Genomic DNA, 288,358 nt, shown 5'->3' on the forward strand with positions numbered 1-288,358 from the left:
CCGGGACTGGTTCGGGCTCATGTTCGGTTGGGTCGGCGGCTTCGGAGTCAAATGGCTGGCTGGGGTCTTCGGGTAAGAGGGTTGTGTCGAAGGCGCTTGGTGTTTCGATCCTCCGTTGGTAGTCGCTTATGTGGGCGACGATGGGTGTGGCGTTGGCCATGGGTATGATGTTTTGGTACGCCGGGTGTAGTACTCGTGTTATACTACAGCCAGACTGGTACATGAACAGGTGAGTCGCGATGACACCTCTGGTATCGCAGCAACGACTTGTGTGGGCGACGAAGATCTCGGACAAGGCTCTAGGCATGGCTCGCTGCATGGCGCTAAGAATCATGTCAGTACGCGGAAGGTACTCCATTGTGTTAGCGAGGATCGGTGTGGCGTCGGCCGTGGGGGGGACAGGGCGGCGGTCTGGGCATCGTGGGGGCATCGACCTGGTTTCCGGGCCCGCGTTGAGGGGCTCTGTGGATATCAGTTCGATTATGGGCCCCGACCAGGGTGGGGTTAGCGTGGCTGTTTCCCGTGTTGCTGGGCTGTCGGATGGTGGTTGCCGTTGTCCTTTTTCGATGCTGATGGTCGGTTTTGAGGGTGTCCGTGCGTTCAATTCTTCCTCTGTTGCTTGTTTTGGACCTGGGCTTCCTGTGTCGAGCGCCGGGTTCAAGTGTGTTTGTCTCGTGTGTGAGATCCTCGAGGTTTGTTTGGGATGCGTGTTCCCTGTTGTTGGCCTAGGACGCGGTTGCTCCGTAGTGACCGTGGGACTCATTTTCCCGATTGCTTGGTTGTGGTTTGCTGGTGTTGACCTTGGATTCGAGTTCGCCGTAGTGTGCCGTGGCTTCGTATTCGTTGCGATTGGCTTGGGTGTCAAGTGCAGTGTTTCGTTATTGGGTGCCGTGTGCGTTGTGGTAGGTCGTGGACGTAGGTTCTTTTCGATTTGTTGGGGTTTCTGGCATCGGGGTTCGGCGTCTTGTACATGGATGGTAGTAAGCACGGGTTCAGTGGGCATGGGGCGATGGTCTCGTAGCTGTAGCAGCGTGAAGCCGCATTGGATCGTCGTTTCGATGGCACCTAGGAAGTCCATGCCGACAATAACTTGTCCCAACATGTTTGGCAGGACCAGGAGCGGGATTTGAACCTCGCGTTGATCCAGCTTGATGTGCGCGGGTTTGAGGAGGCGTCGTTCCCGGCTGATCCCGTGTCAGTTGGGTACGCATGTCGTTTCCCGACGTGTTTTGGCGGCATCAATTTACGGTCCGTATGCCGCGTTTGCCACATTCCCAGCAGAATAGGATGGAGGGATTATGGCAGTCGTATGCCGCATGCCCCGCTTCACCACACCGGCGACAGGCTGCGCGTGGGTTGGTGATGGGGGTCGTGATCATGTGATGGGCTACGTCGGGATTCGCCGTACTGTTTGGATGAGCTGGTGGTCTCCCTGATGTGTCTGTCGATTCCCAATGGGGACTCAGAAATGGCGTCTGGCGCGAGTCGCAATTACTCTGCTCTGTGGCCGGCCTTGCGTCTCTTGGCGTGTTACGCGGGGGTGTGAAAGTGGTCGGGATGGTCCGCTCTTGGATGCTCTCGAACTCGGTGGCCAACATTGTGAGCTGTGCTAAGCTTTGTAGTTCGTGTCGCCGCACGTACATTTGGTATGCTGGCAGGGCGTTATCGTAGATCCTGTTCAGTTCCTTGGCTGCGTCGTACCTGGCGTGGTGCATGAGTAGACGTATCTCGATGAGGTAATCCTTGAACCATTCTCCTACCGCTTGCTTGCGGGCTCGGATTCGGTCTTCCAATTGTTCAAAATACCGTGGCGGCAAGAAGAAAGTCAAGAATTCTTGGCGCAAATATGCCCATGAGCTGCCTTGTAGTTGGCTGGTGCGGTACCAGCGACTGGCCCGATCGGTGAGAAGCTCTGTCATGGCCCGAGGTAGCTGATTTGTGTCCACCCCATATGAGAGCGCACGTTCTTCGAGTAGTTCCAGAAATGTAAGTGGGTCGTCCTGTCCGTCGAACCTGATTCCCCATTTCCGAATCTGTTCCGCGATGTGGGCGGTGTGGCTGTGTGGCGTCCATCTATGGAAGAGTCCATGGCTGGCACGATCCTCTGTGTGGGCGAGAGGCTGATCTCCGTAACTGGAGGTCTGGGCAAATCGGCTGGCGTTACGATGCGTGGTGGGCCAGGTGTGCTGTATTCGGACGCGGTGGGGACTTTTAACCCGACTTTTGGGTCGGTTTTCCGCTGGTCAGATGTCCTAGGAGTGTTGGGGATGGGTGACCTGGAGCGTCCTGCTGGTTTGGCGTATTGCCGTTCAAGGTCTCCTAGTCGAACCCAGGCGTCCTGCGAGAGTGTTCCGGCGACTAATGCGGCGATGCGTAGTGCAGTGTCTTGGGTGTGTGTATATATAATCAATAAATGTGACACAATTTTCAAACAAGCCTGGAATATTCTATGAGAAACTTGTTACCTCAAGATGGACCATGATTATATACTACGACTTGGTTCCATATTGGAAGGATATGCAAGTCAGCCGGAATGTTCCAACTAAGATGCATATGCCCTGAACTAACAAATGTTCCAGTGTGCAACTAAATAGTTCAACACTTTCAATATTTGTACAAAGAACTACAAAAAGGTAATATGCTAATGAAAGCCTCTGCACATCGCAGATCACCGCTGGATATAGTAGGATACGTGGCACACCAGCTATTCGGTGTACTTAACTCTTATATGCTGAGAAAATGGCCAAAGTAATCGAAAAGGTACAAACCAACGAAGACTTTCGGCTACATCTACTTCGAAATCAAACGTCAATTGTCGATTCCACAATGAACGTAATCTGGAGAATAAGTCAGCCATGGACAACCGGCTAAAGTATTGGAACAACAAGTGGCAACCATCAGCCGAGAAAGAGGAACATATCAGGGCGATCATCTAATTCTGTCAATCCTAGGCTCAAAGCACAACTAACTCTGCTGACAACTATTCTTCAACGTATGCAGTCCGACATATCTGATGTATTAGTCGGTATTCACCATCGGATAATAAGCCCAACGCTAGTATCTCCTGAGCAATTAAGAGTAACTAGACCGAATCCGGGATCACTTGCCAGCTGATCAAATGCTGCCTATCACAACACAAAATGTAATACAATTATACAGGCTCATGCGAGCCGAAAAAACGCTGACTACCACACACGTCATTTTCAAGGTGACACTACCGTTAGTTTCAACAGTTCAGCTCGAAGTTTTCAGTATCATGCCGATTCCGGTCTGGGACTCAACAAGTTGGAGCTTGTTCAATCTCAAAACGACCATAATCACTGTGAACACTCACCGAGATCAATTCATGGGATTTACTCCAGAAGAATTTCGACGCTGCTTTAAACTACTCAACGCAGAATACATCTGCTTCGATCATCAAACAGTCTTCAATGTCGACAATCGCTGTGAGTTTCAGTTGTTTAACAATAAAAAAGCACCTTTATGTGAAGTGACCCACACGAGGGCGGACATGGTGTGGTCCAAAACTCAGCAAGCAAATAAATGGATTTTTGCAACACACTCTACAATGAGACTTCAGGCAGTTTGCAACGGGTCTCCGTCAACCATACAACTGAAAGGAACTGGCTTGCTCTCATTGTCACCTAGATGCACTGCTCGCAATACAGAAATAAGCATCAGTACCTTCAGCACAACAATCAGTGAAGTCAAATCAACCTACACTCGATTTGGGGACATACGCTTACCAACGACACCCCCTTCGCCAGCAACTGTACAATTGGAGAACCAGACATCAGACTATCTTCAAGAATTGGAATATTTACGCCTGCAATTAGTGGCAATCAATCAACAAAGGCTGCCACACCATCTCAACACAGTGCAGCATCATCAAATCGCTACTTATGCTGCCCTAGCAATATCAATGCTTTTGATTATTGCGTTCATTCTCCGGAAGAAGTATCAATCATGGAACCCAAGGCCGTCAACAATCAACCAAGCCGAGCCACGCGGATCATCCCCCCTAACCCCATTCCACGCCGCTTTTCAGTCGACTTGGGCGATGGTTGAACACCAGTTCAACGGTCGGGAGAATGTTCAGTCGCAGATTTATGCAGTAATTAATATTACATAATATACACTTATCGAATAAGTCAGGTCGACCCATGTAACGGGAGACATAATAACAAACGACAAAGCATTGTAGCTGAGTCAACAATAACCGCTTCTGCAGCAATTTCTGCCAGCGATGCGATCGCTCTTCAGAGGGCAAAAACACTGGTGCAATTGCTGACTATCACAATTGCCCAATAACACAATATCATATTAAATCCAAATTAATTCAATATTAATTCCAATTCCCTTTACCATATTCTTACCAGACTCAGCACTTTCTGTACCTTTTGTTACCTATAAATAGAATTTAAGTTTGTTGAATAAAATCAGTATCAGAAACAGTACCATCACTGCCTGTTCACTCATTCTCTACAACTGCAATCAACAGAGGCTGTCGCCGTGTCTTCAGACCCTCATTTGCTCGACGTAGGAAACCCTCTCCGCAGTCCAACTGGTTTAAGTTCTAGTCGCGACGAAAAATTTGTAAACGGTTTATGTACCGTATGCATACCAAATCACACACACAAAAATACATTAACACTTACCTTTTTCCCTCTACTTTTATGCTCCTTTGTCCTCTCAGATGTGGGCCTTCCGTCGTCTGTACCCGCCGCCCCGTTCCCAAATGTTGCTTATAAGTTTATCCTTTTTTTTTTTTTAAATTGCCATTTTATACGGGTTGTTGTCGACTCCTGACGGTGTCCTGCGTGACCCAAGTCAGAGTCGTCGACCACCCGTTACCCTAGCCTTAAGTTGTCCTTGACTTATGTCCCTACTTGCCATCAACCAGTGTCCAAGCCAAAAAATTCAGCTATGCCGAAAAGAGGAGTGCTGGGCACATACTCCGTCGGCAGAACGCCAGCAAAGAAGTCAGTCCAACAGCAGACTGGCTGAAAAAGGTGGAATGGGCCTCGGCGGTGCTGCCCAACTTCAGTGTGGAGCCACAGAAGGTGGACAACCAGAGTGCTACCGAGCGTATCCTTTGCGCAGATTGCCAAGGACAGGACGCTGATAGGCGTTCTCGACAATGGCAGCGCGGAGGGGAAAATTCCTTAAAGCCAATGGAAGTGGGTGGAAGCGGCACTGGCCGACCGCTGCTTCGAGCTTCTCGAGAAGGATCCCGGGCCACCTTCAGTCTGCAAAGACATGGGATGGTTCCAGGGAAGCATCAAAGTGGTAGCCTGCGAAGATGAGCGCTCCGTGAAGCTATACAAAGCTGCTGTGGCGCAAATCGGAGAAGTCTACGCTGGGGCGAAGCTCGTCGCTGTGGACTGGAGCGAGGTGCCCAGTAGACCAAGGGCCCGTATATGGGTGCCGGCCACTTTTAAGGAGCCCGAGCGGATCCTCACGATGTTGCAGAGATGCAACCCTTCACTGCCAACCTCAGACTGGAAGGTGGTGAAAGTGGAGGCATCAAAGGGCCCCACAAATCAGGCAGTGGTAGTCTTAAATAAGGAATCGCTAGCCCCGATCGAGGCAGCCAAGGGAGAGCTCAACTTCGGGTTCAGCTCGGTGACCATGAAGGTCTACAAGTCGGATGCAGCGGCCGAGGCACGTCTTGTCAACAACCCAGTTGAGCAGGACGTTGCCTCGGAGATCGAGGCACCCGACGTAGACCTGGAGCCGGCCCTGGAAAGCTACTCCTCGGAGACGGGGCTGATGCTCGATTTTGAGGCGTTATGTCGTGAAGAAATTCTCGACGACTCTGACGCCGGAGAACAACTCTAATGAAGTCTCTGAGGCTTCTGCAGATAAATCTCCACCACTGTAAAGCAGCATCCGCTGCCCTAATACTCCGCTTAGTCCCGAGCGGAGGGGACATAGTCCTAATCCAAGAGCCTTGGGTGGTAAGAGGCAAGGTCTGTGGATTAGCGACGAAGGACTACAAGCTGATTGTAGCCCAAACTGAAGGTAAAATTAGAACCTGCATACTAGCAAGAAAGCACCTAAATATCTTTCTGCTCCACAATTTTAGCAATGGCGACAAAATGGTGGCTAGCCTAGAGCTACAGCGGACACGGCTGAACCTGGTGTCGTCCTACATGGCTCACGAGGAAAGCGATCCTCCCAGTGACCTCGTTCGCAAGATAGTCAGCGACAGCGAAAGGTCGGATACAAGCCTAATAATAGGTGCGATGCCAACGCTCACCACACCCAATGGGGGAGCTCGGATACAAATGTAAGGGGAAAGTCACTTTTCAGCTTCATCCTAAACTCCAACCTAGTTACTGGTAATCGGCGTAATGACCCCACATTCATTATAAAAAACCGTCAAGAGATTATTGACCTCACTTTATTGTCTTACAAACTGTCAGACATAATGAAGAGTTGGAGAGTCCTAGAGGACCACTCCTTCTCCGACCACAGGTACATAGAGACAGTCCTATCACTCGAAAGCACCAAACCTACTAACTATATTAACCCCAGGAAAGCCAACTGGGATATATATAGTACAAAAATGGAGGAATTACTCCCCCCCCTAGCACCAAAATGCCCGGACACACAAGACGATCTTAATCGTCTTGTGGACAGTTTCACGGAAGCTTGCAATAAGGCCTTCGTGGCAGCTTGCCCCTCAACCAAACCGTCCATCCTAAATGGAAACAACATCGTCCCCACAAAAACGGACTACTGCGCTCCGAGGGAGTATACAGATACCCCTTTCGAAACAATCATCCCTCACAGAACCAACTGGCTCGAGGGACCACTTGGCCCAAATGGAGCCATTCAAATCTTTACTGATGGCTCAAAGCTGGACAACAAGGTCGGAGGAGGAATCTACTCCGAACAGCTGAATATAAGACACTCTTTCAGGCTCCCAGATCACTGCAGTGTCTTCCAAGCGGAAGTCATAGCGATCAGGGAAGCTTTGAGCTGCCTTCAGGAACGTGCCCCTACGGCAACTCATATAAATATCTATAGTGATAGGCAAGCGAATGCGATAACAACAAGCTCGGCTACCGTGGCAAACTGTCGCAAATCTCTCCATGAGATGGCTTATCAGTTTGTCATCAGCCTAATATGGGTCCCGGGCCACCAGGACATTGAAGGCAACTGTATAGCAGACGAGCTGGCCAGAGCTGGTACAACAATCCCCCTTCTCCATGATAAGGAGGATACTCGTATGCCAATGGCCACCTGCAAGTTCAAAATAAAAGAAAATTTTAAGCGATTAATAAATGATAGATGGCAAACAGTGCCACTATGTCGCATAACTCGGCAAACCTGGCCTAACATTACTACGAAGCGCACCGATGAGCTTTGCAAACTCAGTAGGAGCAGGTGCAGCTCAGTCATACGCTACCTTACGGGACATTGGCTAATAGGCACCCATGCAAACAGGCTGGGTGCCCCCTATAACGACTTCTGTCGGCGCTGTAGAAATGAGGACGAGGAGGAGACTGTGGAACATCTGTTCTGCTCCTGTCCGGCTCTCAGTAGAAAGAGACTTCAATACTTGGGCGCACCTTTCCTAATTGACATTTCGGACATGTCTACAATCAGTCCCAGACGGATCGCAGGTTTCATAAGGGCATCCGGATGGGACAATGGATAACATAGTGTCTCACGAGGGAAGAGGGAAGAATCTATGCGGTATCACAATGGGCCGAAACCGGCCTAGGTGTGTCGGGTCTCTGACGATCCCGACAGCCGCCTCAACATAACCTAACCTATGTCCCTACTTCAACTCGTCGTTTGGCTGTGGCTTTAGATCCCCAATGTGTGCTGTCTGTGTGTGCTTATCACTTTCTTTCCGCAGCTTGCATATCACCGGCGACACGAAATCGGTGATTTGATAGGGACCGGCTTACCTTAGAGCCAACTTTGCAGCGAACCCCTCGGCTGCGTTAGATAGATGGTGCTGTTTGATCCACACTCTCTCTCCGACCTTCGGCTTCCAGGCTCTCCTTCGCAAGTTATAATATCTTGCCTGATCCTGGGCTGCCCTTTCCAAATTTCGACTTACTAGTTGAAACAGCTCCTTTAGCTTTAGCGCGTGTTCGTCGGGAGTGTGTGTCTCTTGTCCCGTGCCGAGTGTTTCCTCATCGTACAGAGCCTTCGGCAGCCTGGGCTCTCTCCCTTGCACTATGAATGCTGGTGCTAATCCCGTGGACTCTGTGACCCCCGAGTTCACGGCCAGAATTAGCTCGGGCCACTTCTCGACCCAGCATCTCTGGTCCTCTTAGGTGAACTGCGCGATCATTGTTTTCACGGTTCTGTTGGTGGGTTCCGTCGGGTTCTCTTTCGGTGTGTATGGGGCCGTAAACTGGCACTCCCATCTGCTCCAGAAAGTTTTTAACCGCCCGAATGGTGAACTGTGCCCCGTTGTCGGTGATCATCACCTTGGGCACGCCAAACCGGGCTAATATCCGCTCTCTGAAAGCCTCTATCAGTGCTTCTGCCGTGGCTTTCCTCATCGGCACTAACTCGGTCCACTTTGAAAATCGGTCCACCAGCACCAATAGCATGGCATTCCCATGTTTTGACCGGGGTAATGGACCGACAAAATCTGCACACACCGTAGCCCATGGTTCCTCTGGTATCTGCGTCAGCATCTTCCCGTTTGTATTTGACTTGGTTTGAAACGCATGCAAGTGTCACACTTCCTGACATACGTCCTCACGTCTCGATGCATCCCGGCCAATAGTACCTGGCAGCTATTCTTGCCATGGATTTCCTGCCGCCAGCGTGACCCGCCTCGGGGGTGTCATGGTTCTCCCTCCTGACAAGCTCCCGACGATCCTTCGGCACACACAGCTTCCAAGCTGCTACTTCTTCGTCGCCGGCCCGGTGCGTGATATGCCGGTACACCCCGCCTGCCTCCTCCACATAGTCCGGGAACTTGGCAGGAACTTCTTTGAGAAGTCCGGGCAGGTTAGTACCGGATCGGCTACCAGCCGACCCTTCACAGCCCCAAATGCCTATTGTTGCTCGGGTGCCCACTCCCACTTCACCGTTTCTTCAGCAATGCGCTGAGCGGCTGTACCATGGTGGCGAACCCAGGCACGAAGCGTCGATACCATGAGGCGACGCCCAAATACTGCCGAAGCTCCTTCACGTTCGACGGAGGCTTTAATTCTGCAATGGCGGCCACCCTTTCTGGATCAGTGCAGATGCCTTCTCCCGTCACCAAGTGACCCAGGTACCGAAGTTCCCATCGGCCGAACTGGTATTTCTCCACATTCAACCTCAAGTTGGCCTTCTTTAATCGTCGGAAGACCTCCTTAAGATTTCGTTGGTGTTCCTCTTTCGTTCGGCCTATCACAATGATATCATCTAGGTAAGCGAACGCATGCGGCATCATTTCTGGACCAATAACCAGGTCCAAAGCCCTCTGAAACGTGACTGACGCCGAAGCTCCTTATCAGCCACTCGTTCTGGAGTCTCCTCACTGGCCTCCAGCACTGCCACTGACAGCCTTTCTTCCACCCGCGCTTTCTGTCGGCCTCTCGCAGGGATCACGACACTGTGCCCCGCACAGGTCACCTCTGCTCCGACCGCGGTAATGAAATCCCAACCCAATACCAGCGCATCGATGACTCCTGGTAGCACCAGAAGCGGCATTGAGACAACTTTGACCCCGAACGCCAACTCAACTTCGACTTGTGTATCAATGGCTCGGCGTCGCCCATCGGCCATCGGTTCCGCCAGCTCACAGCTGACAAAACTGCTCGTGGCCCCTGTGTCGACCGTGGCCTTCCACTTTCTCCCCGCGATGTCCACCACGGCCGACAGCTGCACATCCTCCACGGTGAGTTCACCGATTAGGTTTCGGGGGCTGCATCCTGCCACCCTGGCACGGCCCTCCTCGGCTTGGGTCGCGGGGCGTTTCCCGACTTTTTGCAGCACTGCCATGTGGTGACGCCGACCTTTCCACACCTCCAGCAGAATGTCAACGGTCGCCCTTCACATGCCTGTGACCAATGCTTGTCACTCCCACATCGACGGCACGCTTGGGCGGGATTCTTAACGTATCCCCCCTCCACATTGGAATGTGTCTGGTCTTCCGTCGTTGGGGTTGCCACTCCCTCTTTCGCTTGTCCAGCTACGGAGGCCGCTTCGTCCTTGCACCTCCGGCAGACTTCGGTTACGGCCGACTTTGCGAAAGGAATCGCCGCCTTCGCTCTTCCCACTGGACTCTCCTTCTGGAACTCCACTCGATTCCTTTCCAGTGCCTCGAACTCATCCGCTAGCATCATCATGTGGTCCAGGTCCTTTCACCTATGTGGCCTGATGAACATTCGCAGATCTGGCATGCTATTCTCGAAGATGAGCTCCATCTGCTCCTCAGGACTGCATTTGAGGGGTCGCATGAGTGTCTGCATGTCCACCATGTAGTCCGACTCTCCCCGTTTTTGCCTTCTTTGCCGTACCTCCTGGAGCAACTTCTCAAAGTACCCCCTCGGCAAGAAGTAGGCCTGAAAGCTTGCCGCGGAGGATTCCCAGGTTTGCCATTGCCGGTTATTTGCGATGAACCACATCAACGCCCGGCCCTTCAGCAGCTCTGGCATTGCCCTGGGAATCAGGTTCAGGTCTAGGCCGTACATGTCAGCCGACCATTCCACCTGCTCCAGAAACTCCAGGGGCTTCGCCATCCCATCGAACCGGAACGACCATTCCCTCACCTGCTTGGCTACATTCGCGTAGAGTATGCGAGACTGCCTCCCGGCTTGCGCCTCGGGAACTTCACGTCCCTCCTCATTGTGTCTCCTCGATGGTTCTCGCGGCGTGGAGTTTCGGTTCACCACTGGATCCACACTCTTTGGACGTGGTCTGCTGACAGACGGCCTAGGGGAGCGGCTTCTGTCTGGTATCGCCATGCTTGCTATTAGTTCCTCTGCCGGCATTTTCCACCCCAACGCCGAACCCGCATCTGCCGGCGATGCTAGACGCTAGTACGAGTCTGGTCTGTCTTCAGCCTGTGGCAAGGGTGAAGTCCTACCTGCCCGAAGCTCCCAGGCCTCCAGCTGGTCAGCGCACTCTGGATCCGCCTCGTGCTTTTCCACCCAGTCCTTAAACTGCCTCCGCATTTCGGCCACGGTGCCTTCCAATTTCAGCCCAAACTCTAGGGCACATCGGACCAGCTCCTCTTTCCTCAGGGAATGGATCCACTGTCGGCTCCTCATGGTGTCTATATATATGTATCTCACTCAGTACCGCCCTTCCCGAATGCACTTCTTTCTTTGCTTGTCGTCAGGCCCCACGTTGGGCGCCAGTTGTAACGAACTGTTTCTGTTCGTCCGAATCAGCTTGGCTGGCTCAGCGGCCGACGGTTCGTTTGCAACAAATTTAAATGTTGCCTCACAGACAATTAAAGAATGCACGGGTGGGTTTATTTACTGGCTATGGGTACTTTATTGGTAGCTTATACTTAACGGCTCTTATGTTCTATGTACAATAGTGATCTGTCTCTGGTGCTATGGCTATGTGTCCGACCCGGTTCGCGCCTGATCCACGCACACAACTCCGCACACACCGATTCTCTTTCGACCGTCGTCATACTACAGCGTTACTCGTTGAGCTTCCCTTGGCACCTCGCAGACTTTGCTCCCTTCGCTGGGTCGTACTGCTGCCTGTTGATCGGGTCACTTTGATCCTTCCTGGGATTCTCTCGTTGACTCTCACTTTTCCCGTTGGTTCTGTCGCACTCGCTTTTCTTCGCGTCTGGCTTGGTGACTTACACTCCACTGACTGTCCCTTAGGGCTGACGCTGGCCTCTTCTTATACCCTCGCTTTGACGCTGACTTCTGTGCCTCTGCCTAGCAACAGCGGTAAATCCGTGCGTCGCCGGTAGCTTTCCATCGGCCTCTTGCTTCTTCTCACCACGTTCTTAACGGGACTGTGTCGGTGGCGTGATCTCATGGCCATATATGGTCATGCGCTGGACCACTGCCAGCCCGTGCCCGCCATTCCTGGCCTGACGTGAGCGCCGCTCCTTGCGCGCTCCACCATTCCCAACTCTCTTAACGGGACCGGTTGCTCGCGCACTAAACGAGGCAGAGTGTGCGAGCGAGAAAGAGAATGAGTAGCGTGTTTCATGCAGGGAGAGACGGGGGCAGCAACTGAAAATGAATTTCTTCATTCTGGCTATAATTATGATCCAATCTGATTCAGATTCGGCAATCTGGTAGATATGGGCATTCTCTACGATATAACGTTTTTAGTTTTATCGTATCTTTTAAAATGTGCCTGCAACAGATTTTCGTTCTTTGTGGCGGCGGAAGGGGCGGGGCGAAATATTGAAATACACTTGTAGCAGTGTGATATCGCATGAGTCTGGTAACCAAATTTTGTTGCCCTAGCTCTTATAGTCTCTGAGATCTAGGCGCTCATCGAAACAGACAGACACATCCACTTTTACCACAAAAAAATAAATAAACAAATAAAAAACTTTTGTAAACTTTACCAACGGATTAAATTATTTGTAAATGTGGAGTCAGAGTTGCCGAAAAAGCTCGGCTTCCAACAATATCTTTCAGGCGTTAAACTGCAGATACAAAGTGTCTGGGTCCGATTTATAGCTGCATTTGTCAGCTTTTCAGAACTGCAAAGTTCTATGCAACTAGGTATAAGATACTTAAGTTAAGTGAAAAATAAACGCACTAATTTCAGGTAAAATTAGTTTTGATTTGTTTTGGTCAAACGGCTGCAAGCTGACCGTTTAAACATAGATTTTAATGAGCAATACCTTAAACGACGCCTAATTAATGCGGGTATCTACAAATCAAAATTTTGGCCAAGAATTATTTTTCTTTTTACTTTTCCCGAGTTTATAAATTCAAAAAATACCGCAAAAAATTATGAAAGCTTAATATCTCTCAGGCGTTAAGCTGCAGATACAAAGGGTCTGATTTGGATTTATAGCTGCATTTGTGAGCTTTTCAGAATTGCAAAGTTCTATGCAACTAGATAAAAGATACTGAAGTTGTCGCGTCCAGACGCTTATGTTTATATTTTGATAAAATTTGAAGTCTAGTGTAAGATAGTTTAGGGCGAAGCGGGAGCGCAATAAAGCTTAGGCTTAAGAATATTTTATAACGAGAATGAAAAGAGTCGATAAATAGTATTGAATTCGAGCGCACGTCCCTTTTTTAGTCTCCCTCCGTGTTTCGTTAAATATATAAAATTTACAGCCACCAAACTCTTTTTTTTTGTTAAAGTTCAGTTAGAAAAACTATTCTAAAATTTCATGGCGCCCCCGGGTGGACTCGCAAATTAGTATAGTTAAAAGGCAGAAAGGGACAGTGACACGAGTGGTGAAAAACATATGTGAAACAAATATTGAATATTTAAGTGTATAAGTGTACAGTTTTCGTTCTCTTTCTTAGTGACCAGACGTGTTTTTGTTTTGCGCTCCGCATTTTCCTTTTGTTTAACTTAAACAGCCGGTGTTTTTTATCTATAATTTAACTCTCTTACTAACATACATTAAAATCATTCTTTTACCGCGGGTGCATGCCTGTTAATTGTGTAAAAACACAACTTATTTAATAAATTTTGTGCGTCGGTTAGTCGTGTGTTTGTGTTGTTGCTTTTCGTAAGTACGCCCTCTCATTACATTTAGCCGCTCTTTGTCGTAGTTATTGCCTAGAGAGAGTTATCACTCTCTCTATCACCTAACTCTCAATAACTGTTCTTTCGCTCTCGCTCTTGTAACCTTTTGTGCAGTAACGCTCTCACTTATAAGCTGTTGCTGCAACCACTCTCCTCTCTCTCTTTTTTTCCGATTTCGCTTTAAGCATTGCTCTAAGCATTTGCTCTGCACAGTGGTCTGATTGCTATTTGTTTTGAACTTTTTTTTCCCGAAGTAAAAAAAAAATAAAAGACATAAATATGGAATTTTCTGTCGTCTGTGCCAAAAAAACCAGCAAGAAGCAGATCCCCCATGACCAGCCCAATATCCCCTGCTGGCTTTGCGAAAGCCTAATGGAGACGCCATTTCCCAAAACAACGGCCTATATTATAGTTGTGAGGAATGCCGTGCTGTGGAAAACGACATGCGTTCGTTCATGAGGCAGACGCGGAGTGGCTTCAAAGAGCTGATCGTAGGCTTTAAACAGCAGTATGATCGGCTCTTGGCCATGAACACTCAATTCAGCAGTTTACAGCTGCTGGCTGAGTGTCCGAGGCGCAAGAAGTCTACTCCGCGGGACTTGCAAGTGCCGACTGCCTCATGTCCGCCGGCATCTGAAAAACTTACTCCGACCACTCCCTTAGTGCAACAGTTGATTACGTTTGCTACTCCAAGGGCAACGATCGCTGCTGGTGATGCAGATTCGGGAGCCGAATGCGTCACTTCGGAGAGTATGCAGTTAGAAATGTCTGTAGAGTCCGTGTCCATCGAGTCCGCACCCAACCCCTTAACTATCCCCTCAGTTTTGCTCCCACCAGCTAATAGATGTCCAGGACCACCGGATACTGCCATCACAGGTACTAGGCCTGTGGTGCCAAAACCACTGGTGGGAGTCCCACCAAAGCGACAAGTTTTTGTCTCGCGGCTAGCCCCTGACCTCACATCCAATGATGTGACCGCTTTTATACAAAGCAAAATAAAAGCCGTCGGCTTAAAGGTGGAAAAATTTAACTTTTCTTACGCCAGGGAGATATCTTCCTTCAAGATAAGCGTCTCCCCAACTCAATTTGAAACCATTTGTTCCGCCAAGTTTTGGCCAGAGCATTTGGTGGTTAAAGAGTTTAAGGCTAAGAAAAAGAATAGGCCCCCATTACTCTTCCTAGCATTCAGACCAGTGCTCCATCTCTATCCTCATCTTCCACCTCTACTTCCACCCATCCAAAAAACTAACTTCCTCTCTTGTAGTTACCTACCAGAATGCTAGAGGCTTGCGTAGTAAGCTCAGCACTCTTTTCCTTGAGAGTCTCGCATTCTCATTCCACGTTATTGTGTTCACCGAGACCTGGTTAAAGCCGGACATCCTTAGTTCCGAAGTTTTGGCAGGTCGGTACACAATTTTTAGAAATGACCGTTCGTCTCGACTTGGAGGTGGGGTCCTTATTGCAGTGGACTCAAATTTCACGTCGGAACATTTCATGGTCCAGGTTCAACAAGACCTGGAATTCCTGTGCGTAAAACTGATTCTCCCAGGCTTTTCCATTTTCATTACTTGCTCGTATATTCCACCTTCCTCGGATATCTTAATATACGAGCATCACCTGACCGCTTTAAAAACTGTTTCTTCCTCGCTATCAGATAAAGACCATATGATAGTTCTTGGTGATTTTAATTTGCCAGGTGCTGTTTGGTCTTCGGTAAACGAGTCTAATAACCTTGTGCCCATGTCACGACATGACTTTATCGACGGCTTGCTAGACCTATCCCTGTCTCAAGTCAACCATGTGAAAAATTCCTTGGGTCGATTGCTTGATCTGTGCTTTGTCTCGGATCCGACCATAGCGTTGTTAACCCGAGCCCTTCCGCTCAGTATACCTGAAGACTCCTACCATCCTACATTCGAAGTGTCAGTCGATATTGGCCCTACTGTATTGGATCGAATGAGTAGGCTATCTGAACGTGTCCGCTGCTTTCGTAAAGCCGAGTTTACGAAGCTTAATAACCTTATTAGGGATTTTGATTGGTCCTCTCTGTACTTGTGCACTGACGTTATGAAAGGCACACACATTTTTTACAATGTACTTGACACATTTTATGATTCTTGTGTCCCACTTTCTTGTCCGGTTATATCTGGAAAGCCTCCTTGGTTTACCAAGGAGTTATCCAGTCTAAAAAATTTAAAATCAAGACTTTATAAACAATTTCGAGAAGTTGGTCCTCCCTCTTCTCTTTCTCGCTATGTAATAGCTAGGTCAAATTTCTCCGTTATTAACGCTCAATGCTATAAAAATTACCTATCTCGATGCAGGATACGATTTTCACAGGACCCTAACCAGTTTTACAGCTTCGTAAATAGTAAGCATAGAACGTCAACACATCCATCCTCGCTATCATTTCTCAATATGTCAGCAAACAATAATCAGGCAATTGCCGATCTTTTTGCCAAATTTTTCCAAACAACCTATTCTCATGAAAGCTACTCTGGTCAGCCGTATCCATACAGTTTACCAAGGTCGAATGGCATCTTCAGCCCCTTGTTAAATGAAAGCTCACTGCTTCATGATCTTCGACTAGTTAAGCCGGTGTTTTCACCAGGTCCCGACGGAGTTCCCGGCTGTGTACTCAGGTACTGTTCCGACGCTCTGTGTGGACCCTTGCTTAAACTATTCACCCTATCCATTAACTCTTCATGCTTCCCCCCATCTGGAAGGAATCTTTTATTATTCCGCTCCATAAGAAAGGTAGCAAGTCTGATGCAAATAATTATAGGGGTATATCTAAGTTATCCGCTATTCCTAAAATGTTTGAAAAAATTTTAACTCCGCACTTGCAACATCTCTGCAAATCACTTATATCTCCGTCCCAGCACGGATTTATAAGGCGACGATCAACAACCACAAACTTATTAGAGTTTACCTCTTTTATCATTAAAGGCTTTCAAGGTAACTTGCAGACGGATGTCATTTACACTGATTTTAGTAAAGCATTTGATTCTGTAAACCATTCCCTTTTAGCACAAAAACTTGACCTTTTAGGGTTTCCGCCTAATCTTTTGAGATGGATTTCTAGCTACCTTTGTTCTAGGTCTCAAAGAGTCCTCTTCAAAAACTCCTTCTCTTCACCTGTTAAGGTTACTTCTGGAGTACCACAGGGCAGCCATCTAGGCCCCCTACTATTCACACTCTTTATTAATGATCTGCCTTCAGTATTAACAAACTCTCGAGTACTCATGTATGCGGATGATGTTAAACTTTGTGTCCAGTATAAGGACATTTCATTTCACTCTCGCTTGCAATCCGATCTCAATAACTTTCAATCATGGTGTTGTGCAAATATGTTACACCTAAATGGGTCGAAATGCAAAGTAATGACATTTCATCGCTCCAGCCCCCTATTGGCTCCTTATAGCCTCTGCGGTGGTTCTCTTGAGAGAATTACCTTGGTTGATGATCTTGGTGTTAAATTAGACCCAAAGTTGAAGTTTTCTGAACACATTTCTACCATGGTAAATAAGGCCATGGGTGTGCTTGGGTTTATAAAGAGGTGGTCAAAGGAATTTGACGACCCCTATATAACGAAGACTCTCTATATCTCGCTTGTTCGTCCGATTTTAGAATACGGCTCTTGTGTATGGTGCCCCCAGCACAAAGTACACCAGGACCGTATAGAATCAGTCCAGAAAAACTTTTTACTTTTTGCTCTGCGTGGCCTTAACTGGGATGCAGGTGTGAGACTGCCATCTTATCCTCGTAGATTGCTTTTAATAAACCTTCCAACCTTAGTTAGTCGTAGAAAAATGCTTGGTGTGATTTTTATGCACAACCTGATCAAGGGTGATGTAGATAGCCCTGACTTGTTGAGCCGCATAAACTTTACGATTCCTATTAGATCTACTAGAAACTTCATTCCTCTTTTCCTTCCGCTTTGTAGATCGAATTATTCCTTGCACGAACCATTTAGGGTACTTTGCTCGGACTTCAATTCCCTTTACCACATAATATCAACTACTAATTCCCTTCCTCTTCTTAAATCACTAATACTAACATACCTTTCCCGTAATTAGTTATATTTTTTAGCTATCTTTGCATGCTTAGCTCTTTGAGTTGTGTTTAGCTCTAATTTTCCTCGAATTTTAGTCTAACACCTATCTTTCCTGCATGCTCGCGATCGGTTCGGTAACACGCGTCGCGCGTCATGCGGCAGCGCCCCTCGGTCGGTTGGGCGGGAGGAGGGCTGCGTTTCTGCCTGGGTTCCGCGCGTAACAGGCTTCGGCTTGGTGTCGCATGGGCCACTTGATGGTGCAGTCATTGCATATCAACGTCCAGACAATAATATACACCTGCGCGCGTTGCGTGTGTGCAGCAGATCAACCCCCAAATAACACACCTAAAAACTACCGCGACGGTCGGCTAACAAACATACAACAAAAAAATACTCAACCACCGAGGGATATCCATTCAAAAAGACGTTTGCCACCTGCCAAGGAAAGTGGAATTCCCAGGATCTTATTACAAACATACTAGAGGTATTTGTGCAAAAAATTGAAAGCTCGAGTAAAGACAAAATCATTAAAATCTCGCAGATACTGTCTTGTGCTAAAATAAGTGCACCTCGCTTTCAATTCTTGGCACATCCGTATGACATAGTAGAGCTAGATTTGCATGTATTTAGTAGAGTTTGTACATATATTACATATATCACATATTCACATACATCAAACCATCAAACATATATACGTATAATTTATAAGTGCAATCACTGTCGCCCCTTTCCCCCTTTCTCGTTTCGTTGCGCAAATATATAGTTGGGTCATTGGCCAAGCGCACACATACCAACATAGCAGCTGCAGCGGTGAATTTTCGTTCTCGCTTTTGCTCGTCACCGTTGCTGACCGTCGTTGTTGTTGGTGTGTTCTTTCGTTTGGCACGTTTGAGTCAAACCGTTCGCCAAGCGACGCGCTACCCTGTAATCGTCGGGTATATAGGTTTGGTGTAAAGGATCCAACTGTCAATTTGTCAAAGCGTGCCTCGCAATTGAATTCGGTGTCTTTCGGTCGGTCAGCTAGGCCCAGCATACAAAAACGCCAACACAGCTTAGACACACACACATGTGCATATGTTCATAGCTTCAGCGGTGAATTTTTCGTTTTTGCTTGTCACCGTTGCTGTTTGTTGTTGTTCTTGTGTGTTTTGTGTTGGCACGCCTGCGGCAACAGATCGCCAAGTGCCTCGATACCCTTTAATCATCGGGTATATCGGTTTTTTTGCCGCATTTGGCATCGACACCCTAGGTCCGTATTAAACAGATCGCCAAGTGCCTCGATACCCTTTAGTCGTCGGGTATATCAATTTTTCGCCTCGTCAATGCCTCGACCCGACCCGCGTCGAGTCGAGCGACAGAACACACCAAGAAAATATGAAGTCTTACGACGGGAATAGGTCCAGGGCCGGATTAGCAGTTGCCTAGGGCCCTCCTAGAAATAAACGAAAAATTTTGTTGAAAAAACAAAACTCCAAATAATGAATAAAAAATATAATAGCCACTGAGAAAAATACAAAATAAAGGAGGGCCCCAGATTGATGGTTGCCCAGGGCCCGGTTGAGGGTTCATCCGGCCCTGAATAGGTCGCTACATCACATCAGCCCTCAAAACAAAACGAAAAACCAATTCAAGCGGCCAACAATTGTAGAACCCACACACAAGCACAGAATGTGTGAATACATGGCACACACACATTTACGTAACCTGGAAACGAAACTCAAAACAAACTCAAAACTGTTTCGGAAAATAAGAATTGATACAAAATTTTGTCGTGTCTGTTTACACACATACATTTGCAATTCTCAGCTTGCTTTCGCATCTCGTCATGAATCGAACATGTCGAAAAAATGCCGAACGTCTCAGGCCCACGACCCGAACGTCTCAGCACCACAGCCGAATGGTCCCAGCACCCTAGCCGAAGACCTGGGGGTGCTGGGACAGAAACCTCAGCTGCGCCCCTTTCGTTGTATGAACTGGCACATCTATATGTTGTATGGTTAGTGGCTCGAGTGTAGACTCGACGTACTGAAAGCAACTATAGCCAAGGCAAGCCAAGTTCAAGAATCAATCGAAGAAATAGATAGTGACGATGACTTTGGAGCCGAGTTGGAAGAACTCTCGATTGTAACCAAGGCAAAGATAATGTCGCTTATCGACGCCTTGAAGACATCCAGTGATACAATGCCTTCAGTATCAGCTTCTGTTGCCCCAACTCGTGCTCGACTTCCGAAGTTAGCTCTGCCAAAGTTCAGTGGAAAATATTCGGAATTCAAAAGCTTCATCAGTTTATTTGAGACTCTTGTTCACAATGACGAAAGCATTCCACTTATCGAAAACTTTAACCATTTGCTTTCATGCCTCTCGGGTGAAGCGTTAGGAACGGTAAGGGCGTTCCAAGTAACCGAGAGTAATTATGAGAAAGCCATGGCTAGCTTAAAACGGGTCTATGATAACGAATGTCTGATCTTTATGAGCCATATTGCTGCCCTATATAGTCTTCCCAATATGACCCAGCAATCTGCATCGTCCTTAAAGAACCTAATCGATACCACTTCATCGATATATGGTTCCTTGTTGTCGATAGGCGATGACCAAAAGATCTCGAATGCAATGCTCTCTCAATGCATCTCGTCTTGAACAGAGTCGATCCTGTGACCAAACAAAAATGGGAAGAACTGCTCGATTATGAGAAGCTGCCGCTTTGGGCTGACTGCGAAAAAATGCTTAATCGCGGATATCAGAATATTTCGGCCGAAGAATCGGCAAAACCAAAACAGGAGCAGAAAGCTGTGCCAAGCAAGCCTCACAATCGGAGCTCATTCGCGTGCTCTATTGCGAATGCAAAAAACCAAAAATGTAGTTACTGCAATGCAAAAGACCATTTTTTGACTACTTGCAGTCCATTTGCGCGGCTTGCAGTGATGCAAAGATTCGAATTTGTCAAATCGGCATCGCTCTGCATCAACTGTCTGCAACAAGGACACACTGTGGTACGATGCAAAGCTAGCAAGTGTCGAGTGTGTGGCCGCTCACATGATGCCTTATTGCATAGGTACACAGTTGTGGATAAAAGTTTAGCGTTACCATCCCCCCAGAGAATTCTTCTCCCCCTCCTAGTCAGAGTAACCCTTCCACTTCGCATGCACTCCATGCGACAGCTTTGGATAGAGTAATTCTGGCAACGTCGATCGTAAGCCTCCGAACTAAAAATGGAGAGTACGTTTTGGCCCGAACACTGCTTGACTCTGGGTCACAAACAAACTTTATAACTGAGAAACACAGCGCTTACAGATCCGTAAGGAGGTGATTTCTCGGTCAGATTCTGGATTTTGGATTCTGAAGTCAATCTCGGGATATCACCCCGATCACGCACTTAATGTGAGTGACTGGGAAATCCCGAAGAACCTACCTCTTGCAGACCCATATTTCTACAGGCCGCAAAGAAAAGATATGTTGATAGGTACAGAGTCATTTTTCGAACTCTTATCTGTTGGTCAAATTGGACAAGCTCCTTACTATCCAACTCTGCAGAAAACGCTTCTCGGTTGGATTGTGTCTGGAAGATACAGTCCAAAGGTGACTGTCACCCAGGAAGCGAGGAATTGTCTAAGTTGTCGAGAAGAGGCAGTGGTGTCTTCGACAGCACACTACAAAAGTTTTGGTCACTAGAAGAATTGCCATCTTCTAAAAAGTCTTTATCTCCTGAACACAAGTTATGTGAGGAGCATTATAGAAAGACTACTCAAGTCTTGCCTTCTGGTCGGTTTGAAGTACGGCTGCCGTTTAAATCCGATCCAAACTGCTTGGGCAATTCCTTCGAGATTGCTAAACGGCGGTTTTTCTCGCTCGAAAGAAGATTGTCCCGCGACCCTGAGTTGAAGAAAATGTACTTGGAATTCATGGAAGAGTACCTCTCCTTAGGTCATATGTCGCCGACTGACAATACTTTTCCTTCTGCTCCACACTACGTAATTCCACATCAGTGTGTCCTTCGGCCCCAAAGTACGTCCACGAAGCTTCGCGTCGTGTCCGATGCGTCGTCGAAGACGTCCTCTCAGGTGGCCTTGAATGACATTCTGATGGTCGGACCGACTATTCAAGAGGAGTTATACTCAACGCTGCTCCGCTTCCGTCTGCACAGGTTCGCCCTGACTGCCGATGTAAAAGGGATGTATCGCCAAGTGATGGTGAATGAAGCCGATAGGCAGTTTCAGTTGATAGTGTGGAGAAGAGACTCATCTGATTCCTTGAGAATATACCAGCTCAACACTGTAACATATGGGACTGGACCTGCCCCATTTTTGGCTATTCGGTGCTTGAAAAGGTTGAGTGAGTCTGCAAAGCTCTCATTCCCAAAGGCTGCTATAGTTATCGGGTCCGACTTTTATGTCGATGATATGTTGACTGGTGCTGGTTGCGTGGAGGAGTTAAAGACAATTAAGTCTGATGTGGCTCAGGTTCTTCAAACCGCAGGGTTTGAGCTGACCAAATGGTTCTCGAACTCATCTGAGGTCACAGCATCCGAGAGCACAGTTAAACCGATAACGATCTCGGACTCTGAGTCAACCAAGGCGTTGGGAATATCGTGGCTACCGCATGAAGACGTCTTTAGGCTTCAAATTGACACTTCAGTCATGGGTCTCCGAGCGACAAAACGGAACATGTTATCGGTGACATCAAAGCTGTTTGACCCCCTTGGTTTGTTAAGCCCCTTGGTAATCAAGGAAAAGAACCTACTACAGGAGCTGTGCCGTAACAAACTAGATTGGGATGAGTGAATTCCAATGAATTTAGAAACAGCTTGGAACGTTGTAAAAGAATCTTGGATCAGCTGGAAAAGATTGCCATACCTCGCTTTGTGCATACTGTCACCGATTCAAGTACATGCCTTTGCCGACGCCTCCATGAGAACTTATGGAGCATGCGTCTATATCCGTAGTAAGACTGCAGAAGGTTTCAAGGTCTCGTTGTTGACCGCAAAGTCGAAAGTAGCGCCGCTCAAGACGAAAACGCTTCCAAGGCTTGAGTTATGTGCCGATCACCTTCTCGCAGATCTCTGTCACCGACTTAAATCGCTACTCGAGGTGCCGATTCAACGAATGGTATGTTGGTCGGATTCGGAAGTGACCCTTCATTGGATCCGATTCCACCCTTCGTCGTTATCAACATTCGTTGATAACCGAGTAGCTGAGATTCAGGAGTGGTCAGATGATGCTACGTGGCGGCATGTTCCAACTAAACAGAACCCAGCAGACATAGTTTCGAGAGGTTGTGACATTGAGGAGATTTCGCAGTCGATCTGGTTTAGTGGACCAGCGTTTTTGAAGGAAGAAGAAGAGAGCTGGCCCAGAAATCCCCACTTCGAGCTTTCTGAGGAAGAGCTAAAGCTGGAAACCAGGAAGACAGCGGTCGGACTGACCGTGGCCGCAAAATCAAATGATTTAGTGGAAATTATCGAGGGATACTCGTCACACCTCAAGCTGCTAAGAGTGTTCGTTTACGTGTTCCGCTTCATCCGAAAATGCAAAGACAAAAGACTTAAACTTGAAGTCACTCCGTCACCAGTAGAGTACGATGAGGCTTTTCACAAAATTGTCGAGCTGATCCAAAAAAATGAGTATCAGGAAGAGATCGAAAGGGTTCGTAAAGGCACCAGGTTAGGCCCCAGTCTTCAGCGATTGAATCCCTTCATCAACGAAGAAATGGGGACTTGGTGCTCTTTTTTCGTTGTTGCGCGTTGGGGGCGACTAGTTAACGCTCCTATGTCATACCATGCCAAGTTTCCTCTGCTGTTGACAAAACGCTCGCAGTTTGTGCAGACCTATGTTCGCTATCTGAATCAAACGAATTTTCATGCCGGCCCACGAGCACTTGTGAGCATCCTTAGGCAGCGTGTTTGGATAGTAAACGCTCAGGAGGTCTGCAGGGCATTGGTCAGGTCGTGCATTCGCTGCTTTAAATGCAAGCCTCGACTCCAGACCCAAATGATGGGAAATCTACCCGCAGACCGGCTCCGTGCTCTCCGCCCATTCGCAGTATGTGGCGTTGATTTTTTTGGCCCAGTCTATACGACACTAAAAATTCGTGGAAGTCCTACATAGCGTTATTTGTCTGTTTTGCGTCCAAGGCGGTTCATCTAGAAATTGTCTCCAATCTAACGACTAACTCCTTCTTATTGGCTTTTCAGAGGTTCGTTGGTCGTCGAGGATGTTCGCTCTGCGTGAACTGCGACAACGCGACAAATTTCGTCGGAGCAAGTCGCCACTTCGACGAGCTGAGGAGGACGCTAGAGACGGAAGCGGACGCAATTCGAGAGTTCGCAGCGAGAAGCGGCTGCGAGTTCGCTTTCCTGCCACCTCGAGCTCCGCACATGGGCGGACTGTGGGAAGCAGGAGTGAAGTCGGTCAAAAACCTCCTGCTGGGGTCGGCCGGAAGCGCGCTCTTCACCGCCGAGGAGCTGGAGAGCGTGAAGGTGGGCATCGAGGCGGTGCTCAACTCGTGACCTCTGGGACCAATAAGCCCCGACCCAAGCGACGGAGACGCCCTGACTCCCGGGCACCTGCTGACTGGCGGGCCGCTCATCGCACCCCCAGCACCCCGGACCCCGGACCAGGAGGGTCTGCGTTGCTTAAGGCGATGGCGGCTTGTCTTGTCAGCCAGGCAAATGTTCTGGCAGCGATGGTCCCGGGAGTATGTGCTGGGCTTGCAAATAAGATGCAAGTGGCACCAGGAGCAGCCCAACGTCGAGGAAGGCGACCACGTCATCGTCGCAGAGGACAACCTTCCGCCCCAACAGTGGCTCCTCGGAAGGGTCGTCGCCACACACGCCGGGCAGGACGGAAAGCCAACATAAGTTGGCGCTTCTGCCGATGGGTTGAAGTCCCACAGGCCTTCAACGGGGCCGGTATATTTTGATAAAATTTGAAGTCTAGTGTAAGATAGTTTAGGGCGAAGCAGGAGCGCAATAAAGCTCTCTCTCGCTCTTGGCGAATTCGCCCCGCTTCGCCGCCCTAGATAAGTTAGGCTTAAGAATATTTTATAACGAGAATGAAAAGAGTCGATAAATAGTATTGAATTCGAGCGCACGTCCCTTTTTTAGTCTCCCTCCGTGTTTCGTTAAATATATAAAATTTACAGCCATCAAACTCTTTTTTTTTTTTAAAGTTCATTTAGAAAAACTATTATAAAATTTCAGAAGTTACGCATAGTACTCAGACGCGCTAAATTTTCCGTCGACCGAAATCAGGGATGATGTTCGTATGAAACCGATAAGAAATCATGCCTGTTTTTCGGTCGACCGAAAATTTCGCAGCAGGCATTTCGCAGACCGGTACTCAGTTCCGAAAAAAATTACATTCGATACATACTAGAAAAGCAACCGATGGTATTTTCCCATCTCGATCGGAACATTGAAATATTTCATTTTCCACCGTCTAATGACATGACACAAAAACACACACAACACACAGACTTTAAATATGGAGGGAAAGGTTTTAAAAAAAAAGCGGCTTGCCGAGTTCTCACAGGAGTGCCAAATACTTTTAATAAAGTTGGTAGAGAAAAGGCACATGCTTTCCGTCTAAGGCTCCAATGCAGTTATGAAAATTCCATTCCTCTTCAAAGCCCTTAGCCCACTGTAACATGTTGTGCTTGTTCCATTTCGGAAATTTTTTTGACAGGGAAATGCATATGCATGCATGATAATAACTCCAAAGTGTTCTTTACTTATACGATAAGTGCAACAAATGTGGCGCTGTAAGTCACCGGAAGCAAGAAACCTAAAAAACCAAATGGTATAATATGTAAAATATATTACATATAAAATATTCACTCTAAAACAAAGGCCAACTTGGCTTTAGGCGGGATCGCGCCTTTTATTTTTTCTAAAATCCAGAAATCCCGACTCTGCTAAAGGTAAAGATAATATATCTTATAAAGTGCTACTCTCTCTTGGACCAACAAGAAAATCTTCTCTCATTACACTACTCGACAAAATCGAACATTTTTTTTCCTCAAGGATCCAAACTGACTTTTTCTGATAGATATGGGGCTTTAAAATTTTTTAAAGAATTATGGTTTTTTTTCTAAAAAAAGTCGAAAAAAAATTATATCTTGTGTCCTCTATTTTTTTGTGTATAGGTGCATTAATTTGGCGTCGTTTAAGGTATCGCTCATTAAAATCTATGGAGAGACTTTGGAGCTAAAATTCGTTAACCAAACCTAAAATATGGAAAAAATGAACAAAAAATACCTTTTTGAAGGCGGCGGGCCCAACTGCCAATTGGGAACAAAGCAAACGAACAAGGGTTGTACATTTGGTACCTGATCGCGTTCCTAGCTGTTTCAATTATCTTTTCAAAATAGCAAAGTTCTTTACAACCAGACGTAAGATACTAGAGTTATGTGAAAAAAACAAGCGCTACCTCTGAAAAAAGCTTAAAAAAAATACCAGTTTTCAAAAATTCTTTAAAAAAAAGTTCTGCCATAGAAAAAAAAAAAATATCATCAAACCATTTCTAAGCCCCAAATCTTTAAGAAAAAGTTCGTTTTGTTCCTTGAGGAAAAATCGTGTTGACTAGTGTTATTAAACGAAATTTTCTTCAGTGAAATTATTCCGGATGGTTGGCGAATAATAAAGGTTAGTCTAAATGCACAAAAAACAATAAACGCTTGGCAGAATGTTTTGAGAGAGCATGAATATGTTCCAAGTGAACGATTCAATCTCTCAACATCCAACATGAGACGGCTCTTAACACAGCTGAAAAAAGCCTTAACAAGCTTTCTCTTGACATCTCCCATTTTCTTACAGATACAAACAACAATAATATAAATATAGATACTAGAAAATTCCTAGAGGAACCAAATACAACAATTTTGCAAACAATTTGTAAAATTGATTTAAGTAAAATTTATAACTAATATTTATTTATTTCAAAATTCTCAATTTGATTAATTTTGTTTTTTTTTCCGTTTATATATCTATTATTTTCTTTAGTTCTTTTTTTTAACTTACATTGATTCTAACTATCTCAAATGAAAATACTACAATACAACATTCAAAGTCTTACTACAAATAATAATAAGCATCTACTAGAAATTTTCTTGATTAACAATAACATTGATATTGCCATAATATCTGAAATTTGGATTAAAAATAATGCCATGTGTAGTTTATTAAATTTCAACTTTATCTGTAAAGAGCGGGAGGATGGTTACGGAGGTGCTGAAATTTATATAAAGAAAAATATACAATTTACAAATATGAAATGCAATACAAGTCTTGAAGTCATAGGTCCAAGTACAGAAAATCTCTCGCAAAATATAAATATTTTTATTGTGTACTGTGCCCAAAACATTGACCTACAAACTTTCGAATCAGATCGTAAGAATTTATTTACTAAAGCAGCTTCGTTAAATGGTCTGACTTTTATAGGAAGCGACCCTAATGCCAATCGTCCATATGGGGAAATATCATAAAGAGTGCTAGAGGTAATTATTTGGAGAGAGATTTATTGAATTCATGTTTTTCTTGCATAAATAATGGCTCTCCAACTTTTCACCCAATCCAAATTACACTACTCGACAAAATTTAACTTTTTATTTAGGCTGTGAACCAAAATGACTTTTTCTGATAGATATCGGGATTTAATAATTTTTGTAGTAGTTTATTTTTTTTATCGTGTCTTTTTTTTTAAAAGAATCCATAGATTTTAATGAACAATACCTTAAACGATGCCTAATTAATGCGGGTATGTAAAAATAAAAATGCAAGCCAAGATTTATTTTTCTTTCGACTTTTCCCGAGTTTTTAAAGTCGAAATTTCGGGAAAAATAACCGTCAAAAAGAGATGAAATTTGAATTTGAAAGCTTAATATCTTTCAGGCGTTAAGCTGCAGTGCTTGAGTCCGATCCATTTGTCAGCTTTTCAGAACTGCAAAGTTCTATGCAACCAGTAATAAGATACTTAAGTTATGTGAAAAATAGAAGCACTACCTCTGAAAAAAAAACATTAAAAAAACACCAGATTTTAAAAAATTCTTTAAAAAAAACTACACCATCAAAAAAAACCATAATTCGTTCAAAAATTTTAAACCTCGAAATCTCTAAGAAAAAGTCATTTTGGGCCACAGCCTTATTCTCGTGTTGACTAGTGTTATTCTTCAGCACTAGACATTACACTGGTAAATAGATCTAATAATAACATAAGCTGGTCTGTTCAAAACTCCAAAATTTCAAACAGCAACCATTTCCCTATAGTTATTGATATATCCAACTACTCTATCAAACCTACCAATAAAATTTTACACAAAAGAGTAATCGAGGATTTCTCTAAGATAAAAATTAGCACATTAGAAAACCTAAATAATTCAACCAAAAAAATAATCTCAAGTAATTCCATAAAAGTGTCTATAAATAACAATTATATTCCTAAAAAATTGTGGGACGAGGCGAGTGAAAGACTTTTTAGATTAAGAAATGCTAAGAGACAAAAATATTACAAAACTAAACTCTTTACGAACGCATTTGAATATATTAAAGCTAACAAAACTCTAACAAATTACATATATAAGATTTGAAAAGATAACATGAACACACTTAACGATGCAATCTATCATCTCCAAAAGAAATGTGGCAAAAAATTAAAAGTCTTAAGCTATATAAACAAATCAAGCCAACAAAAAGTACTTGGAATGATGTTGAACATTAAGATTTTCTTAAGCAAATTGCAGACATACCCAACACTAACTCTTGTGAGCATACTACGATTCCAGAGCGATGGGACCATTCACTAACTAGAACTAATTTAAAATTAGATGAACCTTTATATTTTCTAAAATCCAGAAATCCCGACTCTGCTAAAGGTATAGATAATATATCTTATAAAATGCTACTCTCTCTTGGACCAACAAGAAAATCTTCTCTCATTATTAAACGAAATTTTCTTCAGTGGAATTATTCCAGATAGTTGGGGAATAATAAAGGTTATTCCTGCACCAAAAAAAAAATGTAGACGCCTCCATAGTCTCAAACAACAGACCTATCTGCCTCCTAGGCGTTTTATTTAAAGTATGGAGGGTATGATAAAGATTCGTATGGAATCTTTTATAAATAAGCACAATCTATTGCCCAATAGATCTTATGCCTTTAGAAAAAAACACTCCACTGCACACTACATAAATGATGTAATAAATAATGTAGCCAATCTCAAAGCCAAAGGCTTTCAGGTTGTTGCAACGGTTTTAGATATAGGCAAGGCATTTGACGCAGTCAAGGAGTTTGGCATAGACTATATTGGGTTTATAGTTATTTTTTTGGAGAAAAGGGTTTTAAAATGCGGCAAACAGGAAAAAAAACTGTTCACAAGGTTGTGTGTCAAGGTAGCTGACTTTTTTATTTTATGTTTTCATAAAGTTTTTGATTCGGCTAAGAACATTTTAAAAGAAAAAATAAATGAATTCAATATGGTATGCAGCAGTAAAAACTTAAGATTCAATTCGACAAAAACTACCGTAATTCATTTTAATAATAGAAGACGTCCATTAAATATATTACATAACAATGAAACACTAAAAGAGGTAAAGTAAATTACCTTGGTAGAATAATTGCTGCCAATAACTCCTCAGTGCTTCAGATTGATGAAATAACTTCAAAATCAAATAAGAATAATATTTTTATACAAATTCTCAGTGGATGTCACCTCGGAGTGAGTCGGAGTGAGTCGGAGTGTACGCTCCAAATTAGAATTTTCATGTTCCTCATTTGCAAACATTTCTAAATCAAAGTTCATATAAATTTTCATCTTAGGCGAGCACTAGGCCTAATAAAGTCCACCCCGGTAAATATAATTTACAATGTAGCTGCCGAACTTCCACCTGAATACAGGCTAAAGTTTATTACAGCAAAGGAGCTGGCTAAGGATTTAGCCTATGGTCTTCCGGCGTCATCGCCTTTCGTCAGTTCTTTTGCGGCACGGAATACCAGCTTCGCCAAAGTCTACGACGAGTCTAAAGACATTTGGAATGCAATTGTACCGATCACAGCAAAATTTCAACCGACACAGATTTTTTCAAGGGCTCATGTCCAAACAAAAGATCTGCAAGTAATGTTCTTATAAATTCGTTAGCTCAAGAAAAATTAACTCATTTAAAATCTAAACATTTCAATTAAATTTTCACGAATGTCACGGATTTCAGTCACAGACATCTAAGTGGGTTGTGCCTTTATCCATAAAGAATCAGGATCCGTTAAAAGTTTCTCTAAGGCCTGTCTCCAGCACCGCGGAAAATTGCGGCAAGGAATTTGCTAGTTATTCCGTGAGGGTGTGGAACATAGCTAAAACAGGGTTGATGAACCAGCTGTGTTTTATAAACAGAGGCAACTGTTAAATTCTGCTAAAATGAAAAAGGAAAAAAATGCACTCTGATGATGAAGTGTTGGTGGCGGCATATATTGTTGCAAAACAAAAAATAATAATTTTCATCTCTCTTTTTGGTTTTGTGGACAGTTTTTGCCTACATCTAGCACCATTCACTTCAGGAAGAATTGTAAAGTATATATTCCTGAGCTGGGTATCAGCTGTTCTCTCAGTCCACATACGGTCCCGATAGGCAGCTATCGATATAAATCTGTGGATTCCGCTCGTGTTGCTGGATACACACTCCAGAAATACGTAAACGAAACATTCCTGTCACAGTTTTTTTTATATGGAGTTTGACAGGAATTTTTCGATTCCGCAGTGCTGGATACTATGCTTTACCAATAAAAAGTTATCGTCACTCACAGCTACTGAGCTTATAGCCATAAATAGAGCCATTGATTTGGCCAGTTTTCTTAAAACTGCAATCCTCACTGATAGTCTCAATGGGGTTTTAAATTTAAAAAAGATCAACCCAGATAATTACATTGCCAAAGAAATAACAATCAAAATTGAAAACGCTCCCTATTTGCTCGCAATGGAATTTCATTACATTCCAAGCCATGTACACATAAAAGAAAACGAATTAGCTGATATTGCTGCAAAGAATGCTAAAAATAATAGCACATTCTTTGTTTCTCGCTGGCCTCTTAAAGACGCCATCACACATATTTATAATAAAATTAAAGAAGATTGGGAAAGAGAATTACTTACGACACGGAAAGAAATAAAGGTTACACAAATTTATTTCCTTATATACGGGACAAACCATGGTTTAAAGACAAAAACTGTAATCTAAGCCGTCTGGAAATCAAACAAGTCAACAGACTACTAAGTGGTCACGGAATAGACAACGTTTTGATTGCTAGAATGAAAGTAATAAATAACAATTTAAGTGATACCTGTAACATTCCAGAAAACACTTCACATATAATTTGTATATGTCCCGCTTACTCTCAAGAACGAAATCATTTTCCTGTACTCAAATCCTATACTGTTATATATCGATTCATTGAAAAAGAACCTATCTCATCTTACAAATACATTGTTGAATTCACACGCATCGCAAATATCAAATTGTAAATCAAGCACGCTAGCCATTTACTAACAAAAACGTCATTGCATGAGCATCATACATACACTTCCAGTCATCATATTTAAAAGTTAAAATAATTAATCAGTCTTTCAAGAATACAATCAGGAGGTGGCGTTAATATGTGTCAGACGTGAAGGCCAAATAAATCTTTCAACTAATCACGGTTGAAAGTAACTTAATCAGGGGTGCCACAGAAATCACTTCCGCTGGAAAATCACCTCAATTCCATTCCGCCGTGCCATACACCGATTTTTCAGCGGAATCAAAATCGCTCACAATTTATCCAGCGATTTGATTAAATACACCCATAAAACACAATTGTTGTTCAATTGGTGATTAGCCCTCATCCAAATAACACTAGTCAAAACGATTTTTCCTCAAGGAACAAAACGAACTTTTTCTTAAAGAATTGGGGCTTAGAAATGGTTTGATGATATTTTATTTTTTTTCTATGGCAGAACTTTTTTTTAAAGAATTTTTTAAAACTGGTATTTTTTTTAAAGCTTTTTTCAGAGGTAGCGCTTGTGTTTTCACATAACTCTAGTATCTTACGTCTGGTTGTTAAGAACTTTGCTATTTTAAAAAGATAATTAAAACAGCTAGAAGTTAAGCCCAAAAACTTAGTGATTTCAGCTTACCGTCTGGGAAATATAAAGCATTGAAATGCAAAAATTATGATTTTTGTGCGGTATTTTTTACGAAATTTTGACTCTAAAAACTCAGGAAAAGTCGAAAAAATATTATAAATTATTTTCTATTTCATTTTCTATTTTTTTGTGTATAGGTGCATTAATTTGGCGTCGTTTAAGGTATCGCTCATTAAAATCTATGGAACGAATTTGGAGCTAAAATTCGTTAACCAAACCTAAAAAATGAAAAAATTTAACAAAAAATATCTTTTGGAAGGTTGCGGGCCCAACTGCCAATTATACATGCTAAGTTAATAAAATAAGCTTTTTAGTAAATCACTATTCACTGAATTTTCACTTACCGATTCCGCTCTCAATCCGCTGCAGACTGAGGTGGCCACCTAAAGCGATTCGGACTTTCGAAGTAAAGACAGTAATGCCACCTTTTTTTAAGTCGAATTCGGAGCAATATATTTAATATTAATTATATTGAAAGCATTCTGTTTTTCTTTAATTAAGCATTAAAAAAAATAGCTCATTGCAGTAAAACTTCCTTTACGTCAAACGTGTGCATACTTTTTGTGCAAATTGTGAAAACATTTGTAGTCATTTGAAGTTCTACCAGGTGGCATCGCTTTAAAATGTCATCAGCTGACTAGACAAAAAGAATAATACAAGCCAACAAAGAAGAAGAGAACGCGCTCAAAACGTAAGTAAATTTTAATTGGTTTTTGTTTAATTGTTATACATTATGAATTTTTGTTAAGGGGAAAGCATCGCACGCCAAGTCATTACGCAGTTTTTTTAAAATTTATGAAGGAGCGTCCGGACATTGCCCGCAATTTAACCAAAGGGGACAAGGTGGTTGTGAGCACAGCTTGGGAGGACTTGGCGCTTCAGCTGAATGCTTTGGGCCCTCCAATTAAAACAATTTAAAAAAGGAAATAGGACATTTTATTGACCATTGCCTTTTACAGGTATGGAAAGACTGGAGGCTGGTCATCAAAAGAAAAATTGCTCATAGCAGGCGGGAGACCAGAGCCACAGGAGGTGGGCCTTTTAAGCAGATGGCACTCACTCCCACTGAGGAGGAGATAGCCCTTCTCTGCAATATGTTCGAGGCGGTGGATGGCGTGGCTGGTGCCAGAACATATGGCATCATGCAGTGCGCTGATGAGAAGGAGAACGAAGAAGAACCATCCCCAAAAAGACCACGGATGGATGGTGCAAGCTGCAGCAAAGAAAAAGCGACAACTGACCACAGGCTGGCTGCAATGGTGGCAGATGAGACTCTGGTCTTAAAAGAGATAAAGGAGGAGCTGGTGGAGCTCAAGAAAAACGCGCAGGAGATGTTGCTGGAGCGCAAAACGACAAACTTAATATTAGATAAATTAGTTTTAGCCATAGAGACGAAATTTAAGTAATTAATTTAGAAATAATAAAAATACATACTTGACAAAACTAAATACATTTATTTATTAAAAAAAGCATCTACATAAAAAATCATTAAAGTCATCTTAAAGAAGCTGCTATGCTATCCCGAATTCGTGAAGTTGGTTCAGGCTGATCAAAATTTGGTAAAGCGCCAACTTCTCGCGTCTTTCATTAACTCCGACAACACGAAACTCCTGATCATTTTGCTCGCGGCATAAATTATGAAGAACGCAGCACACATTTATTATGCATGTGACCTTTAGGGGATTATACAAAAGGATCTCTTGGAGTAGTCTGAATCGGCTTTTAAAAACTCCAAAAGTCCTCTCAATCACATTTCTTGCAGAAGCATGACGAAGATTAAAAGTATTTTGGTTGGACATTGCCGTTGCATTTCTGTAAGGCGTAAGCAAAAAGGGTTCTAAGGGGTAACCTGAATCTCCACGAAGCCAATTAGCACGGGAACCACTATCATACTCTTCTTGCAAAAATGCCCTGGCCTCGCTCTGACCCCAAGCGCAAGAGTCTATTAAAATAAACTTGCTCGGCATTGCCGGGCCTCATGATCTTGATGTTGGTGCCATCAATGCACCCAATAACACCAGGAATCCCATACTTTTTATAGAAATGCTGTTTACGTTTACTCAGCTTTTGCTCTGATTTCTTCAGTTGAATGAAACGGGGACCAAGTTTCCTTTCCAACAACGGAAGCATTTTCCATAGAATTTTTCCAACGGATTGCCTGGACATAGACAGATCCGCGTCCTTTCCTATTGCTCTTTGGAACGACCCAACTCCTAAAAACCGCAGGGCAGTCGCCAAATGCAGAATGGGCGGAATCGAAGAATATGGGATATCCTCTTTGATTATATTAAGGATCCTTTCGAAGGTTGTCTTTTCAACAAGATAATTGTACCGAAAGCTGTTAATTGTAATAAAAAAAATGAGCAGTAGTTTGAGCAGAAAATCACAAAAACTACATACGTATCGTCTGATTGTGAAAACGGGTCCGATGCGCATCTGAGAAGCCTGAGGATTTATTCTCTAATCTGCTGCCTCCGTACCTCTTCGATGGCCAGAATTCTCGCTATAGGCACTTTTCTTAACTTTAACTAAAATCAATTCAGATGTTTGTTTATTTTTGAACAGCTGATATCCGCCAGGCACGGAGAGTTGCCAGACAACTGCTAGAGTTGTCGAGTAATTCATTTTGTTTGGCGCGCAAGAAATGGGATGTTTATTTTCTTTGTAATTATAAAAGTACAGCTTTGAAAAATCAATTATTTTATATCATAAAAGAAAAAAAGAAAAACCAATTGTTTTGATATGATAAAATCAATAAAACTGCAAAATGAAATCTATTCGAATTGAATCTTGAAAGGTGTCAACCCTAGACTTAGTTCGAATTTGGTTTGTGACCATGCTAAGAAAAATGAAATCGCTCGGAATTCTGTGGCACGGCGGAAATTTTTAAGCGGAAATCCTTCTCGCGGTTTTCAATTTCACTAGTGATTTCTGTGGCACTCCTAAATATAAAAAAAAGTATCTTGTATCTGGTTGCATAGAACTAGCTGCAGCTTAACGCCTGAAAGCTTTCAAATTTTAATTTCATAATTTGTTTGCGGTATTTTCCCCTTAAAATTTTTTTTTTTAAAACTCAGGAAAAGTCGAAAAAAATATTCCTTGGCATACATTTTTTTTTTAAGATTAGGCGTCGTTTAAGGTATTGTTCATTACAATCTATGGAGAGACGGTGGAGCTATAAATCGTTAACCAAACCTAAAAAAAATGAAAAAAATAGACAAAAATACTTTTTGGAAGGTTGCGGGCCCGACTGCCGATTGGGAACAAAGCAAACGAAAAGGGGTCTAATTTTTGGTACCTGAACGTGTTCCTTTGGCATTAAATGTTGTTGACAGTTACTTTTGTTAGTGTTATGTTGCTACAAGTTTTTAAACGTATGTGATAAATTTTATTTTCTACTGCTTGTTACTATTCTTAAAATAATTTAAGTTTTGTGGCTGTCTTCCTTTGTCATTCGAATCAGATTCCCTTATGAGAGTCCACACATATTCTCATTGCAAACACCTTGATACCGTCGCTCTATAGATTTTAATTGTTGTTGAAATCCCTCTCCGTGTTCAACGCTAACGTCCCCTAGGTTTTTCGGAAAAAAGTCTAAGTGGGAGTGCAGGAAATGGATTTTAGTGCCAAGTTGGCTCCATTTTTTTCATAATGTCTTGAACGATATTAACCTAATCATCACTCTTGCTGTTACCAAGAATATTTTTTGTAACCAATCGGAGTGAGTTCCAGGCTGCTTTTTCATTCGTAGATAAAATATTTTCAAATCCATCATCTTTTAGTAGTTTTCGAATTTGGAGGCCATCAAATACGCCTTCTTTAACTTTTGCCAGCGACAGACGTGGAAACCACCTTGCAATCCCATAAATATGGCTACGACTTTTAAGTCATAGTAGCGTTGTTTTGCGAGGCATTAAAAAGACGATGATTGTTCAGTTAATACTTCACGGTTAAGTTTATATATATATATGTTTTGCATCGATAAATAGCGAAAGGTGTGGATTTACTAGCGAAAGTTTATGATGGGTCGATTGAAGACGCGGGGCCGGTTCAAGACTGTTGAAAGCTATCGATATATTTTTGCTATGAGCGTATAGAACTTTTGGGAGGTAGTTCACTGTGCCAGACAGCAATACGTTTAATTACGGTGGTGATTGATAGTGAAATGTCTTCTGCTCTCTCTGACGAGCCTCCCCCACAGCGGCTGACGAACGCAGCCAGAGAGCAAAGCACCAGATAGAGCATAAGCAAAGGCAAACAACACGGTGATAAAAAGAGACGTTACATTAAGAGATGTTACATAGTATGATCAACTGCTCTTTGTGCTGCCATGGGCCGGCGCTTAGCCGAACATACTCCTCCCGTTGAAGAGCACGGGTCTTAAACATCCTTCTTTGGCAGCACTTTTGTTCTATTGTCTTCAGCACCGCTACTCCGGACTTGATGTCTGACCCTATGCTGGGACGTGGGGCCACTTTAGATGAGCTAACTGAAAATAGAGAAACAGAAAGCCTTGAGCTGCCTTGAGAGACGTAGAAACCTCTCCTGCAACTATTCATCCCAGTCTGGTCTCCTGATGACGTGGCAGTACAGTTCCCAACTTGATATTGCCAGCGCATAGAAGCTTGAAGAACAGTGCCGCTCCAATCAGAATATCAACTGGCTGGGGCTGGTAAAACTTCTGATCCGCCAGATGTATATTGGAGGGCATGTTCCAGCGATTAATGTCGAGGATACCGTTGGGTTGTTTACCCGTAATGGTTGAGGCAATAAGTGCCGCAATGGTCGTGGCATAGTTGGACTCGTGTGATTCCAGTTGGAATCGTATTGCTCGAATATTCCACCTTCCTCGGATATCTTAATATACGAGCATCACCTGTCCGCTTTAAAAACTGTTTCTTCCTCGCTTTCAGATAACGACCATATGATAGTTCTTGGTGATTTCAATTTGCCAGGTACTGTTTGGTCTTCGGTAAACGAGTCTAATAACCTTGTGCCCATGTCACGACATGACTTTATCGACGGCTTGCTAGACCTATCCCTGTCTCAAGTCAACCATGTGAAAAATCCCATGGGTCGATTGCTTGATCTGTGCTTTGTCTCGGATCCGACCATAGCGTTGCTAACCCGAGCCCTTTTTTACAATGCACTTGACTCATTTTTTGATTCTCACTTTCTTGTCCCGTTAGATCTGGGAGGATCCTTGGTTTACCAGTCTAAAAAACTTTAACTCAAGACTTTATAAAAAATTTCAAGAAGTTGGTTCTAACTCTTCTCCCTCTCTAGCTATGTAATAGCTAGGTCAAATTTCTCCGTTATTAACGCTCAATGCTATAAAAATTACCTATCTCGATGCAGGATACGATTTTTACAGGACCCTAAACAGTTTTACAGCTTCGTAAATAGTAAGCGTAGAAAGTCCGCACATCCACCCTTGTTATCTTTTCTCAATATGTCAGCAAACAATGATCAGGCAACTGCCGATCTTTTTGCCAAATTTTTCCAAACAACCTATTCTCATGAAAACTACTCTGGTCAGCCGTATCCATACAGTTTACCAAGGTCGAATGGCATCTTCAGCCCCTTGTTAAATGAAATCTCACTGCTTCATGATCTTCGACTAGTTAAGCCGGTGTTTTCACCAGGTCCCGACGGAGTTCCCGGCTGTGTACTTAGGTACTGTGCCGACGCTCTGTGTGGACCCTTGCTAAAACTATTCACCCTATCCATTAACTCTTCATGCTTCCCCCCCATCTGGAAGGTATCTTTTATTATTCCGCTCCATAAGAAAGGTAGCAAGTCTGATGCAAATAATTATAGAGGTATATCTACGTTATCCGCTATTCCTAAAATGTTTGAAAAAATTTTAACTCCGCATTTGCAACATCTCTGCAAATCACTTATATCTCCGTCCCAGCACGGATTTATAAGGCGACGATCAACAACCACAAATTTATTAGAGTTTACCTTTTATCATTAAAGGCTTTCGAGGTAACTTGCAGACGAATGTCATTTACACTAATTGTAGTAAAGCATTCGATTCTGTAAACCATTCCCTTTTAGCACAAAAACTTGACCTTTTAGGTCAAGGTCATGTTTTTGACCGCTCCAGCCCCCTTTTGGCTCCTTATATCCTCTGCGGTGGTTCTCTTAAGAGAATTACCTTGGTTGATGATCTTGGTGTTAAATTAGACCCAAAGTTAAAGTTTTCTGAACACATTTCTACCATGGTAAATAAGGCCATGGGTGTGCTTGGGTTTATAAAGAGGTGGTCAAAGGAATTTGACGATCCCTATACAACGAAGACTCTCTACATCTCGCTTGTTCGTCCGATTTTAGAGTACGGCTCTTGTGTATGGTGCCCCCAGTACAAAGTACACCAGGACCATATAGAACCAGTCCAGAAAAACTTTTTACTTTTTGCTCTGCGTGGCCTTAACTGGGATGCAGGTGTGAGACGGCCATCTTACCCTCGTAGATTGCTTTTAATAAACCTTCCAACCTTAGTTAGTCGTAGAAAAATGCTTGGGGTGATTTTTATGCACAACCTGATCAAGGGTGACGTAGATAGCCCTGACCTGTTGAGCCGCATAAACTTTACGATTCCTATTAGATCTACTAGAAACTTCATTCCTTTGTTCCTTCCGCTTTGCAGATCGAATTATTCCTTGCACGAACCATTTAGGGTTCTTTGCTCGGACTTCAATTCCCTCTACCATATAATATCCACCACTAACTCCCTTCCTCTTCTTAAATCACTAATACTAACATACCTTTCCCGAATTAGTTATATTTTTTAGCTATCTTTGCATGTTTAGCTCTTTGAGTTGTGTTTAGCTCTAATTTTCCTCGAATTTTAGTCTAACACCTATCTTTCCTGCATGCTTGCGATCGGTTCGGTAACACGCGTCGCGCGTCATGCGGCAGTGCCCCTCGGTCGGTTGGGCGGGAGGAGGGCTGCTTGATGGTGCAGTCATTGCATATCAACGTCCAGACAAAAAAAAATTTCAACGCAGCATCCTTCGGATATTGCACACGACTCGCCTAGACCAGAAACGGAAACTTCCGACTCTTTCTTTTTTCTTCTCTTTTTTCAGAATCGAGTAGGGCACGGCAAGGAATCAACATCCCAGAGCGACTCCTCACGCTGATTATGGCAGTGGGCCAAATCACGGCGTCCCGTCGATGACTCTGGGCCAAATACGACGTGGCTGACGATGTTACGGCATGTTCACAGACGGAGGGTATCGCGGGAATTCGTGGAGTCGATGTTGATTTGAAGAGTTGAGGCAGAATGGCTTGAGAAGTGTAGGACGGAGACTCGAAATGAAGTAGTGTGTGATGCTTAGCACCACATACTCGGCAGGATCGTGAACGACATTCACCTTGCTGATGGCCGGATCGGAGGCAGTTGGTGCATAGCGATAGCTTCTTAGCTTTCTGGAGCCGAAGTCGAGGAGAAAGGTTGCTGAACTGGGAACATCGATATATCGAATGCCCGGTATCGCCGCAGAGCGGGCAGGCAATCGGCTTTAAGGTAGTTGCCTTGTGTCCTTAGCGTGCTCCTGAGTCTCCAACCTCTGGCATCTCTTCTCCAGAAAAGCGGTAAATTGCTGGCTTGTGGGTATGCTATCCATTGACGAGCATTCCTCGCACTTGGCTTGTGTGGCGCTGTCCACTTTCTGTAGCAGGCTATGTATCAGAATGCAGTCAGCAATCTGGTCCTTTGTCCTCACACTCTGCAAGGCCCGCAGATTAGCATTTACAGTATGTGACAATGACCGGAGTTGGGACACAGACGAGGTCTCAATACGCTGCATACCGAAAATGTCGGTGACATGTGCATGAAATATTAAACGCTTGTTATTGAATCGTTTGTTAAGAAGGTCTATGGCGATGGGATAGCTGGCGTGGCTGAATTCTAGCGAAGAGAATGTGTCTAGAGCTGGTCCTTTCAGGCAGGATCGTAGGTGCTGCAGCTTCTCCACATTCGTTAGGTCGGAATCCTTGTCAATTATGGAGGCAAACATGCCCCAAAACGCGGCATATTGCGCATAGCCTCCACTGAATTCGGGAAGCTTTAATTCCGGCAAGCGAGGCCGACTCTGCACTGTGACTGTAGCTGGGGCCTCTCCAACATGGTCCGTCCGCATTGTTGAGCATTTGAGCATTGTGAGCTGCCGCTTGTTCAACTCCCGCTTCATGCTAATCTCTAGCATGACCACGCATTCATCAAACTCCTCCCTCAAGGGACTGCCGATCTCATCGAGATCAATCCTCTCCAGGGCATTATGGTGCTCGAAGCGACCAGATCTGCTAGCAACTTTAATCGCACATTCAACTCCTCCTCACTGAGTTCACCAATCCTCTCCTTGCCGACGGCAGTTTCTATTCTAAGTGCTGCCCCTACCATGGATTGCACCTTGCGCTTGTTAAATGCAACGTCCAATTCGGGTGACAACGCTGAGGGACGCAAAAGTAAAGTGCTATTAGAAGCCATTGCGTTTTAGAGTCACTGGGACACAGGGGTTAACAGCCGGTGAATAACCCCGAGCAGTTAAATCTGAGGTGCACAATCGATCGCAGCTTTCAAACACACGGCCTTACAGTCTTACAGATCAGCAGCGAGAGCTAACAGTTCGAAACGGACTGCACTTATGCATCTGACAACAAGAAAGGCATGCACACTGAGAGCACGAAACCGTAACGAAACGAAACAACAGAAAGCAAGCGACTGCAAAGCAGATGACGCGAGAACCGTTGCTGTTGCTTGTGCACAAACGACGAACCGAAAAAACCGTGGATCAAAAGCGAATTTATCCAACGTAAGTATTATGTTTTTTATGATAAAATTTAAAAAGTTTATGTTTATATCACGTCGGGGTCACCAAATGTTGAGCTACTGAGCTTTTTCAGTAGCGTTGTTTTGCGAAACGATGATTAAAAAGACGATAATTGTTCAGTTAATACTTCCCGGTTTACTGGACTTAAGTTTATATATATACGTTTTGCATCGATAAATAGCGAAAGGTGTTGATTTACTAGCGAGAGTTTATGATGGGTCGAACGGGTTGAATGCGATCGATATATTTTTGCTATGAGCGTATAGAACTTTTGGCAGGCAGGTTACTGTGCCAGACAGCAATACGTTTAATTACGGTGGTGATTGATTCGGTATTTCCTCTAAAGGAGAAGCAGGAAGCGTAAAGCCTTGACCAGGTTGTTTCGGGTAGCCCCATTTCATGGATCTCCCGATTCCAGTTATTTTTAATGAACAAAAGAAACATTCAGAGCGGTGAATCTCTGGTTTTCTTCACAGCAGTGGAGTAAAAGTAACTGTCCATACCTAGGACTCGGTAAAACCAAAATTACAGGTCTTTTTGTTTCGTTAAATCCCATTTAGGCAGTTGCACGTAGCGTGCGGTATTTTTCAAGTAAAATGAGTTTTGAGTCGTTTTTTGTTAAACGGCTGCAACATTTATTCATCCATTCTTTCAAACGATACCTTAAACGACGCCTAATTGATGCGTCTATCTAAAACCATAAGTTCATGCGAAGAAATATTTTTTTTTTACTTTTCTTGAGTTTTTAAAATCAAAATTTCTCAAAAAATACAGCAAAAAATTGATCAAATTTGAATTTGAAAGCTTAATATCTTCCAGACGTTAAGCTGCAGCTACAAAGTGTCTGGGTTGGATTTATAGCTGCATTTGTCGAGTTTTTAACCCTGCAAAGTTCTATGCAACGAGATATAATATACTTAAGTTATGTTTGAAAAATAGAAGCATTATAGAGGCCTCGGGATGGTTCGCGAAACCTCCCTAGGCACCTGACAACATCCCGTGATGAGTGTGGGCATCACAATGGGCAGACTTGCCTCCGAGTGCCCTCGACTTCGGTCGAGCAGCCTATAAGCCTGATCTAACCTAACCATCAGCAACGCCTACACAGCGAGTGACCACATGGCAATTATTTGCAACATTGGCGAGCAAGCAGCTAGCGTCGTAACAGATGCGCCTAGATGGAAATGCTACCGCGCGGATAGGTTCAACATGGCGCTGTTTTCGGATATGATGACCAACCTCGGCATGCACGGCCACCATGGCTCAGAGGAAGCATTATGGACGTCACCACCAACCAGTATTCTGGTGGAACGAGAACATTACCGAGTTACGCCGGGAATGCAATCGCGCACGGCACCACTACCAGCGCTCGTGGGGTAGCACGGCCTTTTCGCAACGGCAGGCTACCTTTAAAGACTGCCGAACGCCTCTCAAGACCGCCATAAAGGAAAGAAAACGCCAATGCTTTCTGACGCTATGCGATCCTGCGCAAGATCCATGGGGAAGGCCATAAAAGCTGGGGACGAAAAAGCTGTGCGCCAAGAAAAAAGAGCCCCCTTTGGACCCCGAAATGGCCAGATACATTGTGGATGCGCATAGCAGATCACATCGAGGAGGTCCTTTGCCTAATCCCACCACCAAACTAGGTCCACATCGGGGAGGTGACTCTTGAAGAAATCACAATCGGAGCCAGGAGCATTAGGCGGAACAAGGCACATGGGCCGGATTCTATCCCGCATCGAGCCCTCATTCTCGCCCTTTCCCTGCGCCCGGAAATCTTCTTGAAGCTGCTAAACCAGTGCCTTCGGAATGGAATTTTTCTTAAGGGGTGGAAGACGCAGAAGCTGGTGATCATTCCCAAGCTAGGCATGCCGCCAGGGATAGTGTCGTCGTATAGGCCAATATGCTTGATCGGAACAGCTGGCAAACTGCTGGAGAAAGTGGTATGCTCAAGACTGGAACGAGTCATCGCGGATGCTGGCGACCTATCACCGCACCAATACGGTTTTCGCAAGGCCAGATCTACGATTGACGCCGTTGGTAAACATTGCATCTAGGGAAATCGCCGGCACTCGGTGGAAAGGCGGCTGCAAGGAGTACTTCATCATGGTAACGTTGGACATCAGGAGCGCGTTCAACACGGCGAGATGGAGCTGTATCTGGAGGGCACTGGGGAGTTTCAATACACCCATGTACCTACAGCGTATCGTACAAAGCTTTGAGAGAAGGCTGCCACAAGTACTTATGTTCAATTTATAGCTGCGTTTATTAGCTTTACAGAACAGAAAAATTCATAACCAAATGTAAGATACTAGGTTAGGTTAGGTTAAGGCGGTAGTTTGAGAGAGGGGGAAATCCCCCTCACCCCAGCTCACTTGGTCCTGCTACAGGACCGTTGTGATGCCGCATGGGTGTGTACCCCTTCTCCCCTACACCGTGGTGAGCAATCTAATTGCAGATTTAAGGGCAGTCCCAACCGATGGCTTGGATGTATTTGGACAATATCCCTCGTCTGAATGTCAGTGAGAAAGGGAGCCCCAAGAAGCCGTAGCCTACGGTTTCCCAGGGCCGGACAGTGACAGAAGAAGTGGGGGACCGACTCCTCTTCCTCTTCGTCCCTGCAGCTTCTACAGAAGTCGTTATGAGGGATTGACAGTCTGGCAGCGTGCGTGCCAATCTGCCAGTGTCCCGTGATGGCTTGGATGACGGTAGAGCACTGTACTCTGCTGAAGAGTACTCTGCTGAAGAGCTCTTCCGAGTGTTTCTTCGATCGACTTGGCCAGATCGACCTGGAAGTTTTACAGGTGATGGGTTACTGCCATCTTCTGTCGGCCATTGGCTCGAAGGTTTCGTGTGTTTGTAGCCTACACGTAGCCAAAGGCATCGCTACCTGCTTCTTCTCCGGTAGGAGAGGTGTGGTAGTACCTTGCCTGGCTAGTTCGTCGGCAGCATCATTCCCGTGGATATCCCTGTTTCCAGGAACCCATATTAGGGAGAGATCTAAATGCTCTGCGGTCTCATTAAGAGACCTGCGGCACATGTTGACAGTCGTTGAGTTTGACGATATTGAGCCAAGTGCTCTGAGAGCTGCTTGGCTATCTGAGAAGACGCACACTGAGTGTCTGTCTAAAGAAAGTTTGGAGACGATAGAAATGACCTCGTTTATTGCTTCAACCTCCGCTTGGAACACACTACAGTGATCCGGGAGTCTGAAACAATGACTAATGTTGAGCTCGTTACAGTAGACGCCACCACCCACACGGCCGTTTAACTTTGAGCCATCAGTGTATATGTGGATCGCATTTGTGGGTCCAGGTTCGCCCCTCTCCCAGTCCTCCTTGAGTGGGATTGATACCTGGAAGGGCGCCGAGAGGTGATCACTCGGTATAGAGTAATCTGTCCCCTCCGATAGTTGCGGGAGTCTCGTCAAGATTCCCGAGTGTCCAAACGTGAATGCTTTCCAGAGTTTGGATTCTCTCATTCTGAGAGCGGAAAGAGTTGCCACCCCTTTCCCCATGAGTTCTACAGGGAGAAGGTACAGCATGGTATCGAGGGCTTCGCTTGGGGTTGTGCGTAGTCCGCCCGTTATGCATAGCTCTGCCATGCGTTTGACACGGCTGAGTTTGCTAAGGTGCCATTCCCCATTTGAGTCCGATGGTTTTTCTGCAGGTATAGAGAGCCACAGTGGCCTTCTTTACCCTATCCTCTATGCTCAGTTTCCAATCGAGCTTCCTATCGAGGATCAGACCGAGATACTTGGCATTATTGCTAAAAACTAGCGCTTCTCCACAGAGTTTTAGAGAAATCAGTGTCGGAAATTTGTACTTCCTGGTGAAGAGTACTAGTTCCGTTTTGGACGGACTAACACCTAGCCCGCCCATTGGGACACTTTCGTGAGAGTGCTTGTCATGCACTCGCATAGCGTCTGTGGAAATTTCCCAGAGAATGCTATGGCAACATCATCAGCGTACGCCACCACGTGACATCCACCCCCCTCTATCTCTCGCAGCAGTTCATTTACTGCTACGTTCCATAGGTGGGGCGAGAGGACTCCGCCCTGCGGCGTACCTCTGCTGACAAACCTGGTGGAAGTTGACGTCCCCAGTGAGGCCTCAACGGTCCTGCATCGAAGCATCTGATCGATGAGACTCACTGTCCGGGAACCAGTCCCCAGGTCCGTCAGTGCACCCGTGATGGCGGTCGGGATGATGTTATTAAAAACACCTTCTATGTCAAGAAAAGTTACCAGTGTGTACTCCTTACAGTTAAAGGACGTTTCAATGATCGATGTAATCGCGTGTAGGGCCGTCTCGGTGGATCTTCCCTTCCGATAGGCGTGCTGAGAATCAGAGTTTAGATTGGGCGGAATACTCGTCTTGACATGCAGCCCTAAAAGCCGTTCCATCGTCTTTAAAAGAAAGGACGAAAGACTTATTGGTCTGAATTCTTTGGGGGCAGTGTGCGAGGGTTTACCTGCCTTGGGTATAAAAACGACTTTGGTCTGAAGCCATGTGTCTGGGATTTATCCGTGAGAGAAGACTCCCTCGTAAATCTGTTTGAGCCAGTTTATGGCCCTTTGTCCGGCGTGAATCAGCTGGGCTGGGATGATGCCATCTGCTCCCGCAGACTTGTATGGTTTAAACCTTTTAATTGCCCAGGATATGTTCTCCTGACTCAGCAGGTTTAGAATGGATCTTGAGGCAACAGAAGGAGGTGCGCTGTGGTTGGTCTGTTTACAACGCAGCCTGGGAAGTGTGTGCTGAGAAAAAGGTTAAGCGATTAATTGCTGGACGTCGTCCATGACTGATCGGCTTTCTTCAGGTAACCCAAGGTTGGGGTCGACTTCGATAGTACTTTGCGCAAGCGTGAAGCTTCGGAGTTACTTTCGATTTCACTGCAGAACTTACGCCAGACTGACCTTTTACTCGGACCAGTTCGAGTACCAGTGATGTCAGTACTTCCCCACTAACTGTGGTGTGCGTTACCGTCGCATCCCACAATTAGGCCGATGTCCGTGGCCTCGCAGTCTGCAATGAGAGCCCTTAGGGGCGCGTGTGCAGGAGGGTAAGGTTGGTCGTGACCAACCTACACTACTCCGTCCGACTTCTTCAGGAGTACGAGAGACTCCTCATTGAGAACGAGACTTATCTGGCGTCTCTGTCCAGTAACCTCATCCGCCTTGGCCACCTTTCTGTAGGAAGGTAAGGTGCAGACCTGCAGAACCTTCAAGATCTTCTCCGGCTCTGCAGGCTTCACCGAGACCCACGCTCTGGCCCTCGGTCTGCTGGGGATGTCTTCTCACTTGACGGCCTCCAGTTTGGCCCCTGGGTAGACCTCCTTGAGCGCCGCCACTGCCTTCGTGTAGAAGGCCGCCGAGCGGGCATCTTGGCAGGCGATGGCTTTCATCGTGCCTTGATGCCACCCGGCGTCCTCACATTTAGGCGGCGGCCCGCCATTTTCCACGAGCTCCTCCAGAAATCTGTCCTGGAGCTCTGCATCGACCAGATGCCATTTGTCCCGAAGGACATTACCGTCCTTGGCGCCCCTATTCAGCACGCCAATTAGGGTCTTGCCCCTCTCCACCACCACAAACGATCTGTTCGCAGGGTGGTTTTTCACCCGCTTGGCTTGCTGGGCATGGCCTGGCTGTTGAGCGGGATCATCCGCTGAGCGCTGCCGCCTGGTCGGGGCCTTGGCTTCGCCCTTTCCAGCTTTGGCTGCCTGGAAATTCGGGATAATTCAGCTGGCCCAAAGCCTCTGCTCCTTCCCCTTCACCGACGACCTGAAGTCAGGATCGTCGTTTGACATGATGAAAGCAGCGCGCCTCCTGTCTTGGTAGGACGGCTTTTTTCCCTGTGGTGCATTACCTCCGCCTGTCGAGGTTGACGGGGGTTCCCCGGTCACAAGGCGCTTTCCAGCCGCGATTACGCTCTGCTTGGCAGCCACCCCGATAACCGGCTTTCCCCCGGTGCCACCCGACGTGGATGGGCCCGATTGGCTTATCGGAGCCCTCCTCTCATCGGTAGCTGCTAGAAGACGGCGGACCGACTGAGTCTCCTTCCCCGTCTTCTTAGGACCTGGTTTCCCAGGCGTTGATGTAGAGGGATTGGCTTGTCTCTCCGGTACTTTAGGAGGAGTACCGAGCTCCTTTGTTGTTTTTATATTTTTTTTAGGCATATAGTTCCCACGAGTAGGCAGGAAGGGGATAGTCACCCGAGGCATAGCCCGCTTGCCCCGGGAAGCCTGATTTAACTGGTGGTCAGCAGGTATCCAGAGTTCGCATAAACAGCACCGATCTCCCCCTCGGCCAGCATCCGTTAGCTTATCCTGTTTCACCGTGGATTGGGGTAATTTCACTACCAGAGTTTTCTTCTCTCTTAGCCAGCATCCGTGACAGAGACTTGACCGTACCAGGACCTGTTTCCAGTCGCCCCCACGAGGAGAGTATAGTCGCACTTCCTCTGGTGTGTACAGTTACGGCGGGTGACGGGTCGCTCGGTCAGGGCAAGCCCTGATCCGAAACGCTCCTACCCCTAATCCAAGGGTCCAGTTATGGCGAGACGGCCCTTCGTCTGTTAGTCCCCCTGTATCACCCGAATGGCTGACGGCTTGTAAGATACTAAATATATGTAAAAAAGAGAAGCCCTACCTCTGAAAAAAGCATAACAAATTACCATTTTCTAAAAATTCTTTAAAAAAAAGTTCTGCCGTAAAAAAAACTATCATCAAACAATTTTAAAGCAACAAATCTATCAGAAAAAGTGGGTTTGGTTTTTTGAGGAAAAATCGTGTCGGGTTGTGTTAGCTTCTTGACAAATGGCCTATTTTTATTGCTACAAATTTCATACTCTTATGTTTGCTTAAGCCTTGCACTTGCTTGCCCTGCTAAGCGTTCTCTCGAAGCTTTTATCTATGCCGACCCAATCAGCGTTCAACGATCGGATCGACAATGAGTCATATAAAGGGGCAAGCAAAGCTTAAACAACATATAGTAATTTTATTATTTCACTGTGTTTCTTTTTAGTTGAAATAATTATTCGGCAAATTGGGGGATTAAAACCATTATCTTCACAGCTTCGGCGAGTACTGTCAAATGCGCAAACCACACCTGGACTGCTCCACAGCAAGAGCGGTACTTTCGCGGAGAGCAGCGAAGAATATCTAGAGGTCCTGATGAACACCCACTTCCCTGGGTGCTGCAGATGTCACTGCCGGCGAACCCATCGCCAACTAGAATGAAGAATACAGTAATGCAAAGAGATTTAGACTTTATATTTTATTTAAATTTCTCCTATTATTTAAAGATTGATTTAGCACAAATTTATTGATATTGACATACATAAAAAAAAATTCATTTAAACTTTAGTCGTTCAGTGTAGTGTCCATTAGTTTGTACCAAGGTTTCCTCTCTTGTAAGTCTTGAAACTTTTTTGTAAAAAAGCGGAAAGTATTGTATGCCAAGGAATACAGTTAATAAATAAAATCCTATTAAAACAGTGAGGAAAATATCAAAAATCGCTGGTTTAACTCTGTAAACATTCAGTTTCACATCATTTTCGTTGTAGAACATAAAATCAGGATCTCGACTATCAGCTTTATCATATATGATTTTAACATTGTTAAGATACTTTTCAAAAGCATCTTTAATATCATTGTTATGTAACACTGATTTGATTCCAAAATACGGCAAGACATTTTCTTCTTTTATAACCTGAAAATTTAAACACAGGAGATGAATTATTTATTATATATTATGAAGATGAGCATAAACTTACAAATGGACCGTCAAAAATACTTGTTGTTGGTTCCATTTTGTACATGAAACTAGCCAGGGCCTCTGCAATTATTCTTGAAGCTTTAAGTGTTTGTGTCAAAATACGTGTTTCATCATCCTTGAATATGGTTGTTCGCGATGGGCTTCTATGGCTTTTCAGTGAAGATAAGGTAAAAGAAGGATAACGTTTTATGCTGAATCGTTCATGCTCCCACGCAAGTTTTGAATCAGCCAAATTTATCTTCTTGTGGACACCTTCTACTGTTATGTTGTATGCAAATTTTTCTGCCGTTGATTTAAGTAGCTTGAAAAAGTAGCTTATTGACGTTTTTTCCTTGGGTGGTTTAGAAACATGCATATACATAGCCATATCTGGATTGGAGGATAAACTTTCTATGATGGTATCCAAGCAAAGCACAAATTCAACATTCTGTATAGAAATAATCAATTTAAAAATTGTTAATAAAATTGGATTTACATACCAAGTAAACAAGCATTGCTTGGAAAATATAAAATGGAGTACAGTTGGCATTCTTTGGACAATTTTATTTATTAGTAGCTTATTTTGTTAGTAGCTATATGATATTAGACTTAGCCAATTTTGCTGCATGAAAGACAAAAGGCATCATTATTGTTCGTAGCCGGTTCTAGACATGTCTAATGGCTTTAAGTCTAACAACTGACGCACTATTTGATACAAAATGATGTTTTTAAGCAAAACGCAGACATTTCCCATAAGACCATCTCTATTTTTCAAGCTATTCAGTTAGCACATTCTAATGTCATATAGCTATAAGAATAGATGCCACTGAAAAGTTTATGTCTGAAAACAAAAACGTACTAAATAAACAAAATTTTTAAATTTTAAGTGAAAAAACATTCAAAATGGTAGAATAATTCAGAATTTCAGTCGCTATATCTTAAGGTATATCCATTCTATCAAAATTCCTGCGAAAGATGGTACAATTTTCTTGTTGTCGTTGTTGTATGCCATAATGCTTTACGCTCTCGTTAAAAAGTTATGCATAGGGCACGGGCAGTCGGTCCATTTTGCCCTGTCATCAGTCTGGTATTGATCTTCGTAACCTTCGGTCTCTATACTTGTTCCAATAAATATACATACACGTACTGCCGCTACTACATGCCAATAATATATTATTTGAATTGAATCTTCTCGGAACTTTTTATTAATATTAAACCTCAATAGATATTAAAAACGCTTAATAGCTCAACATTTGGTGTCACCGACGTGATTGTAGAATAATTAATCGATCAGTACAATCACAAACTACTTTTCAACATAATAATTTACACTTAATTGCTGTTCGTTCGTCTGGTTTCGCTCGCCGCTCTGATCCAGTGCCATCAACCACATAGCTGACATACAAGTATATACACCGGCCGCCCGTGTATACACAAATTGTGCTTGAGGTTCCTGTTTATAACGCACGTTGCGCTTTTTGTTCCTCTTCCCGCTACGAACGTTTTTAGAGCCGCTGCTGCTATGGATGTTGCCAACGACGCTCCAGTGACCAGGGAGAAAAAGAGGGTGTCTTTTCTGAGGATTGAGACAACGGGACTATGTGAGAAAGTGGAGAGATTGGCTACCGATTGGGAAGATAAGGCTGCGGTATGTGATTATTACATGCTACTGGTAAAGCTGGAGAAGATCGAGAAGCTGAATGGGCAATTTGAGACATTGCACAAAGAGCTTGAAGATTTAGACTGCACCGGATTGCTAGGATTAGCGGATACATGCCCCTGCATTCTACGTTTGCAGGTTTTGCCGGTTCTCAGCCGCCACCTCGTCGTAGGCCAGGATCTTCCCTTCCTCCTATACAATTTACAAGGTTAAGTGGAGGATATGCGGATTGGACAGAATTTTACTCGATGTTCACCACCATCATCGACAATCATCCAGACCTATCCAACATTGAGAAGTTTCAGCATCTGCGATCTTGCCTACGTGATTCGGCGTTGGAGACAGTTCGTTTGCTGGAAATCTCGGACATCAACTATAATATAGCATTGGATTTATTGAAAAAGAGGTTTAATAATCGTCGTTTAGTTTTTCAGGCGCTGGGGCCTGGAGCTACAGGCTATGGAGGATGGCTTAGTCTCGATGCTGCGGGAGATTTTTCGGACAAGTTCAAAGCTAATATTCGGGCGCTGTAGGCTTTGGGCACTCCTGAGCAGATCGCAGGATGCATCATCATGCAGGTGCTGCTTCGTAAACTTGATCCAGCGACTCAAGCCAAGTGGGAGGAACGATTAGAGGACTCAGCCTTCATCAACCTGATTCCGCCATGGAAGACTATGGCCTCGTTTTTGAAGCAGCTATGCTATGCTATTGCTATGGCAACCTATGCGCCGAGCAGTCAGGTGGGAAGGAGTAGAAAACCTAACCATTCTAAATCCACACTTGTTGCCATTAACCAAAACATATTAAGCTGCGTGCTGTGCAATGACCGCACTCACGAAATCAATCATTGTTTATAGCACTGCCTCCCACAAATCGCCATAAAGAAGCCAAGAGGTTTTCCCTGTGTAAATTGCCTCAAAACAGGACATCGATTGAGCCAATGCAGCTCCAGCAAATGCCGTACCTGTGGCCACTGGATCTGTGCCACTTAACCGACCGGTTAACAAACCGGCAGCCAAGCTTCGGAATAAACACTTGCAACTGGAATATTCCAGCTAGTGGCATCTGATCCATAGTTTTATAGTCCGCAGCGTGTCGATCTTCTAATTGGAGCCAGCTTGTTTTACGAACTCCTCTGTGTTGGTCAGGTCAAGCTATTGCCAGGATTGCCAACAATTCAGAAGACTCGCTTGGGATGGGTCATATCTGGAGGTTGTTCCCGTGTAAAGCAGGGGTCTTCTTTAATGGTTTCGCGCGCTCCGGCAATAGCTGCTGAGGATAACCTAGACGAGAGACTTGAAGTACTGCTGCGACGGTTTTGGGAGGTAGAGAATTGTACTGAACCCATAGTAAATTCAACCAAAGAAGAGCTACATTGTGAGGCTCACTTTGCTCAGCATTTCCGCCGATTGCAAGCCGGCGATTATTGTGTTCGGCTGTGAGCAAAATACAATCTGGATCTCTTGGGAGAATTGTACCATTAAGCTCTTCGTAGATTCTTATCCCTTGAACGGAAGTTAGATCGCCGTCCTGATGGAAAATCTCTTTATGTTGCTTTCATAAACGAGTACCTTGATCTAGGTCATATGTCTTTGGTTCCTGCAGAGTCAATGAGCTGCTCCCGATATTTGTTGCCTCACCATTGCGTCACAAAGGAAGATAGCTCTACTACCAAGCTTCGGGTCGTTTTCGATGGATCCGCAGCAACTTTATCTGGTTATTCCCTGAACGACGTTTTAGTGGCCGGTCCTGTAATCCAAAACAAGCTTTTCCACATTCTTACTCGATTTCGGTCATATGCAGTTGCGATTACGGGAGATATTTGCAAGATGTAAGGTGTGTAAGGGTCTCACCCGAGGATAGTAACTTGCAGTGTATTCTGTGGAGGAATTCATGCAACTGTAGTTGCGTGTGTTCAAGCTGGACACCGTTACTTATGGGATGAAGCCTGCCTCGTATGTATCTGTGCGGGCGATGCATCAGCTGGCACTGGATGAACAGATAGCGTTTCCTATTGGGTATGAGATTCTTCGCAGTGACTTCTATGTTTAGAATGCTCTAAAACATGAAGGGTAATAATAACCAATTTAACGACCGCACTTGTACACCAATGTAAATTGATATTTAGACATAAGCTCATAAATTGTCCCAAAATACGAACCCTACAACCCTTATCTAGTTCTTAAGTGCACAGCCGAGAAATCTCTTAAAAAGGTCCCACGCTGACAGATGTCTGCGATACGTTGGTCGCCGATGTCACACCAAATGTACACACATGTGTTATCTTATTTTGTTACAAGAGCTATATTGCTCACGCACACACACATACCACTGCGTTGGCACTAGACCTAAGCCTAGTTTTGCTTCACAGTAGAGGTGGGCGCGGGCCTCTTTTTTGAGGCCCGGCCCGGCCCGAGCACGAAATGAAATTTTTAGGCCCGAATAGGCCCGGCCTGGTCATATTTAACAAGGGGCCCGGTCCGGCCCGGGCCCGGCCCGATACTTCCAACAATTATCAACTGCATAAAAATACACATATAGACATATTCGTTTTTATTTCTTAAATCTAAATAAGTTAAATGTTTTTATAAAGAAATATTAGTTTATCTAAATTAGCGCTTGTTAGCCTGGTCCTCCTATCATTTAAAATATTTCCTGATGTGGAAAAAACGCGCTCACTCGTTGCTGAGCTAGCAGGAATGGCTAATATTTTTTTAGCCAAAATTTGTAGTAAATTAAGGTTTTTGGCATTTTTCCAAAAATCTAAAATGTTTTTCCCTCGACATTGTTGAAGATATGTTTGCTGGACGAAACGAAGAAGACAAGTAGTGTGACCGCGGAATTATCGATCAAACATACAGTCCGAACCTCAGAAATATACAAAAATATACCGTCGAATCCTTACAAATATACCGTCAGACCCTCAGATATATTCGGAATATACCTTCTCTCCTTTTCAAAATATACCATAAATATACCTCTTCGGGCCTAGCGGGCTTTTAGCTAACGCACGAAGCCCGCACGACTTCGTGCCAAACTCTATTTGAGGCACGAAGCCCGCAGTTTTCATGACGAGGCCCGCGGGACACGAAGCCCGGCCCGGCCCGCGCCCACCTCTACAAGGGTCCACACAGAGCGTCGGCACAGTACCTAAGTACACAGCCGGGAACTCCGTCGGGACCTGGTGAAAACACCGGCTTAACTAGTCGAAGATCATGAAGCAGTGAGATTTCATTTAACAAGGGGCTGAAGATGCCATTCGACCTTGGTAAACTGTATGGATACGGCTGACCAGAGTAGTTTTCATGAGAATAGGTTGTTTGGAAAAATTTGGCAAAAAGATCGGCAGTTGCCTGATCATTGTTTGCTGACATATTGAGAAAAGATAACAAGGATGGATGTGCGGACTTTCTACGCTTACTATTTACGAAGCTGTAAAACTGTTTAGGGTCCTGTAAAAATCGTATCCTGCATCGAGATAGGTAATTTTTATAGCATTGAGCGTTAAGAACGGAAAAATTTTACCGACCTACTACATAGCTAGAGAGGGAGAAGAGTTAGAACCAACTTCTCGAAATTTTTTATAAAGTCTTGAGTTAAAGTTTTTTAGACAGGTAAACCAAGGATCCTCCCAGATCTAACGGGACAAGAAAGTGAGAATCAAAAAATGAGTCAAGTGCATTGTAAAAAAGGGCTCGGGTTAGCAACGCTATGGTCGGATCCGAGACAAAGCACAGATCAAGCAATCGACCCAAGAAATTTTTCACATGGTTGACTTGAGATAGGGATAGGTCTAGCAAGCTATCGATAAAGTCATGTCATGACATTGAAACTAGGGTATAGACTAGTTTACCGAAAATCAAACAGCACTTGAATTCCTGTGCGAGAAATGCCAGATCTTGTTGAACATGAATTATGAAATGTTCCGACGAGAAGTTTGTGATAAGATCAGCTTAGTGTCAATGTAAAAAAACCGGTACCGCGAATTCAACCGGGGTAGTCCTTCGTTGCAGGTCGAATTTCGTGAATCGTTTAAAATCAGTTGTTGTGCAACAAAAAATCTATGCTGTGCTCGAAATGGTTGACCAAGATCGTCATATCACATACCGTGAGATTGGGGATCTTGGGGTATTAGTATGTCGTTCATCAAACAAATTTTTCATGGAAAAAGGTGTGTTAAAGTTGGAACCCACGAATCGATCATACAAAAATACTATAGTGGTGTTTCCAAAGCTTTGATCGCTTTGATTCTACTCAGTAGAAATGTCATGGATAGTACAGCGCTTGGATCAGCACGAAAATTCTTGAGGGTTCCCGCTGATTTCGCAGTCGCGAGTGGAAAAAACCTGAGATACTATCCAGCCTCGCGCTGGAAGGGAAGTAATACATCGCCAATTCACAGCATAGGTAAGCTCGGGTAGGAAAGAAAAGGAGATTTCTCAGGTATTTCTACTTTAATTTTATTGAAATATGAATAGGTAGAAGCGACAAATGTCTAATTTGTGCCTAATTTAGCTAATTTTTTTTAGCTCCAAAGTTTCTTCATAGATTTTAATGAGCAATACCTTAAACGACGCCTAATTACACACGTCTTATCCACACACAAAATTAAAAAACACAGGATATACTTTTTTCGACTTTTCCTGAGTTTTTAAAGTCAAAATTTCGTAAAAAATACCGCACAAAAATCAAAATATTTGCATTTCAATGCTTTATATTTCCCAGACGGTTAGCCGAAATAACAAAGCGATTAGGCTTAACTTCTAGCTGTTTTAATTATCTTTTCAAAATAGCAAAGTTCTTTACAACTTGACGTAAGATACTTGAGTTATGTGAAGAAAAGGAGAGCTACCTCTGAAAAAAGCTTTAAAAAATTATAGACTTAAAAAATTCTTTAAAAAAAAGTTCTGACATAGAAAAAAACCATAATTATTTTAAAAATTTTAAAGTCCCATATCTATCAAAAAATGTCCGTTAGGATCCTTGCGGAAAAAAAGTTAGATTTTGTCGAGTAGGGTTATTGGTTACATATGTTGGTTTGTTTTTCTTATGCTAATGTTCGTGTTTCTCTAGTCGATTTGGAGTCGATATGTCTGTCTATCCGTATTGTTTGTTGCCTAGATCTCAGAGACTAAAAGAGCATGTGCAACCAAATTTTGTTTCCAGACTCATGTCATATCACACTGCTACAAGTGTATTTCAAAATTTCGCCCCGCCCCCTTCCGCCGACGAAAATCTGTGGCAGCCACATTTTTAAAGATACGATAAAACTGACCATATCTACCAGATTGCCCAATATGAATCAGAGCGGATCATAATTATAGCCAAAATGAAGATATTCATATTCAGTGGCTTCCCCCGCCTCCTCCAGTAATAGAATCACAACTCATTGTCTCTCTCGCACGCACACTCTGCCTCGTTAAGTACGCGAGCGCCCGCTGGCGGTGAAGATGTAGAATCCAAATGGTTCATGTATAATCTACATGTTAGATGGAGAATATACATTGTAGATGTAGCTAACAGATGTAGCAAAAAAATGTAAAATGTCAACTTTTTTAAAATTCTAAATAAATCATAAGCTCAAAAATGTATATACTGACTGAGTACGAGTATAAAAGTAGAAGCGCAGTAGAAGAAGAAGCGCTTCTCACACGTTCCTTCTCGTTTTTCTTATTTTTGTTATATTATTTATTTCATTCATATTTCATTTTAATTAGTAGTTTTAATTGATTGTATAGATTTTCTAAATGTTAATTTTCGAGTTTGTTTTCTTTTTGTTAAGAAATTTTATGTTGAGGTTAATAAATTTTATAATTCTTAATTCTCTTAAAGGTTTTGCTTTTATTTGCTCCTGGTATGCCAAGGGGTCATTTTATTTAGGTTGACGTGATGCCGGAATGACCAAGAAAGCCCCCTCGACAAAACCTGAGGCTAGAGGAAGCATTCCGAGAATGGCCGAGCGAGAGAGTACAATGAGTGTTTGTGTAAGGTTAGGTCCCTTTTATTTCTCCACGTAGCACGCAATATATTTTAACTTGAATAACAATGATGATAGGCACCAGATGGGGGAATACAAGATCCAAATTGCCGACGCGCATCCCAGCCGGGACTAGAATCGTGCGCCCTTCTCCCATCCTATCCATCGCGCCTGAATCGTTACAATATAGAAATATATCTATATATATAAAAATCTCGTGTCACGGTGTTTGTGGTTGAACTCATTCCAAACAGCTCGATCGATTTTGCATGAAATTTTTTGTCGTATGTTAAGTAGGGATGATCTTTTAATCGCAATTTTAGTGTTTTTTGTTTAAGTATTACTTTGATTTAGCTGTCAGTGTGTTTTGTGACATAACATATGTTTAATGATTTTTAAACAAGTAGTGCCTTGATTTAGTTGTCAGTGGGTTTTCGTATATTAAGTAGGTTTGCGCATAAGTCGTTAAGTATTTTTGATCTTCATATTACCACCAATTTAATTTTAATCGCGGTTTTTTTTTATCAAGTATTGCTTTGATTTAACTGTCATTGTGTTTTATGACATTACATATGTTTAATGATTTTTAAAGAAGTAGTGCCTTGATTTAGTTGTCAGTGTTTATTTGTGATTTAATCTCGATATAATGTCGTTCTGTGTGTTTGTTAAGTTTGTTTGTGAATTTGGTTATTTTGTAATTGTGCTAAAGTGAAAAATGCCAGCAAGACGCAAGAGGGCCCGTTGCACCGTCGAAAGAAAGAACAGGCGAACAAGTCGAAGAAGATAACGAAAATGTGCGTCTATTAGTTGGTGGGAGCGAATTAAGGAATTGGGTGCGGACTCGACAGACATTTGTATACTCTGCATACTCTCCGAATTGACGCATTCGGCTCCCGAATCTGCATCACCAGCACAATTGTCGTGCACTCAAATATAAACATGAGTCAAATGGTATGTGCTGCGCATCAGGAAAAGTGCAACCACCTGTAATTAAGACACCACTGGAACCATTGAACAGCTTGCTCATCGGCACAGATCTAGATTCAAACATCTTCCTGAAGTCCATTCGAAAATTCAATTCATGCTTCATCGTTCGAAGCAACAGAAATAGTCAATAATACTTCGGAAAATGGTAAATAATACAATTCCACATTTGCTGCAAATGCCAAACGAAGCACATCAGTTTTTACAAATATACTTCATGGGTGGTGAGGACCAAAATCACGCACTCGCCAATCACGTAGATGCCCGTTGCGGTTACCATTACCTCAATTCGGCAATATCCAGGCGCATAGTTTGAAGACGACGAATTACTTACATTAGCACAATGAATTATTGAAATTATTTAAACCACACATGCACAAATTAGAAAGTGACAATCACTCTATTGTCATAAATTCAACTAAAACACAAGATGGTGAGCACGTACGTAGATTCAATAACCCTGTTGTTTACGAAGTTGCTGGAATATAGTTTGCGATCGCACAGCGACTCGAGAAATTGTGATTCAAACAATAATCTTGAGTTCATCGCCGACAAACACGGATTATATGACGTTCTCCAATATCTAATAATCTAATAATAATCGTCATCGTATGATGATTCGATGCGGTCAGGATAATATTATTCTACGATGTAGTGAGATATGCCAACAATTTATGGTCGCATATACGCAAAGATATAGAGTGAACGACTGAAATTCATACGACATAATCAAAAGAAACTGAGTGCAGAAGAATATATTCAGTTGAGAAACGCTATCAACCATGGCGAACCCGGTTAAATTGGTAACTCTATAATTCTACCATCATCATATCCACGTCATATGCAAGAATACATACAGGAGAGAGGGCATTTTACATGTAATCCAAAGTGGCAGGAGATAACTTCTTTACTATTAACAGGCCTAAACTCAATGCATCGTATTGACATCAAAGCAAGTGTATTCAAGCGAAAATTGAAGTCTTCAATGAGATTCATTACAATTACATGTTTTCGGTCAAATGTTGGATGTATTCAGTTGAATGTAGAAAGCGAGGATTACCTCATGGACACATTTTAAATGTTTTTTTATGGATATAAATGTAATGATACAAATTTAAAACAAAAATAAATTTGTAATAAAGAAAAATATATAACTTTAGAAGACTTGGGGGTTGGCGAACGAGCGAAGCAAGTGAGCAAGGGGCTTGCCCCCAATCTATATATAGGATTTTCTCTGAAGTCAAACGGGACAGTCGTACGCATTGCAAGCGATAGAAAGGTCAAAATAAGACGAATTTTCAAAACTTGTTTACCTTTATTATACACCTCTTGACTGGCCCTATAAGTGGTGCTAAGGTAACTATTGGAATATGGAAGTGGTTTTCGCGACAATCAATTTAAACTCAGATTTCAGAGAAAGTTGAGGCACTATGATCATGCAAATTTCTGTACATGTTGTGCATTGATGTCTCTTAAAAATGGTTATAATTATACGCAAATATGATTCCGGTTTTTTTAAAATTGAATTAAGACCATGTTCGCACGGGACATGTCGCACAGGACAAAAATTTCTAGGTTAATAACATTTAAAACGAGAAGGAACGTGCGAGTCGCTTCTGGGGACGCGAATTTACTTATACCCGTACTCAGTCAGTATATACATTTTTTAGCATATGATTTTTTAGAATTTTAGAATAAAAAAAAAAAATTTACATTTTTTTGCTATATCTGATATCTACATCTACAATGTATATTCTACATCTCCTCCGCTAGGGGTTTCTCGCGCACTGAACGCGACAGAGTGTGCGAGAGAGAAAGAGATAGGTAGCGGGTCTCTGGCAGGGGGAGGCGGAAGAACCAACAGAATATTAATTTCTTTATTCTAGCTATAATTATGATCCGATCTGATTCAGATTCGGCAATCTGGTAGATATGGTCATTCTCTACGATACTGCGTTTTCAGTTTTATCGCATCTTTAATAATGTGCCTGCCACAGATGTTCGTCCTTTGTGGGGGCGGAAGGGGGCGGGGCGAAATTTTGAAATACACTTGTAGCAGTGTGATATCACATGAGTCTGGAAACCAAATTTGGTTGACCTAGCTCTTATAGTCTCTGAGATCTAGGCGCTCAACAAGACGGACAGACGGACATAGCTATATCGACTCGGCTATTGATGCTGATCAAGAATATATGTACTTTATGGGGTCGGAAACGTTTCCTTCTCTGCGTTGCCCACATCCACTTTTACCACAAATCTAATACCATTTTTTGAGAACGGGTATAAATATACCATTAGCCGGGATTAAAGCATTTTTCTCGTATTTTTTTAAGCTAGTCCAATACGTTAGAAAGATTATGGGGAAAAACTTTTCCCAAGAATGCACTTTTTTATATGAGATAATAGTAATAGAAAATATGGCTAAAGCAAATAAAAAAATACTAACAAATACCAAAGAAGTGAATTTTTGCTTATTTGAATAGAAATGCCCATATATAAAACAGAGTCGTGTCCGTTAAATCGCTTATAGCTCGAGAACGGCTGGACCGATATTCATGGTATTTGAGTAGTTGAATTTGTCTTCATTCAGGTTAAGGCCTGTCTCCAGCACCGCGGAAAATTGCGGCAAGGAATTTGCTAGTTATTCCGTGAGGGTGTGGAACATATCTAAAACAGGGTTGATGAATCAGCTGTTTTTTGTAAACAGTGCCAACTGTAAAATTCTGCTAATATTAAAAAAGGAAAAAAATGCGCTCTGATGATGAAGTGATTGTGTTGGTGGAGGCATATATTGTTGCAAAACAAAAAAGAATAATTTGCATCTCTCTTTTTGGTTTTGCGGACAGTTTTTGCCTACATCTTGCACCATTCACTTCAGGAATAATTGTTGAACATATATTCCTGAGCTGGGTGTCAGCTGTTCTCTCAGTCCACATACGGTCCCGATAGGCAACTATCGATATAAATCTGTGGATTCCGCTCGTGTTGCTGGATATACACTCCAGGAAAACGTAAAAGAAAAATTCCTGGCACAGTTTTTTTATATAAAGTTTGACAGGAATTTTTAGATTCCGCGGTGCTGGATACTATGCTTTAACAGAATAACTTTGTTGTATGAAGTTGGCCTTTCCTGGGTTGTCAAACGTTTGCTTGATTTTTTCTTTGGAAAATGTTACATAAATCAAAAAATTAATTCAGTCGGTTTAGAGCAGGGGTCGGCACACAGACTCACACAATTTGTTGGTGCGTTTGTGTGCGAAGACAACAGACAGGAAGTCAAATACGTTACTTATTTCTCTGACGCTGCGAAATCCGAGTAATTGTGCATAGGGCACACGAATGCTTCTCTGCCGCTGAGGCAAGCGAGTAGAATATGAAGCCGTTTATGCATAGCCCGAAGCCTGTTTCTCTGCCGCTACGTCAGTGAGGCAGAATTTTCTCTGCCGCTACGTCAGCAGCGCAGAATAACGAAACCACACGAAGTCTTTACGCTGTACGTGTGCCGACTGCGCTGCCCGAAATTTTGTCCTATGCACAGTGCATACGACGCTGCCGGCCTCTGGTTTAGAGCAGCGATGCCCAAAGTCAGCTTACGGCAGGGCACTCACCAATACTCCCAAACAAAAACACAAATACGAATAAGGGAACAGTGCAATCTCGAGGAAAAGACAACAAAATCATAACAAAAGTCGGGTAACACCAATCAGAGAAGAGACAAAACCGGTTTTTGCTGGACGGATCGCATACACAAAAAGTTATTTGCATGTGTTGGGCTTTCGGTATGCACAGCACAAACTGTGTATGCATACAAAAATTGGGCTCGGAGGGCAATGGGCCTGGGCATCGCTGGTTTAGAGTGTTTATACAGTACAGATAAAATACATCTTTTTAGACCGATTTGGTTAATTTTCGGTCTAAAAAACTAAATAAATAGTTAAAGTTTAATAGAGCCTGTTTGTTTAAAAAGTCGGAAAATTCTGTGTTGCAATCCAATTAGGCTACGGAACAGTGCGAATCAATCAACTGATGAAGAACGACAATTGCGCCGCAATGGTGCGGCACGACATAGGGCCATTGTTCGTACTTCTCAAACACAAGAGCAAAGAGAGGCAGTCCGGGAAATGGCTAGATTAGAAAGGAGAAATCGTAGAGCTAATCGCACAGATCAACAACGAGAAAGTATTCGAACTGCAAAAAAAAATACTTCAATTGTTAATTTAAATCGAGCAGCGTTTCTATCCGATTCCATAATTGACTAAAGCTCGCATCCTTTCGTTTGCATTTGTCCAATGGAAGTAGTTTGACTGCATTGTGGTGCATTGAAGTTTGCTGGAGAAACGCCTGGATTGAGCTGCCTTAATGGCAGAGTGAAATTGCGATTATTATGGGGCGAAAAACCAGAATCACGACATTTTCTAGGGAACACTCAAAATTACAATGGCTATTTTCAAATGACTTCATATGGAGCGGTATTCCCGATAGAGCACGGATTTAACCCAACATTTAAGGTAATTTATGTTGAAGAGTAAATGTTCAATTTCTACTAAGATATTGACTTGGCTCTCGACTCACAGATTCAAGGCCAGACGAAGTTCGCTAGATCCGCTAGTATATAAATATATAAAAATCAATAAGCGGATAGAATGTCTTAAAGCGAATGAGGCAAATTAATTCAGAGATACTTTCATCTGAATGCCAAAAGTGCTGCGAAAATAGGTTATGTACAATGTTTCGAAATAGGTGTTCATCTTAAAAGGCTGCCATCAATAGCAATAGTAAGTCACTTTAAAATTATCATCGGCAATTCCAATTATAACTATAAGAAAAACAAATAAAAACAACGATAAGGAACGTGTGAGTCGCTTCTGGGGACGCGACTCTACTTATACCCGTACTCAGTCAGTATATACATTTTTGAGCTTATGATTTTTTTGAATTTTAGAATTAAAAAAAAAATTTTTAATTTTACATTTTTTTTTGCTACATCTGTTATCTACATCTACATTGTATATTATACATCTAACATGTAGATTGTACATCTACCATTTAGATTCTACATCTCCTCCGCTAGAGGTTGCTCACGCACTACACGCGGCAGAGTGTGCGAGCGAGAAAGAGAATGAACAGCGTGTCTCTGGCTGGGGAGGCGGGGAAAGCAACTGAAAAAGAATTTCTTCATTCTGGCTATAATTATGATCCGATCTGATTCAGATTCGGCAATCTGGTAGATATGGTCATTCTCTACGATACTAATCCACAGATTTTCGTTCTTTGTGTGTGCGGAAGGGGACGGGGCGAAATTTTGAAATTCACTTGTAGCAGTGTGATATGACATGAGTCTGGAAACAAAATTTGGTTGACCTAGCTCTTATGGTCTGAGATCTAGGCGCTCAAAAAGACGGACAGACAGACATGGCTCTATCGACTCGGCTATTGATGCTGATCAAGAATATACCTCAGAGAAAGAAGTATATCTTTTCAAAATAGCAAAGTTCTTTACAACCAGACGTAAGATACTACAGTTATATGAAAAAAACAAGCGCTACCTCTGAAAAAAGCTTTAAAAAAAATACCATTTTTCTAAAATACTTCAAAAAAAAATATCAACAAACCATTTCTAAGCCCCAAATCTTTAAGAAAAAGTTCGTTTTGTTCCTTGAGGAAAAATCGTGTTGACTATTGTAATAATAGAAAATATGGCTAAAGCAAAAAAAAAAATACCAAAAAAGTGAATTTGTGCTTATTTGAATAGGTATTCACATCAAAGTTATTAAAATGATATGTCAATTGGGTAAATTAGTTGTCGTTCATTAAATTTAGACTATAATATCGCAACATAATTATATGGAAATGTGCTTTTATAGACATTACATTTTTTGGTCTCGGTGGACCTCGTCAGAGAAATGCCCATATATAGTAAAGGTATATAGGTATATATTAACAAAAAAATAACAATATTATTTTCATAAACTTTAAGAATAACTAAATATTAAATGAATAACTTTCCATTCATATGAAATAAGTGTTAAGCTACTGAGCTTCTTCAGTTGCATTGTATTGCGATATTATTAAAAAGGCGATGATTGTTCAATATATATATTCACAGTTTATTGTGGTGAAGTAAATAAGCGATACAGAGTCGAAAGGATAGTTAGCTGGATTCAAGACGGGGTCAGATTGAAGACGCGGGGGTCGGTTCAAGACGGTGTCGGATTGAATAGCTCGATTCCAAGACGATGCGCAGTGATTCAAGATCAAGACTAATTCAAAGGGCAGGCGGGCCGAATTGCCCGTGCCCTAATGCGAGCGAGAGAGCGACAGATCGAGAGAGTGATAGCGAAAGGCGATAGAAAGAAAGGTGTGAGTTAAAGACGCGAGAGAACGGCGGCATAGGCTGCTGCCGTGCGGGAGCATGAATATGTACATATGTATGTAGATGACAAAGTTAAGCAGTGGGCAGTAGATATGCTGAACAATAATAGATATTTACTCTACTGCCGCACCACTGACTATGATCTACTGATTATTTGGCTGCGTAACCAAACAATAAGTATATGTACATTCTAAATGAAAATTAAAAATACTAATGAAATTATTTTTTAAAATTTGTACTTTTGCTTATTAATAGTTTATATGCTTTCCTTTTTTAGTGAAAATTTGATTTATCCGGGTGGGCATTGAGGTTGCCAAGTTTTTAAGAATTGTAGGGTTAATTTGATCCCATTCCTGGAGCAATGCTTTTTTGCGGTCATTTACCGTATCAAACTGGCGTCCATTCTTATAAATTTTGTTGGATAATATTCCCCAAAGATCCTCCATTGGGTTAAGGTCCGGACTGATCGCTGGCCATTGCAATAAGGGAATCTTCCTAGCTTGCAAAAAGTTTTTTGTTTTCCGTGCCGTGTGGATGGGCGCGTTGTCCTGCTGGAAGATCCACTCATCCCGTTAAGGTTTCCAGTAAATTCAATGAGTTCCAACAACTCTACATACATTTCTGCATTTGTTCTGGTGGGTATAAAACAAAATGGGGACTTCCCAGCACCAAAATCCACCCCAAACCATTAATGATCCTCCACCGTGGTTTCGTTTATGGCAGTGCTGCCGTGGTTGCCTTTTGTCACGCCAATACTTTTGGCAGGAGTCAGGACCGTCCAAGTTAAATTTTTTTTCATCCGAAAATATAACTTAAGTGAACTCCTCTGACCAAAATTTGTACTTCTCAGCAAATTCTTGTCGAGCGGTTATGTGGCGCTTCAATAACCTCGGTACAGCGTCGTGGGAAGCATATGTAACCATTTCGATTTCGTTTAAAATTTGATTTATACGTCTTTTGGATATGTCAAGCTTCAGTTGACCTTTGATCTCCATGCAAGACTTGTTGTTTTGAACGGCTAGACGACGAATTTGCCTCTTGCACCGCGTATCGATTTCAGTGGGTCTGCCGCTTCGCTTTATTTTTAAATACATTTCACAATTTTTTAGAAAGTTTGCTATTGTGTTTCTATGCCGATTTAGTCTGGCGGCAATATAAGAAATGTTCTTGCGAGATTCGGCCAGCCCTTTGATCAGACCGCGATCTTCCTCCGACAAATGTGTTCCACGTGGCATTCTGCCGTAAAATTAAAATTATAACAAACATTTATGTCTCCAAACGTATAAAAACAAGTTTACTTACATTCTGCTGATTAAATAACTTTTTTGGATCACACTTCTTAGCTTACCTGCACGCGATAGCACAATAATCTAAGCTTGCACATATACTTATTGCCCTTGAAAACCACGAGTTGTTACACATATTATTTAAAACGGTACAAAGAATGAAGCGCAAAGAGGAACATTGGAGTGGGAGATCTTTATAATGGATAAGAGTACAAACTTGCATACCTACAAAAAATATACCGTTACGTTTATACAAAATATAAGCAAATTAATAAGTGCACATATACTTCTTTCACTGAGGTATATACTTTATGGGGTCGGAAACATTTCCTTCTCTGCGTTACACACATCCACTTTTACCACAAATCTAATATACCCATTAACTCTTTTTTGAGTACGGGTATAATAAAAAGTCATGCCTCTCCGGACCTTTTACAGAATTTACAGGCATGACAACATTATTAAATTTAAAAAATTAGTTCACACGTTCACTTACATATGTATATGTAATGAAAACCCGATTATCAAATTTAAGTGAAGTAAATACATAACAAAGATTATACTTCTCACAAAATTTAATTTTAAATTTACGCTTCGTTTTCAATTTAGATAGCTTAAGTTCCATACATCTGGTGTTAATGTTGTATGCCTTTCTGTTAAGCTAATAAAATCAGCCATACATTAGATTTAAACACTTTATTGTTTTCGCTTACAGTCTGGGAAAGCTTTAAAATGCAAAATTGATACATTCATTGAAGTATTTTTTTTTCTTTCAAAATGTATATTTTAATAAAAACTCCGCAAATGTTTTTGTGTGTTTTTGTATTTTTTGCGTATAGGTGCATCGTTTAAGATATCGCTCATAAAAATCTATGCATAAACGGTTGAGCTAAAACTGTATGACTTTAATCCAATCTTAAAAGTAACCATTTAAAATTATTCAATAATACACTCAACTATTAATACGGATTACCTTATAGTTTTGTATTATTATTACCTGTAGAGAAGAATTATCGTCCATTTCAAGCCATTTCTTAGAACCTTGAAAATTAAGAAGGAGTCCGGTATCCGAAATCAAAAAAAGCAGACGGTAGTTTGGAGCCATATTGGTCGTAGAATGCAGCTTACTAAACATTTCTATGAGTGCCAATAAGACTGTTATATCCGTATTCACCGGGTAGTCCTGAAAATAAAACAAGCTCTTTAAATGAACTAACAAAATATTATATTATTTATTAACAGGGAAGAGCGTTTTATTGCTATATATGATTTTTATTTATGATTTTTATATGATTTATTTATTCAAAATGAAACGTTATTTTATAGCCGGTACTAAAAAGGTGTATCATATTAAATTCGTCATGGGTATTACCAGAAGGAAGCGATTCCGACTCGATAGAGTAAATAAGTTATTGAACATATATTCTATAAGAACTACAGAAACAGGTAGACTCCTGAATGACAAACTAAATTAAGCTATATTTTTTCAATGGCTCCTTCATTTTGAAGTTACAAAAAACGGTAATTATAAATAAATTTCTTATGTACTTATGATTACAGAATCTGATTTCGATCGGACCATTACACTATACTCAACACCATTGGAACTTAAACGAGAAGAACGTGTGAGTCGCGACTCTACTTTTATACCCGTACGCAGACAGTATAAAAATATGTGAGCTTATGATTTATATAGAACTAGCAGACCCGCCAGTTCTTCAAGCCATCGCCTTATGGTCACGCCACTATACTCCGTGAGGAGGAAGGTGGAACGGCCGGGGGGAGTGACTACTGTGTTTCAGAGTTCTCATGGAAAAGAAACTTTAATGGACAAACCAGACAGGGAGAAATGGAAGATTAACAAGGCCCTGGGGCAGAACGAGCTCTCCATTTTCACAGACGGGTCATAAACGGCCGAAGGGACAGGAGCTGGAATCTTCTCTGATGAACTAGCAACCAACATATCCCTAAGACTACCAGACTGGTGCAGTGTATTCCAGGCGGAGATATATGCAGTATGGCAAGCGGCTAAGTTGGTATACACCTTGGAGATACCTCCGAGGAACATAGCAATCTGCGTCGACAGTCAGTCTGCCATCCAAGCCTTGGTATCCTGACGCACTTAACCAGATCAGCGCGCACTCAATCACACTCACGTGGGTTCCGGATCATACCGACATAGCGGGCAAAGAGAGTGCGGACGAGTGTGCCAGAACTGGATCGGCCAAGCCAAAGGCGGACGCAGTCAGCGACATACGGAGGCCACAATTAGACATCATCTCGCAGATGATGGGCAGAGCAAGAACGAGATCGGACAGGAGGTGGAACACCACACCCAACTGTGAGATCTCTCGCTCGCTTTGGCCCCGAATACTCGGCGGCGCCTTCTACGAAGACCTGGACAGCCTGGCAAACATGCCTCTAGAGAAACTGGTGGTGGGCAGACTTGCCTCCGAGTGACCTCGACTTCGGTCGACCAGCACTATAAACCGAACCTAACCTAGCAGACCAGCGCGCTTCGCTGCTTACTAAATGCATTTAATGTTTAGTAATGCATCGAAATTAACCAATGATAATCAAAAGCAACAAATATATTTACACAAATTGCAATTTTTTTTAAGAAAACTGTTTTTCATACAAAAAGGTATACAAAACGAGAAGGAACGTGTCAGTCGCTTCTGGGGACGCAACTCAACTTATACCCGTTCTCAATCAGTATATACATTTTTTAGAAATTTGAAATTTCGAAATACACTTGTAGCAGTGTGATATCACAGCAGTCTGGATAAAAAATTTGGTTGCTCTATTGCTTGGCTACTGATGCTGATCAAGAATATATATACTTAATTGGGTCGGAAACGTTTTCTTCTCTGCGTTACACACATCCACTTTTAACACAAATACAATATACCCCTTAACTCTTTTTGAGTACAGGTATAAACACAACGTTAACACGAAAATTGCACCATCTTTCACAGGATTTTTGATTTGTGGTGATAGAATCGATATGCATGAAGATATAGCGAATCAAAGTTTAAATTTTTTAACATTTTTACAGTTTCTGCAACTTTAGCCTTTTAAAAGAAAAATTTTTCGTAGAGTATGGTTTTATTTTCAGACATGAACTTTTTAGCGGCCTCTATTCTTAACAAAATAATCTACTAATAAATAAAATTGTTCAAAGAATGCCAGCAGTACGATGTTTTTAGTAAATAATGTAATGTTTGTTTACTTGGTATGTAATTCCAATTTTGCTGCATGTAAAGCTCAATAATGTCAAAACAAGCATTGCATGGTGGGCCAGAAACGGTGGAACGGTAAAATGTGATTTTCGGAGGTTTGGTCAAACTTTTCCTGAGTTTTTAAAGTCAAAATTTCGTAAAAAATACCGCACAAAAATCATAATTTTGCATTTCAATGCTTTATATTTTAACGAACCATGGATCCCATGGATACTCCAAGGAGAATATATCAACACCAACAAATCCGAAGACGCAGCACAGATCGAAAGACAGAAAGACATCGACCGAACAAAGAAAGAAAACCGAGAACTCAGCCCACGCGCGGCCAATCGACGGAAAGGCGCTGGCCAATATTATATAACCAACCTTCCATATAACCAATAGCAAAACCAAGTAACCAAAGCTCCCAAATGACGAGGTCAACACCCAACGAAATGAAAACTCAGCACACGCAGCAGACAGGAAACCCGAAGACTCAGCACACGTGCCATCAAATCATACATAGCAGCACTGGCAATATTAAGAATAGGAAAACACTATATATATCGAATTTCTCCCTGTACTAAGGCAGTTCGTTTGCAGTTCGCTAGTAGTTAGTTGGCAGTTAGCTAGCAGTTCACTTGGATTAACACGCTTCACACACATTAAATAAAGATACAAGTGAAAACTTCAACTTAAACCAAACGTGTTGTGATTCCAAATAACCAATTCTATTTCAGTTGCTGGCCGAGTTCCTGGTTTTCAAAATAAAGTCCAGCCTGAGATACGACCTTACAATATTTCCCAGACGGTAAGCTGCAATCACAAAGTGTTTGGGCTAGCTTCTAGCTGTTTTAATTATCTTTTTGCTTAACAAACAGACGTAAGATACTAGAGTTCTGTGAAAAAAAGAAGCGCTACCTGTGAAAAAAGCTTAAAAAAAAATACCAGTTTTCAAAAATTCTAAAAAAACAAAAGTCCTGCCATAGAAAAAAAAAATATCATTAAACAATTTCTAATCCCAAAACTTTAAGAAAAAGTTGGTTTTGTTTCTTGAGGAAAACTCGTGTCGACTTGCTTTACACTACTCGACAAAATTTATATTTTTCTTCCCGCTGTGGACCAAAATGATTTTTTTTATACCCGTACTCAAAAAAGAGTAAAGGGGTATATTAGATTTGTGGTAAAAGTGGATGTGTGTAACACAGAGAAGGAAACGTTTCCGACCCCATAAAGTATATATATTCTTGATCAACATCAATAGCCGAGTCGATAGAGCCATGTCTGTCTGTCCGTATGTCCGTCTTGTTTGACGCCTGGATCTCAGAGAATATAAGAGCTAGGGCAACCAAATTTGGTTTCCTGACTCATGTGATATCACACTGCTACAAGTGTATTTCAATATTCGCCCCGCCCCCTTCCGCCCACACAAAGGACGAAAATCTGTGGCAGGCAAAATTTTAAAGATAAGATAAAACTAAAAACAGTATCGTAGAGAATGATCATATCTACCAGATTGCCGAATCTGAATCAGATCGGATCATAATTATAGCCAGAATGAAGAAATTAATTTTCAGTTGCTTCCCCTGCCCACGCCAGACAACGACCAAGCAACTCATTTTCCTTCTCGCTCGCATACTCTGCCGCGTTCAGTGCGCGAGCAACCCCTAGCAGAGGAGATGTAGAATCTAAATGGAACATGTACATTGTACAATCTACATGTTAGATGTAGAATACACATTGTAGATGTAGATAGCAGATGTAACAAAAAAAATGTAAAATGTAAAATGTTTTTTTTTAATTCTAAAATTCTAAAAAATCATATGCTCAAAAATGTATATACTGACTGAGTACGGGTATAAGTAGAGTCGCGTCCCGAGAAGCGACTCGCACGTTCGCACGGTTGCGAGCTCAACTGCCCATTGGGAATTGGGATCGCGATCAGGTACCAAATGTACAACCCTTTTTCGTTTGCTTTGTTCCCAATTGGCTGTTGGGTCCGCAACCATCGAAAAGGTATTTTTTGTTCATTTTTTTCATTTTTTAGGTTTGGTTAACGAATTTTAGCTCCAAAGTCTCTCCATAGATTTTAATGAGCGATACCTTAAACGACTCCAAATTAGTGCACCTATACATAGAAAATAGAAGACACAGAATATAATTTTTTCGACTTTTCCTGAGTTTTTAAAGTCAAAATTTCGTAAAAAATACCGCACAAAAATTATAATTTATGCATTTCAATGCTTTATATTTTCCAGACGGTAAGCTGTAATCAAAAAGTGTTTGGGCTTAACTTCTAGCTGTTTTAATTATCTTTTTAAAATAGCAAATAGCAATAGCAAAATACAACCAGACGTAAGATACTAAAGCTATGTGTAAAAAACAAGCGCTACCTCTGAAAAAAGCTTTAAAAAAAAATACCAGTTTTCAAAAATTCTTAAAAAAAAAGTTCTGCCATAGAAAAAAGAAAAAATATCATCAAACCATTTCTTAGCCCCAAATCTTTAAGAAAAAGTTCGTTTTGTTCCTTGAGGAAAAATCGTGTTGACTAGTGTAATTGCCTTTTTGAACCCGGTCAAATTTTCAAATTGTCGCCCATTGCTATAAACTTTGCTCGAGAGTATTCCCCAAACATTCTCGATTGGGTTTAAATCAGGACTACATGCAGGCCACCCCAAAAGATCAGTTTTTCGGTACTCAAAGAACTTTTTTGTCGCTTTTGATACGTGGATTGCAGCGTTATTCTGCTGAAAAATCAATTTTCCTCCCAGTATGTTTCACTAAACGGTATTAATACGTCGATGATGATAAAAAATATACAGGGGCGTGTCCAAATGCAGCCCATACCATAAGCGAGCCACCCCCGAAATTGCGAGCATAGCAGGACTTGCGTTCACAGCGTATATCTCTCCAGTACATCATTTTTCGTCACTGAAGATAACGTTTTCCCATTTCCCACTTGTCCAATTTGAACTTTTCTGCAAATAACAGATGAGCTGTTTTATGCCTTGGTAAAAGCATAGGTTTGAGTACAATTTTTTTCATATTTAATGTTATTATGAGAACTTAATATTTGCTGAATACGACGGGGGCTGATCTTAAGAGACAGTCTTTATTTGTCGTTTTGTTCATTCAGACACTGTGCAAGGTCGGCCCCTTTTTATTGTTTTATTATATTCTTCCGGGTTTTTTTGAAATTTTTGAGCAGTATTTGTTTGGTTACGCAGCCAAATAGTGGCCAAATGCATAGATTATAGCCAGTGGTGCAGCAGTAGAGTAAATCCTTATTATTGTTCGTTGTTTGCACTGCCCACTGTACTAAATTGTCATTTACCTACAAACTCATGCATTCATGCTCCCTCACGGCAGCAGCCTATGCAGCCGTTCTCTTTCGCCTCTTCATCCCACACCTTTCTTTCTATCGCCTTTCGCTATCACTCTCTCGATCTGTCGCTCTCTCGCTCGCATTAGGGCACAGGCAATTCGGCCCGCCTGCCCTTTGAATCAGTCTGGATCTAGCAACCACAGCACATCGTCTTGGAATCGGGCTATTCAATCCGACACCGTCTTGTACCGACCCCCGCGTCTACAATCTGACCCCGTCTTGAATCCAGCTAACTCTCCAACCGACTCGTCATCAATCTAACTCGAACCTTTCGCTATCTCTTTGATTCTGTATCGCCTTTATACTGTTTACAACAATAAACCATATTTAATCTAAACAACCATCGTCTCGTTAATAAACATATCGCAAAACTACGCTAGTGAAAAAGCTCGCTAGCTCAACATTTGGTGACCCCGACGTGATCTAAACATTAACTCGTTAAATTTTATCACAAAAAACAATAACATTTGTCGTTCTTTTAATTCGCATTGAACCACGGTTTTTTCGGTATTCGGCTGTGCACAAGCAACAAAAACGGTGCTCGCGTCGTCTGCTTTGCGATCTGCTTGCGGTTCTTGCTGCATTTACTGCAAGCGTTCGTTCTTCTTTGCGGTCATCTTCCCGCTAGGAACGTTTTCTAGCGCCTGCGCCGAAATGGGTGCGAGGAACGACGGTGCAGTGACCGCTGCTGGAAACAGTCTGGCTTTCCTAAAGCGGAAAGCACCAGCGTTATTTGAACGGATGAAGCAGCTAAAAGTTGTCTTGGAGAACGCTTCCCTATTCGACCACTTCATGCTCGTTGGCAGGCTGAAGCAAATCGAGGAGCTGCACGGCACTTTTAAAACCGTGCACAGTGAACTCGAGGAGCTGGACTTCGACGAGATTGGGAGTGAACTCGCCGATGACTTTGAGGAGCTGTTTGTGACGCTCAATGGGATCATTCTCGGAGAGATCACTAAGCGGTCCACTTCCGTAACTCCGCATCCTGCGTATGGTCACGGAATCACACCGGCCCCATTTCAAGTGGATTCGTGCGCGATTTTGGAGCCAATCGGACTGACCGACAGAAACCAATACCAATCGAAGCATCCGTTTCTTGTGCCGGCTCTTCATGGTGGAGCAGGAGAGGAGGAATCCTATTCAAAGTTAGAAGGCGGCCTCGATTGCATCAACACAGGGGGACTTGCGTCGGATGTGGTTCCTGCTCAGCCTACGACCTCGTTTACGGACCTTCAGGCCTTGTGGGTTCTCTGCAAACGCTTCGTTCCGGCCGATGTTCATCCGAACGAACCCACGCTCTCTGCTGGCGGACGTAATTCTGGGCATCGCGCTGGACCTCAAGCTGTGCTGGGCCAAAGACCATCCCGACATTGGCCTATTGGGGGGAGGGCAGAAATTGCTAATCCCTCAGTCATTTCAGGAAATCATGCTGATCTGGACACTATTCTTTTTCGCCTCTTCTTATTCTGTCGCTGAGCATCACATGACATGGCTCAACTTCAACCGATTAGATGTCGGACAACGCGTTGCTTTCTTGCAGCGAATCTACAGGTATCGACGGAAGGAAGAACGGCCCCATCAACAACAAGCTTTGTCTGCTGAACCCTGTATGCTGTTGAAGGAAGTTTGTTAAAGACCCGTGATCTTCAACGGGGGGAGTATGTTTGGTTACGCAGCCAAATAGTGGCCAAATGCATAGATTATAGCCAGTGGTGCAGCAGTAGAGTAAATCCTTATTATTGTTCGTTGTTTGCACTGCCCACTGTACTAAATTGTCATTTACCTACAAACTCATGCATTCATGCTCCCTCACGGCAGCAGCCTATGCAGCCGTTCTCTTTCGCCTCTTCATCCCACACCTTTCTTTCTATCGCCTTTCGCTATCACTGTCTCGATCTGTCGCTCGCATTAGGGCACAGGCAATTCGGCCCGCCTGCCCTTTGAATCAGTCTGGATCTAGCAACCACAGCACATCGTCTTGGAATCGGGCTATTCAATCCGACACCGTCTTGTACCGACCCCCGCGTCTACAATCTGACCCCGTCTTGAATCCAGCTAACTCTCCAACCGACTCGTCATCAATCTAACTCGAACCTTTCGCTATCTCTTTGATTCTGTATCGCCTTTATACTGTTTACAACAATAAACCATATTTAATCTAAACAACCATCGTCTCGTTAATAAACATATCGCAAAACTACGCTAGTGAAAAAGCTCGCTAGCTCAACAGTATTCTTACTAATTTCTGCTATATTCGGTATTTCGCGAATGCTTTTGCCTTCCTTGGGTAGATTAAAGATACTATTTTGCATATTCTCTGACAACTTAGCTCCATTCGCCATTTTTACTGTCATTACGTGTCGCACTGTATTAAATTCACATTTATTTCGTCTTAGATAATTAAATTTACGTGTACACAGATGGTAAGAGTCAAATACTTACGTTAATTTACGAAAAACTGAAAAAATCAGTCAAATACCACAACTTTCTTTATGGTGTACCAGTAATAATTTCCTAATAGGAAAAAAACACATTTCACAACACTGGTTGGGAAAAAGTTCCCGAATACAAAATTCGAACTTTTAACCTGCCGTTAATTTCTTGATATACAAGCACATTCAAAAAATTATTTGGGTCGTTACAAATGCGTTTGTGTTTGTAAACGATTGTAAGCAAACGCGGCACGCATTTTTAGCACAGATTTTTTATACCCAAGCGATCATTCAAAACTTTAACCACTTAACCATGTTGTTACCTATGGCTTCCAGAATATCTTGAAACTTTTATCTTCTATCGGCCAACACCATATCGTGAAATTTTTCAATTTCCTCGGGTATAGGACCAAAACTGGGCGTCCAAGATGTGCGAAATCGTTTGTGCTTGTACGGTCACAACGAAATACAGTAGACAACTATTTTACCATTGAAATCGGTGGAGAAGAGATCCCAAAGTATTTATCAAGATTTTTCTTAGTTTCAGTGGTGTTTTTTTCCGCAAAAAATAATGCCTAATCAACACACAAAATTCAATTTGTTCCATATTTTTTTCAAAGCACGAGGAAGAAGCTTGCTATCAATGGCAGTAGACTTTAAACAAACTGGCACAGCTTCTTCAAATTTTGACAAGAATATTTTTTTTTTTATAGAAAAAGTAATGCCGTATCAATTAAGAAGCGGAAAATTTAAGAAGTCTCGGACTCTTCGAAGCTATATATTTGTGCAATAATCCCGAAAATCAGATTTTACCGTTTAGAACGTTGCTGTACCGAAAGTCGTTTTGGTTCGAAACGTCAAAAAAGTTGAATCTTGTTCATTAGTGTTATTAGCCATCATTAGTCAGAATGATAAAACAATTACCCTTGTCTGCGGTAAGAAGTGAGTTTTCATGACTGCCATGTACATACCTGTAAGCTCCACCGAGTGTGGCTACGAAAAACTGATGCACCTAACTTTTCATGATAAATAAAAAACTCTAGGAATATGTACGCAGAAAACTAATTTTATTTGTATTTTAATCAATATTCTTTGGTTGAAAATATAACTGCAAAGTTCTATGCAACCAGATATAAGATATTTATGTTATGTAACAAAAAAGAGGCACTACCACTGAAAAAAAACATTTAACAAATACCAGATTTTTAAAATCTTTTTTAAATAAAACTAAACCATAAAACCATCAAAAACCATAATTCGTTAAAAAAATTTAAATCCCGAAATCTATCAGAAAAATTAATTTTAGGCCACAGCGTAAATGTCGTGTTGACTAGTATTATCAACTGGTAAGAATAATAACTGTCGGGTCCTGCAGCATAAAGCATATGCCTACTCCCGGCAGCAGCTGTTCTGGCAGCTATGTATCCCGCTGATTTAGTGTTGCTGCTGCACCTGATGCGTTTAAGCAGCTCTCTCGTTCGTCATCTACCGCTCGTGATCGGCTCAGAAGCCGCGCCGACTTATGCCATAATGCTCTCACGCTCTCCTCAAGAAGTTATGCATAAGGAACGGGCATTCTGCCATTTTGCCGTGCCATTAGTCGGTATTGATCTTTGTAACCTTCGGCATTTCAAGATAATCATTTACACTTAATTGCAGTTCGTTCGTCTAATTTCCCTCGCCGTTCTGATCCAGTGCCATCGACCACATAGCTTCCATACAAGCATATATACACCGACCGCCCGTGCATACACGAATGCACCGAGCAGTCAGGTGAGAAGGAGTAGAAAACCTAACCATTCTAAATCCACACTTGTGCCATCAACCAAAACATGTTAAGCTGCGTGCTATGCAATGACCGCACTCACAAAATCAATTATTGTTTATAGCACTGTCTCCCGGAAATCGCCATAAAGAAGCCAAGAGGTTTTCCCTGTGTGTAAATTGCCTCAAAACAGGACATCGATTGAGCCAATGCAGCTCCAGCAAATGCGGTACCTGTGGGTGTAGGCACCACACTCTCCTGCATTTCGGAGGCCCTGAAGCTACTGCAGCTACTGGATCTGTGCCACTTGGCACTTCGTCGTCTCGTCCCATCACTGAGTCCTCCGCTTCAGCGTCTACGGCGGCTACTCATACCACTGAACTATCTATCCCAGCATTTACCTCTTCTGCTCTTATTGCCCAGGGTCTCAGTAATGATGTTGTTCTGCTAGCCACGGCAACAGTCTTGGTAAAAAATCGTTCCGGAGTTTTTGTTGCCTGTCGAGCGTTGCTTGACTCCGGCTGTCAGCTACACTTAATTACTTCTCGCTTCGCAAATCAGCTTCGAAAAATAAAATCATCGACTTCAGTATCAGGAATAGGCGATTCTACCTTTGCACGGATGGAGTTTCGGTCAATGTTAGCCTGCACACTCGTTCATCGGAATACTCAATTCAATATCGTAGCCTCTACCATAACCGACCGGCAGCCAAGCTTCGGAATAGACACTTGCAACTGGAATATTCCAGCAAACCTGCCAGTAGCTGATCCAGAGTTTTGCGACGGTTTTGGGAGGTAGAGAATTTCACTGAACCCATAGTAAATTCTACCAAAGAAGAGCTAGATTGTGAGGCTCACTTTGTTCAGCATTTGCGCCGATTGCAAACCGGCGATTATTGTGTTCGGCTGCGAGCAATATGCAATCTGGATCTCCTGGGAGAATTGTACCATCAAGCTCTTCGTAGATTCTTATCCCTTGAACGGAAGTTAGATCGCCGTCCTGATGTAAAATCTCTGTATGTTGCTTTCATAAACGAGTACCTTGATCTAGGTCATATGTCTTTGGTTCCTGCAGAGTCAATGAGCTGCTGCCGATATTTATTGCCTCACCATTACGTCACAAAGGAATATAGCTTTACTACCAAGATTCGGGTCGTTTTCGATGGATCCGCAGCAACTTCATCTGGTTATTCCCTGAACGATGTTTTAGTGGCCGGTTTTGTAATCCAAACCAAGCTTTTCCACATTCTTACTCGATTTCGGTCACATGCATTTGCGATTACGGGATATATTTGCAAGATGTACCGATGTGTAAGGGTCTCACCTGAGGACAGTAACTTGCAGTATATTCTATGGGGGAATTCCATGCAAGAGGAGTTGCGTGTGTTCAAGCTGGACACCGTTACTTATGGGACGAAGCCTGCCTCGTATTTATCTGTGCATTGCATCAGCTGGCAATGGATGAACAGATAGTGTTTCCTATTGGTGCTGAGATTCTTCGCCGTGACTTCTACATTGACGACCCGATATCTGGAGCCAGCTCTCAGGAGGATGCTATCCGCATTCGTGAGCAAACTACCGGAATTTTGTCTAGAGGCCAGTTCCGACTGAGGAAATGGTGTTCGAACGTCTCCATTGAAGACACTTACTGTACCAAAGCTGGAGCTTCGTGGAGCGTAGTAGCTAGCTAGGCTCATATCTGAGATAGCCGGAATGAAGGTATTCAAAGTCCAATGTTACTGTTTGAGATGCCAAGCTTTTTTGGCACCTATATTTATCCAAATCAGTTAAAGACTTTGATTTAAACGTTATAATGTTTATTTATACCGGCGGCTAGCTGAAGCCAATTGCTCGCTCTTTTGCCCAGCCAGATAAATGTTCACAAGCGGGGGTTCAGTATGCAACCTATGTGACGAGAGATTAGCATAGAACAACTTGGGCCACGACGGCCGATCAATGCAAGAGCCGACGCAGCAGGTGCAGAGCGCCCTTTAACAGGGAGAGCGCAGCAGCACTGCCGAACGCTGGGGACATACATAAGCTTAGGTTTCGATACTCTTATACAACTAGTTACAGCTACATTTAATATTATGATAGACGCTTAAGTAGCCGCTGGCCCGAACAGTTACTGTTGGTGAGATTCGGCTGTTGCGCTCTCTTGGATTGGGGAAAAGCCGTCCAGGTTCAACGTATTTGTCGCAAATAGAGTGGCAGCAATACAGAAACTGGCTGCCCAAATGGAATGGCACTACGTTCCCACAGCTTTGAACCCGGCCGACATTCTCTCGCTGTCGCTCTCTTTGGGCTCATGGACCTCCCTTTCTTTGTGGCTCCTCTTATGACCCTCCACCCACGGTGCTACATGTTAAGCCAACCCTGGAGCTTCGTCGGAAGGTTCTCTTGGTAAAATCGCCCTTTTTATCAACCGGTTTCGGCACCCCGCACTCACTGACTCTGACATTGATCATGGAACTCAGTTAGGTGCAGATAGTCCAGCGTACGGAACTATGGGAAGACATGAAGACACGGTGTGCTAAGGGGGTGGTCTTCCCATCTAGTTCCCTCGTATCGTTGAATCCTTTCATTGATCATTTCGAACTTCACAGAGTTGATGGCTGGCTGAAGAACTCGTCGTTGAATTTTGATGGCCGTCATCCTATCATCCTGCCCAGCAGTCAGCCGCTTACTTTTTTAATCATTTCTCACTTTCACGAACGGAATCTGGACGATCCCAATATTGGCCTATTGTGGGGAGGAAGATGGTAAACAAGTGCGCAAGATTCTTTCGAACGAAGCCTAGAAAATCGCTCCGAAGGAGCGGCTCGACGGTTCTAATTCCTTTGAGATCACAGGCGTCGCCTTTTGTGGCCCTTTTATCTACAAGACATAGGCACGCAACAAGGCTGCAATCAAATGCTACGTCTTCATTTGCTTCGCGACTAAGGCTGTTCATTTGGAGCTGATTTGTCTACAGTTTTTTTTTCTGCACGGTCTAAAGCGGTTCATATGCACCAGACGAAAGCCGCGACAAATTTGGTCAGATAACGCAACCAATTTTGTCGGCGCCAGGAATGAGCTTTTGGATCTAGAGCACCTATTTCTCAGCGACGACCATCCGAAGGCGGTTCTGGAATTTTGTTTAGTGAATGCTATTGACTGGCACTTCATACAGCCATGCTCCTCGGAATTTGGTGGCCTGTGGGAAGCTGCAGTGAAGACGGCCAAGTATCACTTCTATCGTGCTAGAGGCACCTCGGTGCTTGGATTTAAGGAACTGCGTACGCTGTTATGCCACATCACGGCAGTTATTAATTCAAGACCCTTAGTATCCATTTCAGAGGATCCTTCCGATCTGCACATTTTAACTCCAGCACATTTCTTGAATGGCGGACCTCCTGCTTTGGTCGCTGAGCCTGACGTAACTCAGCTAAACTTCGATCGACTGAACGGATGGCAGCACGTTTTATATTTGCAGATCTTCTGGTCCCGATGGAAGGAAGAATACATCACTTCACTGCAACAGCGCTCAAAGTGGCGCACGCCGAAGTCTAGTTTGTCAGTCGCAGATGTGATCCTTGTTAAGGATGAGAATCTGCCTCCCATGAAGAGCTAGGGTGGTCGAACTACTACCCGAAAGAGATGGCGTCGCCCGAGTCACTGTTCTGAAGACTGCATCTGGAATCACCAAGCGAGCTGTTAACAAGCTGTGTCTGCTTCCCAAGCGGGTCAAGCAGCATAACGCATAGGCCTACGCTTGGCAGCAGCTGTTCAGGCAGCTATGTCTCCCGCTGCTTTCTTGTTGCTGCTGCACCTGCTGCGTTTAAGCAGCTCTCTCGTTCGTCATCTACCGCTCGTGATCGGCTCAGAAGCCGCGCCGAGCTATGGCATAATGCGTGCCATAAACGAGAGCGTGAGATCGTTAAGAAGTTATGCATAGTGCATAGCGGCCCATTTTTCCCTGCCATCAGTCTGGTATTGATCTTCGTATAATTCGGTCTCTATACTTGTACGAATAAATATACATACGCGTACTGCCGCTACTACATTCCAATAAAATATTATTTGTATTACATCTGTCCGGCCCTTTTATAAAAATTAAAACTCAATAGCTATTAAATACGCTTAATACCTTAACAACAACTATGTTAAATCAATTCACAATATACTTCGGACCGTCGTACGCATTTGGTAGAAAGGTCAAAATAAGACGCATTTTCAAATTTGATTTACCTTTATGATACACCTTTTGACTAGCCCTGTAAGTGGTGCTAAGGTAAATTTTTGGAAACCACTAGTTTTCGAGATTTTATCAAAAAACCAAGCCATTCGCACGGGAAGAAGTTGTATGGAAGTTTTTTTCGCGGCGATTAATTCGAACTCAGATTGCAGCGAAAGCCGAAACAATAAACAATCTGCACATGTTGTGTATTGATGTCTCTTAGTTTCGTAGTTTTTTTTTAAGTTTAATTAAGACCAAATTCGCACGGGACAAAAATTCCTAGGTTACAGTTATTGAACCATTTTTCTCGTATTTTTTTTAGATAGTTGAATATGTTACAAAGATTTTGTCAATAACTTTTCTCTACTTCTGTGGACGCGACTATACTTTTATACCCGCACTCATTCAGTATGAAATTATGTGAGCTTACATTTTACATTTTTTTTGCTACATCTGTTATCTACATCTACAATGTCGATTCAACCTCTAAAATGTAGATTCTACAGTTTCTCCGCATAGGTCGCGCATTGCGTGCAATCTGGTAGATACGGTCATTCTTTACCATACTGCGTTTTTCTGTTATCTTAAAAATGGTGGCTGCCACAGATTTTCGTTCTTTGTGGTGGCGGAAGGGGGCGGTGTGAAATTTTGAAATACACTTGTAGCAGTGTGATATCACATGAGTCTGTAAACATTTGATTGCTCTAACTCTTATTGTCTCTGAGATCTAGGCGCTCAACAAGATGGACGGACAGACAGACATGGCTCTATCGACTCGGCTATTGATGCTGATCAAGAATATATATACTTTATGGGGTCGGAAACGTTTCCTTCTCTGTGTTACACACATCCACTTTTACCACAAATCTAATATACCCCTTAACTCTTTTTTGAGTACGGGTATAAAAACTGAACTTTGGATTATTTGAATTGGTTTTGACATCAACGTTAATGAAATTATATGTCAATTCGGTAAACTAGTTATCGTTCATCAAATTTAGACTGTAATATCGCAACAGAATTAAATGGAAATTTGTTTTTATAGACATTGTATTATTTGGCAACTTTTTGATATCGATATTTTATCTGTCAGCGGCAGTTTGAAATTTTTGTATGTTATGGTTTATTTGTGGGAGTTACAATTTGAGGAGTGAGTAGGAATAAATTTTTCTTATTTCCTAGTGCGACAAGAAAGATTCATATAAATCAGGGCTCGGCACCCATACAGTGAAGTGCGCTTGTGTGCGTAGCTAAAACACGAAGATGCCTACGCCGAAACCGGTTTCTTGCTTTACACTGCACGAATCTATTTGTGGTTGATGCTGCAATTATTTCGTGTTGAAACTTTCAAGGAAAACAAAAGTTTATATCCCATCGGTGAAGGGGCGGCATTGCTTAGCTAAAGCTAGTGCAATTGTAAAAGAGGCTTTTTTTAAAGCTAGGCTGTCATTATCTTCCGCTACAAATAATAGAAAATATTTGGCCTGCAATTCCAAAACTTTTTGGACATGATCAATCCCCCTTATTAAGTTATAATCAATATGGTTTAAATTGTAATGTCTTTCAATGACATATAAATTACAGCGGTACGCAACATAATCGCAAATTGTGCATTGCGCATCGCCATCCATATTTTGGACAAAGAAAAATTTGTTTTCCCAATTCCCATCGAACATTTTTTGTCTCAGTGTATATTTCAGTAGTTGCGTAGCGTGGTCTCACATTGATGACGGCTGATCAGCAACTGATGCCATTTTCGTTCTGTATCTGGTGTGAAAACGAGACAACAAGTGCCGAAGTCGCATTGCCGAAGCCATACGAAGCGCCGCTGCTTTTTTATACTGTCGGTGTACCGGCAGCGCAGCGTAATTTATACTGCCCACTGTCAATAACCACACATACACCAAATGTGTCGCAGCTGAGTTTACTGTCCCAGCACCCCAGGGCCTCTGGCTGGGGTGCTGGGACCATTCGGCCGTGGTCCTGAGACGTTCGGGTCGTGGACCTGAGACGTTCGGCATTTTTTCGACATTTTCGATTCATGACGAGATGCGAAGCAAGTCGAGAATTACAGATATATGTGAACACACCCACGACTTGACAGGTGCGTGTGTGTTTTGATCAAGTGCGGACGCGTTTCCTTGTTGCTCCCAGGTGGGTAGTTGATGGCTGCAACACCTTCGAGGAAACAAGACCGGATGTGAATCTACACCAACACTGGAGTCCAGCACATACCCAGGAGATGACAATCCATGGCCAACGCCGCTTTTCCAAGCTCCAGAGGCTGTGACCACAAAAAGAAGGCCAGGAGTGAGAAATTATCCTCTCTGAGTGCACCCTTTACACTCTCTCTCTATATGTGCCTTTCACGTCTTTTTTGTTGCACTCTAAATTGTTGCTTTAATGTTTGTTTTTGCCGGCTCTACTCTCAGTGCGAATTCACTAGTTATGCCAGCTGACCAGCTGCATAGCAGTGTTGAGCAACGAAGAAAACAGAAAAGGTCTACAGGAAAGCTCCGATAGCGGGCGGAGCCGCGATCGCATGCAGCAGCCCGCCAAAGAATATATTTTTTCTCTGATGTTTTTTTCTAAGGTAGAGCACATGGGGAACAACGGGTGCCAAAGGTCATGAAGCAGACTAACAGCGACTCCCACCGCCCAGGCGATGCACTCCGAACGGGGCTATGGCGACCGAGAAGGGGCGGTATAACCCACATCTGCAAGCCGGAAGAAAATCTTCAGCCGCCGATGGACGCCCCAAAAGTGTTGCCAACCAAACCAAATACAAGCAGCGTCTGACCCACAATGGGCGGCCGCTTGGTCTGCGTCTGTATCACATTGATCGGCAGTAATGAAACCTGGCAGGAGGTATAAAATGCAAACAACCTGGCAGTAGGTATAAAATGCGCATGGAATGATAACGTCTTCTCAAAACATAAATACTCCAGGTGGAAATCCACATGCGCGGAGCAATCCCGACGTCGAAGCCGTCGAAGACCCCCCAAACTTGCTACGCCGATGGCACACTTGGCCGACGAAGCAAGAAAAACTACAAGCAATGAAACAACGGCTTTTCAAAAAGTCGAAGATGGCCCGAACACCGCCACACCAACAAGCAGCCTCAGCGCCGCCATTGAAACGAAGCTCGATGCGCAGCTTTGCTAGCGGGCCCACACAGGACGACATAAAAGACGCCGACACCCCAAAGAGGCCGCGCGACCCTCCGACTCCAACGAGAAGTGTGAGGAAAACTCCCCCGAGGAGGAGCAGGATCAGCGCCCAAGACATCGACGACATGGGCACAATATTGGACGATCTCCTGCACCAGATGAATTAGAAGTGCCAGAGGTCGATTAATATGACCATCAAGAAGATGATCGGACGCATAAAGGAGCTGCAAGTGGAAGTCATGTCCCAGCTGAAGTCACCATCCGAGGATATGGCACCGGCAGGAAAATGCCAATGCCACTGCCATGCTGCAGGACTCCAGCCCAGGCTGGCCAACCCCGACGCTGACCCGACGAATCCAAATGCGGCAAAGGCGACTCAAACGACGCCAAGAGCCCGCAGGAACGAACAAACACAACGACTTGCCCCGAACATGCGGAAAGCCTATGGGGCTACACAAATAGCCACGTTGAATCTCCAGCCCGCCATCGCACAGAAGTCGAGGAGCTTGGCATGGTGCGAATCGGCTGGGTGGTGAGCCGCATTCGTCGACGTCTAGCGCCAACCTGGTGCTTCAAGTGCATGGCCTACGGACACACCGCAGCCAGGTGCAGATCCCAAGTGCCCAGTGACAAGAGACACCTGCTACAATTGTGGAACGGCTCGAGGGACAGCGCTCATGGACGAGTTCGCAAACGTAAACATTTGCCTCTTAAACACATTAAGCGCACCGACATATAGCAAGGCAGGCCGTGAGTCTATCATCGACCTAACGTTTGCAAGCCCGGAGATCACACGCCATTCCAAGTGGCAAGTGCTGAGCGTGTACATACATAACGACCACCTAGCGGTGCTGACGGACATATCTGCTACCAGGAACACAGCAAGGAGGCACCGTGCGCTCCAGACTGGCTACAAGGAGGAAAGCCTTAACCGAGCCGTGCTCCTCTCGGCAGCAGAAAACCTAAGCGCCGCCGGGGATGCGGAAGCATCCGCGCTTCCCATCACCAGGGCCGTGAAAGCGGCTTGTGATGCAGCTATGGAGAAGAAGATGATCGGAGGAAACAGGCATCGTCCAATACCATGGTGAAATGAGCACATTGCTAATGCTATGAGGGAATGCTGCGCAGCTCGGCGTGCTTACCAGCGAACAAGAGGAATCACCCAATTTGGTAGAAATGGCGTGGTATTCAAGGCCAAAAAAAAAGAGCTGAAATATGCCATCAGAAGCAGCAAAAGCAAATGCTTCAGAAAGCTCTGCGATGCGGCTGATGCTGAACCTTTCGGTAGGGCATATAAGCTAGTCCTGGGGAGACTAAACAGGCAGCCTATGCCCAAGTGCCTTAACAGTTGAGACGAATTGTAGGCGAGCTATTCCCTTAACAACCACCCCTACAAGAGGGATCTAGTGTGGAAGTAGTGAGCCATATGGATACCACCATCACTGCCAGAGAGGTACTGGAGGTAACGGGAAAGCTGAAGATCGGAAAAGCGGCAGGGCCAGATGGAGTCCCTAATGCAGCAGTAAAATGCATAAACAGAGCCCATCCTGACGCTTTCGCTGCTATGTACGACCAGTGCCTAGCCAGGCAAAAAGCTCAGTGACCCATCTGCATACCGGCCGTTATGCATGCTGGATACCATGGGCAAGATATTTGAAAGGACGATATGCAACCGGCTGGAAGCGAAATTAGCTGAGCGACACCTTCAATTTCAATTCAATTCCTTCAATTTGGGTTTCAAAAGCAGAGGAGCACCACTGACGCCATCAAGATGGTAGCAAACCTGGCCAGGGAAGCCATGGCAAGAACGCGATGGGCTGGAGGCGACAAAAAGTACTGTCTAGTATGTACGCTAGACGTACGAAACGCCTTCAACTCGGCCAGCTGGAGGAGCATCCTGGTGGCCCTGACCAGGAGGGGGTATATCGGAGCAGCTCATACTGACGCTGCGAAGCTATTTTACGGACCGCGTGAAGACGACACGGAAGAAGGAGCAGGACAATACCACATCACCGAAACACATACGAGATGCAGAGGAGAAATGCAGCGACGCAACCGGGAAGATAGTATCCTGGCTCGCAGCTAACGTGCTGTCTTTGGCGGAGAAGAAGACCGAGGCTGTGCAAATGGGCAGCAGAAAGAAGGTCGAGCAGGCATGCGTGAGAGTCGGCAGCACGATCATCGGGACCAAGCGGGCGCTAAAATATCTAGGGGTAATGCTGGATCAGTGGCTGACATTCAAGGCCCACCTGGAATACGCCAGCTCGAAAGCAGCCACAGCAACGGCGGCCATAAGTAGGATGATGGCCAATACAGGAGGGCCATGGCAGCGCAGCAAGCACCTCATCGCCGTGGTGGTCACCTCTATAATCCTATATGGATCAGCAGTCCCTCATTGCTGCTGACGGGGCATGGTTGCTTCAAGCAGTACCTGCACCGATATAGACATGCTGATGACCCATACTGCAGCTACTGCGGGCCTGGAGTCGACGAGGATGCAGAGGATGTGTTCTTTTCATGCTCCCGTACGGCAGCAGCCTATGCAGCCGTTCTCTTTCGCCTCTTCATCTCGCGCCTTTCTTTCTTTTGCTTTGTCATCAATCTCTCGATCTGTCGCTCCCTATTGTTAAGGCACGGGCAATTCGGCCCGCCTGCCCTTTGATTTAGTCTTGATCTTGCAATCACTTCTTTCATATCGTCTTGGAATCGAGCTATTCAATTCGACACCGCCTTGTACCGACACCCGCGTCTACAATCTGACCCCGTCTTGAATCCAGCTAACTATCCAACCGACTCGTCTTCCTCTCGTCATCAACCTATTTCGAACATTTCGCTATCCCTTCGACTCTGTATCGCCTTATATACTGTCTACAAGAATAAACCATATTTAATCTGAACAACCGTCGTCTCGTTAATAATCATATCGCAATGCAACGCTACTAAAAAAGCTTAAAAGCTCAACTATATTTTTTTAATATATTTTTTTTTTATTTTAATCTTTAATTTAATTGTATTTTTTGTATGCTTCGAGCATTTTTATATTGTTAATTACATGAATTAATTAATTTTTTTAAGAACCAGTTTAATTTTTCCCTAAATTGCGATGCACTACGAGTTATACCCGTACTCAAAAAAAATTGTATGCAACGCAGAGAAGGAAACGTTTCCGACCCCATAAAGTATATATTCTTAATCAGCATCAATAGCCGAGTCGATATAGCCATGTCTGTCTGTCCGCCCGTCCGTCTGTCTGTCTCAATGAGCGCCTAGATCTCAGTGACTATAAGAGATAGAGCAACCAAATTTTGTTTCCAGACTCATGTGATATCACATTGCTACAAGTGTATTTTAAAATTTCGCCCGCCCCCTTCCACCTTCACAAAGGACGAAAATCTGTGGCAGGCATAATTTTAAAGATACGATAAAACGCAGTATCGTAGAGAATTCCTATATCTACCAGATTGCCGAATCTGAATAAGATCGGATCATAATTATAGCTAGAATGAAAAAATTAATTTTCAGTTGCTTCTCTACCTCCACCAGCAAGAGATCCGCAACTCATTCTCTTTCAGGCTGGCACACTCTGCCTCGTTCAGTGCGCGAGTGCCCGCAAGCGGGGAAGATGTAGAATTTAAATAGTACATTTAGAATCTACATATTAGATGTAGAATATACATTTTAGATGTAGATAACAGACGTGGCAAAAAAATGTAATATGTAATTTTTTTTTTTTTAATTCAACATAAATCATAAGTTAAAAATTGATAAGCTGACTAAGTACGGGTATAAAAGTAGAGTCGTGTCCCAGAAGCGATTCCACAGACGAATAGCATGTATAAAGAATTGCCGTTCGGAACAGCCAAGTTTGTAAATTAATATAGATATTAAGATTTACAATAAAGAAATTTTCAAATATATATACACATAAACTTAAAACATCAGCAACTATGATTCTATTTTTTTCTGATGCATAGGCAACAATTTTGAACTTTGGAAATGTATTTTAAACCTTCTAGACATCGTAGCACACTACATTTTCGAAGATTTTCTATTCAAGTACAGTTTATTTTATGCAAAGAAATTTATTCGTTCAAAAGTTATTAAATTAGCAAGCCGAAATGGCCAGGACCTCCACTGTGCGTCGGCACAATCTTATGTGTCGAGGTAATATAACAAAAAACATAATACTTACATTAAATACACCAAATGTTTTTAGAGTTGCCGTTATTAATATAACTGGTAATTTGTGTCCATCGACAGCGTTATCATTGGTTTTTAAATGCAATTGATGCGGTACCAACTCGCCGTAGATAATTGGTACTTTGCTGTTTTTGTTTGCGACTTTAGTAGTACCAGTTACAGTTGCATGATATCCATTAGCTGAAACTGACATAATCAATTGTGCAACCGATGTTTGATTTTGGCTAAAAGCTTTTATATTTGTATAAGTGATCTCGTCAATTATTTTTTCCAAGTGTATATTATAGGGCGCAAAATAAGTTGGAACTGACACAGTATGTGTGAGCATTGCTTGCTCTAAAATAGCTATATGTTCTTTCGCTTCAACGTCTAATTCCAAAATAATCGACGGCAACATAACAATAAGGCCTCCTGCACTTTGGCGTATTTTGTCAAAATCATTAACCGACAAATTAATTAATCTATAATATAAAATGAAAAAAAAAGTATTATTATAAAACATTTATTATTATCAAAATCAAATTAAAAATATAATAAATAAATTATAGATATTATTATTTTAATTATTACAAATATTACACTACTCGACAAAATCCAACTTTTTATTTCCTTAAGGATCCAAACCGACTTTTTCTGATAGATATTGGACTTTAAATTTTTTTTTAAAGAATTATAGTTTTTTTTTCTATGGCAGAACTTTTTTATAAAGAATTTTTGAATGCTGTTATTTTTTTTAACCTTTTTTCAGAGGTAGCGTTTCTTTTTTTCACATAACTTTAGTATCTTACGTCTGGTTGTATAGCACTTTGCTATTTTGAAAAGGTAATTAAAACAGCACTTTGTGATTTCCGCTTACCGTCTAGGAAATATAAAGCATTGAAATGCAATCTGGACCGAGACTTCGTTTTTGAACACATATTTCCTTTAATAAAAAAACCTAATTTTTGTCTCATGCAAATTACAAAAGCACTGTCACACAGTGTAGTTAATATAATAAGTTTTTTTTTATGGGCAACTCACATTTATTTATATGCTATGTTTTAAAAGTTTTTTTGATAAGATTCTTATTTTTTATAAGAATTATTTTCTGCGCACAATATTTAGGTATCGTTTAAGGTATAACAAGGAGGAACGTTGAGTCGCTTCTGTTGCAACGACTCTACTTTTATACCCGTACTCAGTCAGTATATACACTACTGGTCAAAATAATAAGTACATGAGCTTTATTTCACGTCTCGTAAAACTTTTTTAAACAACATAAAGAAAAAATCGACTTAACTTATAGATTACTAACACTACTCGAAACGAGTTTTCCTCAAGAAACAAATCCACCTTTTTCTTATAGGCTGTTTACATTGGGACTGCGTCATGCTTCTTTGCGTCTTGCCGGAGACGCAGTTTTTTTTACATAGGTTAAGCATAGGGCCCTAGTGGTGGCAAAAAGTTGCGTCAGTTTCTGATTCATGTGCGTCTATTCGATATATTCGATTGCTTTTGCTCATTTTTGGGATTTTCTGCCTATCAGCGCAACTATCACCACTAATAACAACAACAAAATTGTAGATCAAAAATCAAATTTTGGCGCTAAAAATGTATGATTGTGCAAAAAGGTGAAAATATACATAAAGTCATTAAATAAAATACTTGAAACTGATTGTATTATTATCATATGACATTTTTCTGACCCCCTGATGCCATTAAGACACTGCTGGAGACGAACTTCGGTGGTTTTCATAATTTGAAGAAGAACTCCCACAAACTCTACAATGAAATGTCTGAAAATAATATTTAAATATGAGAATCAATTCTTTTTCGTCCATTTTCCTGACGTCTTGCTTAATTCTGTTGATTTTCAAAAATTTGTGTATCTTTCCTTGTCATCAAACACCCAAATCCAAATTCAAGACGCACGTCTTCCAATGTAAACGCCTTTTCTGCTTCATTGCGTCTATGCCGATATCGATAGCAGACGCGCCCAGTGTAAAAAGGCTATTAAAGAAATGGTTTGATAATAATTTTTTTTTTCGGTGGCAGAACTTTTTTTTAGTAGTTTTTTAAATCTGGTATTTTTTTTAAAGCTTTTTTTAGAGGTAGTGTTTCTTTTTTTCACGTAACTCTAGTATCTTACGTCTGGTTGTAAAGAATTTTTAAAAGATAATAAAAACACCTAGAAGTTAAGCCCAAACACTTTGTGATTTTAGCTTACCGTCTGGGAAATATAAAGCATTGAAATGCAAAAATTATGAATTTTTTGTGGTATTTTTTACGAAATTTCGACTTTAAAAACTCGGGAAAAGTCGAAAGAAAAATAATTCTTGGCATTCTTTTTTAGTTTTAGATAGACGCATTAATTAGGCGTCGTCTAAGGTATTGTTCATTAAAATCTATGGATATCGATATCTATCGTGGCTGATGGTCGTGTTCTCCTTCGCTCCTCCTAAAAAGTTTTATTTTCGCTTTAAGCTTTGATTGCTAACTGCGCTTCGAGCGGACACCGTCGAACGCTTCTTGTTGTTTTTGCAATCTTTGTTATTGTTTGTGCGTTTATCTGAGAGTTACAAGCGTGAGAGACAACTTTACCATAAACACCGACTTGATTGCTACCTTTTCCCCATCAATTTTTTTTTTCTTTTTCTTTCGGTCTACACTCTTATAATGAGTACTTGCTGTGCCTAAAAGTGCCGCTCGGTAGCCGTAAAGCACCTACTGCTGGCTGTGTGACAACATGACACATACGGTATGCGCTGACCTCGGCCAAATTGGTGGAAGCGTGGTTGACTTGATTAAGTCTCGCTGTGGCCTTAACTGAACATGCTGGGACTGTAGGCAGATTGAAAGCGACATGCTAGTTTTTATGAGACAAACTAATAATGAATTCGCGGCCGTCAACTCTGGATTCCAACTGTTACAGGAAAAGTTCCTTTCTATGGAGTCTCATTTCAAAAATCTTCAAATTTTGACTGAGTCGCCTAAAAGAAAGAAAGGTAACAACAGTATGCCCACTGGTAATAATGGTGTTTTCCCTGCAGTTCCTGGATCTCCTCTTCCCCCAATTCGTTCTCCGTCTATAATAGACTTTGGTGCTGTCGAAACTGGATGTAATGGGGCACCGACTGTGGCTTCCACTTCCGCCTCCTCAACAGCCGCCTCTCCAGTTCCTGTGTCTGACTGCGATGTCAGGCGGTAAGTAAATGATGACCCTGGCGCTGGAGCTTCGGTGCCTTCACTGGAACCCGCTGACGCTGCCGTCAGCATAGATGTGGAGGCTCCGTCTGCCTCGGCATCCATCGTCAACCCAGAATATTGCCCATCATCTGCCGATTCTGCCCTTCGGGTTGAATCTGGTCCGCCGGTTCTACATAATAGTTCTACCATCCCTCCTTCTATCCTAACTGCTGTCGCCCCACTAAAATCTATTTTCGTTTCTCGACTGATGGCATCGGCTACGGATGTCCTGGTCAGGGACTTTATCTTTTCTAAGCTTGACATTGATGATTCCTCAGGTCTTGTTGTCACTAAATTTAACTTTAAAGTTAAACGCAACATATCTTCCTTCAAAAGACTCGTTGCTGACAAACATGTCAGTAGTGTGCTCGACCCCTCTTTCTGGCCTGAACATACTATCTGTCATGTGTTTACCAATCGTCCCTCTAGCCCTGAACGACGAGTGGGTGTCCTTCCAACTCCATCTCTGACTGCTTTAACTTCTGTCCGTCCAACTCCATCTCCGGCAGCTTTACCCTCGGCCTCAAAAAACTAATTTCTCCTCTTTCCCTTAAGATAACCTATCAGAATGCTCGTGGTTTGGGCAGTAAGCTTAACAGGCTATGTACTGACAGTGCATCTTTCGAAACTGATGTTATCGCTTTTTCCGAAACATGGCTCAACTCCTCTATTTATGGCTCCGAGATTCTAACCTCTAACCCCGTCTAACCTCCTGAAATTCTCCACTTCCGTGCATGAGGGTTTCGCTAAGCAGTCTCAAACTGACGTAGTCTATACTGACTTTAGTAAAGCCTTTGATTCAGTAAATTATAATCTGCTTATTCATAAATTATCTCTCCTAGGGTTTCCGCCTTTGTAATCGATCTCAGCGTGTCTGTTTTAACAACTCTTTTTCTAAGCCTGTTTCTGTATCGTCAGGGGTACCTCAAGGTAGCCATCTTGGTCCTCTGTTGTTTAATTTGTTCATCAATGATCTTTCCCAAGTCTTAACTCATTCCCGAGTACTTATGTATGCGGACGATGTGAAATTATGTTTCTCCTATAGCGATCTGATCTTGACGCCCTCAACAACTGGTGCTTAATAAACATTCTTCCCTTTAACATTTCCAAATGTAACGTCATGACATTCCATCGCAGCAAGTCTTACCTCTTTGACTACAATATACATAACTGTTCCTTAAACCGCCTTTAAAAAATTAATGACTTGGGAATTATCTTTGTACCTAATCTGTGTTATTAAACACAGCTTTATTAAAAGATGGTCTAAGGAGTTCACCGACCCTTATACCACTAAACTTTTATATGTATCCCTTGTCCGGCCTATCCTTGAATACGGTTCCTGCGTTTGTTCTCCGAATTATCAAAAATATCAGGATAGGATTGAGTCCGTTCAAAAACAGTTTTTTCTTTTTGCACTTCGTGGCCTTAATTGGTACCCCTCTAGACATTTTCCTTCTTATGAGAGTAGGCTCCGGCTCCTCGATGTCCGCTCTCTTGAAAGCCGTAGGATTTGCCATGGAGTGCTTTTTCTTCACAAACTTCTCGCTGGTGAGGTGGATTACACTGCCTCAGTAGCCTTATTTTCATTTCTGTCCCTTCCCGTCCGACTAGGAATTACTTTCCGCTTCATCTTCAACTCTGTCTTTTTAATTACTCTGACCACGAATCTTTCCGTAGCCTTTGCCGTAACTACAATACCTTCTTCCATCTGTTTTCCTTCGACACTATTCCTATTAAGGAAAAATCTTTGTTAACAAATAACCTAAATTAATTAATCTTAACTTAATAGGCTATAGGCTATTTCCTGACCAAAACTTGCTCTGAGCTGGACCATAGCGGCTATTGAGTCAAAAAATTAGTCCTATTGGGTCAGGATAATATCCATAGTCTGATAACACTAGTCAACACGAGAATTAGGCTGTGGTCTAAAATTACTTTTTCTTACAGATTTCGGGGTCTAAAAATTTGGAACAAATTATGGTTTTTTTATGGTGTAGTTTTTTTTTAAGAATTTTTTATCTGGTTTTTTTGTAATGTTTTTTTTCAGAGGTAGTGCTGACAAGTGCAGCTATAAGTCCGTCATGTCTATATATGCAACCAGATATAAGATACTTAAGTTATGTAAAAATGTAAACTAACATATTATAACGTAATATGAATAGGAGAAGAACATGGATTACACTACTCGACAAAATTGAACTTTTTCCTTAGGCTGTGAACCAAAATGACTTTTTCTAATAGATTTCAGGATTTAAAAATTTTTGTAGCATTTCTTTTTTTAGTGTGTCATTTTTTAAAGAATTTTTAAAATCTGGTATTTTTTCATGGTTTTTTTTCGGAGGTAGCGCTTCTATTTTTCAAATAACTTAAGTACTTATATCTAGCTGCATAGAACTTTGCAGTTCTGAAAAGCTGACCAATTCAGCTTTAAATCGGACCCAGACACTCTTTTATGTATTTAGGGTTGAATTTTTCGTACCTGAAAGTGTTTCTTTGGCATTAGACCAGCAACGGTATTTTACAGGTAAAATTAGTTTTGAGTCGTATTGGTCAAAAGGCTGCAAGCTGACCGTTAATCCATAGATTTTAATGAACAATACCTTAAACGACGGTTAATAAAGGCATATATCTAAAACTTAAAATGTTGGCCAAGAACTATTTTTTTTCGACTTTTCCCGAGCTTTTAAAGTAAAAATTCCGAGAAAAAAAAATCCCGCAAAAATGATGAAATTTGAATTCGAAAGCTTAAGATCTTTCAGGCGTTTAGCTGCAGATACAAAGGGTCTGGTTTTGGGATTTTGGAAGGTTGCGGGCCCAACTGCCAATTGGAAACAAAGCAACACGAAAAGGGGTTGAATTTTTGGTACCTGAACGTGTTCCTTTGGCATTGGACCAGCAACGGTATTTTTCAGGTAAAATTAGGTTTGAGTCGTTTTGGTCAAACGGCTGCAAGCTGACCGTTTATCCATAGATTTTAATGAAAAATACCTTAAACGACGCTTAATAAATGCGTCTATCTAAAACTAAAAATGATGGCCAAGAATTATTTTTTTTTTTCGACTTTTCCCGAGTTTTTAAAGTAAAAATTTCAAAAAAAAAAAATACCGCAAAAAATGATCAAATTTGAATTTGAAAGCTTAAGATCTTTCAGGCGTTTAGCTGCAGATACAAAGGGCCTGGGTCGGATTTTAAGCTGCATTTGTCAGCTTTTCAGAACTGCAAAGTTCTATGCAACCAGATATAAGATACTTAAGTTATGTGAAAAATAGAAGCACCACCTACCACTAATAATACAAATTATTTAAAAATTATTGTGAATAAATTTAGTATAAAATAATTAATTAAATTTATTTATTTAATATTTTATTAATTTAGAAATTAATTTATTTTTGTTTGTTAATAAGTTTATTAATTTAGGGGAATTAATAAATTTATGATAGATATAAAAATTATTCAAATAATTATTATAATTATTTTTAATATATAAAAAAAAAACATGAAAAAATACCAGATTTTAAAAATACACCATAAAAAACGAGAAGGAACGTGCGAGTCGCTTCTGGGGACGCGACTCTACTTATACCCGTACTCAATCAGTAAATACATTTTCGAGCATATGATTTTTAGAAATTTTAGAATAAAAAAAAAATAATTTACATGTTACATTTTTTTGCTATATCTGCTATCTACATCTACAATGTATATTCTACATCTAACATGTAGATTGTACATGTTTCATTTAGATTCTACATCTCATCCGCTAGGGGTTGCTGGCGCACTGAACGCGGCAGAGTGTGCGAGCGAGAAAGAGAATGAATAGTCTTCCGCAGGATGGGGCGGGGGAAGCAACTGAAAATTAATTTCTTCATTCTGGCTATAATTATGATCCGACCTATTTTAGATTCGGCATTCTCTACGATACTGCGTTTTTAGTATTATCGTATCTTTAAAAATGTGCCTGCCACTGATTTTCGTCCTTTGTGAGGGCGGTGCGAAATTTGGAAATACACTTGTAGCAGTGTGATATCACATGAGCCTGGAAACCAAATTTGGTTGCCCTAGCTCTTATAGTCTCGGAGATCTAGGCGCTCAACAGGACAGACAGACAGACAGACTTGGCTATATGGACTCGGCTTTTGATGCTGATCAAGAATATATATACTTTATGGGGTCGGAAACTTCTTAAGTAAAGGTATAAAAAAAAAAAGTACTACAAAAATTTGTAAATCCCGAAATCTATCAGAAAAAGTCGTTTTGGTTCACAACCTAAATAAAAAGTTAAATTTTGTTGAGTGCTGTTATTAGTAATCCTACGATAGGCTATATCAGAGCCACCCTTATTTTCTTTAACTTTGGCGATTATTTTTGGCATACCAGCAATAATTTTGCGCCAAGTCTCTACTGGAATCTCATACCAAATTTTTGAGACAAATTCCCACAATTCTTCGGAGTTTCGAAATATATTTGTGCCAACGAGACGTTTCAAGTCTCCCCATAGGTTGTATATTGGGTTTACCTTGTGTTCAAAACGTTTACCTTGCCCACCGTAAACCAAGCCTTGACCAGCCTTGCGGTGTGTTTTGAGTCGTTGTCCTGTTGAAAGACCGACCTCAAGGACATGTTTTCCTTATCATATGGTTGCATAATGTCAGTCAATATGTTTTTATACCTGAATTTGGTCATTGGATCAGTTTTACGATGTATCGGCTCAACGCCATAAAAAAAAAAAACAGCCCGAGACACATAAGGCAACCGCCTCGGTGCTTAAACATTTTTTTTTGTACTGGATGTCGAATTATTTGCCTTTGGGTCGTCGTACATTTCTCCTGTAGTCATTACCAAAAATATTTAGTTTTGTTTTGTCGCTCTATAATATATTAATTAATTTTTTAGACCCATCAGGCTCAGAGCATACAAAATTTGTTTGGCCAAATTGTTGCCTCATCTTCAAATTTTTTTCTCGGAGTAAGGAAACTATTCGGTCTGTACGTTCTGATAAGTCGTATGGCGTTGACGTCTACGAGGAACGGTCTGAGATGATATTTCATTTCCAATTTGAGCGGAAATGGCTTTGTAGACATGAACGAAAATTTTTTGCAAGACTGGCGATGCGGGTATCCGTTGTTTGTTACCAGATTTCTTCTTCCTTCTTCGATTTTCAGTAAGAAAACTTAAATTTAAGGCATATCTGATGCAAATGATATCGAGCTGATCAAGAATAAGATACTTTATGGGTCGAAAATTTCCCCTGCGTAAAGACTTTTCCCATATTTTTTTTAAGATTCAAGACAATCTTAAACATTTCTTCAGCAGGAACAATGCTTTTTTGGCCCATATAAGGAATATTTTTTTTTAATTTCATGTTCTTCAATATGTAAGTAATTAGACCCATAAAAACCAAAATTCTTTGATCAAATCCCAATCAAATCCTTAAAAATTCATAAATACCTCCAGTGTAGTTATTATTTTGACCACACTAAAAATGCACAGCCAGCACAAATTTAAGCCTTGAATTAAATTAAGGATGCTTACAACTTTCATTTTTGATTTAACTGTTTGGCAAAACTGTAATCTTTAAAGATATAAACAATTGGCAGTCATAAATTCAATAACATTCGAGATATTTCATAAAAAATCAGCACGATGCCTCTGTACTTCTTATTTTGACAAGGAGTGTATGTGAGCTTATTATTTTTGTCGAATTTAAAATTATTTTTTCGGCTTTCTCTTCGAGTACGGGCATAAAAAGGCTGTCGCTTTTATAAAACCCCATATAAAACCTTATTTTTGTAGCAATATAAAAAGCATGTAGCTATATAATGTAGCAATATAATAAGCATGTAGCAATATAATAAGTATAATAAAAAGTACAAATTAGATAAATATATTTAATTAACAATTACACTACTCGACAAAATCGGACTTTTTCTGATAGATATGGGGCTTTAAAATTTTTTAAAGAATTATGGTTTTTTTTTCTATGGCAGAACTTTTTTTTGAAGAATTTTTTAAGTCTGGTATTTTTTTTTTAAGCTTTTTTCAGAGTTAACGCTTGTTTTTTTCACATAACTCTAGTATCTTACGTCTGGTTGTAAAGAACTTTGCTATTTTGAAAAGATAATTGAAACAGCTAGAAGTTGATGCCAAACACTTTGTGATTTCAGCTTACCGTCTGGGAAATATAAAGCATTGAAATGCAAAAATGATGATTTTTGTGGGGTATTTTTTACGAAATTTTGACTTTAAAAACTCAGAAAAATTATATCTTGTGTCCTCTATTTTTTTGTGTATAGGTGCGTTAATTTGGCGTCGTTTAAGGTATCGCTCATTAAAATCTATGGAGAGACTTTGGAGCTAAAATTCGTTAACCAAACCTAAAATATGGAAAAAATCGTATCCGGTGCCACAAAAAATACCTTTTTGAAGGCGGCGGGCCCAACTGCCAATTGGGAACAAAGCAAACGAACAAGGGTTGTACATTTGGTACCTGATCGCGCCTATACGCACCTATACACAAAAAAATAGAGGACACAAGATATAATTTTTTTCGACTTTTCCTGAGTTTTTAAAGTCAAAATTTCGTAAAAAAATACCCCACAAATATCATCATTTTTGCATTTCAATGCTTTATATTTCCCAGACGGTAAGCTGAAATCACAAAGTGTTTGGCATCAACTTCTAGCTGTTTCAATTATCTTTTCAAAATAGCAAAGTTCTTTACAACCAGACGTAAGATACTACAGTTATGTGAAAAAAACAAGCGTTACCTCTGAAAAAAGCTTAAAAAAAATACCAGTTTTCGAAAATTCTTTAAAAAAAAAGTTCTGCCATAGAAAAAAAAAATTATCATCAAACCATTTCTAAGCCCCAAATCTTAAAGAAAAAGTTCGTTTTGTTCCTTGAGGAAAAATCGTGTTGACTAGTGTTATAAGCGAGTTGGCATCTCTCAAACTATCGAGGCAATGCGTGAGAGATACCAATAGTAAGTATCGTACCAGGAGTATCGATAAAGAGGGAGATCGTGGCGACACTTCTAAGAAATAAGCGAGCGAGCGAGATTGAATAAAAAGAGCGGACCCATTTAACGCGATCCGGTGGGAATACGTCACCAGATAAGTCCCAGAGATGTTCTGTCGAGCGCCAGTCTCTTCCAGAATGGTCACTTGTGCGTCGTTAATGATGATGGTTCCATAGTCCACAAGGCTGATTGCCTCTAGGTGCCCTGGCAGCATTGCGCAGTGGGGGACGGACCCTGCCATCATCTGTTGGGCGCAGGTGTTCCCTTGATATTGTCGGCAAAATGTTGCGCCGACGGTAGCCTCGCAGTCGCAAACTTTGACGGCTTCTGTTCCACATTCTGCTACGATGCTTCCCTCGCCGAAGTCCAGTATTTTCCGTTGGTGTTGTACTGGGAATATGAGTATTTTTCGGCATGTTCGTTTGGGTTGGGGGAACTTTATCAGGAACGTGAGTAGGTCGCTGCTCTGGAAGACGCTCACTTTTGATACTCCCAAAAGTTCTACCAAGCTGAGGTTGGTCAGATGCTGTGCCTCGAACTTTTGGATGTCGGCGCCGTCTAGTAGGGCTGGACTGATTATATGGATCCGTGCCAGAGTTAGGCCGAGGATGAGGTTTTCCAGATCGGTGATAATAATTCTGTTCTTAGCCAGAATTATCTCCACCATTTGGTTTCTCTCGGCGTCGTCGGATTTGTTTATAGTGTTCATGTAATGAGTCAGCTCATTTAGGCAGTCCTGGATCTTGGTGTTGATGTCCATCTGGTTTGCCTCTGATTCCACCAGTTGGCCTTGATGGATGTTGGATGTTGATGTTGATGCTCCGCCTGTCTCGATGGTGGATTTTTAGCGTAGAGATTAGGTTGCGGATGTGGCCTAAGTCGGTGGTAATTACTTCGGTCATCCGATTGACGGCGAATAGTTCGGCGGCCTGTTCTGTTTGGACCACATATTCTTCGTAAGAGGTTACGTTTGTCGTGTGGCGTAGGTATACGAAGCTATCCCAGATGACGGCATCTCCATCCACTATGGGGATGTAGTCGGCGTTCGTATAGTCATGTAATTTGACTAGTGCCTGGGCCGTCGTGAGCATGATGAACAAAATTAATGTAGTGTCCATACTGTTTTGGCTGCGGTAGACGTTGGTGTTGGTTGGGTATTTCGATGGGCGTTGAATTAACGGTGGGTAACTTGTAGAAATGTCTTTTGCTCGAATTGAGAAGCGAACTGATTTAGTACCGGGAGAACTCGGCTATATATAGTGTTTTCCCTTTCTTGATAGGTCCGTTGCGGCTACGTACGGGACTTTTCTTCGAACCGGGCTCAGGTTTCGTCTTAGCGGGTTGAGCGACACTTTTCCAGGTTATTGGTGGTATTCCGCTGCGGGGGGTGATCGCCGTTCGATGTCACGTGTGCTGAGTCCTCGGGTTTTTCTGTCTGTCGGCTGCGCGTGTGCTGAGGTTGATATTTATTTTCCTTTGTCTTGTCTCTTACTGTGGATTTTGGGTGGCGCATGTGCTGAGTTTTCATTTCTTTGGGTGTTGAACTTGTTATTTGAGAGCGTTCGTTACTTCCGTGGTAGTGGGGGTTGGTTACGTCTTCTGGGTCCGCGGGTTTTTGGTCATTGGCTGCGCGTGTGCTGCGTTCTCGCCTTTAGATTCGTTGGCTTTGGCTGGTCAGCTGCCAATGTATGGAACCCAAAGTCGTGGCTAGGGGGATTGCGGTGCTATTGGAAGTATTGGCCTCGTCGGTTGCATCCCTGTCCTCGTGGAATTCCTTCAGGAAACCTTCGCTTTTCGGTTGCCCAGATGCTGTAGTTTTACAATGTTCGGTGATGCAAAACCTTTGACTCGGTAGGGTCCATCGTATTTCGGTGCCAGCTTAGCGGCGAATCCGTCGGCCGCGTTGGAAAGGTGGTGCTGTCGTAGGAGTACTTGGGATCCAATAGTGGGGCGCCATTGCCGGCGGCGGAGGTTGTAATGCCTTCCTTGTTCCTGGCTTGCCCTCTGGATGTTATTTCTGACTATTGTGAATACTTCGCTGAGTTTGGTTGCCTTGCCGAGAGCGGTCTCTGGGGGGCTTCCGGTGCCTGCCGTGACTTCGTCATAGAGGGCTCCATAGCTGGGCTGAATCCCGTTGTCTCCGAGACGCTGGAATTTATTGCGAGGGATATTTCCGGTATTAGCTCATCCCAGGTATTTTGACGATCCCCTACGAATTGGGCAATCATGGTCTTGACCGTCCGATTTGCCCTTTCCGTTGGATTTTCCTGGGGGCAGTACGGTGCGGTATGTTGCAGTTCTACTCCTGCTGTCTGTAGAAAGGACCGAAACGATCGGCTTGTGAATTGCGTGCCGTTGTCGCACACAAAGCGTTTGGGTATGCCGAAATGGCTCAGTATTCGTTCTCGAAAAGCCAGTTCCAGGGTAGCGGTGGTGGCCTTTTTGAGTGGTACCAATTCGACCCATTTCGTGAAAGTGTCAAAGAAGACGAGCAGCATCGTGTTTCCTTTCTTTGATCGAGGTAGTGGTCCAACGAAGTCAGCGCATAGTGTTGCGAATGGCTCTTCGGCTTTGCGAGTGAGCATCTGGCCCACCGGCTTGCGTTGTTGAGCTTTGAACTTCTGGCAGCTTACGCAGCCACGGACATATTTCCTTACGTCTCGGTAGAAACCTGGCCAATAGTACCGTTGGGATATTCGGGTGATGGTTTTCCTGACCCCTAGGTGGCCGGCTGTGGGTTGGTCGTGCATTTGTGGAGGACTCTGGCTCGGTGATCTTTTGGTACGCAGAGTTTCCATGATACGTAGGCGTCGTCATCGGCGCCATGGTGTAGTTGGGACATTTCTGAGGCTCGTCCTGGACTTGTTATATCCTGCGCTGGAGGCTGGGGCAGACTGTCTTCTCCTCTTCGATCCGTGGGAGTGTTCCTAATGGCTGCCTGGATGGTGCATCTGCAACTACGTTCTGTTTGCCCGCTCGATAATGCACGTCATATTGGTATTGCTGAAGTTCGAGGGCCCATCTCGCCACTCTACCGTATGGGCTGTCAAGCGTATTTAGCCATTTTAGCGCGAGATGATCGGTGATTACATCGAATCGGTACCCTTCCAGGTAGCAGCGTAGTTTTCGAATGGCCCAAATGACCGCCAGGCACTCCTTGTCGGTAGCGGAGTAGTTTTCTTCCGCCTGGTTCAGCCGTCGGCTTACATATGCTATGACTCGTTCTTTGCCTTCGATTTCTTGGGTGAGAACTGCGCCAACTCCTAGATTGCTCGCATCTGTTTGCAGCGAGAACTTGACGTTGAAATCGGGCCACGCAAGGACGGGGGCGGTCGTGAGAAGTGTCTTCAGTAGGTCAAAAGCAGCCTGTTGTGCTTCGGACCATACCCATGGTTGGTCCTTCTTGAGTAAGCTAGACATCGGTTGGACGACCGTCGCGAAGTTTGGTACAAATCTTCGGTACCAGGACGCCATCCCGATGCATTGACGAAGCTCTTTTAGGTTGGTGGGCGGCCGGAGTTCTTTGACGGCGGCAATTTTGTCGGGGTCGGTGTGGATTCCCTCATTGCTGATCATATGGCCGAGATACTTGATTTGGGTTTGAAAGAACGCGCATTTTTCCGCATTTATCCTTAAGTTCGCTTTCCGGAATCGGGAAAAAACCACTTTCAAGTTGCGTAGATGTTCGTTGAAATCTCGTCCCACGATGACAATGTCATCTAGGTACGCGAATGCATATGGCTCCATGTCTGTACCAATCACAGTGTCCAGAGCCCGCTGAAATGTCGCCGGTGCCGAGTGCAGTCCAAAGGGCATCACCTTCCATTGGTAGAGGCCGCGGCCCGGTACGGTGAAAGCTGTTGCTTCTCTACTTCCGTCGGCCATGGGGATCTGCCAGTATCCGTTTTTCAGGTCGAGGGTGGTGATGAACCGCGCGTTTTGTAACCGTTCTAAAATATAGTTGATCCTCGGCAGCGGGTATGCGTCGGGGATGGAATGCGTGTTGAGTTGCCGGTAGTCCACGCATATGCGCCATTTCCCATTCTTTTTACGGACGAGTACAATTGGGGCGCTGTGGGGGCTCCAGGAGGGCTCGATGAGGCCTTCCGAAATAAATTGGTCCACTTGTTCATCAATTATTCGCATCATTGCCGGATTCTTAGGATAGTACCGCTGTTTTATGGGCCGGTTATCCCTCATGACAATAGTGTGCTTGGCGATGTCCGACGTCCCGTGGAGGCCATCAAATTTTGGTAGCTCCTCATCTAGAAATGCTTGGATCTGCGGGGCTAAGTCTGGCGACCACGGCTCCGGGACTGGTTCAGGCTCATGTTCGGTTGGGTAGGCGGCTTCGGAGTTAAGTGGTTGGCGGGGGTCTTCGGGTAAGAGGGTTGTATCGAAGGCGCTGGGCGGTTCGATCCTCCGTTTGTAGTCGCTTATGTGGGCGACGATGGGTGTGGTGTCGACCATGCGTATGATGTTTTGGTACGCCGGGTGTAGTGCTCGTGTTATACTACAGCCAGACTGGTACGTGAACAGGTGAGTCGCGATGACGCCTCTGGTATCACAACAACGACTTGTGTGGGCGACGAAGATCTCGGACATGGCTCTAGGCATGGCTCGGTGCATGACGCTAAGAATCATGTCGGTACGCGAAAGGTACTCCATTGTGTGGGCGAGGATCGGTGTGGCGTCGGCCGTGGGTACGACAGGGCTGCGGTCGGTGTATCGTGGGGTCATCGTACTGATTTCCGGTCCCGCGTTGAGGGGCTCTGTGGATATCAGTTCAATTATGGGCCCCGACCAGGGTGGGGTCAGCGTGGCTGTTTCCCTTGTTGCTGGGCTGTTGATCTGTTGCTGCCGTTGTCGGTGTCGATGTTGTTGTCTTGGTTCAGGGCTGATTGTCGTCTCTGAGGGTGTTTCTATGTTCACTTTCTCCTGGGAGGAGATGGTACTTACATGCTCTGTTGCTGGACTTGGACCTGGGCTTCCTGTTTCGAGCGACGGGTTCCAGTGCGTTAGTGCTTGTCTCGTGGGTGAGATTCTCGTAGTTTCTTTGGGGTATGTGTCCCCTGTGGTTGGCCTAGGACGCGGTTGCTCCGTAGTGACCGTGGGACTCTTTTTCCCGGTTGCTTGATTGTTGTTTCGTGTTGTTGGCTTCGGCTTCATGTTCGTGGGCCGGCGCTTTGCCTCTGCTGGGGCTGGGCTGGGTGTCGTGTTCTTCGGGGCGATCTGGGTGGTTTTGTTCATTGGGGTAGGTCGTGGTCGTGTGTTCGCTGAGGTTTGTATGGGTGTCATGTTGGCGTTGCTGGGTGCCGAAATCGTTGGGATAGGTTGGCGTATGACGGCCGCCGTTGGCTTCGGTTTCTGGTGTCGGAGTTCGTTGCCTTGTACTCTGTTGGTCAGAACGGTGTGGATATGTGGTATGTGGCACTGATCTCGTAATTGTAGAAGTGTGGTACCGCACTGGATCGTTGTTTCAATGGCGCCTAGGAAGTCCATGCCGACAATGACTTGTCCCAACATGTTTGGCAGGACCAGGAGCGGGATTTGAACCTCTCGTTGATCCAGCTTGATGTGCGCCAGTAGAACTTGTGAGATCTCTCTGACCGAGCCATCGGCCAGGCGTATGCGGACGCATGCATCTTGCAGGTTGGTGTTGTTGTCTAGTTGTCGGGCGAGGTTTGCGCTGATAAAGCTTCTGGATGCCCCGGTGTCGATTGTGGCTTCCGTTGCGTATCCGGCCGTTGCTTACCTGTAGAGAGTTATTTAGTCGCGGGTTGGAGGAGGCGTTGTTCCCGGCTGATCTCGTGTCAGTTGGGGACGCATGTCGTTTCCCGACGTATTCTGGCGGCAGCAATCGACGGTCCGTGTGCCGCGTTTGCCACATTCCCAGCAGAATAGGATCGAGAGACTATGGCAGTCGTATGCCGCATGCCCGGCTTCACCACACCGGCGACAGGCGGTGCGTGGGTTGGCGATGGGGATCGTGATCATGCGATGTGCTATATCGGGATTCGTCGTACTGTTTGGTTGAGCCGGCGGTCTCCCTGGTGTGTCTGTCGATTCCCAATGTGGTCTCCGAAATGGCGTCCGCTGCGAGTCACTGTTCCTTTTCTCTGTAGCTGGCCTTGGGTATCTTGGCGTGTTCCGCGGGGGTGCGAAAGTGGTCGGAATGGTCCGCCCTTGGATGCTCTCGAACTCTGTGACCAACAGTGTGAGCTGTGCTAAGTTTTGTAGTTCGTGTCGGCGCACGTACATCTGATATGCTGGCAGCGCGTTGTCGTAGATCCTGTTCACTTCCTTGGCAGCGTTGTACCTGGCGTGGTGCATGAGTAGACGTATCTCGATGAGGAAATCTTTGAACAGTTCCCCCGCCACTTGCTTGCGGGCTCGGATGCAGGAGTGCGGTATTCGGTGGCTGCGGGGACTCGTAATCCGGTCTTAGGATCCATTTGGCGAGTGTCGGATGGTCCAGGAGTAGTGGGCAGTGGTGACTTGGAGCGAGAGCGTGAGGCTGGTACGGCATAGTGCGGCAAATTTCTTTCGGCGTTCATCGACCGTTCCTTCGCTGCCGAATCTGAATTCTTCGGCGAGGACTTCTAGTTCGTCCCGACGGAGTTTGTGGATCCAGCCGGTGCTGACCCCTGGATTGGAAAAGTGTCCCGCAGGGTATGCCTCCTCTGGTTGTTCATCGTCGTGATGTTCCATGTTGATTTCTGTTGATTTTTGGACACTGAGTCACTGTTGAACGGCACTTTTAGGATCGGCACTGCGTATACTTTCGCGTTTGTTTTCGCGTAATTATGTAAGTGCGCGTGTTATTGATTTCCTTTTCCTTTTTCCTTTTCCTTTCCTTTTTGATGGCAGTGGGTCTTTAATAGACGAAGTCCCTGATTTCGGTTTTCTTGAAGTTTCCACAAAAAAAATCCTTTAAGGTCCCTGCTCGGGCGCCACTTGTAATGTCCTATCTCAGGCTGAGGTATGCATCAGTCTGTTCAGGGTCCTGAATTACAAGTTATTTATAATTCACGAGGACTTTATCGGGAAAACCAGGAACTTTGCCAGCAATTGAAATAGAAATCACAACACTTTTTGGTTCTTTTAATTTTAATGGATTTCATTATTCTTCCGTATTATTATTCTACCCGGTTATGTTATGTTTAATTGTTCTACGACGCGTATGGGGGTTTGACTGTCCTCTTCGATGGCTGGTGGACTGCCTCCGACGATGGCTGGTGGACTGCCCTCGACGATGGCTGGTGGACTGCCTTTTTATTGATCGGCCGGCCTTCCATGAATGTCTTATAGATATCTTATTTCTACTCCAGAATGTGGGAAGGGTTCTTACATAAATATCTATGGCCGAATTATAGTCTGCGCGTGCAAACGGGCTGATCGGTAACAGAAGGTTACCTAATCATTAGCCCTGCAGTCAGTGTCCAATATTCCCGGTAAGGAAAGTCGGAGACTGCTGACTGGCTTGCGCATGTGGGGGGTTTTGCCCGGTAATCGAGGGTTACCTAAGCAATCGCCTCCCAACAAGTGTCCAATGTCCCCGGTAAGGTGATCGATGTGCACCGGTACCGTGGGAAAGGAATGTAACTTAGGGAAATTTGAGGTTTTACTTGGTGTTTATTTATACGGTTATACATGTAGAGATATTTTCAACTTAAAGACAGGTGTTCCTGTGTATATTTAATTAACAATTATAAGCGAGTTGGCATCTCTCAAACTATCGAGGCAATGCGTGAGAGATACCAATAGTAAGTATCGTACCAGGAGTATCGATAAAGAGGGAGATCGTGGCGACACTTCTAAGAAATAAGCGAGCGAGCGAGATTGAATAAAAAGTATTTAAAAGCATTCGAAAGTGTGTTATCAATTCGTAAATCAAGTAACGATTGGTTACAATTAAGTCATCCTACATTTTGACCATTCTTATTACGAGGAAAGTAACAAATAAATTCTATCGAACTACCGATCGGTATGAAACAGTAGTATTTACATCTGTGAGTTTGGTCAAACGGCTGTAGCTAGTCCATGGATTTTTAAACCAGTACTCGAGAAGTTTAGGGCATATTAGATTTTTGGTAAAAGTGGATGTGTGTAACGCTGAGAAGGAAACGTTTCCGACCCCATAAAGTATACATTCTTGATCAGCATCAATAGCCGAGTCGATATAGCCATGTCTGTCTGTCCGCCCGTCCGTCTCGATGAGCGCATATATCTCAGAGACTATAAGAGATAGAGCAACAAAATAGAACCGACTTTTTCGGATAGATTGGGAGATTTAAATTTTTTTTAAGAATTATGCTTTTTTTTCTATTGCAGAACTTTTTTATTATATAATTTTTGAAACCTGGTATTTTTTTTGTTAAACCTTTTTTCAGAGGCAGCGCTTCTTTTTATACCCGTACTCAAAAAGAGTTAAGGGGTATATTAGATTTGTGGTAAAAGTGGTGGACCCCATAAAGTCGATATAGCCATGTCTGTCTGTCTGTCTGTCCGTCTGTCTGTCTGTCTCGATGAGCGCCTAGATCTCAGAGACTATAAGAGCTAGGGCAACCAAATTTGGTTTCCAGACTCATGTGATATCCCACTGCTACAAGTGTATTTCAAAATTTCGCCCCGCCCCCTTCCGCCCACACAAATGACGAAAATCTGTGGCAGTCACAAACGCAGTATCGTAAAGAATGCCCATTTCTATCAGATTGCCGAATCTGAATCAGATCGGATCATAATTATAGCCAGAACTGTATTGTACTGTATTGGTACTGGTACTGTTTGGTCTTCGGTGAACGAGTCTAATAACCTTGTGCCCATGTCACGACATGACTTTATCGACGGCTTGCTAGATCTATCCCTGTCTCAAGTCAACCATGTGAAAAATTCCATGGGTCGATTGCTTGATCTGTGCTTTGTCTCGGATCCGACCATAGCGTTGTTAGCCCGAGCCCTTCCGCTCACTATACCTGAAGACTCCTACCATCCTACATTCGAAGTGTTGGTCGATATTGACCCTACTGTATTGGATCGAATGGGTAGGCTATCTGAACGTGTCCGCTGCTTTCGTAAGGCCGAGTTTACGAAGCTTAATAACCTCATTAGTTATTTTGATTGGTCCGCTCTGTATTTGTGCACTGACGTTATGAAAGGCACAAACATTTTTTACAATGTACTTGACACATTTTATGATTCTTGTGTCCCACTTTCTTGTCCGGTTAGATCTGGAAAGCCTCCTTGGTTTACCAAAGAGTTATCCAGTCTAAAAATCTTAAAATGAGTTTCTAAAAAATTTCGAGAAGTTGGTTCTCCCTCTTCTCTTTCTCACTATGTAATAGCTCGGTCAAATTTCTCCGTTCTTAACGGTCAATGCTATAAAAACTACCTGTCTCGATGCAGGATATGATTTTCACAGACCCTAAACAGTTTTACAGCTTCGTAAATAGTAAGCGTAGAACGCCCGCACATCCATCCTCGTTATCTTTTCTCAATATGTCAGCAAACAATGATCAGGCAATTGCCGATCTTTTTGCCAAATTTTTCCAAACAACCTATTCTCAAAAAATTTTGTCAATCTGAAAAGCTAATTTATGCAGGTTCAAATTGGACCCCAATACTTTGTGATATCAAATTTATTTCCTCTGTCCTTATATTTTTGTGTATAGGTGCATTTAAAGTAGTTTTCATTCAAATCTATGAAGAGACGGCGGATCTAAAACTGGCTGACCAAACCTCCAAAAATCACATTTTACCGCTTGAAACGTTGCTGCCCCAACGTTTTGGGCCCTTTCATAATTTTTAATCAAAATCTAAAGTTTAAATATAAACAAAAAACATAACGTTGACAAGAAAATTGTACCACCTTTCACAGAAAATTTGATTCGTGATGATAGAATAGATATTGATGCAGATATAGAGAATCAAAGTTTAAATTTTCTAACATTTTTACAACTTTCTGCAACTTTAGCCTTTTAAAAAAAATTTTTTCGTAGGGTGTGGTTTTATTTTCAGAGATTAACTTTTAAGCGGCATAAATTTCTTACAAAATAAGCTACTAATAAATAAAATTGTTCAAGGAATGCCAACAGTACGATGTTTTTAGTAAATATACCCCATATATCACAAAGAAATGTTTGTTTACTTGGTATACTCTGCCTCGTGCAATCTTCGGGTCTGGCGGAGGAGAACGAGATAGAAGGTAATGATGCAAATGACAGATGTAGCGAAGAAGTGGAAACAGATAAAATATTTAAATCTGACTGGCTATGTACCGTGTATAAAGGTAGAGGCGCGACTTTAAACACGGCACATACCGTTCCCTCTCGTTATATCTTAGATATCAGAAAAGTTAAAAATACATAATCTAAACACAAACTCATTTAATAAATCAAGATGACAGCCGCAACGAAAAGTTTTGCGAGATAAATGTATATGAACGTTTGTTTAATATTTTTTTCATTGGTGTGCACTAAGTTTTTAATTTTGAAAAAGCCGCAACGAAAAGTTTTGCGAGATAAATGTATATGAACGTTTGTTTAATATTTTTTTCATTGGTGTGCACTAAGTTTTTAATTTTGAAAAATACTTATTTAAAACTTCTAGCTGTACTAGTCTGGATTTCTCATTGCCTTTAAAGACTAAACGCCCAATCCCTTAGCATGTACCGTGCGCATGTGGTACTGCGTGGACTTACCGTGTAAGAACACAATGTCGTGAGGTATTCCATGAATACAGTGATCTCGCTTCTAGGGATATTGAAGATAGCCGGTTACCTACAAATAAGAATTAAATAATAATTTATTAATTACAAAAGGTTTTAAATAAAGTAAATGTTCGATATACGATATAAGATCCTAAAATCGGGATTTATCAAGAAACTATTATTATTTGCAGAAACTATTTGGGGGAAACTTGGAAACGACAGACGGTCTTAAACCGCAATAAGTAGGTCAGGCAGAGAATGTGCCCATGCGGCACCACAGCGGGCCTACAAATAGGCCAAAGTTTGCTGGGGACAGGCCCCTTATTCCCAGCTACCGCCTTTACCGAATCTACCCTATTAAGCGGTCGGACATGGAATGGAATTTCAAAGTTTCATTCCTTCCCATAGAAAATGTAAACATAATTAACCGCTTGTGATGGTGTGAGAACAGAAAGACAGATGTAGTGGAAAAGTGGACACATAAAATATTATAAAATTACAATCAAATATATCATCATCAGGTGGAAAGATCATAAGAAAAATGCAAAAAAAAGAATGAACGTGTAAGGCGCTACTTTGGACACGACTCTCTTTTACACCCCCGTACTCAATCAGTATATAACTTTGTGGGCTTATGATTAATGTTTATTTTTAAAAAATTTTACATATTACATTTTTATACCCGTACTCAAAAAAGAGTTAAGGGGTATATTAGATTTGTGGTAAAAGTGGATGTGTGCAACGCAGAGAAGGAAACTTTTCCGACCCCATAAATGATATATATTCTTGATCAGCATCAATAGCCGAGTCGATAGAGGTATGTCTGTCTGTCCGTCTTTCCGTCTTGTTTGACGCCTGGATCTCAGAGACTATAAAAGCTAGAGGAACCAATTTTGTTTCCAGACTCACGTGATATCACACTGCTACAAGTGTATCTAAAAATTTCGCCCCGCCCCCTTCCGATCCTACAAAGGACGAAAATCTGTGGCAGACACAATTTAAAAGATACGCTAAAATTAAAAACGCAGTATCGTAGAGAATGATCATATCTACCAGATTGCCGAATCTGAATAAGATCGGATCATAATTATAGCCAGAATGAAGAAATTTTCATTTTCAGTTGCTTCCCCTGCCCCCTCCAGCCGACAACAACGCAACTCATTTTCCTTCTCGCTCGCACACTCTGCCGCGCTCAGTGCGCGAGCAACCCCTAGCGGAGGAGATGTAGAATCTTAATGGTACATGTACAACCTACATGTTAGATGTATAATATACATTGTATATGTATATGTAGATAACATATGCAGCAAAAAAATGTTAAATGTAAAATTTTATTTTTTTATTTTTAAAATTCTAAAAAATCATAAGCCCAAAAATGTATATACTGACTGAGTACGGGTATAAGTGGAGTCGCGTCCCCAGAAGCGACTCACACGTTCCTTCTCGTTTTTTTGTGTATAGGTGCATTAAATCGGCGTCGTTGAAGGTATTATCAAAGACTATACCAAGATGTTTCAATGCCTCGGCCCGCTTCGAGTGGAGCGACAGAATACAGCAACTAAATATGAAGTGTGACGACGAGAATAGGCGGGCCTTAAATAATGAATAAAAAGTAAAATGGACACTGAGAAACATAAAAGATAACACCAGTCAACACGATATTTATACTCTTATAGATTTCGGGGTTTAAAAATGTTTAACGAATTATGGTTTTTTTTTATATTCTAGTTTTTTTTTAAATAATTTTTTTATTGTTTTTTTTTCAGAAATCCGACCCAGACACTTTGTATCTGCAGCTTAACGCCTGGAAGATATTAAGCTTTCAAATTCAAATCGAACAATGTTTTTGCGGTATTTTGTCCTAAAAAATATTTGTTCGGTCTCCCAGCCGAGCATTATTTAGTATGTTTAGTCAGTGGTGCAGCTTTAAAGTAATTCCTGTTATTTGTTCGTTATTTTCACTGCTCACTGTACCTAATTGTAATCGACATGTATCTACACCCGCCCCCTCACTGTAATAGCCGTTTCAACCGTTTTTTCGTCTCGCGCCTTTCTCCTTTCTATCATTCTCATTCTGTCGCTCTTTCGTTCTATCGATCATTTTAGCTCTCTCGTTCTCTCGAACACTCTCTCGCTCTCTATTTCGTAGCATCGCGTAGGGCACGGGCAAATCGGTTCGTCTGCCCTAACATGCCTTCGCAATGGTCATGATCTGGTCTAGCACTTGCATGCCTTTGCAATCTCTCGCACTTTTCTTTCGTCGCATATATAAACACGAATCGCGGTTTATATATGCATCTAGCTTTCGTCTTTCTTTCGTCTTCGCTTTCGCTCTCTTCATCTATCTTTCTCTCGCTTGCATTAGGGCACGGGCAATACGTTCCGCCTGCCCTTAGCGGAGTCTTGACGTAGCACTCGCACTTGACACATCGTCGCCTAATCGACCAGGCATATTATCAATAAACAAACATATATGTACATTAATCTGTTCGTGACGTTTTCTTGTAACTAAAGGTGATACATTTGGTATCCTCCTCTAAACAATATTTTTTGTATATTTTTTCATGTTTTAGGTTTGGTTAACGAATTTTAGCTCCACCGTCTCTCCATAGATTTAAATTAACAATACCTTAAACGACTCCTTATTAATGCGTCTATCTTAAACTAAAAATGCATGCCAAGAACTATTTTTTTTTCGACTTCTCCCGAGTTTTTAAAGTCAGCCGAAAAGAGGTGGCAAATGTCAAAAATATTTTATGAACGCTTTGAATAAAATAAATGTACACATCGAATAGAAAATTTGCAAGAGCTTTAGCGAATCTAAATTTCAAGATAATTTTAGTTTCGGAGATATGAGCACTCAAAGCAGAAAATTTTTTTAGTGTAAAAAGTGTATTGAACCCTTTTTTACGTTATAATTTATCAAGTTGGTACCACTGTGCGCATCTGCTCAGCTGTTTTGAGCTCGCTCGCATCGTTACGTACGAACAGAAGTCTGTCTGCATAGCCGACACCGCGTGCTCCACTGTCCGTGGGGCGTACTAGTAAACCACGCCATAGAACAGCTTTTTGGTCGCTCATGCAGCATCTTGGTATTATAGTCTTTGGTATTATTCAATAAAAACTATGGAGAGACGGTGGAGCTAAAATTGATTGACCAAACCTCCGAAAATCACATTTTATAGCTTGAAACGTTTTGGGTTATTTCATAATTTTTACTAAAAATCTGAAGTTTAAATATGAACAAAAACGAGAAGGAACGGTTGAGTCGCTTCTGGGGACTCGACTCTACCTATACCCGTATCTCAGGCTGAGGTATGCATCAGTCTGTCAAGGGTCCGCTACAAGAAAATTTGTAGATCACAGGTGACTTCAGGTGCCGGGCGGGCTTGAAATGCAGTAGGCAAGGGAGAAATGATGACGCGAGAGTTTGGTTTGGTTTTGGTTGTTCTTGGTTTATTCAGTACTTTTCATTCACTTAGTTATTTACGTTGTTGCCCTTGCTTTTGGCTGTGTGGTGCGCTGGTGGACTGCGTTGTGTGGTGTTTTGCGTTTGTGACTGCCTAGTGCAGTGTCTTGTGTTCTTGGCCTCTTGTGTTCGGTCTGATGTACTGCCTAGTGCAGAGTCTTGGGTGTGTGACTGAGGGACTGCCTAGTGCAGTGTCTTGTGTTCGGGCTGATGGACTGCCTGCTCTTTCGGCCGATCTTGGCCCTTTTATGTAGCAGGCGCTCGCACCTGGGACCCGGAAATATTTGCTTATTGCTAACTTTTGATTATTGGGTGACAATAATTGTGGGGCGTGGTAAGTAGGTCGAAGCTGGGTGCTTCGTTGACAATTGCTTAGTGGGTCGGTGTGTTTTGATGAGAGTGTTTAGCTGAGGCTGCATCGCAGCCTACCTCCGCATCACGAAGGTGATATCTGAATTTGGGTCGATGTTTCGAGGTCGAGTGGTTGCGAAATATCGCCAAGAAGTGGGTGACCGAGAATTTCGTGCTGTTTTTTTCGCTGATTGCGAAATAATGCAGAATGGGTAGAGTTGTTGATCGAGAGTTCTTAATTTTAGTAATTGCGTGCGTTGCTTAAGACTATTTTATTTTCTGGATGTGCTGACGCACCGCTATTTGTGGAGAACCGTGGTTCGTTGGCTCTGTGTATATCAGTTTGATTATTGTTGCCGACTAGCGTGCTTGCTGTAGGAAGCGGGGGAAGCAACTGAAGATTATTTTCTTCATTCTGGCTATAATTATGATCCGATCTTATTCAGATTCGGCAATCTGGTAGATATGATCATTCTCTACGATACTGTGTTTTCAGTTTTATCGTATCTGTAAAATTTTGCCTGCCACAGATTTTCGTCTTTTGTGGGGGCGGAAGGGGGCGGGGCGAAATATAATCTTGTAGCAGTATGATATCACAGCAGTCTGGATACAAAATTTGGTTGCTCTATCTCTTATAGTCACTGAGATCTAGGCGCTCATCAAGACGGACAGACAGACATGGCTATATCGACTCGGCTATTGATGCTGATCAAGAATAAATATAATTTATTGGGTCGGAAACGTTTCCTTCTCCTCGTTACACACATCCACTTTTACCACAAATACAATATATGGGTATAAACACAACATTAACACGAAAATTGTACCATCTTTCACAGGATTTTTGATTTGTGGTGATAGAATCGATATGCATGAAGATATAGCGAATCAAAGTTTAAATTTTTTAACATTTTTACAGTTTCTGCAACTTTAGCCATTTAAAAGAAAAAATTTTCGTAGAGTATGGTTTTATTTTCAGACATGAACTTTTTAGCGGCCTCTATTCTTAACAAAATAATCTACTAATAAATAAAATTGTTCAAAGAATGCCAACAGTACGAGGTTTTTAGTAAATGTGCCCTACATTATATATCACATAGTAATGTTTGTTTACTTGAAACTAGAAACTTTATTCCCTTGTTCGTTCCACTTTGTAAATCAAATTATTCCCTTGCACGAACCATTTAGGGTCCTATGCTCGGACCTATATTCCCTCTACCATATAATATCCACCACTAGTTCCCTTCCTCTTCTTAAAACACTAATACTAACATACCTTTCCCGTAATTAGTACTATTTCTCAGCTATCTTTGCATGTTTAGCTCTAATTTTCCTCGAATTTTATTCTAACACCTATATTTCCTGTACGCTCGCGATCGGTTCGCTTACACGCTTCGCGCGTCATGCTTCAGCGCCCATCGGTCGGGAGGAGGGGCTGCGTTTCTACCTGAGTTCCGCGCGTAACAGGCTTCGGCTTGGTGTCGCATGGGCCAATTGATGGTGCTGTCATTGCATATCAACGTCCAGACATCGCAAGAGATAATAATAATAAAAATAGTACTAGAACACATGGCTAATAAAAAAAATTAATAATAATAATAATTTTGCTTATTTGAATAGGTTTTCACATAAAAGTTAAAGTTAGGCACTAGGCTGGGCCAAACATTTTTTTTTTCGAAATTTAAACGGGACACCCCCTAGTTTTGTTACCTTGCATTTAATAGTTATTTACATGTTTTTATTTTAATTTTTTAGAGGTTGCTACCGAATTTTAATCAGTTATTGGCAGTAGAAAACCTGCTCAACTTTTTACAGTCGTTAGGTTCTTCAAGTAATATTTGAATATTACAGCTAAAAAAAGAGAATCGAATTTTATTTTTCCGCATGCATTCTATATGATGTCTCGGAAGTCCTCGGAAGATCTTTTCCCCAAAGGTATTAGTGCCCTATGGATTAATCAATATTAAATAACCTTAACTTTCCACCAGCGCAGCATATGCTGGGGGTTTCCGATTGAAACTTAATTGCATTGCAATGCTGGCATACGACAGACAATGAACCGATATCAACGCAGCGAAGATGTTGGCAGGCTATTGCGCAATTGTATTCGAAATTTGAGGTGGTAATTGTGCAGCGCGAACCTGTGCAAAATGGGAACGTCTCCATTCATTTACTTCGGAACGTTAGATTAATAGAGACATTCCGATTACGCGTACGTCGTCCAAGGTTTGATCTTCTAATAGCAGGCATATTATAACTCAATTGATGAATAATTTATCGAGTTTAGAACTCATCTTCAACTATGACAATTGCCTCTTCGCCTACTTTCTTAAAAGAAACAAATACAATATCACCTTTTTCGCGTTCGAAGGTTGGTTTTCCAAAATTTTCTTTCGTGAAAACAGTCTCTTCGCAAATACGAACTGAACAAAATTTGAGCCAATTCGGCTCGGCCGTTCTAAAAATCTTATTGATTTGTATACATAATAATAATATAATATAATAATAATATAATAATAATATAATAATAATATAATATAATATAATAATAATATAAACATATTTTGTACATGTATATGAAATTTTAGTGTTAATTTCCAAAGTTATTCAATGATATTATCTAGCAATCTATCACCTTTTTGGTTTTTTTTGCTATAAGTCCGCGGAGGCTTCTGACGAACGTTACTAGCGTGACGTTACCAAATTCCGCGATAATAAAAGCCTAAAAATATACTGTTGGCCCAGATTGGACAAATGTTCTGGTAACACTACTCGACACGTGTTTTCCTCAAGGAACAAAGGCTACGACTTTTAAATCACACGCACCTTTCCACTGGTGTTCTTACTACACTAAGGCACAGAGTTATATATCTATGGCTATAATTAGGTAGACGCGACAAGATCTAATTTGTGTGGAACTGAACTTGTGAGGATATAAAGGAAACATTTGACCTGAACAGGTATACACCTCAGATAACGAAAAAACTAACTGTCAACAACATTTCATACCAAAGGAATGCGATCAGGTACCGAATGTACAACCCTTTTTCGTTTGCTTTGTTCCCAATTGACAGTTGGGCAGCCTTTGAAAAGGTATTTTTTGTTCATTTTTTTCATTTTTTAGGTTTGGTTAACGAATTTTAGCTCCAAAGTTTCTCAATAAATTTTAAAGAACAATACCTGAATCGACTCCCGAGTTTTTAAAGTCAAAATTTCGTTAAAAATACCACACAAAAATCATAATTTTTGCATTTCAATGCTTTATATTTCCCAGACTGTTTTAATTATCTTTTCAAAATAGCAAAGTTATTGACAACCAGACGAAAGCTATTAGAGTTATGTGAAAAAAGAAGCGGTACCTCTGAAAAAAGCTTTACAAAAAAATACTAGAATTCAAAAATTTTTCAAAAAAAGTTCTGCCATGTAAAAACCCATAATTCTTTACAAAATTGTAAAATTTCTTGTGTTTAGTAGTATATAGTGTTTCCTTTATGTTGTTCAACCAGTTTCAACCGTCCGGGCATCGAGTTTACCAAGTTTTGGAGGACAGTTATATCAATGTTTCCCATTCCTAGACAATGGATTTAAATCCGGACTTAATGCAGGCCACTTCATTAAACGTACATTTTTTGACTCCAGAAACGTCATCGTATACCGTGCAAAATGTATAGTAGAGCCCTGCATGAACGAGCAACCGAATCGATTCGCAGGGATTCGGTATTCGCTTCGTCCGATTCCATTGAATCACCGATTCGGCTTTCTCATAACTTCGAAGCGTACGCCCAAAACGGACCGAACGAATCATGTCTCGTACAGTTCGGTTTTTTCTCTCTTTTACTCTCCACTCGATTTTCTGGTAGAGAGAACGAGAACGCAATTCACAAATTTGCTGATTTTTTGCTTTGCCCTCGGCCTTAAAATATTTATTTGTTTTACATAAATACTGTACATGTGCACGCATACAAAGGAAGTTTTCTTCGTAGTATGTTTTGAATCAGTTCAGAGCCATGCGAACGAAGCTTGCTGATATTGATTCGCAGTGCTCGGATTCGGTTTTTTAGTGATTCGGGTGATTCGAATCTGACTGAAGGCATGATTCGTAATGATCGAACGCATTGAAGGGGCATGAGTATACTGTGATTTTATGAATCATGTGGATTCGTGCAGGGCTCTAATGTATAGGAGCGTGTTCCTGTTGAAATATTAAATCCTCGCCATGGAACTCCTCTGCAAATGATATAAGTTTGCATTCCAGGAGATCCGTATATATCTGCGCATTTATCCGACCTGGTACAAAGCACATTCGAGACTTGCCAAGAGAGCTAAAGGCGGTCCAGACAATGAGTGAGCCACTATGTTTGCGCCTGTGGCAAGTCTGGCGGGAATGCCAGGGAATTAAACTTTTTCTCATTGCTGAAAATAACGTTTTTAAATTCGCAGTCCCAAAACCACCCGCTGTCGAGTTATTGGCAGCTTTAACTGGATTTAACCTACCTTAGGAACAGCCCCTTTACGGTTGTTTTGAGCATATTTTTGCGGACACTTTAAAAAGTTTGTTCGGCTAAGCGCCGGCCCATGGCAGCACAAAGAGTAGTTGATCGTCTCTTAATCTAATGTCTCTCTTTATAACCGTTTGTTTGCTTGTACTTATGCTCTTGCTGGTGCTTTGCTCTTTCTCGGCGTTAGTCAGCCGCTCATCAGAAAAAGCAGATCACACTTCAAATTCGATCATCACCGCAGTAAAACGTTTGGCTGTCTGGCACAGTGACCTGCCTGTCACAGAGTTCTAAAATAAACCTAACATAACCATATCAACTTCAACAGTCTTGAACCGGCCCCCACGTCTTCAATCGACCCATCGTTAACTCTCGTTATTAAATTCGCCCACCTTTCGCTAGTTTTGGATAATACATATATATTAACTGAAGTAAAATAAATTGTAAATATATTAACTGAACAATCATCGTCTCTTAAATAATCTTGCAAAAAAACGCTACTGAAGAAGCTCAGTAGCTCAACAAAGTTTGTTACTGTATTTCGATGACGCTTTATTGTTTTAGCAATAACACCGACTTTGACCCCACAATCAGCCATCGTCTTGATTTTAACCTTCTCTTCATTCGATAGTTCGTTTCCGCGGGGCATTTTAAATGAACAGTAATTTAAATTGAATTAAAATCTAAACTGAGCACAACGATTACACAGTAAATACGTTTTTACTAAATTAGACAAACGAGTTCATAAGTTTTTTTCGCGAGATCAGTTGCGTATCCCACTCAAAATGTAAATGAGTAACTTTGCAGAAATATCAACTTTCGTTGAAATTCTCATTTTGCATTCTTCTTAATGCTAACGGTACTAGAGATTAAAAGCTGATAAGAAATAAATGCATAAAAAAACATCACAAAGCATAATAGATAAAACATGCATACTCGAAAAGTAAATGCCGCTGTTAAAATAACGGTAGCATAGAAAAAACGAGAAGGAACGTGCGAGTCGCTTCAGGGACGCGACTCTACTTATACCCGTACTCAGTCAGTATATACATTTTTGATTTTGATTTGATTTTTTATACCCGTACTCAAAAAAGAGTTAAGGGGTATATTAGATTTGTGGTAAAAGTGGATGCGTGTAACGCAGAGAAGGAAAATTTTCCGACCCCATAAAGTATATATATTCTTGATCAGCATCAATAGCCGAGTCGATATAGCCATGTCTGTCTGTCCGTCTGTCCGTCCGTCCGTCCGTCCGTCTTGTTGAGCGCCTGGATCTCAGAGACTTTAAGAGTTAGGGTAACCAAATTTAGTTTCCAGACTCATGTGATATCACACTGCTACAAGTGTATTTCAAAATTTCGCCCCGCCTCCTTCCGCCCGCCACAAAGGACGAAAATCTGTGGCAGGCACAATTTTAAAGATACGATAAAACTAAAAACGCAGTATCGTAGAGAATGCCCATATCTACCAGATTGCCGAATCTGAATCAGATCGGATCATAATTATAGCCAGAATGAAGAAATTTTCTGTTGCTTCCCCTGCCCCCTCCAGCCGACAACAACGCAACTCATTTTCCTTCTCGCTCGCACACTCTGCCGCGCTCAGTGCGCGAGCAACCCCTAGCGGAGGAGATGTAGAATCTAATTGGAACATGTACAATCTACATGTTAGATGTAGAATATACATTGTATATGTAGATGTAGATATCATATGTAGCAAAAAAATTTAATATGTAAAATTTTTTTTTTTCTAAAATTCTTAAAAATCATAAGCTCAAAAATGTATATACTGACTGAGTACGGGTATAAGTAGAGTCGCGTCCTCAGAAGCGACTCACACGTTCCTTCTCGTTAGAATTTTAGAACTAAAAAAAATTTTTTTTTTCTACATCTGTTAACTAAATTTACATCTAAAATGTATATTATACATCTAACATGTAGATTACATATGTACCATTTAGATTATACAATTCCTCCGCTAGTGGGCGCTCGCGTACATAGCTAGGCAGAGATTGCGAGCGAGAAAGAGAATGAGTAGCGGGTATCTTCCTGGAGAAGGTGGGGGAAGCAACTGAAAATTAATTTCTTCATTCTGGCTATAATTATGATCCGATCTTATTCAAACTCGGCAATCTGGTAGATATGGTAATTCTTTACGATATTGCGTCCTTTGTGGGGGCGGAAGGGGTCGGTGTGAAATTTTTAAATACACTTTTAGCAGTGTGATATCACATGAGTCTGGAAACCAAAATTGGTTTCTGTAGCTTTTATAGTTCCTGAGATCTAGGCTCTCATCGAGACGGACGGACAGACGGACATGGACATATCGACTAGGCTATTGATGCTGATCAAGAATATATATACTTTATGGGGTCGGAACCGTTTCCTTCTCTGCGTTGCACACATCCACTTTTACCACAAATACAATATACCCCTTAACTCTTTTTTGAGTACGGGTATAAAAATCTTGCACAAATATCAATTTTACTGAGGTATATGTCAATAGGGTAAATTTACCTTTTAATAATTTAGAAATTAATATACCGAAAAAATTCTATGGAAATCGGTTTTTATTGGCTTTTCATGATTTTTGGCCTGGTGTACCTTTTGGCACACATTAAGCCATCAATGAGAAAAGTTGGATACCAACTATTATAATGCATAGCGGAGGGAGCATAGTGGTTTGTGGGTGTAGTTGGGCCTGTACGAATGATCTACATTCATGGAAAAATTGACAAGGGAATGTATAATGATAGTTAAAGTAACAAATTGCATCCATGTGACATTCATTTTGGGCATAATCCTAAGACAACCGTGTACCAGCTAAAATACCAAATACCGAAAAAAATTAATCTTTCTTTGATTACACTACTCGACAAAATCCAACTTTTTTTCCTCAAGGACTTTAAAATTTTTTATAGAATTATGGTTTTTTTTTCTATGACAACTTTTTTTTTAAGAATTTTTGAAATCTGGAATTTTTTTGTATAGCTTTTTTCAAAACTCTAGTATCTTACGTCTGGTTGTAAAGAACTTTGCTATTTTGAAAAGATAATTAAAACAGCTACACGGTAAGCCCTTCAAAAAAATTATCATCAAACCATTTCTAAGCCCTAAATCTTTAAGAAAAAGTTGGGTTTGTTCATTGAGGAGTACTCGTGTTGAGTAGTATTACAGCCTAGCACTCAGATCCAAAAACTGATTGCTAGCAAACAAATGTCATATATTCTTCTAGCGGCCAGTGGTGTGACCAGAGGTGTGCACTGCATTCCGTACGGTTACACTCAGACAGCTGCTTAGTTTTTTTTTAAGTTAATAAAATTCACTGCTTTGGCTGGGGTCGCTCTTCCGCAGGCATATCCTGGGCTCCCCAATATTTTATTGGCAAGGTAATGTGTCTGACTATCAGCAGCAGCAGATGGCGACGCCTGCCGTGCCAAACACCATAAAGTATATATATTCTTGATCAGCATCAATAGCCGAGTCGATAGTCTTTCCATATCTTTCCATAATCACTAGTGAAATGGAAAACCGCGCAGACCAAACTCGAACTAAGGCTGGGGTGGACACCTTTCAAGATTCAATTCGAATAGGGTTCATTTTGCAGTTTTATATATTTTATCATATCAAAACAATTTGTTTTTATTTTTTTCTTTTATGATATAAAATAATTGATTTTTCAAATATGTACTTTTATAATTTCAAAGCAAAAAAACATCCCATATCGTGCGAGTCAAACAAAACAAAGTATTCGTCAACTCTAGCAGTTGTCTGGCAACTTTAAAGTTTTACCAAAAATTCAACCCCTTTTGGTTTGCTTTGTTTCCAATTGGCAGTTGGGCCTGCAACATTCAAAAAAGTATTTTTTGTCTATTTTTTCACTTTTGAGGTTTGGTTAACGAATTTTAGCTCCACCGTTTATCCATAGATTTTAATTAATGCGTCTATCTAAAACTAAAAATGTTGGCCAAGAATTATTTTTTTTTTCGACTTTTCCCGAGTTATTAAAATCAAAATATCGAAAAAAAATACCGCAGAAAACAATAAAATTTGAATTTGAAAGCTTAATATCTTTCAGGCGTTAAGCTGCAGATACAAAAAGTCTGGGACGGATTTATAGCTGCATTTGTTAGCTTTTCAGAACTGCAAAGGTCTATGCAACCAGATATAAGATACTTAGTTATGTGAAAAATAGAAGCACTACCTCTGAAAAATAACAAAAAAAAAAATACCAGATTTTACAAAATTCTTTAAAGAATTCGTTAAAAAATTGTAAACCCCGAAATCTATAAGAATCTTTATTTTGGGCCACAGCACAATTCTAGTATTGACTAGTGTTATCAGTGGCTATTCTATTTTTTATCCATTATTTGAAGTTTGGTTTTTTCAACTAATTTTTCTTTTAGCCCTAGGGGGGGGCCCTAGGTCCCGTCGTCAGACGAAACTCAAAACGGTTTCGGAAAATAAGACTTTTGTCGTGCCTGTGTACACACATACATTTGCAATTCTCGGCTTGCTTTCGTATCTCGTCATGAATCGAACATGTCGAAAAAATGCCGAACGTCTCAGGTCCACGACCCGAACGTCTCAGGTCCAGCAGCCGAAGACCTGGAGACCTGGGACAGAAAACTCAGCTGCGACACGTTCGGTGTATGAACTGGCACATCTATATACTGTATGGTTAGTGGCATGGGCCTATCTATTGTGAGGAGCTGCTGTTGCGCTGCCGACACAATGTTCCGTTTTGCCTGCTGTATTCGCAGGCGCAAGCGCACTGCAAACCTGTGCATGTGTGTGTGTATAATAACATGTGTGAATAATATGTGTGCTTACTGTACGTATGTATATTAAAATCTTTTTATACATCAATTAAAGTAAACAATAAATACCAACAAACGGGGTATTGATAATTGTTCGAATTGTAATAAACGATCATAAATTAACCTAAATAAAAAAGAATAGTATGAATACTTCGAAAATTTACGTACCAAAATGTTGCCCATTAACATCGAATTTGGACATGGACATAACTTCGAATTCGCTTGCCATTGCAGGTGAGCAAGATATTAGCACCGGTAGAGCTATTAGAAGAAAATAAGGTATGCCACTTCTAAATATGTCAGAAAAACTATCTGCCTCGTTCAACATCTTATGCTTATTGATTGAACAAATTAATATAATAATAAAAGTAGCCGGGTGGATGAGCAGGTGACCAATGCAGTATGACCACGGATTTATTGATCAAATATACCTACGGCCGTCAGAAATATACTGAAATATACCGTGCCCAGGAATTATTCGAAAATCGTATGTTTTGTATAGCCTTTTCACACTGGCAACCCCCACCTGCATTTCTGGGATGGTTATTCCACCATCCATCTGGGATGCTCTTAATTATCACGTTACTATGCGATAATTTTTCGATAAATTTCAAATGCTACTCTAAATATTTGAGATTCACAACGAAAAAACGGAACTCACTACGAAAATGTAAAAAATTACAGACAGGAAAATGGGAAAAACAACAACACACAGTCCATCAGCTGTTTTCGTTTTTTCGTTTAAGCCTAGTAATCAGATCCGAGAAAACACCTCACGAACAGAATCAGGGTTGATATTCGTATGAAACTGATAAGAAATTTTTTCGGGCAAAAACTGTTTTCTAGGCTCTGTACGGAAGGCAGTACTCAGATCAAGAAAATACTAGAAGGAACGTCCCAGTTGATTCTGGGGACGCGACTCTACTTATACCCGAACTCAGTCAGTATATACATTTTTGATTTTGATTTAATTTTTTACAATTTTAGACTTTTACACTTTACATGTTTTTGCTACATCTGTTAACTAGATCTATTATATTATATATATAATATGTAGATTATATATGTACCATTTAGATTATACATCTCCTCCGCTAGAGCGCGCTCGCGTACATAACTAGGCAGAGTGTGCGAGCGAGAAAGAGAATGAGTAGCGGGTCTCTTCCTGGAGAAGGTGGGGGAAGCAACTGAAAATTAATATCTTCATTCTGGCTATAATTATGATCCGATCTGATTCAGACTCGGCAATCTGGTAGATATGGTCATTCTTTACGATATTGCGTCCATTGTGGGGGCGGAAGGGGGCGGGGTGAAATTTTGAAATACACTTGTAGCAGTCTGATACCACATGAGTCCGGAAACCAAATTTGGTTTCGCTAGCTCTTATACAGGGGTGCCACAGAAAACACTTCCGCTGGAAAATAACCTAAATTCCATTCTGGGGTGCCACAGACCGATATATCAGCGGAATCAAAATCGCTCACAATTTATCCAGCGTATTGATTAAATACACCCATAAAATTTACCTAAAAACGTTTCGAATTTTACCTTCCCAAAAAGGTTGTTCATATGGGGATTAACCCTCATCTAAATAATTTAACATTATACATGTTAAGTTAATAAAATAAGCATTTTAGTAAATCACTATCCAATCCGCTGACTGAATTTTCAATTAACGATTCCGCGTTCAATCCGCTGCAGTACGAGGTAGCCACCTAGGGCGATTCGGACTTTCGAAGGTAATACAGTAATGCCACCTTTTTTAAGTCGAATTCGGAGCAATATATTTAATATTAATTATATTGAAAGCATTCTGTTGTTCTTTAATTAAGCATTACAAAAAATAGCTCATTGCAGTAAAACTCCCTTCAAGTAAAACGTGTGCACACTTTTTGTGCGAATTGTGAAAACATTTGCAGTCAAAACAGAACTAATAAACCATTTCTACAAATTATTACCAATGCATTTATGTCAAAAACCCGTGTTCGGATAAGGGCAGACCCATGGCAGCACAAATAGAAGCATAGCGATCATTATACGAAAAACTGGTAATTGTAATGAGCTAAATTAGCAGTACTTTCAGAAAACAATGACAAAAACCACATACGTATCGTCTGAACGATGCGGATCTAAGAAGCCTGTGCTGCAAGGTTTATATTCTAATCTGTTGCCTCCGTAGTTATTCAATGGCCAACAGTCTCGGTAAAATTCAGATGTCTACTTTTTTTGAACATCTGATTGCAGCCATGCACGGAGAGTTGGCAGACAACTGCTAGAGTTGCCGAGTACTTTGTTTTGTTTGATTCGCACGATATGGGATGTTTTTTTGCTTTGAAATTATAAAAGAACAGATTTGAAAAATCAATTAGAGATTATATCATAAAAAAAAAAATTAAAAACAAATTATTTTGATATGATAAAATATATAAAACTGCAAAATGAACCCTATTCGAATTGAATCTTGAAAGGTGTCCACCCCAGCCTTAGTTCGAGTTTGGTCTGCGCGGTTTTCCATTTCACTAGTGATCATGGAAAGAGATGGAAAGACTATCGACTCGGCTATTGATGCTGATCAAGAATATATATACTTTATGGGGTCGGAAACGTTTCCTTCTCTGCGTTGCACACAACCACTTTTACCAGACATACAATATACCCCTTAAATCTTTTTTGAGTATGAAAAGTATCCGAAGTATTTGCTTGTATTGCTGGTATGTTTCGACCCACCTCGAAAGTTATATCAATTTGATATATTTTGCCAGCAAACACGAAGCAAAAATTGCAATATATAGAATCTAATTAATGCAGCATTATATGAAGGACAATTATATGGATATAATAATATCTTATATTTATTAATTTGCATAAATATAAAACAAATATTGTTTTCAAAACAATTTGTCTTCACGGTGCTTGACACAGGAGGCGTCGCCATCTGCTGCTGCTGATAGTCAGACACATTACCTTGCCAATAAAATATTGGGGAGCCCAGGATATGCCTGGGGAAGAGCGACCCCAGCCAAAGCAGTGCATTTTATTAATTTAAAAAAAAAACTAACTAAAAACTCAACTAAAACTATTTCAACCCTGTTCGCCTATCGTTTGAATTATCACCACTAGCAACAACAACAAAAACATGTTGCTTACCATGAAAAATGGGGGGAAAAGGTCAATTCATATATAATCCTTAAAATCAATAAATTTAGCCAATTTTATCATTAGATGCAAATTCTTGTGGCCCCTTTTGGCTTTACAGACACTTCTAGACTTATAGGAGGACGTGGTGTACGGAAGAATTTTCAAAATATATTATTGAAAATCTTTAGAAATAAATGAATTTGAATAATTGAATTTATTATTTATTGAGAACTATTCATGAAATGTAGCCTCAAAACTTTTCTTTCTATATTAATAATTTGGTTGATAAATACAATTTTGTTAAAAACACTCAGAACGTGCTGTTGTCAAAACTCATAGCTCAATAACTCCAGTTTGTGCCAGTGTAGACTCCAATTCTGAGTTATTGAGTTAACTCAACCATCGATAGGTAGCTCATGTAGGTGTTAATAGGCTTTTAGGGCTAAGGTCCGTGTTTCCTGTATATTTCCTGTGTTCGGTATGGGGATGGAATGTCGTGCTACGTCACCCGAACGAATTTCGATGGGACCAGGGTGAGGTGCTGATGTGGTAACTCGCGTCATGCGGCAGCGCCACTCGGTCGGTCGTCAAGACAATAAAAACAAAAGAACCTGTTGTAAAATGTCGTTCTTTATACAGTAAAACCCTATGCTAATTAATGTTTCTTAAATTATTTAATTTCATTCTAGTTTTCCACATTCAGGAATGGCTCCACGCTCTCGTCTCAATGGCACCTTGTTGAGACGTTTCCGAGGTACTAAGTCCTTAAACCCGCGTCCAGGCCGCTCGAGCTCTCCAGCTCCTTCGTCCCGAGACGAACACCGTCCTCGTCTTCCCATCCGTCGCCCCGTCGCAGAATCCCTGTTGCCATCCGTGGACTCCCTTCTGCATTACCAAAGCCTTTACATGCTCTCGGAGGCCCTGGCCGTGGTGGTACTGGATCCAAATTTTTGGAACGGCAAAACGTTACGGGTCGTGTCCAGTGTGAATAGTGTATTAGAGTCTCCCATTTGTTCAGCCGTAGTAAAGATAAAAATAATTTCAGCATTTAAATGATCAACCCAACAAATGGTAATTGAATACAATATATATTTTAAAACGAAAAAATTTTGTTTTTAAGATTTAATTTTTTTCAGCAAATTGGGACAGGTTCCCCTAGTTTATTATATACCCCTGATGTTGAATGCTTGATTGTAAAAACTCACTTTTTTATATTCGTAATTCTAAATTGTTTTCAGCTAACAAAAACTTCTTAAACGTTTCTATGTACTCCTGTGTATCTTTGTACTTGAAAACCACGATGTCGCCCATGTTTACAACAACTTTATTGTCTTTAATTAAATCATCTAATAACTTGTTAACGAACCTTTGAAAGACCCATTGGCATTCTGAGGAACTCGCATTGTCCTAAAGCTGTCACGAAAATTGATATGATGGAATACTTAAAATACTTAAATAAAATATAAAAAGAAATTAAAATATATATATACATAGGTGCCACAAACTGTCAAACTGTTCTCGTTTTTACATAGGTTCAGCATAGGATTGTAGTGGTGCCAAAAAATTGAGTTATTGTTGCGTTTCAGTTTCGTTCGATTTTCCGAATATTTCAACCCTGTTCGCCTATCGTTTGAATTATCACCACTAGCAACAACAACAAAAACATGTTGCTTACCATGAAAAATGGGGGGAAAAGGTCTAATCATATATAATCCTTAAAAACAATAAATTTGTCTGAGCAGTGTAACTGTACGGAATGCAGTGCACAGTTCTGGTCTTACCACTGGCCGCTAGAAGAATATATGACATTTATTGGTTGCAATCAGTTTTTGGATCTGGGTACTAGGCTTTAGAATAAATAAAACTTGAAGAAAAATAAACTTGTATATGTAATATATTAATGGATATATGCATTTGCTTCTTTTTCCTATGCATTATTATTTAACAGCCATTACAAAAACCACAAGCGGCACGTTGAAGTTGTTTTCTGAAATTTGGAATATTTAGATTTGAGTGTTTGGAAGAAATCCCATGTTTATATGGGCTGAAATCGAACTTTTCATGTACATATCTACGCCAGGCATCGTCGAATTAGTTTAAGACTCATTAATACATTTGTAACAACATTATTAACTTGCACAAAATAATTGCTTTTGCTTTTGAACGACAGCCAATACAATTGCCAAATTATTATCCATTCTTTCTTAATTAACAATAACATTTTCCGCACAAATCTTAGTTATTTTTTGCTCATACAGCTGTTTTTCATGGATGGTTGGTGGTGCCAGTGTGAATCGGTCTTTCTCATATTTCAATCCTACCGTTCCGCCGGGATGGGCTCAGTGTGCAGAGCCTATTAACGAAAGTGTCCGACTGCGCCAGCTATGATAGTAGTTATAGTCTGCTTACACTACGGTTGAGTTATTGCTTTTTGTGGAAAGCTCAGTTTTTATACCCGTACTCAAAAGAGTTATCTTTGTGGTAAAAGTGGATGAAACCGTTTCCGACCCCATAAGGTATACAAATTTTTGATCAGCATCAATAGCCGAGTCTGTTCGTCTGTCCGTCTATATGTGCGCCCAGATCTCGGAGTCTATAAGAGCTAGAGAAACCAAATTTTGTTTCAAGGCTCACAATGCTACAAGTGAATTTTAAATTTAAAAGAACGAAAATCTGGGACAGCCACAATTTTAAAGATACCAGACAAGTTAAAATGTAGTATCGAAGAGAATGGCCATATCTACCAGATTGCCGAACCTTAATCAGCTTGGATCATAATTATGGCCAGAGTAAAGAAATTAATTTGCAGTGGCTTCCCGCACCTCCTACGTCGGTTCTAACGCTTCCTTTTCTCTTGCTCGCTCGCAGACACTCTGCCATATGCAGTGCGTGAACTTCCGCAGAGAAGATCTATAATGTAGAGTATAATCTACATTTCAGATGTAGAATAAACATATTAGATTTAGGTGACAAATGTAGCAAAAAAATGTAAAATATTATAAAATTCTATATAAATCATAAGCTCACAAATTTATGTACTGACTGAATACGGGTATGAAAGTAGAGTCGCGTCCAAAGAAGCGACTCACACGTTCTTTCTCGTTTTTACATAGGTTCAGCATAGGATTGTAGTGGTGCCAAAAAATTGAGTTATTGTTGCGTTTCAGTTTCGTTCGATTTTCCGAATATTTCAACCCTGTTCGCCTATCGTTTGAATTATCACCACTAGCAACAACAACAAAAACATGTTGCTTACCATGAAAAATGGGGGGAAAACCCTTTTGGCTTTACAGACACTTCTAGACTTATAGAGGACGTGGTGTACGGAAGAATTTTCAAAATATATTATTGAAAATCTTTAGAAATAAATTAATTTGAATAATTGAATTTATTATTCATTGAGAATTATTCATGAAATGTAGCCTCAAAACTTTTCTTTCTATATTAATAATTTGGTTGATATATACAATTTTGTTAAAAACACTCAGAACGTGCTGTTGTCAAAACTCATAGCTCAATAACTCCAGTTTGTGCCAGTGTAGACTCCAATTCTGAGTTATTGAGTTAACTCAACCATCGATAGGTAGCTCATGTAGGTGTTAATAGGCTTTTAGGGCTAAGGTCCGTGTTTCCTGTATATTTCCTGTGTTCGGTATAGGGATGGAATGTCGTGCTACGTCAGCCGAACGAATTTCGATGGGACCAGGGTGAGGTGCTGATGTGGTAACTCGCGTCATGCGGCAGCGCCACTCGGTCGGTCGTCAAGACAATAAAAACAAAAGAACCTGTTGTAAAATGTCGTTCTTTATACAGTAAAACCCTATGCTAATTAATGTTTCTTAAATTATTTAATTTCATTCTAGTTTTCCACATTCAGGAATGGCTCCACGCTCTCGTCTCAATGGCACCTTGTTGAGACGTTTCCGAGGTACTAAGTCCTTAAACCCGCGTCCAGGCCGCTCGAGCTCTCCAGCTCCTTCGTCCCGAGACGAACACCGTCCTCGTCTTCCCATCCGTCGCCCCGTCGCAGAATCCCTGTTGCCATCCGTGGACTCCCTTCTGCATTACCAAAGCCTTTACATGCTCTCGGAGGCCCTGGCCGTGGTGGTACTGGATCCAAATTTTTGGAACGGCAAAACGTTACGGGTCGTGTCCAGTGTGAATAGTGTATTAGAGTCTCCCATTTGTTCAGCCGTAGTAAAGATAAAAATAATTTCAGCATTTAAATGATCAACCCAACAAATGGTAATTGAATACAATATATATTTTAAAACGAAAAAATTTTGTTTTTAAGATTTAATTTTTTTCAGCAAATTGGGACAGGTTCCCCTAGTTTATTATATACCCCTGATGTTGAATGCTTGATTGTAAAAACTCACTTTTTTATATTCGTAATTCTAAATTGTTTTCAGCTAACAAAAACTTCTTAAACGTTTCTATGTACTCCTGTGTATCTTTGTACTTGAAAACCACGATGTCGCCCATGTTTACAACAACTTTATTGTCTTTAATTAAATCATCTAATAACTTGTTAACGAACCTTTGAAAGACCCATTGGCATTCTGAGGAACTCGCATTGTCCTAAAGCTGTCACGAAAATTGATATGATGGAATACTTAAAATACTTAAATAAAATATAAAAAGAAATTAAAATATATATATACATAGGTGCCACAAACTGTCAAACTGTTCTCGTTTTTACATAGGTTCAGCATAGGATTGTAGTGGTGCCAAAAAATTTAGTTATTGTTGCGTTTCAGTTTCGTTCGATTTTCCGAATATTTCAACCCTGTTCGCCTATCGTTTGAATTATCACCACTAGCAACAACAACAAAAACATGTTGCTTACCATGAAAAATGGGGGGAAAAGGTCTAATCATATATAATCCTTAAAAACAATAAATTTGTCTGAGCAGTGTAACTGTACGGAATGCAGTGCACAGTTCTGGTCTTACCACTGGCCGCTAGAAGAATATATGACATTTATTGGTTGCAATCAGTTTTTGGATCGGGATAGGCTTTAGAATAAATAAAACTTGAAGAAAAATAAACTTGTATATGTAATATATTAATGGATATATGCATTTGCTTTTTTTTCCTATGCATTATTATTTAACAGCCATTACAAAAACCACAAGCGGCACGTTGAAGTTGTTTTCTGAAATTTGGAATATTTAGATTTGAGTGTTTGGAAGAAATCCCATGTTTATATGGGCTGAAATCGAACTTTTCATGTACATATCTACGCCAGGCATCGTCGAATTAGTTTAAGACTCATTAATACATTTGTAACAACATTATTAACTTGCACAAAATAATTGCTTTTGCTTTTGAACGACAGCCAATACAATTGCCAAATTATTATCCATTCTTTCTTAATTAACAATAACATTTTCCGCACAAATCTTAGTTATTTTTTGCTCATACAGCTGTTTTTCATGGATGGTTGGTGGTGCCAGTGTGAATCGGTCTTTCTCATATTTCAATCCTACCGTTCCGCCGGGATGGGCTCAGTGTGCAGAGCCTATTAACGAAAGTGTCCGACTGCGCCAGCTATGATAGTAGTTATAGTCTGCTTACACTACGGTTGAGTTATTGCTTTTTGTGGAAAGCTCAGTTTTTATACCCGTACTCAAAAGAGTTATCTTTGTGGTAAAAGTGGATGAAACCGTTTCCGACCCCATAAGGTATACAAATTTTTGATCAGCATCAATAGCCGAGTCTGTTCGTCTGTCCGTCTATATGTGCGCCCAGATCTCGGAGTCTATAAGAGCTAGAGAAACCAAATTTTGTTTCAAGGCTCACAATGCTACAAGTGAATTTTAAATTTAAAAGAACGAAAATCTGGGACAGCCACAATTTTAAAGATACCAGACAAGTTAAAAGTGTTGTGCCTACTCACCGAAGAGAATCAGCTTGGATCATAATTATGGCCAGAGTAAAGAAATTAATTTGCAGTGGCTCCCGCACCTCCTACGTCGGTTCTAACGCTTCCTTTTCTCTTGCTCGCTCGCAGACACTCTGCCATATGCAGTGCGTGAACTTCCGCAGAGAAGATCTATAATGTAGAGTATAATCTACATTTCAGATGTAGAATAAACATATTAGATTTAGGTGACAAATGTAGCAAAAAAATGTAAAATATTATAAAATTCTATATAAATCATAAGCTCACAAATTTATGTACTGACTGAATACGGGTATGAAAGTAGAGTCGCGTCCAAAGAAGCGACTCACACGTTCTTTCTCGTTTTTACATAGGTTCAGCATAGGATTGTAGTGGTGCCAAAAAATTGAGTTATTGTTGCGTTTCAGTTTCGTTCGATTTTCCGAATATTTCAACCCTGTTCGCCTATCGTTTGAATTATCACCACTAGCAACAACAACAAAAACATGTTGCTTACCATGAAAAATGGGGGGAAAACCCTTTTGGCTTTACAGACACTTCTAGACTTATAGAGGACGTGGTGTACGGAAGAATTTTCAAAATATATTATTGAAAATCTTTAGAAATAAATTAATTTGAATAATTGAATTTATTATTCATTGAGAATTATTCATGAAATGTAGCCTCAAAACTTTTCTTTCTATATTAATAATTTGGTTGATATATACAATTTTGTTAAAAACACTCAGAACGTGCTGTTGTCAAAACTCATAGCTCAATAACTCCAGTTTGTGCCAGTGTAGACTCCAATTCTGAGTTATTGAGTTAACTCAACCATCGATAGGTAGCTCATGTAGGTGTTAATAGGCTTTTAGGGCTAAGGTCCGTGTTTCCTGTATATTTCCTGTGTTCGGTATAGGGATGGAATGTCGTGCTACGTCAGCCGAACGAATTTCGATGGGACCAGGGTGAGGTGCTGATGTGGTAACTCGCGTCATGCGGCAGCGCCACTCGGTCGGTCGTCAAGACAATAAAAACAAAAGAACCTGTTGTAAAATGTCGTTCTTTATACAGTAAAACCCTATGCTAATTAATGTTTCTTAAATTATTTAATTTCATTCTAGTTTTCCACATTCAGGAATGGCTCCACGCTCTCGTCTCAATGGCACCTTGTTGAGACGTTTCCGAGGTACTAAGTCCTTAAACCCGCGTCCAGGCCGCTCGAGCTCTCCAGCTCCTTCGTCCCGAGACGAACACCGTCCTCGTCTTCCCATCCGTCGCCCCGTCGCAGAATCCCTGTTGCCATCCGTGGACTCCCTTCTGCATTACCAAAGCCTTTACATGCTCTCGGAGGCCCTGGCCGTGGTGGTACTGGATCCAAATTTTTGGAACGGCAAAACGTTACGGGTCGTGTCCAGTGTGAATAGTGTATTAGAGTCTCCCATTTGTTCAGCCGTAGTAAAGATAAAAATAATTTCAGCATTTAAATGATCAACCCAACAAATGGTAATTGAATACAATATATATTTTAAAACGAAAAAATTTTGTTTTTAAGATTTAATTTTTTTCAGCAAATTGGGACAGGTTCCCCTAGTTTATTATATACCCCTGATGTTGAATGCTTGATTGTAAAAACTCACTTTTTTATATTCGTAATTCTAAATTGTTTTCAGCTAACAAAAACTTCTTAAACGTTTCTATGTACTCCTGTGTATCTTTGTACTTGAAAACCACGATGTCGCCCATGTTTACAACAACTTTATTGTCTTTAATTAAATCATCTAATAACTTGTTAACGAACCTTTGAAAGACCCATTGGCATTCTGAGGAACTCGCATTGTCCTAAAGCTGTCACGAAAATTGATATGATGGAATACTTAAAATACTTAAATAAAATATAAAAAGAAATTAAAATATATATATACATAGGTGCCACAAACTGTCAAACTGTTCTCGTTTTTACATAGGTTCAGCATAGGATTGTAGTGGTGCCAAAAAATTTAGTTATTGTTGCGTTTCAGTTTCGTTCGATTTTCCGAATATTTCAACCCTGTTCGCCTATCGTTTGAATTATCACCACTAGCAACAACAACAAAAACATGTTGCTTACCATGAAAAATGGGGGAAAGGGTCTAATCATATATAATCCTTAAAAACAATAAATTTGTCTGAGCAGTGTAACTGTACGGAATGCAGTGCACAGTTCTGGTCTTACCGGCTGGCCGCTAGAAGAATATATGACATTTATTGGTTGCAATCAGTTTTTGGATCTGGGTACTAGGCTTTAGAATAAATAAAACTTGAAGAAAAATAAACTTGTATATGTAATATATTAATGGATATATGCATTTGCTTTTTTTCCTATGCATTATTATTTAACAGCCATTACAAAAACCACAAGCGGCACGTTGAAGTTGTTTTCTGAAATTTGGAATATTTAGATTTGAGTGTTTGGAAGAAATCCCATGTTTATATGGGCTGAAATCGAACTTTTCATGTACATATCTACGCCAGGCATCGTCGAATTAGTTTAAGACTCATTAATACATTTGTAACAACATTATTAACTTGCACAAAATAATTGCTTTTGCTTTTGAACGACAGCCAATACAATTGCCAAATTATTATCCATTCTTTCTTAATTAACAATAACATTTTCCGCACAAATCTTAGTTATTTTTTGCTCATACAGCTGTTTTTCATGGATGGTTGGTGGTGCCAGTGTGAATCGGTCTTTCTCATATTTCAATCCTACCGTTCCGCCGGGATGGGCTCAGTGTGCAGAGCCTATTAACGAAAGTGTCCGACTGCGCCAGCTATGATAGTAGTTATAGTCTGCTTACACTACGGTTGAGTTATTGCTTTTTGTGGAAAGCTCAGTTTTTATACCCGTACTCAAAAGAGTTATCTTTGTGGTAAAAGTGGATGAAACCGTTTCCGACCCCATAAGGTATACAAATTTTTGATCAGCATCAATAGCCGAGTCTGTTCGTCTGTCCGTCTATATGTGCGCCCAGATCTTGGAGTCTATAAGAGCTAGAGAAACCAAATTTTGTTTCAAGGCTCACAATGCTACAAGTGAATTTTAAATTTAAAAGAACGAAAATCTGGGACAGCCACAATTTTAAAGATACCAGACAAGTTAAAATGTAGTATCGAAGAGAATGGCCATATCTACCAGATTGCCGAACCTTAATCAGCTTGGATCATAATTATGGCCAGAGTAAAGAAATTAATTTGCAGTGGCTTTCCGCACCTCCTACGTCGGTTCTAACGCTTCCTTTTCTCTTGCTCGCTCGCAGACACTCTGCCATGCAGTGCGTGAACTTCCGCAGAGAAGATCTATAATGTAGAGTATAATCTACATTTCAGATGTAGAATAAACATATTAGATTTAGGTGACAAATGTAGCAAAAAAATGTAAAATATTATAAAATTCTATATAAATCATAAGCTCACAAATTTATGTACTGACTGAATACGGGTATGAAAGTAGAGTCGCGTCCAAAGAAGCGACTCACACGTTCTTTCTCGTTTTTACATAGGTTCAGCATAGGATTGTAGTGGTGCCAAAAAATTGAGTTATTGTTGCGTTTCAGTTTCGTTCGATTTTCCGAATATTTCAACCCTGTTCGCCTATCGTTTGAATTATCACCACTAGCAACAACAACAAAAACATGTTGCTTACCATGAAAAATGGGGGGAAAACCCTTTTGGCTTTACAGACACTTCTAGACTTATAGAGGACGTGGTGTACGGAAGAATTTTCAAAATATATTATTGAAAATCTTTAGAAATAAATTAATTTGAATAATTGAATTTATTATTCATTGAGAATTATTCATGAAATGTAGCCTCAAAACTTTTCTTTCTATATTAATAATTTGGTTGATATATACAATTTTGTTAAAAACACTCAGAACGTTCTGTTGTCAAAACTCATAGCTCAATAACTCCAGTTTGTGCCAGTGTAGACTCCAATTCTGAGTTATTGAGTTAACTCAACCATCGATAGGTAGCTCATGTAGGTGTTAATAGGCTTTTAGGGCTAAGGTCCGTGTTTCCTGTATATTTCCTGTGTTCGGTATAGGGATGGAATGTCGTGCTACGTCAGCCGAACGAATTTCGATGGGACCAGGGTGAGGTGCTGATGTGGTAACTCGCGTCATGCGGCAGCGCCACTCGGTCGGTCGTCAAGACAATAAAAACAAAAGAACCTGTTGTAAAATGTCGTTCTTTATACAGTAAAACCCTATGCTAATTAATGTTTCTTAAATTATTTAATTTCATTCTAGTTTTCCACATTCAGGAATGGCTCCACGCTCTCGTCTCAATGGCACCTTGTTGAGACGTTTCCGAGGTACTAAGTCCTTAAACCCGCGTCCAGGCCGCTCGAGCTCTCCAGCTCCTTCGTCCCGAGACGAACACCGTCCTCGTCTTCCCATCCGTCGCCCCGTCGCAGAATCCCTGTTGCCATCCGTGGACTCCCTTCTGCATTACCAAAGCCTTTACATGCTCTCGGAGGCCCTGGCCGTGGTGGTACTGGATCCAAATTTTTGGAACGGCAAAACGTTACGGGTCGTGTCCAGTGTGAATAGTGTATTAGAGTCTCCCATTTGTTCAGCCGTAGTAAAGATAAAAATAATTTCAGCATTTAAATGATCAACCCAACAAATGGTAATTGAATACAATATATATTTTAAAACGAAAAAATTTTGTTTTTAAGATTTAATTTTTTTCAGCAAATTGGGACAGGTTCCCCTAGTTTATTATATACCCCTGATGTTGAATGCTTGATTGTAAAAACTCACTTTTTTATATTCGTAATTCTAAATTGTTTTCAGCTAACAAAAACTTCTTAAACGTTTCTATGTACTCCTGTGTATCTTTGTACTTGAAAACCACGATGTCGCCCATGTTTACAACAACTTTATTGTCTTTAATTAAATCATCTAATAACTTGTTAACGAACCTTTGAAAGATCCATTGGCATTCTGAGGAACTCGAATTGTCCTAAAGCTGTCACGAAAATTGATATGGTGGAATACTTAAAATACTTAAATAAAATATAAAAAGAAATTAAAATATATATATACATAGGTGCCACAAACTGTCAAACTGTTTTCGTTTTTACATAGGTTCAGCATAGGATTGTAGTGGTGCCAAAAAATTTAGTTATTGTTGCGTTTCAGTTGCGTTCGATTTTCCAAATATTTTAACCCTGTTCGCCTATCGTTTGAATTATCACCAATAGCAACAACAACAAAAACATGTTACTTACCATGAAAAATGGGGGGAAAAGGTCAATTCATATATAATTCTTAAAATCAATAAATTTAGCCAATTTTATCATTAGATGCAAATTCTTGTGGCCGCTTTTGGCTTTACAGACACTTCTAGACTTATAGGAGGACGTGGTGTACGGAAGAATTTTCAAAATATATTATTGAAAATCTTTAGAAATAAATGACTTTGAATAATTGAATTTATTATTCATTGAGAACTTTTCATGAAATGTAGCCTCAAAACTTTTCTTTCTATATTAATAATGTGGTTGATATATACAATTTTGTTAAAAACACTCAGAACGTGCTGTTGTCAAAACTCATAGCTCAATAATAGCCTTTTTACACTGGGCGCGTCTGCTATCGATATCGGCATAGACGCAATAAAGCAGAAAAGGCGTTTACATTGGAAGACGTGCATCTTGAATTTGGATTTGGGTGTTTGATGACAAGGAAAGATACACAAATTTTTGAAAATCAACAGAATTAAGCAAGACGTCAGGAAAATGGACGAAAAAGAATTGATTCTCATATTTAAATATTATTTTCAGACATTTCATTGTAGAGTTTGTGGGAGTTCTTCTTCAAATTATGAAAACCACCGAAGTTCGTCTCCAGCAGTGTCTTAATGGCATCAGGGGGTCAGAAAAATGTCATATGATAATAATACAATCAGTTTCAAGTATTTTATTTAATGACTTTATGTATATTTTCACCTTTTTGCACAATCATACATTTTTAGCGCCAAAATTTGATTTTTGATCTACAATTTTTTGTTGTTCTTAGTGGTGATAGTTGCGCTGATAGGCAGAAAATCCCTTAACCTATGCTTAACCTATGTAAATAAAACTGCGTCTCCGGCAAGACGAAAAGAAGCATGATGCAGGCCCAATGTAAACAGCCTATAACTCCAGTTTGTGCCAGTGTAGACTCCAATTCTGAGTTATTGAGTTAACTCAACCATCGATAGTTACCTCATGTTGGTGTTATTAGGCTATTAGGGCTAACCTGTTGTAAAATGTCGTTCTTTATACAGTAAAACCCTATGCTAATTAATGTTTCTTAAATTATTTAATTTCATTCTAGTTTTCCACATTCAGGAATGGCTCCACGCTCTCGTCTCAATGGTACCTTGTTGAGACGTTTCCGAGGTACTAAGTCCTTAAACCCGCATCCAGGCCGCTCGAGCTCTCCTGCTCATTCGTCCCGAGACGAACACCGTCCTCGTCTTCCCATCCGTCGCCCCGTCGCAGAATCCCTGTTGCCATCCGTGGACTCCCTTCTGCATTACCAAAGCCTTTACATGCTCTCGAAGGCCCTGGCCGTGGTGGTACTGGATCAAAATTTTTGGAACGGCAAAACTTTAAGGGTCGTGTCCAGTGTGAATAGTGTATTAGAGTCTCCCATTTGTTCAGCCGTAGTAAAGATAAAAATAATTTCAGCATTTAAATGATCAACCCAACAAATGGTAATTGAATAAAATATATATTTTAAAACGAGAAAATTTTGTTTTTAAGATTTAATTTTTTTCAGCAAATTGGGATAGGTTCCCCTAGTTTATTATATACCCCTGATGTTGAATGCTTGATTGTAAAAATTCACTTTTTTATATTCGTAATACTAAATTGTTTTCAGCTAACAAAAACTTCTTAAACGTTTCTATGTACTCCTGTGTATCTTTGTACTTGAAAACCGCGATGTCGCCCATGTTTACAACAACTTTAAAACGAAAACTCAGCACATGCGAAAAGACAAGAGACTGGCACAAGGGGGCTTACGCAATAAGTACCTAAATTAATATTAAATAAATAAATATTCCTAAAAAATATATTCACGAAGCTCCAACGAAATTCCTTTCCCACGGTACCGGTTGGGTGTCGATTGCCTTAGGTAACCCTCTGCTACCGGGCAACCCACTCGGCAATATATATCTATGTAAGAACCTTCCAACATTGCGAAATAGAAATAAGATATCTGTTGTAAGGTCCTATCTCAGGCTGAGGTATGCTTCAGTCTGTCCAGGGTCCTATATTACAAGTTATTTATAATTCGCAGGACTTTATTTGGAAAACCAGGAACTCGGCCAGCAACTGAAATAGAGTTGGTTATTTGGAATCACAACACGTTTGGTTTATGATGAAGTTCTAATTTGTATATTTATTTAATGTGTTTGAAGCGTGTGAATTCAATTGAACTGCTAGCTAACTTTCAAACGAACTGAACTGCAAACCGAACTGAACAGGGAGAACTCCGATGGGGTGATTGCATTTCCTTAAATTTCGATGGCACGCGCGCTGAGTCTTCGGTTTTCCTGACTGCTCGCCGCGCATATGCTGAGGCTGATTTCGTTGGGTGATGACCTCGTCATTTGAGAGCTTTGGCTACTTGGTTTTGCTGTGGTTCTTGGCTTGCTTTCTGGATGTTATTTCTGACAATGCTGAATACTTCGCTGAGTTTGGTTGCCTTGCCGAGAGTGGTCTCTGGGGGACTCCCAGTGCCCGTCGTGACCATGGATCCCATGGTTCGTCACAAGCAGACGACGCAGCCAACGCCACTCCCAGGTGAAGCGATCAACACCCAGCAAAAACACAAACTCAGCACACGCCAAAAGACAGGAGACCAGCACAAGGTGCTTACGCAATAAGTACCTAAAATTATATTAAATAAATAAATAAATATTCCTAACAATATATATTCCCGAAGTGCCAACGAAATTCCTTTCCCCCGCTACCAGTGCACACCGATCACCTTACCTGGGACATTGGACACTTGTTGGCAGACGATTGCTTAGGTAACCCTCGATTACCGGGCAGACCCCCCACATGCGCGAGCCAGTCAGCAGTCTCCGACTTTCCTTACCGGGAATATTGGACACTGACTGCAGGGCTAATGATTAGGTAACCTTCTGTTACCGATCAGCCCGTCTGCACGCGCACACTACAATTCGGCAATATATATTTATGTAAGAACCCTTCCCACATTCTGGAGTAGAAATAAGATATCTGTAAGGCATTCATGGGAAAATCTGAGAAATTTCTTCAGTAGGTCAAAAGCAGCCATATAAATGGTTTTGCCATCTTGAGCAGGCAGGACATCGGTTGGACGACTGTCGCGAAGTTTGGTACAAATCTCTGGTACCAGGATGCCATCCCGATGCATTGACGAAGTTCTTTCAGGTTCGTAGGAGGCCGGAGTTCTTTGACGGCGGCAATTTTGTCGGGGTCGGTATGAATGCCTTCTTCGCTGATCATGTGGCCCAGATATTTGATCCGGCATTGAAAGAAACTGCATTTTTCCGAATTTATGCGTAGATTTGCTCTTCGTAGTCGAGAAAAAACCACTTCTAGATTGTGTAGGTGTTCATCAAAATCTCGCCCAATGACGGTAATATCATCTAGGTAAGCGAATGCGTAGGGTTCCATATCGGCGCCAATTACTGTGTCGAGGGCCCGCTGAAACGTTGCCGGCGCTGAATGTAGTCCAAAAGGCATCACTTTCCATTGATAGAGGCCTCGGCCTGGTACTGTGAAAGCTGTTGCCTCTCGACTTCCGTTTGCCATTGGTATCTGCCAGTTTCCATTTTTTAGATCGAGAGTGGTGATAAATCGTGCGTTTTGTAGACGTTCCAAGATGTAGTTGATTCTGGGCAATGGGTACGCGTCCGGGATGGAATGTTCGTTGAGTTGTCGAAAATCCACGCACATGCGCCATTTCCCATTATTTTTACGCACGAGTACGATTGGCGCGCTGTGAGGGCTACGGAAGGGCTCGATGAGACCTTTCGTTATCAATTGGTCCACTTGTTCGTCGATGATTCGCATCATGGCCGGGTTCTTAGGATAGTATCGTTGCCTGATGGGTCGATTATCCCTCATGACGATGGTTTGCTCGGCGATGTCTGAGGTGCCATGGAGGGTAGCGAACTTCGGTAGCTCTTCGTCTAGAAATGCTTGAATTTGTGGCGCTATGTCGGGTGGCCAAGGATCCGGGGCTGGTTCTGACTCGTCTTCGATCTCGGGGTCAAAGTGTTGGTTCGGCGCTTCGGGTAGGATGGTGGTGTCAAACGCGCTGGGTGGTTTGATTCTGCGGGGGAGTTCGCTGATGTGGGCGACAATGGGTGTGGTATGGACCATGGGTACGATATTTTGGTATGCTGGATGTAGTACTCGTGTTGTACTACAGCCAGACTGTGTTTGTGTTTTCTTGTTGTTGGCTTCGGCTTCGTGTTCGTGGGCCGGCGCTTTGCCTTTGCTGGGGCTGGGCTGGGTGTCGTGTTCTTCGTGGCGATCTGGGTCGTTTTATTCGTTGGGGTAGGTCGTAGTCGTGTGTTCGCTGGGGTTTGTATGGGTGTCATGTTGGCGTTGCTGGGTGCCGAAATCGTTGGGATAGGTTGCGGAGGTAGGACGGCTGCCGTTGGCTTCGGTTTCTGGTGTCGGGATTCGTTGCTTTGTACTCTGTTGGTCGGAACGGTGTGGATATGTGGTGTGGGGCACTGATCTCGTAATTGTAGAAGTGTGGTACCGCACTGGATCGTTGTTTCAATGGCGCATAGGAAGTCCATGCCGACGATAGCTTGATCCAACATGTTTGGTAGGACAAGTAGGGAACTTTGAACTTCTCTTTGATTCAGCCTGATGTGCGCCAGTACAATCTGGGTGATCTCTCTCACCGAGCCGTCGGCCAGGCGTATACGGACGCATACATATTGCAGGTTGGCGTTGTTGTCTAGTTGTCGGGCGAGGTTTGCACTGATAAAGCTTCGGGATGCCCCTGTGTCGACGGTGGCTTCTTTTGCCTGTCCTCCTATGGTTACCATTGCCCTATCCGGTTCTCGTTCATGTGTAGCGGATTTTTTATTCGAGGGTCGGGGGAGGCGTCGTTCCCGGCTGATCCCATGTCACTCGAGGACGCGAGTCATTTCCCGACTTGTTCCGGCGACAGCAATCGATGGTCCGCGTGACGCGCTTGCCACATTCCAGTCACATGTCCTGCTTCACCACACCGGCGACAGGCTGCGCGTGGGTTGGCGATGGGGGTCGTGATCATTCGATTTGCTACATCGGGATTTGCCGTACTTGCTGGGTTTGATGGCTGTCTCCTTGGTGGGTCTTCCGAGTCCCAATTGGGCTTCCGAAATGGCTGGTGCAGAACCAACGACTGGCACGGTCTGTGAGGATGGTAGCTGGTTTGTGTCCACCCCAAACGAGAGCGCGAGTTATGATCTTTAGTGAATCGGTTAAGATTTCTTGGGAGATTTGTTGTATGAGGTGGTTTGCGGAATAAAGTACGCCCGGAGTGGTTGAGTTTCAAATGTATTCTGATTCTATATTTCGTTTTTTAGGTTTTCAACTTAATTACAATTTGCTGGCCTTGCTCTTTTGGCCGGCAGAGAATCTGCTTACTCTCCATTCCTCAATCGGAACGGATGTTTGGTTGCTGAGGTCTGATATTTGTTTGTGTAAGTTGAGCCGGTGCAACTTTGTTGCAGAGTCGACGTTGTTGACGTTAGGGCCTGCTATACTAGCCGAAGTGGTTTCGGCGGGGCGAGGGTGAGGGTAGGTGCTGAGGTGGTAACTCCTCCCCCCTCAGTCTGAGCTACCGACCATAACGGAGGAATGGTTGGTGCGAAGGTGTGCGATGGTGTGGACGTGGGGTTCGAAGTAGTTGTTGCGTAAATGGTCGTCCTTTTTGAAAAAAAAACGGTGCATATCGCACCCACCAGTAGTACTCCGAGAGCTGCATACGTTGTTGTAGCCTGTATCACCATTTCGGTTCGCATTCTTCCGATTTCCAAGTTAGTTTTGATGTCCTCCATCTTGAGTTCGTGGACCCCCAATTCTTGAGTTGTTCGGTTTTTCTTCAAAGACATTATCTGTGGAATCTCAAGTTTCATGTGTCCCACTTCTAGCTGCTCTACTGACTCGTATTGGATGTTGTTAACTACTGTTCCGCAATCGTTGAAAATGATGATTGCTGACCCGCTGAATATTTCTTCTGGTCCACAATCCGTTTGTATCTTCACTTTCTCGCCATTGAAAATTGCGATATATCCTTTTTCCGGTTCGAAAATTTCTCTGCGGAATCCTATATCTTTTGTCTCACACTCCGTTGCCTCTCCATTCATCAGACTTCTCAGACAACCTTCGTTGATTCTCTTTGCAATCTTATCGTTTCTACATGTATAAAGTTTCCTTATTTGTTGGCATTTGTTCTTATAATAATACATTTTGTTGTTGTTATGAGCTACAAAATTAGGTGCTATTACAAATTCTGTCTTATTTATGGGTAATGATAGTATTCTTTTCAGTAAATACATTTCTTTCTTAAAAATTGGTAGGCTTATTGAAAATATTATGTCGGTACCATTCATTATGGCCTTTAGCTCTAAAAATTCGTACTTCTTGTATAGTCCTGAGCGTTTGCTCCAAATGGCCAACGCTCTTTACATATTCCTCTAGTCGGACTATGTGTATGAAGGTTTTATATGTTTGTATTACCCTGGCTGGTCCTAATGTGATTTGCGCGATAGGCTCATCCTCTTTAAACTCTCTGATTTCAAACGTTCCTTTCGTCTCCATCACTGCAACCCATCTGAAATTATTATTGATCATTAGTCTTGGTCACCTTTCTAATTTTCTCCTTGTGAATTTTCTGTGGTTTTGTTGTGTTTATTGTTAAATTATTGTCGGTTGCTACCTTATGTGTGGTGAACTTTGGTGTTAGCTTGTCCCGCCTATTTTCTTTTCTAAAAATCGTGTCGTTGGTGTTTACTTTTATTGGGTCCTGCCTATCTTCGTTCGCTGCTTTTATTCTTTTAACCTTTTGTTCTTGTACCCTTTCCTTTACTCTTGGGTATATTTCTGCCTGGAATGCATTAATTTTTTATAGATAATCGTGCTCGTTACTGAATGCCACGTTACCCATAAAATTGTGCGTTCTTCCAGTGAACAGCTCGTGCGGCGTAAACTTTGTTGCCGAATGAATCGAGTTGTTGTATGTAATAAATGCTTCCTTCACTATATCTTCGTGTTTTACCTCTAACTTCTTCTCCTTTTTCTCCTCTATTATTATCCTGTAAATTTCTGTTATTATTGAATGCAATCTTTCGACTGTTGCATTGCTCGAGGACTGTTGAAAGGATGTTGTGTGCAATTCTATCTCATATTGCTTACAAAAATCCTTAAACAGATTAGAAGAAAATTCCACTCCTTGATCGCAAACTATTTTACTGGGAATCCCGAAAAGCGCCATAAAGTCCCTCAATGATGTGACTACGTTTATGCTGTCCCTAGCTGGAATTGTGTATCCCCACGCATACCTGGAGAATTTATCGATGACCGTTAAGACGTACTTTTTGTTTACAAAGTAGAAATCTATATGCACTATTTGCATTGGTTTGGCCGGGGTTTCTGTTATACTATATTTTATTTTCTGGGGTTTCCTATCGTATTTCATTTTCTGACATCTGCCGCAGTTGTTAATCGTCTGTGTTATTATTGGCTTCATATGTGGGAAGTATAAGATTCTTTTGAGGTGGATTAATGTTTCCTCTATTCCCCTATGATTATTTCTTTCATGGTGTTCTTTGACTGCCTTTTCCTGCTGGTCTCTTTCTACTATTTCTGGTAGTATAAATGTGCATCTTATGGCTTTATAAATTCTGCTGTAGGCAAAATACTTACAATAAGCATTCTGTATAACTATAACACTAGTCAACACGATTTTTCCTCAAGGAACAAAACGAACTTTTTCTTAAAGATTTGGGGCTTAGAAATGGTTTGATGATATTTTTTTTTTTTCTATGGCAGAACTTTTTTTGAAGAATTTTTGAAAACTGGTATTTTTTTTAAGCTTTTTTCAGAGGTAGCGCTTGTTTTTTCACGTAGCTCTAGTATATTACGTCTGGTTGTGAAGAACTTTGCTATTTTGAAAAGGTAATTAAAACAGCTAGAAGTTAAGCCCAAATACTTGTGATTTCAGCTTACCGTCTGGGAAATAAAAAGCATTGAAATGCAAAAATGATGATTTTTGTGCGGTATTTGTTACGAAATTTTGACTTTAAAAACTCAGGAAAAGTCGAAAAAAAATTATATCTTGTGTCCAAACGAACAAGGGTTGTACATTTGGTACCTGATCGCGTTCCTTTGTTCCCAATGGGCAGTTGGGCTCGCAACCTTCCAAAAGGTATTTTTTGTTCATTTTTTTCATATTTTAGGTTTGGTTAACGAATTTTAGCTCCAAAGTCTCTCCATAGATTTTAATGAGCGATACCTTAAACGACGCCAAATTAACGCACCTATACACAAAAAAATAGAGGACACAAGATATAATTTTTTTTCGACTTTTCCTGAGTTTTTAAAGTCAAAATTTCGTAACAAATACCGCACAAAAATCATCATTTTTGCATTTCAATGCTTTTTACTTCCCAGACGGTAAGCTGAAATCACAAAGTATTTGGGCTTAACTTCTAGCTGTTTTAATTACCTTTTCAAAAAAGCAAAGTTCTTTACAACCAGACGTAATATACTAGAGCTATGTGAAAAAAACAAGCGCTACCTCTGAAAAAAGCTTAAAAAAATACCAGTTTTCAAAAATTCTTCAAAAAAAAGTTCTGCCATAGAAAAAAAAACATAATTCTTTAAAAAATTTTAAATCCCCATATCTATCAGAAAAAGTCGGTTTGGATCCTTGAGGAAAAAAAAAGTTCGATTTTGTCGAGTAGTGTAATCAGCTCGTCTGGTATAAAAATTGCCACCGTTCTATTGGGCTTCAGAATCTCTTTAAGCCTGCGTCCTATTGTCTCCTCTTCGAAGTTATCCTCGGTCCATGTTATCCTAATCTTGTTCCTTAAGGGGACTTCCTTCATTATTCTAGCTGGGGTTCCCTTTTTTACTACTATTTGAATATTATAATCGTTTAGTGGTTTCTCCGATATAGGAAATCCGAGGTGTAAGTCTTCTTCTGCGGAATGTATGGTTTCCCCGTTAGTCGCTACTTCCGACATGTTTTCCAGCATGTTAATCTCTGGCTGTATCCTACTCAAGGCGTCTGCCACTACGTTGAGGGATCCTTTCTTGTATAGGATTTCATAATCGTATTCTAGCAATTGCAGTTTCCACCTAACCAACTTTGAATCTGGTTCTTTTATACTCATTAGCCACGTCAGCGGTCTGTGGTCCGTGACTATTTTAAATCTCTGTCCGAATAGATAGTGTCTGAAGTGCTTTATTGCCCAAATAATAGCAAGCATCTCCTTTTCTATCGTTGCGTAGTTTATTTCCGCGTCTGACAATGTTCTACTAGCATACGCCAACGGTCTGTCCGCTCCCAAGTGTCCTTGGGACAGGACAGCTCCTACGGCATAATTGCTTGCATCTGTTGTAAGAATAAATGGTTTCGAGAAGTCGGGAAACTGCAAAATGGGGTCGTTACACAACAGTGTTTTACATGTTTCGAATGTTTCTGTGAATTCTGAGTCAATTTGTACTGGTTTTTTCCCTTTTAGCTGCCTCGTTAGTGGTTTTGTTATGGCCGCGAAATCCTTTACGAACTGTCTGTAATATCCTAAAAGTCCCAAGAATGATTTTATTTGTTTCCTAGTCCTTGGGATTGGAAACCTTTTTATTGTTTCTATCTTCTTGGGATTCGGTTTAACTCCCTCTAAGGTTACTACATGACCTAAGTATTCTTCCGCGGAGAATGCCGTCTTCGGTATATCCTTTTCCTCTACCTCGATCTGATGATACCCGCTCGCCAAGTCTAGCGTCGAAAAGTATTTGGCTCTTCCTAAACCATTATTGGCATGGGGTACCTGTCCTTAATCAGTTTTTCATTGAGTTTCCTATAATCGACTACCATTCTCCATTTTCTCTGCCCTGACGCGTCCTTCTTTTTGGCCACCAGCCACACTGGGGCACTCCATGGGGAGTGACTGTGTCTAATGATCTTTTGTTCCAGCAAGTTTTCTATTTGTCTTTTCACCTCCTGTCTCTCCGTGAATGCGTATCTATATGGCCTTGAGTACACCGGGATATCGTCCGTGGTCCTCACCTGATGTTTGACGACGTTTGTGAACGACAAGTCCTCTCCCTCCATATAAAATGCCGATGGGTATTTTTTACATAGTCTTTTTAATTCAGTGATTTCTTCCTCATTCAAATGATCTGTTCTTATCTTATGAAACGGAATTCCTTTATTCCCTATATCTGTTCTGCTTTCTATGTTATTTATTTCTATATGCTCTTGAGCTTTGAGTTCTGAAACCACTAGTGGTTCCTCTAGAAACAATTCCTGGTCCTCTTCCGAATAGTTGGTTATCTCTACCAGACTCTGTCCTGCTGTTGCCTTATACAGGCCTTCTGATATTTCCATATTAGGTTTTATTTTCGTTTTGTTAATTAAGAACTCCCCATCCTGTAACTGTACCGGCACCTGTATAACCCTTTTTGTGCCCGCTTCTATCGTATATACCTCCGTTGCTCTGCATTGCGTCTGCCATATCTGTGTTTCTGTTGTCGCTGTACGCAGTTGTCGTTTGTCTACATCGATTACTGATCCTATTTGTTGTAGTATGTCTATTCCTACCAGTCCATCGAAAAACTGATGAAACTTAAAGAGGAGCAGTCTCATCTCTCCTACTCCTCCCAGTTCTCTGAACATGGCTAAGACTGTCTCCTTCTGAACTTCGTGGGATCGTACGATTGTTTTTATTTTTATTGTTTCTTTTAATCTACTAATGTGTTCTGCGGGTATTAATTCCGGTCTTATGAAAGAAAATGTGGATCCTGTGTCTATAAGCATTTTAATATTTTTGTCTGCTGCTAGCCTAACCACTATATAGGGTAGGGTCGACTGATTCTTCTTTCCTCCTAAGTACCCTGTGCTTTGTTCGAGGCTGTCTGGAGAAAATTTCCGTCCTCTTCCTGAATATTGTGTAGCTGACCAACTGCAGCTGCTTGTCCGCTAACTCTAGTTGAAGTACTAGGCGTCTGCTGTGCTGCATACGACTGTCTGGAATTATTGGAGTTATATGACTGCCCTGTGTTATTTGTCATTCTAGACATCCTCGACTGTCCACTTCTCCCTGCGTCTTGTGGTACCTGGATCGCTAATTGCTCTTGGCGATTGTTCTGGCCCCAACGCCTTCCATTGTTCTGTTGGTCATAGCCCCATCTAGGGTTCCTATTCTGCTGGTTCCGATATGGACCCCTAGTGTACCCCGCTTGTTCGTTCTGCATAAAGGGAGCTCCCCTGAAGGGGTTTCCTCCCATTGGGTAGACGAACCCAAAACCTGGCCATCCGCTCCCATCAGTCATTGGGAACGGCATACCGAACGATGATTGTCCGTTCCCTCCCCATTGGTACTGTGGCCAATTTGGCGTTTCCCGGTGCACCCCTGGCGTCTGAGTTTCTTTCCTGTCGTGCTCTTGCACCAAAGGTTGTTTAGTTTCCTTAGTCTGGTTCCCTGTTATCGGGTGCTTTTTTACCTCCTGTTCCGGCTCGTCTAGAATATAGATATTCTTCTCTCTACAGGCCACTTCGTATGCCTTTGAAATGTCATCTACATGGATATTCCTAATTGTTAGCCCTATCGGCCCTTTTATTGCCGAGAGGAAGGCGTTTAGTGCTATGTCTTCGTACCACTTGGTTCTTTCCTTCCTTAGCACCGAGTTCGGTTCTTTCACCTTACCCAAGCTGACGAGGGCCTTTCTTAACTCCAACACTTATTGATATAGTGGCTCTAAGTCCAAATTTTTCTCCTTTATGTTTGTAAGTTCCATGATTAAATCCTGCTCTGATCTTTTATCTCTAAAATGAGACACCAATGCCTTCTTAATGTTGTCCCAATTCAAATCTACCTCATTCAACTCCAATGCCCTATCTGCCGCTCCTATTACCTTGCTTCTTATGGCCCTAAGGGCTATAACTCCTACCGATGACCTTTCCTCTTTTTTTATAAGGCCTAATATCTGTTCTACCGCTGATATAAACCCATCTAACTTCTCCACACTTCCTTCATACTTTGGTATAATCTCCACTAACTCTATGACTCGAACCGCTTCGAGTAATTTTGTGTTGCTGGGTTGGGTCATTTCTAATTGTCCCTGGTTCTCGTCACTAACTGCTGAAGCCTCCGTGTCTACCGGAATAACCCTTTGGCTACTGCTCTCCTTTGACATATAGTCTATTTCGATTATTTTCTTTTCTTATTTTACGTATTTTATAGTGTTTGTGTGTATAGTGATTTGTGTAAGGTGTGTATCGTATCTTAATTAGAATGTGTGCTTGTGTAATTCTATAGTGTGTGTTACTTAAGTGTTTATACTAGATCGAGTTTGTCCTTGTGTGTCCTTGTGTTCGTGAAATGGAGTCCGCAATTGATTAAAATGAGTATCTTTCCGATCGTACTTTTCTAATAATATGGTGTGCCGTGAAATGGTTTATTCTTCATTTATAGTTATTCGATCGCCTTATGTGCGTCTTTTTATTTACTTTGTGGCTTTACCTTACACGCTGAAGCTAGTCACAATACTGTGCGTTACAGTATCTGTAACCAATTGCGGACAGTCGTGTCTCCCTGGTAGCGTTTCCCTGTTCCATCTCCCTGTCACCCCTATGCTAGGCATCCGCACTGTGCGTTACAGTACTTTGCCCTACGCATGTGAGTGGCTGGAACTTGTAGTCGACTCTTCACTTTTTCTCTTTATCGCCCCTATGCTAGGCGTCCGAACTGTGCGTTACAGTACTTTGCCCTACGCATGTGAGTGACTTGGATTGCGTATCTTTTAATTTGTATCGCCTCCTTCGCGGAGTCTTGGCCATCACCATTTTCGGTGTTTTATTCATTGTCTTTTGTGCCCTTTATCTTTTCGTGCCGGCCCTGTCTCTATGTTGTGTGTGTGTGAGTGTCTTCGACCGTTCGATGCTCGACTCGACCCGACAGAGTGTTTAGCGTTACCTCCGTCGAACCAAACCGTCGCTGCTGTAGTCCCCTCCAACGACCCGATCATTGGCACAATTACTCGTACTCTCGACTCTATGATCGTATCGGCCCCTCGGCTTGTCGTCGAACCGACAGCAACTGCCCGACTCACCGTCGAACCGCATCCGCTCGAACCGCACTCGGTCGAACCGCTGCCGATCGAACCGCAACGATCGACCCACCGCCGCTCGAACCTCGCACGATCGAACCGCTCCCTCTCGAGCCGCCGACCACCGACATTTTTCCACGACACTTTTGCACTCTTTTCTCCTCACTCCTCTCTGATTTGCAATAATTATGCTCGTTTTGGTCCGAATAACTCGAATCTCCACTGCCCTGGCCAACGTGCCATACTATCTCTCTTTTAATGATTGCCCATTTCACTGCTTACCATTGTATTCCCGTACTTTTCGTTCTCACAATTTGAGGGTTTATTACATTTTATTTCTTTATTTATTTATTTTTTTTTTTCTCCTCCATTTCACGTCACACTACTCACACGTACATATTTTCTGATATCTTTCCTTACAGGATTGTTAGTGTCGCTATTTTCCAATACATCTCTTGCGTGGTTCTCTCTCGCTGTCTCGGTCCTCTAGGGTCCTACTTCCTCCAGATTTCCGTCCTTTAACGAGAGTGTCCGACTTTCTTTGGATTTCTTGGGAGATTTGTTGTATGAGGTGGTTTGCGGAATAAAGTACGCCCGGAGTGGTTGAGTTTCAAATGTATTCTGATTCTACATTTCGTTTTTTAGGTTTTCAACTTAATTACAATTTGCTGGCCTTGCTCTTTTGGCCGGCAGAGAATCTGCTTACTCTCCATTCCTCAATCGGAAAGGATGTTTGGTTGCTGAGGTCTGATATTTGTTTGTGTAAGTTGAGCCGGTGCAACTTTGTTGCAGAGTCGACGTTGTTGACGTTAGGGCCTGCTATACTAGCCGAAGTGGTTTCGGCGGGGCGAGGGTGAGGGTAGGTGCTGAGGTGGTAACTCGCTTGATTCCCCATTTTCGGATTCGTTCCGCCATGAGTGCAGCGTGGTTGTAGTGCTGCCCTTCCATGGGTCGGTCGATCGATGGCACGATCCTCGGTATGGGCGCTGGGTGAGTCTCTGTAGCTAGACGCCTTGGAAACGGGGCTCTGGTTGTCCCTAGTCGTGATATTCCATGGTGATTTTCTATTGATTTTGGCTCTGAGTCACTGTTTAACGGCTCTTTTAGGATCGGCACTGCGTATATATTCGCGCCCGCATTACGTGAGTGAATTATTGTTTAGCTTACCTTGTCTTATCAACTTTTGTTTTGATGGCAGTGGGTCTTTAATCCACGAAGACCCTGATTTCTGTTTTCTTGAAATGTTCCAAAAAAAATCCTTTTAAGTCCATGCTCGTGCGCCACTTGTGAGGACCTATCTCAGGCTGCGATATGCATCAGTCTGTCCAGGGTCCTGAATTAACAGATATTTTATAATTCACGAGGACTTTATTGGGAAAACAGGGACTTTACCAGCAACTGAAATAGAATGGGTAGCGAAATCACAACACTTTTTGGTTCCTTGAATTTTTAATGGCTTTCTTTATTCTTGCGTGTTATCATGCTACTTGGTTGCGTATTTTTTATTTGCCTGACTCCTATGGTTCATGGACTCCCGATCGGCTGCCTCGTCTCCACGCCATACAGTGCCTATTAGAGATCGGCCGGGCATCGATTTTCCCACCAATGTCTTACAGTGTAACGAACCTTGGATCCCATGGTTCGTCACAATCAGTCGGTGCAACCAACGATACACCAAGTAGAATATATCAACACCAACAAATCCGAAGACGCAGCGCGGATCGAAAGACAGAAAGACAGAAAGACATTGACCGAAGAAAGAAAGGAAACAGAGAACTCAACACACGCGCGGCCAATAGACGGAAAGGCGCGGGCCAAGATTATATAACCGGCCCCCACCACAGCAAAACCAAGTAACCAAAACTCTCAAACGACGAGGTCAACACCCAACGAAATCAGCCTCAGCATATGCGCGGCGAGCAGTCAGGAAAACTCAGCGCGCGTGCCATCGAAATTTAAGGAAATGCAATCACCCCATCGGAGTTCTCCCTGTTCAGTTCGGTTTGCAGTTCAGTTCGTTTGAAAGTTAGCTAGCAGTTCAATTGAATTCACACGCTTCAAACACATTAAATAAATATACAAATTAAAACTTCATCATAAACCAAACGTGTTGTGATTCCAAATAACCAACTCTATTTCAATTGCTGGCCGAGTTCCTGGTTTTCCAAATAAAGTCCTGCGAATTATAAATAACTTGTAATATAGGACCCTGGACAGACTGAAGCATACCTCAGCCTGAGATAGCACCTTACAAGTGGCGCCCGAGCAGGGACTTTAAAGGATTTTTGAAAGAAAATTTCAAGAAAACCGAAATCAGGAACTTCGTGGATTAAAGACCCACTGCCAGCAAAAGGAAAATGGAATAGACAAGCTGAACTCAACAATAATTCACTAACGTAATCGGGGGGCGAAAAAAGTCGCGAAAGTATACGCAGTGCCGATCCTAAAGTGCCGTTTAACAGTGACTCAGTGCCAAAATCAACAGAAAACCAGAGGAGGCATACCCTGCGGGACACTTTTCCAATCCAGGGGTCAGCTCTGGCTGGATCCACAAACTCCGTCGGGACGATCTAGAAGTCCTCGCCGAAGATTTCGGACTCGGCTGCGAAGGAACGGTCGATGAACGCCGAAAGAAATTTGCCGCACTAGTCGCCGGGCCACTCGCGCAAGAAGCCTGGGTTCGCTTAGGAGAATTCGAGAGGCAGTATGCCAAACCCGCCGCACGCTCTCGCTCCACGTCACCACTGCCCACTACTCCTGGACGATCCGACACTCGCCAAATTGATCCTAAGATCCTACGAGTCCCCGCAGCCACCGAATACCGCACTCCTGCAGCCCTGTTTCCAAGGCCCCTAGGTACAGAGACCCACCCAGCGCCCGTACCGAGGGTCTTGCCAGTGATCGACCGACCAATGGAAGGGCACCACTACAACCATGCTGCAAATTTCCGCCAGGAATTCTTAACGTTCTTCTTGCCACCACGGTATTTTGAACAATTGGAAGACCAGATCCGAGCCCGCAAGCAAGTGGCGGGGGAACTGTTCAAAGATTTCCTCATCGAGATACGTCTACTCATGCACCACGCTGGGTACGACGCAACCAAGGAGCTAACCAGGATCTACGACAACGCCCTCCCAGCATACCAGATGTACGTGCGCCGCCACGAACAAGACTTGTCACAGCTAGCACTGCTGGCCACGGAGTCTGAGAGTATTCAAGAGCGGACCATCCCGAGCACTCTCGCACCACCACGACACACGCCCAGATACGCACGGCTCGGTCAGAGAGATCACACAGATTCTACTGGCGCGGATCAGGCTGGATCAAAGAGAAATTCAACAGCCCAGATCACCGCGAAGAACACGACACCCAGCCCCAGCAAAGGCAAAGCGCCGGCTCACAAAGGAGAACACGAATCCGAAGCCAACACCAAGCAACAACAAACAAGCAACCGGTCACTACGGAGCAGCCGCGTTCTAGACCAACCACAAGGAACACATACACCAAAGAAACAACGAGAATCTCACTCACGAGACAAGTACTAACGCACTGGAACCCGGCCTTCGACACAGGAAGCGCAGGTGCAAGACCAGCAACAGAGCACGTGAGTACCATCTCCTGAAAGGAGAAAGTGAACACAGAGACACCCTCAGAGACGAGAGTCAGCCTTGAACCAAGACAACAACATTGACACCGACAACGGAAGCAACAGATCAACAGCCCAGCAATAAGGGAAACAGCCACGCTGACCCCACACTGGTCGGGGCCCATAATTGAACTGATATCCACAGAGCCTCTCAGGCCCGAGGGCCCGGAACCAGGACGATGACCCCACGATACACCGACCGCAGCCCTGTCGTACCCACGGCCGACGCCACACAGATCTTCGCCAATCCATTGGTGTACCTTCCGCGTACCGACATGATTCTTAGCGCCATGCACCGAGCCATGCCTAGAGCCATGTCCGAGATCTTCGTCGCCCAAACAAGTCGTTGTTGCGATACTAGAGGCGTCATCGCGACTCACCTGTTTACGTACCAGTCTGGCTGTAGTACAACACGAGTATTACAACCGGCATACCGAAATATCGTAACCATAGTCGATGCCACACCCATTGTCACCATTGTCGTATTTCTGGATGAGGAGCTACCGAAGTTCGCTACTCTCCATGGCACCTCAGTCATCGTCGAGACTACCCTCGTCATGAGGGATAATCGACCCATCAGGCAACGATACTATCCTAAAAACCCGGCCATGATGCAAATCATCGACGAACAAGTAGACCAATTGATAACGGAAGGTCTCATCGAGCCCTCCCGAGGCTCTCACAGCGCCCCCATCGTTCTCGTTCGTAAAAAGAATGGGAAATGGCGCATGTGCGTGGAATTCCGACAGCTCAACGAACATACCATCCCGGACGCGTACCCACTACCCAGAATCAACTACATCTTGGAACGTCTACAAAACGCACGATTAATCACCACTCTCGATCTGAAGAATGCATACTGGCAGAAACCAATGGCCAACGGAAGTCGAGAAGCAACAGCTTCCACAGTACCAGGCAGAGGCCTCCAGCAATGGAAAGTGATGCTTTTTGGACTACACTCAGCGCCAGCACCATTCCAGCGGGCCCTCGACACCATAATTGGGGCCGATATGGAACCCTACGCATTCTCTTACCTATATGATATTAATGATTATAATGAGCACCTACAAAACCTAAAATTATTTTTTTTTTTCGACTACGAAGAGCTAATCTACACATAAATTCGGAAAAATGCACGAAGACGGCGTCCATACCGACCCCGACAAAATTGCTGCCGTCAAAGAACTCTGGCCTCCTACAAACCTGAAAGAACTCCGTCAATGCATCGCAGAGTGGTCGATTCTGTCAATCTGGCAGGCAATAATTAATAACTCAAAAAATAAATGAGTAACATTTTTAAAAATATTTTTGTATTTTGTAATATAAATCCGCGGAGTATTTAAATACATTTTTATTATTTATTTTTTAACTTAAAAACTTTTTAAAATAAACTTAAAAAAAAAATTATTTTGTATTTCAAAATATTATAAAATGTTTTTGTAAACACTTTATATTATTACAAAAAAGGTATAGGTCAAAATTAAAATTTTTGCTCTGTTTTTTGAAGTATTTTTAATTTCTGCTGCACACTTCACTCAGAGGCAAAATTACTTAATTTTTATTTTATTCGCTAACAATCATTTTCGCTGAGTTTGTTTTTATCAATTATCAATTAATTGAGTGGATGGATGGATCAACATGGATCCAACTCGCCTTAGCTTTTTTTCTTACTCAGCTTCCTTACGAAACATCGCAAAAAGCGTGCTTTTTGATACTGCCATTTTCCCTATAAAATCAAATAAATTAACGTGTGGCACGTAGTTGCAATTTGTTTCAACACAGAAGATTCAAAAAAGACTGGTTTCATAAAGGAAAAAAGATTGAAGGCGGAAGGGGGCGGATGTCAAAAGATCTATTCCATGCAAGTGTTGGGTATGTTATTAATAGCACACTACAGGAAATGTTAAGTTCTACAACGATTTACCACTAATACATGTAAGCACAGGACCAACACATATATTTTTTATTAAATTCTTACCAACTTTTATCAAAATGGATGGCAATTTTAATACAAAACGCAAAATATTAAAATTTATTTTGCTTTACCAAAAGCCATAAAAAGGCGGTAAAATGTACTTAGGTATGGACAGAAAAGTTTTCTGCGATTCAACCGCGTGCAGGTACTGGACTATCGATAGGAAAAATATATAAATATTGCAATAAATATCAGTGGGATGTTTACTTTCCAAAAAGTAAAAAAAATTAATAAGATTCGATCTTTTAATTTTTCATTTATTGCCTGCCAGATTGGCAGAATCGACCACTGTGCATCGGGATGGCGTCCTGGTATCGGATTTGTACCAAACATCGCAACATTCGTTCAACCGATGTCCTGCCTGCTCAAAAAGAGAAAATGAAAAAGAGATATGGACCGAAGCACAACTGGCTGCTTTTGACCTACTGAAGGAACTTCTCACGACCGCCCGGACCGACCGGTTCGATGTAATCACCGACCATATAGCCCTAAAATGGCTAAATACGATTGAGAGTCCGTACGGTAGAGTGGCGAGATGGGCCCTCGAGCAGTACCAATATGACGTGCATTAACGAGCGGTCAACCAGAACGTGGTTGCAGATGAACTTTTCAGGCAGCCATTAGGAACACTCGCACGGATCGAAGAGGAGAAGACAGTCTGCCCCAGCCTCCAGCGCAGGATATAACAAGTCCAGGACGAGCCTCAGAAATGTCCCAACTACACTTACGCCAACGGGAAATTATATCGACATCTGGGCCATGGCGCCGATGACGACGCCTACGTATCATGGAAACTCTGCGTACCAAAAGATCACCGAGCCAGAGTCCTCCACAAATACCACGACCAACCCACAGCTGGCCACCTAGGAGTCAGGAAAACCATCACCCGAATATACCAACGGTACTATTGGCCAGGTAATTACCGGGACGTGAGAAAATATGTCCGTGGCTGCGTAAGCTGCCAGAAGTTCAAAGCTCAACAACGCAAGCCGGTGAGTCAGATGCTCACTCGCAAAGCCGAAGAGCCATTCGCCTCACTATGCGCTGACTTCGTTGGACCACTACCTCGAAGAAGGGAAACACGATGCTGGTTCCCATGGTTCGTCACAAGCAGTCGATGCAACCAACGCTACTCCCAAGTGAAGAGATCAACACCCAGCAAAAACGAAGACTCAGCATTACCAAAATACAGGAGACCGGCACAAGGGGTCTTACACAATAAGTACCTAAAATTAGATTAAATAAATAATTATTCCTCAGCATATATTCCAGTTCCAACGAAATTCCTTTCCCACGTTACCGGTGTACCTAAAATTAGATTAAATAAATAATTATGACTCAGCATATATTCCAGTTCCAACAAAATTCCTTTCCCACGTTACCGGTGCACACTGATCATCTTACCTGGGACATTGGACACTTATTGGGAGGCGATTGCGTTAGGTAACCCTCTGCTACCGGGCAATCCACTCGGCACTATATGTTTATGTAAGAACATCCCGACATTTCGAAATAGAAATAAGATATCTGTAAGACTTTGGTGGGAAAATCGATGGCCGGCCGATCAATTAAAGGCACTGCCTTCCGTCGAGACGAGGCAGTCGATCAGTCCATCAGCCATAGCAGTCAGGCAAATAACAAACATGCAAGGCAGTCGATCGGGAGTCCCTCAGCAGAACTACAATACACGTCGCGGTCAGTCGGTCAACATAACTGAGTAGAATAATAACCCAAAAGAATAAAGAAATCCATTAAAAGCCAAGGGACCAAAAAGTGTTGTGATTTCCCTAACCATTTTATTTCAGTTGCTGGCAAAGTCCCTGTTTTCCCAATAAAGTCCTCGTGAATTATAAATTATCTTGTAATTCAGGACCCTGGACAGATTGATGCATATCCCAGCCTGAGATAGGTCCTCACAGAACAGACGGACATACGGACATGGCCACATACTTTCCCAGTCGGACTTTATACCTTCCAACCCAGTCGGACTTTATACCTTCCAAGAAGCACTTCTAGAGCGGTTCTTTTTCAAGCAAGTACCAGTGATTTATACATGACGTTTTGGTTTCCAAATTGCACAGGGCGAAACACGCCAGCACCGGTACATTTGGAAGTTAGTAAGAACCGTTCCTTTAGAACGCATTGGAAACTGGTGGTTGTTGTAATTTAAACTTCGTGAAACGCTTGGGTTTCGCTTCCAGTTGTACTTTCCGAAAGTAGCATTACAGAACACATATTTGGCATGCATCGAGAACCGTAACATAGGAACCTATTAAGAACCGTTCTGGAACTGTTCCAATGCAATCATTCCTTATCACATTCCTGACATGTATCAAGAACCGTTGCTTCATGCATGCATGCATGAAAGAGCGTTCTAAAAGAACGCGGGATTAACCCATAAATACAAAAACTATAAATTTGTTTGAATTTGATTTATTTATTTAAATATTTTCTTCACTAAAATATAATACACAAAATAAGAAAAAGAAAAAAAACGAAAAAATATTTAAGAAAAAAATAAAATGAAAAAAAAATATAAGAAAATTAATTTTAATACTAATAAAAAAAAATTTTTAAATAATTGCCGTCGTCGTCTATGATGAAATCCTTGTCGTGGTTGTAGTTGTTGTTTTTCTCGGGGATGTTGTTGCCGTCGATCCTGTCGGTGTCTGCATTTTTTTTTGCAAGTCAGGAGACCGAGTAAATGCGATTATTTTCTTTGGAGAATGCCGTCCTTATCAAAAAGAAATTTGTTATTGTTTTATTAACTTTGGGAAAAGTTTTGTTTTGTAGGAGGGTGGATGTTGGTGGTTCCCACAGCCCGGATTCCCAATAAATAAAAAGTCGGGGGCGTCAAATATAATTGGCGTGTATTTGCTGGTACAAGCTGAGGGTTGATGACGGTTGTGTAAAGGCGCGTAGGTGTCGAGAGACTGTTCTCTCCAGCTCGGTCTACGGCTAGAGCCCGTGATGGAGCGCCGAATGGATCGCGTCCATGCCGCGCGAGAGCGAAGGGCATGGGAGAGCGCGCGAGCTAACAGAGCGCTGCTAATGCTGTTAACCGCGCTGCTGTCCTAAACAAGTTTATTAATTTCAAATACGATTTTTAATGTTTATGTCCACCCTAAACAGTTCAATAAAAATCCGAACAAGGTCCACCCTAAATAAATATCACTGCATGAACATCGTTAACATTAAAACATCACTTAACTTGTATCAACATATATTAATTATTTGTTATTTATTGTTTATTTTAATATTCTTAAGGTGCACGTCGAACTGCCACAACAATCTGCCAATACTTACGTGGTAAAATAAACGGTTCCAGGCACTTAAAATTCACTTTTTCACAATTGTTGGCAGAGAGCACAGATAAACGCTCAATTGTCACCGGCTTCAAAACGCAAGTGATGAAATAAAAGAAGACGAGAAAAAACCGCGTGCGTTCTTGCATGTTCCCTTTTGTTTTTTTTTTTGTCCTACCGCCTTACCGAGGGTACGAATTTGTCTTCGAAAACATTCTTTATGCATTCTAATAGAAGCGAGAAAGTCACGCATCGAAAACGTCTACCTGCGAACGTTTTCGATGCGTGAACTTTCGCTTTGAAGTCAGCCACTTAGTACGCTGCGCCACGGGCTTAGGAGATATAAAGTCGTCAATATGTCACCTTGATTCCTTTGTTGCGACAGAACATACGAAAAAACGCACTCACACAACCAAGCGCTCAAACACGGACAAGACAACGCACACATAGAAAAATCAAAAATCCACATCGAAAATCCACGCTTAAAATTTCGTGTGCTTTTCAGCAGTATGGTCGTTACGCATCTTGTTGTGTTATAGAGTCTTTGGTATAACTATAGAATACCCCATAGCCAAAAAGAAGAAATAAATACTCAAATAAAGAAGCTTATACAAGATGATATAATAGAGCCCTCAGTATCCGCATATAATTGCTATTGGTACCAAAAAATCACTACCGGGCAATCCTCAAAAAAGATGTAGAATGTTAGTTGATTATAGGGGCATAAACAAAAAACTTATAGCCGATAAGTTTCCACTAGCCAGAATAGATGATATTTTGGATCAATTGGGATGATCAAAGTATTTCTCTTGCTTCGATTTAACATCAGGTTTCCATCAAATTGTTCTAGATCAACAATCAAGAAATGTCACATCTTTTAGAGCAGACAACGGTACATATAGGTTGAAAAGATTGCCCTACGGCCTCAAAATTGCGCCAAACCCATTCCAAAGAATGGACATGGACGACTTGGTCATATTAGAATGTTCCGAAGAACACATGTTAAAAAACCTAAGAGATGTATTAACTATCTGCATAAAGTAAAATCTAAAGTTGCACCCAGATAAATGTTTATTTTTCAATCACGAAGTAACTTACTTGGGGCATAAGTGCACTGTGAGGTCCTATCTCAGGCTCAGGTATGCATCAGTCAGTCCAGGGTCCGCTACAAGAAAATTTTTAGATTGCAGGTGACTTCAGGTGTCGGGCTGGCTTGAAATGCAGTAGGCAAGGGAGAAATGATGACGCGAGAGTTTGGTTTTGGTTGTTCTTGGTTTATTCAGTACTTTTCATTCACTTAGTTAATTACGTTGTTACTCTGGCTCTTGGCTGTATGGTACGCTGGTGGACTGCGTTGTGTGGTGTTTTGCGCTTGTGACTGCCTAGTGCAGTGTCTTGTGTTCTTGGCCTCTTTTGTTTTCGGTCTGATGTACTGCCTAGTGAAGTGTCTTGGGTGTGTGACTGAGGGACTGCCTAGTGCAGTGTCTTGTGTTCGGGCTGATGGACTGCCTAATGTAGTGTCTTGTGTTCGGTCTGATGGACTGCCTGTGTCTTGTGTTCGGTCTGATGGACTGCCTGCTCTTTCGGCCGATCTTGGCCCTTTTATGCAGCTGGCGATCGCACCTGAGACCCGGAAATAATTGCTTATTGCTAACTTATGATTATTGGTGACAATAAGGGCGGGTGGGTGGGCCGTTTGTAGTGGGTCCCGTGGTGTGGGCTGTGGTTGGGGCTCCCGGGTGGGGGGTATGTGTACTATGTGTGGCCGTCTTGGTGGGGGTGGTGCTCCGGCCGTTGGGTCGGCTGGCCCGGCCCCCCTGTCCCGGTACCGTCCAAACAAATTCTCTATGTCCTGTCCCCCGGGGGACGGCGAGCGTGGTGGTGGCCCGCCTTTTTTTATTTTTATTTAAGTCTAGTGTAAGATGTAGTAAGCGGGAGCGCAATAAAGCCCTGTCTCTCGCTCTTCGCGAATTCGTCCCGCTTCGGCGCCCTAGATAAGTTAGGCTTAATAAGATGTTATTATGTGGAAGAAAAAAAGTCGAAAAATATCATCCAAGTCAGGCGCATGTCCCTTCTTTCGTGTCCCCTTTTCGTCATCGTTAAATATACAGATTTGCAGCCACCAAAACTCGGGCTTGTTTGTAATATTTAAATTTAGAAAAACTCTTCTAAATTTTCATTGCGCCCCGGGTGGACTCGCAAATAAAAGTATATGAAGGCAGCAAGTGACAGTGACACGAGTGGTTAAATATATATATAAAATATATATTTAATATAGTATAAGTGTATATTATATACACCTGACCGCGTCGCGTGTTTGTGTATGCACAACAAAAAAACCCCTTAACAACTGCAAGCTAATACATATAAAAAAGTACCTAGCGATCTCTACCGCCGAAAGATATCCATTTCGCAAGCAGGAATGAAGGAATGAAGAAGAAGGAATTCCCTTTCACCAGAAGAGGAAAGTGGAAAATCAGGAATTTCATCTTATAGTAGCTATAGTAGCTGCAGCGGTGTTGCAGCGGTGAATTTCTTTTCGCTTTCGATTGTGACCGTTGCTGTTCGTTGTTGTTAGTGGATTTGGAGTGGAGCTCCAAGTGGAGCTCGAGTGCAGACTCGACGTATTGAAAGCAACCATAGCCAAGGCAGGCCAAGTTCAAGAATCAATCGAAGAAATAGATAGTAACGATGAGTTTGGAGCTGAGTTGGAAGAACTCTTGATTGTTACAAAGGCAAATATAATGTCGCTTATTGAAGCCTTGAAGAGAGCCAGCGATACAATGCCTTCAGTGTCAGCTTATGTTGCCCCAATTCGTGCTCGACTTCTGAAGTTAGCTCTGCCAAAGTTCAGTGGAAAATATTCGGAATTCAAAAGCTTCATTAGTTTATTTGAGACTCTTGTTTACAATGACGAAAGCATTCCAATTATCGAAAATTTTAACCACTTGCTTTCATGCCTCTCTGGTGAAGCGTTGGGAACGGCAAGGGCGTTCCAAGTAACCGAGAGTAATTATGAGAAAGCCATGGCTTTAGGTATTAGGGTTACCATCACCCCCAGAGACATCTTATCCACCTCCCAATCAGAATAACCCTTCCACTTCGCATCCACTCCATGAGACAGCTTTGGATAGAGTAATTCTGGCGACGTCAATCGTAAGCGTCCGAACCGAAAATGGAGAGTAACAAACTAACTTCATAACTGAGGACCTGGCACAGCGCTTACAGATCCGTAGGGAGGAGTCGTGCATCAACTTGCTTGGAATTGGCGAATCTAATTCACAATTCAAAAAGATACACACGGTGGTGAAGTCGCGAATCAATGGTAGTGAGTTCTCGGTCGATTTCTGGATTCTGAAGTCAATCTCGGGATATTACCCTGATCACGCACTTAATGTGAGTGACAAGACCCATTTTTCTACAAGCCACAAAGAATAGATATGTTGATAGGTGCTCGAACTCTTATCGGTTGGTCAAATTAGACAAGGTCCTGACTATCCAACTCAGCAGAAAACTCTCCTTGGTTAGATTGTTTCTGGGAGATACAGTCCAAAGGTGACTGTCACCCAGGAAGAGAAGAAGGAAGAACTGTCTGAGCTATCGAAAAGAGTCAGTGGTGTCTATCAACAGCACACTACCAAAGTTTTGGTCACTTCTAAAAAGCCTTTATCTGCTGAACACAAGTTATGTGAGGAGCATTATAGAAAGACTTCTCAAGTTTTGCCTTCAGGTCGGTTTGAATTAAAACTGCCGTTCAGATCAGATCCTAGTATCTTAGGCAACTCCTTCGAGGTTGCCAAACGGCGGTTTTTGTCGCTGGAAAAGAGATTTTCTCGTGACCCTGAGTTGCACCAGATGACTTGGAATTCATGGAAGAGTACCTCTCCTTAGGTAACATGTCTCCCACAGACAATTCAATCCCTAAACCTCCACATTATTTCATACCACATCAGTGTGTGTTGAGCCCACAGAGCACTTCGACTAAGTTCCGAGTCGTTTTCGATGCATCGTGCAAATCGTCGTCTCAGGTGACCCTGAACGATACGTTGATGGTCGGTCGTACAATATAAAATGTTATTACGTTACTCCGCTTCAGACTACACAGGTACCCCCTTGACAACCGATATCAAGAAGATGTATCGCCAAGTCTTGGTAGATGAAGCGGATTGGCAAATTCAGCTCATAGTGTAGAGAAGAGACCCCTCTGCGTCCTTGAGTATATACCAGTTCAACACTGTAACATATGGGACTGGACCTGCCCAATTTTTGGCTATTCGGTGTTTGAGGTTGAGTGAGTCTGCAAAGCTCTCATTCCCAAAGGCTGCTGAAGTTATCTGGTCCGACTTTTATGTCGATGATATGTTGACTGGTGCTGGTTGCGTAGAGGAGCTAAAGACAATTAAGTCTGACGTTTCTCAGGTTCTTCAAATCGCAGGGTTTGAGCTAACCAAGTGGTTCTCGAACTCACCTGAGGTCAGCGCATCCGAGAGCACAGTTAAGCCGATAACGATCTCGGACTCAGAGTCAACCTCGTGGATACCTCACGAGGACGTCTTTGAATTCCAAATTGGCAGTTCAGTCATGGGTCTCCGAGCGACAAAACGGAATATACTATCGGTGACATCAAAGCTGTTTGACCCCCTCGGTTTGTTAAGCCCCTTAATAATAAAGGGCAAGATCCTTCTGTAGGAGCTGTGGATTATTAAACTAGATTGGGATAAGTCAATTCCAATGAATCTGGAAACAGCATGGAACTTATTAAAAGTATCCTTGGGTCAGCTGGAGAAGATTGCCATACCTCGATTTTCACATACTGATCCCATGTCACCGATTCAAGTACATGTCTTTGCCGACGCCTCCATGAGAGCATATGGAGCATGCGTCTATATTCTTAGTGCCAATAGAACGAATGGTATATTGGTCGGATTCTGAAGTGACCCTTCATTGGATCCGATCCCACCCTTCGCCGTTATCAACATTCATTGCAAACCGAGTAGCTGAGATTCAGGAGCGGTCAGGTGACGATACGTGACGGCATGTGCCAAATAAACAGAACCCAGCAGACATAGTTTCGAGAGGTTGTGACGTTCAGGAAATATTGCAATCGAACTGGCTTAGTGGACCAGGGTTTTTGAAGGAAGAAGAAGAGAGCTGGCCCAGAAACCCCCACTTCGAGCTTTACGAAGAAGAGCTGATGTTGGAAATCGGGAAGACAGCGTTCGGACTGACCGTGGCCGGTTAATCAAATGTTTTAGTGGATTTAATCGAGGGATACTCGTCACACCTAAAGCGGCTAAGAATGTTAATTTTCATGTTCCGCTTCATCTGAAAATACAAAGACAAAAATCTAAAATTTGAAGTCACTCCGTCACCAGTAGAGTATTGTCTAGCTGATCCAGAAAAACGAGTATCAGGAAGCTATCGAAAGGGTCCGTAAAGGCACCAGGTTAGGCCCCAGTCTTCAGCGATTGAATCCCTTTATCAATGAAGAAATGGGGACTTGGTGCTCTTTTTCGTTGTTGCGAGTTGGGGTTGACTAGTTGACGCTCCTATGTCATATCATGCCAAGTTTCCGCTGCTGTTGGCAAAACGCTCGCAGTTTGTGCAGACCTATGTTCGCTATCTGAATCAAACGAATTTTCATGCCGGCCCGCGAGCACTTGTGAGCATCCTTAGGCAGCGTGTTTGGATAGTAAACGCTCAGGAGGTCTGCAGGGCATTGGTCAGGTCGTGCATTCGCTGCTTTAAATGCAAGCCTCGACTCCAGACCCAAATGATGGGAAATCTACCCGCAGACCGGCTCCGTGCTCTCCGCCCATTCGCAGTATGTGGCGTTGATTTTTGTGGCCCAGTCTATACGACACTAAAAATTCGTGGAAGTCCTACATAGCGTTATTTGTCTGTTTTGCGTCAAAGGCGGTTCATCTAGAAATTGTCTCCTATCTAACGACTAACTCCTTCTTATTGGCTTTTCAAAGGTTCGTTGGTCGTCGAGGATGTCCGCTCCGCGTGAACTGCGACAACGCGACAAATTACTTCGGAGCAAGTCGCCACTTCGACGAGCTGAGGAGGACGATCGAGGCAGAAGCGGACGCAATACGCGAGTTTGCATCAAGAAGCGGGTGCGAGTTTGCCTTCCTGCCACCTCGAGCACCGTACATGGGCGGACTGTGGGAGGCAGGGGTGAAGTCGGAAAAACTCCTTCTGCTAAGGTCGGCCGGAAGCGCTCTCCTCACCGCAGAGGAACTGGAGACCGTGATGGTGGGGATCGAGGCAGTACTAAACTCGCGCCCGCTCGGATCACTAAGCCCAGACCCAAGCGACGGAGACGCTCTGACTCCCTGGCACCTGCTGATAGGCGGGCCGCTCATCGCACCCCCAGCACCCCGGACCACGGACCAGGAGGGTCTGAGCTGCTTAAATCGATGGCGGCTTGTCTCGTCAGCCAGGCAAATATTCTGGCAGCGATGGTCCCGGGAGTATGTGCTGAGCTTTCAAATTCTGCCTATGGGTTGAAGCCTCACAGGCCTGCAACGGTTCCAGTGTCGCGTCACGCCGCTAATTTTTCTATTTTGTTAATTTTTGAAGTCTGATGTAAGATAGTTTAGGGCGAAGCGGGAGCGCAATAAAGCTCTCTCTCGCTCTTGGCGAATTCGCCCCGCTTCGGCGCCCTAGATAAGTTAGGCTTAATACGATTTTATAACGTGGAAGAAAAGAAGTCGAAAAATATCATCCAAATCGAGCGCATGTCCCCTCTTTTGTATTCCCTTTTCGTCATCGTTAAATATACAGATTTGCAGTCACTAAAACTCGGTTTTGTTTGTAATTTTTAAATTTAGAAAAACTCTTCTAAAATTTCACGGGTCACGGGTTCACGGGTGGAGGTGAGGGAAGCAACTGAAAATTAATTTCTTCATTCTGGCTATAATTATGATCCGATCTAATTCAGATTCGGCATTCTGGTAGATATGGGCGATACTGCGTTTCAGGTTTATCGTATCTTTAAAATTGTGCCTGCCACAGATTTTCGTCCTTTGTTGTGGCGGAAGAGGGCGGGGCGAAATTTTGAAATACACTTGTAGCAGTGTGATTTCACATGAGTGTGGAAACAAAATTTGGTTGCTCTAGCTTTTATAGTCTCTGAGATCTAGGCGCTCATCAAGACGGACAGATGGACATGGCTATATCGACTCGGCTATTGATGCTGATCAAGAATATATATACTTTATGGAGTCGGAAACGTTTCCTTCTCTGCGTTGCCCACATCCACTTTTACCCCTTAACTCTTTTTGAGTACGGGTATAAAAAGGGAAAAGAATTTGTAGCCAAATGCCATTAGTACACTAGTCGAAACGACATTTCCGGTGTGGCCCAAAATTACTTTTTCTTATAGATTTCGGGATTAAAAATTTTAATTTTATTTTATGGTTTAGTTTTTTAAAGATTTTTATTTTAGTTTGGTATTTTTTCATGTTTTTTTTCAGGGGTAGTGCTTCTTCACATTTTTCACATAAATTAAGTATCTTATATTTGGTTCATAGAACTTTGCAGTTCTGCAGCTATAGATCCGACCCAGACACTTTGTAGCTGCATCTTAACATCTGGAAGATATTAAGCTTTCAAATTCAAATTTTCTAATTTTTTTGCGGTATTTTCTTCCCCGAAATTTTGACTTTTAATACTCAGGAAAAGTCGAAAATTGAATATTTCTTAGCATGAGTTTTGGTTTTAGATGGACGCATTAATTAAGCGTCGTTTAAGGTATCGTTTGAAAGAATCGATGGATAAACGGCCAAGTTGCAGCCGTTTAACCCAAACGACTCGAAACATTTAATCTGAAAAATACCTTACAATATGTTGTTGTTCCAATTGCCAAAATGGGATTGTCGGAAACTAAAAGGACCTGTAATTTTGGTTTTACCGAGTCCTAGGTATGGACAGTTACTTTTACTCCAATGCTGTCGAGAAAACCAGATATTCACGGCTCTCAATGTTTCTTTTGTTCATTCACAATAACTGGAATCGGGAGATCCATGAAATGGGGTTACCCGAAACAACCTGGTCCAGGCTTTACGCTTCCTGCTCGTCCTTTAGATGAAATACCGCCACTAAAAAGCAAAGCATGGGCATGGGCAGCATCGCCCATGCTGTTAATATGAAGGAAACATATCAAAAAATATAAAGAACACCAGTGGAAGGTCGCGTGTGGCTTAAAAGTCGTAGCCATGTTAACGGGATTGCATGGGGGTTACACAAAATACCGCTGCTTCCTAGGCAATGGGATAGTAGAGCTAGAACTGAGCATTAGTCAAGAAAACTCTGGCCACAACGCAGCTCTCGTGCAGTTTGAAGACGTTATTTTACCACAATTACACATTAATCTGGGACTAACGAACAATTTGGTTAAAGCCCTGGATAATTAAGGAGGATCGATGAGTTACCTGGCAAAGGTTAAAAAAGGCGTATTTGATGGCCCTAAACTCGAAAACGACTAAAAGATGATGGATTTGAAAATATTTTATCTACGAATGAAGAAACAGCCTGGAACTCATTGCGACTGATTACTGACTGACTGATTCTTGGTAACAGCAAGAGTGATGATTACGTTAACCTAATTGAGAATTATGAAAAAATTGGAGCTATAATTGGATATCAATGATCAATCAGCTCTCACTGCGTTCGGACATGTTTTCACTATGTCACTTTATCACTACTCGGAATGCAATTCGGACGTCACTGCCGCTCAGCTTCGTTGCTTTGATGCTGTAAAACTGTTAATAAATCTGCCTAACCTGTTATGGCAGTGTGGAAATGTGTGGTTTCTAATGACTCGCATTCGAAAATTGATGAAATTAATGATAAGGTTCTGAAGCTTGAAAGCCTTTATTCGGATCTCAAGTCGAACTTACAGGGCCTTTCCGTCAATCCTAAGCGGGTGAAGCCTACTAGGAAAGAGGCCAACAAGCCCATGCCAGCGGCTGACTTGTTGTCTCCGCGACTAGTGGCCGCCACCTCGACGGCGGTCATTGAACCGGAATCAGCTGCTGCTCTCCCATTGGATTCGGATGGCTTTGTCACGGTCAGAAAGAAGGAGAGGAAGAATAGAAACAAAAACACTAAGCGTTTTGTTGGTATTGCTCCGAGCTGCGAGCAGCTAAACGTTATGCAGAGTAGCAAATACATGCATATCGGTAAATTTTCTACCGCGACGGAGCCAGAGGCGGTGGCAAAATTTGTTGCCGAACAACTTAAGGTGCCGGTAGCGAAAATTTCTTGTGTGAAGCTAGTCAAGCGAGATGCCGTTATATCTTCGTTAAAGTTTGTCAACTTCAAACTTGGGGTCCCTGAGGATCTATTTGCTGCTGTCTTTGATGACAAGTTTTGGCCTGTATCGGTAAGGGTTTCCCGCTTTGTACATAGAAGTAGGCCGGACGCTGACCTGACGACAGTAGATCTCCGCGCTATCGTACCGTTGCGGACGTCCACGCCCACTCAGGAAGGTCCAGTTCCGTCAACTTCAAAAAACCCCCAATGAGCGGCGCCTCTGGGTTCATGATCGCCGCTTTTCAACAGAATATTCTACCTGCACTTGTTCCCCTCTTTGCTGTGAGCAACCGACTATGGGATCATAATTTGTATTCCCCGTCGTTGCAACAACTACAACATATGCATTTTTCGCGCTGCGCTTTGTGCGGCATTCGCTCGGCTGCTGCTGGATCGGATGGCGATGCTCTTGCTGGCGCTCTCTTTCGACTGCGTGAGTATTTATCGTCATCACAACAACAACAAACGCTTTTACATTGCTTCGTGTGCTATGCTTGCGTCGGCGCTGCACTCGACACTTGGGGAGAGTCAGCAGCCCGGCGCTTGCTTTTAAGTGGATCACTCTCTTCAGCGCCACTGTCAACACATTCAGAAAGAATTTGTCTCCCAGCACCGTTCCCGCCCAGTCTACTCGATGGGGATGGGCTGCTGATCCGCACTGTGATGATTCGGCAGGCTTCCCATGCGGGTCTGGCCCCTGTTGCTCAGTGGAAACTGCCTGGTGCTGCTCTGGAGCCTGCTCCCGTGGCCACTGGCCGGACGTCATTGCCACTTTCTGGGACCATGCTGATGGACGGGGCCAAACCCATTCGCATTTTCTTTCAAAATATAGCAGGTATGCGCACTAAGGCTCAGGCTGTCTACTTGGCAACCTCTACGTGCGATTTCGACGTAATCATCTTGGTTGAAACCTGGCTCAACGAAAACTTCTTCGACAACGAGTACTTCGATCCCAACCTTTTCCAAGTGTTTCGTAAGGACAGAGATTGTGCCAAAACGAAGCGTCGGAGAGGAGGTGGTGTCATTGTGGCCGTCAGACGCACCCTACGCTGTGATCCGATTTGTCTCCTTGACGGTGACTCTATCCTGGATCAGGTTGGTGTGTCAGTGGCCGGTCAGTCGGAGAAGCTATGTATCAGCGCGTCGTATATTCCACCGAATAGCAGCTATGAAGTCTACAAGGCGCACACGCTGAATATTGCCAACATATATGGTAATCTACGAGGCCATCAGCATCTTTGCATTGTTGGCGATTTTAATCTGGGCTCCTGGGTACGGTCCGCTGATCCGCAGTCTGCGGATGGTCTTCTCAGCTAAATTCTATAGTTACTCGCCCTGGTCTGAACCCGGGTTTGAATATATTTTTACTGATGTAAGTTTGACTGCTATACGGGATGACATGTTAAACGTAAACTGGGCTTCTGTTCTTTCACATCCTAGTGCTGACTCTTCTTACAATGTTTTCATTCGTACCGTTCATAATATTGTTGATAATAATGCTTCCAGAAGAGTGCGTGGCTCGTATAGGCTACCATGGTATACGAAGGGTCTTGTGAGGTATAAGAATCTGCGTAACAAGTTCTTTAAACGATTTAAGAAAACCCGTGACTCTGTTGACTGGGCCAGATATGTGCAGCATAAGCGGGAGTTTGATTTTTTAAACAAATTTTTATATAATCAGTATATTGATGACGTTGAAATGGGACTTAAGTTTAATCCCAGGTCGTTCTGGCATTTCATAAATTTAAAAAGGTCGACGAGCGCCCTTCCATCAGCCATGAACCTAGGTAACTTGAGCTCAAATACTGATAGTGGCATAGCAAACCTTGTTGCTTCTTTTTTTTAGCTCGAATTTCAAGCCATACACAGTTTGGCATGATTCTCATGTCTTAGACTCTATCCCTTCAGTGGTCAATATTGGTTCGCTTGATGTATCGGAGGTGGACATTTTGGAGGCAATTTCTGATTTCGACAACTCGAATAAGCCCGACAGTGATGGCATTTCTACCTTTCTGCTTCGCAACTGTGATCTTGCTTTTTGTGAGCCTCTTAAAATTCTGCTCAAAAATTCTTTGGTAACGGGTCGGTTTATTAAAATGTGGAAAGCTGCCACTATTACTCCCGTTTTTAAAACAAGGTGCTAAGAACTGTATCTCTAATTATAGACCCATTGCCAAACTCAGCAATGTCTCAAAACTTCCTGAGCGAATCATTGCCAAAAAGGTATCTTTCCTCATGAAGTCGTACATAAGCCCAAATCAGCATGGTTTTATGCCGGGTAGATCAACGGCCACTAATTTGGTAGCCTTCAGTAATTTTTGCACACATGCCTTTGAAAGGCATTCTCAGGTCGATGTAACTTACACTGACTTTGCTAAGGCTTTTGACAAAGTCTCCCACTGTGCCTTAGAAGCCAAGCTGCATCGGTTGGGGATTCATTCGAGCATGCTTTGTTGGTTCATGTCGTATCTGGAGCAGCGAGAGTATGTTGTGTTGGTAAACGGAAAGCAGTCGGACCCATATTTGGCTACTTCCGGCCCCGGAGGCTTTGCCGCTAAAGCAGCCAAGCCCATTTGCTTAGCTGATGACAAAACTTCCGTCTATCAAAACTTTAAGCGACAGTATCCGTCTTAAGTCTTTATTCATTTCTAACATTAGCGCTTTGTGTCCTTAGCAAGTGTGTATTCAATGTTCGGCCTCATATTCGCCAGTTGGCGTTCCCTCATGAAGCATACAAGATTCAGGGTCGCGCAAAATCTTACGCTTTGAACTCCCCCCGGGCCCGTTGACCCTCTGTCTTATCATTTCTTGTGCGCTCCCTTGGTTCGGTGGTTTGGAACCCCCGGTCCGTTGCAAAGGAAGTTTTTGAATTTTGCACTCCAGCCTTTGCAACTTTCCGTTCCGTTGCCGTCCTATGAGTGCAGATGTCGCCTCGTGCGTCTCTCCTCTCTCGAGGATCGAAGGACCATTGCGGCTCAGTTATTGATATACGATATATTAGTGGGTAACATCGATTGCCCTGACCTGCTTGCTAGGATTAGCTTTAACACGCCTGCCAGGAGCCTTAGGGGCCATGCACTCTTTGTGGTTGATCTTCACCGGAACAATTATGGTAATAATGAGCCAATATGTAGGGCTCTTCGCCGGTATAATTCGCTGCCTGCTGGGATGCGATTCGATTTTTGCCTTGGGAAAGGAGCCGTCAGACGGTTGCTTTCTGAGTTTTTCTTGTTTAATTGTTACTTCCTTATTTTGTTTGTTTATTTTTTAATATAGAAATAAGTTAGTTTAGCCAGATAAGGTTTATCCGTTGGCGAATAAATAAATAAATAAATATCCATTTCCTACACTCCCACTTAGACTTTTTTCTGACAAACCTAGGGGACGTTAGTGATAAACACGGAGATAGATTTCACCAACAAAGTGATCGGATTTATAGCTGCATTTGTCAGCTTTTCAGAACTGCAAAGTTCTATACAACGAGATATTAGATACTTAAGTTATGTGAAAAATAGAAGCACTACCTCTGAAAAAAAACATGAAAAAAATATTAAATTTCAAAAATTAGAGAAAAGAAAACATAATACTATAAAAAATTTTAAATTACGAAATCTATTAGAAAAAGTCCTTTTGGTCCACACCGGGAAGGAAAAAAAGAAAAAAGAGACTTAGGACAATTCTTCAAGAGTCTTATTTTAGAAGCCGGTAATCTAGGCGTCACCAAATTACAGCTGTCATTAAAAGACAGAATGTTTACGTATACCCGGGTAGATGAATTTAAAGCAGAGGCCGGCAGCGTCGTATGCACTGTGCATAGGAAAACATTTCTGGCAGCGCAGTCGGCAAACGTACAGCGTAAAGACTTCGTGTGGTTTCGTTATTCTGCGCTTCTGACGTAGCGGCAGAGAAAATACTGCCTCACTGACGTCGCGGCAGAGAAACATGCTTGGGGCTATGCACAAACGGCTTCATATTCTACTCGCTTGCCTCACCGGCAGAGAAGCATTCGTGTATTTGACTTCGTGTCTGTTGTTTTCGCACACAATTGCACCAATAAAATGTGTGAGTCTGTGTGCCGACCCCTGATTTAAAGAAATTGGAAATAAAAAACTTATAAACAAAACAATTGCGTTAACGCCAAAAACAGTTTACTTGCAAGACAAAAAATCGATCGATAAAATATTAAAACAATTCCACGATGACCACATTACTGGAGGACACAAGCAGAGGCCGGCATCTGCTTTAAATTCATCTACCCGGGTATACGTAAACATTCTGTCTTTTAATGACAGCTGTAATTTGGTGACGCCTAGATTACCGGCTTCTAAAATAAGACTCTTGAAGAATTGTCCTAAGTCTCTTTTTTCTTTTTTTCCTTCCCGGTGTGGACCAAAAGGACTTTTTCTAATAGATTTCGTAATTTAAAATTTTTTATAGTATTATGTTTTCTTTTCTCTAATTTTTGAAATTTAATATTTTTTTCATGTTTTTTTTCAGAGGTAGTGCTTCTATTTTTCACATAACTTAAGTATCTAATATCTCGTTGTATAGAACTTTGCAGTTCTGAAAAGCTGACAAATGCAGCTATAAATCCGATCACTTTGTTGGTGAAATCTATCTCCGTGTTTATCACTAACGTCCCCTAGGTTTGTCAGAAAAAAGTCTAAGTGGGAGTGTAGGAAATGGATATTTATTTATTTATTTATTCGCCAACGGATAAACCTTATCTGGCTAAACTAACTTATTTCTATATTAAAAAATAAACAAACAAAATAAGGAAGTAACAATTAAACAAGAAAAACTCAGAAAGCAACCGTCTGACGGCTCCTTTCCCAAGGCAAAAATCGAATCGCATCCCAGCAGGCAGCGAATTATACCGGCGAAGAGCCCTACATATTGGCTCATTATTACCATAATTGTTCCGGTGAAGATCAACCACAAAGAGTGCATGGCCCCTAAGGCTCCTGGCAGGCGTGTTAAAGCTAATCCTAGCAAGCAGGTCAGGGCAATCGATGTTACCCACTAATATATCGTATATCAATAACTGAGCCGCAATGGTCCTTCGATCCTCGAGAGAGGAGAGACGCACGAGGCGACATCTGCACTCATAGGACGGCAACGGAACGGAAAGTTGCAAAGGCTGGAGTGCAAAATTCAAAAACTTCCTTTGCAATCTCTCGATACGCGCAATTTGAACGACCCCAGTGGGGTTCCAAACCACAGAAGCATACTCAAGGCGCGAGCGCACAAGAAATGAATAAAGACTTAGCCTCGTATATGGGTTCATAGACTGGGATGAATTATGCGTAACAAAGCCGAACATAGCATAGGCTTTTGGCAAAATGAAGTTCAAATGCTCGATAAAAAGAAATTTTGAATCGAACAAGACCCCTAGGTCAAGTCTCTCTGTATGCTTCATGAGCGGAAGGCCAACTAGCGAATATGAGGCCTAAACATTGAATACACACTTGCTAAAGGACACAAAGTAACATTTGTTAATGTTGAGAGGGAGAGAATTATGTGTGCACCAACGAGCGACTGCATCCAGGTCTCGCTGAAGACGGATACTGTCGCTTAAAGTTTTGATAGGACGGAAGATTTTCAGATCATCAGCATAAAGCAAATGCTCAGAAGCTTGAATGCTGAAACATATGTCATTAATGAAAATAGCAAACAGCAAAGGCCCAAGAGCACTTCCCTGTGGAAGGCCGGAAGTAGCCAAATATGGGTCCGACTGCTTTCCGTTTACCAACACAACATACTCTCGCTGCTCCAGATACGACATGAACCAACAAAGCATGCTCGAATGAATCCCCAACCGATGCAGCTTGGCTTCTAAGGCACAGTGGGAGACTTTGTCAAAAGCCTTAGCAAAGTCAGTGTAAGTTACATCGACCTGAGAATGCCTTTCAAAGGCATGTGTGCAAAAATTACTGAAGGCTACCAAATTAGTGGCCGTTGATCTACCTGGCATAAAACCATGCTGATTTGGGCTTATGTACGACTTCATGAGGAAAGATACCTTTTTGGCAATGATTCGCTCAGGAAGTTTTGAGACATTGCTGAGTTTGGCAATGGGTCTATAATTAGAGATACAGTTCTTAGCACCTTGTTTTAAAAACGGGAGTAATAGTGGCAGCTTTCCACATTTTAATAAACCGACCCGTTACCAAAGAATTTTTGAGCAGAATTTTAAGAGGCTCACAAAAAGCAAGATCACAGTTGCGAAGCAGAAAGGTAGAAATGCCATCACTGTCGGGCTTATTCGAGTTGTCGAAATCAGAAATTGCCTCCAAAATGTCCACCTCCGATACATCAAGCGAACCAATATTGACCACTGAAGGGATCGAGTCTAAGACATGAGAATCATGCCAAACTGTGTATGGCTTGAAATTCGAGCTAAAAAAAAGAAGCAACAAGGTTTGCTATGCCACTATCAGTATTTGAGCTCAAGTTACCTAGGTTCATGGCTGATGGAAGGGCGCTCGTCGACCTTTTTAAATTTATGAAATGCCAGAACGACCTGGGATTAAACTTAAGTCCCATTTCAACGTCATCAATATACTGATTATATAAAAATTTGTTTAAAAAATCAAACTCCCGCTTATGCTGCACATATCTGGCCCAGTCAACAGAGTCACGGGTTTTCTTAAATCGTTTAAAGAACTTGTTACGCAGATTCTTATACCTCACAAGACCCTTCGTATACCATGGTAGCCTATACGAGCCACGCACTCTTCTGGAAGCATTATTATCAACAATATTATGAACGGTACGATTGAAAACATTGTAAGAAGAGTCAGCACTAGGATGCGAAAGAACAGAAGCCAATAAACATGAACATATAAACATAACAATTGCGTTAACGCCAAAAACAATTTACTTGCAAGACAACAAAATCGATCGATAAAATATTAAAACAATTCCACGATGACCACATTACTGGAAGACACAAGGAAGTCAATGGTACAATTAACAAAACTAAAAAAAATACAACTGGAAAAACATGACAGGTATCTCTACCTCTCTATTCTCATATACAAACAAATTTTTTTTCCGAATTTTCCCAGTTATTAAAAAATTACAACAGAACATCGACAAATGCAAGACCACGCTGCGCAACTTTTTGATGCAAAACTGAGAGAAAACATGTTTAACTAAAATTGGGAACAAAACTTTTTCTTCATCCAAAATATGGATGGCGATGCGCAACGCGTCATATGTTATTATGTTGCCTGCCAATGTAGATTATTTTCCATTGAACATTACAATGCAAGGCATGATGAATACAAAAAATTAACAGGGGTTGATCGCGGCCAAAAATTTTTTGAATTAGAAGCTAGCCTTTTTTTATATTATTTTTAGCAGAAAATAATGATAGCTTGGCTATAAAAAAGCATCATATACTATTGGACTGGCTTTGGCAAAGCAATGCCTTCCTTCACCGATGGGATATTTTTCAAAACTCTTATGTGTGATGTCCTACGTTCCTTTGGAGAAAAAAGCAATGCAATTTTAAAACTTTGCCAGGACCTTCCATTATCTACACGTACCATCACACGTAAAACGGAAGAAATTAGCAGATTTATTTATTCTGAATTTAAAAAAGACTAGTTGTGAATATTATGCTGTAACGCTGGATAAAAGTACAGACATATATAGTATTTGCCAGCTTATACTATGCATCAAAACTGTTGACAAAAATTTGACTTGCTTTGAAAAAATTTTCGATGTTGTATCTCTTCACGGTCATGTTACGGTACAAGTTTTATTTGAAACACTGTTGTCAAAAGTTTTCGCTGTAGCGGATAAAACCAAACTAAGTTCTATTTGTACGGATGGAGCTAAGGTTATGACAGGGAAACACAAAGGCCTTGAAGGAATGTTTGAAAAGAATGGTATTTGTTCTCCGGCTTTCCATTGCGTCATCCATCAGGAAGCTCTCTTTGCGAAGGAGCTAAAAATGATTTCAGTAGTGAATGCGTCTGCTAAAATTATTAACAAAATAAGAGGAAGTCATAATGCTCTAACGCATCGAAAATTCAAGGATTTTATTATAGATTTAAATGCAGAGCATGGAGATTTGATAATGTACACGGAAGTAAGGTGGCTCAGTAGAGGAAAATGCTTGGAACGAATTTTTAATTTACGCAAAGAGGCTACTGGCTTTCTGAAAATTGATAATGATTGATAATGACACCTTATTTTGGAACTTGAAAATTCTCACTTTTTAGTTGACTTTGCTTTTCCTTGCGACATAACTGACATTTGAAATGATCTCAATTTCTGCTTACAGGAAAAGATCTATTCATCATTTTGATCGAAAACTCTGCCTTTTGATTCGGAAATTGGAAAATAATATATTGGTAAACCTAGAAAAAACATCCATTTTTTTTTTCTGAATGTGAAATCAATCGCTCTAACAAAATTGAAAAATTTAATAGAGATTGTTAAGTGGCTGCATGAAAACATGGGAAATGGGTTTGAAGACTTAAATATGATTGGAAATTGCTTTAAAGTACATGATTATCCTCTTATTTGGGAATTGCAAGATCTAGATATTCTAATACGAAGAGCTTTTACAGTTACGGGATGATTTAGAAATTCCTTTTGATACTGGAGAAAAGTTTTGGTCACGCATCGATGACAAAAAATACCCGAGCCTGAAAAATTTACAAATTACAAACGTCTGAGCTGAACAAGGCCGCGAGGACAGAGGTCACCAAGCGGGAAGCCGACAGTGTCCCTGTTCAGTCGCATATTTATGCAGTAATTAATATTACATAATATACACTTATCGAATAAGTCAGGTCGACCCATGTAACGGGAGACATAATAACAAACGACAAGGCATTGTAGCTGAGTCAACAATAACCGCTTCTGCAGCAATTTCTGCCAACGATGCGATCGCTCGTCAGAGGGCAAAAACACTGGTGCAATTGCTGACTATCACAATTGCCCAATAACACAATATCATATTAAATCCAAATTAATTCAATATTAATTCCAATACCCTTTTACCATATTCTTACTAGACTCAGCACTTTCTGTACCTTTTGTTACCTATAAATAGAAATTAAGTTTGTTGAATAAAATCAGTATCAGAAACAGTACCATCACTGCCTGTTCACTCATTCTCTACAACTGCAATCAACAGAGGCTGTCGCCGTGTCTTCAGACCCTCATTTGCTCGACGTAGGAATCCCTCTCCGCAGTCCAACTGGTTCAAGTTCTAGTTGCGACGACAAATTTGTAGACGGTTTATGTACCGTACCAAAACACACACACAAACACACATTAACATTTGGTGACCCCGACCCCAAGTAAGAGGCGAAATGGAGGAACACGCTGTCACCACGGAGACTTACAGCAAATTGCCTTCACTATGTCGCCGACAAAAGGCCATAGTAGCGTCCATAAAACGCATTCTGAGACAATTCTCAGAGGTGGGAGGACGTACATCAAGTGATTTGATAAAATCACTATGGACTCAAGCCCAAGAAGTCCATTTTACTATTCACGAAGAATACGATAACCCAGAGGAAGGAGGATACAACATGGAAGCCTACCTGACCCTGGAAAAAGAGGTTCAAAGTGCATTGGCAAAACCAGCCACATCAAACAATAATGACGTGCAGCTTCCACGCATTAACATTCCCAAGTTTGATGGGGACATACTGAAATGGTCCCAGTTCTATGACCTGTTTTCATGTATGATACATGAAACAAACATGCCCACAGTTCGGAAGATGTGGTATCTGAAAACAACCGTAACTGGAGAGGCAGAAAGATTGATCCGACATATCGATCTAAAGGAAGAAAACTATTTGAGCGCCTGGGAAATTCTGATTGATACATACAACAATCCCAGAGACGTCGCTAGCACGGTATTAAACCGCTTCCTAAATTATAACATAGTTAATGACGACTCCAAGTCATTAAAAGAGTTGTACGTTACAACTATCGAATCCCTGGCATCACTAAAGGGATTGGGCATCAATATATCCACATGGGATCCAATATTGATTGCCGTCATCAAAAATAAGCTGGATGTCACTTGTACGAGCAATCATTGGGAAGCTCAAAGGAAATACAGGCCTTGGACACAATGCTTCAGTTCCTAGAACAAAGAGTTCGAGTTCTAGGAACAGGCAAAAAGTCACAAATGTCAAGGAAAGAGCCAAAAGGCACAACATGTGCAACAGTAAACACTGGAAAATCGAAGACGCCTCTCTGCTCATTCTTCAAGAAGGCAAATTGGGTACAAAAGCAGAAATTGTGTGTCAACTGTTTTAAAACAAGCCACAAAACAAATGCATGCCCAGGTCGGACATGTTTCAAATGCGACAAAAAACACAATACACTGCTGCACTTGGACATACCATCGGGCGTAAGTACAGAACCAAGAGCACCGACGGTTGGCGCAGCAAGTAACAATAATTACAACCTGTTAGCAAAAGTAGCAGTAGAAGCAAACAATGGACAGAGAGCCAATTTCAGAGCCTTGCTGGATTCAGGATCACAGATCAACCTGATCTCTGAACGAATGGCATCAATGTTGTCAGTAAAACTTAATGATACAACATTACGCATCGAAGGAATTGGAGGTCAGTCAAAGACCAGCAGAGCACGAGTAAATGTTCTAATAAAATCACTTCACGGCGGATTTACGCAAAGAATTGAAGCATTCGTACTACCTCAGATAATAGCTGATCAACCAGCGCAGGCACTCGATGAAATGAACCTGAACATACCAAACAATTGCCCATTGGCAGATCCGGATTTCTATAAACCGGGAAAGGTCGACATGCTCATCGGAGCAGAACACTATTATTCGCTACTACTCCCAGACCAAAAACAGCCAAAGTCAGGAGGTCCGTTGCTGCAAAATACAAAATTGGGATGGATTGTGGCAGGAAAAATCAGGTCTGCACACAACTCCGCATCCATTTGTGCAATTGGACTCAACGAGCTAATGGAAAAATTCTGGACTCTGGACAATTTAGAGACGGAAGAAAAACCACGCACGCCAATCGAAGCACATTGCGAAGCTCACTTTATAGAGAACTTACAAACAGCATCGGATGGCAGGTTGATAGTAAAACTCCCTTTTTCCGAACACTCTTCAGCCCTGGGGGGGTCTTTGGAAACTGCAACGAAACGATTCCTGGCATTAGAGCGACGGATTTCACCAGACACCTGGAACGGCTATGTGGAATTTATGAATGAATATGAAGGACTTGGACACATGAAGATGGTCCCAGCAACTCAAGTGCCGGAGAGACACTACTTCATACCACACCACTGTGTACTCAAACCTGAGAGCACCAGCACAAAGTTACGGGTCGTGTTTGATGCATCATGTAAATCAACAAGTGGAAAGTCTCTAAACGACATTCTGCATGCCGGACCCACAGTTCAGAGTGAACTTATGTCCATTCTACTACGTTTTCGTATACATAAGTACGTATTCACAGCGGACATCGAGAAAATGTACCGACAAGTGTGGATAAATCCAGAGGATCAGTTTCATCAGATGATAGTCTGGAGAAACAATCCATCTGAAGATATCAGGTACTATCGCTTAAAAACAGTCACATATGGGACCACATCTGCTCCATTCCTGGCAACGAAATGTCTGGATCATTTGGCAACTCGGAGCCAACACAGATTACCTATTGGATCTGCTGCATTGAAGAACGATTTCTATGTGGACGACTGTCTTACTGGAGCGGATACCATTCAGGAAGCGGTACAAGTTCAACAAGAACTTAATAAAATATTGCTACCGTGTGGCCTTAAACTTCGCAAATGGTGCTCCAACATCGACCAGCTCTTGCAAGGAATCCCTAAAGAGGACATTGTCAACGACGTCAAACTAGGTGAAACATTAGAGCAGTAAAGCGTGAAAACGCTGGGTCTCATTTGGATGCCAAAACAAGACCAACTGCGAGGACGAACCACAAAAAGCCAAGCAACACGCATCACCAAAAGGGTCGTGTGCTCAGAATTGGCCCAAATCTTTGACCCACTGGGTCTCTTTGCCCCGGTGATAGTCAAGGCAAAAATATTTATGCAACAGCTGTGGGAGATTAAACTCGATTGGGACGATGAACTGCCATTACAACTCCAAAACGAATGGAAGGAGTACCGGGAGGACCTACAATCATTAAACTCAATGGAGATTCCCCGGCACGTATATGATGGAAAAGTGCCAGTCACCCAGGATCTACATACCTTTGTAGACGCATCGGAACGAGCCTATGGCGCGGCAGTGTACGTACGAGCCACCTACAAAAACAATCAGGTCTCTGTACGACTATTATGCTCAAAATCTCGAGTAGCACCCACCGCCAAACAATCCCTACCACGTCTAGAACTGTGCGCTGCAGTTTTAGGTGCCAAACTCACCAATCGAGTTAGAAAGGATCTCCATATGAATCTTGACACAGTATCAGGAAGCTTCTGGACTGATTCCACCGTTGTACTGTCCTGGATTAACGCATCGGCGTCCACATACCACACATTCGTGGCAAATCGAATCGCCAAAATCCAGGCATTGACGAACCAATTACAATGGCGTCATGTTTCATCAGCCAACAACGCAGCAGATGTCCTTTCAAGAGGAATCCTAGCAAGCAAGCTAAGGGATCATAGTCTATGGCTATACGGACCATTATTCTTGCACGGATCAGGAGATAAATGGACAAAACCACCCATCATTGAGCCCAGCAATCTCGAGAGAAAGGCTAAGCATGTCAGCTTGCCAATCGCATCTAGCTCTCTCGGAGAAGAGTTATACACATGCAGACATAGCAACTCGTTCAACAAACTACAACGTATTGTAGCGTACATGTTTCGCTTCTGCTACAAAACTAATAGAGCACCTACAACGACACTTTGCGCAGGAGAACTAAGGCGTGCTCGCACTATGATCCTACGAACGATTCAACAAGTTGAGTTCACAGCGGATTTAAAACAATTAAAACGCTATAAAACAGTGGATAAAAAGAGTTCGATCATTTCGTTATCTCCCTTACTAGGAGATGATGAGCTCATCCGAGTTGGCGGAAGACTCGAAGAAGCTCAAATTCCGTTCAACGCAAAACATCCAATCCTGCTACCGTACAACGACCCAATAGTCAAAATGATTATGCGTAAGCTTCATGAGGAAAATCTGCATTGCGGTGCCCAAGCATTAAGGGCAATCGCAAGACAACAATATTGGATTATCTACGACAAGACGATGGCTAGAAGCATCATACATAGCTGTATTACATGCACCAGAGCCAGACCAAAGCTGATGCACCAGATCATGGGCAATCTTCCAGCACAAAGAGTCACGGAATCACGCCCATTCCTTAATGCAGGCGTTGACTACTGTGGACCAATTATGATCCACCATAAAATCCGAGGAAAACGGCCAGATAAGGCATACATTGCCGTATTCTGCTGCTTCTCCACAAAGGCTGTACATCTGGAGTTAGTAAGTGACTTAACCACAGATGCATTCTTGGCAGCACTCCAGCGATTCCTTAGCAGACGCGGGAAGTGTCAGACTATTCATTGCGACAACGCAACAAATTTCGTCGGCGCAAATAACAAGCTAAAAGAATTGAAAGAAGCAATATTTAGCGAAAAGGCACATGCTCTGATCACAAATCATTGCAACAAAAAACAAGTGGATTTTAAATTCATTCCTCCTCGGGCCCCATCGTTTGGCGGCCTCTGGGAAGCTGCGGTAAAATCAGCGAAAAGGCTGTTAGTTACAACCACAGAAACAGCATGCTTGACGTTTGAGGAGCTGAACACAGTCATAATCGAAATTGAAGCAATTCTGAACTCCCGACCCATAACTCCAATGTCAAATGATCCAACGGATACAAGTGCGCTTACTCCAGGGCATTTCCTGATCGGTGAACCTTTGACCGCAGCACCTTACGTCAACACCGATCGTCAAGAGAAAACTCTGGTTAAGCGATGGGAATTGGTTTCACGCTTAAAACATGCATTTTGGAAACAATGGTCTACGGAATACCTCCACGAACTACAAACTCGCCATAAATGGAAAACCACCGCTCCAAACGTGACCGAAGGATTATTAGTTTTGGTGAAGGAAGACAACCTTCCAGTAATGAAGTGGCCAATGGGTCGCATCATCAAAACTTATCCTGGGCAAGACAACCATGTACGAGTGGTTGATGTCAAAACATCGTCCGGCGTATACAAACGCCCCATTAGTCGTCTCGCCCATTATTCTCAGAGGAGGTAGCAACAAAACGCTCCAAAAATGCTATTCAAGACATTGCGGAAATAAAGGAGCCACCAACACAGCGAAAAAGGTTATCATTACCTACACTAACATCCACATTGTTAGTGTTACTTCTCATGCTGCCATTAGCATTTTCACAATCAATAAATGTGACGCAATTTGCAAACAAGCCTGGAATATTCTATGAGAAACTTGGAACCTCAAGAATGACCACTTCCGAATGGACCATGATTGTATACTACGACTTGGATCCATATTGGAAGGATATGCAAGTCATGTCAGCCGGAATGTCCGAACTAAGACACATGTGCCCTGAACTAAAAAATGTTCCAGCGTGCAACTCCATATTTCAACACTTTCAACATTTGTACAAAGAACTACAAACAGGAAATATGCTAATGAAGGCCTCTCGACAACGCAGATCACCGCTGGATATAGTAGGAAACGTGGCACACCAGCTATTCGGTGTACTTGACTCTACATATGCTGAGAAAATGGCCAAAGTAATCGAAAAGGTACAAACCAACGAAGACTTTCTGCTACATCTACTACGAAATCAAACGTCAATTGTCGACTCCACAATGAACGTGATCAGGAAGGATAAGTCAGCCATGGACAACCGCCTAAAGGTATTGGAACAACAAGTGGCAACCATCAGCCGAGAAAGAGGAACATATCATGGCGATCATCTAATTCAGTCATACCTAGGGCTCACAGCACAACTAACTCTGCTGACAACGAGTCTTCAACGTATGCAGTCTGACATATCTGATGTATTAATCGGCATTCACCATCGGGCAATAAGCCCAATGCTAGTATCTCCTGAGCAATTAAGAGAGCAACTAGACCAAATCCGGGATCACTTGCCAGCTGATCAAATGTTGCCTGTCACAACACAAAATGTGATACAATTATACAGGCTAATGCGCGCTGAAGGAACACTGACTACCACACACGTTATTTTCAAGGTGACACTACCGTTAGTTTCAACATTTCAGCTCGAAGTTTTCAGTATCATGCCGATTCCGGTCTGGGTCTCAACAAGTTGGAGCTTGTTCAATCTCAAAAAGGACCATAATCACTGTAAACACTCACCGAGATCAATTCATGGGATTTACTCCAGAAGAATTTCGACGCTGCTTTAAACTACTCAACGCAGAATACATCTGCTTTGAACAGTCTTCAATGTCGACAATCGCTGTGAGTTTCAGCTGTTTAACAATAAAACATCACCTTTATGTGAAGTGACCCACACGAAGGCGGACATGGTGTGGTCCAAAACTCAGCAAGCAAATAAATGGATTTTTGCAACACACTCTACAATGAGACTTCAGGCAGTTTGCAACGGGTCTCCATCAACCATACAACTAGAAGGAACTGGCTTGCTCTCACTGTCACCTGGATGCACTGCTCGCAATACAGAAATAAGCATCAGTACCTTCAGCACAACAATCAGTGAAGTCAAATCAACCTACACTCGATTTGGGGACATACGCTTACCAACGACACCCCCTTCGCCAGCAACTGCACAATTGGAGAACCAGACATCAGACTATCTTCAAGAATTGGAAGATTTACGCCTGCAATTAGTGGCAATCAATCAACAAAGGCTGCCACACCATCTCAACACAGTGCAGCATCATCAAATCGCTACTTATGCTGCCCTAGCAATATCAATGCTATTGATTATTGCGTTCATTCTCCGGAAGAAGTATCAATCATGGAACCCAAGGCCGTCAACAATCAACCAAGCAGAGCCACGCGGATCATCACCCCCGATCCCCATTCCACGCCGCTTTTCAGTCGACTTGGGCGATGGTTGAACACCAGTTCAACGGCCGGGAGAATGTTCAGTCGCATATTTATGCAGTAATTAATATTACATAATATACACTTATCGAATAAGTCAGGTCGACCCATGTAACGGGAGACATAATAACAAACGACAAGGCATTTTAGCTGAGTCAACAATAACCGCTTCTGCAGCAATTTCTGCCAACGATGCGATCGCTCGTCAGAGGGCAAAAACACTGGTGCAATTGCTGACTATCACAATTGCCCAATAACACAATATCATATTAAATCCAAATTAATTCAATATTAATTCCAATTCCCTTTTACCATATTCTTACTAGACTCAGCACTTTCTGTACCTTTTGTTACCTATAAATAGAAATTAAGTTTGTTGAATAAAATCAGTATCAGAAACAGTACCATCACTGCCTGTTCACTCATTCTCTACAACTCATTTCACTCTCGCTTGCAATCCGACCTCAATAGCTTTTAGTCATGGTGTTGTGCAGATATGTTACACCTAAATTCCTCGAAATGCAAATTAATGAAGTAATTGGTCACGCCCCTTTTTGGCTCCTTATAGCCTCTGCGGTGGTTCTCTTGAGAGAATTACCTTGATTGATGATCTTGCTTGGGTTTATAAAGAGGTGGTCAAAGGAATTTGACGACCCTTATATAACGAGACTCTCTATATCTCGCTTGGTCGTGGTGCCCCCAGTACAAAGTACACCTTTGTTCCTGTAACTTTGTAGATCAAATTATTCCTTGCATGAACCGTTTAGGGTCCTATGCTCGGACTTCAATTCCCTCTACCATATAATATCCACTACTAATTCCCTTCCTCTTCTTAAATCACTAATACTAACATACCTTTCCCGTAATTAGTACTATTTCTTAGCTATCTTTGCATGTTTAGCTCTTTTAGTTGTGTTTAGCTCTAATTTTCCTCGAATTTTAGTCTAATACCTATCTTTCCTGCATGCTCGTGATCGGTTCGGTAACACGCGTCGAGTGTCATGCGGCTGGAGGGGCTGCGTTTCTGCTTGGTGTCGCATGGGCCACTAGATGGTGCAGTCATTGCATATCAACGGCCAACGTCCAGACATATAAACCTGATTCTAGACCTGACGCGGGTCAAAATGAACATCATCAGGCCGACGATACTGGACGGTGCCGATACAAGATATCAACGAACAACTTCCTACCAACATCAGGCTGGTGGAACTACTGGGAGTTTCAAGCGTTAGCGTGGACCAGAGCCCGAACCTGCTGACATTTTTTATCAAGTTACCACAACCCAAGCTAGTCTGCAGGAAATTGACAATCTTCCCCGTCCAGCGAGGGAAACGCCGTGGCTGAGTGTGGAACCTGGGCTATCAGCCTGGAAGCACGCGAGACCACCATCGGCGCCACATTCTGCAAGGAACGGCAAGGGCCCACCTGCGCCCAACAATTGGTGGCTGGGATCGTCGCCCATTGCACCACCTTACCCGGTCACCTGGACGCAATTACCTTAGTGGATCATGGCACCCTCATCATCAATGACACAACGTTGACCGTGATGGACAAAGGACCTGCACCTCCCCTACCGCGGGACGAATAAGAGCGCCAACTGTCCACGGTGCCACCATACCACGGCTGTGGATCCAAGGTGTCGTCAGTAAGCACCGGACGCTAGCCCATCAGAAGGAAAATCACTACCACCAAAACCAACACACCGCCAATCAGAAGAAAATAAATATGAACGCCTACCCAGCTCCTCTCGTAAGCTCCGACGATGAGTCTTGCGACGGCTCCACGTCTCACTACCAACAACCAGGGGGTCACCCCACAGGCCCGACGAAGATTGGGAGTGCCACGTCCAAACGCCGTCCAATCATGGTTTTAGCCATGGCTCGTCACAAATAGCGGAGTGTTAACGCATCCACGCTGGTTGGAAACAATAATCACTCTGATATAAACAGAGCCAACGAAGTATTGCTCTACCCACGGTTCTCTACAAAAAAAGTGGTGTTTCAGCACCTCCGGAAAATAAAATAATCTTAAACAAGACCCAATTACTCAAATTAAGAACTATCAATCAACAACTCTAAACAACTCTACAAATTTCTTTTAGAGGAACCCTGGACAAGCTGATGAATATCCCAGCCTTAAATAAGGTATCTTACAGCATATACAGCTTTGAGCGCACTCTTCGCAAACACTTTGGGGCCTGATTTTAAAGTTTTTTTCATACTGTTCTTGCAACTTTTAGGTAAAAACGTTTATTTATCTATTCCTACAAACGATAACGATAAAACCAAAAATTCATGCCAAGAAAATTTTGTTTTCAAATCCACACCTTCATGATCGTTCTCCTGGGAATCTGATCCGTGGGGACCACGCAGAGTGCCGCTCCTGGCCAAAGCTCACCAAAACCTTGGACCTTGGTTTTGAGAAACTTAAGAGTTTATGCATTGCCACAAGCCACTGCTTTAGCTCCCTTATACCACTTGATACCCTTGACCTCGCAGACAAACGAGTTATCTGCGCGTATAATGGCATCCTTCATGGCGGTCAGGATCTCTGATTCTGCCTTCAGACAATTGACAATTGAATCCGAGCATTAGGCCCTAAACGGTTCAGCAAGGAATAATTTGATCTAAAAAGTTACAGGAACAAAGGAACAAAGTTTTTAGTAGATCTAATAGGAATCGTAAAGTTTATGCGACTCAACTAGTCAGGGCTATCTACGACTAACTAAGGTTGGAAGGTTTATTAAAAGCAATCTGCGAGGGTAAGATGGCAGTCTCACACCTGCATCCCAGTTAAGGTCACGCGGAGCATAAATTAAAAATTTTTTCTGGACTGATTCTATACGGTCCTGGTGTACTTTGTACTGGGGGCACCATACACAAGAGCCGTACTCTAAAATCGGACGAACAAGCGAGATATAGAGAGTCTTAGTTACATGCGAAGGGTTGGGTTTTATAAACCCAAGCACGTTCATGTCCTTATTTAACATGGTAGAAATGTGTTCAGAAAACTTTAACTTGGGGTCTAGTTTAACACCAAGATCATCAACCAAGTTAATTCTAAACCAAGTTAATTGCAGAGATGTTGCAAGTGAGAAGCAAACATTTTTTCAAACATTTTAGGATTAGCGGATAACATAAATATACCTCTATAATTATTTGCATCAGACTTGCTTTCTTTCTTATGGAGAGGAATAATAAAAGATTCCTTCCAGATTTCGGGGAAGCATGAGGAATTAATAAAAAGGGTAAATAGTGAACCCCACACAGATCGTCGGCACAGTTCCTGAGTACACAGCCAGGAATTCCGTCGGGACCTGGTGAATACACCGGCTTAACTAGTCGAAGATTATGAAGCAGTGAGCTTATTAAACAAGGGGCTGAAAATACCGTTCGACCTTGGTAAACTGTATGAATACGAATACGGTCAGCAACGCTAAGGTCAGATCCGAGACAAAGCACAGATCAAGCAATCCAACCAAGAAATTTTCATGGTTGACTTTAGATAGGGATGGATCGAACAAGCCGGCGATAAAGTAACATCGAAACATGGGAACTCAAATCGCTTTACGTGTTACAATGTGCTTAACATTATTACGATCTGTCTATTGCACCGAAGAATATATAGACTTACATCCGGCCCTCGCTTAACATGGGGGCTACGTCCCTAGAAAACCTCGTGTTAAGCAAAAGATTGTTGAGTGAATTAGGGATTTAGTACAAAATAGGGGTAACATTCCTAGAATTTAAAATCTGAAGCCAAAAAATCTGTTTTATTATTCAAATTAATCAAAATGTGATTTTTTTGTGGTGGCTCTTTTGGTTTATTAAAAAATCAGTAATTTTAGATTGTTTAGTGGCTTTAAAAGCTTCTTTGTAACACTCTTTATAAGGTTAAAGTATTTTTTCCAACCTTCTCTTGAACTTAAGTCGTCTTTCGATGAGCGGATCAGAATTTATATAAAGCACTAAAGTAATTCGGTAAAACCAAAATTACAAGTCCGTTTCGTTTGATTTGATCCCATTTTGGCCGTTGGGCCAGCAACGATCCAAACGCTAAGCCGAAACTAAAGGTTAAGGTTAAACAAAAAAAAACATTAAAAAAAACATAATTCCTCAAAAAATGTTAAGGCCCTAAATCTTTTAAAAATTTGTTTTCGTTCACAGCGGGAAAAAAATGCAATATTGTTGCCTAGTGTTATTACATCTGACAGCTCAAAATGTGAGTGTTCGGCTAATCGCCCGACCATGTCAGCACAAAGAGCAGTTGAGCATATGTAACAACTCTTTATCACCGTTTTGTTGGCCTTTGCTTATACTCTTGCTGGTGCTTTGCTCTTTCTCGGCGCTCGACAGCCGCTGTGAGGGAGGCTCATCAGAAAAGGCAGAAGACACTTCAAAATATATCATCGTGGCAAATAAACGTATCGTAGGTTGGCACAGTGACCTGACTGCCACATCATTACAATTGAACTCTATCAAACCTCCTGTTCCCGCTTAAACCAGGTCCAATGCGGGTCCGTCTGTTGTTAATTCTAGCGTAATAATTCTAGTGTAATCCTCGCCTTGGCATATAAAGTATACAAAATTAAACGAACAAACTGTGTCTTTATTTCAATCTAATTTCAATTTCGATCTAAATCTACACTATTGAAAAAGCTCAACTGTGAGATTTCCCTTTTCTACGCGCAATCCATGCGAAGTGATGCATACAAAATCACAATACCGCGTAATTAAAAAAAAAATAAAATAAATTTCGATATTTTTCAATGCTGTTAGACCGAATTCATGCTGAAAGAATTCGTGTTAAACGATTGCCAGGTGTATTTATTTATTAGACAAGACTTAGTACACATTACTCTTCTTTATTACTAGTTCGCTTTGGTTTTGGTAAAGGGTTCCAATCTAAATTTGATGATGTTGGCGATGACTCTCTGTACTTTACCGTTGTTTTTAGTATTTTTGTTTTATAAATGTTATTATTTTGAGTTTTTGATAATATGTCGTCGGTATTAGAATTGAACATTGACATATGTTTTGATTCCGGGTCCGAGCATCTAACGTTTTGACTATTTAATTCATTTGCGTAGAAATATTTTGTTTCATCATTTTGGTATAAAGATGTTAATCTTGATTTTGTTCCTTTGGCTGCAGTGTCATTTAAAAGCTGTTGATTACGACTTATAGATTCAATAGCTTTATTAATTGATTTTCGTAGGCTCAATTGGTTCGATTTATGATTATTTAAGGTTGGAGTCTGACTAATATCATAAAAATCGTTTTTAGAATATGATACAGGTTCATTAGACTCAAACTTTTTCAGTAAATTTTGAAGGTTGTAGGTTTCTTCTGAACTCATAGAAGTGTGATTTGGTTTGCAAGTGTTCGATTTGTAATAATTATCTATTCTATTAATAGTTTTTGACATAGGGTGGTCATGTAGCTGGTGTAATTTGGTAATAATATTTGGATTAGGATTATCTTCAAATTCATTTTCATTTTTTTTAGTTTTATTTGAGTATTGGGTAGTTTGAACATCCAAATCTTTTGTAGCTAAATCATTTTCTTTAATATCTTCAGTACAATTCAAAGTTCCATATGGATGAACTGTCTTGGGCTGGTTCTTAATATAAGCTGTTAATGTATTTCCAACAAACCCAGGCGCGCTCGAGTTAACAACGGTATCAGATTCTAGAAGAGCCAATGATCGATTTTCTATGTTTTGTTTAACCAGATTATTTTTTTTTTCTTTTTTTGCATCGTAATTGATTGGAGATTCGGATCTCTCATTAACAAACAGTTCTATTTCATTAGCAAGTGATTTAATATCAACTCCTCCATCATTATTGATTGAAACATCAGTTTCTTTATCCAAATCATAATCGTTTTGCTAAAAATAAAAAAATGTTCTTAACATATGTTTATTAAAATGTATGTAATTTTACCAATGGTGAAGGTGGTTGCGGAGCTCTCCTTTTTTTCCGATACCTTTTATAAGTTTTTGGAATGTTGAAGTCTTTATTGACTTCGCATTCAAATGGATTATTACTTGTCAAACTAGACTGCGATGATCTAAAATAGAAAAAAAATTTTTTTTTAATTTTTGTTGTATATTAACTATGCTATTAACTATTTTTTACTTGCATACCACCATCCAAAAATTTATTAATCTGTATTTTAGTATGCAGGAGAAAGATCCATACAACATTTAAGCATAATGACGTTTTTTTTTGTAAAAAATTATGACAAACAAAAGAGTACAATTAGTTAACTTGCTGTTACTGTTACTACACAATTTCTATTTACTATTTTAAGTTAAGTGCGGGACCATGTGGCACATTTGTGTGTGATATGCAATTGTGCTGTCAACCGAATAAAGTTATTAGAACAGACGAATGACTCCAACAAGATAACGATGTGCGTGTGAGCATTTTGTAAATGCGTGAATTCCAATGAATGAACGAAATGAATGAAATCAACAACGAAAATTGAAACGGAGACAGGCGAGTAGGTTCATGATTGACACTAACAGAGAAAATCGCCAAAAAGTTCATCGAGCATTTACATCCGAAGCATTTACATATTTACTGGTGCTTTGAATTGCACAATGAATTATTTAAATTCTTCAAATCATACATTCACAAACTGGAAAGTGACAAACACGCTATTGTCATCAATCCTCTTAAAAACGAGAAGGAACGTGTGAGTCTCTTTAGGGGACGCGACTCTACTTATACCCGTACTCAGTCAGTATATACATTTTTGAGCATATGATTTTTTAGAATTTTAGAATTAAAAAAAAAATTTTACATTTTACATTTTTTTGCTACATCTGTTATCTACATCTACATATATTATGTATTCTACATCTAACATGTAGATTATACATGTACCATTTAGATTCTACATCACTTCCGCTAGGGGTTGCTCGCGCACTGAACGCGGCAGAGTGTGCGAGCGAGAGAGAGAATGAGCAGCGTGTCTCTGGCTGAAGTAGGCGGGGGAAGCAACTGAAAATTATTTCTTCATTCTGGCTACAATTATGATCCGATCTTATTCAGATTTGGCAATCTGGTAGATATGGGCTTTTAGATATATCGTATCTTTAAAATTGTGCCTGCCACAGATTTTCGTCCTTTGTGTGGGCGGAAGAGGGCGGGGCGAAATTTTGAAATACACTTTTAGCAGTGTGATATCACATGAGTCTGGAAACAAAATTTGTTTTGTCTAGCTCTTATAGTCTCTGAGATCTAGGCGCTCATCAAGACGGATAGACGGGCGGACAGACGGACATGGCTATATCGTCTCGGCTATTGATGCTGATCAAGAATATATATACTTTATGGGGTCGGAAACGTTTCCTTCTCTGCGTTGCACACATCCACTTTTACCGCAAATACAATATGCCCCTTAACTCTTTTTTGAGTACGGGTATAAAAAACCAGATGGAGGGCACGTGCGTAGATTCAAAGCCCCTGTTGTTGACGACGCACAGAGTGGCCTCAGCCGAAAAGAGGGGGCAAAAGTCAAAGTATTTTATAAGCTCTTTGGATAAAATGAATATACGAATCAAATAGAGAATTTTCCAGAGCTTTCAAATAGTTTCAACATAATTTAGGTAATATGAACGTAACTTTTATTTGCATACGTGATTTACTTTTCAAAACTCGTAAAACGCAAGACATTCCCGTTTTCAAAACGGCAACAAATTCCTCGCCGAAAAGAAAAGTAAACGGCTTTTCATACAACTAATTGCAAAAGGAAAAAATAGATCACTTAATGATGCATTGACGTGAATTTGACTCCGCTTGCCAGTGCAATTGAGCGTGTGCCCTTTTTATAAATAATTTTTATTTAAACCAACCTCAAAATTAGATCTGAAAAAATTGGTCAGGCCAAAAATAAAATGTGAATTCATCTTAACAGCTGTGGCAGCCCAATTTGGCTATCGATAAATCTCTGTAAAATATAACATAACGCGTGGGTATAACAGCAGTAAATTTGGCGATTAACAGCACAAAGAGTAAACAAATTCACAAAAGTGGATTCCAGAGCGCCTTGAAATAAAAAGTAAAGCGTAAAGTGAACGTGATAACCGGAGTCTGCCTGTGTGTAACGTATTTTTAGGTTTTTTAGGTGTATTCATTGTTATCAATTGTGAGGGATCGCCCTCCAACGCCTCCCCACATTCTTGTACAAATTAAATTACTGCGGTAGCGGTTTGTGCTTTGAAAAAGATTTTATTTTACAAAGACTAAATGCTGAGGCATTTGTAATTGAGCGAACTTCAACTCTAACTTCAACTTTAACTCTTATAAATGTTTTCTCATGAAACCCTTTGAATCTCCTTCGAGAAACTTCTATAAAAATTCGGGTTGGATCGGATCGGGTTGGATTTGGTCATCCAGTTGAGGAATTGTGAAATTCCAAATTGCATCGTCTGAAGAAAGCTGGTCTTCTGCTGCGACGCAAAAGCTTGAAGCAATTATTCAGCGGGCGGAAATTGATTATAGATTTTTATGAAAAATGAAAGTTTGTTTATACTAAGGCCGAGTGGCCTGATTTTCAACTGTGGGAAACCAAACATTGATTATGATATAATCTTATGATATTATCTTATGGGAAGCCAAAGATTGTTTATAAATCGTATAAGATTGAGAAGATTGAGATTGAGAACTCCCCCTTTCGTTAAATGTGTCGTCCCGCTACATTTTGCATTTCTGAAAGCACCCTTAATTTTTCTGTTCATTGAGAAATTTTTTTTCTATTGTTTTCTCTTCAGTTTTCATGAGAAATTTCGATAGGATACAAATCATTATTTTTTAACCAAAATAAAATAAGAGTATAAATAAAAAATGATTAATACTTATGTTGTAAATGCTAACCCAGTTTTTCCGATTTTTATAACCTTACTCAAAGAGTTAAGGGGTACATTGTATATACATATATTGTGTTTGTGGAAAAAGTGGATCTGTGCAACGCAGAGAAGGAAACGTTTCCGACCCCATAAAGTATATATATTCTTGATCAGCATCAATAGCCGAGTCGATATAGCATTTTCCGTCTGTCCGTCCGTGCACACTGCTACAAGTGTATTTCAGAATTTCGCCCCGCCCCCTTCCACCCACACAAAGGACGAAAATCTGTGGCAGGCACAATTTTAAAGATACGAAAAAACTGCAAACGCATTGTCGTAGAGAATGACAATATCTACCAGATTGACGATCAGATCGGATTATAATTATAGGCAGAATGAAGAAATTAATTTTCAGTTTTTTCCCCCACCTCGTCCAGCAAGAGACCCGCAACTCATTCTCTTTCTCGCTCGCACACACTGTGCCCTGTGCAATGCGCGACCTTTTCGAAGAAGATGTAGAATCTACTTTATGTATGTCGAATCTAGATGTGTAATTGACATTGAAGAGGAAGATGTAGATAGGAAATGTAGCAAAAAAATGTAAATGTTTTAAATTCCACATAAATCAAAAGCACACATATTTATATACTGACTGAGTACGGGTGTAAAAGTAGATTCCACAGAAGCGACTCCCACGTTCCGTTTTAATTTTGTCAAAGGTAAGTATTCAATTATTTGATTGTTCTTAATTAATTAAAGCATAATTACTATATTTTAAATGCGATACATATTCGCAAAGTTTATTTTCCTCATTAATATATGTTTGGTTATTATAATAACACTACTCGACAAAATTGAACTTTTTTTTACCGCTTATGGTTTAGTTTTTTTTTAAAGAATTTTTAAAACTTTGTATTTTTGTCCATGTTTTTTTTTTCAGAGGTAGTGCTTCAATTTTTCACATAACTTAAGTATCTTATATCTCATTGCATAGAACTTTGCAGTTCTGCAGCTATAGATCCGACCCAGACACTTTGTAGCTGCAGCTTAACATTTGGAAGATATTAAGCTTTCAAATTCAAATTTGATAATATTTTTGCGGTGTTTTTCCCGAAATTTTGACTTTTAAAACTCAGGAAAAGTCGAAAATTGAATATTTCTTAGCATGAGTTTTGGTTTTAGATAGACGCATTAATTAGGCGTCATTTAAGTTATCGTTTGAGAATCGATGGATAAACGACTTGAAACATTTAATCTGAAAAATACCGTACGGTATGTTGTTGTTCCAATTGCCAAAATGGGATTGTCGGAAACTAAAAGGACCTGTAATTTTGGTTTTACCGAGTCCTAGGTATGGACAGTTACTTTTACTCCAATGCTGTGAAGAAAACCAGAGATTCACGGCTCTGAATGTTTCTTTTGTTCATTCAAAATAACTGAAATCGGGAGATCCATGAATGAATCCATTACCTGAAACAATCTGGTCATGGCTTTACGCTTCTTGCTCCTCTTTTAGAGGAAATACCGCCATTAAAACGCAAAGAAGAGAAGATGTCATCTTCGTCGCATGGAACAACGGATTCAAGTAATGACCAATCAGGAGAATATAAATATTGCAAGCCTCTTTCACTGGAACAATTGAACGAGTTGGTGAGGATCCTGGATCTTCCTAAAAGTTGTCAGGAACCATTCTGGGAGCCTCACAATCTCATATACAATGTATAGCATAAGTCATCCATACTGAAACGGTTAACAATAAGTTATGCGACACTGAAGTCCAAGATAAATATAAGATAATTATAATATAGTATATATAGCCGAAAGCTAGTCTTATTTACGATAGGGAAAATAGCTAGATAGAAACCGCCAGCCGATCAGCTCACCCACGCACCGAGAGTACACGATAATGAGAACCCAGCAGAGAGGCAACCGAATGGAGCGAGGAACAGCCGAAAAGCACAGAGGGAGAGAGAGGGACAGCAATACATCAGCCACACCGAAAACTCAGCGCCGCTCTTTCGAAAAAGTGTCTGCGATTCCCTTGAGTCTCAGCTTAAACCACGTGGAATATCAGCGTCGAGTACAGTAGCAACCAAGCCCAGCGTCGTTGAGTCCCCGTTAGATATGGAAGACGAAGAGAGAGCCAGAACAGTTCGTCCGCAATATTCATACAACTCTTTCCCTCCCACACTATAGGCACCCTACGATCTTCGTGTACCTATCTAACCATTCGTCTCTAGCTCTCCCGCGAGCTGTTCTCGGCCGAGTCCGAGACGTCGACGTCGGCAGAGGCCTGACCGTGGCCAAACCTAATATAAGTCAGGCTCCCTGGGACTGGAGGCAAAGTTCTTCCCAGTCTTCGGTCAGAGCACAACGTATATAAACACATTCTTCCCGGTCTTCGGTCAGAGCACAACATACACACACCGTGCTTCGGTAACAACAGTGACAACAGCAAATACGGAAACTACGATCAGTACGAGTGTTTGACCGAGTGCAACTCACGTGTTTTCCAAAATTAAGCTCTCCAAGAACCTACGGATTCAATCAACTATCGCAGCACTATCGTTGTACTCTTGAGCACCGTCCAATTCTTGTTGCAAAGGCCCGTGTCAACGCCATCCCAAGATTTTGATCGCAGGCCTTCGTAGTCCCACTCGCCCCGATACCGGTACCCACGGTTCACTCCTCGTGTCCCGCGTCAGACATTACATTATAAACCACGTGAAGCATCAGTGATCCAGCTTAGCTCAACATGGGAGTCAAGTGGATTTTGGTCAGGCGCAAAAACGAGTTGGAACTTATTACTGCTGAGTTCGGGTTGGACAGTGCTGGAACGGTCAAAGAATTGCGACGTAGGCTGGCAACATTCGCCCACAAAGATGATCTCACTGACATGGTACGCGCTCGGTTGGCGGAATTAGAATTCCAGTACGGAATTTCCGTGACTCCTGATGTCAAGCTCCTATCTCCCCGTCCTCCCACCCACGCGCCTCTTAGTGTGAAAATCGACCAAACCACCATGTACGCTACGTCACCCGTATGTAGCCCCGGTGCATCGGTATCCGCTGCGCCGCCTGAGAGACTGCTCCAGAAAAACCCGGTCATAACAGCGAAGGCAACCACCCGAAGTGAGGAACATTTCAACGCCGCGCTAGCCGAGAAGATGGTTCGATGGGGAATCGTGTTCAAGGGCTCTGGTGATCCACTTTGTTTCCTGGAACACGTACAGGAGAGAGCAGCCACTTATAGAGTGGATACCCAACACTTGTCCCAAGGAATCCAAGCACGCGCCGAGAGCTGGTTTCGCACAAGCCGCCTCAGCGGAGAACCATGGGAGACCTTTCGCAAGGAGTTTCTAGATTTTTTTTCTACCGCCCCGATACTTTCAACGACTAGAGGACGAGATTAGAACCTATTTCCAAAGACCGAAGGAGGCATTCAAGATGTACCTCGTGGACATTGGACTGATGATGCAACGGGCCGGCTACACCGAGGCCCAAGAGCTGAAACGTATATATGACAACATGCTTCCGGAATAGCAGCTATTTACCAGGCGCAAAAATTTCAGAACGCTTTCGAAACTGACCCAGTTAGTCGTCAACTTCGAAGTAATACGGAATAATGGACCATTGGAACTTCCAGGATACGCAAGCCAGGCACCAGCCACCCACGCACAGACAGATGGGGGTGGCGTCGCCTACCGAAGCTTCGTGTGGAAAGCCCAGTGGAAGGTCCCTATATGTCAGCTGGGGTGGCCCCCAGGCGCTGATGGCAGACATACGATTAGGAACACAACAAATAACAATGCCGGTACTAGTGATGAGGGATGTACTCGATGACGTTCTTCTTGGAATGGATTTTCTATGTGGAATCAACGCGACCATGAACTGCGGAGGAATCTCCGTACGACTGAAATTCAGCCACGGCCAGTGCAGCGGGATTCACGGCAAAGGCACCACACCGAGCCTGGATCAGCTTACGAATATCGACGCAAGGAACAACAGCAAAAGCCATCTTACAACGCATCTTCCCTCAGCGAGGAACGACGTACCAAGCGAGGAGTACGTGGCCGCTCTTCCGGAATCAATGATGCAGCCGACGACCAGCCGATGCACAGTGGTCGATTCTGCCAATCTGGCAGGCAATAATTAATTACTCAAAAAATAAATAAGTAATATTTTTAAAAATATTTTTTTATTTTAGAATATAAATCAGCGGAGTATTTAAATAAATTTTTATTTTTTAACTTAAAAACTTTTAAAAATAAATTTAAAAAAAAAATAATTTTTTGTATATCAAAATATTTTGAAATGTTTTTATAAACACTTTATATTAATACAAAAAAGGTATAGATCAAAAATAAAAAATTTGCTTTGTTGTGTTAAGTATTTTAAATTTCTGCGGTACACTTCACTCAGAAGCAAAATTACTTAATTTTTGTTTTATTCGCTAACAATCATTTTCTTTGAGTTCGTTTTTATCAATTACACTACTCGACAAAACCGAACTTTTTTTTTCCTCAAGGATCCAAACCGACTTTTTCTGATAGATATGGGGCTTTAAAATTTTTTAAAGAATTATGGTTTTTTTTCTATGGCAGAACTTTTTTTTGAAGAATTTTTGAAGTCTGTTTTTTTTTTTTAAGCTTTTTTCAGAGGTAGCGATAGTTTTTTTCACATAACTTTAATATCTTACGTCTGGTTGTACAGAACTTTGCTATTTTGAAAAGGTAATTAAAACAGCTAGAAGTTGAGCCCAAATACTTTGTGATTTCAGCTTACCGTCTGGGAAATATAAAGCATTGAAATGCAAAAATGATGATTTTTGTGGGGTATTTTTAACGAAATTTTGACTTTAAAAACTCAGGAAAAGTCGAAAAAAAAATTATATCTTGTGTCCTCTATTTTTTTGTGTATAGGTGCGTTAATTTGGCGTCGTTTAAGGTATCGCTCATTAAAATCTATGGAGAGACTTTGGAGCTAAAATTCGTTAACCAAACCTAAAATATGGAAAAAATGAACAAAAAATACCTTTTTGAAGGCGGCGGGCCCAACTGCCAATTGGGAACAAAGGAACGCGATCAGGTACCAAATGTACAACCCTTGCTCGTTTAAAAATTCTCATTGCAGACCGATGCGAGCGAACATGGATTAGGAGCCGTTCTAACACAAAGCATACAAGGAGAGGAAAGAGTAATAGCATACGCGAGTCGACGATTATCCAAGGCGGAAGAGAATTACTCGGTCACCGAAAACGAGTGCCTTGCGATTGTGTGGGCCATCCGCAAACTTCGATTCTACTTGGAACGATACAGATTCGACGTAATTACGAACCACCTTGCCCTGAAAAGGATAAATTCCATCGACAACCCCACTGGCCGGATAGCCCACTGGAGCTGCAACAATATCAATTTGATATCCATTATCGCCGAGGAAAACAGAACGTGGTAGCGGACGCCCTTTCACGACAACCGTTCGAGTTACTACAGAAAACTTTGAAAGAGAAACCGCAGTGTAAGTGGATCGGGAAAATGATGACCCGAGATGAACATCAGCCGGAACATCTGCCGGCGGGAATGGAAACCAGCTATCGGATCACTTGTACTACAACGACGGCACACACTGTCTAAAGCATCGAAAGGCTTCGCCGATAAATTGGCTTCGAAATTCGAAGGGCCCTTCCGGGTAACCAAATTTCTTTCCCCAAATCTCGTTCAGGTTCCCAACGGACGCAAGCGCCGCACCGCAAGCTTAAAGGACTTAAAAGTATTCCACCAAGACGGCGATGGCGACGAAGATGACGAAACGGACCTGATAGATGACGACGAACCGCAGGCTGGATAACCCCGATGACCACGACCCCAGCAGTAACCAGGACCACGACCAACACAGAAGACCCGAGACGACCCCAGCTGTAACCAGGACAACTACCCAGAGACGACTACGGCCAAAACTGATGGATAATGACGGCACTGGAGCTATCAACAGGGGCCGGAAAGCATTGCGAGAAAAACTCAAGGTTGGCCAACGCACACTCCACCCCTGCGGATACGAAAGACCACACCAAGAACTTTGCAGTGTATCGATAACCAGTATCTTTATATTAAATTATATTAGCTACACCGCACTCATAGGGTATAAGGGTAATTTTTAGCCATAGCCAATAAGTTATTTTATTCCACAGCTATTCGAACGCTAGGGATCCCCGCCGACAAAGCATCGCACGCACTATCAAATGGGGAATCATCGAGGAGCTGATTCTTCGTCCCACTCCGCAATTCTACCTGGTCAACCCGGAAGTACTCAGCTGGGAGAACCTATGCGGCGATGTCACTAGCTGGCCACGCATATATCTGCCTCCGGACACCGAGGCACCGAGTGCACCGGTCACTCCACCCGTCACACCAGAGCTACCATGCAACACCGCCCGAGAGGCTCTTCCGCTCTTTCGAAAAAGGTCGAAGGTCGCGTGTGACTTCAAAGTCGTAGCCATGTTAACGGGATTGCAAGGTGGTTAAAATACTGCTGCTTCCTGTGCCAATGGGATAGTAGAGCTAGAACTGAGCATTACTCAAGAAAAATCTGGCCTAAACACAGCTCTCATTAAGTTTGAAGATGTTATTTTACCACCATTACACATTAAGCTGGGAGCACTGGATAAGGAAGGTGAATCGATAAGTTACCTAAAAACTGTTTTGGCCGTTTATCCATCGCGTTTTACAAACAATACATTAATCGACGCCTAATTAATGCGTCTATCTTAACCAAAAATTCATGCCAAGAAATATTTTTTTTTTTACCTATCCTAAGTTTTTAAGATAAAAATTTCGGGAAAAATACCGCAAAAAAAAATTTGAATTTGAAAGCTTAATATCTTTCAGATGTTAAGCTGCAGCTACAAATTGTCTGGGTCGTGTCGACTAGTGTTATTAAAAAAATAAACAAACTATTTATTTTGCACATTTTGAGCTGATAGTACGCAAAGTTAACGCCCAAACAAGGGCAAGTAAAAACCTTGATAATTATCAATATCAATTACACTACTCGACAAAATCGAACTTTTTTTCCTCAAGGATCCAAACCGACTTTTTCTGATAGATATGGGGATTTAAAATTTTTTAAAGAATTATGGTTTTTTTTCTATGGCAGAACTTTTTTTTGAAGAATTTTTGAAGTCTGGTATTTTTTTTTAAGCTTTTTTCAGAGGTAGCGCTTGTTTTTTTCACATAGCTCTAGTATCTTACGTCTGGTTGTAAAGAACTTTGCTATTTTGAAAAGATAAGTAAAACAGCTAGAAGTTAAGCCCAAACACTTTGTGATTACAGCTTACAGCTTCTTCAAAAAAAAGTTCTGCCATAGAAAAAAAAAAAAAAATTCATCAAACCATTTCTAAGCCCCAAATCTTTAAGAAAAAGTTCGTTTTGTTCCTTGAGGAAAAATCGTGTCGAGTAGTGTAATCTAAAATTTACTTATTTATACCTTATGAATGTGTTTGTTAATTGTTGGCTAGTTAGAATTTGAAACAAATAATATATTGAGCAATATTTCTGAAGCGTTCTCTAATTGCCGACTACTTAGGGCCATTTAGTTAGCATGAGTTGGAATGAAAAATAACTAATATCTCCTGTAATGTACCTTATTTCAGGCTGTGATATGCATCAGCCTGTCCAGGGTTCCTCTACAAGAAATTTGTAGATTTGCTGGAACTTAAGGTTCGGGGCTGGGCTTGTTTGACCGAAAGAGTAGTAGGCAAGGTGGGAAATTATATGACTCAAGATCTTTTGTCGTTGATTTTGTTTTGGTTTTGTTGATTATTCAATTCTTTTATTTGATTGGCTAGTTTGTTTACAATTTAGAACCTGCTGGTGTTGCTACTTGCGTTGTGGTCAGATGGACTGCTGACCTTAGCTTGGGCTTTTTAAGCAGCTGGCGATCGCACTTGAGACCGTGATTTTCCATGGTGTGTTTTTGACCCGGAAAAATTAATTATTGTTAAATTCTGCTTCGTTGACAATTGGATAGTGGGTCAGTGGATTTGAGGAAGTTTTTTGCTGTGACTGCGTCGCGGCAGGTGCTAGCTGAATTTTGGTCGGTAGGTCGATAATTTTATGCTGATGTTAATGGTTGCGAAATAACGCAAAGAAGTGGGTGACCGAGAATTTAGTGCTGTCTTTGCTTATTGCGAAATAATGCAACAGGTGGGTGTTTTATTTTGGTGTGTAGAGTTGTTGATCGAGAGTTGTTAATTTGAGTAATTGTTGCCGACCAGCGTGGATGCCCTGACACTCCGCTGTTCGTTACACTCCTAAAAGGTGCCATTGTGCTAATGGTTTTTTAAAATTTGTTCTTAAAATAAGAAAAAATAATTTTTCTTCTATCTTAAGTAGTTTTTGTAATTTTGCCTTTTAAGAACGTTTATCCTAATTTTTTCTAAAACAGAAAAATGGTCCAACTTTGAATAGCGATTACACTAGTCAACACTAGAATTAGGCTGTGGCTCAAAATAACTTTTCCTGATAGATTTCGGGGTTTAAAAATTTTTAACGAATTACGGTTTTTTTTTATGGTGTAGTTTTTTTTAAAAGAATTTTTTAAAATCTGGTATTTTTTTAATGTTTTTTTTAGAGGTAGTGCTTTTATTTTTCACATAGCTTAAGTATCTTATATCTGGTTGCATAGATCTTTGCAGTTCTAAAAAGCTAACAAATGCAGCTATAAATCCGCCCCAGACCTTTTGTATCTGCAGCTTAACGCCTGAAAGATATTAAGCTTTCAAATTCGAATTTCATTATTTTTTGCGGTATTTTTTTTTTAATTTTGACATTAAAAACTCGGGAAAATTCGAAAGAAAAATAATTCTTGGCCAATATTTTTAGATTTAGAAAGACGCATTAATTAGGCGTCGTTTAAGATATTGTTCATTAACCAAACCTCAAAAGTGAAAAAATAGACAAAAAATAATTTTTGGAAGGTTGCGGGCCCAACTGCCAATTGGAAACAAAGGAAACGAAGAGGGGTTAAATTTTTGGTTGATTTATAAATATTAAAAATTTGTTGTAAATTATAAAATTTTAGTTTTGAATTGGTTGATCAATTCGTAATTGAAGTGTAAGAAAAGTGTTCAGACTGAAGACGGCGCTGGCGGGGCAACACATCGCTGTTAGCGTTCCAGCTACACAAGCGGTCGCCCTTGCTCTCGCCCTCGTACTTAAGAGCATTTTTCCCCCCGGCGACGCGCTCTCGCGCGCATACTCATCACGCTTGCGCTACCGCCCACGCTCACGCTCCCGCTCTCGCTGCCGACAGCCACCGATCGCCACCGATCTAGAATAATGCGCTTTTTCACCCCAAGCAAAACGGCCGGCTTTTGCACGCGACTACCTACTGTTACATATATACTATAATTAACCCTACGAATAAACAGTGAAGAAATTGGAACTAGCTTTCTCGTCTTTATCTCTTGGAATTCAACTGTGGGACTTCGCATCGCCACTACGCTCAAACATTGGTCCTTCGAGCCGGATTTACTTCGCCTTCCCCAACCATATCCAGCCTTCGAGCACGGCATCGCCTTCACCACCAGGATCCCAAGATAAGTACGATTTTCGTGTGCCACAAATCCCTTCCATTCGCGATTTGTGTGCCAAAATTCCGAAAGGTCCGAGTTCCGCGATATAAGTACATATATATATTCGTATATATGTACTTATTTCTTCATTCTGTGCCATCCGTTATCCGTTTCTCCTTTATCGACACCATAGGCTCCGGTCGTTCTCCCTTCGTTCATCTCCAACTACCAGTGATACGGTAGTTCTTCAAGTCTTGTGTCTGTCCATTACTTGCGGACAAATTAAATAACTAAAAATTAATTAAAAAAGTGCATTCCGAGCATACGTACGTAAGTTAACACTCCCCACCAGCTGCAGGGTATCAGCGGAATTCCAGAAGTGGAAGACCTCTGATGCTGACTCAAGTGGACGGGGGTCCTCAAGTTACATTGTTGCATAAACATCCGCTGGAGAGCGGACCGTCGGCTCGAGGCGCTGAGGTTGCAGAACGTCGGCCCGCTGCATGGGCAGCGCTGCCGTCTGGGGGGCAACTTTAAGAATATCATTTTATATTTCATTTCTTGTACTTTAGAATTAATCTCATACTTGACCGAGCCAGTCGTGCCGGTAATAAACTTTAAAACGTAATCTCGTCTTTCCTTGCCGGTGGCCGACCCCGGTACATATAAACGGGATAAATAATATTTAATTGGCGCCCAACGGGTCAAAAGAACCCAAGTTAACGCGAGTATAAAAAGTGCTGAAGAATTCAACAATCAAAAGAAAATTCGAAATAAATAATAAAAGTGGAAAACATACCAACGAGTGCATCTCATGTTTTTACTTGTGTCAGTGAAATAAGAAAGATACCCCTAGTGGCCCAAAAGAAAATCTCCCGGTGGGAACAAACAAATCAACAGAAAAAGAATGAAAAATTAAAAAAGAAAATAAGTGAGAAGTTTTTTTTGTTGTCAAACCCTAGTGGCCCTTAAAAGAAAAAAGCTCCCTGTGGGCACAAACAAATCAACAGAAAAGGAATGAAAAATTAAAGAAAAAATAAGTGAGAAGTTTTGGTTGTCAAACCCCCCCGCCCAAAAAAATACATCAGTGTGTGCAAATTTTTTTTTGTTCTTCGCCAAAACCAAAAGGGCTACTGAAAAATACTTCTGTTTCATGTGCGCTACAACCAAGCATTAAGAATCAAAAAAAAAAAAATTACAAAAAAACACCCAACTACGCGGGAGCTGACACCAGAGGAACAAACACAAGGAGCTGTAGGGAAATCCCTCGCTTCCACCCAATATCTACGAAGGAAAAAATAGGCTGAAGGGCCCTCCCTCGCCTCACCTTACCAAAAATCAACAAAAGTCTACGCGGGCTGCAGGGAATTCCCTCGCCCAGCCCAACCATCTCAGCGTGAAAGGCTCCCGACGCTCAACCGAAGACCAATAGGCAGGGGCTAGATCAGACTCCCTTCACCCTACAATCAGAGAACATGTAAGTGAATTTTTCATGTGTTAACATTTCCTATGTCAGTGATAACGCAATAAGTATCGATAACAGCGAAAGATCCGCTATTTTTGGCAAATTTTGGTCAAAATTTAAAGTAAACCGCGAATGAGCAAACACCCTTCGACCCGCGTTTTTAAGAATTAGGAACGTAAGATAAACCTTTATAGGGTAGTTCTGCCGAAACAAATCGCACCACATGAGCCATAGGGAGGGCGACAGCGACAGTGACGATAGCCTTAGTTCCCTCATAGAGGGGCTCAATTAACAGCACTGGACAGTCGACCAGCAAAAGAAAAACCAAAAGACATGGACGTGACGTCATTCAACAATGCCTTACAGGCCGCATTAGATAATCAAGCCAAAGGTTTTCAGGCTCACTTAGAGCGACTACAGGACGAGGTGGCCCAAGCAAACCAGGCTGCAGCCCAAGCAAACCAGGCTGCAGCCCAAGCACAAGAGGCTGCAGCCCTAGCGGGCCAAGCTACTGCACTTCGTGCGGAAATGCTCGCACTGCGGGAACAAGTTAACCAATCGAGCGCAGGACCATCTGTGCCGGTAGTAGAGGTTTTTAAGAGTGCGGAAATTCTTCCCGGGGTCCAATGCGATCAGTGCTTGGACATGGTCAAGTCTTTACCAGACTTTGACGGCAAACAGCTGGAATACGTCGGTTGGCGCCAGGCAGCTATGGCCGCGTATTCGGTGTTCGAGCCTTACCAAGGCAGCTCCAAACACTTCATGGCCACGGGCATCATTAGGAATAAGGTTAAAGGAGCAGCGAACAATGTGTTGTCGTCCTTCAACACAGTGCTCAATTTTAAGGCCATAATAAACAGGCTAGACAGCTCTTATTCAGATAAGACGCCTGTAGGGGTGATCCAGCAGAGGCTGGCAACCATGAGACAAGGGAACCTGTCTCTAACTGACTACTATGACGCAATAGAGAAACAGGTCTCCCTCATCACCAACAAAAACGTGATGATGCGCACCGCAGAAGCAGCGGATGTGCTCAACCAAAAAGCTAGGGAAGACGCCTTAGAGGTGTTCATATCAGGTTTGAGAAGGCCCCTGAAGGCAGCAGTCTTTCCGGCGAGGCCAAAGGATTTGCCAACCGCACTGGCCTTAGCCCAGTCGGCGGAATCCAGCGAAGATCGCAGCATTCTGGCTGCGAACTACGCAAAGGCCATAGAAGAAAAATCCTTCCGAACAGGCGAGCGCAATTACCAAGCGCCACAACAGGGTAACGGGAGGCAAAACAGACCGCAAGACCCAAATTCGTTTAAGAGCCCTCATTATGTTAGGAGCCAGGGCAACTCGAATCAACAACAAAGAGCTACGGGCCAGGCCCCCGAGCCAATGGACGTAGACCCTTCATCCTCCAAATTTAGACAGGCCACGGCTTACCAAAAGCCAGGGGGGACGGGTAAGCGCGACAGCGGTTTCGGAAGAAAACCAAATTCGTCAGAGCGCACGTCAGGAAACTGGCGGCAGAGGGTGGAACACATTGCCACCTCAAGTGACCGGTCCCCGGCGGCCTACACTGAGGCCGCCGCTGAGGCGGTCGCAGAAATAGAGGCCGACGCCGAACTCGGATACGAGAGCGACTCGGTTAATTTTTTAGGGATGCTCCCTGCTGCCATTCGTTTGGCGGAAAGTAGCAGGGGTCAACATAAAACTTCTGATCGACACGGGTGCGTCCAAAAATTACATCAAGCCATTCATGTGGCTTCCTGGCGTTACCCCGGTTGAATCACCGTTCCCCGTTCACTCTATTAACGGGTCCAACAACATTACACAGAAATGTCCCCTGTCAATATTCGGCAAAATCACGCCGTTTTTTCTACTAAAAACATTAACAACCTTTGATGGCATCATTGGCCTGGACCTGCTCACGCAGGTAGGGGCCACGCTATCTCTGAGAAATGGAACGCTCACTTTCGGCAACACAACCGAGACAATCAAGTTCCATGAGTGCACAGATGTCAACCATACTAACGTTGTTGACATCGACGCACCTGCTGCCATAAAGGCAAGCTTCATGCAAATGCTGAAGAAAAGAAACAAGGCCTTCGCCGACCCTAACGGGTCGCTGCCCTATAACACTTCGGTCGTGGCCACTATTCGCACAGTGGACGACGAACCAATTTATTCCAAGCTTTACCCCTACCCGATGGGTGTAGCTGATTTTGTCGATGCCGAGGTTAAAAGCCTCTTGAAGGACAAAATCATACAGAAATCAAGGTCGCCATATAACAACCCGATATGGGTGGTCGACAAAAAAGGCACTGATGAGAAGGGCAATAAGAAGAAACGTCTCGTAATGGACTTTCGGAAGCTCAATCAGAAAACGATAGCCGACAAATACCCCATGCCATGCATCTCAATGATATTGGCAAATTTAGGTACTGCAAAGTACTTCACTACTCTTGACCTGAAATCCGGGTACCACCAAATAACTTTGGCGGAACGCGACAGGGAAAAAACTTCCTTTTCCGTAAATGGAGGGAAGTATGAGTTTTGCCGACTGCCCTTCGGTCTAAGAAATGCTGGCAGCATTTTCCAGAGGGCAATCGATGACGTTTTGCGCGAACAAATCGGCAAAACATGTTATGTTTACGTCGATGACGTAATCATATTCTCCAAGTCTCAGGACGAGCACGTTAAACACGTCGACTGGGTACTGAAAAGCCTCTATGATGCCAACATGAGAGTGGCTCAAGAGAAGTCGCAGTTCTTTAAGACAAGCGTAGAATACCTTGGCTTTATTGTAACTAGCGAAGGCACAAGAACGGACCCGGAAAAGGTGAAAGCCATCCAGGAGTACGTCGAGCCAACAACGCTATTCGGGCTAAGATCATTCTTAGGCCTAGCAAGCTACTACAGATGTTTTGTGAAAGATTTCGCGGCGATCGCCCGCCCTCTCTCAAACATCCTAAAAGGGGAAAACGGTTCAGTTAGCAAATATAAGTCTAAAAAAACCCCCATTATCTTCAACGAAGATCAAAGACGGGCGTTCCAGAAACTTAGGAACATTCTGGCATCGGAAAACGTAATGCTGATGTACCCAGATTACAAAAAGCCCTTCGATCTGACCACCGACGCTTCTGCTTACGGCATCGGAGCGGTACTGTCTCAGGGGGGTCGACCGATCACAATGATCTCAAGGACCCTCAAGGACTGTGAGCTGAACTACGCCACTAACGAGCGAGAGCTGTTAGCGATTGTATGGGCCTTGGGAAAGTTGCGCCATTACATTTATGGCGTCAAAGAAATAAACGTATTTACTGATCACCAGCCGCTCACGTTCGCGGTGTCAGAGGGGAACCCCAACGCAAAAATCAAGCGTTGGAAGGCGCGAATCGATGAGATCGGCGCCAGGCTATTCTACAAGCCGGGGAAAGAAAACTTCGTCGCGGACGCACTGTCCCGGCAGAATATTTACGCGCTGGGAAGCAGCGCACCGCGCTCAGACGCAGCAACGATCCACAGTGAAGTTTCAATGACTTACACGATAGAATCGTCTGAAAAACCTGTAAACTGCTTCAGGAACCAGATCATTCTGGAAGAGGCGCGCTTTCCCCTGAAGCAAATGTTTGTGCTCTTTGGGGAAAAAACGCGCCACATAATACATTTCCCAAACAGGGACGCTCTAATTGAGACCGTCAAGTCTCTGGTGAACCCACAAGTTGTGAACGCAATCCATTGCGAACTCCCAGTTCTAGCTTTCATACAGCATGAACTAGTAAAATCTTTTCCGGCGACGAAATTCTGGCATTGCAGGAATCTTGTCGCCGACATTGTCGACGATAATGAAAAAAGAGAAATTATCAACGTCGAGCACAACCGGGCCCATAGAGCCGCTCAAGAAAACGTCAAACAAATCATGTCCGACTACTATTTCCCAAAAATGACGAAACTCGCAAGCGAAGTGGTCATGAATTGCAAAATTTGCTCCAAAGCAAAATACGACAGGCACCCTAAGAAACAGGAGCTAGGGCCGACACCGGTCCCCTCGTTCACGGGAGAAATGCTTCATGTCGACATATTTTCGACGGACAGAAAATATTTTCTGACATGTGTGGACAAATTCTCCAAATTTGCCATAGTACAGCCTATAGCTTCCCGCACCATAGCGGATATTAAGACTCCCCTCTTACAACTCATGAACATTTTTCCCAACACCAAACAGATTTACTGTGACAACGAACCATCACTAAGTTCAGAGACCATCAGATCGCTGTTGCACAACAATTTCGGGGTCCGCATCGCTAACGCGCCACCCCTCCACAGTACATCGAACGGACAAGTGGAAAGATTCCATAGTACACTCGTGGAAATCGCCAGGTGCCTTAAAATGGCCAAGGGAATCACCGACACGGTAGACCTATTCCTTCAAGCAACGGCGGAATACAATAGATCGGTGCACTCGGTCACCGACAAAAGACCCATCGACATCCTGCATGCAGTGGCTGCAGAAAGTAACAAAGAAGTTCAGAACAAAGTGCAAAAGGCCCAGATTGTACAAAACAATCGAGTCAACCAAGCACGGCAAAACAGAAACTTCAGTGTAGGCGAGAAGGTGTTGGTTAAAACCAACAGACGCCTGGGAAATAAGCTCTCCCCTTGTATGTCGAAGAAACAATTGAAGCGGACTTGGGGACAACAGTCCTAATTAGAGGGAGGGTGGTCCACAAGGACAACCTCAGATAGATATCCCGACTAAATATAAGTTAATTTGGTGAAGGAATTATAGCTGTTATTGGTAGACACTACGACTAGGCTTAAGGAAAACGATTGGTGGCGGTGTTGTGTTAGTTTTATTCCCCATATTTCATACGTATTTTTATCTACAGGGTTATATGGGTACTTCACATCCTCACCATAGTCGCGGCTCGCGTCACCGACTACTCAAACTCAAATTACATTCCCATCACGGACGGAACGGTACTGATATGGGAAGGGCTTGATTACGTCAAGCACACGGCAAATCTGACCGAATATGGTCGCATTGTCGAGGAAACCGCCAAAATGGCGGACCTATTCCCAAAATCGCACATGAGACAGTTGCTAGACGCGGACTGCAATCACATTAGAGATATGTTGTCCGATATCAGTATCCACCACAGGCTGGCGAGAAGTCTAGACTTCCTGGGAACCGCCCTTAAAGTAGTGGCCGGCACGCCAGACGCGTCCGATTTAGAAAACACCAGGTTTACAGAAGCACAACTGGTGCAAGCAAACAATAGGCAAATTCAGATAAACACCAAGGTTCAGAACCAATTAAATTCACTCACTAGCTTGGTAAACAAGATCATCAGCATAGAAAAAAAGGCACAAATCGACACAGCCCACTTGTACGAGACTTTGCTCGCTAGAAACAGAATTCTTATTACAGAAATAGGCAACCTGATGCTCACTATAACCCTGGCAAAGGCCAACGTAGTGAACCCGGCCATTTTAGATCACACTGACATAGAATCTGTTCTCACTGACCAATTCACAGGGGTCACAGTAGCAAACCTACTAGAAGTATCTAAGATTAAAATCCTACAATCTAATAACATAATCCACTTTATAATAGAATACCCTAGAGTTAGCATAGCTTGTAGAAAGGTGACGATATTCCCGGTTGAGCACGACGGAAAGGTACTGCAGCTGACAGAGAACATTGTAGCTGAGTGCGGAAACCAGGTGTGGGCCGTCACGAGCTGCGCCCCCACAACCACCACCACGTTCTGCAAAAAGGAAGTAAGAGGTTCCTGTGCCCAGGGATTACACTCCGGGGGCACCGCTCATTGCCTTTCGCAACCGAGCCATCTGGAGCCCATCACCCTCGTCGACGACGGCATGATCATCGTCAATAACCGGCCGGCAAAGATCAGCTGTGACTCGGACACGGTGGTTACGACCGCCGGAACGCAGCTCATCACCTTCAATGACTGCGCAACCGTAAATGGCACCCGATTCCGAAATCGCAATAACATCCAACAGCGATTTCCAGGCATCGCATCAGTACCCGCTCTGAACATCTCCGGGCACGAGACTATCCTGAGCCTCCCGTTCTTACACCAGCTCAGCGAGGACAACCTCAACTACATCAAGGAGGTCGAGCAGGCCACCATGGCCAAGCTCAGCCCGCTCCACGCGTTTGGACTGGGCATGGCTCTGTGCGGACATCGGGGGGAATCATCTACCTCAGATTCCACCTCAATAGGAAGAGAGATGCGAGGCAAATCAAGGAGATGATAGACGGATTGAGAGCAGCGAGGACGCCCGCTCTTTAAGAGGGGAGTAGTTAACACTCCCCACCAGCTGCAGGGTATCAGCGGAATTCCAGAAGTGGAAGACCTCTGATGCTGACTCGAGTGGACGGGGGTCCTCAAGTTACATTGTTGCATAAACATCCGCTGGAGAGCGGACCGTCGGCTCGAGGCGCTGAGGTTGCAGAACGTCGGCCCGCTGCATGGGCAGCGCTGCCGTCTGGGGGGCAACTTTAAGAATATCATTTTATATTTCATTTCTTGTACTTTAGAATTAATCTCATACTTGACCGAGCCAGTCGTGCCGGTAATAAACTTTAAAACGTAATCTCGTCTTTCCTTGCCGGTGGCCGAGCCCCGGTACATATAAACGGGATAAATAATATTTAATTTGTACGTACATTCCAGCCCATAAGAGCGGCGTACATACACACACATCTACATCCGTGTCTCTACAGGTGCATTCCAGCACGACCCACCCCAATAAAATATACTTTGGCACACTCCGAGTGCAACTACAATCACATCAAGTGATTCCATACCTATAAACACATATATATATTTATTTCCATACATTCATACATTTATTCCCATAGTTGGCCGCAATATATTGCCAGCTATATACATAACATACATAATTCCATACCATAAAAATACCACTCCCGTAGAAAAATACCCCTACACTACATACATACTCCGCGCAAGTGCCAATTTTAATATAAAATTCGCTATTCCGTACAATTCGTGCACTCTAGCCACTTTTCACGATCGCTACCCCAACTCCAACATCCTCCACTTTCCAAATAAATTACTCGCGACCAAAGCACGGCGCACTTATAGTAATTATTTGGCAATTTCCACTGCCAATTGGCAAATTGGTGTTTCGGTCCTTTGTTGTTGTTTTTTTTGTTCCGTGCATCAGAGGTGGCGCAATCCAAAAATATCGGTATCGTAACTGAGTCTTGCGTTCGACCGAAAATAAATTAATAAAAAATAAAAATACAATTTCCAAACAAACACACCGACACTACAAGAAATAAATTAAACGATCCACAATTTCATATTTAAACCGTTTCGTCCTCCTTTTTCCGATATTTTCTGTTTTCCTTCGGTATTTCTCCCGATAGTTCTCCAGCGCCCACTCCGCAGTCATATTCTTGACTGTAGCTTCCGGTAACGCTTACGGCGACTAGGTTTATCTGCACTTTGTCGATCCAAACCGACATCAAAAGAAAACTATCGCCCATTCCAATCAACTATCGAGGATATAAATGCCATTCCGTCCGCCGTCCATCCGCAAATAACCCAGTTCTGATCACGACTGCGTCAAGGAGGTAAACGGAGGAGCCCGCACTAACAATATTTGCAAAATATTGCCAAAATCAGTGTAACCGGTCCTCTCCTCGGCTCAGCGCAATATCAGTCACTCATTGTTTGAGAAATTTCACTTCACCGTGATCTCAAACAATCCGAGTCGACCCGACTATTGTTTTCCAACAAGCTCGAGGCCTTTTTCCTGACAGCCTTCCATAAGTGGGTTATATTTGTTTCCTGGCGTCTTTCTGTTGGAATTCCACTCAGATCAGTCTTCTGTCCCTCCAGGACTTCCAAATCCGATTTTCTGTGCGTGTGTGAGTTCGGAATATGCCAACAGGTCACAAGGACGGCAACCAGCTTCTGCCTGTGACCTCTTCCAACCGGCTACGCACCTCGTCCGCCTCCGGAACTACGCCGACTCAGAGAATCAAGGCACCCCTCACTCCGAGAGCAGCCAGTAGCAGCCCTTCGGCAAGGACCAAATCTGTTCTGTTCCCGTCTCCTGTCACTCTTAAGGTTCCTGCTGTGACCAAACAAGATCCGAAGGGCTCCTTGGTCAGCAGCCCCGTCAGCTCTCGCCACTGCATCACAATGGCTCAATCCGCCACCTCAGTCGCTCGGACCAAATTGGTCGCCGCTATTGGCCGACTGTCGCACCTGGCAGAGCGCATCACCGCCGCCCCATCCGCCTCTTTGTCCGAGGTCCGTCGAGGCCAAATCCTCAGCATGTGGACGGACGTCGAGGCCGAATATAAGGCCTGCTCCGCGGTGATGACTGACGAGGAGCCAGAAATCCAAGCGGACATCCGTGACACATACGGTGAATGCTATGGGGTATTTGAGCAGTGCCTCAGTGACCTCAATGCCCAACTAGCCACATCCACAGTTCTTCCTCCTTCACAGCCAGTCCAACAGGGCGGCTGTCGACTGCCTCCCGTCAATATTGAGGCATTCACAGGGGACTACGTCCGCTGGCCCACATTCCGGGATCTGTTCACTGCGGTCGTGATCAACAATCCTAGATTGTCTCCGGTAGAGAGGCTGTATTACCTCACCGAAAAGACCCGGGGCGATCCGAAGGCCATCGTAGAGAAATCCCCCCTCACTAATGACGGTTTCGAGTCCGCATGGTCGGCTATCCGCAGCCGATATGAAAATAATCGGCTTCTGGTTACCAACCAGATAAACATCCTCCTCTTCTTGCCCCGCGTAACTTCCGAGTGCAGTCGGGCTTTGAAGGATCTACAAAGTACTATGCAAGGAGTCCTAAATCTTCTACATCCGCCCAAACCCCCAGCTCATCCGAATCTCAGCCCAACCTACAGAGCTCTTCTCCCCGTCATTCACCTCCAACTACCAGTGATACGGTAGTTTTTTTTCGATTACTTGTGTCTGTCCATGATTTGCGGACATATTAAATAAATAAAAATTAATTCAAAACAAGTGCATTCCGAGCATATGTATGTACGCACATTCCAGCCCATGAGAGCGGCTTGCGTACATACACACACATCTACATCACATCGAGATTTCGTACAATTCGTGCACTCCAGCCACTTTTCTCGACCGCTACCCCAACTCCAACATTCTCCACTTTCCAAATAAATTACTCGCGACCAAGGCACGGCGCACTAATAGTAATTATTTGGCAATTTCCACTGCCAATTGGCAAATTGGTGTTTCGGTTTTTTTTTGTTGCTTTTGTTCCGTGCATTAGAGGTGGCCCAATCCAAGGCCCAACTTTCGGCATCAAGACACGAGTGGAACATTAAGTGAATATCATTGAATGATTTGATTGAATTGATTGATTTAATTGATTTTTTTTCATTGAATTGGTTGATTGATGGAGTGATTTATTTTTCCACAATCAGAAAATTTATTTTTGATAAGAAAATCATTATTTATTTTTTGTGTGGTGTCGGTGTCACTTCCGTCCGCCGTCCATCCGCCAATAACCCGGTTCTGTTCACGATTGCGTCAAAGGGGTAAACGGAGGATCATCGCACTAACAATATTTCCCAAAATATTGCCACAATCCGAGTCGATCTGATTATTGCATTCCTGCTAGCTTGAGGCCTTTTTCTCTGCCAGCCGTCCGTAACTGGGTTATCTTTTCGAAACGATTTTGGTTGCCTGACGGTTTTTATACCCGTACTCAAAAAAGAGTTTGGGGGTATATTAGATTTGTGGTAAAAGTGGATGTGTGTAATGCAGAGAAGGAAACGTTTCCGACCCCATAAAGTATATATATTCTTGATCAGCATCAATAGTCGAGTCGATAGAGCCATGTCTGTCTGTCCGTCTGTCCGTCTGTCCGTCTTGTTTGACGCCTGGATCTCAGAGACTATAAAAGCTAGAGGAACCAAATTTTGTTTCCAGACTCATGTGATATCACACTGCTACAAGTGTATTTCAAAATTTCGCCCCGATCCCTGCCGCCACCACAAAGGACGAAAATCTGTGGCAGCCACAATTTTAAAGATACGATAAAACTTAAAACGCATTATCGTAGAGAATGCCCATATCTAACAGACTGCCGAATCTGAATCAGATCGGATCATAATTATAGCCAGAATGAAGAAATTAATTTTCAGTTGCTTCCCCTGCCCACTCCTGCCGACGACAACGCAACTCATTTTCCTTCTCGCTCGCACACTCTGCCGCGTTCAGTGCGCGAGCAACCCCTAGCGGAGGAAATGTAGAATCTAAATGGTACATGTTTAATCTACATGTTAGATGTAGAATATACATAATATATGTAGATGTAGATAACAGATGTAGCAAACAAATGTAAAATGTAAAATTTTTTTTTTAATTCTAAAATTCTAAAAAATCATAAGCTCAAAAATGTATATACTGACTGAGTACGGGTATAAGTAGAGTCGTGTCCCCATTAACGACTCACACGTTCCTTCTCGTTTTCGAGTCAATTCGACTCAGACAAGTCTCCTGTCCCTCCAAGACTTCCAAATCCGATTTTCTGTGCGTGTGTGAGTTCGAAATATGCCAACAGGTCACAAGGACGGCAACCAGCTTCTGCCTGTGACCTCTTCCAACCGGCTATGCACCTCGTCCGCCTCCGGAACTACGCCGACGGACGTCGAGGCCGAATATAAGGCCTGCTCCGCAGTGATGACTGACGAGGAGCCAGAAGTCCAAGCGGACATCCGTGACACATACGGCGAATGCTATGGGGTATTTGAGCAGTGCCTCAGTGACCTCAATGCCCAACTGGCCACATCCATAGTTCTTCCTCCTTCACAGCCAGTCCAACCGGGCGGCTGTCGACTGCCTGCCGTCAACATTGAGGCATTCTCAGGGGACTACGTCCACTGACCCACATTCCGGGATCTGTTCACTGCGGTCGTGATCAACAATCTTAGATTGTCTCCGGTAGAGAGGCTGTACTACCTCACAGAGAAGACCCGGGGCGATCCGAAGGCCATCGTAGAAAAATGCCCCTCACTAATGACGGTTTCGAGTCCGCATGGTTGGCTCTCCGCAGCCGATATGAAAATAATCGGCTTCTGGTGACCAACCAAATTAACATCCTCCTCTTTTTGCCCCGCTTAACATCCGAATGCAGTCGTGCCTTGAAGGATCTTCAATGTACGATGCAAGGAGTCCTAAATCTTCTACATCCGCCCAAACCCCCAGCTCATCCGAATCTCAGCCCAACCTACAGAGCTCTTCTCCCCGTCATTCACCTCCAACTACCAGTGATACGGTAGTTTTTTTTCGATTACTTGTGTCTGTCCATGATTTGCGGACATATTAAATAAATAAAAATTAATTCAAAACAAGTGCATTCCGAGCATATGTATGTACGCACATTCCAGCCCATGAGAGCGGCTTGCGTACATACACACACATCTACATCACATCGAGATTTCGTACAATTCGTGCACTCCAGCCACTTTTCTCGACCGCTACCCCAACTCCAACATTCTCCACTTTCCAAATAAATTACTCGCGACCAAGGCACGGCGCACTAATAGTAATTATTTGGCAATTTCCACTGCCAATTGGCAAATTGGTGTTTCGGTTTTTTTTTGTTGCTTTTGTTCCGTGCATTAGAGGTGGCCCAATCCAAGGCCCAACTTTCGGCATCAAGACACGAGTGGAACATTAAGTGAATATCATTGAATGATTTGATTGAATTGATTGATTTAATTGATTTTTTTTCATTGAATTGGTTGATTGATGGAGTGATTTATTTTTCCACAATCAGAAAATTTATTTTTGATAAGAAAATCATTATTTATTTTTTGTGTGGTGTCGGTGTCACTTCCGTCCGCCGTCCATCCGCCAATAACCCGGTTCTGTTCACGATTGCGTCAAAGGGGTAAACGGAGGATCATCGCACTAACAATATTTCCCAAAATATTGCCACAATCCGAGTCGATCTGATTATTGCATTCCTGCTAGCTTGAGGCCTTTTTCTCTGCCAGCCGTCCGTAACTGGGTTATCTTTTCGAAACGATTTTGGTTGCCTGACGGTTTTTATACCCGTACTCAAAAAAGAGTTTGGGGGTATATTAGATTTGTGGTAAAAGTGGATGTGTGTAATGCAGAGAAGGAAACGTTTCCGACCCCATAAAGTATATATATTCTTGATCAGCATCAATAGTCGAGTCGATAGAGCCATGTCTGTCTGTCCGTCTGTCCGCCTGTCCGTCTGTCCGTCTTGTTTGACGCCTGGATCTCAGAGACTATAAAAGCTAGAGGAACCAAATTTTGTTTCCAGACTCATGTGATATCACACTGCTACAAGTATATTTCAAAATTTCGCCCCGATCCCTTCCGCCACCACAAAGGACGAAAATCTGTGGCAGCCACAATTTTAAAGATACGATAAAACTTAAAACGCATTATCGTAGAGAATGCCCATATCTAACAGACTGCCGAATCTGAATCAGATCGGATCATAATTATAGCCAGAATGAAGAAATTAATTTTCAGTTGCTTCCCCTGCCCACTCCTGCCGACGACAACGCAACTCATTTTCCTTCTCGCTCGCACACTCTGCCGCGTTCAGTGCGCGAGCAACCCCTAGCGGAGGAAATGTAGAATCTAAATGGTACATGTTTAATCTACATGTTAGATGTAGAATATACATAATATATGTAGATGTAGATAACAGATGTAGAAAAAAAATGTAAAATGTAAAATTTTTTTTTGTAATTCTAAAATTCTAAAAAATCATAAGCTCAAAAATGTATATACTGACTGAGTACGGGTATAAGTAGAGTCGTGTCCCCATTAACGACTCACACGTTCCTTCTCGTTTTCGAGTCAATTCGACTCAGACAAGTCTCCTGTCCCTCCAAGACTTCCAAATCCGATTTTCTGTGCGTGTGTGAGTTCGAAATATGCCAACAGGTCACAAGGACGGCAACCAGCTTCTGCCTGTGACCTCTTCCAACCGGCTATGCACCTCGTCCGCCTCCGGAACTACGCCGACTCAGAAAATAAAGGCACCCCTCACTCCGAGAGCAGCCAGTATGCTATGGGGTATTTGAGCAGTGCCTCAGTGACCTCAATGCCCAACTGGCCACATCCATAGTTCTTCCTCCTTCACAGCCAGTCCAACCGGGCGGCTGTCGACTGCCTGCCGTCAACATTGAGGCATTCTCAGGGGACTACGTCCACTGACCCACATTCCGGGATCTGTTCACTGCGGTCGTGATCAACAATCCTAGATTGTCTCCGGTAGAGAGGCTGTACTACCTCACCGAGAAGACCCGGGGCGATCCGAAGGCCATCGTAGAAAAATGCCCCCTCACTAATGACGGTTTCGAGTCCGCATGGTTGGTCTTCATGATCGGGGCCGCCTCCAGGCCTGGCCTCAAGATCGAGACCATGGCATATGTTCTGCCTCAATTAGCAGGTAGCCTACCCTCATATCCCATACCGCAGCACTTCTTGGACGAGCTTCCAAACCTCCCGCTGGCAGACCCCTCCTTCCACCGAAGCTCGCAGATTGATGTGCTTTAAGGCGCTGACATCTTTCCTTCTATCCTGTTGATCGGCTTCCGGTCTGACATTTGCGGCTCGCTGCTGGGACAAGAGACCATCTTCGGATGGGTCCTATCCGGTCCGGTATCAGCTGACTCGACTGTTTCCGCCTTCACCACGAAGCTCTCGTTAGATTCGGATGTCCGACTCGAGAAGCTTCTCACCAAATTCTGGGAGGTGGAGGACCTTCCGGGGAGACCGACGAGTGAGTCAGATTCTGTGTGCGAGGAAAACTTCCGCCAGACCACTAAACGAGCCCCCGATGGGAGATACATTGTTACTCTCCCTTTCAAATGTCCAGAAAATGTCGATCTAGGACATTCCAGATGCGCGGCACAGGCTCAGTTCCTTAAAAACGAGCAGCGTCTGAAGCGGATTTGCTGCTCAAAGAGCGGTACGACGCCGTTATCCAGGAATATTCAGAGCTAGGCCACATGACAGCGGTTTCACCCAGTCATGACTCCGGCCATTACTACCTTCCACATCACGCCGTGTTTAAACCCGACAGTACCACAACCAAACTGCGCGTGGTCTTCAACGCCTCAAGCCCGTCTTCCAACGGGAAAAGCCTCAACGACACATTGCATTCGGGGCCAGTTCTTCAGTCTGACTTGACCATGCAAATCCTGAGGTGGCGAGTCTTCCGCTATGTCTTCAATGCCGACATCAGCAAGATGTACCGCCAGATCCAAGTGTCTTCCCAAAACACGCCGTATCAGCGAATACTCTTTCGCAACCGTAAAGGTGACGTGTGTGACTACGAGCTTGCCACTGTCACCTTCGGAGTCAATTGCGCACCGTACCTCGCCCTTCGCGTCATTAAGCAACTCGCCCACAAATGCCAATGGCAAGCGACATCCTGGAGAGCTACATGTACGACGTGCTGGCTGGTGCTCACAATCAGTCGCAGGCAATCTCCGCCATTTCAGAGTTACGCAAAGCACTCGACTCCGTGGGGTTTCCACTCCGAAAGTGGACAGCGAACCACAAGGGCGTACTGCTAAGACATTGGGGATCCGATGGCAAGCCTGTGCCGATGAGTTCTTTGCTCCTCCCGAATTAATTCAGCGTGAGTCCTGTACGAAGCGCAACGTTCTGTCTCAGATTGCGCAGCTGTTCGATCCAGCGGGATGGCTGGCTCCCTTTGTCATCCAAGCAAAAATGTTCATGCAGAAGATTTGGTTAAGAGAGTTAGGGTGGGATGACGATCTATCGCAAACCTGGGAGACGTTCCTGAGAAGTTTTCCGGCCATCCAAGATATCCGCATTCCGCGGTGGTTGCACGTTTGTCCGATGGCCAAGGTGTAGATACATGGCTTCTGCGACGCGACTCAACGTGCCTATGGGGCAGCGATTTACATCCGAGTTGGGCGACCGCAGGGCATTGTCTGTGCCCTTCTCACAGCAAAAACCCGCGTGGCCCCCGTGAAAACGGTTTCCTTGCCTCGACTCGAACTGTGCGGAGCCGTTCTTCTGACAGAGCTTTCCGAGGCCATCCTTCCTCAACTGCCACTACACACCAGACAGGTGTCCTTCTGGACCGATTCCACGATTGTATTGGCCTGGCTGAACAGACCTGCTTGCGATTGGACCACTTTCGTTGGCAATCGAGTAGCCAATATCACTCGCTGTTGGCCCAGCGAGCGATGGAGCCACGTCCGATCCGAGGACAATCCGGCCGACCTGGCCAGTCGAGGGCTAGGACCCACTGAGCTGGTCGGAAGTGACATGTGGTGGCATGGCCCTGCTTGGTTGCGTGGTCCGCAATCGGAGTGGCCATGTCCGTGGGACTCAGTCCTTGAGACTGACCTGGAGAAGCGAGTCGTCAAGGTGCACCATGCCACCGGCAGCGCCTCCGATATCCTCAGCCGATTCTCCGTACTCGTGCGCGCTCTGCGCGTGATCACCTACGTTCGGCGGTTCCCCCAGCGAGTTAAAGGGCAGACAACCCATGTCTCCGAGGAGCTGAACGGAAAAGAGGTCGCTGCCGCTCTCCAAGCTGTCATCCTAACAACCCAACGCTTCCATTATGCGGGGGAGCATCGGTGCCTGGTAAACAAGCGGCCACTCCCGACTACGAGTTCTCTTGAAAATCTTAATCCGTTCCTGGACCAGATTTTGTCGGCGCGTCCCGCTCTCTGGCTGTGGATCTTCTCGAGGCCATTCGCTCTCGGACTTCAGCGGTGTACAGCCAGCAGGGGCTATCGTGGCGGTTTATCCCTCCCGAAGCCCCACATATGGGGGGCTTGTGGGAAGCAGGTGTGAAGAGCTGCAAGGCTCTGTTCCAACGGTCGATGTGTAAGTCTAAATACACATTAGAGGAGTTCGCGACCTTACTTTCGAAAATTGAGGCATGTCTTAACTCGCGACCAACCTCTTCTATGTCTGAGGATCCAACGGATCCGTTGGCTTTGACCCAGGCCATTTCCTGATTGGTGGTCCGCTATTATCCGTGGCAGAGCCAGAAATACAAGCGAGCGCCTCCTCCATCCTAAACCGCTGGCAACATCTCAAGGCTCACAACCAGCAATTCTGTTCGCGCTGGAAGACAGAGTACCTGCGAGAGTTGCACAAGCGTAACAAATGGCAGCATCCGACAAGAGACCTCGAGGTTGGAGACCTCGAGATTGGAGACCTCGTGGTGATCAAGAAGGAGAACATCCCCGCTCAAGAATGGCGTCTCGGCCGTGTATAGAACGCGTATCCTGGAGCCGATGATAAGGTCCATGTGGTAGACCTACTCACGGCCCGCGGCCTTATCAAGAGACCGATCATGAAGGTGGTTCTGCTGGCTATGGAATCGGAGGTCCTTTCCACCTACTCTCGCGTAGGCTCCGATTCATAAGCCTCCGACCTTTTGTTATGCTTAAATCCAGGTAAGCATCCGTATCCGTATCAGTATCCGTATGCCAACCAGTGCCAGCTCTTTACTAATGCTTCGTTGACTCCTTTCTTACATCCTAGTTTTTTCCGGAAGGCAAATATGGCCCCACAAACTTCCTTACGGTCCCGATCCATCCGCAGGTCGGATCGCACACGGGCACGAGGTAATACCTCCTTCCAATGCCGAGTGTGTCCAGGAGTACACCCACTGAGGAACTGCCGGAAATTTATCCGCTTGAGCGTCGAGAAGAGACTCCGAGCCGTCCTCCTACATATATACTGCTCAAACTGCCTGGCTCACGAGCACTCGGGCAAGGACTGCCGCAGTGGAGACCTGTGTAAGGTGTGCTCCCGCAACCACCACACGCTGCTCCACCTGCCCGGGACTCGGCGCCCTGCTGGCTCCTCTTCTGCACCGTCGACTTCACCTCCGTCTTCCCGCGCCGAACCACGCCCTCGTCTTCCGGTCAGCCGCCCTGTCGTCGGAAATCCAGTCCCGACAGCAAACTCCTTGCTCCAGCACCGGAGCATCAACGTCCTCCCGACGGCAATGGTGGTCCTCGCAGTGCAGCAAGCCAATAAGGTGTTGAGTGCACTAATTGATCCCTGCACGCCGGTCAGCTGCATCGACGCCGAGGTGGCTAGGGAGCTGAAGTTGCCCACCACCTGCATCGGGGACGAGAAGGTGTGCACCGCCATGATCCAGGCGAGGACAGGAGAGTTCAAAGTGGAGGCCGTCTTCAAAATCGAGCCCCGTCTGCGCGTCGTACGCCGATCCGGCCACTCAGCGACACCGTCCGTGCTCGCTTCGACGACCTGAAGTTGGCCAACGAACATTGTCATAAGCCGACGACCATCTCACTCGTCTTGGGTGCGGACCTCTATCCAAGGGTCATCCAACCCGGGTTCCTCGGCCGCGCAGACGGCCTTCCCGTGGCTTAAAGCACGGTGTTTGGATGGATCGTGTCTGGTGCGTGCACGCAGACATAAAATCTTTGCACTCCTGCAAGGGGGGGAGAATGTTCAGAGTGAGGACGGCGCTTGCGGGGCAACCGCTCTGTGGGCATTCCAGCCACACATCGCTGTTAGCGTTCCAGCTACACAAGTGGTCGCCCTCGCTCACGCCCTCGTACTTAAGAGCATTTTTCCCCCCGGCGACGCGCTCTCGCGCGCATACTCACCACGCTTGCGCTCCCGCCCACGCTCACGCTCCCGCTCTCGCTGCCGACAGCCACCGATCGCCACCGATCTAGAATAATGCGCTTTTTCCACCCCAAGCAAAACGGCCGGCTTTTGCGCGCGATACATATACATATTTAGCTACAATTAACCCTACGAATAAAACCCTAAACCTGTACACTTTGAAGAAATTGGAACTGCCTTGTATTTATCTGTGGGAAATCATCCGTGGGACTTCGCATCGCCTCTACGCTCAATCACATTCTCTTTCTCGCTCGCACACTCTGCCTCGTTATGTACGCGAGCGCCCTCTAGCGGAGGAGATGTATAATCTAAATGGTACATGTAGAATCTACATTTTAGATGTAAAATATACATAGTAGATATAGATGTAGATAGCATATGTAGCAAAAAAATGTAAAATGTAAAAATGTAAAATATGTCTAAAACAACAATTTTTTTCACATACTTTTGTGTTGGATACCCAATACTTAAATAAAATGAAATCATACAATGAGAACGAAGCTGTAAATTACACTACTCAACAAAATCAACCCGACTTTTTCTGATAGACTTGGGGACTTAATTTTTTTTAATAAATTATGGTTTTTAGTAAGGCAAAAAAAAATCGGATAACTAGCTCACTCCCACTTGCATAGAAATAATTTTTTCTGGACTGAATTTATATGGTTCTGCTGTATTTTGTACTAAGGGCACCATACATAAAAGCCGTACTCTAAAGATATAGAGAGTCATGGTTATATAGGGGTCAACAAATTTCTTTGACCACCTTTTTATAGACCCAAGCACGCCCATGTCCTTATTTATCATGGTAAAAATGTGGGATGCGGTTGTGAAAGGGTAGTGCCAAGGAACACCAGAAGCGGGCACACCATTAGTCCTCTGTCTCTACTCTTAGATATCGATAGGAGACGCGGACTCCGTTGCAACGTGAGAAAAAAGACTGGCAAAGTATCGCAATTTTTCAGCCGCTGCCGAAATCTCGTAGAGGACACAACGCAATGACAATCTGTTAAAATTAAGTAAAAGCAGTCGAACGGAATAAACTATAAACTTACAAATAAACAGCCGTAGTTCTTTCAATCAAAAGAAGGAATCTGCAAATTTTGGGGCTCAACCAGGATTATAGCCTACCATTCTACAAAGTTTGAGCTCAATTTTGGGATAAGAACGTGAAATTCTAAGACAATTCGCAAAGGAAAGGCTGGAGAGGTCGGAAAGTCAAAAGCGAATTGGCGATACAGACAACAGCAGTGTGACAGTGAGGCGGCAAGAATTTCATCAGAGAGACGCGCAATTGTAAGCAACGAGGCAAGGTAAAGCGCACAGGCAGCGAGGAGTGGCGACTCACCCATACACAAGGTGCTGGTCAAGAGCGGAAAACTGGAGTCTGGGAGCAGAGCAATGATCAAAAGGAGATCGTCGACACGTGCTGGAGAACTTTGACAAGCATCATCTCGTAGACAGGCAGTGGTGCAGGCAGTGGAGAAGCAGAGATCTGGTTGCAGGTGCACGGATTTTTGCAACAGACGAAGACGACCAGAAGATTCCAGTTGAGTTTGAACTCTTATAAGTGTGTGTGACGCTACAGAGAGAGGCGTACACAAGAGAGAGTGGGATGGCGACAGACAGCAAGATATTGGATCTGGTAGCGTCATCGGAGCGTGTGTGCATGAACGTTTAGGCCCAGGGCTGGTGCACGGATTTTTGCAACAGACGAAAACGACCAAAAGGTTCCAGTTGAGTTTGGAAGTCTTCAAAGCGTTTGTGACGCTACAGAGAGCAGCGTACACGAGTCAGAGCCGGACGGCAGCCAACATCGTCGAGAGAAAGCGGGATGGAATGATAGGCCAGACTGGTGACGGAGTGCTGCCAGAAAGTTTGGTATTCTAAAGTTCTATTGTATGCATGGGGACTCGAGCGTGAACATTGTTATCGATTGCTAACAAAAAAAACTGTGTTGGAAAGCATCGTTATAGTGGACAGGGCTGTTATAATATTTACATTTTGGTGGGGAAAAAACTAGATTAAACCAATCATTTGACATTGTATTTCACTAAATTTCCTGCAGGTTAAATTTGTTAAATGGTGAGAAGCGAGATCTTGGCATTGCGAGTTGAACAGTTGATTTGGAAGTCGTCGGAGTTGCAATTGATTAAAATGGAATTGCAACAGAGATTATTGATACACAATGAAGGAAATGACGATGGTGAGTCAGGGATGGAGGATGTTGGCGAGGACAATATATCGCTGGCATCCCCGGCAACTGCCATTAATCAGGAAATCAGGGTGGCATCAACGACTAGGAGTTGAGTCCAGGGTAGATCGTGGTTCACTCTTAAAGATGTCGAGGGCAGTGTTATTCAGTTTTCCGGATCGAAGTCTCCGGATATCGATCAATGGATAGGAGAGTTGGAAGATTGTGCAGCAACAGTTGAGTGGAACCAGCTACAGGTATTCGTGTATGCAAAAGAGTTGCTGTGTGGAGCAGCGAAGATGTTTGTGCGTAGCCAGAGAAACATAAAAGAAAAACATTTTAGGAAAACGTCAGCAGCATGAGGGGTATGCTCTAATGGAAATAGCCAAGCCCATTCAGTTGGTAGAAGAGAGTTTGATCGAGCATTTTATAGAGCGTATCCCAGATACAAGGTTAAACAAAGTCATTTTATACGAAGCCAGAAACTTCAAAGATCTAATAGCCTTTTCACACTGGGTGCATTTCCTATCGACATCGGTATAGACGAAATGAAGCAGAAAAGGCCTTCACATTGGCTGACGTGCGTCTTGAATTTTGGGAAATCAACAGAATTATGCAAGACGACAAGAAAATGGACGAAAGAGAATTGATTCTCATACTTATTTATTATTTTCATACATTTCTTTGTAGAGTTTGTGGATTTTCTTCTTCAAAATATGAAAACCATCGAAGTTCCATCGAAGGGGGTCACAAAAATGTCCTATGATAATAATACAATCAGTTTCAAATATTTTATTTAATGATTTTATATATATTTTCACTTTTTTTCACAGCCATACATTATTAGCGCCAAAATTTGATTTTTGATCTACAAGTTTTTGTTGTTATTAGTGGTGATAGGTAAAAAAGTGCAAAAATTTGCTGTTAAGCGCAAAAGCAGTCGAATATTTCGAATCGACGCACATGCATCAGAGAGCGACGCAACTTTTTGCCACCACTAGGGAACTATGCTTAACCTATGTAATGGGAGATGGCGAAGGAAGTGGTACCTGGATCAGTGAGGAAGTGTTTCAGGTATGGAGACTCGTCACAGACTGTGAGAGAGAAATGTTTTAGATGTGATCAGCCAGGACAAGTAAATGTAATAAATTAAGACAGGCAGAGAAACGAACATAGTTCAGGACAAAAAAGGCGCTTCAAACCATCTTGTGCCCCATTTTCAACGAGTCTTGAGCTGAAATCAGTGATTTGCATGTATACTGTATTTAAGGGACCTTTGGATACAGGAGCTGAGTTGTGGTTTTGAAACTAGGCATAGGCATTGGCAGTCTGATAGGTCGTGCTGACTTTTGAAAGTCATTTGAGTCAGAAGGTCGCATCTGAAGTGAAGATGAATTCTCAGTTCGCCATAAGAGTTGAAGCTCTTGTTGACTAAGGATTTGCCTGTATTTCAACATCAGAAATTTGAAGATTGTCCGGGATAACTTTCCAACAGCTCATATGGATTGCGTGATGGAGAAACTGCAAGGCGGAGAGGTTTTTACGACCCTAGATTGGACGAATGGTTTCTTTCACGTCCTCGTTTCGCCAGAATCCCAAAAGTATACATCGTTCGTAACTCAGAATGGACAGTACAAGTTTCTGTTTGTACCTTTCGGCATCACGAACTCTCCAGCATGATATAATCAAGAATGAGGATTCGGAGTAAGAGTATCAAAGAGGGCGTGCTGAAATTATAAAGAGTTTTAGAAGTAGCAGAGAGAAATGGTTTACGTATAAATTGGAGTAAGTGTCATGTATTGAAGAGGAAGGTGAATTTCTTAGGATATTTCGTTGAAAAGGGTACTATCAAACCAGGTGATGAGAAAACTCAAGCAGTGGCTAATTTTCAGATTCCACGCGATGAGAAGGGAATACAAAGATTTCTAGGATTGACGTCATACTTTCGTAGGTTTGTGGAGGGATATGCTGTAATTGCCAAGCCGCGACCGACTTATTGTGCAAAGATGTGAAGTTTAATTTCAGAAGAAACATTTAGCAGCATTCAAGGAGTTGAAGGGAGCGTTGATAAGTGGATCAGTTGTGAAGCTTTATGATTATTCGCTTGAAACGGAGATTCATACAAAGAGATGCCCAGACCTGCAAAGGAAAAAGTTCATCAAGTCCATCCGTGTTTGACACAGTTGACAGCAGTAGCTGCCACGAAAACGAAAACGAACTCCTAACGTCGTCAGCGAGAACTAAGGTGCTTTCAAAAATTTTGGGACAAAAGGTACCGGTGGAATCGACAGGTCGGGACCCACGATTCGGCGTCAGAGGACAGATGACTGAACAAAATATTCGGAACCGAAAAGAACACAACCAGAAGACATTCTGCCTAGCCTTGGATCCACACCTGATCTGCAGGTAGCCATCATCGACCGTAGTCTCCCGGAGGGGAATATCTCAGACACAAACTGGCTTACGGCAGGAACGTCAGTCCCGAAGGTCAGGACAGATTATCTGCGAATTGAAAGGAATCCGTTTTACAAGGCAGCTGAAGCAGTGGCCAGTGGTAGCCAGAAATCTTTCAAATTTCTCAAAAGTCAGGATACATGCCACTGAAGGGATTCTTTATTGAGTGCTCGGGATGATTAAAAAACATTCCTGATTAGAGGATATCATCCAATGACAGATCTGCCTACGAGTGACCTTGATGATATTCATAACCTATCTGTCTTTCGTTCCTTTTTAACCTAGAACGATTAAATTTTGGTCCTATGGGTTCGAAAAACATTTTTTAATTAAACTACTGTAATTTTATATTAATTATTTAATCAATATTTAAATTCATATATAAGTTCACACTAACAGCATTACATTGATCACTGCGAAGACTCATCAAGACAATGCTATCTCGGGGGCTGCTTAGGTGTAGTTTGGGCCCTGCGCGATCAGTCTACCAGCAAAAAAGAGAATAGAAGCAAAGAACTCACTTGCACAAAGTGCAGGTTCGGCTGAGTTTTAAAATAGATTCATTGCTGCAGTTTAGTTTGGTTCGGCTCTGAAGATAGATTGAGGTCAATGGTCCCAACGTAATTATCCAACCCATATTAATAACACTAGTCAACACGACATTTAGGCTGTGGCCCAAAATGACTTTTTCTGATAGATTCCGGGGTTTAAAATTTTTTAACAAATTATGTTTTTTTTTATGGTCTAGTTTTTTTTTTTAAAGAATTTTTTAAAATCTGTTATTTTTTTAATGTTTTTTCAGAGGTGTTGCTTTTATTTTTCACATAACTTATTGTCTGGACGTTGATATGCAATGACTGCACCATCAACTGGCCCATGCGACACTAAGCCGAAGCCTGTTACGCGCGGAACCCAGGCAGAAACGCAGCCCTCCTCCCGCCCAACCGACCGAGGGGTGATGCCGCATGACGCGCGACGTGTGTTACCGAATCGATCGCGAGCATGCAGGAAAGATAGGTGTTAGACTAAAATTCGAGGAAAATTAGAGCTAAACACAACTCAAAGAGCTAAACATGCAAAGATAGCTAAAAAATATAACTAATTACGGGAAAAGTATGTTAGTAATAGTAATTTAAGAAGAGGAAGGGAATTAGTAGGTTATATTATGTGGTAGAGGGAATCTAAGTCCGAGCAAAGTACCCTAAATGGTTCGTGCAAGAAATAATTCGATCTACAAAGCGGAAGGAACAAATGAATGAAGTTTCTAGTATATCTAATAGGAATCGTAAAGTTTATGCGGCTCAACAAGTCAGGGCTATCTACGTCACCCTTGATCAGGTTGTGCATAAAAATCACACCAAGCATTTTTCTACGACTAACTAAGGTTTGAATGTTTATTTAAAGCAATCTACGAGGGTAAGATGGCAGTCTCACACCTGAATCCCAGTTAAGGCCACGCAGAGCAAAAAGTAAAAAGTTTTTCTGGACTGATTCTATACGGTCCTGGTGTACTTTGTACTGGGGGCACCATACACAAGAGCCGTACTCTAAAATCGGACGAACAAGCGAGATGTAGAGAGTCTTCGTTGTATAGGGGTCGTCAAATTCCTTTGACCACCTCTTTATAAACCCAAGCACACCCATGGCCTTATTTACCATGGTAGAAATGTGTTCAGAAAACTTCAACTTTGGGTCTAATTTAACACCAAGATCATCAAACAAGGTAATTCTCTCAAGAGAACCACCGCAGAGGATATAAGGAGCCAAAAGGGGGCTGGAGCGGTCAAAAACATGACCTTGACCTAAAAGGTCAAGTTTTTGTGCTAAAAGGGAATGGTTTACAGAATCGAATGCTTTACTGAAATCAGTGTAAATGACATCCGTCTGCAAGTTACCTTGAAAGCCTTTAATGATAAAAGAGGTAAACTCTAATAAATTTGTGGTTGTTGATCGTCGCCTTATAAATCCGTGCTGGGACGGAGATATAAGTGATTTGCAGAGATGTTGCAAATGCGGAGTTAAAATTTTTTCAAACATTTTAGGAATAGCGGATAACTTAGATATACCTCTTTAATTATTTGCATCAGACTTGCTACCTTTCTTATGGAGCGGAATAATAAAAGATTCCTTCCAGATGGGGGGAAGCATGAAGAGTTGATGGATAGGGTGAATAGTTTTAGCAAGGGTCCACACAGAGCGTCGGCACAGTACCTAAGTACACAGCCGGGAACTCCGTCGGGACCTGGTGAAAACACCGGTTTAACTAGTCGAAGATCATGAAGCAGTGAGCTTTCATTTAACAAGGGGCTGAAGATGCCATTCGACCTTGGTAAACTGTATGGATAGGGCTGACCAGAGTAGCTTTCATGAGAATAGGTTGTTTGGAAAAAGCTGTAAAACTGTGTAGGGTCCTGTGAAAATCGTATACTGCATCGAGATAGGTAGTTTTTATAGCATTGAGCGTTAAGAACGAAGAAATTTGACCGAGCTTTACATAGTGAGAAAGAGAAGAGGGAGAACCAACTTCTCAAATTTTTTTATAAAGTCTTGATTTTAAATTTTTTAGACTGGATAACTCTTTGGTAAACCAAGGAGGCTTTCCAGATCTAACCGGACAAGAAAGTGGGACACAAGAATCAAAAAATGTGTCAAGGACATTGTAAAAAATGTTTGTGCCTTTCATAACGTCAGTGCACAAGTACAGAGCGGACCAATCAAAATCCCTAATAAGGTTATTAAGCTTCGTAAACTCGGCTTTACGAAAGCAGCGGACACGTTCAGATAGCCTACCCATTCGATCCAATACAGTAGGGCCAATATCGACTGACACTTTGAATGTAGGATGGTAGGAGTCTTCAGGTATACTGAGCGGAAGGGCTCGGGTTAACAACGCTATGGTCGGATCCGAGACAAAGCACAGATCAAGCAATCGACCCAAGGAATTTTTTACATGGTTGACTTAAAACAGGGATAGGTCTAGCAAGCCGTCGAAAAAGTCATGTCGTGACATGGGCACAAGGTTATTAGACTCGTTTACCGAAGACCAAACAGTACCTGGCAAATTGAAATCACCAAGAACTATCATATGGTCTTTATCTTATAGCGAGGAAGAAACAGTTTTCAAAGCGTACAGGTGATGCTCGTATATTAAGATATCCGAGGAAGGTGGAATATACGAGCAAGTAATGAAAATGGAAAAGCCTGGGAGAATCAGTTTTACGCACAGGAATTCCAGGTCTTGTTGAACCTGGACCATGAAATGTTCCGACGTGAAGTTTGAGTCTACTGCAATGAGGACTCCACCTCCACGTCGAGACGAACGGTCATTTCTAAAAATTGTGTACCGACCTGCCAAAACTTCGGAACTAAGGATGTTCGGCCTTAACCAGGTCTCGGTAAACACAATAACATGGGACGAGAATGCGAGACTCTCAAGAAAAAGAGTGCTGAACTTACTACGCAAGCCTCTAGCATTCTGGTAGGTAACTACAAGAGAGGAAGTTAGTTTTTTGGATGGGTGGAAGTAGAGGTGGAAGATGAGGATGGAGATGGAGCACTGGTCTGAATGCTAGGAAGAGTAATGGGGGGCCTATTCTTTTTCTTAGCCTTTAACCACCAAATGCTCTGGCCAAAACTTGGCGGAACAAATGGTTTCAAATTGAGTTGGGGAGACGCTTATCTTGAAGGAAGATATCTCCCTGGCTTAAGAAAAGTTAAATTTTTCCACCTTTAAGCCGACGGCTTTTATTTTGCTTTGTATAAAAGCGGTCACACATTGGATGTGAGGTCTGGGGCTAGCCGCGAGACAAAAACTTGTCGCTTTGGTGGGACTCCCACCAGTGGTTTTGGCACCACAGGCCCAGTACCTGTGATGCCAGTATCCGGTGGTCCTGGACATCTATTAGCTGGTGGGAGCAAAACTGAGGGGATAGTTAAGGGGTTGGGTGCGGACTCGATGGACACGGACTCTACAGACATTTCTAACTGCATACTCTCCGAAGTGACGCATTCGGCTCCCGAATCTGCATCACCAGCAGCGATCGTTGCCCTTGGAGTAGCAAACGTAATCAACTGCTGCACTAAGGGAGTGGTCGGAGTAAGTTTTTCAGATGCCGGCGGACATGAGGCAGTCGGCACTTGCAAGTCCCGCGGAGTAGACTTCTTGCGCCTCGGAGACTCATCCAGCAGCTGTAAACTGCTGAACTGAGTGTTCATGGCCAAGAGCCGATCATATTGCTGTCTGAAGTCCACGATCAGCTCTTTGAAGCCACTCCGCGTCTGCCTCATGAACGAACGCATGTCGTTTTCCACAGCACGGCATTCCTCACAACTATAATGTAGGCCGTTGTTTTGGGAAATGGCGTCTCCTACACGGCCCGAGATCCCTTTCGCAAAGGCAGCATGGGCTGGTCATGGGTGATCTGCTTCTTGCAGGTTTTTTTGGCACAGACGACAGAAAATTCCATATTTATGTCTTTTATTTATTTTTACTTTGGGAAAAAAAAGTTCAAGACAAATAGCAATCAGACCACTGTGCAGAGCAAATGCTTAGAGCAATGCTTAAAGCGAAATCGGTAAAAGATGAGAGAGGAGAGTGGTTGCAGCAACAGCTTATAAGTGAGAGCGTTACTGCACAAAAAGTTACAAGAGCGAGAGCGAAAGAACAGTTATTGAGAGTTAGGTGATAGAGAGAGAGTGATAGACGGCAAAAGCTACGACAAAGAGCGGCTAATTGTAATGAGAGGGCGTACTTACGAAAAGCAACAACACAAACACACGACTAACCGACGCACAAAATTTATTAAATAGTAGCATTTATCTAAATGGTACATGCATAATCTACCTGTTAGATATAAAATATACATTGTAGATGTAGATGCAGATAACAGATGTAGCAAACAAATGTAAAATGTAAAATTTTTTTTTTTAGTTCAAAAAATCTAAAAAATTAAAAGCTCAAAAATGTATATACTGACTGAGTACGGGTATAAGTAGAGTAGCGTCCCTCGCACGTTCCTTCTCGTTAGTTTTAGATAGACGCATAAATTAGGCGTCGTTTAAGGTATTGTTCATTAAAATCTATTTATAAACGGTGGAGCTAAAATTCGTTAACCAAACCTAAAACATGAAAAAATAGACACAAAAAATACTTTTTGGAAGGTTGCGGGCCGAACTGCCAATTGGGAACAAAGCAAACGAAAAGGGGTTGTACATTTGGAACCTGATCGCGATCCCAATTCCCAATTTAATTTCAAAGCTTAATATCTTCCAGGCGTTAAGCTGCAGCAACAAAGTGTCTGGGTCGGATTTATAGCTGCATTTGTCAGCTTTCAGAACTGCAAAGTTCTATATAAGATACTTAAGTTATGTGAAAAATAAAAGCACTACCTCTAAAAAAAAACATTAAAAAAATACCAGATTTTAAAAAATTCTTTAAAAAAAAACTAAACCATAAAAAAAACATAATTTGTTCAAAAATTTTAAACCCCGGAATCTATCAGAAAAAGTCATTTTGGGCCACAGCCTAAATGTCGTGTTGACTAGTGTTATTAATATGGGTTGGATAATTACGTTGGGACCATTGACCTCAATCTATCTTCAGAGCCGAACCAAACTAAACTGCAGCAATGAATCTATTTTAAAACTCAGCCGAACCTGCACTTTGTGCAAGTGAGTTCTTTGCTTCTATTCTCTTTTTTGCTGGTAGACTGATCGCGCAGGGCCCAAACTACACCTAAGCAGCCCCGAGATAGCATTGTCTTGATGAGTCTTCGCAGTGATCAATGTAATGCTGTTAGTGTGAACTTATATATGAATTTAAATATTGATTAAATAATTAATATAAAATTACAGTAGTTTAATTAAAAAATGTTTTTCGAACCCATAGGACCAAAATTTAATCGGAACCCGTTCTAAGCTAAAAGGGAACTTAATATCTTCCAAGCGTTAAGCTGCAGCAACATTTATAGCTGATTTAGAACTGCAAAGTTCTATATAAGATACTTAAGTTATGTGAAAAATAGAAGCACTACCTCTGAAAAAAATACCTGAAAAAATACCAGATTATAAAAACTAAAAAAAAAAAATTAAACTATAAAAAAAATAAAGTACTACAAAAATTTTTAAATCCCGAAATCTATCAGAAAAAGTCATTTTTGTTCACAGCGCAATGAAAAAGTTCAATTTTGTTGAGTAGGGTAATTTATAATAATTAAATTAAAGAAAATATTTATGTAAAATAAATAATTCATTTATATATAGAGGTCAATATTTAATTTTCTTGTTACCTTGTCAGCTTGTTCGTCGATGAATATCCAGAAAACTGAGTAGTTCTTCGGTAATCATTGTTTCGATTAAAAAACACATTTAAATCAGACTACATGAAAATACCAAAAAAATCTCGTTAAAATATAATTTTTAATCAAACTATGAATAAAATTTGTTACATTTTTTGGTGTATCAATATGCTGCAAAGACCTTCTATGAAATTCTTCGCAAAAGCTATTTAGATTTCGATAACTACCATCCAAATCATTTTCACGCATTTTCCTAATATTATTGTTAACATTTTTCCGCAATATTGGTGGGCTTTCGGATGTTTTATTTATGCCCAACGTGGATGATTTTTTTGGGGAAAACGAATAAGACCTAAAAATAAAGCAAAATAAGAACTTGAGTAAGTCAGTAAAGAATTAAAGTGTATGGGATTTTCCATGATGATTTTTACTTTGATAATAGGCTTAACTACTAAGTTGGAATTTGTCCTATAACACTAGTCAAAAGCTAAAACCACTCCGGAATTAGACCATCTTTATCTAAAGATTTTGGACTTCAAAATTGCACAAAACCCTTTTCCACACTTTGACATACATATGTACTTGGTTGAGAGCATTCATTTAAAGCTATTGAGTTGAAATTTGGTTTGTGTACAAGACCACCAATCAAGTTTCAAATGATTTAAAGCACTATTTCATATAGCTGCCATATAACCGATCTGGCCGACTTGCCTCAACTTTTTCTTTATAAAGATATGGAAGTAAAAACTGGTTTGTATACAAATTTTACGGTCACAAGACCATCTACCAAGTTTCATATGCTTTGGAGTACTATTTCATATATGTAGCTGCCATATAACCGATCTGACCAACACACACCAAAACTTCCCTTGATCTGTTCTCATTCTTCTTTATTCAATAAACCATTTTATTTATTACTTATTCAATCTACGACACGGCCAATTCTGATATTCACACGACCTCGTGTGTCTCTACACTACTCTACTCTATTTTACTGTTTTGCTGAAATATTCGATTCTTCGTTATCTCGATTTCATTATCTCGATCTCATTATCTCGATTTTAGTCCACATTAAAAGCTGAACCAAGCATCCTTCCTTTAGCCATTTTCTCACTTTGTCCACTTTGGGAGTCAGATGCAGTTCTATTTGAGCTTTCCCTGCTGATATTTCGACAACTTATAAGTAGTGCTGTTCTCAACAAATTTTTTCATATACTACTTATTCTCGAACACGTTATACCCATAGTGTCTTTGTGTAGTGTCTTCCCCCAACCATTTTTCTAGAGCTTATTGAATATTTCTTAAGTTTCAGAATCGCGCTGCTGTTCACCAACCCGCCAACTATCGGTAATTTCTGCTAAGTTTACATGTTTTGTTTCCGTTTTGATGACTGAGTCGGCTAGGCGAAAAACCTCCAGCTGAACCCTCCCAGAGGGTGCCGGCCGGGCAATTGGCACTGCATTATCCCGAATCGGGTAATGCATTGCTGCTTGCCCTGTCCGAGGTAATGTAGTGTCTAGCTAAGGCCAGGTCCAGGTCTTCCCGATATAAAATTGGGGGAACTAAACCATGGCCATGGCTGGAGGTGCCTGGCAGTCAGGCATAAAACGCTAGGGGGTGGTCCGCCGATAAATATTAACCACATGGAGCGGAATAAGGAACAGGGACTAGGATGTCAGTCCAAACGTCGGTGGAAAGCATGACTGCTACCATCGGCGGGTACGGGCAGGAGCAATCCTCTCTGCGTGTCGCCATCGGTCACAACTCTAATATGGCGGGAGCAGGTCATATTAGTTTCAAAGCTACTGCCACCAAAACGCCTTACTGCAAGCTGAGCAGCATGGGTGCCGTGGTCGAAACGGACTCGGACCTGGAGAGCGTGCTCAGCGTAAGCAGAACGGAAGAAGAGAGCCTTCTCCGCTCGCCTGAACCAGGTTCCAGCTCCCTGCGTAAGGAAGGGTAGAAGCGTTCTAGAGAGGGGCTGAAGGCTAAGGCCCAATACAAGGCGGCCCTTAAAATCCGAAGCCGGCTACAAGAGGACATCTCCCAAGAGGAGAAGTCCAACCTAGCCTGGGCTGAGCAAAAGGTAGAAGAGGGGCGTCTGCACTACGCGCAGCTGCCTCAGATGAAGGCGACGAAGGGCGACTTCGCCAATAAGGTTGAGGAGATGATGGCCACCACAAGGCAACGCTCGATCGAGAGTGTCAAGGACACTCCGGCGGGCAAGCGGCAACGCGGGCCCAAGGTGGTTATCCCTTAACCTACGAAGACGAAGAAGCCCAAGCAGAAGGACAAGTTGAGCGACGTGTCCAAGAGACACCTCATAGTGGCCCTGATCGACCGCAGCGACGAAAATGGGAAGATGACGGCGGCGCAGTGGAAACAGGTCCACGCCCAACTGGTAGAATCCCTTTTCGCGCGAATGGAGGACGCGCCGAACGCTTCCATGCCCACCTTCGACGGTGCGGGATGGCTGAACGGGGTGAAGATCCTCAAATGTAATGATTACCCGACGAGGAAGTGGCTGGTGCAAGTGGTGCCCCAATTGGAAGCTCTGTGGAAGAGGGCCAAGGGGGGGTAGTGGACAGGGAGATGATCCCGTCCATCCCAAAGGCGAAGGTGCTCTTCCCCATTGCAGTCCAGGGGGACCGAGCACTGAAACTCCTCCAGAGGCAGAATACAGAGGTGCCAACGGCTGACTGGAAAATCTTGCATGCTGGTAGCCCATTACCCAATGAGGGGGGCCATCACATGATCCTCCAGATCAATAAGGAGGCTGAGGATATCCTCTACCCGAGATTCGGGAAGATGGCATGAGGCGTAGGCAGTGTCTACCTACGTCTCAAAAAGCGCCACCCCGAAGACAAGGACGCGCACACCCTGCAGGCAGGCGAGGTGGAGAAGGACCTAGGTCTGGAGTCCATCGTGGAGACCGCCCAGGATCTTGCGCTGGACGAATCTGATGCCGAAGAGGACGAGGACGGTGACCTGACTATAAAAGTCAACTTGCATAAAAGCAAGGTCGCGTCGGCGGAGCTCCTCATTGCCTTGGAGCAAGGGCCCATCGACATAGCTTTGGTCCAGGAGCCATGGCTTGCCTCCGGCAATGCTGTGGCCGGACTAAAGTAAGCAGGACCAGAACCGCCGTACTCGTACGAAAGGGCATCCATGCTTATCTTATGTCTCATTACAGCACTGATGACCTGGCTGCGGTGATGCTTGAAAGCGAGGACAAGCGTCTTATGGTAGCATCCTGCTACATGGCACACGACAGGCCAGCTCCACCGGAGGAGCTAAGGAGTCTGGTGGCGGAAGCCAGTCCGAAAAACCAGCAACTTCTAGTTGGTACGGACGCCAATGCCCACCATAGCGTGTGGGGAAGCCCCGATATCAACGAAAGAGGTGAGTCACTTCTAGACTTTATACTATCCCCCCCTCTAGATGTAGCAAACGTGGGGGAGGAGCACACCTTCGTAGGCCCCACCTCGTCTAACGTACTAGATCTAACACTCGTAACGGGAGACGGTACTTTGGTATCTGGCTGGAGAGTCCTTGAAAGACCATCCTTCTCAGACCACAAGTACATTCAGTTTAAGTGCGAATTTAAACACTCTCCGAAGATAACTGTCTATAGAAACCCCCGTAACACAAACTGGGAAAAGTTTAAAAAGACAGTTACTTCGAAGCTCGCGACTCGTCCGGGTACAGTGAAATCCCCGGAAGAAATAGAAACGTCCCTATAAACCCTCTCCAAGGAGCTACTGGATGCGTATCACGCAGCATGCCCACCCTCGAGAACGAAAAAGAGAACCAGACCACTCTGGTGGATGCGGGACTTATCGCTTCAAAGAATTAACCTCAAAGAATTCTTTAAAATCGCCAAACTGTCGAACGACGAGATAATCAATGAGGAATACAAAACCCTACTCAGGGCGTACAAGAAGGAAATACGCAAGGCACAAAGAAACTCGTGGAGGAACTTCTGCTCCAATATCGAGAAAGTCCCAGAAACGGCCAGACTCCGGAAGTTGCCATCAAAGCAACCCGCCATACAGAGTCAGCTGAAACGAAATGATGGACAGTGGACTGAGGGCAGTGAAGAAGCCCTAACAGCACTAATGGAAGCTCACTTCCCAGGATGCACCGAGGTTGCTGACGCTACAACGCATCAGGACCTAGTAACTGAGGAAGTGCATCCCCCAACAGGTCTCATATCGTCTAAGAAAATCCACTGGGCTATAGACTCCTTTGCGGGTACAAAAGCACCTGGACTAGACGGTATATTCCCAGCCATGCTACAGGTGACCAAAGACGTGATCACCCCATGGCTCTCTGCAATATACTTAGCTTGCCTGAGCACAGGCTATATCCCTATCCAATGGAGGACCTCGAGGATTGTCTTCCTTCCAAAGGCAGGAAAGTGAAGCCATATGAGCCCCAAGGATTATAGACCGATAAGCCTTACATCCTTTCTACTCAAAACACTAGAAAAGCTGCTGGATCTACACATCAGGAATGATGTAGGGAGACTGATGTCAACCAACCAGCATGCCTACACCAAAGGGAAATCGGTAGAGACGGCACTGCACTCGCTAGTAGCCACCATCGAAAATGCCCTACAAAATAAGAAGTATGCTCTAGGAGTGTTCGTAAACATATCTGGAGCATTCAACAACGTGAATACGAGCGCGATAATGGACTGCCTAGAAGCGATCAACACACATCCCGCAATCAACCTCTGGATAAAGAACCTTCTAAGTTGTAGACGGGTGTAGTCAGAGTGGGGCACCGCTTCCATGGTGAAAGGGGCACACAGAGACACACCTCAGGGATGGGTCCTGTCGCCCCTCCTATAGAATCTGGTAATCGACGACCTAATAAAGAGATTCGAGAGGAGAGCCCCAAAAATAACAGCTTATGCGGACGACATAAGCATAATTATTACGGGAGTATGCCCATCGAGTCTCAGCTCTATAATGGAATCAACACTCATGGAGAAATGTGAGTGGGCGGGAGAAGTAGGACTCAGTATCAACGCGGACAAGACAGACCTCTACACCAAGAGGTACAAGGTACCGGCATGGATCCCCCCGAAAATCGACAGAACCAGGCTTACCCCAAAAACACACATCAAATACCTCGGCATAGTACTGGCCAGCAAGCTGACATGGAGACCCAATGTATTGGAAAGGGTGAAGAAGGCCACCATTGCGCTATACGCATCCAAGAAGATTCTTAGCAGCACATGGGGCCTATCACCTGCATTAATGCTCTGGATCTACATTTCGGTAGTGCGACCGACTCTGCTGTATGGAGTCTTAGTGTGGTGGCAGGCTACAGAACGCCTAGTCGCATCAGGCAATATATCGCTGCAAGGATTCGGGCACAGTTCAATAGGCCGAGACATGATCAGTATATCTGACTACATGATCCCGCGAACTTGCCTGGACGTCAAAACAGCGATACACATGGGACCCGACGACTGGAAAGAAAGTTTGGATCAGAACGAACACCTAAACATATACACGGATGGCTCCAAGATGGAGGGAGGAGAGGTGCGGGCATATACTGTACAGACCCTGAAATAAGGCTGTCCTATAAGCTACCGGACCAATGCAGCATATTCCAGGCAGAAGTCTTTGCCATACGGAAAGCGGCGGAGGTTGCTCGATGTACGGAACGCCCACATAATGTGGTCAACCTGTTCGTGGACAGCCAGGCGGCGATAAGATTCATGCAGTCGTCAGCGGTCAGTTCCAAAAATGTACTGGCAAGCAGGGAGGCATTAGATTTCCTAAGCACGACAAAGTCAGTGCATCGAAGGCAACGAGACAGCAGACGTACTGGCTAAGGAAGGCGTCAGGCTGGCAAACGACAGGACTGAGAACGTGCCTGTCTCCCACAGAACGCTTCAAAGCGATCTAGAGAGGCGGGCACACATACAGGCCAGTAGCAGGTGGAGGAGCACCAACTGCAAGATCACGAAAACAATGTGCAAGGAGAGCAGTGGTAAACTCAGCCACTATCTACTGCACCTATCACGGAAGGACTGTAAGATGCTAATGGGTATACTCACAGGTCATTGCCTGGCTGCAGCACATGCAGTCATCACCATGCAGGAATCACCAACAGTGGCAAGTGCAGGAAATGTGATGAATCTGGGGCTATCGAAACCGTGGAACATCTAATCTGCCAATGCCCGACCCTCTCAAGGGCAAGAAACAAATATCTTGGCAGCCTGGTACTGGCATCGCTGGAAGATGCATCCAAGAGGACGCCAGCGGAACTCCTTGCCTTTGCAAAATTCTCCTCGATCCTCATAGATTTCGAAACCGCGTAAAACACTCAGAAGGTCCATACGCACCGATCCGGACAACTAAGGGCCATATTGGCCTATGCGTGGCTCCGTCCGGGACAACCTAACCTAACCTATTGACTGAGTCAAGTTTTGTCATTTGTCATTTTCGTAAATCATTCTAGAAACGGGTCTGATTTCATTACCTTCCACTATATAACCAAAATATTCCACACGCCTTTTAAGAAAAGAGAACTTTGAGATATTGAAAGAGAACCCGGCTTTAATGAGTCTGTCAATGACGATGCGAAGCCTTTCATATGCTCTTATTTCGTACCTGCAACTATCAACACATCGTCAATGTAGACAAGGGCACATGAATAAGCCAACTCCCCTAATGCCCGTGTTATCGAACGTTGGAAAACGGAGGATGCATTCTTCAATCCAAATGGCATAGACAAATAATCATATTGTCCCTCTGGGGTTACGAACGCTGCACGCTCGATCGAATCGGGATGTACTGGTATCTGGTAGAATCCACTCGCCTTATCTAAACTAGAAAAGTATCTTTTTTCACTCAGCCTATCAATTTGGTCCGATATTAACGGCAACGGATATTTGTCAGCGATGGTATTCGCATCAAATCAATGCCGGTCAGTACCGTTCTTTTTCTTTGCTAATGGGCTAGCAAATGGAGAGCAACTCTGTCGTATAACCTTGCAATCGAGAATTTGTTTTATTTTAGCACGCACTACTTCCTTTTCTTCTACACTCAATCTATACGGACGCCGCTGTACCGTTTTGTTTATATCAATCAATCGGATTTGCAACTCTCCAGTTGTAACACGACTAAGAGGAATACCGTCTATGAAAATATCTGCATACTCTACTCTATTAGGAGGTCAATGATCTTGGTCCTATCATTACCACTCAACTCGCTATCGTTGTTTAAAAGCAGCTCATATCATTTCTTTTGCACTTCAGTTAAATCATTAATAGTTTTGATTTTATAAAATTCAAATATGTCAGCATCCATGGTTACATCGAATCCTTGGGCTAAAATTTCCATTACATTTCCTATCATTACACTATGTACAATAGGTAGAATTTAAATTTTACTACGATTTAAATGTTCTCCAATTGCTTTTCCCCACCAATTTGGGCGCCAATCCTTCCTTACTTAACCAACATTCAGCTCTAGAATCAACGAGAAGGAACGTGTGAGTCGCTTCTGGGGACGCGACTCTACTTATACCCGTACTCAGTCAGTATATACATTTTTGAGCTTATGATTTTTTAGAATTTAAAAATTAAAAAAAAACATTTTACATTTTACATATTTTTGCTACATCTGTTATCTACATCTACATGTACAATGTATATTCCACATCTAACATGTAGATTGTACATGTACCATTTATATTCTACATCTCCTCCGTTAGGGGTTGCTCGCGCACTGAACGCGGCAGAGTGTGCGAGCGAGAAAGAGAATCAGTAGCGTCAGCAGCGCTGGAGAAGGAGAGGGAACCAACAGAAAATTAATTTCTTCATTCTGGCTATAATTATAATCCGATCTAGTTCAGATTCGGCAATCTGGTAGATATAGTCATTCTCTATGATACTGCGTTTTGAGCTTTATCGTATCTTTAAAATTGTGCCTGCCACAGATTTTCATCCTTTGTGCGGGCGAAAGGGGCGGGCCGAAATTTTGATATACACTTGTAACAGTGTGATATCACAGCAGTCTGGATACAAAATTTGGTTGCCCTAGCTCTTATAGTCTCTGATATTTAGGCGCTCAGCAAGACGGACATACGGACAAACAGACATGGCTATTGATTAGAGCTAAAATTAGAGCTAAAAACAACTAAAGGAGCTAAACATGCAAAGATAGCTAAGAAATTGTACTAATTACGGGAAAGGTATGTTAGTATTAGTGATTTAAGAAGAGGAAGGGAATTAATAGTGGATATTATATGGTAGAGGGAATTGAAGTCCGAGCATAGGACCCTAAATGGAATAATGGAATGGGAATAATTCGATCTACAAAGCGGAAGGAACAAAGGAATAAAGTTTCTAGTAGATCTAACAGGAATCGTTAAGTTTATGCGGCTCAACAAGTCAGGGCTATCTACGTCACCCTTGATCAGGTTGTGCATAAGAATCACACCAAGTATTTTTCTACGACTAACTAAGGTTTGAAGGTTTATTAAAAGCAATCTACGCGGGTAAGATGGCCGTCTCACACCTGCATCCCAGTTAAGGCCACGCAGAGAAAAAATTAAAAAGTTTTTCTGGGCTGGTTCTATACGGTCCTGGTGTACTTTGTACTGGGGGCACCATACACAAGAGCCGTACTCTAAAATCGAACGAACAAGCGAGATGTAGAGAGTTTTCGTTATATAGGGGTCGTCAAATTCCTTTGACCACCTCTTTATAAACTCAAGCTCGTCCATGGCCTTATTTACCATGGAAGAAATGTGTTCAGAAAACTTTGTAGTTTAACACCAAGATCATCAACCAAGGTAATTCTCTCAAGAGAACCACCGCAGAGGCTATAAGTAGCCAAAAAGGGGCTGGAGCGATGAAATGTCATGTCGACCAACACTTCGAATGTAGGATGATAGGAGTCTTCAGGTGTAGTGAGCGGAAGGGCTCGGGTTAGCAACGCTATGGTCGGATCCGTGACAAAGCACAGATCAAGCAATCGACCCAAGGAATTTTTCACATGGTTGACTTGAGACAGGGATAGGTCTAGCAAGCCGTCGATAAAGTCATGTCGTGACATGCGCACAAGGTTATTAGACTCGTTTACTGAAGACCAAACAGTACCTGGCAAATTGAAATCACCAAGAACTATCATATGGTCTTTATCTGATAGCGAGGAAGAAACAGTTTGTAAAGCGGACAGGTGATGCTCGTATATTAAGATATCCGAGGAAGATGGAATATACGAGCAAATAATGAAAATGGTAAAGCCTGGGAGAATCAGTTTTACGCACATCTCTGTCCCCTACGAGAGGAGTTCCGCAAGGATCTATCCTTGGACTATTATTGTTTACTGTTTATGTAAATGACCTTCCCAACGTATTGTCTGAGTGTGAAGTCCATGTATATGCTGATGACGTCCAAATGTATGTATATCGTCCCGTAAATAACATAAATGAGTGTGCAATAATAAACAATAGGGAACTAACAAACATAAACAGTTGGGCAAACAATAACGGTCTAGGATTAAACCCAACTAAATCTAAATGCCTAGTTATCTCAAAGAAGAAAGTCGAAATTACTAACCTACGCAAAATAAAAATAAATCATAATACCATTACATACACATTAACAGCAAATAATCTGGGCTTGGTTTTTAATAGCATGCTTACATGGAATGATCACATCATAAAGGTCGTAGGTAGAACCTATGGGTTGCTAAGAACTTTAAACATGACACAACGTTACCAACCAGAAAATATTCGTCTCTTAGTTCCCAAAACACTATTGATACCAACACTTTTTTATGGCGTAGAGCTATTTGCAAACTGTGATAGTAGTTGTAAGCAAAAACTGAACGTCGTATTCAATAGTATAGCAAGATATGTGTTTAATATAAGAAAGAGGGAGCATATAACCACTCATGCAGTCAGAATTTTTGGTATAGGTTTAGCGAAATGGATTGACTCGCGAGCATTAATATGTTTACATAAAATTATAACCAAGAAAGAACCACCATATCTATCAAACATACTAAGGTTTACTGCATCACGAAGAACAAATAATATAGTATGTCTTAAGCACAGACTAGCTAGCTCTGAAAGACACTTTTTCATTTACACTGTTCGCCTATGGAACCAATTACCAAATAGCTTAAAAACCACTATAGACGCATTCAAATTCAAGACAAATTTGACAAATTTGAAAACTCTAAATTAATAGAAAAAAAAAGAAAAAAGAATAACATATCTCAAAATAAAATTAAGAATCTATTATCCTTAGGAGATATTTAAATTTAAATTTAGAATTAAAAATGTGTATAAAATTAAGCAAAATTAGCTTTAGGAGATATTCAATCTAATCCAATTTCATTTAATAATTAATCGTATTGAAATTTTTGTGACTAGTGCACTAATCATAAGGTACAACCTTGTAGCACTAGGAAAATTAAAATAAACAAACAAAAAACAGGAATTCCAGGTCTTGTTGAACCTGGACCATGAAATTTTCCGACGTGAAGTTTGAGTCCACTGCAATGAGGACTCCACCTCCACGTCGAGACGAACGGTCATTTCTAAAAATTGTGTACCGACCTGCCAAAACTTCGGAATGTTCGGATGTTCGGCTTTAACCAGGTCTCGGTAAACACAATAACATGGGACGAGAATGCGAGACTCTCAAGAAAAAGAGTGCTGAGCTTACTACGCTAGAGGCTTGCATTCTGGTAGGTAACTAAAAGAGAGGAAGTTAGTTTTTTGGATGGGTAGAAGTTGAGGTGGAAGATGAGGGTAAAGATGGAGCACTGGTCTGACTACTAGGAAGAGTTATGGGGGGCCTATTCTTTTTCTTAGCATTAAACTCTTTGACGACCAAATACTCCGGCCAAAACTTGGCGCAACAAATGGTGTCAAATTGAGTCGGGGAGACGCTTATCTTAAAGGAAGATATCCCCCTGGCGTAAGAAAATTTCAATTTTTCCACCTTTATGCCAACGGCTTTTATTTTGCTTTGTACAAAAGCAGTTACATCATTGGATGTGAGGTCAGGGGCTAGCCGCGAAACAAAAACTTGTCGCTTTGGTGGGACTCCCACCAGTGGTTTTGGCACCACAGGCCTAGTACCTGTGATGCCAGTATCCGGTGGTCCTGGACATCTATTAGCTGGTGGGAGCGAAACTGATGGGATAGTTAAGGAGTTGGGTGCGGACTCGACGGACACGGACGCTACAGACATTTCTAACTGCATACTCTCCGAAGTGACGCATTCGGCTCCCGAATCTGCATCACCAGCAGCGATCGTTGCCCTTGGACTAGCAAACGTAATCAACTGCTGCACTAAGGGAGTGGTCGGAGTAAGTTTTTCGGCTGCCGGCGGACATGAGGCAGTCGGTACTTGCAAGTCCCGAGGAGTAGACTTCTTGCGCCTCAGAGACTAAGCCAGCAGCAGTAAACTGCCATGGCCAAGAGCCGATCATATTGTGGTTTAAAGCCTACGATCAGATCTTTGAAGCCACTCCGCGTCTGCCTCATGAACAAACGCATGTCGGTTTCCAAAGCACGGCATTCCTCACAACTATAATGCAGGCTGTTATTTTGTGAAATGGCATCACCTACACGGCCCGAGATCCCTACACATTTTGCGTGCACTACTCTTTCGCAAAGCCAGCAAGGGATATTGGGTTGGTCATGGGTGATCTGCTTCTTGCAGTTTTTTTTTGGCGCAGACGACAGCAAACTCCATAATGTCTTTTATTTTTTTAATTCGAGGAAAAAAATTCAAATCAAATAGCCATCAGACCAATGTGCAGAGCAAATGCTTAGAGCAATGCTTAAAGCGAAGTCGGTAGAAATAAGATGAGAGAGGAGAGTGGTTGCAGCAACAGCTTATAAGTGAGAGCGTTACTGCACAGAAAGTTACAAGAGCGAGAGAGAAAGAACAGTTATTGAGAGTTAGGTGATAGAGAGAGAGTGATAGACGGCAAAAGCTACGACAAAGAGCGGCTAATTGTAATGAGAGGGCGTACTTACGAAAAGCAACAACACAAACACACGACTAACCGACGCACAAAATTAATCAAATAAGTTGTGTTTTACACAATTATTAGGCATGCACCCGCGGTAAAGATTGATTTTAATTTTAGTTAGTAGGAGAGTTAATTTAAAGATAAAAAAAGATAAAAACACCGTCTGTTTAAGCAAAATAAAAGGAAAATTCGGAGCGCAAAACAAAAACACGTCTGGTCGCTAAGAAAGAGAACGAACGAACTGAATATATATATTTTATGGGGTCGGAAACGTTTCCTTATATGCGTTAAACACATCCACTTTTACCACAAATACCTTACCTTTTTTGAGTACGGGTATAATAAATGAAACAGGCTCACCCATTTGATATAATACGCCCTTTGGTTCCACTACAATGCATACGTCGGCCCGTATCTGTGTTATTGTATTTGCTTCGCTATTCTTATGAGAACATGACGAGGAATGTCCAGGGTTCCCGCACCTGAAGTACGTCACTCTGCTTCTCTCTTTCTTCGCCACCGCTCCGCCGTCGTTCCGTTCTGTCGCTCTGCTCCGTCTGCTCTGCCATCATAGTTTCTGCTTGTTGCATTCTTGCTAGGACATACCGCCATTTTGTGGCCTTGCTTTCCACATTTGTGATACGTCAGTGTCGATAAAAATCTCTACTTCTTCTTTTCTGGCTCAGAGAAGTCAAAATGTGCATGTCTCTTTCCATAGATGAATGCAGTTAATTGTTGCTGTAGCTCGAAACGGGTCCGTATGTTTGTCGTGCACAGTGCCTTGTGTACCCTAGTGTCGACCTGGGATATATGCACCAACACCACTGAGACTGCTATCTCCTCAAATGTCATGCTTTTCCACTTCGACAGCAATGAGGTCACCAGTCGGCTGCCGTATCCCGCCAAACTTTTGTTTTCCTTTGGTCTCCCGTTCAGCCTGTTCAGCAAAATGGCGGCTGGTGTCTCGATGCTGGCAAACGGCTGAATGAATAGCTCCTTAAATTCTTGCCACGTCATCCCAGTATAACAAATTTGCGAAATCCACTGCGGTGCTTCTCCGTGCTCAGCGCCATAACTAAAGCGCTGCCTTCCAATGGATTTTAAAAGAGATTCATATCCACTGTCTTGGACCATGAAGCCGCAACGACACATTCTGAATTGGGTTAAAATTATGGTAGCGTCACGCTACAGTGCTTTTGTAAGAAGCCGAATCTGACGCTCGCATTACCATCAGCAAGTCTGTTGAGCTACTGAGCTTCTTCAGTAGCATTGTTTAGCGAGATTATTTAAGAGACTATGATTGTTCAGTTAATATATTCACAGTTTATTGTACTTAAGTTAATATCTATGTAGTATCAAAAATAGCGAAAGGTGTGCGATTTTAATAACGAGAGTTTACGATGGGTCGATTGAAAACGCGGGGCCGGTTCAAGACTGTTGAAAGCGATATATTTATGTTAGGAGCGTTTAGAACTATGTGACAGGAAGGTCACTGTGCCAGACAGCAAAACGTTCAACTACGGTGATGATCGATCTTGAAGTGTCTTCCGCTTTCTCTGACGAGCCTCCACCACAGCGGCTGACGAATGCCGAGAAAGAGCAAAGCACCAGCGAGAGCATAAGCAAGGGCAAACAAAAATGATTAAATCATTGAGTGTACCTGAGTATATAGTTTCATTAGTTCATTAGTACCTGATTTTTTTTGTTTTTCAACTTTTACCTGAATTAAAAAAAACTATGTTTTTGTATTCCCGAAATTTTTATACCCGTACTCAAAAAAGAGTTAAGGGGTATGTTAGATTTGTGGTAAAAGTGGATTTGTTTAACGCAGAGAAGGAAACGTTTCCGACCCCATAAAGTATATATATTCTTGATCAGCATCAATAGCCGAGTCGATATAGCCATGTCTGTCTGTCCGTCCGTCCGTCCGTCCGTCTTGCTGAGCGCCAGGATCCCAGAGACTATAAGAGTTAGGGTAACCAAATTTGGTTTCCAGACTCATGTGACATCACACTGCTACAAGTGTATTTCAAAATTTCGCCCCGCCCCCTTTCGCCCGTACAAAGGACGAAAATCTGTGGCAGGCACAATTTTAAAGATACGATAAAACAAAAACTAGAGACCATATCTACCAGACTGCCGAATCTGAATCAGATCGGATCATAATTATAGCCGAAATGAACAAATTAATGTTCAGTTGCTTCCTCCGCCTCCCCCTGCCAGAGACTCATTCTCTTTCTCGCTCGCATGAATATGAATATGAATGGTACATCTATAATCTACATGTTAGATGTAAAATATACATTGTAGATGTAGATGTAGATAACAGATGTAGCAAAAAATTCTTTTTAATTCTAAAATTCTAAAAAATCATATGCTCAAAAATGTATATACTGACTGAGTACGGGTATAAGTAGAGTCGCGTCCCCAGAATCGACTCACACGTTCCTTCTCGTTTTACGTGCTCTTTGCGTAATCCCTTACCCATGTTAAAAATCCCTATCTATTACATCGATAACAGCTACCTCGCACGAAAAACGTCAAAATTTGAATTGTGTATGGGAATTGGAGCTGCGAGAGCCCATTTTTTGGCCGTTTTGTATGCGAGGTAGCGTCACTATTATCGATGTAGAAGACAAACAACGCAAGACTGCAGATAGGATTTTTAAACTTAGGTAAAGTATTATGCAAATAGCACGTATAAAAAATTTCGGGAATATAAAAACATAGTTTATTTTAAATTCAAGTCAAAGTTGAAAAACAACCCAAAAACTAGATGGTTTGGAAATTAAGGTTTTCTCTATAACTGTCAATGCAACGGACCAGTTTTTTTTTTTATTGAATATTGGTTAAAATGAATGCACCTAGTAATCGATACCAAAAACAGAATGATACCTTACACAGTTTACTTTTTAGTCTACCTGAAAGATGCAGTATGTCAATAAAAGTTGAATACATTTTTGCACACAGAAAAATTTTTAACTTTGATTGCTCATATCTTCTAAACCGATTTTTTTTAAACTTGCATTTTTGAAAGCTCTGGAAAATTCTCTATCGGATTTGTGTATTGGATTTATCCAAAGTGTTCAAAAAATTCATTGACTTTTGCCACCTCTTTGCGGCTGAGTCCCCACTGTGCGACTGTTCCACCGGATGACCTGTACCAGAGAACTGCAAGGGTGTCAGTTTTTGACACCCTACTCACACCTACTCACACAAACACTTTGCGAACACTGACAGGAGTCATAACGGGGCACTGTGACATCGGCCGCATGGCCACAAGGTACAGACTGCCCCACCATGACTTCTGCCGCAGTTGCAGGGACGAGGAGGAAATAGAGAGCATCCAGCACCTTCTCTGCAACTGTCCTGCACTTATGGGGAGGGGTCACCGAATACACGGCGGCGCTTTCTACGAAGACCTGGACAGCCTGGACAGCCATGCCTCTAGAGAAACTGGTGCTCTTTATAGAGGTCTCGGGATGGTTCACGAAACCTCCCTAGGCACCGGACATTATCGCATGACGAGTGTGGGCATCACAATGGGCAGACTTGCCTCCGACTGACCTCGACTTCGGTCGAGCAGCCCTATAAACCTAACCTAACCTAATCAGATTCAGCACTCTGATAGATATGCTGATTCTCTACGAAACTGAATTTTTAGTTATATCGTATCTTCAAAATTGTGGCTGACACAAGTTTTCGTCCGTTGTGTGGGCGGAAGGGGGCGTGGCGAAATTTTGAAATGCACTTGTAGCAGTGAGATATCACATAAGTCTGGGAACAAAATTTGGTTCCTCTAGCTCTTATAGTCTCTGATATCTAGGCGCTCATCAAGACGGACGGATAGACATACATGGCTATATCGACTCGGCTATTGATGCTGATCAAGAATATATATACTTAATGGGGTGGGAAACGTTTCCTTCTCTGCGTTGCACACATCCACTTTTACCACAGATACAATATACCCCTTAACTCTTTTAGAGCACGGGTATAAAAAAGGAAATACGCAATGCCCAAATGTTTTGTGTACACCGCTGCGGGGTCAGATTTCGTTTTCCAAATAACTCAACTTATATAAATACTATATAATACCTATCTTTGACGAACTTTTTAATTCTAATGAATGAAACTAATGAATGCTGCTATCAATCAGCCTTAAAAAAGTTGTAACCTAACTTTTAAGCATTTATATCTCAAAGAAACATAATATAACTGTAATTTTAATAGCAACTTATACTATGGACTAAGGAACAAATGACTTAACTAAATTTACAAGGAATTAACATGAAACGGAGCGACATCTATTAATGGACTTTACGGCTATATTAGGGAATACAATGGTACCGGCATTTATTCCTACAGATTCCTGTTGGTCAGGACGGTTGGGTGGAAGTAGAAGTCTACATCTCGTAAGTCTCCTTGCCACGACGTTTGGGTGACTTCTTAGCTTGGCCATGTACCTTTCGGCCTTTGGTTTATAACATCCCCGACTAGGGGGACAATGTCCCTGATGATGTCAACGTTCCTGATGAACCACTCTGCTCCAGTGATCTTTCTTAGGAACTTGCTCTGGAAGGTGTGGATCCTGGAGGTGGAGCCTGAACTGCCTTTTAGATAAGGACTTTGGTCGAGAGGCTAAGCTTGTTGTTGTTTTGAAGGTTAAGCGGGTATCAAGAATGACGCAAAGGTACTTATATTCCTTAAGCTGGGGCACCAGTTCGCCGTGGAGGAATACTCCTGGGCACGTTTCCTGTCGGAGCGTGTGCGTGTTCACTGCACACTGGTCCGCATTTATGCATACGTTCCACCTGCTCGCCCAGTTTTCGAACCTTTTGAGGTACACCTGTAGGTTCTCGGTAGAGTCGTAGACGCAACTAGCGCTCGACATGCAAAATGGATAATTATCCATTATCCAATTATCCATTATTTTTTATCGAAATTTATACTTTAAAAACTCAGAAAAATTCGAAACAAACTAGATTTTTATATTCTTATATATGTATATGTCGTAGATTGAGTAAGTAATTATAGGGCTTATTGAATAAAGAAGAATGAGATCGGATCAAGGGAAGTTTTTGTGTGTACCCTTAATATATGCTGTAGAGTTTCTGCAGAGAGCGTGGCGTGACAGCGAAGTGAATGCTCTCAGCGGAGTATGTTAAAGTGTGGAAAAGGAGAAGAGTGGCAACCCTAGTTAGTCGACAGTCAGTCAGTCAGAGTTGGAGAGAGAACGGACACACTGCCCTACTAAAAAGAAAAGTCAAGATGGCTAGCGAAACTAAGGGAGCCGAGTCTCCGACATCAAAGGTGGGTTTGGCCTCGCTAGTAGAAACAAACAAAAAATTTCTCCGGGAGCATACAAAAAACTTAATGGACTTTGTTCGGCTAAGCGCCGGCCAATGGCAGCACAAAGAGGAGTTGAGCATATGTAACATCTCTTAATATAACATCTCTCTTTATCACCATTTTATTTGCCCTTGCTTATGCTCTCGCTGGTGCTTTGCTCTTTCTTGGCATTCGTCAGCCACTGAGGGGGAGGCTCGTCAGAGAAAGCAAAAGACACTTCAAGATCGATCATCACCGTAGTTGAACATAGTTCTAAACGCTCCTAACATAAATATATCGCTTTCAACAGTCTTGAACCGGCCCCGCTTCTTCAATCGACCCATCGTAAGCTCTCGTTATCAAAGTCGCACACCTTTCGCTATTTTTGGTTACTACGTATATATTAACTTAAGTACAATAAACTGTGAATATATTAACTGAACAATCATAGTCTCTTAAATAATCTCGCTAAACAATGCTACTGAAGAAGCTCAGTAGCTCAACAGACTTGCTGATGGCAATGCGAGCGTCACAAAAGAGCTCCAGTGTCGCTACCAAAATTTCAACCCAATTCGGAATGGGTCGATGCGACTTCATGGTCGAAGACAGTGGATATGAGTTTCTCGGAAAATCCATTGGAAGGCAGCGCTTTAGCTATGGCGCTGAGCAAACTATACGGAGAAGCATCGCAGTGGCTTTCGCAAATTTGCTATACTGGGATGACGTGGCAGGAATTTAAGGAGCTATTCATTCAGCCGTTTGCCAGCATCGAGACACCAGCCGCCATTTTGCTGAACAAGCTGAACGGGAGACCAAAGGAAAACAAAAGTTTGGCGGGATACGGCAGCCGACTGGTGACCTCATTGCTGTCGAAGTGGAAAAGCATGACATTTGAGGAGATAGCAGTCTCAGTGGTGTTGGTGCATATCGCACAAGCAAGGAAAGGACAAGCACATTGGCTTCAGCAAAATGGCGGTATGCCTAGCCAAGGAAAGCAAGGCCACAGAAGGCGGTATGTCATGGCAAGAATGCAGACAAGCAGACGGGCAGAGCAGACGGAGCAGAGGACGGAACGACGGCGGAGCGGTGGCGAAGAAAGAGAGAAGCAGAGTGACGTGCTTCAGGTGCAGCAACCCTGGACATTCCTCGTCATGTTCTCATAAGAATAGCGAAGCAAATACAATAACACAGATACGGGCCGACGTATGCATTGTAGTGGAACCAAAGGGCGTATTATATTAAATGGGTGAGCCTGTTTCATTTATTATACCCGTACTCAAAAAAGGTAAGGTATTTGTGGTAAAAGTGGATGTGTTTAACGCATATAAGGAAACGTTTCCGACCCCATAAAATATATATATTCAGTTCTTTCGTTCTCTTTCTTAGTGACCAGACGTGTTTTTGTTTTGCGCTCCGAATTTTCCTTTTATTTTGCTTAAACAGACGGTGTTTTTATCTTTTTTTATCTTTAAATTAACTCTCCTACTAACTAAAATTAAAATCAATCTTTACCGCGGGTGCATGCCTAATAATTGTGTAAAAACACAACTTATTTGATTAATTTTGTGCGTCGGTTAGTCGTGTGTTTGTGTTGTTGCTTTTCGTAAGTACGCCCTCTCATAACATTTAGCCGCTCTTTGTCGTAGCTTTTGCCGTCTATCACTCTCTCTCTATCACCTAACTCTCAATAACTGTTCTTTCTCTCTCGCTCTTATAACTTTCTGTGCAGTAACGCTCTCACTTATAAGCTGTTGCTGCAACCACTCTCCTCTCTCATCTTATTTCTACCAATTTCGCTTTAAGCATTGCTCTAAGCATTTGCTCTGCACATTGGTCTGATGGCTATTTGATTTGAATTTTTTCCTCGAATTAAAAAAATAAAAGACATTATGGAATTTGCTGTCGTCTGCGCCAAAAAAAAACTGCAAGAAGCAGATCACCCATGACCAACCCAATATCCCTTGCTGGCTTTGCGAAAGAGTAGTGCACGCAAAATGTGTAGGGATCTCGGGCCGTGTAGGTGATGCCATTTCACAAAATAACAGCCTGCATTATAGTTGTGAGGAATGCCGTGCTTTGGAAACCGACATGCGTTTGTTCATGAGGCAGACGCGGAGTGGCTTCAAAGATCTGATCGTAGGCTTTAAACCACAATATGATCGGCTCTTGGCCATGGCAGTTTACTGCTGCTGGCTTAGTCTCTGAGGCGCAAGAAGTCTACTCCTCGGGACTTGCAAGTACCGACTGCCTCATGTCCGCCGGCAGCCGAAAAACTTACTCCGACCACTCCCTTAGTGCAGCAGTTGATTACGTTTGCTAGTCCAAGGGCAACGATCGCTGCTGGTGATGCGGATTCGGGAGCCGAATGCGTCACTTCGGAGAGTATGCAGTCAGAAATCTCTGTAGCGTCCCATCCTTAACTATCCCATCAGTTTCGCTCCCACCAGCTAATAGATGTCCAGATGTCCACAGGTACTAGGCCTGTGGTGCCAAAACCACTGGTGGGAGTCCCACCAAAGCGACAAGCTTTTGTTTCGCGGCTGGCCCCTGACCTCACATCCAATGATGTAACCGCTTTTATACAAAGCAAAATAAAAGCCGTTGGCTTAAAGGTGGAAAAATTTAAATTTTCTTACACCAGGGGGATATCTTCCTTTAAGATAAGCGTCTCCCCGACTCAATTTGACACCATTTGTTCCGCCAAGTTTTGGCCGGAGTATTTGGTCGTCAAAGAGTTTAAGGCTAAGAAAAAGAATACGCCCCCCATAACTCTTCCTAGTAGTCAGACCAGTGCTCCATCTTTACTCTCATCTTCCACCTCAACTTCTACCCATCCAAAAAACTAACTTCCTCTCTTTTAGTTACCTACCAGAATGCTAGAGGCTTGCGTAGTAAGCTCAGCACTCTTTTTCTTGAGAGTCTCGCATTCTCGTCCCATGTTATTGTGTTTACCGAGACCTGGTTAAGGCCGAACATCCTTAGTTCCGAAGTTTTGGCAGGTCGGTACACAATTTTTAGAAATGACCGTTCGTCTCGACGTGGAGGTGGAGTCCTCATTGCAGTGGACTCAAACTTCACGTCGGAACATTTCATGGTCCAGGTTCAACAAGAAAACTGATTCTCCCAGGCTTTTCCATTTTCATTACTTGCTCGTATATTCCACCTTCCTCGGATATCTTAATATACGAGCATCACCTGTCCACTTTACAAACTGTTTCTTCCTCGCTATCAGATAAAGACCATATGATAGTTCTTGGTGATTTCAATTTGCCAGGTACTGTTTGGTCTTCGGTAAACGAGTCTAATAACCTTGTGCGCATGTCACGACATGACTTTATCGACGGCTTGCTAGACCTATCCCTGTCTCAAGTCAACCATGTGAAAAATTCCTTGGGTCGATTGCTTGATCTGTGCTTTGTCACGGATCCGACCATAGCGTTGCTAACCCGAGCCCTTCCGCTCACTATACCTGAAGACTCCTACCATCCTACATTCGAAGTGTTGGTCGACATGACATTTCATCGCTCCAGCCCCTTTTTGGCTACTTATAGCCTCTGCGGTGGTTCTCTTGAGAGAATTAGCTGGTTGATGATCTTGGTGTTAAACTACACCCAAAGTTAAAGTTTTCTGAAACAATTTCTACCATGGTAAATAAGGCCATGGACGTGCTTGGTTTATAAAGAGGTGGTCAAAGGAATTTGACGACCCCTATATAACGAAAACTCTCTACATCTCGCTTGTTCGTTCGATTTTAGAGTACGGCTCTTGTGTATGGTGCCCCCAGTACAAAGTACACCAGGACCGTATAGAATCAGTCCAGAAAAACTTTTTGCTCTGCGTGGCCTTAACTGGGATGCAGGTGTGAGACGGCCATCTTACCCTCGTAGATTGCTTTTAATAAACCATCCAACCTTAGTTAGTCGTAGAAAAATGCTTGGTGTGATTTTTATGCACAACCTGATCAAGGGTGACTTAGATAGCCCTGACTTGTTGAGCCGCATAAACTTAACGATTCCTGTTAGATCTACTAGAAACTTTATTTCTTTGTTCCTTCCGCTTTTTAGATCGAATTATTCCTTGTCACGAACCCTAAATGGTTCGGTCCTATGCTCGGACTTCAATTCCCTCTACCATATAATATCCACTATTAATTCCTTTCCTCTTCTTAAATCACTAATACTAACATACCTTTCCCGTAATTAGTACTATTTCTTATCTATCTTTGCATGTTTAGCTCTTTTAGTTGTGTTTAGCTCTAATTTTCCTCGAATTTTAGTCTAACACCTATCTTTCCTGCATGCTCGTGATCGGTTCGGTAACACGCGTCGCACGTCATGCGGCTGTGCCCCTCGGTCGGTTGCTCGGGAGGAGGGGCTGCGTTTCTGCCTGGTGTCGCATGGGCCACTTGATGGTGTAGTCATTGCATATCAACGTCCAGACATGATCAGCATCAATAGCCGAGTCGATATAGCCATGTCTGTTTGTCCGTGTGTCCGTCTTGCTGAGCGCCTAAATATCAGAGACTATAAGAGCTAGGGCAACCAAATTTTGTATCCAGACTGATATCACACTGTTACAAGTGTATATCAAAATTTCGCCCCGCGAAAGGATGAAAATCTGTGGCAGGCACAATTTTAAAGATACGATAAAACTCAAAACGCAGTATCGTAGAGAATGACTATATCTACCAGATTGCCGAATCTGAATCAGATCGGATCATAATTATAGCCAGAATGAAGAAATTAATTTTCAGTTGCTTCATCCGCCTCCTTTCTCGCTCGCACACTCTTCCTCGTTATCATCAAAATTTTGTAAAGTCCTTTTGTGTTTTTTTGCAAAAAGCGCATGTCAAGGTCGATTTTGTATTTGTGGCAAATTCATAGTTAACAGTAATAGTTGGACCATCCTTGAATTCGAATAATCCTGGATTTATATTTTCAATCTGATTCTTAATATCAGTCACTGGACTTTATCAATTCTGAAGATTCCTTGGCGTATTTAAATAATATCGGGCGGTAATAGTGAGCAGACGAAGGTCGGGGATTTTTCCAATGATCTGAAGAATTCGATTTTAGTCTCAGGGGGACAAGAGAAGCCATAAACATTATCATTCGTTTCTATTATTTGCATATATGAACTTTGTCCTGAAGATCCATCACATCCCCACTTGCTGATCAATGTGAGATTTCGCGAAAGACTCTCAATCTAATGGTAAGATAAGCTTTCTATGAGCCGTTTCGTATTGTGGTCCAACAAGTCTTGCAGTTTTGCTTCCGCTGATACCTCCTTCACAATTGGAGTCGGTTCTGCCTTCTTTTTAGCTTCTGCATTTGACCAAGTTTTGTAACCTGCTTTTTATTCTGTCAAAGGGTGGTATATGAATATGTATATATATATTGCAGTCCGTTTTTGTACAGCTCCATTGTCTTATTTTGACTTCTAAACCATTAAGTTGTGTATGAACAGTGAAAATGGCGATGGGAAATATAAAATTGTATGAGATATTTAGCACTTCAAATGACTTCAACGAATTTCAGGAAGCTATTCTCGTTGAATTAAATGTAGTATCGGACAAACCAGAGCAGCATACAAGTATAAGAAACAAAATTAAACTTGCATATACTAGTATTAAAACTAAATGGGAGATCTTACATCGTAATACTAAATGGTTTAATACCAAAAACGCAACCTGGTTAGTTGGAAAGCACTTGCTAGATGATGGACCCTCTACGTCCACAGGACGATATGCAGAAAGACCAATTAAAATCATGGAATCTTATACAAGAAAGAGAAAACTTGTAGATGCAACATATTATATAGCTACGGATCACTTATCGGAGGCGCTGTCAATCAAATATACGAACGACAAGGAAAACAAGAGGTCACATATCACAAAAGCTGTTTCGAAGGCAAGCCCGATTAGACTTGAAAGGATAAAGAAGAGCATCGTCACGCCGCCAAATTCACCAAGGCCGTACATTCTTCAGTTGAGAAGGAGTAGATACATGGGCACGGCCTATGTTGATGATCAGTCCATTCTGTTAACTGGGAAAGCAGCTCTGTACTATATGCTAGATCTGTCCCCAACAGATATCGATGCTATTAGCCGCGCGGTTCTTTAAACCATCGCCTTACTGTACTCCGGAAAGAGGAGAGGTGGTAAAAAAGTTCTATAAGCCAAACCTAATCTTTACTCTTAGTATTCTTTCTATGTTTTAAAATGTCTTTCCCCGTTAAGTCTTTGTCGCTGGAAAGGAAGTGTAATGCAATCTGCAATCGATTCACGATCTCGAAAAAAAAACGATTTAAAATTTTAACTTACCACATATTTTTCAAATTTCCAATTGAAAAGCTCCTTCCTTTGTTGTTCCCCTCTTTTTTAAAATTCCAAAATCGAAGACGTTTATGATTTTCATTTTCGTAAAACGGATTTAAATGTTCGGGATAGTTGTATATTGATATTTCACTAGTATTTCGTCGGTTCCAATTCATCGCAAGTCAGTATTTTAGCATTGATATTTATAATCTGAAAATAAATATGATGTCCATGTTTACTGCCAGAGCACTACTAAAACACACTGAACGAGAGTTGAAGAGAGAGAAATATAGAGCGCGTATTTCGCTTAGAATTATATTCAAACGTCTGTTATAGCCATATTACATTGGACTTAAGAAAATTTTGCTGCGTAGATAGGAATACAATATTGCTGGCTTTGTGGCTGTGTTTTGCTGGAAAACATCATTTTGTATCAAGTAGTGCCTTAGTTGTTCAACTAAAAGCCATTGACATTAGAAATTGGCTAAGATAAATGTCGTAACACTATAAAGAATGGTGTAGAGCTTCTTCAGTACTACTACACTATTCAGTAGCGTAAATAATTACACAAGATTTGGGTTGTATTAAATGCATATGTAGGTGTTTATTTGCCGTACGAGCCGATGGGGGGATTTAGGGTAAGAATTAATTAAACAGGCGGACTTAGAACTGAAACTTGTTTATGTGGTAGCAATAACAAGTTTTAGTTATTAAGAAAAGCGTGATATTTAGGTCACTGTGGCAGCTCGCGAGAACAAAGAAATAACTGATGATGTCGACGATCGAGTTGAATTAAAACTGCAATGCAGACGACCTTCCCGCGGGCTTCTCCTCAGTTAAGGAAAGTCGTGACAAGACAAATTGACATGATAAGTGTGAGCGTAGGCAGAGGCAAGCAAACAATGTTAAAGAGTACGTTAACTGCCGCATGCTAGAAAAGAGGTTTGTGCTGCCCGGTCCATGGCGCTTAGCCGTACAAATGGCATGGTATATTTCTTCCAGATTAAACAACAATGTAAAGCTAGTGAGCTTTTTCACTAATTGTTGAATTTAAGTTAATACGATGACGCTGTTGTTTTTTTTTCATGGTATAGTTTTTTGGTTAATGTTTTTGACATTATAGTGGCCGAACTCGATGTAAGAGATACATAGCCCACGTGGGCCAGCCCATGGTCTGGTCTGCACAGTCTAGCTGTGGACTAGCCCAGTATGTACAGTAGGCAGTGAAAATAGTTGACAACCGACATTTCTTGACCCGACAATACATTGTTTAAACAGATAAATTTTGGTTTTGGTTTTTTATGAGACATCTGCTTTTTGTCTGAAAAAGATTAATTTTCTGATTCATGAATTAATGTGTTTTATTCTGGTTTCCACTTTCGCAAAACCTTTCCGACATCCTTTTTATACCCGTACTCAAAAAAGAGTTAAGGGGTATATTAGATTTGTGGTAAAAGTGGATGTGTGTAACGCAGAGAAGGAAACGTTTCCGACCCCATAAAGTATATATATTGTTGATCAGCATCAATAGCCGAGTCGATATAGCCATGTCTGTCTGTCCGTCTGTCTGTCTTGTTGAGCGCCTAGATCTCAGAGACTATAAGAGCTAGGGCAACCAAATTTGGTTTCCAGACTCATGTGATATCCCACTGCTACAAGTGTATTTCAAAATTTCGCCCCGCCCCCTTCCGCCCACACAAAGGACGAAAATCTGTGGCAGGCACATTTTTAAAGATACGATAAAACTAAAAACGCAGTATCGTAGAGAATGCCCATATCTACCAGACTGCTGAATCTGAATCAGATCGGATCATAATTATAGCCAGAATGAAGAAATTAATTTTCAGTTGCTTCCCCAGCCCACTCCTGCCGACGACAACGCAACTCATTTTCCTTCTCGCTCGCAAACTCTGCCGCGTTCAGTGCGCGAGCAACCCCTAGCGGAGGAGATGTAGAATCTAAATGGTACATGTACAATCTACATGTTAGATGTATAATATACATAATATATGTAGATGTAGATAACAGATGTAGAAAAAAAATGTAAAATGTAAAATTTTTTGTAATTCTAAAATTCTAAAAAATCATATGTTCAAAAATGTAAATACTGACTGAGTACGGGTATATGTAGAGTCGCGTCTCTAGAAGCGACTCACACGTTCCTTTTCGTTTAAAATGTAACTAATTTTACTTAATGAACCAAACTGACCTTTGGTATTTGTAAGGCAATGAGGCAATTTTTAATTTAAAAAAATTATATAATTATTATATATTATTATTATTATTATTTTTCATAAATACTTTACGTATTTTAACGAAAAGGAACGTGTGATCCTACTTTTATACCTTTTTGCTACATCTGTCATCTAAGTCTTACATGTTTATTCTACATCTGAAATGTAGATTATACATCTACAATGTAGATATCTTTACTGCGAAAGGTCGTGCACTGCATAGGGCAGAGTGTGTGCGAGCGAGAAAGAGAAATTAGCGTCAGCAGCGCCGGAGGAGGTGGGGGAAGCAATTGAAAATTAATTTCTTTACTCTGGCCATAATCCGATCCCTCATAGATATTTTCATTTTCAATGATACTGCGCTTTGATTTTCGTCTTTTGTGGGGACGGTGCGAAATTTTGAAATACACAGTGTGTACACAATACAGTGTGATATTACATGAGTCTGGAAACAAAATTTGGTTGCTGTAGCTCTTACAATCTCTGAGATCTAGGCGCTCATCAAGGCGGACGGACAGACAGACATGGCTATATCGATTCGGCCATTGATGCTGATCATTCATATATATACTTTATGGGGTCGGAAACGTTTCCTTCTCTGCGTTGCACACATTCACTTTCACCACAAATACAATATACCCCTTAACTCTTTTTGAGTACGGGTTAAAAAAGGTTCTGCCATAGACAGAAAAAAAAAATAATCACTAAGCTCGTTTAAAGCCTCAAATCTATTACAAAAAATCGGTCCGGTTCGAAGCGGCGAAATCGTGTCGGGTAATCGGTTGTCATACTAATATATATGTCCAAAAAAGAAGAAGAAGACATATCAGTTATATCCCTTGACTTCGCCAGGGCAATTGACAAAATTCATGCTGTAGATGATTAATGACTAAACCCAATATAGCTAGCTATGTCAGAAATTTTAAGACCAAGAGAAAAATTAAAGTCGAAGTTGGACAATTCTACTCGAAAACCCTCCCATTGGATAACGGTATCCCGCAAGGGTCTTCACTGTCCGGAGTCCTGTTCGTCATTGCATATCAAAAACTTACTGAAATCATTGATTTATACAAAGAGATACAAATAATTGCATATGCAGACGATTTCAATATAATAGATAAATTACACAAAACTAAAAACAATACAATCAACATTGATCCTCTGTTTAACCCTGGACGGTCATCCTTATTTTATGTACGTTTCATTTACACGTAAAAAGTAGTAGTCATTTCGAAAGGGTTAATCTGAATCTGTTCGCCCTTAAAAAACATAAATGGAACTCTCACATTGACGAGCTAGCTAAATTTAAAACCCTGCCTAAAAGCCTGGATATTATTAAATGTCTCTCATCGTATAGATTCCGTTGCAGTCAATTACATTGATATCTGTAGTAAAAGGCTTACTTATATCAAAAATTTATTTCGCCTTGCCACTGTATGGTAAGGCAGCACAAAGCTCCCTGAAAAAAATTAAAACCATATTAAACGCAGTCTCTAAACCGACACTTCAACCAACCACAGCTGGAATAATGCAGCATCAGGCATCAAATCAGATCCCAGAAATCTCTGCCCAACATACGCCTGCTAATCCATCCCAATTGCCTAGTGGAATTGAGTCAATGCTGGTAACTATAACTAACACAATGGTAGCAATACAACAAACGATGCAGGAGCTTATGCGCAACCAAAATCTCCTCTTGGAGCTCCTAATCAAACAGAAATCTGTTTAAATGGCCTGTCTAAATATATGTTTCTGGAAGGAAAATGGCTTTTCGCAGCACAAATGCCAGCTCTTACAGTTCCTCGCTCAACACGACATTGACGCCATGCTCATATCAGAGACTCACCCAACAAATAAAAACTATTTTCACCTCGATGGCTATAACTTCTATGCAACAAATCATCCCGATTGTAAGGCACATGGAGGTACTGGCGCTCTGATCAAGAATCGCATTAGGCATTATCCATTGCCTTCATTTGCTACACCTTATCTACAGGCAACATCAATTCATATTGAAATTCAGAGCGGCTACCTAAACCTAGCCGCAGCCCACCACGCTTCTGCATTTCCGAAACAGACTTTGTAACATTCTTCGACCTACTAGTTGACCGATTTATAGCAGCTGGTGACTACAATGCCAAGCACACCCATTGGGGATCTAGACTTACCAACCCGAAAGAAAGGCAACTATATAACGGTATAATAACCCCACGAAAAAAGCTAGACTTTATCTCTCCGGGCAAGCCCACATATTGGCCCACAGATCCAAACAAGCAACCCGACTTGATTGATTTTGCAGTTACATGAAGGGTGCTGCAAGCTCAGATTAATGTAGATCACTTAACAGATCTATCATCGGATCACTCGCCCATTCTACTTCACCTTTACGACCATTCACAGCTAAAAATAGCCAACCACCTGCTACGCAGAGCCCTAGAAGATGAAAAAAACCGAACTCAAATATCCTATATGGAGCAACTCTCCCCAACTAGCAAACGATTCCCACAGTGGAAAGCAAAATCAGGCGTATGCCCTCCAATGTGAGTGAATCACCTTTGCGTACACAAACAGGAAAGTGGGCTCGCAGCAACAAAGAGAAGGCAAATACCTTTGCCTTCAAACCACACCCAGCAACAAATAGCTTTGTGCTCCCACCAACCAACAACCCCGAAGCTACTCCGCCTACCATATTCCAATCAGGAGAAGTCCCAAGGGTCATTAAAGACCAAATCTCAAAGAAAAAGAAAGCTCCGGGCCACGATTTCATCTCTCCTAAAATGATCATAGAATCGCCGAGCTGTGCAGTGTATTTCCTTACTGTGATATTCAACAGCATGATGAAATGGGGCTATTATCCTCAAGAATGGAGAAAATCAGTCATCAAAATGATCCATAAAGCCGGAAAAGACAAGTCGAAGCCATCATCAGATAGACCTATCAGCCTACTGCCTTGCCTATCAAAGATATTTGAAAAGCTGCTCCTGGATCGTATCAAGCAACACCTACACATCAACGGTGCCATCCCGACTCACCAATTTGGATTTCGCGAAAAACACGGAACCATTGAACAAGTAAACCGTATAACTTCTGAGATACGAAATGCATTTGAAAGACGGGAGTATTGCTCCGCTGTTTTTCTGTCGCCCTGGCCTTCGACCGCGTTTGGTTAGATGGCTTAATCCACAAAATCAAAATATTACTTCCACAGAACATCCATGGAATATTGGAGTCATACCTACAGCAAAGAAGTTTCGCAGTACGATGCAAAGATTTCCTCTCTGAATATCATCCAATTGAAGCTGGTGTACTGCAAGGCAGCGTGCTTGGACCGACACTGTATATCATATTCACAGCAGATCTACCGACAAACAGCCTAACAACAGCTTCGACATTTGCTGATGATACTGCCATATTAAGTCGCTCCAAGTGCCCAACAAGGGCCACGGAACACTTATCATCTCATCTAGGGGCCTTAGATAAATGGCTAGCAGACTAGCGGATACATGCAAATGAGCAAAAGTGCAAGCATGTCACCTTCACGTTAAACAGACAAGCTTACCCTCCATTATGTCTGAACAAAATCGACATTCTACAAACCACCGAAGTAACATACCTTGGTGTTCATCTGGATAGAAGGCTCACTTGGCGTAAACACATCGAAGCGAAGAGAAATCTACTTAAATTTAAAGCTAGTAATCTACATTGGCTAATATTCACCCGTTCACTACTAAAACTGGAGTACAAAGTACTTTTGTACAATGCAGTTGTTTAGAGTGAGGACGGCGCTGGCGGGGCAACAGCTCTGTGGGCATTCCAGCCACACCAATGTTAGCAATCCAGCAACGCAAGCTGTTACCCTCGCTCTCGCTCTCATGCTTATGAGCTTTTTTCCCCCCGGTGACGCGCTCTCGCGCGCATATTCACCACGCTTGCGCTCCCGCCCACGCTCTCGCGTCCGACAGCCCTCGGCAGCTTGAGCGCCACCGATCTCAATGCAATGCGCTTCTTCACCCACAAGCAAACGGCCGGTTTTGCACGCGATACAAATACATATATATATAAGCCCAGAACAACCCCGAAATATATACGAGAAGAAATTGGAACTGCCTAACGTCTTTAATTTGGGATTCTGAACGGTGGAACTTCGAAAGCCTCTTCGCTCAATCATTGGTCCTTCGAGCCGGATATACTTCGCCTTCCCCAACCATATCCAGCCTTCGAGCACAGCATCGCCTTCACCACCAGGATCCCAAGATAAGTACAATTTTCGTGTGCCACAAATCCCTTCCATTCGCGATTTGTGTTCCAATATTCCGAAAAGTCCGAGTTCCGCGATATAAGTACATATATATATTCGTATATATGTACTTATTTCTTCATTCTGTGCCATCCGTTATCCGTTTCTCCTTTTATTTCGACACCGCAATATTATCGGCAATTCCGGTCGTTCTCCCTTCGTTCATCTCCAACTACCAGTGATACGGTAGTTCTTCAAGTCCTTGTGTCTGTCCATTACTTGCGGACAAATTAAATAACTAAAAATTAATTAAAAAAGTGCATTCCGAGCATATGTATGTACGTACATTCCAGCCCATAAGAGCGGCGTACATACACACACATCTACATCCGTGTCTCTACAGGTGCATTCCAGCACGACCCACCCCAATAAAATATACTTTGGCACACTCCGAGTGCAACTACAATCACATCAAGTGATTCCATACCTATAAACACATATATATTTATTTCCATACATTCATACATTTATTCCCATAGTTGGCCGCAATATATTGCCAGCTATATACATACATAACATACATAATTCCATACCATAAAAATACCACTCCCCGTAGAAAAATACCACGCTCCATACACTACATACATACTCCGCGCAAGTGCCAATTTTAATATAAAATTCGCTATTCCGTACAATTCGTGCACTCTAGCCACTTTTCACGATCGCTACCCCAACTCCAACATCCTCCACTTTCCAAATAAATTACTCGCGACCAAAGCACGGCGCACTTATAGTAATTATTTGGCAATTTCCACTGCCAATTGGCAAATTGGTGTTTCGGTCCTTTGTTGTTGTTTTTTTTGTTCCGTGCATCAGAGGTGGCGCAATCCAAAAATATCGGTATCGTAACTGAGTCTTGCGTTCGACCGAAATAAATTAATAAAAAATAAAAATACAATTTCCAAACAAACACACCGACACTACAAGAAATAAATTAAACGATCCACGATTTCATATTTAAACCGTTTCGTCCTCCTTTTTCCGATATTTTCTGTTTTCCTTCGGTATTTCTCCCGATAGTTCTCCAGCGCCCACTCCGCAGTCATATTCTTGACTGTAGCTTCCGGTAACGCTTACGGCGACTAGGTTTATCTGCACTTTGTCGATCCAAACCGACATCAAGAGAAAACTATCGCCCATTCCAATCAACTATCGAGGATATAAATGCCATTCCGTCCGCCGTCCATCCGCAAATAACCCAGTTCTGATCACGACTGCGTCAAGGAGGTAAACGGAGGAGCCCGCACTAACAATATTTGCAAAATATTGCCAAAATCAGTGTAACCGGTCCTCTCCTCGGCTCAGCGCAATATAAGTCACTCATTGTTTGAGAAATTTCACTTCACCGTGATCTCAAACAATCCGAGTCGACCCGACTATTGTTTTCCAACAAGCTCGAGGCCTTTTTCCTGACAGCCTTCCATAAGTGGGTTATATTTTTTTCCTGGCGTCTTTCTGTTGGAATTCCACTCAGATCAGTCTTCTGTCCCTCCAGGACTTCCAAATCCGATTTTCTGAGCGTGTGTGAATTCGGAATATGCCAACAGGTCACAAGGACGGCAACCAGCTTCTGCCTGTGACCTCTTCCAACCGGCTACGCACCTCGTCCGCCTCCGGAACTACGCCGACTCAGAGAATCAAGGCACCCCTCACTCCGAGAGCAGCCAGTAGCAGCCCTTCGGCAAGGACCAAATCTGTTCTGTTCCCGTCTCCTGTCACTCTTAAGGTTCCTGCTGTGACCAAACAAGATCCGAAGGGCTCCTTGGTCAGCAGCCCCGTCAGCTCTCGCCACTGCATCACAATGGCTCAATCCGCCACCTCAGTCGCTCGGACCAAATTGGTCGCCGCTATTGGCCGACTGTCGCACCTGGCAGAGCGCATCACCGCCGCCCCATCCGCCTCTTTGTCCGAGGTCCGTCGAGGCCAAATCCTCAGCATGTGGACGGACGTCGAGGCCGAATATAAGGCCTGCTCCGCGGTGATGACTGACGAGGAGCCAGAAATCCAAGCGGACATCCGTGACACATACGGTGAATGCTATGGGGTATTTGAGCAGTGCCTCAGTGACCTCAATGCCCAACTAGCCACATCCACAGTTCTTCCTCCTTCACAGCCAGTCCAACAGGGCGGCTGTCGACTGCCTCCCGTCAATATTGAGGCATTCACAGGGGACTACGTCCGCTGGCCCACATTCCGGGATCTGTTCACTGCGGTCGTGATCAACAATCCTAGATTGTCTCCGGTAGAGAGGCTGTATTACCTCACCGAGAAGACCCGGGGCGATCCGAAGGCCATCGTAGAGAAATCCCCCCTCACTAATGACGGTTTCGAGTCCGCATGGTCGGCTCTCCGCAGCCGATATGAAAATAATCGGCTTCTGGTTACCAACCAGATAAACATCCTCCTCTTCTTGCCCCGCGTAACTTCCGAGTGCAGTCGGGCTTTGAAGGATCTACAAAGTACTATGCAGGGGGTCTTAAATGCACTAGCTGTCTCCAACGTCTGTACCGACAATTGGGATAGTCTCCTAGTGACCATCTGCGCTTCCAAATTGCCAAAGTTAAGCCGGGCGTTATTGGAAGTGTCCGTAACGGACAAAAAGGAGGTGCCGCCCTGGAAGGAAATCGACTCTTTCCTGACTCAGCGATACCTAACGCTAGAGGCTATCGAGAGCGACCCCTCCACTTCCCAAGGCGCTCCGAATCCGGCACCAGGCAAAGGCAATCAGAATCCGCCATCCTCCCAAAGCCAGTCCAATCCGTTCCGTTCCCAAGGCAGTCCTGTTCCAAGGACAGCGCACTCGTTCCAAAGCCACGTGAATCCGAGCAAGAGCACGTGTGATCTCTGTTCCAAGGAGAATCACCCAATCCGACTATGTCCTAATTTCCTACAAATGACCGTGGATATCCGCTCCAACTGCATAAAGCAAAAGCAGCTCTGCTTAAATTGCTTCGCAAGAGGCCATCAGCTTCGCGACTGCTCAAGCTCCCACAATTGCAACACTTGTGGAGGACGACACCACACGCTTCTGCATCGTGGCAATCCACCATCCAGCGAGTTGCATTCCACACCCGTACCCAATTCCACATCCGTACCCAATTCCACAGCTTGGTCAGACGTCGATCGACCGGTACCGTCCGCAGAAGATTCAAGCTCTCCCGAACCTCATCCTAACGTTCAGACGTATTTCGCCTCCGGCACAAGCTCTGTCCTTCTAGGCACGGCAATTATTAATATTTGCCACCTTGGGAAAAATGTCCGCGCCCGCGCTCTGATCGAACGCCTTTTCAACACGATTCAATTGCCATTCCAACGTATTCAGACACAGATCTCCAGCCTCAATCAGACAGTATCCGCTCATTCCGATAAGCTCTGTCAAGTTTCCATGCGCTCCCCAACAAGGCCGGGTTTACGATTAAACGCTTCGGCCTATGTTATCCCGGAATTGGCAAAGAATCTTCCGTTGCATCCTATCTCGCCAAGTTTATTGAAAGATCTGCCGAGTCTTCCATTGTCGGATCCTACATTCTTCGAGAGCTCACCAATCGATGTCCTGATTGGAGCCGATATCCTACCATCGGTCATGTTGAGCGGCTTACAGCCTAACATATGTGGCTCTCTTCTCGGCCAAGAAACCATTTTCGGATGGGTGCTCACTGGTCCCGTGTCCGATACGGCGTGCCATCAAGTTGCATCCTTTTCTTGTCAAGTTTCCAGAGAAGCTTCCAATGTCCCAAATGTGCCCATAACCCGTTCCAAGCTCACTTCTAATGCTTTTTCGACTTTTTCATTTCGCCCTAGCCTTCCACATACAGACATGACCGCACCGTGGAGAGCAGACGTTCCCGAGGAACTTAGTCTTACCAATGCCGAGTCTGCTCTGAAATCCATCCTCTACGGAAATGCCGCCGCTTTCTCCGCCTGGATTCCGAAAGGAGGCTCCAAGCTGTCCTCCACTTCAGCTACTGCACCAATTGCCTGGCTCACCGACACTCCGGCCACGATTGCCGAAGCGGTGATCGGTGTAAGGTGTGTAACCGGAGCCACCACACGTTACTCCACCTTCCCGAGTCTCGGCGCCCATCTGGCTCCTCTGCGGCACCGCCGCCTTCATCTTCAGCGTACAGCGTCGATGTGCGCCCTCGTCTTCCTGTGAGCCGCCCCGGCATAGGAATTCCGAATCCAGCAGCAACCTCCTTGCTTCCAAATCGGAGCATATAGAGTCTTTGCAATCCTGCAAGGGGGGGGAGAATGTTTAGAGTGAGGACGGCGCTGGCGGGGCAACAGCTCTGTGGGCATTCCAGCCACACCAATGTTAGCAATCCAGCTACGCAAGCTGTTACCCTCGCTCTCGCTCTCATGCTTATGAGCTTTTTTCCCCCGGTGACGCGCTCTCGCGCGCATATTCACCACGCTTGCGCTCCCGCCCACGCTCACGCTCACGCTCTCGCGTCCGACAGCCCTCGGCAGCTTGAGCGCCACCGATCTCAATGCAATGCGCTTCTTCACCCACAAGCAAACGGCCGGTTTTGCACGCGATACAAATACATATATATATAAGCCCAGAACAACCCCGGAATATATACGAGAAGAAATTGGAACTGCCTAACGTCTTTAATTTGGGATTCTGAACGGTGGAACTTCGAAAGCCTCTTCGCTCAATCAGCAGTTATCAACCCCATCAGGACATACGGCTCCGAGCTATGGGGAAATGCTTAGAAATAATCCAGAGAGTTCAATCGAAGATACTAAGAACTATCACTGGGGCACCATGGTACATACGGAATGAAAATATCCATAAAGACTTAAATGTAGGATCAGTTAGAGATGAAATTGCCAAGGTGAAAGCAAAGTACCAGGCCAAGCTTCAAGCCCATCCTAATAGACTTGCGCAGTCTTTAACTTGGCACACTAGCCATACACGACTCCGGCGAGAGACCTTCCCCCCCAGCAGTAATACTTAGCTAGGGACGTACTCTTAGTAATTAAGTGTAATTAATTAAATAAATATATTAGGCTAAGATTTGTATACTTGTCGTAAGTCTCTAATAGGGAAGATTCGATAAATAAAATCCCGTAATAATAAAAAAAAAAAATATATATTAAACACAGGAGTTAGGACTGCCCCAGGTGCATTCCGAATAGCCCCAACGCTAACCTATTTTTTGAAGCAAACATTTCCCCACTCGATATCAGAAAAGAAAGGGTGTTCGCCATTTTCCTTTTTGATTTAAATGTATTTTGACCAGTAGTGTATATAGAATGAAGATTAAAACTTAAAAATTCGTGAAATTCTTGAGCTATTATAGTTAACGATAAAGCTAGTTGTCTCCACTTATGGCGACCTTGATCGACAGTGATCACTCATAACCAATTGGCCATAAATAATTAAAATCTGTGAAAATTGTGAACAACGTGAGTACAATTTACTTGCATACTTTTTGATACTCGTGTCCAGGTTTCTTATCCGATTAGATTTGAAAAACACTCTTGGTTAAACAAAGAGTGGTCCAATCAAAAAAAAACTTAAATTCAACTGTGAGATTGCGGAACAAAGGTTCCTTCCACTTTGTAGATCTCATTATTCCTGAAATGAACTGTTTGGGGTCTAATGCTCAGACTATTCCCTCTACCACATTATATCTACTGCTAATTCTTTTCTACTTCTCAAACAACGAATAATAACATCTCGTTACCGTAATTAGTAATCATAATTGTAATTTGAAATCTTAGCTTTTAGTCAGTTCATTTCTAATTTGTTCTCGAATATTAGTCTAACATCCATCTTTCCGTTTGGTTAAATGCATCTCGCATCATGCGTCAGCCCCCTCGGTCGGTTGGAAAGGAAACATAGAGTTTGCTTCAACTGTTTAAAGAAGAAACATCGCAACTCCTTCAATATTACTTCCCTGTTGCATGATGCTTGCGTCAGTAAACAAGAACCTTGCCAACTGTGCTACGTCGCCTATTCAGATATTCAGCAATTCATATTGAAATTCAGAGCGGCTACCTAAACCTAGCCGCAGTATACTGCCCACCACGCTTCTGCATTTCCGAAACAGACTTTGTAACATTCTTCGACCTACTAGTTGACCGATTTATAGCAGCTGGTGACTACAATGCCAAGCACACCCATTGGGGATCTAGACTTACCAACCCGAAAGTAAGTCAACTATATAACGCTATAATAACCCCACGAAACAAGCTAGACTTTATCTCTCCGGGCAAGCCCACATATTGGCCCACAGATCCAAACAAGCAACCCGACTTGATTGATTTTGCAGTTACATGAAGGGTGCTGCAAGCTCAGATTAATGTAGATCACTTAACAGATCTATCATCGGATCACTCACCCATTCTACTTCACCTTTACGACCATTCACAGCTTTCAGAACGCCCACACTAACTTCTAACTTCTAGCAAAACAGATTGGCTCAAATACAGGAAGTACATAAGCTCTCATATTGATAGCTGCCCAAACATTAATTGTAAAGATGACATTGATTGGTCAGTCGAAGCATTGGTATCCTCAATGTCACTAGCGGCAAAACACTCAACCCCAATATTAGCATTTAATAAACTTTCCAACAGCAGTCGTACTTCTAGGCACGTGCTGCTACGCGATAAAAGAAGGCTTCGCCGAGAGTGGCAAGCACACAGATCACCTGCCTCGAAAGAGCGGCTAAAAAAAACCAACCACCTACCACGCAGAGCCCTAGAAGATGAAAAAACCGAGCTCAAATATCCTATATGGAGCAACTCTCCCCAACTAGCAAACGATTCCCACAGTGGAAAGCAAAATCAGGCGTATGCCCACAAATCGAGAGTGAATCACCTTTGCGTACACAAACAGGAGAGTGGGCTCGCAGCAACAAAGAGAAGGCAAATAAGTTTGCCGTCCATCTAGAAAACGTCTTCAAACCACACCCAGCAACAAATAGCTTTGTGCTCCCACCAACCAACTATCCCGAAGCTACTCCGCCTATCATATTCCAATCAGGAGAAGTCACAAGGGTCATTAAAGACCAAATCTCAAAGAAAGCTCCGGGCCACGATTTCATCTCTCCTAAAATGACCGCGAAAAACACGGAACCATTGAACATAATAACCTCTGAGATACGAAATGCATTTGAAAGACGGGATTATTGCTCCGCTGTTTTTCTGGATGTCGCCCAGGTGGCTAGGTGGCGCCCAGGTGTCGCCCATATGGCTTAATCCACAAAATCAAAATATTACTTCCACAGAACATCCATGGAATATTGGAGTCATACCTACAGCAAAGAAGTTTCGCAGTACGATTCAAAGATTTCCTCTCTGAATATCATCCAATTGAAGCTGGTGTACTGCAAGGCAGCGTGCTTGGACCGACACTGTATATCATATTCACAGCAGATCTACCGACAAACAGCCTAACAACAACTTCGACATTTGCTGATGATACTGCCATATTAAGTCGCTCCAAGTGCCCAAGAAGGGCCAAGGAACACTTATCATCTTATCTCGTGGCCTTAGATAAATGGCTAGCAGACTGGCGGATACATGCAAATGAGCAAAAGTGCTAGCATGTCACCTTCACGTTAAACAGACAAGCTTACCCTCCATTATGTCTGAACAATATCAACATTCCACAAACCACCGAAGTAACATACCTTGGTGTTCATCTGGATAGAAGGCTCACTTGGCGTAAGCACATCGAAGCGAAGAGAAATCTACTTAAATTTAAAGCTAGTAATCTACATTGGCTAATAAACACCCGTTCACCACTAGAACTGGAGTACAAAGTACTTTTGTACAATGCAGTTCTCAAACCCATCTGGACATACGGCTCCGAGCTATGGGGAAACGCTTGCGTTAGAAATTTAGAAATAATCCAGAGAGCTCAATCGAAGATACTAAGAACTAATACTGGGGCACCATGGTACATACGGAATGAAAATATCCATAAAGACTTAAATGTAGGATCAGTTAGAGATGAAATTGCCAAAGTGAAAGCAAAGTACCAGGCCAAGCTTCAAGCCCATACTTGCGCAGTCTTTAACTTGGCACACTAGCCATACACGACTCCGGCGAGAGACCTTCCCCCCCAGCAGTAATACTTAGCTAGGGACGTACTCTTAGTAATTAAGTGTAATTAATTAAATAAATATATTAGGCTAAGATTTGTATACTTGTCGTAAGTCTCTAATAGGGAAGATTCGATAAATAAAATCCCGTAATAATAAAAAAAAAAAAAAATATATTAAACACAGGAGTTAGGACTGCCCCAGGTGCATTCCGAATAGCCCCAACGCTAACCTATTTTTTGAAGCAAACATTTCCCCACTCGATATCAGAAAAGAAAGGGTGTTCGCCATTTTCCTTTTTGATTTAAATGTATTTTGACCAGTAGTGTATATAGAATGAAGATTAAAACTTAAAAATTCGTGAAATTCTTGAGCTATTATAGTTAACGATAAAGCTAGTTAACTCCACTTATGGCGACCTTGATCGACAGTGATCACTCATAACCAATTGGCCATAAATAATTAAAATCTGTGAAAATTGTGAACAACGTGAGTACAATTTACTTACATTCTTTTTGATACTTGTGTCCAGGTTTCTTATCCGATTAGATTTGAAAAACACTCTTGATTAAACAAAGAGTGGTCCAATCAAAAAAAAACTTAAATTCAACTGTGAGATTGCGGAACAAAGGTTCCTTCCACTTTGTAGATCTCATTATTCCTAAAATGAACTGTTTGGGGTCTAATGCTCAGACTATTCCCTCTACCACATTATATCTACTGCTAATTCTTTTCTACTTCTCAAACAACGAATAATAACATCTCGTTACCGTAATTAGTAATCCGTTTGGTTAAACGCATCTCTCATCATGCGTCAGCCCCCTCGGTCGGTTGGAAAGGAAACATCTACCAGAATGCCAAAATCTTGATCAGATCGGATCGTTATTATAGCCAGAATGAAGAAAATAATTTGTCCGAGAAGTGGCTACTCCCACCTCCACCACCTCATTTTAGATGTAGTTTGGATTTGCCGAATCTGAATCAGATCGGATTATTATTATAGCCAGACTAAAGAAATTAATTTTCAGTTGCTTCCCCCTTAGCTGACGCTAATTATTTTTTTCTCTTTCTTACTCGCACACACTCTGCCCTATTCAGAACGCGACCTTTCGCAAAAAAGATGTAGAATCTACATTGTAGATGTATAATCTACATTTCAGATGTAAAATAAACCTGTTAGATGTAGATGACAGATCTAGCAAAAAAAATGTAAAATGTAAAATTTTTAAAAATTCTACATTAATCATAAGCTCAAAAATTTATATACTGACTGAGTACGGGTATAAAAGTAGAGTCACGTCCAAAAAAGCGACTCACGTTCCTTTTCGTTTTGTTGGTTATTCAAGATATCATATCTGGAATATCGTGGCTGCACGTATCAACTGATCTCAACACTGCCGATCAGATTTCTAGAGATTTCACTACCAGTTGAACTTATCAATTTGCATCCTCCACATTTGACAATGGCAAAGGTTGCCAACTCTCCCAGAGCCGATTTCCGTGGCACAGAAATTGCAATTGGACGAAGCAAAGTTAGTTAATTAGTAGTTAGTTAGTTTTCCCCAAAATGCTGCGCCTTTTTGCGAATGTATGCAAATTTATTCACCGACGAATGTTTGAACTGAACTGCTACATCGCCTTACTCAGGTGCCTCAATCTGTTAGTAAAATTAGAACCCTAGAATCTCGAAAGGACAAAAAGGCTCAATATTTTTTGGTATTTTAAAAACTTTACCTTGGATTTTAAAGCACAACCTCCCATAGTATTGCCAACGAATCATTACATCACTTCTGCTCTGAGCTCTGAGACCGATTTCAATTGGTCAGATAATGCCAAATGTTTTTTTATAGTGCGAAACGAACTGACGGAACTTAAGGCGCAATGCTTAAGGTCGCCACATTTTTGAGGATTGTGGGTGGCTTCAGTTAAGGCTGTTAAACATCATCTTCGCCGTGGCCATGTATCCTCCCTTCTTGGATTTGATAAGCTGCGCACTCTCGCGTGCAATATTTGCGCAATCATTTGTTCAAATCCATAGTTTCCCCTTTCAGAGAACCCTGCAAATCTTGGCGCCCCTATCACAACTTTCTTGGAGGCTCCAAGTCGTTGTTCATTTAACCGTCGATCGCTCGGACTGTTGGCAGAAGGTCACAAATCTTTTTCACATCTTTTGGTCTCGCTGTCGCAAATCGTACTTAACCAACGTTCAGAAGACAACGATGTCGCTCTCGGATAAATTTAAAATATAAATTCTTAAGAAAAAATTTAATTTTTGTTGTTTATTTTTCTGTTTTTAGACAATTGATACGTTGCAATAAAGAAAATAACTAACTTGACTGAAGAACCGCGAAGCGCAGTGTATTTTATTACCACTTCAGACCCGTTGTCCACTACAGAACCTACATTTTGCTTTTCTTATAAGTCACAAATGTCCTTAATTTTGATCTGATCAAGAAGTGTATGTATAGTATGTATGTATATCCCATACAACTTAAGGTAAATAACACTACTCAGAACGAATTGAGGGCTTTGAAATGGTTTAATGAGTTTACGGCAGAACTTTATTTAAAGAATTTAAAATAATGTAATTTTTTTTAGTGCTTTTTTCAGAGTTAATGCTTTTTTCGCATAACTGAAGTATTTTACATCTGATTGTTATTAAGTATGCTAAAAATTAAACCTGAACACTTTGTAGCTTTAGCTTACCGTCTGTGAAATATCAAGCTTTCACATAAAAAATGTATCATTTTTGAGAGGTATGTTTTTTTAAGTTTTGAATTTAAAAACTCATAAATAAAATTATATCTTGTGTCTTTTTATTTTTTGTGAATAGATGCATTTTTTAAGCGTTGTATCCGCCTATTTATAAGGTGAGCTAAAATTTGTTTCCCAATCCGCTTTTCGATTCCGTCAAAAATTTTTTTTTTGGTCATGAGTCCTTTTCTTCTGTTTCAGTCGCAAATGAAATAATGCCTCCCAAAAAAACTAATTTGGTTTTACGAAAATTACGAAAATAAATGTTTCAAATGAGTTTGAGGAAGAGCGGGAATCGGTGCGAGAGGCGGTTCGGCTAAGACAAAGCCAGAGGATTATTATGGAACCAGCAGAATGGCGGGCATCCAGGCTTGAGAATGCCCGATTGCGAAAACGACCGTCGCGTTATGCAGCATATTATTTGATTTGCTTGCAAAGAAATCAAAACGATAGGGCAAGTGTAGCTAAATTCCGGGCACAGGTAACAGTCTATCTATTATACCGCCAGTCGCCAAGTCGTCATAGCGAGATGAGTCATGTCTGCACTTACTGCCAGGCTCTAAAGTTCAATAATGAAACGAAAAAAATGTGTTGTGCTGGCGGGAATTCAAATAACCTCCACATGAAGAACCACCAGAGCCACTACGAACTCTACCTTCTGGATCTACTGCTGAATCGAAGCATCTTCTATCGAAAATTAGGAAATATAATTCTTTCTTCCAAATGACGTCATTTGATTCGGAAATGCCAACTTTCAAAACAAAGGGCAAATATATCACAAAGCTGGCTTCCTGCTCCCGTTGCTAGATGTGAAAATAAATTTCTTCATATGTACTTAATCGGTAATGATAAAGAAATTGATTTGGAATATATACCTCCATAAGGAGGTTCCTTAACAGAACAATTTGTTGCGCTATTTCAAAACGGCTGTTCAGAGTGAGGACGGCGCTGGCGGGGAACAGCTCTGTGGGCATTCCAGCCACACCACTGTTAGCAAACCAGCTACGCAAGCTGTTACCCTCGCTCTCACGCTTATGAGCGTTTTTCCCTCGGTGACGCGCTCTCGCGCGCTCAGACTCACCACACTTACGCTCCAGCCCACGCTCACGCACCCGCTCCCGCAGCCGACAGCCGTCGGAAGCTGACTTCGACGGGAGTAATAATGCGCTTCTTCACCCCAAGCAAAACGGCCGGCTTTTGCACGCGATACATATATATATTATAAGTGATTAACCCTACGAATAAACACTGAAGAAATTGGAACTGCCTATCGTCTTTATCTTTGCGAATTGATCCTGGGACTTCGCAACGCCTCTACGCTCAAACAACGGCAATTCATATGAAGCCCTCGGATACCCACAAGATAGATTGTCAATCATGCAGACAAAACCCCTGCTGGAGAACATGTTAGGAGATATAATGCTCAAACTATAGACGAAGTGGTAATTTTCATAGTCGGGTATCAGTTCCAACCTCGCGATATTGTTCACTATCGACGAAGCGATCAATTGATAAACGTATGGATGATTTGCAGTATCCAGTTATCTTCTGGGATGGTGCCGATGGTGACATCCATGTGAAGGGTGTAGAAACTAATAAAAAGTGCAGCACAATGAACTTTTGCGCATAACGCTTAATGGTTCGGAGGAAATGTCGTCAGTTGTTTCATGAGTACATTATGGATATGTATGAAAAAATTAAAAGAGAACGTTTGCTGTCGCTCAGATTGAATCAGACGAAACTTCGCTCGGAGGAATATATTCATTTGCGAGATTCCGTTTTGAATGACGATAATACAAACGTTGGAAAGCTTACGATTTTGCCATCTTCATACATAGGTAGTTCACGTCACTTGCAGGAATATGCTCAAGATGCCATGGCACATGTTCGCTATGACGGCCGTCCAGAATTATTCAGTGCTGACAGACAATCGGACGTGGATAGGCATGACTTAGGGCACGGGAAATTCGATCCGTCTGCCTACCTTCGCAATTTGAACCTACCAGCGTCTTGAACCGACCACTACGTCTGCAATCTGACACCGTCTTGAATCGATCCTATCCAACTAATTCGTCGTAAACTCTCGCTATTGCTATTACATACGAATATTTCACCATTGTTCGACCACATTAAACCATATTTATTAACCTGACTAATAGTTAACTTTTTACTTAACTTCAACAGCTACTGGAAAGCTCAGCAGCTCAAAAATATCGATATCAATAAGTTGGCGTTTCGTATGGATGTCGTCAGTTCCTAAATTTTCTCAGTTGAGTTTTTTATTTATTTCTTATTTTATTTATTAAACGAATTTTAATATATAAAAGAAAAAAAGGTTTATAATAGAGTAAAATATATCTAACAACTATTTTGAAATGCAACACTATCGGTAGAAAAAAGGTGAAAAAACCAGAGCACAAAAATTTTAGTTTTAACGAAAATTGTGGAGTTGCAAAAGAACGACGAGTCTGTTGGATGGTTAGCTGGATTCAATACGGGTTCAGATTAATAACGCGGGGGTCGATTCAAGACGGTGTCGGACTGCCTTCCCGAACAGCTAAATAACTATTAATAACATTGTAAAAGGCGACCGCGGCTTGGAAAATCCCGCTCGGAAAACGTTAGTATTGTTGTACGAAGTAGGCCTTTCCAGGGCTGTCAAACGTTTTCTAGATTTTTCGTATTGAAAGAGTTACATAACGCTATTCTCCGGTTTTGGGTTTAGCTATCGATAGTGTTTCATTCTCAAATTGCTTTCCGGTTTGGAAATTGAAATATTTTAGTTAGGTTAGGTTAGGTTAGGTTAAGGCGGTAGTTGTTGAGAGGGGGAAATTAGCTCGAAGGCTTCATGCGTTAGTAACCTACACGTAGCCAAAGGCATCGCTACTTGCTTCTTCTCCGGTAGGAGAGGTGTGGTAGTACCTTGCCTGGCTAGTTCGTCAGCAGCATCATTCCCGTGGATATCCCTGTGTCCGGGGACCCATATTAGGGATAGATCTAAATGCTCTGCGGTCTCATTAAGAGACTTGCGGCATATGTTAACAGTCGTCGAGTTGGACGATATTGAGCCAAGTGCTCTTAGAGTTGCTTGGCTGTCTAAGAAAACGCACACTGAATGTTTGTCTAAAGAAAGCTTGGAGACGATAGAAATAGCCTCTTTAATTGCTTCAACCTCCGCTTGGAACAAACTACAGTGGTCCGGGAGTCTGAAACAATGACTAACGTTGAGCTCGTTACAGCAGACGCCACCACCCACACGGCCGTCTAACTTTAAGCCATCAGTGTATATGTGGATCGCATTTGCGGGTCTAGGTTCGCCCCTCTCCCAGTCTTCCCTGAGTGGGATTGATACCTGGAAGGGCGTTGAGAGGTGATCACTCGGTATACAGTAATCTGTCCCCTCCGATAGTTGCGGGAGTCTCGTCAAGATTCCCCAGTGTCCAAACGTGAATGCTTTCTAGAGTCTGGATTCTCTTATTCTCAGAGCGGAATGATTTTCACCTTTTTCCCCATGAGTTCTATAGGGAGAAGGTACAACATGGTATCGAGGGCTTCGCTTGGGGTTGTGTGTAGTCCGCCCGTTATGCATAGCTCTGCCATGCGTTGGACACGGCTGAGTTTGCTAAGACAAGTTTTCTTGAGTTTTCAGAGTTTTGGGGGAGTCAGTGTCGGAATCTTGTACTTCCTGGTGAAGAGTACTAGTTCCGGTTTAGACGGATTATCAGCTAGCCCGCATTTGTCTGCCCACTGGGACAGTTTCATAAGAGTGCTTGTAATGCACTCTCATAGCGTCTGTGGAAATTTCCCAGAGAATGCTATGGCAACATCATCAGCGTACGCCACCACCACATCCACCACCCTCTTTCTCTCGCAGCAGTTTATTTACTGCTACGTTCCATAGGAGGGGCGAGAGGACTCCGACCTGCGGCGTAGCTTTGCTGACAAACCTGGTGGAAGTTGACGTCCCCAACGAGGCCTCAACGGTCCTGCATCGAAGCATCTGATCGATGAGACTCACCGTCTGGGAATCAGTCCCCAGGTCCGTCAGTGCACCCGTGAAAGCGGTCAGGATGATTTCGTTAAAAGTGCCTTCTATGTCAAGAAAGGCCACCAGTGTGTATTCCTTACAGTTAAGGGACGTTTCATCAGTTGGGCTGGGATGATGCCATCTGTTCCCGCAGACTTGTATGGCTTTAGAATGGTTTAGAATGGATCTTGAGGCAACAGAAGGAGGTGCGCTGTAGTTTGGTCTGTTTACAACGCAGCCTGGGAAGTGTGTGTTGAGGAGAAGGCTAAGCGATTCATTGCTGGACGTCGTCCATGACTGATCGGCTTTCTTCAGGTAACCCAAGGTTGGGGTCGACTTCGATAGTACTTTGCGCAAGCGTGAAGCTTCGGAGTTACTTTGGATTTCACTGCAGAACTTACGCCATGAGGCGCGTTTGGATTTCCTAAGTTCCTTGTTATAGGTTGACAGACTGACCTTGTACTCGGAAAAGTTCTGCCCAACATTTAGAGCTGTGGCTCTGTTGAAGAGTCTCCGGGAGGCTTTCCGGAGTTCCCCCAGTTTCGAAGTCCACCATTCAGGCTTCTTCCGGCCCCTAGATTTACTAGGGGGACAGGATTTGTCGAGCGCCTGTGTACCTGTGGTCCGAGAAGGAGTGTTCTTCAAGGACCCTCCAGGATACTATGTTATTCTGTATCGTGTGAGAGGCAAGTGTGAGGTCCAGGACCTCGCGATTTTTAATAATAGAGGTGGGTTTAATATGACCATTTGAGTGGTCAGTATATATCTGAAAAGGGACTAACCCCTTTCATTGGTGTCAGTGCTTCCCCACTGGGTGTGGTGTGCGTTGGCGTCGCATTCCATCATTAGACGGATGTCTGATATCTGTATGATACTGCGCTTCTATTTGTTTTCGTATTTTCAAAATTGGCTGCCACATATTTTCGTTCTTTGTGGGGGCGAAAGAAACCGGGGCGAAATTTTGAAATACAGCTGTAGCAGTGTGATATGATATAAGTCTGGAAACAAAATTTGGTTGCTCTAGCTCTTAAAGTATCTGAGAAGAAGCCGCTCATCGGGACGGACAGACAGACAGACAGAGACTCGGCTATTGATGCTGATCAAGAATATATATACTTTATGGGGTCGGAAACGTTTCCCTTTCTGAGTTGCACACATCCACTTTTACCACAAATCTAATTTACCCCTTAACGCTTTTTGAGTACGGGTATAAAAACACTTTCTACCCCAACCACCACGACGACATGCATCTTCACACAGCAAGATAAGAACTGTAGATCGATCTATGTACATATGTGGATCAATACTAATATGAGATAAAAAGATAAAGACAAAACAAAAGGTATGTTTGTCGATTCAACGCAGTTTTACCATTCTAGGGTTAATATGTCATTAGCATATACATAAACACATCTGTACATAATTGTGTATACAAAACAAATCCATGCTACTTCAGCTCTCTTGGCATGTCTTGAGCAATTTCGTCACATTCGTTGTTGACCAAAGTACGTGTACACATGTATGGCTAAAATTTAGACTCTAAATGAATATACATACATACATATATGTACATGCATTATTCATTATTAATTTTTCTTTCCTGGTATCGGTAATTCTCTACAAATGTATGTAAATTCGTACGAAATGATAGTAAACGAAAAAAAAGAAAAGTTCAATAATAGTTTAATGGATGATGTACTAAATAATTTAAAACAGTTTTGCGTCAAAAAGTCAGATTTGAACAAATTTATCTAACGATCATTTCGCAAGAAGGCGTCGATACGTTCACGTGCAGATTTAAATGGTCGTCAATATTTTAATTATATCATATATTTAATCTTTTTTTTCATATATTCATATTTACATACATATGTATGTACACTGTACATTGTACAGGGCTTTTAAAATATTTTCAAATAAATTAAAGCATGGCGTGATTTATAAAAATATACATATATATTTTTATATAAAAACAAATACAATTCTTTATTCTTAGTCACATATACAGATATTCATGTTTGTACATATGTATGTACATATTTGGATGTTTTATATAATAAACTCTACCCGTTAGTCAAGCATTTAGATTATTCGCGATACTCACGCACCGAGTTGTATTTTACGACTGAATAAAGTATGAGATCATATCTTTGCATGTACATTTCTTATTTATAGGTTAAAGCTTTCTAATATGTATGTATTTAGAGGGCTTTTTATAATTCGAATTAATACGTGTAAATTATACGTATACATATGTATGTAGATATATGCACAGGTATACAAGTTTGGCAGTTTTAGAGTACATACATATGTATGTATGTACATATATTCTCAAAATGTTCCGAATAAAATTTTTCATTTTCCTCTTCCTTTTCAAAGAACTTTTCAAACTTAAATTTTGTATAACTTCTAAACCATCTAAATTTCCACTGAAAATCGTACTAGAGCACTAATCACTAGGTTTCACATTGTTTTGTTATTGTTAAGCTGAAAAATAATATAATCATTTCATCAGGCATTCTGAACTTCAGCAACAGACACACGCTATTTTTGTGTTTTTGAAAAGTGCTCTGGTTCGTTAAAGCTGTGAGCCAATGTATGTACATACATAAAAATGTAAATGTAATCACCATTTTCAAAATTACATATTGTTCAAATATTTCTTGTCTTCTAAAATAAACAAGTGATATCTGATATCTTTTTAGAAAGGCTGCAATGTAAGCAATATAAACTTTTTTTATGACTTTAGACAAATACACATGAAATCTGATGTCCAGGGATGGGTAAAAATAATTTTTAAAAAATTAACAAAACAAAACAGATTAATATAGGTACAAAAATCACCATCAGTAAACTTAATTTAGTTATTGAACATTTAGATAAAAGACATTTTTGGACATAGCGCTTAAGAAATCATTACTCGGTCCAGAAGAGGAGGACTTAAGCGTTGCACTAAAAACTAAATGCAGGAATTCAAAAACTAAGTGGTTTGTACTCTTAATATTTTATTTAACTTAACATAATTTCCTTTTAGAGTATGGTCGAAGTGTGGGCTATAGCAAGACCAGGACTTAAGTATCCTCAAAAATTATATAAACGAGAAGGAGCGTGTGAGTCGCTTCTGTGGACGTGACTCTACTTTTATACCCGTACACAGTCAGTATATAAATATATGAGCTTATGATCTATGTAGAATTAAAAAAATTTTACAAATTACATTTTTTTGCTACATATGTTATCATACACAATGTAGAGTGTGTGCAAACGAGAGAGAGAATGAGTAGAGTCAGAAGCGCTGGAGGAGGTGGGGAAAGCAACTCCGATCTTATTCAGATTCGGCAATCTCATAGATATGTTCATTCTCTACGATACTGCATTTTTAGTTTTGGTGGAAGAGGGCGGGGCGAAATTTTGAAATACACTTGTGGTAGTGTGATATCACATGAGTCTGGAAAGAAAAATGGGTTGCTCTAGCTCTTATTTATTTATTTATTGAAGAGGATCAGCAACTATCTGCTAATATAAACTATGATTAAAATTAAAGGAAAAAAGGGGATATAAGAAATAATTAATAACTAGAGGATTGTAGGTACTGTCTATAATTTTAAGGGATAATTCAGGGGATAGGGTGTGATAAAGATTATTATAATTAGAGCATAAAATTCGAAAAGGGTCGTGTTGAGCGTAATTAGACCTACAGAGGGGTAAACGAAAAGAGAAGTCAAGCTGTCCAAGAAGTTATTCTGAGTCAACCAGCCCAACTAGGAGCTTGTGTAGAAACATAACGTTGTTACAAATGTTGCGATGGCGCCATGAAGGGAGGTCTAAAAGTTGTAGCCTCGATTTATAAAGTGGCAAGATTCTATCCGACTCCACAAACAAGAACAATATTCCAGAATCGGACGAACCAAGGAGACGATCAGTGTTTTGGTGACATACGGGTCTTCAAATTCCTTGGACCAACGCTTTATAAACGCTAGAACACCCTTAGCTTTATTCCCAGTTACAGCTATTTGGCTATTCAAGGTCATTTGAGCTCGAAATTCGTTCGAGAGCATGATTTCCTAGAGCGTACGAGACAAAATGTGGAGCGCGACGGCAAAATCTAATTTTGCATTTAGAAAGGTTCAGAAAAAGGAGATTTTTTGAACACCAAATTAGAAACTCATTTAGGTCGAGTTGAAGGCGTTTGTACAGGTACCAATCAGAGTAGGAGAGATAGATTTTAACATCGTCAGCGTACATTAGTGTAGAAGAGTATGTTATAACTTGAGGAAGTTCATTCACAAATAAGATAAACAGAAGTGGACCTAAATGAATACCTTGTGGCACTCCTGATGTAACATTAACAACATTTGACAACACATTACTAAACAAAACACGTTGAGTGCGGTTAGAAAGATATGACGAGATCCAGTTTAGAATATTATTGGGGAATCCAATTGAAGAAAGTTTGTGAATGAGTAAAGAATGGTTCACGGAGTCAAAAGCCTTTCTAAAATCCGTGAAAATTACGTCTATTTGTAGTGAGCTTTGAAATCCTCGGTTAATTGGAGAAGAGAACTCGAGAAGGTTTGTCGATGTTGATCGATTTTTAAAAAAACCGTGTTGCGATGGAAATATCAGACTACTGCATAGGTGTTGCAATTGCCTGGTAACAAGGAACTCAAGCAGCTTTGGAATGGCGGAAAGCTTAGCAATACATCGGTAGTTCTCAATGTCAGATCTTGAACCATTTTTGTGAAGCGGAATGATGTAAGATTCGTTCCAAATCACTGGAAGACAAGACCGTTCCAATGATAGGTTGAAAAGATATGTCAAGAGTTTACATAAGGACTGCGCACAGGGGTTTAAAATACAAGTTGGTACCTTGTCTGGACCAGAGAATGATATGTCAATCGTTGACAAACATGCTAGAACCTTACTTTCCTCAACGAAAGGCAGAAAAATGCTGTTGGCATGAGGTAAATGGAGGGATACGGAGTGGTAGATATGTGACGAGTACGTTGATTGGAAGAAGGTGGAAAATACATTTGCAATAGCAGCAGCAGAAAATTCTGATTGGTTTTGATAATGAAAGGATGTATGAAATGCATTACGTTAAGAATTGATTTTTTTTTTTTTTGTACAATGTCTGGACCTTGATATGCAATGACTGCACCAACAAGTGGACCATGCGACACCAAGCCGAAGCGTGTTAGGCAAAAACGCAGCCTCTCCTCCCGCCCAACCTACCGAGGGGCGCTGCCGCATGACGCGCGACGCGTGTTACCGAACCGATCGCGAGCATGCAGGAAAGATAAGGGTTAGACTAGAATTCGAGAAAAATTAGAGCTAAACACAACTCAAATAGCTAAACATGCAAAGATAGCTAAGAAATATAACTAATTACGGGAAAGGTATGTTAGTATTAGTGATTTAAGAAGAGGAAGGGAATTAGTAGTGGATATTATGTGGTAGAGGGAATTGAAGTCCGAGCAACGGACCCTAAATGGTTCGTGCAAGGAATAATTCGATCTACAAAGCGGAAGGAACAAAGGAATGAAGTTTCTAGTAGATCTAATCGGAATCGTAAAGTTTATGCGGCTCAACAAGTCAGGGCTATCTACGTCACCCTTGATCAGGTTGTGCATAAAAATCACACCAAGCATTTTGCTACGACTAATTAAGGTTGGAAGGTTTATTAAAAGCAATCTACGAGGGTAAGATGGCCGTCTCACACCTGCATCCCAGTTAAGGCCACGTAGAGTAAAAAGTAAAAAGTTTTTCTGGACTGATTCTTTGTACTGGGGGCACCATACACAAGAGCCGTACTCTAAAATCGGACGAACAAGCGAGATGTAGAGAGTCTTCGTTATACCACCTCTTTATAAACCCAAGCACACCCCATGGCCTTATTTACCATGGTAGAAATGTGTTCAGAAAACTTTAACTTTGGGTCTAATTTAACACCAAGATCATCAACCAAGCTAATTCTCTCAAGAGAACCACCTCAGAGGCTATAAGGAGCCAAAAGGGGGCTGGAGCGTTGAAATGTCATTACTTTGCACTTCGAGGCATTTAGGTGTAACATATTTGCACAACACCATGACTGAAAGTTATTGAGTTCGGATTGCAAGCGAGAGTGAAATGAAATGTCCTTATACTGGACACAAAGTTTAACATCCATCATCCGCATACATGAGTACTCGAGAGTTTGTTAATACTGAAGGCAGATCATTAACAAAGAGTGTGAATAGTAGGGGGCCTAGATGGCTGCCCTGTGGTACTCCAGAAGTAAACTTAACAGGTGAAGAGAAGGAGTTTTTGAAGGTGACTCTTTGAGACCTAGAACGAAGGTAGCTAGAAATCCATCTCAAAAGATTAGGCGGAAACCCTAAAAGGTCAAGTTTATGTGCTAAAAGGGAATGGTTTACAGAATCGAATGGCTTACTGAAATCAGTGTAAATGACATCCGTCTGCAAGTTACCTTGAAAGCCTTTAATGATAAAAGAGGTAAACTCTAATAAATTTGTGGATGTTGATCGTCGCCTTATAAATCCGTGCTGGGACGGAGATATAAGTGATTTGCAGAGATGTTGCAAGTGCGGAGTTAAAATGTTTTCAAACATTTTAGGAATGCGGATAACTTAGATATACCTCTATAATTATTTGCATCAGACTTGCTACCTTTCTTATGGAGCGGAATAATAAAAGATTCCTTCCAGATGGGGGGAAGCATCAAGAGTTAATGGATAGGGTGAATAGTTTAAGCAAGGGTCTACACAGAGCGTCGGCACAGTACCTAAGTACACAGCCGGGAACTCCGTCGGGACCTGGTGAAAACACAGGCTTAACTAGTCGAAGATCATGAAGCAGTGAACTTTCATTTAACAAGGGGCTGAAGATGCCATTCGACCTTGGTAAACTGTATGGATACGGCTGACCAGAGTAGCTTTCATGAGAATAGGTTGTTTGGAAAAATTTGGCAAAAAGATCGGCAATTGCCTGATCATTGTCTGCTGACATATTGAGAAAAGATAACGAGGATGGATGTGCGGACGTTCTACGCTTACTATTTACGAAGCTATAAAACTGTTTAGGGTCCTGTGAAAATCGTATCCTGCATTGAGATAGGTAGTTTTTATAGCATTGAGCGTTAAGAACGGGGAAATTTGACCGAGCTATTACATAGTGAGAAAGAGAAGAGGGAGAACCAACTTCTCGATTTTTTTATAAAGCCTTGATTTTAAGCTGTTTAGACTGGATAACTCTTTGGTAGACCAAGGAGGCTTTCCAGATCTAACCGGACAAGAAAGTGGGACACAAGAATCAAAAAATGTGTCAAGTACATTGTAAAAAATGTCAAAATCACTAGCTTCGTAAACTCGGCTTTACGAAAGCAGCGGACACGTTCAGATAGCCTACCTATTCGATCCAATACAGTAGGGCCAATATCGACTGACAATTCGGGCTAGCAACGCTATGGTCGGTTCGTGACAAAGCACAGATCAAGCAATCGACCCAAGGAATTTTTCACATGGTTGACTTGAGACAGAGATAGGTCTAGCAAGCCGTCGATAAAGTCATATCGTGACATGGGCACAAGGTTATTAGACTCGTTTACCGAAGACCAAACAGTACCTGGCAAATTGAAATCACCAAGAACTATCATATGGTCTTTATCTGATAGCGAGGAAGAAACAGTTTGTAAAGCGGACAGGTGATGCTCGTATATTAAGATATCCGAGGAAGATGGAATATAGTAGCAAATAATGAAAATGGAAAAGCCTGGGAGAATCAGTTTACGCACAGGAATTCCAGGTCTTGTTGAACCTGGACCATGAAATGTTCCGACGTGAAGTTTGAGTCCACTGCAATGAGGACTCCACCTCCACGTCGAGACGAACGGTCATTTCTAAAAATTGTGTACCGACCTGCCAAAACTTCGGAACTAAGGATGTTCGGCCTTAACCAGGTCTCGGTAAACACAATAACATGGGACGAAAATGCGAGACTCTCAAGAAAAAGAGTGCTGAGCTTACTACGCAAGCCTCTAGCAATCTGGTAGGTAACTAAAAGAGAGGAATTTAGTTTTTTGAATGGGTAGAAGTTGAGGTGGAAGATGAGGGTAAAGATGGAGCACTGGTCTGACTACTAGGAAGAGTTATGGGGGGCGTATTCCTTTTCTTAGCCTTAAAATCTTTGACGACCAAAACTTGGCGGAACAAATGGTTTCAAATTGAGTCGGGGAGACGCTAATCTTAAAGGAAGATATCTCCCTGGCGTAAGAAAAGTTAAATTTTTCCACCTTCAAGCCAACGGCTTTTATTTTGCTTTGTATAAAAGCGGTGACATCATTGCATGTGAGGTCAGGGGCTAGCCGCGAGACAAAAACTTGTCGCTTTGGTGGGACTCCCACCAGTGGTTTTGGCACCACAGGCCTAGTACCTGTGATGCCAGTAACCGGTGGTCCTGGACATCTATTAGCTGGTGGGAGCGAAACTGATGGGATAGTTAAGGAGTTGGGTGCGGACTCGATGGACACGGACTCTACAGACATTTCTAAGTGCATACTCTCCGAAGTGACGCATTCGGCTCCCGAATCTGCATCACCAGCAGCGATCGTTGCCCTTAAAGTAGAAATTGTAATAAACTGCTGCACTAAGGGAGTGGTCGGAGCAAGTTTTACAGATGCCGGCAGACATGAGGCAGTCGGCACTTGCCTCTACTCCCGCGGAGTAGACTTCTTGCGCCTCGGAGACTCAGCCAGCAGCTGTAAACTGCTGAACTGAGTGTCCATGGCCAAGAGCCGATCATATTGCTGTTTAAAGCCTACGATCAGCTCTTTGAAGCCACTCCGCGTCTGCCTCACGAAAGAACGCATGTCGTTTTCCACAGCACGGCATTCCTCACAACTATAATGCAGGCCGTTGTTTTGGGAAATAGCGTCTCCTACACGGCCCGAGATTCCGACACATTTTGCGTGCACTACGCTTTCGCAAAGCCAGCAGGGGATATTGGGCTGGTCATGAGTGATCTGCTTCTTGCAGGTTTTTTTGGCACAGACGACAGAAAATTCCATATTTATATCTTTTATTTTTTTTTACTTCGGGAAAAAAAGTTAAAAACAAACAGCAATCAGCAATCTATGCAGAGCAAATGCTTAGAGCAATGCTTAAAGCGAAATCGGTAAAAGATGAGAGAGGAAAGTGGTTGCAGCAACAGCTTATAAGTGAGAGCATTACTGCACAAAAAGTTACAAGAGCGAGAGCGAAAGTACAGTTATTGGGAGTTAGGTGATAGAGAGAGTGATAGACGGCAATAATTACGACAAAGAGCGGCTAAATGTAATGAGAGGGCGTACTTACGAAAAGCAACAACACAAACACACGACTAACCGACGCACAAAATTAATTAAATAGTTGTGTTTTTACACAATTATCAGGCATGCACCCGCGGTAAAAGTATGATTTTAATGTAAGTTAGTTAGAGAGTTAAATTATAGATAAAAACACCGGCTGTTTAAGTTAAACAAAAGGAAAATGCGGAGCGCAAAACAAAAACACGTCTGGTCACTACGAAAGAGAACGAATGACGAACAGACTATTGATAACGAACAGAGGAATATTGGGGAAGACAGACATAGATCTAGTATTCTGATACTTTTTATAGAGCCTAGTTTTTCTTTTCTTTAAATAAAATAAATTTTTGGAGAACCAGGGAGGTTTTGACGAAAAAGATTTGATAACAGGAACATATATACTAAGGGCGTCGTTAATAGTATCATAGAACGAATTGACTGTTTCGTCAATGTTCTGTAACGCGTGGAGAAAAGACCAGAAGAGGTGAAGACTTAGCTCAGCAAAATTTTTTTTCCGAAAACAATTAATGCGGCTGGGTGCCAAGGGACTGGCAGCACAACTGAATCGGACACACTCAAGGGATATAGCTAAAGTTTGATGGTAGGGGTCTTCAAGAAGTGATACTGGACTTACTCTGGAGACCGTAGCTAGAGCAGCGTCACAAAAAAACATAAGGTCTAAGAGTCTGTCTCTACTATTTCTTATTGAATTGATTTGGACAAGGAAGACATAGGTAAGCCCGTCGATAAAATCGTTGTGGTGATTTGGTAGCAACAGGTTAGACTCAGACTCAGACTCAGACTAGGCAGCCAAGAAAGAAGTGGTAAGTTAAAATCACCTATTACAATGATATGATCGTTGCAAACTAAAGTAGATGCAATAGACTGAATTGAAGAAAGGTGATATGAGTAAGCCTCAGCCTCTGATTTAGGAGGAATGTAGGAGCAAGTCAAATAGATCGATACCGATCCAACACAAACTTTGACTGTAATGAATTCAATGGGAACAACTCAGATGAGAAATCCGTTTTAACAGCAATCAGAACCTCAACAGAAAAAGATGGACGGTATATTCTATAAGTGATAAACTTAGGAATGAAAATTTCATGATCATAGACGGAAGAGCTAAGCCAGGTTTCAGTTAAAGCGACAGCGTCAAAGTCAAAGAGACACTATTCGTATGTATTTGACACAATTTGCTAACAGACAGCGTACGTTCTGGTAATGAGTGATAAAAAGGTTATTTACTTTTTTGAACTACCAGGATAGATCGATAGATAGATAGGATCTGGATAGAGTCTTTATGTAGGAACTCACATAATTGTATGCTCTAGATCTAGATCTAGATAGTTAAGAATCAGGAAGAAGAATCTTAAAGACGGAAATATTGCGCTTATTTCTATAAATGAATTTGGTCACAATTATGTCATTAAGCGACGCGTTAATTCTAGAGGAAAGATGTTGTTTAACAGCCTGTATTGTAGCCTCCGGTATAAGACAGGAGGCAAAGTTAGCCTTTCGAGGTACCACTGCTCTTAGTTGACGTCCCGAGCGAGAGAAAGAAGGTGGAGCCACTCCCAAAAGAGATCTCGTTGCAGAAACGATGGCAGCGTCGGTAGCAACGGAAGGAACAGGAATGGTGACAGGAACAGTGGGGACATCATCAGCAGCAAGTACGTCACCACTGGGAGAACTCACAGCGGTGGCGACAGTGATGGAAGTAACTGCATCATTGATATTCGGTGTAAGAAACACAGGAGCGACTGATGGTGGATTGACTAACGGCAAGGCATGACCGCTCGAAGTAGCAAAGATTTCCGATGTATGTAGATGAGAAGCAGGCATTCCAACTCCAATAGGTTGCAAGAGGTTGTTGTTATCGGTATGAGGGATTTTCCGTCTAGAAGATTCACTCAAGAGTTTCAGGCCAAGGAATAGGGTTTCCAGGGTCAGGAACTGACCTGAAAATCAGTACGAGCCTGTCTAAAAGTGCACATTTCAGCCTCAATCTCCCGGCTGGCCAAACATGACCAAGTCGGACCCATACGTTTTGAGATGAGAACGTGTAGCCGTCAAAAATTACCACCTCCAGCACATTTTATATGGGCGACATGGTCGCATAGCCAGCAGCTAAGGAATGAATCGCCGACTATGTTGCCACCGAATTCGCATTTCTTTTCACTGCAGACAACAGCCTTTTTTTGACAGCAGTTGAATCACTGTGCTCGAAGAAAAACGCAAAGTGGGAGCGTAAGCGAAATAAGAGAGCAGGCAGCAGAAGCGAGCGACGATCAGCAGCGGCAGACGATCCAGCGAAGTGACGAAAACAAACGTTGAAGCTCACGGAAGCAGAGGCAACGTGAGAGCAATTCGAGAAGATGCAGATGCAGAGAGAGTAAGAGCTTGCTCTCTCCAGAGCGTATGCTCATAGGCGATGCAAGGGATGAAGCGCACG

General features: G+C 42.4%; 10 protein-coding genes and 2 long non-coding RNA genes across 23 annotated transcripts; 8 read left to right on the forward strand and 4 right to left on the reverse strand.

The window, feature by feature from the left end:
• Window positions 1–32,532: 32,532 nt before the first annotated feature.
• Window positions 32,533–33,290, forward strand: LOC111078666. Its single transcript, XM_022373504.2, has 3 exons — window positions 32,533–32,575; window positions 32,634–32,727; window positions 32,844–33,290. Exons 2-3 carry the CDS (start codon window positions 32,680–32,682, stop codon window positions 33,288–33,290), a joined length of 495 nt encoding a protein of 164 aa, XP_022229196.2. The 5' UTR covers window positions 32,533–32,575; window positions 32,634–32,679.
• Window positions 33,291–33,395: 105 nt separating this feature from the next.
• LOC121405331 (putative nuclease HARBI1) lies at window positions 33,396–34,014 on the reverse strand. Its single transcript, XM_041595993.1, is given in 2 exon segments — window positions 33,396–33,803; window positions 33,805–34,014. Coding segments are annotated over 2 exon segments (618 nt in total).
• Window positions 34,015–47,993: 13,979 nt separating this feature from the next.
• Window positions 47,994–121,653, reverse strand: LOC111078663 (nicalin). The gene is made up of 6 exons (XM_022373499.2): window positions 121,409–121,653; window positions 108,097–108,175; window positions 87,147–87,615; window positions 65,761–65,946; window positions 48,503–48,931; window positions 47,994–48,438 (listed from the first exon to the last, which is right to left on the reverse strand). The coding sequence occupies exons 1-6, from the start codon at window positions 121,566–121,568 to the stop codon at window positions 48,079–48,081; spliced, it is 1,683 nt and encodes a 560-aa protein (XP_022229191.1). The 5' UTR covers window positions 121,569–121,653; the 3' UTR covers window positions 47,994–48,078.
• A 3,178-nt stretch (window positions 121,654–124,831) lies between these two features.
• On the forward strand, window positions 124,832–125,869 carry LOC111078665. 2 transcript variants are annotated; one of them, XR_005968512.1, is made up of 3 exons: window positions 124,832–124,911; window positions 125,068–125,449; window positions 125,515–125,869. It is a non-coding gene; the product is annotated as an uncharacterized LOC111078665 (long non-coding RNA). The 2 variants fall into 2 exon arrangements; XR_002608277.2 differs by having other exon boundaries at window positions 124,910–124,994.
• Window positions 125,870–126,868: 999 nt separating this feature from the next.
• Window positions 126,869–129,068, forward strand: LOC121405309. 3 transcript variants are annotated; one of them, XR_005968523.1, is made up of 3 exons: window positions 126,869–126,894; window positions 128,242–128,623; window positions 128,689–129,066. XR_005968523.1 is itself a non-coding variant. In XM_041595945.1 (3 exons), exons 1-2 carry the CDS (start codon window positions 128,039–128,041, stop codon window positions 128,606–128,608), a joined length of 414 nt encoding a protein of 137 aa, XP_041451879.1. In that variant the 5' UTR covers window positions 128,009–128,038; the 3' UTR covers window positions 128,609–128,623; window positions 128,689–129,068. The 3 variants fall into 3 exon arrangements, 1 of the variants encoding a protein (XP_041451879.1); XM_041595945.1 differs by lacking the exon at window positions 126,869–126,894 and adding an exon at window positions 128,009–128,085 and having other exon boundaries at window positions 128,689–129,068; XR_005968522.1 differs by lacking the exon at window positions 126,869–126,894 and adding an exon at window positions 128,084–128,168 and having other exon boundaries at window positions 128,689–129,065.
• Window positions 129,069–130,039: 971 nt separating this feature from the next.
• Window positions 130,040–132,291, forward strand: LOC121405314. 4 transcript variants are annotated; one of them, XR_005968528.1, is made up of 3 exons: window positions 130,040–130,065; window positions 131,390–131,771; window positions 131,837–132,214. XR_005968528.1 is itself a non-coding variant. In XM_041595952.1 (3 exons), the coding sequence occupies exons 1-2, from the start codon at window positions 131,187–131,189 to the stop codon at window positions 131,754–131,756; spliced, it is 414 nt and encodes a 137-aa protein (XP_041451886.1). In that variant the 5' UTR covers window positions 131,157–131,186; the 3' UTR covers window positions 131,757–131,771; window positions 131,821–132,291. The 4 variants fall into 4 exon arrangements, 2 of the variants coding, with proteins under 2 accessions (XP_041451886.1, XP_041451885.1); XM_041595952.1 differs by lacking the exon at window positions 130,040–130,065 and adding an exon at window positions 131,157–131,233 and having other exon boundaries at window positions 131,821–132,291; XM_041595951.1 differs by lacking the exon at window positions 130,040–130,065 and adding an exon at window positions 131,157–131,233 and having other exon boundaries at window positions 131,837–132,216.
• An 898-nt stretch (window positions 132,292–133,189) lies between these two features.
• Window positions 133,190–135,238, forward strand: LOC121405310. 4 transcript variants are annotated; one of them, XR_005968525.1, is made up of 3 exons: window positions 133,190–133,215; window positions 134,561–134,942; window positions 135,008–135,238. XR_005968525.1 is itself a non-coding variant. In XM_041595947.1 (3 exons), the coding sequence occupies exons 1-2, from the start codon at window positions 134,358–134,360 to the stop codon at window positions 134,925–134,927; spliced, it is 414 nt and encodes a 137-aa protein (XP_041451881.1). In that variant the 5' UTR covers window positions 134,328–134,357; the 3' UTR covers window positions 134,928–134,942; window positions 134,992–135,238. The 4 variants fall into 4 exon arrangements, 2 of the variants coding, with proteins under 2 accessions (XP_041451881.1, XP_041451880.1); XM_041595947.1 differs by lacking the exon at window positions 133,190–133,215 and adding an exon at window positions 134,328–134,404 and having other exon boundaries at window positions 134,992–135,238; XM_041595946.1 differs by lacking the exon at window positions 133,190–133,215 and adding an exon at window positions 134,328–134,404.
• Window positions 135,239–140,896: 5,658 nt separating this feature from the next.
• Window positions 140,897–158,733, reverse strand: LOC121405328. 3 transcript variants are annotated; one of them, XM_041595987.1, is made up of 2 exons: window positions 158,666–158,733; window positions 140,897–142,141 (listed from the first exon to the last, which is right to left on the reverse strand). In XM_041595987.1, exon 2 carries the CDS (start codon window positions 141,918–141,920, stop codon window positions 141,066–141,068), a length of 855 nt encoding a protein of 284 aa, XP_041451921.1. In that variant the 5' UTR covers window positions 141,921–142,141; window positions 158,666–158,733; the 3' UTR covers window positions 140,897–141,065. The 3 variants fall into 3 exon arrangements, with proteins under 3 accessions (XP_041451921.1, XP_041451920.1, XP_041451922.1); XM_041595986.1 differs by lacking the exon at window positions 158,666–158,733 and adding an exon at window positions 149,062–149,929; XM_041595988.1 differs by lacking the exon at window positions 158,666–158,733 and adding an exon at window positions 145,601–147,002.
• On the forward strand, window positions 157,498–164,156 carry LOC121405329. Its single transcript, XM_041595989.1, has 2 exons — window positions 157,498–157,571; window positions 163,546–164,156. The coding sequence occupies exon 2, from the start codon at window positions 163,727–163,729 to the stop codon at window positions 164,081–164,083; it is 357 nt and encodes a 118-aa protein (XP_041451923.1). The 5' UTR covers window positions 157,498–157,571; window positions 163,546–163,726; the 3' UTR covers window positions 164,084–164,156.
• Window positions 164,157–168,387: 4,231 nt separating this feature from the next.
• LOC121405332 lies at window positions 168,388–169,525 on the forward strand. Its single transcript, XM_041595994.1, has 3 exons — window positions 168,388–168,427; window positions 168,800–168,977; window positions 169,057–169,525. The coding sequence occupies exons 1-3, from the start codon at window positions 168,388–168,390 to the stop codon at window positions 169,523–169,525; spliced, it is 687 nt and encodes a 228-aa protein (XP_041451928.1).
• Window positions 169,526–188,214: 18,689 nt separating this feature from the next.
• Window positions 188,215–189,137, reverse strand: LOC121405368. Its single transcript, XR_005968539.1, has 3 exons — window positions 189,120–189,137; window positions 188,917–189,043; window positions 188,215–188,861 (listed from the first exon to the last, which is right to left on the reverse strand). It is a non-coding gene; the product is annotated as an uncharacterized LOC121405368 (long non-coding RNA).
• Window positions 189,138–233,184: 44,047 nt separating this feature from the next.
• LOC121405333 lies at window positions 233,185–234,093 on the forward strand. The gene is made up of 3 exons (XM_041595996.1): window positions 233,185–233,471; window positions 233,538–233,757; window positions 233,788–234,093. Exons 1-3 carry the CDS (start codon window positions 233,185–233,187, stop codon window positions 234,091–234,093), a joined length of 813 nt encoding a protein of 270 aa, XP_041451930.1.
• The last annotated feature ends 54,265 nt before the right edge of the window (window positions 234,094–288,358 follow it).

Source organism: Drosophila obscura, unplaced genomic scaffold (genome assembly GCF_018151105.1).
Source record: "Drosophila obscura isolate BZ-5 IFL unplaced genomic scaffold, ASM1815110v1 contig_9, whole genome shotgun sequence".
Taxonomy (NCBI): domain Eukaryota; kingdom Metazoa; phylum Arthropoda; class Insecta; order Diptera; family Drosophilidae; genus Drosophila; species Drosophila obscura.

Coding starts and splice junctions, on each gene's coding strand:
- LOC121405328 (XM_041595987.1), bottom strand. CDS start 141,920: ATGAATGGTACCGACATAATATTTTCAATAAGCCTACCAATTTTTAAG.
- LOC121405309 (XM_041595945.1), top strand. CDS start 128,039: ATGGAATGTCGTGCTACGTCAGCCGAACGAATTTCGATGGGACCAGG. Junction 128,086..128,241: donor CGAATTTCGATGGGACCAGG/GTGAGGTGCTGA, acceptor ATTTCATTCTAG/TTTTCCACATTCAGGAATGG.
- LOC121405314 (XM_041595952.1), top strand. CDS start 131,187: ATGGAATGTCGTGCTACGTCAGCCGAACGAATTTCGATGGGACCAGG. Junction 131,234..131,389: donor CGAATTTCGATGGGACCAGG/GTGAGGTGCTGA, acceptor ATTTCATTCTAG/TTTTCCACATTCAGGAATGG.
- LOC121405329 (XM_041595989.1), top strand. CDS start 163,727: ATGGGCGGACTGTGGGAGGCAGGGGTGAAGTCGGAAAAACTCCTTCTG.
- LOC111078663 (XM_022373499.2), bottom strand. CDS start 121,568: ATGTTGAACGAGGCAGATAGTTTTTCTGACATATTTAGAAGTGGCATA. Junction 87,616..108,096: donor CGACATTGTGTTCTTACACG/GTAAGTCCACGC, acceptor TTTATATTATAG/ATTAATTAATTTGTCGGTTA. Junction 48,932..65,760: donor ACGATAATTCTTCTCTACAG/GTAATAATAATA, acceptor ATTTCTATACAG/AATGTTGAATTTGTGCTTTG.
- LOC121405310 (XM_041595947.1), top strand. CDS start 134,358: ATGGAATGTCGTGCTACGTCAGCCGAACGAATTTCGATGGGACCAGG. Junction 134,405..134,560: donor CGAATTTCGATGGGACCAGG/GTGAGGTGCTGA, acceptor ATTTCATTCTAG/TTTTCCACATTCAGGAATGG.
- LOC111078666 (XM_022373504.2), top strand. CDS start 32,680: ATGAAGGAGCGTCCGGACATTGCCCGCAATTTAACCAAAGGGGACAAG. Junction 32,728..32,843: donor ATTTAACCAAAGGGGACAAG/GTGGTTGTGAGC, acceptor TGCCTTTTACAG/GTATGGAAAGACTGGAGGCT.
- LOC121405333 (XM_041595996.1), top strand. CDS start 233,185: ATGTCAGTCCAAACGTCGGTGGAAAGCATGACTGCTACCATCGGCGGG. Junction 233,472..233,537: donor AGCTCCCTGCGTAAGGAAGG/GTAGAAGCGTTC, acceptor TAAAATCCGAAG/CCGGCTACAAGAGGACATCT. Junction 233,758..233,787: donor AGCGGCAACGCGGGCCCAAG/GTGGTTATCCCT, acceptor ACGAAGACGAAG/AAGCCCAAGCAGAAGGACAA.
- LOC121405332 (XM_041595994.1), top strand. CDS start 168,388: ATGCTTCCAGAAGAGTGCGTGGCTCGTATAGGCTACCATG. Junction 168,428..168,799: donor GGCTCGTATAGGCTACCATG/GTATACGAAGGG, acceptor CTATCCCTTCAG/TGGTCAATATTGGTTCGCTT. Junction 168,978..169,056: donor AATTCTTTGGTAACGGGTCG/GTTTATTAAAAT, acceptor CTCTAATTATAG/ACCCATTGCCAAACTCAGCA.